The sequence below is a fragment of the Macaca thibetana genome, chromosome 3 (assembly GCF_024542745.1).
Source record: "Macaca thibetana thibetana isolate TM-01 chromosome 3, ASM2454274v1, whole genome shotgun sequence".
Taxonomy (NCBI): Eukaryota; Metazoa; Chordata; class Mammalia; order Primates; family Cercopithecidae; genus Macaca; species Macaca thibetana.
Genome location: NC_065580.1, coordinates 155,519,036 through 155,757,504, shown reverse-complemented (window position 1 = coordinate 155,757,504; position 238,469 = coordinate 155,519,036). Strand labels below are relative to the sequence as shown.

General features: G+C 48.0%; 4 protein-coding genes and 1 long non-coding RNA gene across 14 annotated transcripts; 3 read left to right on the top strand and 2 right to left on the bottom strand.

Moving 5' to 3' along the window:
- The first annotated feature begins 15,627 nt into the window (after nt 1–15,627).
- On the top strand, nt 15,628–84,211 carry FAM3B (FAM3 metabolism regulating signaling molecule B). Of its 3 annotated transcripts, none has more exons than XM_050784591.1 (8): nt 15,628–15,723; nt 33,801–33,944; nt 57,786–57,909; nt 63,905–63,963; nt 70,060–70,107; nt 71,708–71,795; nt 73,305–73,437; nt 83,974–84,211. In XM_050784591.1, exons 1-8 carry the CDS (start codon nt 15,663–15,665, stop codon nt 84,061–84,063), a joined length of 747 nt encoding a protein of 248 aa, XP_050640548.1. In that variant the 5' UTR covers nt 15,628–15,662; the 3' UTR covers nt 84,064–84,211. The 3 variants fall into 3 exon arrangements, with proteins under 3 accessions (XP_050640548.1, XP_050640547.1, XP_050640549.1); XM_050784590.1 differs by having other exon boundaries at nt 15,629–15,723; nt 70,060–70,110; XM_050784592.1 differs by lacking the exon at nt 15,628–15,723 and adding an exon at nt 27,883–27,975 and having other exon boundaries at nt 70,060–70,110.
- On the bottom strand, nt 84,171–93,171 carry LOC126950703 (uncharacterized). The gene is made up of 2 exons (XR_007724263.1): nt 92,904–93,171; nt 84,171–84,906 (listed from the first exon to the last, which is right to left on the bottom strand). It is a non-coding gene; the product is annotated as an uncharacterized LOC126950703 (long non-coding RNA).
- Nucleotides 88,784–132,924, top strand: MX2 (MX dynamin like GTPase 2). 3 transcript variants are annotated; one of them, XM_050784557.1, is made up of 14 exons: nt 88,784–88,929; nt 102,676–102,995; nt 103,630–103,822; nt 105,707–105,841; nt 106,827–106,981; nt 113,199–113,337; nt 118,160–118,358; nt 120,138–120,216; nt 122,707–122,829; nt 122,981–123,122; nt 126,026–126,184; nt 127,316–127,392; nt 130,713–130,967; nt 131,974–132,924. In XM_050784557.1, the coding sequence occupies exons 2-14, from the start codon at nt 102,747–102,749 to the stop codon at nt 132,214–132,216; spliced, it is 2,148 nt and encodes a 715-aa protein (XP_050640514.1). In that variant the 5' UTR covers nt 88,784–88,929; nt 102,676–102,746; the 3' UTR covers nt 132,217–132,924. The 3 variants fall into 3 exon arrangements, with proteins under 3 accessions (XP_050640514.1, XP_050640516.1, XP_050640515.1); XM_050784559.1 differs by lacking the exon at nt 88,784–88,929 and adding an exon at nt 95,101–95,316; XM_050784558.1 differs by lacking the exon at nt 88,784–88,929 and adding an exon at nt 98,355–98,842.
- A 7,107-nt stretch (nt 132,925–140,031) lies between these two features.
- On the top strand, nt 140,032–175,439 carry MX1 (MX dynamin like GTPase 1). 4 transcript variants are annotated; one of them, XM_050784563.1, is made up of 16 exons: nt 140,032–140,111; nt 141,055–141,163; nt 144,363–144,438; nt 145,872–146,012; nt 149,657–149,849; nt 150,879–151,016; nt 153,616–153,770; nt 154,764–154,902; nt 155,506–155,704; nt 157,544–157,622; nt 159,188–159,310; nt 159,739–159,880; nt 163,126–163,284; nt 165,162–165,238; nt 166,564–166,809; nt 174,752–175,439. In XM_050784563.1, the coding sequence occupies exons 4-16, from the start codon at nt 145,908–145,910 to the stop codon at nt 174,980–174,982; spliced, it is 1,986 nt and encodes a 661-aa protein (XP_050640520.1). In that variant the 5' UTR covers nt 140,032–140,111; nt 141,055–141,163; nt 144,363–144,438; nt 145,872–145,907; the 3' UTR covers nt 174,983–175,439. The 4 variants fall into 4 exon arrangements, with proteins under 4 accessions (XP_050640520.1, XP_050640518.1, XP_050640517.1 ...); XM_050784561.1 differs by lacking the exon at nt 140,032–140,111 and having other exon boundaries at nt 140,124–141,163; nt 145,901–146,012; XM_050784560.1 differs by lacking the exon at nt 140,032–140,111 and having other exon boundaries at nt 140,124–141,163; nt 145,891–146,012.
- Nucleotides 175,440–180,156: 4,717 nt separating this feature from the next.
- TMPRSS2 (transmembrane serine protease 2) lies at nt 180,157–226,422 on the bottom strand. Of its 3 annotated transcripts, none has more exons than XM_050784567.1 (14): nt 226,404–226,422; nt 215,303–215,373; nt 206,940–207,162; nt 202,147–202,233; nt 201,058–201,177; nt 195,928–196,054; nt 194,631–194,741; nt 192,039–192,082; nt 188,873–189,044; nt 187,324–187,499; nt 186,165–186,260; nt 183,933–184,075; nt 183,276–183,428; nt 180,157–181,705 (listed from the first exon to the last, which is right to left on the bottom strand). In XM_050784567.1, exons 2-14 carry the CDS (start codon nt 215,315–215,317, stop codon nt 181,694–181,696), a joined length of 1,479 nt encoding a protein of 492 aa, XP_050640524.1. In that variant the 5' UTR covers nt 215,318–215,373; nt 226,404–226,422; the 3' UTR covers nt 180,157–181,693. The 3 variants fall into 3 exon arrangements, with proteins under 3 accessions (XP_050640524.1, XP_050640523.1, XP_050640522.1); XM_050784566.1 differs by lacking the exon at nt 226,404–226,422 and adding an exon at nt 225,724–225,797; XM_050784565.1 differs by lacking the exon at nt 226,404–226,422 and adding an exon at nt 217,976–218,598.
- Between the last annotated feature and the right edge of the window lie 12,047 nt (nt 226,423–238,469).

The following is a 238,469-nucleotide window of genomic DNA, read 5'->3' as shown; positions in this document are numbered from 1 at the left end:
CTGGAGAAACAGAATAGGGTATCTGCTTTCTAGTAAGAAGATGATTTATCCTATTTTGCCATCCCTAAGCTGGAGGGGACGTAACGGATGGGATTTTCACGAGTCTGTCACTAGGTGGTGCTGTTGTAAAGCGTTGTGGTATGTATAACGTTTGTGCCTCTTTCCCCATTCCGTGTAGCTTTCACAAAGCAGCTTTTTCTCAAGTATGGGTATGTAAGCAGACTACATTCCAGAGCTTTTTCATTCTGTTCTTTATAGAATCTGAAAACTAGGCCAGCTAGAGGTGTAGTCAATCTTAGAGGCAACCCCCAAATACACATTTCCAGCCCTGACCTCTCCCGGGGTTTTTAGACTTGTATCTCCAAGTTCCTCTGTTCAGATTTTTTACCTCTACTGTATCCGTTTGATAAATTATATTTTCTTATGAAATTATTCATCTAAGTTTCCAAATTAAACGTTAAGCAGAAGAGTGTTATGACTTTTTAAATTTCTCCTGTTTTTATGGTTTTCCCTGATTTCCTATATTGTATATTTTTATGCACACACACACACACACACACACACAAAGACACACATACTCAAATCCTTAGCTCATGACTTATTTATTTGATTAAGAATTTTTTCCTAAAGGTTTAATTAGTTGTACTATTTACTGCTCTTGTTGTTTTTGTTTTTGTTACTTTTGCCGTGTTTAGTTTTGATTGATAATTCACTTATTTTCATTCTGTTACATTGGCATAAGTATGGCAATAAATATTCCTCTACGCACTGATGTAATTGTTTTTCAAATATTCTGACATGTCTTTGTTTTCTAAAAATTTTACATTGCTTCTGTTTGTTTTCCCTTTCATCAAAGAGGAGTTTAAGAGACATTTCTGAAATTTTCTAGTGACAGGTGCTTTTTCTTTTCTGGTAATTTCTACTCGGGTTGCTCTGTGATTATACGTGTGGTCTATAACAGCGGTCCCCAACATTTTTGGCACTGGGGTCTTGTTTAGTGGAAGGCAGTTTTTCCACGGGTGGGGGATAGGGGATAGTTTTGAGAAGAAACTGTTCCACCTCCGATCATCAGGCATTAGTTAGATCCTCATAAGGAGCCTGTAATCTAGATCCCTCGCCTGCACGGTTCACAACAGGGGTTGCACTCCTATGAGACTCTAATGCTGCCTCTGCAGGTCTGGCAGGAGGCGGAGCTCAAGCGGTAATGCTCCGTCACTCACCTCCTGCTGTTGGGAACCAGGCTGCTCACCTCCTTCTGTGCACCCTGGTTCCTAGTAGGCCACAGACCGGTACCAGTCCATGGCCCGGAGTTGGGGAACTCTGGTCTGTAACATGTCCAGGATGTGGAGCTTGAGATTTTCTTTACGGCTCAGCACAGACCCATTTGTATGTTCTATGGCTGCTTGAAAAGGAGGTGCATTCTTTCCTTCCTGGTAGAGAATTTGAACTATGTCCATTGATGCTATTCTATTATGCTGCATAGCTTTGCCGTATCTTTACTCTTTAATGTGATCTGTCCTGGACTGAGAGAACTGATGCCTACTGCCAATGTGTTTTTATGTGTTTCTGTTGCACTCAGCTAATCTTTGTGTTATAAACATTGCTGCTGTATTGCTTTGTCCATATGTATTATATGTTATAGACTTAGGAATCTCTCCTTTAAGGCAAAGGGCTTCTCTTTGAAACATTTAATATCTTTGATGTGAATTCCTCTTTGACTAGAATGAAGTCCCCTGACCTCGCTCTGTGGTTGTTTGCAGTGGCATCCTAGGAAGTACCCATCCCTTTATTTCTTTTCCTATTCATTCTCTCTCTCACCATGGAATGATGGACCGGCTATTCACAGGAGGCTCCACAGGGGCAGAGGGTGTAGGTGGCCTTCCAGGTTCCACCCAACCTTCCAGGCGTCACAATTCCAATAGTCCCTGTGTCTCTACGGGCAGGGAGACAGTCTGTCTTCTGGGAACCCGGAGCATGTGCGTGTACGGTTGTAGAGCCTAACTCTTCTGACTCAGTGTGCATCAACTCCGCTGCCCTGCAACCCTGCTTGCCTGCTTTTCCATTCTCACTGTGAGAAGGAGGGATACGCTTTGACGCTTCGTGCTGAGCTCCACCCTAGGGAATGTTTCTGGTGCCTTCTGAGGCTGGACACTGCCGAACCCTCTGACCACTGGCACCCTGTCTCCTCCTCCCTTCCCGACGCCCTCCGCCCCGCCCCAGGGTTGCAGCTCCTGCACATCCTTCGTGCTCCGTGCCTCCCTCTACCACTGAGTTTCACTGGAAATGCAGCCTTTGGGGATCTGTGGTTCGTTTTGTTTTGTTTCATTTTTCTTGTTGTTGTTCTTCTGGGATTTCCAAGAGAAGGGAGAAGTTGTTACTTTATATGTGATGTTTACACTGGAAGTTTTTATTGAATATATTTTGCCCTTCAGTATTTATTGTATGGTTTTTGTATCATTTTCAGTTTTTTTTCCACAGGAATGTTTTAGTTTGGTTATTTAAATGTTTTTAACTTTTTATTGAGACTTGAATAATGATTTATTATAGACACACTCATAGCTGTGTTATTCAAGGTGGAAAAAAATTGAGGTGATCTAAGTGTCCAACAGTAAAGAAATCAAGTAATTGTTACACTCATAGGGTGGAATATTCAGTAGCCATTAAAAATAGATTTTAACCATTTTAAGGTCAGGAAATAATATTCTTATTAAAAGAAAGAATAAACTGTCTCTGCAGTGTGATGCACAATTTTAAATGCACACTTCCCATACACACACATACACACACAGAGAGAAAAGAAAAAAGACCAAAGACCAGAAATAAATGTACTGACAAGTTAAAGAAGGGAGCTTAAAAAAAATTACAAGTAATGTAAAATATTCTTGAAAAAAGTCTGTATTTTCTAAAAATATATTATTTTTCCAAACAAAATATAAATCAGCCTATTGTCATCTTCCTGTCCCCACATTTGATCTCGTTCCTATTCTACTCCCTATCTTGGTGGATGGTGCCCCGGCCCCCACAGCCTGGGCTGGAAGCCTGAGTCATTCTTGCCTCCTCTCTTCCCTTCACTCGCCACACCTGACTGGTCATGAATCCTTTTGGTTCTGCCCCCTAAACAGCTCCAATCTTTGTACCTTCGCTGGGACTGTTCTAATGATCTGTCTTCTGAATCTTGAGTTAGTTATTTTCTTATTTATCTACCAGCCTTTATCCTCTCCCACTTTGATACCACTTCTCCATGTGTTGTGCCAGTACCAGCCTAAACACTTCCCATGGCTCCCTGCAGCCTACAGGAGAAGATCCAAATTCAACCACTCAAGACCAGCCCCAGTCTGACTCGAATCTACCTCTCCCACCACACATCTGCTGCACTCCAGTCTCTAGGGACTCTGAATTCTAGCACTGAACCTAGAGTCAAGAATGACCATCAAATTCTGTCAGCACTGGCCACACAACAGACTCTAAACAACCAGCACAAATCCTGGCCATGCCAGCTGCCGTGGGCAGCCAAATCTTCCCTGCCTAGAACCTAACAGATGCTCAACAGACATGGCTTGAACACATGAGGAATGGAGGGAGGTGATTCAGTCTGATGTCCCTTTCCAGACAGAATGAGTGTTAAGCCATGCCAAGAAAATGATGGTGTCTCAGCTTAGAGTTGTTAAAGAGTAGAAACCCCAGATTCCTGCGTGGCTGATGCACAGCAAGTGAGCCCTAAAATTGGGGCTTAGCCCAGGAGGGTTCTTGGCTTCACCCAGGAAAGAACTCAAGGGTGAGCTGATGGTGTTAGGCAGTAGCTTTTATTGAAGTGGCTGTGTTCACAGCAGCAGCAGAGGTACTGCTGTTTGCAGAGCAGGGCTATCCTGTAGGCAGTGTGCCTAGAGTAGCAGCCCAGAGGCAGTTCTGTGGTCATGTTTACCCACTTTTAATTAGATGCAAATTAAAATGTGGATTGTGCAAACATTTCTAAAAATAGTGTGATAACTTCCTGGTCATTAGGTCATGGCCATGGAAGGGGCTGGCATGGCAATGGCAAACCAGGAAACACCATTCAGGTGTTACCCTGGCAATGGTAAACTGACATGGCACTGGTGGGCATGTCTTATGGAGAGAGGCTTTTGCCTCTTTCCTGTTTCAGCTAGTCCTTAATCTAGTCCATCTTGGTTTGGTGGCCAAGCCCTACCTCCCGAGTCAAGTCTCACCTCCTACTGAGAGGTGAAGCCAGCTGGACTTCTGGGTCCGGTAGGGGATTTGGAGAACTTTTCTGTCTAGCTAAAGGTTGTAAATGCACCAATCAGTGCTCTGTGTCTAGCTAAAGGTTTGTAAACGCACCAGTCAGCACTCTGTAAAAATGGACCAACCAGTACTCTCTAAAACGGACCAGTCAGCACTCTGTAAAATGGACCAATCAACAGGATGTGGGTGGGGCCAAATAAAGGAATAAAAGCAGGCTGCCCAGCCAGCAGTGGCAACCCGCAGGGGTCCTGTGGAAGCTTTGTTGTTTTGCTCGTTGTAATAAATCTTGCTGCTGCTCACTCTTTGGGTCTGCATTACCTTTATGAGCTGTAACACTCACCCCGAAGGTCTGCACCTTCACTCCTGAAGCCAGTGAGACCATGAACCCACCAGGAGGAACCAACAACTCCAGACTGGACACACCACGTTTAAGAGCTGTCTGCAGCTTCACTCCTGAAGTCAGCAAAACCACGAACCCACCAGAAGGAAGAAACTCCAGGCACATCTGAAAATCTGAAGGAACAAACTCCAGACACACCCTCTTTAAGAATTGTAACACTCACCACGAGGGTCTGCGGCTTCATTCTTGAAGTCAGCAAGACCACGAACCCACCAGAAGGAACCAATTCCGGATGCACTACCTCACAGCAACCATTGCAATACCACTTAATATTTTGATTGAGCAGTGTCAGGACAGGGCATGCTCCTATGTTATCTCCATACTTGTCTTTGCACTTTGGCTTTTCCCTTTAATCCTTTCAGCAACTTCACTCAGTAGCTAGAACAGATAGTATCATGTGTTTTCTAGAAAACAGAGGCTCTATCGCTCAGTGCTTTGCTGGGTGCCTTTCCAGTCAGGATGTCCAAATTGGTCACCTGACTTGCACGAATCTTATTACTTGTTAAATCCTTGGTAATTTTAGAGGCATCTACTTATTTCAGTTGTAAGATTATTTCTTTATTCTGTATTCACCTGCTTTGTGCACTGTTGCTCCATTTCTTTGGCCCATGTTTTATATGATGTTTCAAGTTGGATTTACCATTTTCCTTCTGTGAACTTTTATACATTGTCATCACCGCTTTCATCAGCTGACCTGTGTGTAGGTAAGGAGGAAACATTCAAATAGAAATTTGCATCCTTGGCCCTGAGCACTAAATTACCTGCTGAAGCAAGAGCCACATTCTCTCCTATGAGTCTCTAAATCAATGCCTTGTTTATGGATTTCATTTTCATTCACTTGAAACTTAGGGCATCAGTAAATGGAGGAAAAAGACGATAAAATACTGAAATGAGTGAAAGGAAACTTAAATCCCAGTCTTGTTGACGTGCTTCGGAGGGAGAGAAGGGGCTAGAACAATGGTCTATAACTTCTCTCTTGGTTCTTGCTCATGGGCACTTTCCTCCATTAGCCCTGAACTCTCTCTTGCCTTCAAGTCTCTGTAGATTTTCCTTGCACAGAATTATCTAGGTCAGGGCTTCTCAGAGTTGAAAGTGTATGTGAGTCACATGGGGATTTTCTTAAAATGCATATTCTGATTCTGTAGGTCTGGAGTGGGCCTTCCTGATAAGTTCTGGGGCAATACTGCTGGTCCGCAGGTACCCCTACCAAGATCTAGGTTACAATTCCTTCCCTAGCCCTACCTTCACTAACCTCTCTCCCTGGTTACTTCCACTCATCCTTCAGGCCCCATCCAGGCCTCACCTCCCCCTGGAAGCCCTCCTGGTCCTCCTGAGGTGGGATAAAAATCCCCACCCTAATGATATTGATTAGTTTGGCCTATCTCTGAACCTGCCATTAAACACCGTTCCACCAGGGTCCTGCACCGTGCCTGGCTCCTGAAAGATACTCAGTGACTCTTTTCTGAATCAATGAATGAATGAATGCTTGTATGTTTTGCTCTGTACATTCTACAGTCTCATTAAAACATTTTCAGTCCCCAGACAGTAAAAATGTGAAATGTGCTTGTGTGTGTGCTTATGCGTGCATGTGTGTGAAGATCCATTTCTATGCCGTGCACTCAGCAAAGACACACTATTTCATTCTTGCAGAGCTGCGGTGATTCTCCCCATCAATCCACCTGCGCCTTCCAGCCCCTCCCCCGCACTCCCACTCTCCACCCTGCCACCTGCACTCAACAGGAAAGAGCTCCAGGAGGAGGAAGAGCGTGTCTCCATTTGTCCCCTCCCGCTGTGCACCGGTGGCCTCAGGTGACTCCTCTCCTGATTCCTGACATGTGCAGCCTTCCTTCAGTTATAAGTAGGCATTTGTTTCTCTCATTTTTTGAAGCCAGTTCCAGTGCTGAGTCCCAGGCTTGCTTTTCCTAAGGCTTCTGTGGAGCAGCGGTCTACCAGGCACGGGAGGGGGCCACTCTGACAATTCCTTCCCTGTAAGATGGGAATACTAACACCTACCTTACCAAGATAGCCCAGGTGTGCATGGCTCAGATAATAGTTTTGTTTACCCTCCTGTCCCAGCATGTAGCACATTGCCTGGCAGATATCAGGTACTCAATAAATATTATTTCACTGAATATATGAATGAAGGAAGAAATGAAAGCATTTGGTAAGCTGAACTCTTAGAAGAAATCAGAGGTATTAATACAAGCAGTTTTAATGTCTTTGAAAGAGAAGAGAATGAATCCAATAAATAGAACTGCCTCCCAGGTGTAGGAAAATTGAGCTATTCTTCATGGTTCTTTACTAGGGAAACCACAAGCAGCTTTGTAAAAATGCAGTGACTCAAGTTGTCAGAGGGAGAGGAAGAAGGAAGAGGTGGTTCCTCCCATCGTCATTAAAATAAACGTGGTTCATGGCCGGGCACGGTGGCTCACGCCTGTAATCCCAGTACTTTGGGAGGCCGAGGCGGGCAGATCATGAGGTCAGGAAATTGAGACCATCCTGGCTAACATGGTGAAACCCCGTCTCTACTAAAAATACAAAAAAAATTAGCAGGGCATGGTGGCGGGTGCCTGTAGTCCCAGCTACTCCGGGAGGCAGAGCTTGCAGTGAACCAAGATTGCACCACTGCACTCCAGCCTGGGCGACAGAGCGAGACTCCGTCTCAAAAAATAAATTAAAAAAAAAAAAATATATATATATATATAAACAAACAAAGCTGGTTCTTTACCTATTTGCTCACTCATTTATTCTGTTAGTCCCCAAATATTTGTGGAGTGCCAATGTACTCCAGACCCTGTCTTTGGCCCTGGGGATTCAGTTGGGAACCAAAAGCCCTGTCCTCATGGAACTTGGGTCTAGCAGAGAAGGAGGGTCACACTCCAGGTAATAAACACGTTAGCAAGTGAATGTCTAAAACAATGCCAGGTGCCATAGGTTCTATGGAGGAGAGAAAAAAGGCAAAGAAAGAGGAGAGTGATGGGAGGGGGAGGTGCTAATTTAGAGATATACCCCCATGCCCAACATGCCATCCCACCCCACCCATTATTATGCTCCCTTTCCACAGCACCCCTCACAGCCTGCTCTTTTGTGACTTTTCCCATCTTGGGGGCTAACCTTGGTAGTGACAGTCCAGCAGCCATCATCTGCACAAACATTTTGGGGATGTTGGAGGAAACTCCAGGAACTGGTCTTTCAGAAGCCAGAGTGGCATGCCTGCCCTCTGCCCCACCCACCAGCTCTGCAGTGGGTGTGGTGCCAGGCTGTGCCCTGAAGGCTGGGACTTGCTTCCAAGGCCCCTTCTCATTCACGCTTCTGTGGTAACTCACACCCCACCAAGAGGCAACCCTTGTTCATATACCAGGAAGCAAGGGTCTGGCAGGAATGCCATTTGGGAGGTGTCTAGAAGGGCGAGGTACTTGAAAAGTACATTTTCTCTGTAACAGCAGCCAGCTCACTCATGCTACTTCCTGATTAGAGCATCACTAAGGTTTCCTTTCATTCTGCCCTCCTTACCTCCACCCATTCTACCAACAAGGCACACCTCGGGCATGACTTCATCTTCTCACCTGCCTGCCCTGCCAGTCACTCGGCCTGAGCAAGCTCTGCTTCTGTGAGCCAAACCACCATCTCAATCTTCCTGTCGGGAGGTTGAAATGACCTTTCCAGGGTCCTTTTTGCTTTGACATTCTATGATTCTGATCTCGTATTTTTTAAGATTCAAATGGGCAATTGCTCTTTTAATAAACTAATCCTGTAAATAAGTATTTCCAGGAGGAAAAAAACGCCTGTGACCTGGCAGTACTTCTCAAGCTTTTGTACCCAAATCACAGGGGATCTTGATAAAATGAGGATTCCAAAGTGGGGAGGCATTCTTCTAACAAGCTCCCCAGTGGTGCTGATCTGGGGACTATACCTTGAGGATCAGGAGTCAGTGTAGCCTCTCTCCTCTCATCCTTTATTACTAAACTCAGTGGTTCTCAACCAGGCCAATTTTGCCTCCTAGGGAAACACTGTCAGTGGTCACAGCTGGGTCATTGCCACTGACCATCTAGTGGACAGAGATCAGGGATCTGCTCAACCTCCTACTATGCACAGGACAGACCCCCCACAGCAAAGAATCACCCAGCCCAAAATATCGATAGCCTCAGGCTGAGGAACTCTACGTACTAACTTAGCAGGTCTAATTCTGTCTATGCATTAGAGTCCCTAGAGTTCTTTTAAAAAATATAAATTCCTAGGGCCCCTCCTGGCCAATGATGTTAGAATCTCTGGGGGTGGCACCTTGGTTCTGTATTCTTTAGATGTTCCCTATGATTCCAATGTGCAAACCCAGCTGAGACACAATGGCCTCAACCAGCATTGAATCCAATGGAGGAAATTGTGGGCTGCATAACAGGGTTGGTGTGTGGGAACTTTGTATGTCCCATACAACTGCAGAGCATGCATTCTGTTAACAGCAGCTGCCAGTGTGTGGAGCAGCCTGAGGACAAACAGCTGAGTGGTCTGCTCAGTCAGGACCTGGGGAATCTGAGGCCTTTCCCAGTGTGCATGGTGGTTCTGACTGGGCCCTGATGCAAAGGACAGGGCCGAGGCCCTCATGTGCCCTCCTTTCCAAGAGACCCACTCCACCCTAAGTTTATACTATTGACTTCAGGCAGCGTGGAGACTACAGGACATTTTTTCATTTTATCTTTATTAAAACTATGAAGGCGGACAGTTAATCATCATCTTAATCATCTGGTCATATAGGTGAGAAAAATCAGAGTCAGAAAAAATAGGTGAACTAGCCAGAAAAGTGGCAAAGCTGAGATGAGAACTGGAATTTACAAATTCAAAGCAAAAGAGGCCACGGCGATTATAGAAAATAGTGTGGAAGTGTCTCAAAACTTGACAAGTAGAACTACCATATGATTTCTGCCGATCTCACTACTGGATATACATCCAGAAGAAAAGAAACCAGTATGCTAAAGAGATAGCTGCACTCCCATGTCCACTGCAGCATAGTCACAGTAGGCAAGATTTGGAATCAACCTAAGTGTTCATCGACAGATGAATGGATAAGAAAATGTAGTATATATACACAATGGAATACTAGTCAGCCTTATCAAAAGGAAATCCTGAACATAGAGGTCATTATGGCAAGTGAAATAAACCAGGTACAGAAGGACATACTCCATCTGATCTCACTGATATGTGGAGTCTAAAAACCTTAAACTCATGGAAGCAGAGAGCAGAACAGTGGTTACTAGAGGCTGGGCATAGAGTTGGGGAGATGTTGGTCAATGGGTACAAAATTTCAGACAGGAGGATGAAAATAAGTATGTGAGGTCACACATAAGATAATGAGCTCAATTTAGCCATTTCACAATGTATGCATGTTTCAAAACATTGTGTTGTATACCACAAACATACACTTTTTATTCATCAGTAATACCTTAACTAAAGAGCTGCTGCACAGCAAAATAAACTGTCAACAATAAACAGAGAACCTACAGAACGGGATTAAAAAACTCACAAACTATGCATTTGTCAAAGGTCTAATATCCAAATCTATAAAAACTTAAATAGTTGAACAAGCAAAAAACAAACAACTCCATCAAAAAATGGGCAAAAGACATGAACAGACACTTCTCTAAAGAAGACATACAAGTGGCCAACAAACATATGAAAAATGCTCCATATTACTAATAATCAAAAAAGTGCAAATCAAAACCACAGTGAGGTACCATCTCACACCAGTCAGAATGGCTATTATAAAAAAGTGAAAAACAAAACAAACAATAGATGCTCTCATGGCTGCAGAGAAAAGTGAATGCTTATACACTGTTGGTGGGAATGTAAACTAACTTAGACATTGTGGAAAGCAGTTTGGAAGATTTCTCTAAAACTTAAAACAGAACTACCATTCAACCCAGCAATCCCATTACTGTGTGCATATCCAAAAGAAAACAAATCGTTCTACCAAAAACACATATGTGTTTGCATGTTCATTGCAGTCCTATTCAGAATAGCAAAGACATAGAATTGACCTATGTGCCCATCACTGTTGGACTGGATAAAGAAAATGTTGTACATATAGACTATGGAATACCACATAGCCATAAAAAAGAATGAAATAGTGTCCTTTACAGCAACGTGGATGCAGCTGGTGGCCATTTATCCTAAGCAAATTAATGCAGGAACAGAAACCAAATACTGCATATTCTCACTTAAATGTAGGAGCCAAACACTGGGTACTCATGGACATAAAAACAACAGACACTGGGGACTACTAGAGCGGGGAAGGAAGGCAGGGGGAAAGGGTTAAAAAACTAATTGTTGGTTACTATGCTCAGTACCTGGGTGGTGGAATCATTCACACCTCAAGCCTCAGCATCACACAATATACCTATGTAACAAGACTGCACATGTACCGGCTGATCCTATAAAGGTTGAAAAAAAACTTGAAATCTTCTTTTGTTTCCTGTTTAGAAAGATGGCAGACATTTTTATTGAGTGGATTTTAGAACTTTTCTTGTCCTCTTTTTAAAATGTGTGTGTGTGTGTGTGTACAGTCTACTGCTCCTTGCTTGGCTTCAGAAAGAAAAAGGAAGCTTTTGGCTCCCTTCTAAAAGGGGTATTTACATTGAAAGAACAAAATAAGCCAAGTTCATTGGCGCAATTGTAAGGTGATGCAAGCAAGGAGTTTGGATTTGCATTACTAACTGGGTATTCAGTGTTGTGTTCTGCAAACAAGATGGAGAACAAACTATGAGAAGGGAACGAGTTTAGTGTTTTTACTACTCTCAGAAAACTACTTTTTTCCAGCCATATCCTGTGCTGATTAAATACCCATATACTTTACCTGTCAATGTTGATGGCCAGGTTGATTCGGGGTTTGGCTTCAACCACTCTTTTGGATTGTTATGATCTGAACTTGAATTACAATTATTGGTAGGAGCCAAGAGCATTGTTGTATGTGACAAATGTTCAAAAAAATGTTAGCTTATTATTACTCCCAGTTGAATACAGTTTGAGGTCCTTGAAGATCGACCTTCAAAAAGAGAACATTTATATACAACACATAGGTATGGAAGCATCCACTCTGAGTAGCCATTGCAGCAAGTCATTTCACTTGAGATTCTGTTTCCTCACTGCCAAACAAGGGCTTGAAGAGCAAACAGCATATAGGGCCTCCTTCCAGCATGGGAAGGTTATGTTGTTCTAGATTTCCATTATCACTGTAATTGAGGAAAAATAATGCCTCAAAGGAATTGACCTAAGGCAAGCCTAGGCACCTTACCAGCTCTGCATTTTAGCAGGCATTTATTGAACACATACAGGCATGCCTGGGAGATATTCCTGATATCCTGAGATATACAGGAGATATGCCTGATATGGAGTATTTTTTCATATATTTGTTGGTCATTTGTATGTCTTCCTTAGAGAATTGTCTGTTATGTCTTCTGCCCATTTTTTTAAAATGGAGTTTAAATTTCAGACTGCTGCAGTAAAGCAAATAAGATAAACAAACAAGTTGTTTATATTATATTTACACTCTACTGTAGTTCATTAAATGTACAATAGCATTATATCTGGAAAAGCAATGTACACACCTTAATTTGAAAATATTGCTGGAAATGCTAACAATCATATGTCTTCAGTCAGTCATCATAATTTTGCTGCTGGAAGGTCTTGCCTCAATATGGATGGCTGCTGACTAATTCAGGTTGTTGAAGGTTGTGGTGGGTTTCACAATTTCTAAAAACAGACAACAATGATGTTTGACTCTTTCTTTCAGAAAAATATTTCTCTGTAGTATGCAATGTTGTTTGACAGCATTTGGCCCCCAGGGCAAAATCTTTCAAAATTGGAGACTATCCTCTCAAACCCTGCCACTGCCATACCAACTAAGTTTATATAGTATTCTTAATCCTTTGTTGTCATTTCAACGATGTTCACAGCATCTTCACAAGGAGTAAATTCCATCTCAAGAAACTACTTCCTTTGCTCATCCAGAAGAAAAAACTCATCTGTTCAAATTTTCTCATGAGGTTGTAGCAATTAAGTCACATCTTCAGCCTCCAGTTCTAATTCTAGCTCTCTTGCTGTTTCTACCACATCTGCTGTAACTTCCTACACTGGGGTCTTAATCCCCTCAAATTCATCCAGGAGGATTGGAATGAACTTCTCCCAAATTCCTCTTAATGTTGATATTTTAACCACCTTTCGTGAATCATGGATGTTCTTAATGGCATCTTGAATGGTGAATCCTTTTCAGAAGATTTTCAATTGACTTATCCCAAGATCCATCAGAGGAATCACTCTCTGTGGCAAGTATGGCCTTATGAGATGTATTTCTTAAAATATAAGACTTGAAAGTCAAAATTACTCTTTCATCCATGGGCTGCAAAGTGGATGTTTTGTTAGCAGGTATGAAAATATTAATCTCCTTCTACATCTCCTTCAGAGCTTTAGGGTGACCAAGTGCATTGTCAGTGAGTAGTAATACTTTGAAAGGAATTTTTTTTCAGAGCAGTAGGTCTCAACAGTGGGCTTGAAATATTCAGTAAACCATATGCTGTAAACAGATATGCTAGCACTCAGGCTTTATTGTTCCATTTATAGAGCACAGGCAGAATAGATTTGGCATAATTCTTAAGGATAATTATTGGCCTTAAGGTCACCAGCTGCATTAGCCCCTAACAAGAAAGTCAGCCTGTCTTTGAAACTTTAAAGACAGTCATAGACTTCTCCTCTCTAGCTGTGAAAGTCCTGAATGGCATGTTCTAATATAAAGCTGTTTCATTTATGATGAAAATCTGTTGTTTAGTGTAGCCATCTTTATCAATGATCTTAGCTAGATCTTCTGGATAACTTGCTGCAGTCTCTCCATCAGCACTTGCTGCTTTATCTTGCACTTTTATGTTATAGAAATGGCTTCTTTCCTTAACCCTCATGAACCAACCTCTGCTAACTTCTGACTTTTCTTCTGCAGTTTCCTCACCTCTCTCAAATCTTAATAAAATTGAAGAGTTAGGACCTTTCTCTGGATTAGGCTTTGTTTTTTAAGGGAATGTTGTGCCTGGTTTGATCTAACCAGACCACTCAAACTTTCCCTATGTCAACAATAATGCTGTTTCATTTTCTTATTCCTGTGTTTATTGGAGTGGCACTTTTAATTTCCTCCAAGAATTTTTCCTTTGCATTCACAGCTGGCCAACTATTTGGCACAAGAGGCCTAGCTTTCGGCCTATCTTGACACCCCTTCTTCACTAAGCTTAATCATTTTTAGCTTTCGATTTAAAGTGAAAGATGTGCAACTCTTTCTTTCACTTGAACACTTAGAGGGCACTGCAGGGTTATTGATTTGCCTGATTACAATAGTATTGTGTCTCAAGGAATAGGGAGGCCCAAAGAGAGGGAGAGGGAGAGAGATGGTGGAGGAGTCAGAACACAGGCAATATTTATTGATCAGGTTTGCCACCTTATATAGGTGTGGTGGTGTCATGGCACCCCAAAACAGTAATGTCAAAGATCATTGATCACAGATCACCATAACAGATAGACTCATAATGAAAAAGTGTGAAATGGTGAGTGAATTACCAAAATGATGGCACAAGAGACAGTGAGTGAGCACGTGGTGCTGGAAAAATGGCACCCATAGACTTGCTATATGCAGGCTTGAACAAATGTGAACTGCAAAGAGCCAGTCCTTCAAAATGGCTCCCACGGGACCAACTGGGCCTAAATTTAGAACAGAGCCAACTAGCCATTTGCTGCCTAAGAGCCACACATATACTCTGAGTTCCTGGAATACTGGCACATTTTTATCTGTTGGACAGTTAGAGCTCACCTGAATCAACCAATCAGAGCTCACCTCCTTGGCCAATCAGGGCTGAGTTGTATTAACCAATCAGAGCTCAGCTATATTGACCAATCAGGGTTCAGCTGTGTCAACCAATCAGAACTAAGTAAGTTTCAAGCCTTCTTTTGCATAAACAGACCTGATTGGGAACTTGGGCAGGCACTTTTGCTATAAAACCTGGGCCTTCTCTTTGTTCTCTGGAGTGCACCTTAATTTTTATATCTACGCAGTTTGCAAATTTTTCAGTGGAATAGTGTCTTTTCTCCACATTTTTTTTTCAGAGAACTTGTTCACACGGGGTTGTCACAAACCTTCAGTTTGTAAAAACTACATCTGTAAAGCACAATAAATGGAAGAGAAATAAAAAAAGGTATGCCAGAATTTAATTCCCGAGTGTGGATGCAGAGAAATAAACACAGATCCTCATTTCCAGGAACCTACAGGCTAACAGATGCAGCTGGCACCCAAAGGAGTCCTCAAGCCCACTTTGCAAAGAGTACGTGAAAGTACTGTGGGGGTCATGGATGGGAGGCAACGCCAGAAGCATTTTCACAGAAACATTTTAACGTGGAAATTCATTTCACAGGACTTCAGGAGACACCCTCAGACCCCATGTAATGCTCTCAGGATCCCAGCAGGGAAGACCCGGGAGCTGCACCAGGGTCCAGAACAGCTGGAAAAGTCACCAGTGAGGGTGGGAGGGGGGCGAGCAAGCAGGCCGGGGAGACGTGTGGACCCAGGAGGCAGAGGCGTGGATGGGGGCGGGGGGGCACTGACCGTAGGGGACGGGCGGACCGGGGTGGAGGGGACGGGGGCGGGGGGGACCGGCGGGGGCAGGCGGGGCGGGGGCGTGGGGGGACGGGGTGGGGGGTGGCAGGAACACACAGCTGGAAAGTGAAGATGGACACCAGGGGGGGAACCGCAGGGGAAGGAAGGGCGCGGTGGAAAAGAGGAATTAGACGCGAGGGGGGCACACCACAGGGGAAAGGCGCGGTGGGAAAAGGGAGATGCACCCAACAGCCACACTGGGGTCTGAAAGCAGGGGAGACAGGCAGTGTACACAGAATCCGCTTCCTCGGGTCTACTGGCGGGAACTTCCGCCTAGACTCAATGCGCGACTGCGCTGCTCCCGTGACGCACCGCGCTTGCGTAGGCGCCTAGGTGGGTTCGGCTGGCATGGCGGGGGCGCCGTGGCGCCATCTTCTCCCGGCGCGCGAAGGCAGGAGCCGGAGACTGGGTGAGAGGACGCGGGGCTGACGTGGGGAGGGGACGGCTGGGCGGGCCCCCGGACGCGGCCGCCCGCAGCTGGGACCCTGAGCGGCCCGAGGGAGTCGCCCTCGAAAGGCCCCAGCTTGCCTTTGCTGGCGGTTTCCCACGTGCCCATACACCTCCCGTTGGGGCTGCGTGGGCAGTGGCAGACACCCCTCCAACTCCCTCTAATTCTCAGCCCCTGGGAGACCCGAGCGTGGCACCCATCTGTACCCATCCCCAGACAGGAGATGGGGCTGCCTGGGCACGGACCCCAGACCCTGGCCCAGGGCCTCCTGGCTTGTCCCCTCCTGTGGGCAGCAGGCTGGGCACTGAGGAGCCCCCGACCCCACACGGGTGACCAGGAACAGCGTTCCTAGCAGAGTATTCCAGAACCTATGTCAGGGGGAGGGTGACGCCTGGAGATGGGATTCTCCTGCTTGTCCCTGGAAACTTTGAGAGCCATGGAGGGTTTCATCTGTGGCCAGTGGGAACGTTCCCTGGAGGCCGCTGGAAGACATCTGGAAAGAAGTGACTGTGGGTAGGGAGACCACCTACCTAGGTGGATGCTATGGTCAGGCAGCAAGGGCAGGAGCTGCTGGAGTGAAGGAGGACAATTTGAGATTCAAGAGGAAAGTGGGATCAAAACAAGGAAGCGCCCAGGGAGAGATTGGAACTGAAGGGATGACATGCGGAACTTCGTGACCTCCGCAACATATTTTCCTCCTTTATTTGACCATGTGTATTTTCATTGCTACAACAATGCAGAAAGGAAATGTGTGCAAAATTATGAGTTTCCCGGCTTGAGCCTCTTCATTTCCTGTAACCACACTCTGGGTGGGTAGAGGTCTGCAGGCTGAGTGAGAGAAGAGTGACATTTTCAAACACTTTACAGGGAGGTAGAAAAGAAATGGGGTTGTTGCGGGTTCCATGCAGAGGTGTAGGCAATATGCCCTTGGCTTGAGGAATGAGGACATGGGAATCAGTAAAGGGTAAGGAGCAGTCCCATGCCAGCCCAAACTCCCAACACGTGGCCACTCAGTCCCACTTAGGAATCACATGTATTTCAGAAATACATTCTGTCACATACATATACTGCTATGAGTTTTTGTTTTGTTTTGCCTTCTTCCTCAAAGGATTTGTGCAAAACAACGACAACAACAAAAAAAAAACTTTTTTCCTTGGAATACAGGCATATTTGGAGATATTGCAGATTTGGTTCTAGACCATTGCAATAAAGCCAATATCACAATAAAGTGTGCCATACAAACATTCTGGTTTCCCAGTGCACATAAAAGTAATGTCTACTCCATTAAGTGTGCAATAGTATTATGTCTAAAAAACAGTATGTATACCTTAATTTTAAAATACTTTATTGCTAAAAATGCCAACATTCATCTGAGACTTCAAAGAATCATAATCTTTTTGCTGGTGGAGGGCCTTAGCTCAGTGTGGATGGCTGCTGACTGATCAGGGTGGTGGTTGCTGAAGATTAGAGCGCCTGTGGCAATTTCTTAAGACAACAATGAAGTTTGCCACATCAATTGACAAAAGGTTTCTCTGTAGCATGCAATGTTGTTTGATAATGTTTGACCCATAGTGTAAATTCTTTCAAAATTGAAGTCAATCCTCCCAAACTCTGCCACTACTCTATCAACGAAGTTTATGTAGTATTCTCAATCCTTTGTTGTCATTTCAACAATATTCACAGTATCTTCACAAGAGTAGATTCCATCTCAAGAAACCACCCATTTCACTCAATCATAAGAAGCAACTCCTCATCTGTTCAAATTTTCTCATGAGATTGCAGCAATTCAGTCACATCTTCAGGCTCCATTTCTAATGCTAGTTCTCTTATTTCCATCACATCTGCTCTAACTGAAGTTACACTGAAGTCTTGAAGCCATCAAACTTATCCATGAGGGTTGGAATCAATTTCTTCCAAACTCCTCTTAATGTTTTATTTTGACCTCCTCCAATGAATCACAAATGTTCTTAATGGCGTCTTAAATGCAGAATCCCTTCCAGAAGGTTTTCAATTGACTTTGCCCAGATCCATCAGAGGAATCACCCTTTATGGTGGCTGTATTCTTACAAATGTATTTCTTAAAATATAAGACTTGAAAGTCAAAATTACTCTTTGATCCAAGGGCTGCAGAATGAATGTTGTGTTAGCAGATGCAGAAATGACATTAATTTCCTTGTATGTCTCTATCAGAGCTCTAGGGTGACCAAGTGCATTGTATTAATGAACTAATGGTTTCAAATACATTTTTTTTCTAAGCAGTAGATCTCAACAGTGGGCTTGAGATATTCAGTAAACCATGCTGTAAACAGACGTGCTGTCATCCAGGCTTTGTTTTTCCATTTCTGGAACACAGACAATAGATTTAGCATACTTCTTTTGTAATTTTTATAGATTTAGGGGGTACAAGTGCAATTGTGTTACCTGGATGTTATATTGCATAGGGGGGAAGTCTGGGATTTTAGTGTATTCATCATCTGAATAGTGTACATTGTATGCAATAGGTAGTATTTCATCCCTCACCCCCTTCCTCCTTCCCATTTGACATACTTCTTAAGGGCCCTAAGCTTTTTGGAAAAGTAAGCATTGGTGTCAACTTAAAGTCACCAGCTACATTAGCCCCTAACAAAAGAGTTAGCCTGTCTTTGAAGCTTCGAACCAGTCATGGACTTTTCTCTAACTATGAAAGTCCCAGAAGGCACCTTCTTCCAATATAAGACTGTTTGTCTACACTGAAAGTTTGTTAGTGTAACCGCCTTTATCAGTGATCTTAACTAGATCTTCTGGAAGACATTCTGCACCTTCTGCATTGGCACTTGCTGCCTTACCTTTCACTTTTATGTTAGGGAGATGGCTTATTTTCTTCAACCTCATGAACCAGACTCTTCCAGCTCCGCAACTTTTCTTCTGCAGCTTCTGCACCTTTCAGCCTTCACAGAATTGAAGAAAGTTAGGACCCTGCTCTGGATTAAGCTTTGTCTTGAGGGAATATTGTAGTTTGTTTGATATTTTACCCAGAGCAATAAAACTTTATCCGTATCAATAGGGCTATTTCACTTTCTTATGATTTCTTTTTTCACTGGGGTGGCACTTATCATATCCTTTAAAAACTTTGCTTTGTGTTTATAACTTTGCTAACTGGCACAAGAGGCCTGGCTTGTGGCCTCTATTGGCTTTTAATATGCCTTCCTTACTAAGCTTAATCATTTCTAACTTTTGATTTAAAGAGAAATATGTGCGACTTTCACTTGAATGATTAGAGGCCATTGTAGTGTTATTAATTGATCTAATTCAATATTGTTGTATCTCAGGGAACAGAGAGGCTCAAGGAGAGGGAGAGAGATAGGGAACAGCTGGTTAGTGGAGCAACCAAAGCGCACACACATGCATAGATGAAGTTCATTGTCTTCTGTGGACACTGATCATGGCACCCCAAAAATAGTCACAATAGTAACCTCAAAGATGGCTGATCACAGATCCCCATACCATATCTGATAATGCTGAGAATGTTTGAAATATTGCCAGAATTACCAAAACGTTCCACAGAGACAGGGAGTAAGCACATGCTGTTGGAAAAAAATGGCGCCAGTAGACTTACTGGAGGCAGGGTTGCCAGGAACCCTCATTTTGTAAAAGATGCAGTATCTGCATATGAAGTGAAGCACAATAAAGTGAGGTCTGCCTGTATTTCAGGATGCGTGTCATATAGTTCTTTTTTTTTTTTTTGTAATCCCTTACATAAGTTGTTTCTAAATCAACACTGAAATTTAGCCAGTTTCTCCCTTGATGTCTTATGACAGTGAGAGATAAAAGAACCTATTAATATAACAACCACAGTGACCACTTACAGGATGCTTCACTTGCATCCAGGATTATTCAAGTCACCTTCTCTCCATTTTCTCACTGAATCCCCACAACCACCCTATGAGATGGGTGTCACTGTCCCTGTTGTGTAGATGAAGAAACCAGGCTCAGAGAGGTTAAATGGCATGCCCCAAACCACCCAGCCACTGAGGGCAGAAGTAGAGGTTCTGGGTTGGGCTCATCCAATTTCCATGCTCTTCCTCCAAACAATCTGTGCAGCTGCCACCAGCAGAAATGGCTTTATCAAGAGTGAAAAGCAGGAACAAAGGCAACAAGTTTGGGTGCCGGTCTTGTGAGTGTTGGTTTTTGTTTTTCTTTTCTTTTCTTTCTTTTTTTTTTCTTTTTTTTTGGGATGGAGTTTCGCTCTTGTTGCCCAGGCTGGAGTGCAATGGTGCGATCTTGGCTCACTGCAACCTCCACCTCCTGGGTTCAAGCGATTCTCCTGCCCCAGCCTCCCGAGTAGCCGGGGTTACAGGCATGTACCCTCAAGCCTTGCTAATTTTGTATTTTTAGTAGAGACGAGGTTTCTCCATGCTGGTCAGGCTGGTCTTAAACTCCTGACCTTAGGTGATCCTCCCGCCTTGGTTTTTCACATATCTTGCAGTCCAGGCAAGGTATAAATAAACAGTGAAATGGTCATCAGGTCGCAGGCATAGGATTGGGACAAGGAGGAAGAGAAGTGGTGGCAGGATCACACAGACTCTGGGAGGTCAGCACAAGCATGTGGATCTTCCCTTGCCCTTGACCTGGTGACCTCTCAGTTTGGATTCATCTTCACAAGAGGAAGCATGGGATGTGTTACTGGGACCAAGAAGACTCTGATGCAGGGTCTCAACTTAGGAGACCCAGGCTCTAGCTGAGTGGCGTGGGCTACTCACAGACTGTGTGCACTTCAGTAGCCTAATGGGTAAAAGACAGGGTGGCCAGGGATTTCCATACTGCTCAAGTCAGCACACAGCATCATCCGCCCTCAGGACTAGCTACTTAGATGATCCTGTAAACTATAGTACTGATTTATATTCTTATCTTGGTCAAAACCTCTTTTCCAACTGGACTCTAACTGGAGTCTCCTTTTCTGACAAATGGACAATAATAGCTTCAGCCTCCCCTTGGAGCTGTTTTCTTACTTCCGGGTCACTCAAGTTCATGAGAGTTGGTTGCCTTTCCTTCCCACAGTGGGTCACCCATGTGCTAGGGTCTCTTCCTTGCTAGGCTTGAGTTCTGCTTCTGCTTCTTCCTGTCCTACCATGCTGGCTACGAGCAACACAATGATGCAGAAAACCCATAAGGGACACTTGGAACTAAGGGACACATGGAACTGTAGGATATACACATCCCCAGTCACAGTTGCAGATCAAACCATCTAAAACTTTGGATTCTTCCCAAAACCTGCAGTGTATGTTTCAGGGTGCATTGCTGCAGCTAAGAGTGTGAACTCACACCTTTCCAAATGAGAGCCATGGATTTTCTGCACAGACACATCTGGCACCTTCAGGAGATTCACAGGGGAAACAGTCTGTAAGTAGCAGTTTTACCGGCAGAACCAACAAAAACAGTTTAGAAGCTTGGACACATTGCCCTGAACGTTCAATGGCTGTCCTTACTGAGGGCAATAGTCACGCCCCAGTGCCAGCTACCATCAGGCTTGGGAACTGGACCTTTGCATCACCACCAGGTCCACCCAGATCGTTCCCCAGAACAAAAGGGGAGCAACCCAAAATGGTGGCTTTCCCTCTTTCAGGAGAGCTCAGTTAACCTTTGCCTGCCGCCTCTGACCCCGTTCAGACTCAGAAATTTTTATCTAGGCTAAGCCTTCTGCCAAGCCAGAGTTCACAGGTCTCTGGGTTTCTCATCCTCCCAACCTGGTGCTGCAGGGAAGCGACCAGCAGAGCTATGATTCAGAAAGGTGGGTGGGAGTTTCTACCCAAAGTCAGCCTTGTTCAGCCTCAGCATCTTCCTTGTCTCTTGGTCCTCTTGCTCCAGGAGAAGCCTGTGGTCTCTCCACTGTCCTGACAGTCATGATCCTGGCTCTCCATGGCTATGTTCACAATGAGCCTCACCCCACCCCAGCCCCACATCACCAGTTCCTCTTGGTGGCACCACATGACCATGCACACTCTTTTGGTCACGCACAAGAGCCTGTAGGGTCACTGTCTGTCCTCTGCCCTTTGTGGGTTTTCCACTCTTAGTGCTCCCATCCTCAGGTCAGTCCTCCCTAGGGACCCTGTGAGCTGCTCCCTCATTTTCTGGATCTTTGTACTAGAATGTGAGTGGCACAAGTTCCACATCTGTGTCACTTTTGCGCACTGATGCATCTCTGAAGCTTACACATTGCCTGAGATCTAGTAGGTGCTTCATCCACATCTGGCTGATTGAATTGAATTGAACTAGGACCTGTACTTCCACTAAGGTGCTCTGTCTGGGTTTCTGGCCCTTCCAAAATGAGCACGCCCTTCTCCCAGGTTGGAAGAGCTCTGAAGAATCAGCCGTGCACCATCCTCTGGCTCTCCCAGGGTGCATGCTGGGACACAGAGAGCCTCTTGCTTTCCACGTAGTTGGTCAGCTGGCCCTGATTCTGGATAATGTCACCCCTGGCTCAGCAAGCCTGGCTGCTCCCAGCCCTGCAGGGTGAAGGGCAGCTGCATAAGTAATGGTGGCTGCATAAGTGCCTGCTGGCATGTTTCATGTGTTATCCCATTTAATCTCAACAGTCCTAAAAGGATATTATTTTCCCCATTTCACATATTTTTTTAAAAATCTGAGTTTAAAAAGTATTAAATAAGTTGTTCCAAATCTGCTAGTTTGGTGAGGAACTTTGATTGACACCCAAGTCTGACTCTAAACCTAGGTTATTTGTCCCTTTAGTTTCTAATGGATCTGCTCAGTGTTTCAGCCAGGCAGTCTAAAGCAGTGGTTCTCAAACATTTTTTTCTCAGGACTTCTTTATACACTTAAAAGTGACAGAGAAGCCCAAAGAGCTTTTGTTTATGAAGGTTCTGCTATTGATATTTACTGCATTCGAAGTTAAAAGTGAGGAGCAACATGACAAAACCCTGTCTCTACAAATACACACACACACACACACACACACACACACACAAAAGAAGTAGTTGGATGTGGTGGCACACACCTGTGATTCCAGCTACTCAGGAGGCTGAGGTGGGAGGATCACATTGAGCCTGGGAGATTGAAGCTGCAGTGAACTATGATCATGTCACCTCACTCCAGCCTGGGTGACAGAGTGAGACCCTGTATTAGAAAAAAAAAAAAAAATTAAAAGCGACAAATTTTTAATTTATTAATTCACTTAGAAATAAAAACAATACAACCATTGCCTGTTAACGTTAATAGCTTTATGAAGAACAGTTTTATTTTCCAAAACAAAATATCTAGTGAGAAGAATGACATTGTTTTACATTTTTGCAAATCTCTTTAATGTCCTTAAGAGAAGACAGCTGGATTCTCAGGGCTCCTTTTGCATTCAGTCTGTTGCAATATGTTGTTTTCGTTGTAGGTGTGGAGAAAAACCTAGTTTCACACAGATACATAGTTGAAACAGTGAGGAGTATCTTAATACCCTTTTCAGATAATTGTGTGTATTAGTCCATTTTCACACTGCTGATAAAGACATACCTGAGACTGGGCAATTTACAAAAGAAAGAGGTTTATTGGATTTGCAGTTTCACATGGCTGGGGAGGCCTCACAATCATGGTGGAAGACAAGGAGGAGCAAGTCACATCTTATATAGGTGGCAGCAGGCAAAGAGAGGGCTTGTGCAGAGAAACTCCTATTTTTAAAACCATCAGATCTCTTGAGACCCATTCACTAGCATGAGAACAGCACAGGGAAGACCCGCCCCCACGATTTAATCATCTTTCACCGAGTCCCTCCCGCAACATGTGGGAATTATGGGAGCTACAAGGTGAGATTTGGGTGGGGACACAGCCAAACCATGTCATTGTGGATATTATTATTTGATACTGCACCAAAACTTGATGCATGGTAGTTTACACTGTTATGTTAAAATTAATTGCTCTATCTGGCACTTTGAATGAACCTTTCCCGCTCTAATGATTGTATATATGTATATACTTTTGTATAATGATTATTATACATCCATCATTTGAAAAGTGCTGGTTCACTGAGTCACACAGACCTTCCCCGTGCACAACTGAAAGCTCCACTGTAGACTTCTGAAAGGATGAGAACAAAAAGCGCAGCTGGGGTCTTTGTATTCAGTTTTGACCTTTCAAACTCCCTCCAGGGTCTCATGGATCCCAGGAGTCCCTGAGCTGCACCTTGAGACCTGCTGGGCTGTAGTGTAAATTGAATGATCACTGAATGCAAAGCCCTATGAGAGGATACGAAAGAAATAAAACATTAAGCCCAATATCTTAACATTTAAAAAGAAAAGCATGTGCAATTCGGTATGTGAGTCTGAGGAGAGGCAAATGAAGACCTGAACATATAAGTTATGAAGCAGAAAAAGCCATTCTGGGTCTCACTGTGTGTGTGAGAGTGTGCGTGTGTGTGTATGATGTCTACATCTAACTGTGCTGCATCTACATTGTGATGACTTGATGTTCCCAAGCCACAGAGGCACATTGTGCCAGCCTCTCAGGAGCCGAGGGGTGACTGGAGAGTTTGGAATGACCAGAGGCCTGTGTTGGCCAATGGGAGTGGGGCAGAGTAGAAGCAAGGCTTAGAGGAGGCCTTTAAGGAAAGGCAGGACAGAATGTAGTGGGGAAGTGCAGACCCCACACTGTTGGGACCACAGATTGTTCATCCTAGTCCTTCTGAAGGAGGTGGGGACAGCCTGAAGTATGCTCAGCAAATCAGAGCTGAAAGCAGGCTTCCCAAGGCCACTCTAGGCCTGAAATGGCACTTGACCATGTTGACCAGACAGAGCTGTGAATGAATGTACCTTCAAGTGACAATGACGTGCAAAGGTCCACTCCCCTGATTGGCTCTGTCATCTTGAACCATTTGTTTTTTCTTTTTTAGATAACATGTTTTATTGAAGTGTAATTTATATGCAGTAAAATACACAAATCCTTGATGTATATAGCTCTATAACTTTTTCATATAAGATTCTTGAATATTCACCAAGACAAAGACAACTTTCCGTTGTTCCAGAAAGTTTCCCTTGCTCCACCTTACTCAACACCACTCTGCCCCTGCACTCAGGGGAAACCACTGTTCTGACTTCTGTCACCACAGATGAATTTGATCCATTCTTCAACCTCGTTATACAGTATGTATGCATGTCACATTTGAGAGTCATCATGTTGTTGCCCTTGTCAGTGGGGCATGGTTTTTTGTTTGTTTGCTAAGTTGTACTCCACATGAATAGACCAAAATTTGTTCCTCCATTTTCCTGTAGATGGAATGTTGGGTTGTATATGGTTTGCTGCTATAATCATATGTAGATACTGTGGACAGAGGGTATGCATTTTTTTCTCTAGGATCTAACTGCCATAGCTGAATTGCATCCACCCCCACCAAAACAAAAATGAAAACATTCATAAGTTGAAGCCCTCTTCCAATTAGATCGCTTTGGGGTGGTTGGAGATAGGGCCTTTGGGAGGTAATTAGGCTCAGATGAGGTCATGAGCGTGGGCCCTCATAATAGGATTAGTGCCCTTCTAAGAAGAAACACCAAAGCCCTCACTTCCTCTCTGTTTCTTCGCCATGTGAGGACACAGTGAGAAGACAGTGAGAAGTCTGCAAGCCAGGGAAAGACACTCACCAGGAGCTGAATCAGCCAGTACCTTGACCTTAGACTTTCCAGCCTCCAGAACTGTGAGAAATAAATGTCTGCTGTGAAGTCCCCAGTGTATGGTGTTCATTACAGCAAACAGACTAAGTCTTGCCTAAGGAGACTAAGACACATGGCAGGTGCCTTGGTGTTATATATAACAAATATTTGTTAATTTGATTTTATTTGATCTGTGTCTATTTCAAAGGCAATGTCAACATCAAATGACAGTCTAGAGGGAAAAATGTACAATGAAAATATTTTTAAAAACAGTACTCCTTGTTATTGATGATGTTTTATTTTAAAAGGAAATATGCAATTTAAGTAATTTAAGGAAATGTGATGCACAACGGTCCACTGGGCAAAGGACTTAAGTGGACATTTCTCCAAAGATGATGTACAAATAGCCAACAAAAGTGTGAAAAGATACTCAACACTGCTAGCCATTAGGGCAATGCAAACCAAAACCACAATGAGATATCACTTCATACCCATTAGGAAGGCTATTATTAAGGAAAAAAAATGAGAAAACAACGTGCGTTGGTGAAGATATAGAGAAATTTGATCCCCTGTGCACTGTGCGTGGGACTGTAAAATTGTGCAGCTATGGAAAACAGTATGGTGGTTCCTGAAAAAAATTAAGAATAGAATTGCCATATGATCCAGCAATTCCACTTCTGAGTATGTATCCAAAAGAATTGAAAGCAGGATCCAGAAGAGATATTTGCACACCCGTGTTCATAGCAGTATTATTCACAGTAGTTAAGAGTTAGAAGAAACCCAAGTGTCCATGGAGGGATGAATGAATAAACAAAACGTGGTACCTACGTACAATGGAATTTTATTCAGTCTTGAAAAGAAATTTTAACACATGCTATATAGCATGGATGAACTTTGAGGACATGATGCTAAGTGAAATAAACCAGTCAAAAAAGACAAATACTGTATGATTCCGCTTATATGAAGTATCTAGAGTACTCAAATTCATCGAAAAAGTGGAATGGTGGTTTCCAGGGACTGGGGCAGGGGTAAATGGTGAGTTGTGCAATGGGTACAGAATTTTAGTTTTGCAAGATGAAAAACTTCTGGAGATCAGTAATGTGAATTTATTTAACTCTATTGAACTGGAATGTAACATTCAAGATGGCATTTTAAAACCACATTTTTTAAAAAATTGAAAACAAACCCAGAGATAAAAGCCTTACCTCTGAAATCAGGTGAGCTAACGATGGAGGTAAGATTGGTGGTCAGTTCATATGTTTAAGGGAATTGTTCGAACTAGCTGGAGAGTGGCTTCTTAGTATTCTTGCAAAGCACATCCGAGTGGCATCCAGACTCAAATGGGCCATGCTCAGGCCCAATGCTGGCATGATTCTTGAGTCATTAGGAAGGATTCCTTACTATGGAGACCCCTGTCTTCTGGTCCCTCTGGTTTGCAGGTGGGGATGAACTGGAGGAATAAAGCCACGTTGTCCACAGGACATGTGTCCCTAGAACTTCCCAGGAACAAAGACAATGGTGGAGGGAGACTCAGGGCCAAGCCTGCCAGGGTGACCCACAGGGTGGATGATGTCCCTGGGAAGGCAGGGCACCTTGGGCTTCTTGAGAGAGGAGAGGCAGGAGCAGAGTAGAATACCAAGAACCAGCCGGACCCTGGGGTGGGGACTGGGTCTCTCGCAGACCCTGCTTCCATGGAGCTCTCTTCTGTAAAAGTGACCAACTGGGCTCAGAGTTTTAACTTGCCCTTGGTAGCCTGAGGCCACTGTGACTGTCATGGGCCAGAAGTGCTATAAAAACCTGATGAATGTTTGGATTGAAAGTGTACCATGGATGGGGAGAGAGGAGCTATTCCTGTTCGGGGATCCTGATGTCTTCACACACCTGCCTGACCCCCACTCCTGAAGCTCCTTGGTCATCATATCATATAAAGGAGGACTTGCAGACCTGTGCTATGGCCAGAGGGGCTGGGCATGGCCCTTGCTTCACTTTCGCAGAATGAATTCATCATCCTGGCAGTAAGAGAAAAGAGGTGGGGCGCCTGCTGGGCTGGGCTGGGCTAGGCTGCGACTGTTCTGGAGGAAGGGAAGAAGACCAATGGCCTCAGACGGTGGACATGGACTGCGAACTAGGCTGGGCCTCTGCTTTGTCGTTTGGGTCATGCTTTCCTTTCCTCTTGGGAGACATTAAATGGGAGCCTAGAGGGCGGAAGCATCAAGTGGCGCCGTTTCCTCCCTTCAGAGCCAACCCTGCTGGGCTTCTTGGGTCAGATCATCCCTGGCCCGGGGTCAGCCCGGCGGGGAAAGCAGCCCCCCTCCGCCGAAAGCAGCCCCCCTCCGCCGGCGACCTCAGAGCTCTCGGGCACAGCTCCGCGCACCTGCCCCTCCCACGCCCGCCCCGCGCGCCTGCCGGGTCCGCACCTGCACCTGCCATTTGCCCGACTGGCCGCGCACCCAGCTGGCCCGCCCCTGCCCGACACGACCGCTGCCCGCCCCTTGCCTTCCTGACCCGGGGCTCCGGTGGCTGCTGTCGTCTGGGAGCTGCCGCCAGGGCCAGGAGTGGAGCGGCACCTGGAAGATGCGCCCGTTGGTCAGCGGTGAGTGCGCCCCCGCCTCGGGGCAGGGCTAGGGGCGGGAAGGAGGACACCGGGGGGAGGGTCGCTTCCTGGCCCTGTCTGGGACCCTCCAAACTGAGCAAAAGGGTGAGAGCTGGCGCTTGGCGCCGAGGTTAGTCTTAGACCTGGGATCAGGAACGTGGGAAGCGATTCCAGAGAGGGCGAACAGTGGTGGTTTCTAGCAGGGTTCCCCGACCTTGTTTCTCGCGCTCGCCCGGCCTATTCCTGCCGCCCCAGCCGGGGTGCATGGGGTAGGAGAGGAACCTGGAATGTAACATTGTAACATTTTACTTGGAAAGTATGTTGGAGGGGAGCCCAGGCACAGCCCCGCACCCCTCCTGGGCTCCCCACGCTTCTCCTTCCTGGAGAGGGTACATGCCTGCCCGCGCCCCTGACCTCGCACGCCAGGTAGGGGCTGGCCTCTGCCAGTTGATAAGGCTGTTTTTTTCCCCCATTTTTCAAACGACTTGACACTGTAGACGATTTGGAAAAACAGGAAAAAGGAAAGGAGAAACCCATTATTTTGACCAGTCATCGCCGTTTCTTGCAGTCTGTCTTAGCTGTGCCTCAGTCCTCTGTCACTTTCCTGTCACAGGCCATCTCGGGTCCTGGTGTCCACTGCCCTGGCCTCAGTCACACATGCCCTTTCTAATTGGTTTTGCGGGTCTCCTCCTATAATCTGAAGAATGTGGATTCCTCCTGGAGCGACGCAGCCTGGCTGTGTGAAATGGAAGGTTCAGAAGTGGGAAGTTCTCTGGGCCTCTTCGGTAGATCACTTCCTGGTCTGGGATCTCAGGTGCTCTGTGGTGAGGGTGTTGGACTAAACCATCGCCATTCCTGCCAGCACCAGCATTCTGGTGGTAATCACACTCCAGCAAGTTCTAAATGCTGTCTTTTCTGCACCATTCCCAAATGTAGGAAAGCCGCATTTTCAGATTTTTGCTTTGTGTAAAATATTCATATTTTCCTTAAAATCTATGAATGACACTGTTTTTGATAACTTGTGTGGATTGTAGGAGAGGTATGTATCTCCTTCCTTAGGGCACCAACTTTCATTATAGCTATTCTGGAAGAGTGTTTTCCATTATTTCTGTATTGTATAATTATTATTTCCTGGTGACTTATGGACAATACTGAATATGATTACATTGCTTTCCCTCACTTTTGATTTTATGAACTAAAGATCAGGAGACATTCTTGGAGTGGGCATTGTCCTGGACGCTTCTGTCCAGTGCTGGGTTTGCTCCAGGCAGACGTTTCCAGGAGGGACATTCAGACTGAATGGAAGGAGCAAGTTGAGCCGCCACCATGCCTTCACCTGCAGGGCCTGGTAGTGGGTATCTTAATGCCTTGAAATGGGCATTGGCGTATGGACAGTCAAGGCGGGTTATGCTGCACACCTGCTGTGGTGTTTCAGAGTGGCCCTTCCTAGCACTTCTGCCAAAAAGCCCTCCTGCCCAGTGCCCAGGACAGTGATGACAGTGGACACTGAGGCCAGCAAAGCCTAGGATCCCAAAGACAGTGAGTCCCAAAATATGGACCATCTACCCTCAGCAATCCTGGCCTCTCAAGTACAAAAGGTGTGGCCTTCATGGTGAGGTGATCTGAATACATGTTGGCAAGGCAGCAGTGACAGCAGCTTCCCTGTCCTCATTCAGGTTGAAGGAAATCCCATCAATAGAAGTGGATCCTAGGGCCTGAGATTGCCCTTTTTAGGTGGCCCTTGGATTGGAGGGAGGGAGAGAGCCCTAAAATCCTCCTAGCGGTAACCCGGTGTCATATCCATTTGGTTTCAGGATTACTTTCTTTCTGGCACTTTTTAGATGTTTATTGTTTACAGACAGGGTCTTGCTCTGTAGCCCAGACTGAAGTGCAATGGAGTGATTATAGCTCACTGCAGCCTTGAACTCGTAGGTTCAAGTAATCCTCCTGCCTCAGCCTCCTGAGCAGCTGAGAGTACAGACACATGCCACCATGCCCAGCTAATTTTTTTAAACTTTTTGTAGAGATGGGGTCTTGCTATGTTGCCTAGGCTGGTCTTGAACTCCTGGCCTCAAGTTGAACTCCTGGGCTCCTCGGCTTTCCAAAATGCTGAGGTAACAGGTGTGAGCCACTGCCCCCAGTTTCTGGCTCTTAAGTGAAGCAGCCAGGGCGCTCCTGAGACCCCTGTGGATCTCAGAGTGGGGATTGGCTGGGACACGTGCACATGCACCCACACACATTCACACAGAGGCAGACACACTAGAGGTGAGTCTCTTAGGAGAAAGTTCACTGGCTTTCCTCCTGTGCTAAGAACAGCCTTTGCTCTAACACTCATCCTGTCTGCTGCTCAGCAAGCACAGTGGAAGACATTTCCATGAGCCGATGATGACTTTATTACCTTATGGGGAAAGGCAGGATCCTGGTTACAAAATCACAGAAGTGTTCCTGGACTCTGTACTTCCTGCCCCGCCTCTGAAGCTGCTGGGTCTCCTCCCCTTGGGGCAGGCCCACCGGGGCTCCGGGAGTTGTCTTAGTGGAGGCCCTGGGCTCCCAAGCTTTCTTCTTCCCAAGTGTGTCCCAGCTTAGGGGCTGATTCTTCCCTGCTGCCGGGTGTCTGAGCCTCTGTCTTGACAGGCTGCCTTGGCTCCTGCCCATCCTGCTTTCACTCCCAGGACTGAGCTGATTGTTGGTGTTCAACCCAGAGAGGCTGTGCCACAGCTCACCCGGTGCTATGTTGGGGCTGAATTGTGCCTCCCCGCACAACTCCCCAACCCCCTTTACATGTTGTCATCCTAATCCCTGCCCAGTATCTCAGAATGCGACTGGATCTGGAGATAGGGTTGTTAAAGAGGTATTTCAGGTATAAGGAGGTCATCAGGGTGAGCCCTGATCCAGTCTGATTGGTGACCTTATAAGGAGGAGATGAAGACACACACAGAGGCCCTGTGAGGACACAGGGAGAAGACACCATCCACAATCCAAGGAGAGAGGCTCAGAGGAACCTTGATCTTGGACTTCCAGCCTCCAGAATCTTGAGAAAATAAATTTCAATTTCAATTTTTTTTTTTGTAAAAGATGATGTCTTGCTGTCACCCAGGCTGGAGTGCAATATTGCAGTTGTAGCTCCCTGCAACCTCAAAGTTCTGGGCTCAGGCAATCCTGCCTCAGCCTCCTGAGTAATTGGGACTACAGGTCTGCACCGCCACACCTGACTATTCTTTTAAAATTTTTCTGTAGACATGGGGTCTCATTATGTTGCCCAGGATGGTCTCAAACTCCTGAGATCAAGCCATCCCTCCACCTTGGCCTCCCAAAGTGCTGGGATTACAGGCATGAGCTATTGAGCCCAGCCTAAATGTCTATTGTTGAAGCCTCCCAGTTTGTGTTAGTTTGTTACAGCAGCCTGAGGAAATGATGCTGCCTGCCTGGATTTTGTCTGTCACGTCCTGGCTACTATGTCCTGCCCTCTCTCTCGTGGCTAGGATACTGCTGTGACTTTGTGCTAGACCTGAGCACAGGCTGCTGGTCCAGCTTACCACCCATCTTCTGATGATGGGCTGACCCCAGTAGCGGCGGCTGGATCTGCCTCCGGACTCTAGGTCATGGCTTCTCCCAGCCAGGTGCATGTTGTAATCTAGACTGTCCCCAGCCTAGAGGCCATTGGATGCGCCCCTCACCCAAAGCACAGATACTCTCTAGTCTTCCTGGGAGTCCTGAAAAGTGTCCCAGAAGAGAGCTCCCTGCCACACCAGGACCCGCCATGGGCTAGCTACCTACCCTTCTTCTTGTGAGGACACTTGGCTTATTTATTCTCCATTTTCTTCTCTGTCATGTCCACCTATTTGTTTTTGTTCAGCTGAGGCCATAGTTACCTCTTCCTTTGTGTAGCTGCTTGTTACACATTCAAAAGGTAGATAATGTTCCTTTTCAACCTGCTCCAAGCTAAACAGCAACTTGTTGCTCAGGATCTCAGGTGTGGCGTGTTGTCTAGAAGAGCCTCTGAACATTGTCTGGTTAGCCAGTTTCCTTCTTCAAATACAACACTTGGATGAAATAGTCCAGCTGTGACCCACATGCACAGGATACAGGGGGCGGTCCTTGCCTTTGTCACAGCTGTTGTCATAGCCCACTCTGCACTCTGTGTTCATCCAACAGAATTTTCTGGAACATCAGTGACCCACACAGTGTCCCAGGCATGCTGCGTGGCCCTGGAGGGAGGCTTCTGTGGCATCTGTGTGGGCGCTGTGGCTGGGCTGCGTAGGGAAGAGCACCCTCTAGGCAGAGACCACTGTTGGAGAGGAGTGAGCCCGGGAGTGTAGCGCCCACAGGTGGCTGAGCACAGCCGTTGGCGCTGCTGCAGGAGAGGGACCTGCAAGCTCACACCTGTCTCATTTTGTTTTCTGTGTCTGGTTTAACTACTTTGAGATGCCCCTCCAGTCCTAGAAACTGCACTGATCACACTGCCTTGGGCCTCTCCCCAGAGGAAACCACCTATGCTTACTAGTCTAACAATCTTAGCAGTTTGGAAATTCAAAATTTAAAAATGGTGTTGAACTATGCACTCGAAAAAGCAAAACAAAGCAAAACCTCAAGGCTAACCAGAAACATATCCTTCCATCCCCATGGCTCCCTCTGCCGAAGCGCTGGGCCTCCAAGCACAAGCACACGCTGCCTTGGTGTAGTACAGCCAGTGCATGAGCTGGGGACAGCTGGGTTCCTGAGAAGGGAAGGACGATCCCTAGGTGCTGGAAGTCCAGCTGAGGTCCAGAGCTGCACCCTGGGTGGGTGGAGGTGTGGGGCCCATTGTTGGGTCCTTCAGACTCGACATTCCCTTCTCTTCCTTTCCTTTTTCCTCCTTTCCTCATTTCCCCTTCACTTACTTTCTTCTTTCCTCCCTGTCTCTCTCCCTTCTTCCTTCCTTCTCTTAATTCTTAGGACTGTACCTATTAGCACATACTTAAATGCATTAGGCACATACACCATAACCCATCCTACTCAGGGCCTGTGGTCATCCCTGCATGGTAGCAATCTGGGTAAGCGAACTGCTGAATGAGTTCTGATCTATGCTGTATTTAGGGAGCAAATTCTAAAAGCCTCGGCCATGGGTTGCCTATGAAAAGACAGAGAGCTGCCCCCCAGACCTCTGGTGGCCCAGGAGGAGATCAATGTCTTTTCCTTGGAAATTGTGCTGCTCACATCAAACAAGAGAAGTAAGATATTGTTGCCAATCAACCAGAAATATATCTCCAGGGACTTTCTGTCATTGGGAACCTTGACTGGCCCAGCAGGCACATCCGCGATGATAGAACAGGTTTGGGGACTTTTCCCCAGTGTTATGTGACCAGGCCTTGATCCAGCAGGAATCTGTTGCATGCTTGCTGGCGTCAGCTACTATTCCCAGTGCTGGTGATATGGAAATAAACCAAAGGGACAGAGCTTTACCCCTGAAGTTTCAGTGTAATTGCAGGAGCGTGCTCAAATCCAGTTGTATCTCACAGGGGGAATGAGCCACTTTTGTTTTTTCAGGTTCACGTTGGGCATGCTGGTTCACAAGGTGCTTGATTAGCTGTTTTGACATTAACATTCAAGGAAGCACTTAAGACCCAAACCAACAGCAAATACAACTTGCCCTTGAAAGCATTCCTGTCTTGTTTGTATTCTCTGATACTGTCTACTACGAAGGCCCTGACACCGCCTCCCACCTTGCCTATAGCTCAGTCCCCTGACACTGGGCCAGGATGAAAAGCCACAGAGGGATGGGGAGAGCCAAGGGCCGGGGCCACCACCAAGTCCTTCACAGCAGCTGCTTGGTATCCTCTCTGCAGGCCCGCTCAAGGTGGTGTTCCTGGTCCTTGCCTCCTTGTGTGCCTGGTATTCGGGATACCTACTCGCAGAGCTCATTCCAGATGCACCCCTGTCCAGTGCTGCCTATAGCATCCACAGCATCGGGGAGAGGCCTGTCCTCAAAGGTGAGTGCCGTGCTTGGGGCGGACGGCTGCCTTCATGGCTTGTGTGCAGAGGGAGGAGTGGTGGTTTCTGCCCCAGCTTGGGGCTTGGGGGGCCCTGATGGCTTTATATCAGGAAGGAGGAGGAGAGAAGTATTTTGCAGTTACTCATTTAGGTCCTACACCATTCTAAGGCATGTGCCGCTGCTGACCCCATGTGAGACTAGAACAGTGTGGCTTCTGGTTACCAGCACAAACCTGCAGCCTGACCTTGAACTGTGCTCTTTCAGCCCAGATCTTGGCTTCCTCCCATGGGAAGCACAGGAGGGTCCAGGTTCTGTGCTCCAGAATCATTTTAAGGTTTCTATCAGACTGAATAGCTGTTGGAAAGTCTTATGTAATGTCTTGGGAAGCAAAAGCGAATAATTGAGTAGATGTGAAAGAAAGGTCAGACATTGTATGTCGGTGAACAGAGGCCCTCAACCATCAGCCTAGGAAAGGCCCAGCTCTCTGTAGGGTGGCTGCTTTCTGTCCTTCCCCGCAATCCAGGTGGGTTTTTCTGAGAGCCTGCTGTGTGCTGGGCATGTCCGGGAGCTAAGGAGAGACAGAGGACAAGCACACGAGGTCCCTGTCCCTTTGGCACTGAGACCCCAGTGAGGGGAGGTGACAGCTTAACACATGAACAAATGTGATTTGAGCATTTGTTCAATCACATTTGGAGGATGGGCGGGGAAAGCCTCTGAGAAGGAGGTGAAAATTGAGAAGCCATCTCAGTGAAGCAAGGGAGTGGACTGTGCTTGGTTCTGAGGGCTGTGTGCCAGTTTGGTTGGAAGCATCGTGGCTTAGTCCACGCAGGTTACTGTAAGAGAATACCATAGACTGGGGACTTTATAAACAACACTTTTATTTCTCACAGTGTTGGAGGCTGGGAAGTTCAAGATCAAGGTACCTGCAGATTTCCTCTTGTCTGGGGGGTACCTGCATTCTGCTTCTAAGACGGCTCTTTTTGCCAAACGAGGTCTCTGAGGCCCCTCTCATAAGGGCACTACTCCCATTCCTGAAGGCTTCACCTGCCAAAGGCCCCACCTCCTAACGCCAGCACACTGGGGGTTAGGTTCCAACATATGAATTTTGTGGGGACCTATTCAGTCCATAGCACATAAATTGCAAATTGGGGGCCCAGAGACAGACCTGAGACAAGATTTGTCTAAAAGCAAAACAAATGAAATATGGACAAATATTTTAAAATCAAGAGATTTCCCATAAAACTCCATGTTTATAGCATCTCTTGAAACAGTAGAAGCTCTTGTACCCCAGGCCCTCATTCCTGCAAGGCCACAATCAGCCACAGATGGGCAGGCTGTGGTTACACAAGGGCCAGATTCTGGCCAGGACCAAAGGCATTCATCCAGTGGCCCAGGTGTAAAGTCACAGGAACAGGGAAGGAACAAGGAAAATGAGGTCCTTGTGCTTTATACATAAAAAGAGTACCTACAAGTAGCGCTGATTACTATGTTCTTTGCCCTGGTTTCAATCTTATTTTACAATACACATTCTGGGAAAGACTGAATTATTGCCAAAGGAAATGCCTACTGTCAAAGTCCATTTATTTATTAATTCAGCAGGTATACTTAGTAACAGCCTCCCTCTCTGGGCCATGGTCTGAGTGCACATGTTTTAAGGTTCATCCTTTACTTCTAAGAACCTCAGAGTCTACTAGAGAAGAACTTAAAAGCCAAATCATAATGTTAGCTGTTGGGAAGGGGTGAAATTTCAAAGGATTTATTAAAAATTATGTTGGAAAACTGTGGAACACTCTGATAGTAGACTGCTCCCTTTTCAAAATTTCACTGCAAATAGATATGCTGGTATATTTTTAATACAAAAATAAAGTATAAAAATCAATTTGCACAAATATAAAAAACTGGGTAATGGTAAAATACTTCTGTAAAAACCATTTCTTTTCAGATTAATTACCTTTTATGACCAAAAAAAAAAGGAGAAAAAATAACTTCATAGGAATTGACTATGACTGGGTGTTTTTATTTTTCAAAAGATTTTTGCCTTGAACTTGCCTGTCATCACACTTCCTTATTACATCTAGGCTATGGGTGAAGGATATGTGTGTGGAGGACATGGAAGACGCCCTCAAAGGGATTACTTTCTCTTTCAGTAATTTTTTACATATCATTCATTCATTCATTTTTATTTTAATAGCTTTAGGGGTACCAGTGGTTTTTGGTTACATGGATGAATTGTATACATGAAGGCTATGATTTTAGTGTACCCATTACTGAGTGGTATATGTCATACCCAATATGTAGTTTGTTATCCCTCACCCCCCTCTTACCCCCATTTCTGAGTCTCTAGTGTCCCTGATATCATTCTTATGCCTTTGCATGCCTGTGGCTTGGCTCCCACTTACAAGTAAGAACATGCAATATCTAGCTTTCCACTCCTGAATTACTTCACTTAGAATAATGGCCTCCAGTTCCATCCAAGTTGCTGCAAAAGACATTATTTTGTTCTTTTTTTATAGCTGAGTGGTATTCCATGGCATATATATATCACATCTACTCTTCAGTTGATAAGCACTTAGATTGGTTCCATATGTTTGCAATTGTGAATTGTGCTGCAGTAAACATACACGTGCATTTTTACACACAATTTAAAGTTTGTCCAGACAGTGGTGCCTCTGAACCAGTCTTTTTAGAAAGGCTCATTAACGGGGTGGGCCAGGGACGTCCCCACCTTCTTCTTATGACTGAAGGAGGGCTGAGCTCCCAAAGGTGGTGGGAGAGGGGTGGCAAGTGGCCGTGATGTTCATGTCCTGGCTCCTGTGACTTGAAAGCTCCACTTTGGAGGGATATGGGACTCTTGGGGCCTGCTGGGCTCAGCGTTTTGGGGCTAACCCTGCTGAGAGATCCAGGTGGAGAATGCTGCTTTGCAGCAAGGCTTATTTGGTGTTGGCAGCACCGGCATGGCTGGTGCGATGCTTTCAAGGAACAGCTTCACCCAGAACACAGGTGCCCTCCTGTCCACATTCTGCATGTACAGCCTCTTAGGGCTGCTCCCTCAAGCTCCTTCTAGGTTGATGTTGCTGAATTGTTAGGAAAGATGGTGTTTTCCCCAGCTTCAGAGCAACTTCAAGGATTAAGGCTCAGGTCCTGGTATCAGTGCAGGTTCTGGGATTTCTCAGTTATACTTTGCTCATGCAGGGCACTGTCCTGCAGGATGTTCATCTTAGATGTCCACAGGTGCCCCCATGCATTTACCTAGCGACCAACATGCTGCATCCGAATCTGAAGCACAGGAACAGACACATTCAGACTTGAGATTGGTACTGGGTACTGAGAGAAGCCACTGAGAAGCTAGAAAACGAAGAACTCAACACAGTTGCTAGAAATGGATGGAAACTAGGAATCCAGGAGCATATGGATGATTATCCATCCTTGAAAGGACTCATGGAGTTCCTCCAACACAGATGAGGACCCTGTGTTCCTTGAGCCTATGGTCTGGTGGAAGACATTGGTGTTCCTTAACTAGAGCAAGGCCTGGTGGCTCTGCACTGGGCTAACTACCAAGGCAGAGAGGTGCTTTGGGCTGGGCTGATAGGACCTACAAGCTAAGTGGGAAGGAGAAGCCGTGCAGGAGGAGAGTGACCCTGGGAGGAGGGCTCCTGGGATCTGAGTGACTTCCATGTGTGGCCATCAGCATGTTAAAGACCGTAGGGCAATGAAGGATGGTGCATTCATTTATTGCCTTTAAAGATTGGGTGTTCAGCCTTATGGTTAGGTTGGGCCGGGGCTTGGTCTATAAACCAGAAGCATCAAGGGAACTGCCTTTCCTGCGTGTTTGCAAAGCACAGACCTTGCTGTTCTGGTCAGGAGCTCTTTCCAGCCAGGCTAGGTCTGGGCAAGCCAGAGAGGCATTCTCGAGTCACACAAGTGTAGGGCTCAGCACCTATACTTAATTTAAATTCCTTTAATCCTGTCTTCCTTTAACATTTCGATATCTGTTCGTCGTGGGTTATTTTGCATTCATGTTGTTGTTGTTTTTTTTTTTTTTTTTTTTTTTTGAGACGGAGTCTCGCTCTGTCACCCAGGCTGGAGTGCAGTGGCCGGATCTCAGCTCACTGCAAGCTCCGCCTCCCGGGTTCACGCCATTCTCCTGGCTCAGCCTCCCGAGTAGCTGGGACTATAGGCGCCCGCCACCTCGCCCGGCTAGTTTTTTGTATTTTTTAGTAGAGACGAGGTTTCACCGTGTTAGCCAGGATGGTCTCGATCTCCTGACCTCGTGATCCGCCCGTCTCGGCCTCCCAAAGTGTTGGGATTACAGGCGTGAGCCACCGCGTCATGTTGTTTTTTTTAACAATTATTGCATTCAACTGTTACTTATTTTGATTCTTGAGCTTTTGGGTACCCCCTTAAGCTTCACACCTGAAGCCAGCACCTCACTGGCCTCACCCCAGTTCCAGCTACTCCTGTCTCTCTCTCTCAGACATGTTGTCACTACAAGTGCATGTGGAAGAAGGCTAGAAGCGTCTCAGTGCAATGCTACCTTAGATTGAAAAAAAGGTGCTCTGCTGACCAAGGCAGAGAGGTGCCTGTGGATGGTGATTTTGTACAGGAGTGCTAAGCAGGCATTGCAGGGGTTCGCACCACTGAACCCATTTGTAGATGTAATGGCCACCCGTTTAGGTGAATGTGAGCAGATACAAAGGAATAAAGACGGCCCAGCCTGCCCCAGGCTTGCTGTGTAAGTGGTGTGGGGGGAGCAGGGGAGGGTCATCTCTCAGGCTGATGGGAAGGCTGCTGTTGAGCTTCGACACCCTGTCATCTCTCGAGTGTCAGTTAGCACATTAATCCAAGCATTGCTGTTCGAGGGGACTGCCCAGCGAGGCTGTGGCAGAAACGAGACACACTTGGCAGAGAATGAGAACACGGAAGGATGGCTAACACCGCCTTTCCATGTCTGAATGGGCATCACTGCAGAACGGAATGAACCATGTTTTCCTCCTTGTTCTAAGAAGACAGCGCTGAGCCCACCAGCTTCCACAGCTAGCTAGAGGACGAAGCTGCAGGGCACAGATTGGGAGCCAGAATTTTTAGTAATTAGGATTTTGAAGAGCAGATCCAGCTGCCCAGGAAACTTGGGAGCTCGAAGTCACCCCTTGCCCACCCCTCATCCTATGCCCAGAGTTCCAAGGAAAGTGACCCTGAGGTGCTTCTCAATACCACATTTGAGTCTTTTTTCTCAAAATCGATCTTTTAATTATAGTATGCTATGTGGTCATCAACACACTGATACACAGGAGTTTCTTAGACATATGCAGCACGAAGCATGCCATACACATCTGTGGGCAAATCCAAGTTTTCTGATTTGGATCCTATTAGGACATAACCAAGGAGTCTTCTGTGTTAGGAAATTCTGAACTGTAACTTCTTGTATCTCAAAGAATAATAAAATATATGCATTTACAGTGCTTTATAAATCTAAAAGCAAGAAAGCATATAATCTTTGTCCCAAACTACCTTTTATAAATTTCACCTCTGGAGATTAGGTAGACACAGTGTCTGAGAAGAAATGTCTGGAATCAGGACCCTCTAACGGCTGCAGCACGGCACTAGTGCACAGCGAGACGGCTCGAGGGCAAACGATTCAGACCCTGAGAGGACTAACCTACTACACGCCACTTTCTGTCCTTCCTCTCACCCTCAACCCTTGGTCATTCAGTCTGTCAGCACCAGTGTTCTGGAACTGCTTTCCAGACTACCACATCGCCAAACCCAGAGCTGCTAGAACTGGGGGGGACTCAGATGCTGGCAGCCCCAGCTTTCCCACCACCTTTTCCCCATATTATCCTCAGGGTGGCATCTTTGTGCTGTTCCTGCCCAGGCCCCCACGGGCTGTTGCTGCTGCTACTCCTTCCCCGCCTCCCCTTCTCTCCTCCTCTTCTTAGATCTCCCCTCATCTCCCTCCTCCTCCTCTTCTTTGTCCTCTTCCTCATCCTCCTTTCCCTTCTTCTCCTCCCCATCCTCCTCCCTCTATCCTCCTCCCCCTCTTCCCCCTTCTTCCCCTTTTCCTCCTCTTGCCCCTCTTTCTCCTCCTCCTCTCCCTTCCTCCCTTCTCTTCCTCTTGTTATTTCTCTCCTCCTCCCTCATATCCCCACCTTCTTTCCTTCTCTCCCCGCTCCTCCTCATCTTCTCTTCTACCTCATCCTCCATCCCCTCCCCGCCTCCATCGTCCTCCTTCTCCTGTCCCTCCTCCTCCTCCTCTTCCAGCTTGCCTGCTCAGGCTGGCCAAACTCCAGCCACTGCATCATGTTTTCTTCATACCCAGGGCTCAGAAGACCCAGTAACCAACTCCTTCCTGCCCTCAGTTTCCTGATCTGTGTAGCCTAAGGCTGGTGAGATTTTATTTTTTATTTATTTACATTTTTTATTGAGACAGTGATATGGTTTGACTGTGTTCCCACCCAAATCTCATTGTGAATTGTAGTTCTCATAATCTGCACGTTTCATGGGAGGGACCCAGTGGGAAGTAATTGAATCATGGGGGCAGTTACCCCCATGCTGCTGTTCTCATGATAGTGAGTGAGTTCTCACAAGATTTAATGGTTTCGTAAGGGGCTCCCCCTTTGCTCAATTCTCATTCTTCTCCTTGCTGCCACCATGTGAAGAGGGACATGTTTCCTTCCTCTTCCACCATGATTGTAAGTTTCCTGAGGCCTCCCCAGCCCTGGACAACTGCTAGTCAATTAAACTTCATTCCTTTATAAATTACCCAGTCTTGGGAATTTCCTCATAGCAGCATGAGAATGAACTGATACAGACTGGGTCTTTGCACTGACAGGATCCTGGCTCACCGCAGCTGGCTGGAGAGATTTTAAACAGCTCCATCCCCGAACTGCCTACCAAAAACAAAGGAGTCCCTCAATAAGTATACGTTGACTGAGTGGCTTCATTAGTTAAGGAAGGGGCTTTGCAATACAGTGACCCTGTTTTAAGGATAGGAACAGTGAGATTCAGTCCATGCAACTGGTTCTTGGAGTGGCACTGCTGGTCCCTGCTCACTTTCATTCATATTGGAGCTCCCAGCCACCTGTTCTAGAACTGGCATTGATGTTGAGCTCATTGACCTTTGGGTTCTAGAATCCAGCTTTCTGGCAAGCTGGAGACATTTGTTGTCATTCCCATGATGCCCTTGGCCTCCATCATTCCCCAGAGATGAAGGATCGAGAGTCCTCGGGCCCATGTAGGAGCTCATTTGATGCCAAGGTACCCCCCCCTGAAAAATAAGAACTTGCAGACTTTCTTTTCAACAGCAAGGACCAGGAGAGAGCTCCTGGTATCCACTTGTTGCTCTGAGCACCTTTATTGTGTCACTGGACAATCACTGTAGCCCTGAACATCAGTGCTTGCCTCCTGAGGAAACTGAGGCACCGAGCACTTCACCAGCTTCATGGCCAAGATTATAGGGAGTGAGACCCCTGAGTCTCGAGGCCTTACTGCCATGCCGCAGCTGTAGCATCTCGCCCCTGGCGGCTTTCAGGCTTTCCTTTATCCGTGTGCACCCTGCTTTGTCCACCTGCTTACCTATCCTTTCCTAAGTGCAGCTGCAGAGGGCCTTTGGTTCTGGTCTTGGACCCCATCCTCCTTAACCTTGCAGGTCTGCACTCTCCTTGTGTTCATGCCATGGAGATTGCCTCCCCGTCATTTCTACATAGGCTGAATCTGAGCTCATCAGTGTGTCTCGCTGAATTTCCTTTCTAGACACGGCCTCTTCCGCTCCTCATGTGATCCCTGTGGTTGCTGGAAATCTGTTTGAGCACCAGCTGCTCCTGCTAGGGCCTCTCTCGGTGTTTCTTTAGTCCTTTTATTACTGGGAAGATTGAGGCTCACACTGGGTTCATCTGCGGTGTGAAAGACTGCTCACCCAGCAAGGCACAGAACCCTGGCTCTTACCTGGCTCCTTCTCATCCTGTGAAGCCCAGTTGCCTGGATCGCCCTCCTCCCTTCCTCCCCATATCTCTGTCTCTACCCCACCCCCCTACCCCCACCCCTCATTTTCCTCTTAACCACTGAACCAAGGATCAAGTTAAAGTTTTTATCACTCTGTGCAGGGCCTCCTTGGTTTTATATACTGATTCCCTTTTATTCCCACTTCTGTCTCCAGTTCCCCACACCCCTGAGGTGTTTAGGGATGCCTTTTTGTTTGAATATCTGACTGCAGAATGGGCCACTGTGTTTGGCGGGCATGTCCTTCAGTGTCATTTTGTAGACCCCATTCTAGTTCTCCTTTGTCCTTCAGGACCAAGCCTTGAGGGCGCATCTTCATGGAGGTCTCTCGGAGGGCCATGCTTCACACCATCCCGCCTAGGCCCATTTCCCACTCTGTGCACTTGAGGTCAGGCCCGGACTGGCCTCCAGCTCCTCACCTCCTTGCTGTTCTGCTGCAGGGATAGACTTGGGTGAAATTTCCTTTGGGATATATCTACCTAGGAGTGGAACTATTTGGCCATAGGGAAGCTGGAGACATTATGCCTATGATGCCCTTAATTTGACTGAGCCAAGCTAGAGGCCTTCTTCTAACATGTGGTTCATGGGGCTCCCTCCTCCCCATATTCACCTGCAGGCTTCAGGAACCAGCTTCCTGAGTTGGCCCATCCTGAGAGGTGCTCCGGGGACCTCACTGTACCAACAGGCAGCTCTCAGGTTACTAATGAGTTTATGAACACCAAGTTGAGCCTGAGGCTGCTATTTCTTTCTGACAGACAGGAGGAGGAATGAGAAACAGCTTAGGAGAAAAACCCGAGCTCACTAGAACCCCAGTGGGTGCACACCGGATGCAGAGTGCTGATGCCGGAGGGCCCATGCAAGAGGGTGCTGAGCTCTTCCCATGGCAGCCAGAGCCAAGGGCTGCTCCCGGCAGGCTATGACCGCGCAGCACGTTTATGAAGCCTTTGTCCCCGTCGCCCCATTCTGTAAATCACAAATTCCCACTTCGCTGGCTTTTCTATTGGGCTGTTCTCTTTTCCTACTTTATTTGCAGGGAGTTTCTTATCTATATTGAGCGATTAGATTAATGCCTACTTTGTACATAGCGCATATCATCATCTGAAAAGATCTTCTTTGGCCAAGTGTCATGGCTTACGCCTGTAATCCCAGCACTTTGGGAGGCCAAGGTGGGTGGATCACTTGAGGTCAGTTGTTCAAGACCAGCCTGGCCAACATGGTGAAACTCTGTCTCTACTAAAAATACAAAAATTAACCAGGCATGGTGGTGGGCATCTGTAGTCCCAGCTACTTGGGAGGCTGAGGCAGGAGAATCACTTGAACCCAGGAGGTGGAGGTTGCAGTGAGCTGAGATGGCACCACTGTACTCCAGCCTGGGTGACAAAGTGAGACTGTCTCAAAAAAAAAAAAAATATATATATATATATATATATATTCTTTGACTTTACTTTCTGCCTCTTCTATTTGTGTGTGAGCTATTCTATTCATGCTATACCTGTAGAATCTAGGCCAGTTTCTGGTGTTTAATAAATGTTTGTGAGTGAGTAAAGGAGTGAATCTAGTTTAGAGCCATGTGTAGCCCACACACAGCTCACAGCCCCAGGCTGTACAGGTGAGCTTCAGGGGAGAGTCACTAGAAACAGCACCCTGTTGACTTTGTCTTGCATGTAGTCAGATCTTAGGGAGGGCCATCATTTTCTCAGAAAGTCTTATAAAACAGAACTAAACCAAACACATCAGCTGTATTCAGTCACCTCCCTAGACTTTCAACCAAAACAAAATGAACTGACAACTCTTAAATGGCCATAGTTGAGGTAACACTGAAATTCAAGTCATGAAAACTAACATGTAATGCTAATCTTGCCACTAACTTGCTGTTAACATCTTGGAGTTGTTCCTTATCTGTCAGTGAGGGTGCATAGCAGATGCCACCTATACGTATACTAAGGCTCATTCCAGTCTTGAGATGACATCTACCTCCAATGGTGCCATGTCCTCTGAAATATCGCTGTCCTTAGTAAAACCCAGGATTACCCCGGAAGCACATTGTGTAGGATTCACTGCAGTGCCCTCTGGCTAAAGTCATATAGGAGCAATGCTACTCTCACTTGGTGGCAAAGGCTTAAGGCTTAATAAAGGTGACACAGTGCTGGGAATGGCCACCAACCCGGGGTGGGGGGAGTTCAGCAACTTTTGACAGTGGCTTCCCTTAGCCAAATGCACACCCAGCCATACTACCTTCACTGGACTCAGAAGCACCTAATAAATAATTAGCATTGATTAGCAGAGAAACAAACACTCTTTGATGGCTTCTGGTCTTTGGTTTTTGCAGACTGGACTTTTAATCTCCTATAGAACAATGAGGTAATTGAAATGGTCAAAATGCCATATGCAAACAGCCACCTCCTTTGTTTGCCTGGTCTATATTGACAGGATCTTATTTCATGACTCGATATTTCTAGTGACTTTGCATGGATCTCCTACCCTCTGGAATAATCTTCCTTGTTTATAGGAGTTAAAATGAGATCATTGTTCCCAAATCAGGAAGTATTTTTAAAAGACAGATTCCTGGACCCCACTCTGGGAAATTCAAAGCTCCCTAGGTCCAGGGTGGAAGCTAAGAACCTGTATTTATTTTAATGTTTTAAACTTGGCTTCATACAGAGCCAAATTTGATCGTCCTGGAACTAAGCAGTCGTTATAGTTTCTTTTAAATCTAAGGTTCTTTGTGATTTGTATCTGAATTTCATAAAACCTCCTCTCCACTCTTCCAAGTCCCAGTCTACACATTGCTGTGGTTACAGCACATCTGGGGAAAGCCACCAGGAGAGTCCAGAGGCAAGGCTGCACGAGCTCCATAGCTAGGTTCTCATTGCTGTCGCTACTTTCAGAGCCGGGTAAAGTAGCTATCGTATTATAAACCAGGAGTTGCCCATAAGGACGAGGAATCAGGTGGATTTTCCTCAGCAAGAGAATAATTTCTTAGACTGAAACTGACAGCAGAAGGCCGACTGCATCTTAGGGAATGGTGTCGCTGCTGGAGGCTTTCAGTCTTAAACAAGCCAACTTTTCATGAGGCATAAAAAACAGGAGACTAAATAGAAGGCCCACTGTTCTCCCTGGCTGGGACACTGGCTTCTACGTAAGCCACAGGAACTTTACCTTTTGATTGTTTGGGGGAAGGAATTCCAGCAAAAACACTGAAGACCTTGATGTGGTTCTCTAGGCAGGGTTTGGAAAGAACTGTGTTTTCCCAGGAGCTGTGTCCACCCTCCAACCCCACACTGAGTTAGGAACATGGTCTTCTTTCTTCATTCACGTGATGATACTTTGTGCTTCTGGGAAATGGATGGAGGACTCGGAAAGCCTACTGACTCTTTTTTTTAATGACACATGGGTTCCCTGCCCACTCCCAGACCCTGTAAGAAAACACAAAGGCCCATCTGGGTGTCATCCTTAGTCACTAAAGCCGCATACTCCCTGGAGCATATGAGGCACATCAAACGCCTCCCTTCTGGAAAGCCCGCCTGCACATGTCCACACGAAACAGGATTCTCACTTTGCAGAGCTCCAGGGGCTGCAAGTCTGGAAGCTGGGGAGGAGGCCATGCTCCTGGCTGACGGGCTGCCAGGCCCTGTAGTGGGGACCTGCTTGTTCTGCTGCTGACCCCGTAGGAGGAGTCCCTGGGGAGAGCATCCCTATGGGACCCCCATAATGGCCCCGCTGGAAACTCCAGCACCAGCCCTTTGGGTGAGTGTCCTGGGTCCAAGGGTGGGAGTGCTGGGCAGGCCTGTGTAGGCCTGTGCACCCTAAGCCCCAGCCCCTGAGGCAGGAGGAGGGACAGGAACAAGTTAGGCTAGAACTCAGCCCACTTGGGGCTCTTCTCACCCAAGCTCCTCCTTTCCCTCCTCCTAAGTTTAGAAGCTGCTGCTCCTGCCTTGGGAACCTGTCATGGGATTGAGGCCAGGCCTGGTGCCCTTTGATCATTGCAAAGGTTCCCAGTGCCTGCTGGTGCCAGAACCATGGAAAGTCAGGAAACAAAGAATGCAGATGTCAGGTGGGAGGAAGGCCCAGGTACCCTGTGGCCCTTCAGCCTCCCAGGGTGCTTATAAAAGAAATATTTAATGCATCTGAAATAAACTTTACCTGGAAAGCATTTACTGCTAGTTTCAGAATGAAAAATGTATTTTTAGGTCAAAACTGTTATTCGATATGTTTGCAGGCACAACCCTTAGCTAAATCACAAAACACGGATTATTTTATAAATCTTTCCACCATTTCTGGAAAGAAGTACTCCTTGGCTTTGTTATCCTCTCCTCCCTCGTTAGTTAAAGGTTTAACTTTGAATTTAGGCTTAACTTCTCTCTGCTTCCTATATTGCTTTTGAGGTTTATTGACCAGAACATGTGACTTGCACAGGAGCCAGAATCATCCCAAAGGTTAGTAGAGACTGGAGAAATATGAGGACCAGATATTTATACCAGTTTAGTTGCAAAGAGACACTGCCTTATTCATCTTGTGTTCCCATTTCTGTTTGTCTTAAGATATTTTTTAATTTCCCTTTTAATTTCTTCTCTGATCCATTTTAATTTCTTCTCTGATCCATTGGTTGTTCAGGAACATGTTGTTAAATGTCTACATATTTGTAGATTTCCTGAAATTACTCCTGTGATTAATTTCTAGTTTCATACCCTCATGGTGGGGATCTTCTCTTTGCCTCCTTTGTGGTGTCTTCAGATCCTGTTTGCCCATTTGTAATGGTTCAGCTGGCTTCACCACAAAGGAAAACTACCTTTTCCATCTTCCCTTGCTACCTCTTGTGCTAAGCTGCTGCCATACTGTTGTCCTAATGACCATACCCTCCAGGATGCAGAGGTGGTTTTATCTTTTAGGAACCATCAGGGCCATGGATGTGGCATGCCATCCACCTCTGTGAGTAAGCGTACCACACCTGTCAGCATGCACAGCGTGTCTGTGTAGAGGCGCACGTCCTCTTCGTCCTCCAGCTGAGAGGATTCTGTATCCAGTTTACTCCCTGCAGCATCCTGATGATGACAAAAAGACCTGGAAGTGTTTCCGAGACAGTTCATAAGTCTCTGAGAGCAGGTCCTGGTTAAACGAACCATGGAGCTGCCGTGCTGAGAACAGCACTGCCCACGGGAAAGCGGACAGGTCTGTGCGCTTGTGAAGGGAACAGGTCGCCGACGCTAAAGGGGAGCACGGGCTCCAGGGAGGATTCCTGAGTATTCCCATTCGTGTATTCTCTCTGAATTCGTGTATTCTCTGAATTGAAAGAATACACGAATTTGCATACACAGGGTGTCTGCAAAGTTGGGAACCAGGACACACCTACTTTTAAACTGTCAGTTACATTTTCAAATGCTATATTCAATGTGTTTTCAGGCGAATACCTAAGTAATGAGTATAATTATTAAATTGAAAAAAAGGAACAAAATGCAGAGTGTCCAAAAATCTAGAAACAGTGGAAAAAATAGTCTATTTATAGCACGTTTTCATGTGAGCAATTGGACACTTGCTTTAAATTTAGGTATCTGGAAATTGACAAAAAACAAAACAAAACAAAACAAAAACATTAAGTTAATTGTTTGAAAAGTTTCACCACATTGGCCAGGCTGGTCTCAAACTCCTGACCTCAGGAGATCCACCCGCTTTGGCCTCACAAACTGCTGGAATTACAGGCCTGAGCCACCATGCCCGGCTCAGTATTTTTAAAAAGGGAAAAGAAACTGTAGGCTATTTGAGTGTTAACTGCTAAGAAGAATAAAATAAAACAGGAAGTGGGGCTGGGTGGTACTGAGGTGGGCTGGAGTGTTGAGATGAGATGGGGTCGGCAAGGAGAAAGATCTGAAGGAGGGAGCCAGCCTTCAGGATTGGTGTGAGCACTCACGGGAGAGCTCTGTGTTTTCACCTACTGGGGATGGAGGACTGTGGTCACCAAGAAACCCAGACCACATCCAGCTCGGCCCTGACAGCTTGCTCTGATGTCACAGCACCTCTCTGTGCCCAGTTTTCTCCAGCAGGCCCTTCCAGCACCAGTGCTGTTTGCCCTGGTCATGATAGCTTTTATCTTTAATTAATTCATTGACAGCATGTGTTGATATACATATACATTGTGGAATGGCCCAATCAAGCCACTTAACATGCATCACCTCACATATTTAACGTTTTTATGTGATGAAAACACTTAAAATGTACTCTAATGGTGATTTTCGTGTATACAATGCAGTAGTTCCGCCTACTTATCTGTGGTTTTGCTTTCTGTGATTTCACTTACCTTTGGCCATTCACAGTGCAAATATACTAAACGGAAAACCCCAGAAAAAAGCAATTTATATGTTTTAAATTGTGTGCCATTTTGATTAGTGTGATGTAATCTCACACCTTCTCGTCTTTTCCTGCCTTATCCCATGGGGGACGTGAATCTTCCCTTTGTCCAGCATCTCGGTGCTGTACGCACTCCCTGCCTGTTAGTCACTTAGGAGCCAGCCTGGTCATCAGATTGACTGTCACAGTATCTGTGTTCAAGTCACCTTTATTTTACTGAATAATGGCTCCACAGAGCAAGAGTAGAGGTGCTGGCAACTTGGATATGCCAAAGAGAAGCCGGAAAGTGCTTGCTTGCTTGCTTCCTTTTTTTTTTTTTTTTTTTTTTTTTTTTTTTTTTTTTTGAGATGAAGTCATGCTCCGTCACCCAAGCTGGAGTGCAGTCGCGCCATCTTGGCTCACTGCAACCTCCGCCTCCCAAGTTCGAGTGATTCTCCTGCCTCAGCCTCCCAAGTAGCTGGGATTACAGGTGCTCACCACCATGCGTGGCTCATTGTATTTTTAGCAGAGACAGGGTGTTGCCATGTTGGCCAGGCTGGTCAACTCCTGAGCTCGGGTGATCTGCCCATCTCAGCCTCCCAAAGTGTGGGATTACAGGCATGAACCACCACGCCCAGCTGGAAAGTACTTTCTTTAAGTGAAAAGGTGAAAGCTCTCAATTTCATAAGGAAAGAAAAAAATCATTTGCTGAATTTGCTAAGAACTTCAAGAAATACAGTAAGATATTTTGCGAGAGACCACATTCATGTAACTTTATTAGAGTTTGTTGTTAATCTCTTGCTCCAACTAATTTATAAATTAAACTGTATTGTTAATTGTTGTTAATCTCTTACTTTGCCTAATTTGTAAATTAAACTTTATTACAGGTATGTCTGTATAGGAAAAAAATAATAATAATATAGGTAGAGCATCCCAAATCTGAAAACACACAACCTGAAATGCTTCAAAATCTAAAACTTTTTGAGCAGCAACATGATACTCCAAGGAAATATTCATCGGAGGGTTTTGGATTTGGGATTTTCAGATTTGGGATGTTCAACTGGTAAGCATAATGCAAACATTCCAAGATCCAAAAAAATTTGAAACACTGCTGGTCCCAAGCATTTTGGAGAAGGGATAGCCAACTGGTATATATAGGGTTCTGTACTATTTGTGGCTTCATGCATCCACCTGGTATCTTGGAATGTACCCTTTGTGAATGACAGGAAGACCACTGTATATTGTTATTAACTGTAGTCACTATGATGTGCAATAGATCTGTTGAACTTATTCCTCCTATGTAGCTGAAACTTTGTACATTTCCACCAACATCTTCCCAAACCCTGAACCTCTGGCCTCTGGTAAGACCATCCTCCTCTCACCATCCTACTCTCTGCTTCTATGAGTTCAACTTGTTTAGATTCCACATGTAGGTGAGAACACGTGGTGTTTGTCTTTCTGTGGGTGTGTTGTTTCTCTTAGCATAATGTCCTCCACATTCATCTACGTTGTCACAAATGGCAGGATTTCCTTCTCTTTTAGGCTGAATAGTATTCTATCGTGCACTCTATTATACCACATTTTCCTTATTCATTCATTCATCAATGGGCACGTAGGTTGATTCCGTATTTGGCTATTGTGAATAATGCTACAGTGAACCTGGGAGTGCAGATCTCTGTTTGACATACTGATTTCATATCCTTTGGATGTATGCTCAGATGTGAGATTGCTGAATCATATATTCTACTTTTAATTATTTGAGGAATCTCCATACTGTTTTTCCATAATGGTTATACTAACCTATGTTCCCACCAATAGCATATAGGGTTTTCTTTGCTCCACATCTTCACCAACACTCATTATCTTTCCTGTTATTAGTAATAGCCATTCTAACAGGTGTGAGCTGGTATCTCATCATGCATTTGCATTGCCCTGATTTTCAGTAATATTGAACATGTTTTCATATACATTTTAGTTATTTGTATGTCTTATTTGGAAAAATCTTTATTCAAGTTCTTTACCCATTTTTCAATCAGGTTTTTTATTTGTTTTCTTGTTATTGGTTTTTTGGGTTCCTTGTATGTTTTGAATATTAATCACTTACCAGATTTACACTTTGCAAATATTCTCCCCCATTTTGTAGGTTGTCTCTTCACTCCGTTGATTGTTTCCTTTGCTGTGCAGAAACTTTTTGGTTTGATGTAATTCCCATTGCCAATTTTTGCTTGTGTTGCCTGTATTTTTAGGGCATATTCCCCAAATCATTGCCCAAACCAACATCATGGAGGTTTTCCCTTATATTTTATCTAGTAATTTCATATTTTCAGGTCTTATGTTTAAATCGTTAATTTATTTTGAGTTGACTTTTTTATGTGGTGTGAGATGAGGATCTAATTTCATTCTTCTGCATATGGAGATCCAGTTTTCCCAATACCATTTATTGAAGGGACTGTCCTTTCTCCATTAACTTGAGTTAATATTATGATGTTAACTGTGGGCTTTTCATATGTGGTCTTTATTGTGTTAAGGAACATTATCATGAAAGGATTTCAATTTTGTCAAATTCTTTTCTTGCTTCTACTTTCTGTCTAAACCATATGACATTATCATACAGCTTTTGTCCATTCTGTTGATGTGGTATATCACATTATTGATTTGTGTATGTTGAATCATCCTTGCATCTGTCCTTGCAAGGATAGGTCCCTCTTGGTCATGGTGATTTAGTTTGGATATTTGGCCCTGCCCAGATCTCATTTGGAATTGTAATCCCCAATGCTGGAGGTGGAGCCTGGAGGGGGAGGTATTTGGATCATGAGGGTGCATCCTTTACAGCTTGGTGCTGCCTTTGTGATAGTGAGTTCTTGTGAGATCTGGTAATTTAAAAGTGTGTGGCACCTCCCCCTGCCACTCTATCTCACTTGCTCCTACTTTCACCATGTGACATGCCTGCTCCCCTTCACCTTCCACCATGATTGTGATTGTAAGCTTCCTGATGCCTCCCTAGAAGCTAAGCAGATGCCAGCACCAAGCTTTCTGTAAAGCCTGCAGGACCATGAGCCAATTAAACCTCTTTATAAATTACACAATCTTAGACATTTCTTTATAGCAATGCAAGAATGGACTAATACACATGGTGAATGATTTTTTTAATGTCTTGTCAAATTCAATTTGCTAGTATACATATTTTGTTGAGGAATTTGGCATCTATGTTATCCGGGATATTGACCTACACTTTTATTTTCCTGTAGTGCGCTTGTCTGGCTTTGGTATCAGGGTAATACTGGCCTCATAAAGTGAGTTTGGAAGCATTCCCTCCTCTTCAGTTTTTTGGAAGAGTTTGAAATTGGTTGGTATTAGTTCTTTAATTGGTTGGTAAAATTCAGCCATGAAGCCATCTGGTCCTGTTTTTTTTTTTTTTTTATGAAGACCTTCTATTACTGACTTAGTCTCCTTACATTTATTGGTCTATTCCTTTTTTTGGTGTATAATTGTTCACAATAGTCTCTTATGATACTTCAGTGTTTCTGTGGTATCAGTGGTAATGTCTGCTCTTTCATTACTGATTTTATTTTGAGTCTTCTTTCTTTTTTTCTTAGTCTAGCTAAAGGTTTGTCAATTTTATCTCTTTTCAAAAAACCAAGTCTGTTTTTATGACCTTTTCTATTGTTTTTCTAGGCTCCATTTCATGTACTTCTGTTATGATTGTTGTCATTTTTTTCCTTCTAACTTTGGGCTTAGTTTGTTCTTCATATTCTAGTTTCTTGATGTATAACCTTAGGTTGTTTATGTGAGACCTTTTTTTAATGTACGCATTTATTACTATAAGCTCCTCTTAGAACTGTTTTGCTGTATCTCGTAAGTTTTGATTTGATGTGTTTCTGGGTTTTTTTTTAATTTTTTTGTCTCAAGATAGTTTTTAATCTCCCTTTTAATTTCTTCTTTGATCCATTGGCTGTTCAGAAGCCAATGTTGTTTGATTTCTATATATTTGTGAATTTTCTGAAATTACTTTCTGATCTAGCTTGAATCCATGTCCTCACCAAATCTCATGTTGAATTGTAATCCTCAGTGTTGGAAATGGGGCCTGGTGAAATGTGATTGGCTCCTGGGAGTGGATTTCTTATGAATGGTTTAGCACCATCTTCTTGGTACTGTTCTCATGATAATGAGTGAGTTCTCACGAGATCTGGTTGTTCAAAAATGTGTGGTACCTCCCTCTTCTCTCTCTTGCTTCTGCTCTGGCCATGTGATATGCCTGCCACCCCTTTTCCTTCTGCCATGATTATAAGTTTCCTGGGGCCTCCCCAGAAGCTGAGAAGATGCTAGCATTATACTTCCTGTACAGCCTGTGGAACTGTGAGCCAATTAAAACCCTTTTCTTTCTAAATTACCCAGTCTCAGATATTTCTTTATAGCAGTGCAAGAATGGACTAATACAGAACATTGGTACATAGGAGTGGAGCATCGCTATAAAGATACATGAAAATGAGGAAGCAACTTTGGAACTGGGAAACAGGCAGAGATTGGAAAACTTTGGAGGCTCAGAAGACAAGAAGATGAGCAAAAGTTTGGAACTTCCTAGAGACTAGTTGAATGGTTGTGACCAAAATGCTGATAATGAGGTGGATGGTGAAGGCCAGGTTGAAGAAGTCTCAGATGGAAATGAGGAACTTATTGGGAAATGGAGCAAAGGTCACTTTTATTATGCCTTAGCAAAGAGCTTGGCTGCATTGTGCCCCTAACCTAGGGATCTGTGGAACTCTGAACTTGAGACTGATGATTTAGGGTATCTGATGGAATAAATTTCTAAGCAGCAAAGCATTTAAGATATGGCCTGGCTGCTTCTAGTAACCTGTGCTCATAAGTGTAAGCAAAGAAGTGACCTAAAGTTGGAACTTATATTTAAAGGGGAAGCAGAGCATAAAAGTTCAGAAAATGTGCAGCCTGGCCATGTGGTAAAAGAGAAAAGCCTATTTTCACAGGAGGAATTCAAGCAGGCTGCAGAAATTTGCATAAGTAAAAAGAAACCTAGTGCTATTAGCCAAGACAATGGGAAAAAGGCCCCAAAGGCATTTCAAAGACCTTTGCAGCAGCCTCTCTTTTCACACAGGCCCAGAAGTTTAAGAATACAGCATGGGCTGGGCGTGGTGGCTCAAGCCTGTAATCCCAGCACTTTGGGAGGCCGAGACTTGTGGATCACGAGGTCAGGAGATTGAGACCATCCTGGCTAACCCGGTGAAACCCCGTCTCTACTAAAAAATACAAAAAACTAGCTGGGCGCTGTGACGGGCGCCTGTAGTCCCAGCTACTCGGGAGGCTGAGGCAGGAGAATGGCATGAACCCAGGAGACGGAGCTTGCAGTGAGCTGAGATTGGGCCACTGCACTCCAGCCTGGGCGACAGAGCGAGACTCTGTCAAAAAAAAAAAAAAAAAAAAAGAATACAGCATGGTTTCATGGGTCAGACCCAGGGCCCCACTAACCTGCTGTTCCCTGCATCTCAGCAGCTCTTGTTTCAGCCATAGCTCAAAGGGGCCCAGGTACGGCTGAAGCGGCTGCTTCAGAGGGTTCAGGCCATAAGCCTGGGGGGCGTTCACATGATATTAAGGCTGCAGGTGCACAGAATGCAAGAGTTAATCCTTGGGAGCCTCCACCTAGATTTCAGAGAATATATGGGAAATCCTGAGTGCTCAAGCAGAAGCCGCTGCAGGGGCAGAACCTCTACTAGAATAGTGCAAAGGGGAAATGTGGGGTTTGAGCCCCCACACTAGTTCCCACTGGAGCACTGCCTAGTGGAGCTGTGGGAAGAGGGCCACCACCCTCCAGACCCCAGAGTGGCAGATCCTGGCAGCTTGCACCCTCAGCATGGAAAAGCCACAGAAACCTAATGCCAGTTTGTGAGAGCAGCCTCAGGGACTGAACCTTGCAAAGCCACTGGGGTGGGACTAGTTGCCCAAGGCCTTGAGAGTCCACCCGTCACACCAGTGTACCCTGGATGTGAGACATGGAGTAAAAGGAGATTGTTTTGGAGCTTTAAGATTTAATAACTGCCCTGCTGGGTTTTGGACTCGTGTGGGGCCTGTAGCCTCTTTCTTTTGGCTGATTTTTCCCTTTTAAGATGGGAATATTTTACCCAATGCTTGTACCTCCATTGTGTCTTGGAAGTAAGTAACTTATTTTTGATTTTTACAGGCTTGTAGGTGGAAGAGATTTGCCTTATCTCAGATGAGACTTGGGATTTTGGACTTTTGAGTTAATGCTGGAATGATTTTGGACTTTGGGGGACTATTGAGAAGGCATAATTGTATTTTGCAATGTGAGAAGGACAAGATGTTTGGGGGACCAGGGGCAAAATGATATGATTTGGATTTATGTCCCCAACAAATCTCATGTCAAATTTTAATCCCTGTTGTTGGAGGTGGGGCATGGTGGGAGGTGTTTGGATCATAAGAGTGGATGCCTCATGAATGGTTTAGCACCATCCCCTTGATGTAGTGCTCATGATAGTGAATTTTCATGAGATTCGGTTGTTTAAAAGTGTGTGGCACCTCCTTCCCACCCTCATTCTCTGTTGCTCCTGCTCTGGCCATGCTCCCACTTTGCCTTCCACCATGATTTAAGTTTCCTGAGGCCTCCCCAGAAGCTAAGCAGATACTAGCACCATGCTTCCTGTACAACCTGCAGAACCATGAGCCAATTAAATCTCTTTTCTTTATAAATTACTCAGTCTCAGGTATTTCTTTATAGCAATGGGCTAACGGCCTAATGTACTCCTATTATTGATTTCTAGTTTCATGCCATGGTAGTAGGAAAAGATACTTGATGCTATTTCAATCTTCTTAAGTTTGTTAAGCTTTGTTTTGTGACCTAATATATGGTCTGTCCTGGAAGGCATTCCATGTGTGCTTGAGAATAATGGATATTTTGTTGCTGCTGAATGGAATGCTCTGTATATGTCTATTAGATGCATTTGGTGTAAAGAGCAATTCAAGTCTCCTATGCTGAGTGTTGATGTCCCATCAGTATTTATATGTTGAAACCTCATCACTCATCTGATAGTATTAAGAGGTAGGGCCTTGTGGAAAGTAAGACATGAAGACTTATGAATGGGATTAGAGCCCCTATGAATGGTATTAACACCCTTATAAAAGAGATTGAAGGGGGCATGTTTGCCCCTTTCCACCATGTCAGGACACAGCAACAAGGTGCAATCTATGAAAAATGGGCCCTCATCAGACATTGTATCTGCTAGCACCCTGACCTTGGATTTCCCGGCCTCTAGAAGTTTAAGAAATAGGCCAGGCATGGTGGCTCACATCTGTAATCCCAGCACTTTGGGAGGCTGAGGTGGGTAGATCACCTGAGGTCAGGAGTTCAAGACCAGCCTGGCCAACATGGCAAAACCCCATCTCTACTAAAAAGACAAAAATTAGCCAGATGTGGTGGTGCATGCCTGTAGTCCCAGCTACTTGGGAGGGTGAGGCAGGAGAATCGCTTGAACCTGAGAGGCAGAGGTTGCAGTGAGCCAAGATCATGCCACCACACTCCAGCCTAGGCAACAGAGTGAGACTCCATCTCAAAAACAACAAGAAGTTTAAGAAATAAATTTGTATTATTTACAAATTACCTAGCCTAAGGTATTTTTTTTAAAACAGCCTGAACAGACTAAGACAAAATTTAATTTTTAAATAATTTTCTGCCTGGCTGATCTATTGTTGAAAATGGGATATTGACATCCACTACTATTATTGTATTACAGTTTATCTCTGCCTTCAGATCTCTTAATTTTTGCATTTAGGTGCTCTGATGTTTGGTGCATATATATATATATATACACACACACACACAGAATTATGTCTTCTTGATGAATTCACTCCTTTATTATCATATAATTACCATCTTTGCCTTTTTTCAAAGTTTGACTTAAAGTCTGTTTAAACTGATGTAAATATAGCTATCCCTGCTCTCTTTTGGTTTCCATTTGCATGAAATATTTTTTCCATCCTTTCATACATTTTTTAAAGGTGAAGTGAGTCTCCTATAGGCAACATATAGTTGGGTCTTGTTTTTGTGTTTGTTTTTAAATCCATCAAGCTAATCTATATCTTTTGAGAATTTAATTCATTTACATTTGAGGTAATTATTGATAGATAAGGCTTTACTGCTTCCATTTTGTTCATTGTTTCCTGGTTGTTTTGTAGATCCTTTTTTCCTTTCTTCCTGTCTTACTGTCTTTGTTTCTGATTATATGGTTTTCTATAGTGGTATACTTTGATTCTTTACTTGTGATCTTTTATGTATAATCTACCATTTTGCTGACTATACTTCTTAGTTTAAGGTGCTAAGAGTACAGTAATTCATAAAATAGAGCCAAGTCTCTACTCAAACTTAAGGTGAGAGAGTGCTTTCTGAATTCCTTTCTGCAGACTTAGGATTTAAATCTGAAGTGAGCACAGCCCTGTGGGTTCTGTGGGTGATGATAGACAACTATTCTGGGATCTGAGTGGGATCAGTAGTGATGCAGTGAAAGATGTGTGGGGGCTGTTGGGACATGGGAGCCTCAGGGGTGTTCGGGGCCAGGTGGACTCCTCGCATTCCAGCCTCAGGTCCCTCAATCCTCCCAAATTGCTGACAACTGTGAAATAAGGATGCTGATGCCAGGATCTGACATCATAGCATCCTGGGCAAAAAGCTCAGTTCCTCACACTCAAGTGAAGGAGAGTGGGTCAGCTGTGGTGGTCAGGTGTATGTGGTATAGAGTGTGTGTGTGTCTGTGTGTGATGTGTGTGTTGGGGGGGAATGTGTGTGGGAGTGATGTGGTGTGTGTGTGTGTACATGTACAGTGTGTGTGTGTCTATATGGTATGGTGTGCATATGTGTGTGGTGAGTACATGGTGTGTGTGTGAGATGTGCAGTATGTTGCATGATGTGTGTGAATGTGTGCTGTGTATGGTGTGGTGTGTGTGTGTGTGATACATCATGTGGTGTGTGTGTATGCATGTGTGGTGTGTGTGTCAGTGTGTTGAGTATGTGAGGTGTTGTATGCTATGTATGGTGTGTGTGTTTATAGTGTCTGTGGCATGTTGTGTGATGTGTGTGTGTTTAAGGTGTCTAAGGCTGTGTAGATGCGGACGCTTTATAGATGCTCCACAGAGGGCTGTCTTTGCTCACCAGCTCTCTTAGACCCCTGTAATCTTTCTTTTATTGTACTGCAAATTACATTGCCCACCAAGAACGTCACAATGGGCAGCCATGGGCAGTGATTCCCAGCCCTTTTGAAATTTTTACGCTACTCAGTATCCCTCTCTCTCTTTGCTTATTTGTCACTTTAAAATAAAATCAGATTCAGTGAGCTTTGTGTCTTTAGGGGAATTCTCAGTGAAGTCTGGAAACCCTTCCCCTCAGGTTTTCCCACTGCTGCTTGGAGTTTCTGGTATGAAGTGCTGGTGCTCTCCACCAAGCAGCAGGTGCATCTGCAAATTACTGTGGGATGTTAACAGCTATATACTTTCTTATTCATTACAGCCCCAGTCCCCAAAAGGCAAAAATGTGACCACTGGACTCCCTGCCCATCTGACACCTATGCCTACAGGTTACTCAGTGGAGGTGGCATAAACAAGTACGCCAAAATCTGCTTTGAGGATGACCTGTAAGTACCAGTGTTTAGAAGGAAAATAAAGCTATCCTACTGATTCTTCCACCTTCCCTGAGGCTGACCAAGCAGCAGTTCTGCCCATAGGAGAGAACCATATGTCGTTGGTCTCAGGCAAAAGGCTAAGAGCATCCAAGTGGAAATGAGAAAGCTCTGCTGTATTCACCAGGGAAGGAGCTGATTGTCTCTAATGGCTGTATGTGTCCGGTGTTGAATGGTTTTACTGTTTCATTTGACTGCAGTTATACTTAGGATTTAAATCTGAAGTGAGCACAGCCCTGAGGGTTCTGTGGGTGATGATAGACAACTACTCTGGGATCTGAGTAGGGATCAGTAGTGATGCAGTGAAAGGCATGTGGGGGACGTAGGGACATGGGAGCCTCAGGGGTGTTCAGGGCCAGGTGGGCTCTGAACAAAGTTAGACTACTTTAAAAAGCAAAGTTAGACTACTTTACTTTGAATATGTGGCAAAGTCCTTCAAAGTCATGGGAATATGAAAATTCAGCTGATAGTTTCTTAGTTTTATTTTATGATCCTCACCCTCCTGGATTAAAGCAGGTGTTGTTTCTGTTTGCAGTCCATATTTCACACTTCTTCAATATTTTGGGAAAATCCATATAGGATTGATACTATTTCTTCGTTAGATATTTGGTGTGATTTCCCAACAAAGTCATCCTGCCTGGAAGGGTTTATTTTGAGGTTTTTAACTGCAAATTTAATTGATGTAATAAGTACAACACTACTTAAGTTATCTGTTTCTTCTTGAGTGGCCCTTTTTTTTTTTTTTTTTTGTGCTTCCTTGATTTATAGCAAAGCCGAGTCTGTCTTTGTTCAGACTGAAATCAGCCATTTCTCTAAAAGGACAGTTCCTTAATGGGACATGGTATTTAGAAACTGAGACCTAGACACCCATGGCCACTTTTAGTGGACAGAACCAAGCAATGCATTTGTTTCTAAATCATAAATTTACATTAGCATTTACAATTCAAATTCAACAGTGCAGGAGTCTTACCCCCTTAAGTTCTTTGATTTTACATTTTAACTCTTCCTTTACACTGAGAATCTTGGTTCCTAGTACTATTAACCTTTGCCTTCAAATTACAATACCAGGACTACTAACAATACAACTACTGAGCGAAGTTTAAAAATGTTGTTTGCAGTTCCTTACAGGTTTAAAAATATTTTATTAAGGGTATAAAAAGTCAGATGTCTATATTAATCAAGGCTCTCCAGAGAGACAGAGCCAATGGCGGTGGGAGGTAGGAAGAGAAAGGAAAGAGTGGATTTATTTATTAGGGAAATTGGCTTATGCAATTATGGAGGCCAAGAGGTCCCATGACAGGCCATCTGCAAGTTGGAGACCCTGGGATGCTGGTAACATGGCTGAGTCCAAGTACCAAAGCCTCAGAACCAGAGAGGCAGATGGTGTAATTCTCAGTTTGAAAATCAATAGGAGATGGGGGTTCTGCTGGTGTCAGTCTTGGAGTCTAAAGGCTGGAGAGCCTGGAGTTCTCATGTTCAAAGTAGGAGAAGTAGAAGGGTATCCCAGCTCCAGCAGACAGAGAGAGAGAGACAAAAGGGGATTGAAGTTGTCTTTTTTTTTTTTTTTTTTGAAACAGAGTCTCTCTCTGTCACCAGGCTGGAGTACAGTGGTGCCATCTCAGCTCACTGCAACCTCTGCCTCCCAGGTTCAAGCAGTTCTCCTGCTTCAGCCTCCCGAGTAGCTGGGACTACAGGCGTGCACCACCATGCCCAGCTAATTTTTGTATTTTTAGTAGAGACAGAGTTTCACCATGTTGGCCAGGATGGTCTTGATCTCTTGACCTTGTGATCCGCCTGCCTCAACCTCCCAAAGTGCTGGGATTGCAGGTGTGAGCCACCATGCCCAGCCAAAGTTGTCCTTTTATAAGGAACCCACCCACTCCTGTGATAACAGCATTAATCCATTCAGGAGGGCAGAGTCGTCATGGCCTAATCACTTCCTAAATGTCCCACCTCTTAATATTGTTGCAATAGCAATGAAATTTCCACATGACTTTGAGACATGTGACAAACATTCAACTCATAGCAATGGCCACAGTCATATGAAATAATTACTTTCCCTGTAGTTATTTTACATTGGATTAATTTCCATTTGCTTTCAATGCTAGGTTTTTCTCTTTTTCTTTGGGTTTCATTTAATTTTTGTATATATATTTATGTTGTTCAGAAATCAGCATTATGTTTGAACATTACAGTTCCAAAAAAGGAGGCTCAGAGAAATCTTCCCTGTATTCTCCACCTTTTCTCCCCACCTCCTGTTCCCATCTCCATTAATTTTTAAATTCGTTTTTGATTTATTCTTCCAGTATTTTTTAATGGCAAAAAATAAGCTATATATATATAATTAATACATATCTATGTATGTTTTGTATACATGTATATATGTGCATGTATACTTGTGAATATATGTATATGTGTGTATGAATATGTGCACATATATGTGTATATACACATGTATATACATATACACTCATATGTACACACACATATATATCCTTTCTTACATAAAAGGTGGTAAACTCTATACACAGTTTTGACTTTGGCTTTCTTCACTTAACAGTTAATAGAGATTATTCCATATCAGTACATAAGGCTTTTCCTCATTTCCTTTATTGATATGTGGTATTCCATAGCATGGATGTGTCATAGTTTATTCAACTAGTTCTGCACTGATAGGCATTTCTGATGTTTGATATATTTTGGTATTACCAATAATGCTGCAATGAATAACATGATGAATATATCATTTTGTAATAAATTATGATAATGTGAACACTTGTGTAACCACCATCCTGGCTAAGAAGTATACTATCACTTATCTCTCCATAAGCCCTCTGTGTACCCCTTCCCAAATGCAACTTCCTCTTTCCTTCCTGCCCAATGGTAACCTGGATTTTTTTTATGTCGATTAAATTCCTCACTTTGCTTGGTAGTTTTACTGCCTAAGCATGCATTACAAAATACTGTTATTTAATTAAACATTTGTTTAATGTTGTCTGTTTTGGACTTTGTATAAATGGAATCGTAAACCAAATACTCTTTTGTGTCTGAGATTTATCCTTCTTGTTGGATGTAGCTATTGTTCTTAGATGTTCATTGCTGTCTCGTATTGCATTGCGTAAATATGTTACAGTTATCCACTCTATGGTTGAATGACATTTGAGTCTTCCCCAGTTTGGGGTTATTATGCCCAGTACTGTTTATGTCTGTTGGTGCACATGTACCTACATTTCTGTTGAGTGTTTTTTTGCAGAAGGATTCTCACAACTAGCCTCAAATTCGGTGATACTCTAGAAAAACTCCTAAGACCCAATAACATGTTACACTTATAGGTAAGGTTTATTACAGCAAAAGACACAGAGCAAACGCTGCTGCATGTTCTGCTGATGGTGAATTCTTCCAGTTTATGCTTCTCTGAAGTATCTTTATTTCACCTTCATTCCTGAAAAATAGCGTGGTCTGCTGATGGTGAATCCTTCCAATTTATGTTTCTTTGAAATATCTTTATTTCATCTTTGTTCCTGAAAAATACTTTTGCAGGCTGTGTTGGCCATTATTTTATTTCAGCACATTCAAGGTACTATTCCACTGTCTTCTAGGTTCTATATTTTCCTTTTGAGAAGTCAGCTGACAGTCTTATTGTTGCTACTGTGAAAGTAACTGCCTGTTCCCCTCATCCCTGTAACCTTTGAGATTCCTTGTCTTTGGTTTTCAACATTTGTACCCCAGTGTGTCTTTTGTTGTTTTATCTTCTTTGGAGTTTTTTTGAGTTTCTTAAATATGTAGGTATTGAAGTCCTTCATCAAATTTAACAAATTATCTGCTCTTGTATCTTCTGCCCATTCACTTTCTCCTCTTCTTCTGAGATTCTTAATGAAACATATGTTAGACCTTATCACTACTATATTCTCTATAGCCTACAATCTATTTTGTATTTTCCATTTGTTTATCTCTCTTCTCTTTATCATGGTCAGAGATGTTTTCCAGTCACTGATTCTCTCTTCCACTGTGCCTAATCTGCTGTCAAACCCATTCATTCACTACTGATTTTAGGTTACTATATTATCTTAGTTTTAGAAATTTATTCTGGTTCTTTTTTAAATCAGCATGTCAGTTTTGGTACTTTTCAGTTCTGAAATTTTTAATTTTATCAACCATGTTTTTGAATACATTATAGTTAAAGTCTGAGTTGGATAACTCTAGCATTTCGTCTCTAATTTAAGCATTTAGACCTTATTTCGTCTCTAATGTATACAACCATTTAGAGTGCCTGTGAGTCTGTCACTGTTATCTACTGTTTTCTGCTGGTTCCATTGGCTCTTGTGTGCGTTGGCTTCTTTCCTCACGTGTCAGGTTTCATATGATCTTGCACCTGTTTTTTTAGAAAAATTGAGGCATGGGATGATATCTTCTTCTGAGGAATTGTCTTTGCTTCTCCCAGGGACCTGGAACCTTTAGCAGAACAGGATGACCTGAATAAGTGTTAAAGATTTTCTGGGCCACCTAGTTGACTAAAAACTAGGCTGAAGTTTATACAAGCTCTGATTTATTTCTGGTTTGCTCTCACTTTCAGGATTCAACTCTTTGTGACCTCAGCCCAAATAAGATGTGGGAGATTTAACATGGCCCTGACCTTGGCTTCCAACTTCTGTTCCCTTGGCTCACATGGTTGTCAGAAGAGCTGTTCACATCCTTACACACCTTTTCTGGAATCAGAAAATTCTCCTTGGTTAAAAGTAGTTTTAAATGCTGGACTTACCAACATGAAATTTAGTCTTCTTCCAGATCTTGACCTGGGAAATTCTTTACTACCTTATTTGGTCTCTAATGTATACAACCAGATCTTTAACAACAACAGCAACAATAAAACTTGCCTCATGTTTTCTGTTTTTCTCTATTAGAGAGTTGGTTTAGATTAGCCAATTTTCTATTATCAGAAAGTTCTTTCTGCTTCAAGTTATTATGGAATATTCTCTAAAATTGTCAAAAAGCACTAAGCCTAGAAAACTCATAGGGGAGTTTAGGTAAAGGTGTCAAAACAGAATATTAAAGTTTTGTGTTCACTATTCCAAAGCATGGAGAAAGGAGGAAGGCTTCCAAATTCTTTTCATAAAGCTAACGTCATTGATTCTGACACTTGACAATGGGAACATGCACATGTACAACATGCACACACACAATTTCTGTGATCTTCAGCAATAATTACCATCTCCAGGAAAGTCATTTAGTCTTCCTGATTTTAGGGCACAATCCTCTTGAATTTGGCATTTCATATTCTCCAATTTAAAGGTTAAAAATTAAGTGACATGGCTGGGCACAGTGGCTCATGTCTATAATCCCAGTGCTTTGGGAGGCTGAAGCGGGCGGATCACTTGAGCCCAAGAGTTCAAGACCCGCCCTTAGCTGCATGGCAAAACTCCATCTCTACAAAAAAATTTTTTTAAAGTAGCCAGTTATAGTGGTGCACGCTTGTAGTTCCAGCTACTTGGGAGACTGAGACGGAAGGATTGTTTGAGCCTGAGAGGCAGAGGTTGCAGTGAGCCAAGATCGCACAACTGCACTCCAATCTGGATGACAGAGTGAGACCCTGCCTCAATCAATAAATAGATAATAAGTTAACAAAAAAGTACATCTGTGAAGAGTCTGAGCTAAATAAATGTTGGTTTTTCTTCACCCTAGCCATTTGTCTAAATTGTAAGATTGAATGCAGTGTCCAGGTGCCCTGAGATTCCAGGTCCCCTGAGGGACTGAGTCTGTAGACATTGGGAGTAGATGGGTGTGGGTAAGCATGGGGGTGGTGTTCTCAGGAGCTGCACCAAGGCCAGTGCAGACCTTCAAGGAAAAGGTGGGGGACAGCAGATGAGACTGACATTTGGTCAGGCAAAGACTTCGTGGAGCGGGGAGAGTTGCATGCCTCTTGGTACTTGACTAATGCTTAGCTCCATTTCAGGCTCATGGGAGAAAAGCTGGGAAATGTTGCCAGAGGAATAAACATTGCCATTGTCAACTGTAAGTTATTAAATATTTTCTTTAAACTTCTCTAAAAGCTCTCTGGTCAGATTTGCAAAGGTACCTTGGGTTTTCAAGACTTTTGCACATGATTTAGGCTAGGTTTATATTTTAATGCATTTTAAAATTATATATTCAATTATTTTCACATGTCTCACTTCACAGATTATTTGTGGTTCTAACAACAAATAAACAACTGAAAACCAACTATAGATTTTATTTTAAAAAAAGGAAAAAACAGAGGGATAGGCCAAAGGTAGGGTTAAAACCAGAAGGGCCGCCAAAGGGGTGCAGACTGTGGTCCTGGACTGAGCCTCTCATTTGCTCCCAGAGTCCCAGTGTCTGCTTAGGGGCTGAGACCACAGACCATCTCATACTTCTGTGTGATAAAAGCCACTGCAGCCTCATGGGAAACAAAACCTGGCCTTTCTCTTAGGTCTGGAAAAAAGTTCTCTCACAGTTGCCATTGAGGGGCCCGGAGGAGAAGGAAAGGGTTTCCCACAACGTCCCTATGAGTGAGTGGACATATAGCCCCGAGACGCGAGGGCTGTGGAAGTGGAGATAAAATGCTCCTAGTCTGACAGCCCTGAAGGAGACTGTAAAGTAAGAAGTGAACAGGCTGAGTGGGCTCTGGTGTTCCTGTGGGTTGAGGCAGGTGGGCCTGGTTGAGGGGGGCGTCTGGTGTTTCTGTGGGATGAGGCAGGTCGGCCTGGCTGAGGGGGCTCTGGTGTTTCTGTGGGCTGAGGCGTGTGGGCCTGGCTGAGGGGGCTTTAGTGTTTCTGTGGGCTAAACTGCTTGGGCCTGGCTGAGCTGCTTGGGCCTGGCGGAGCAGACTCTGGTGTTTCTGTGGGATGAGGCGGTTGGGCCTAGCTGAGCAGACTCTGGTGTTTCTGTGGGATGAGGCGGTTGGGCCTGGCTGAGGGGACTCTGGTGTTTCTGTGGGATGAGGCGGTTATGCCTGGCTGAGGGGACTCTGGGGATTCTGTGGGCAGAGGCGGATGGGCCTGGCTGAGGGGACTCTGGTGTTTCTGTGAGCTGAGGCGGTTGGGCCTGGCTGAGGGGACTCTGGGGTTTCTGTGGGCTGAGGCGGTTGGGCCTGGCTGAGGGGACTCTGGTATTTCTGTGGCCTAAGGCAGATGGGCCTGGCTGAGGGGGCTCTGGTGATTCTGTGGGCTGAGGCGATTGGACCTGGCTGAGGGGGCTGTGGTGTTTCTGTGGGCTGAGCTGATTGCATCCGGCTGAGGGGACTCTGGTGTTTCTGTGGGCTGAGGCGGGTGGGCCTGGCTGAGGGGGCTCTGGTGTTTCTCTGGGATAAGGCGGGTGGGCCTGGCTGAAGGGACTCTGGTGTTTCTGTGGGCTGAGCTGGTTGGGCCTGGCTGAAGGGACTCTGGTGTTTCTGTGGGATGAGGCGGGTGTGCGTGGCTGAGGGGACTCTGGTGTTTCAGTGGGATGAGGCAGTTGGGCCTGGCTGAAGAGGCTCTGGTGTTTTTGTGGGCTGAAGCGGGTGGGTCTGACTGAGGGCACTCTGGTGTTTCTGTGGGCTGAGCTGGTTGGGCCTGGCTGAGGGGACTCTGGTGTTTCTGTGAGCTGAGGCAGTTGGCCCTGGCTGAGGGGACTGTGATGTTTCTGTGGGCAGAGGCGGATGGGCCTGGCTGAGGGGACTCTGGTGTTTCTGTGGGCTGAGGCGGATGGGCCTGGCTGAGGGGACTCTGGTGTTTCTGTGAGCTGAGGCGGTTGGGCCTGGCTGAGGGGGCTGTGGTGTCTCTGTGGGATGAGTCGGGTGGGCCTGGCTGAAGGGACTCTGGTGTTTCTTTGGGCTCAGCTGGTTGGGCCTGGCTGAGGGGACTCTGGTGTTTCTGTGGGCTGAGGCAGTTGGCCCTGGCTGAGGGAGCTTTTGTGTTTTTGTGGGCTGAGGCGGTTGGGACTGCTGAGGGGACTGGTGTTTCTGTGGGCTGAGCTGGATGGGCCTGGCTGAGGGAACTCTAGTGTTTCTGTGGGCTGAGGCAGGTAGGCCTGGCTGAGGGGACTCTGGTATTTCTGTGGGCCAAGGTGGATGGGCCTGCCTGAGGGGGCTCTGGTGTTTCTGTGGGCTGAGGCGGTTGGGCCTGGCTGTGGGGGCTGTGGTGTTTCTGTGGGATGAGGCAGGTGGGCCTGGCTGAGCGGACTCTGGTATTTCTCTGGGTTGAGCTGGTTGGGCCTGGCTGAGGGGACTCTGGTGTTTCTGTAGGATGAGGCGGGTGTGCCTGGCTGAGGGGGCTCTGGTGTTTCTGTGGGCTGAAGTGGTTGGGCCTGGCTGATGGGGTTCTGGTGTTTCTGTGGGATGAGGCGGGTGTGCCTGGCTGAGGGGGCTCTGGTGTTTCTGTGGGCTGAAGTGATTGGGCCTGGCTGAGGGGACTGTGGTGTTTCTGTGGGATAAGGCTTGTGGGCCTGGCTGAGGGGACTGTGGTGTTTCTGTGGGATAAGGCTTGTGGGCCTGGCTGAGGGGACTGTGGTGTTTCTGTGGGATAAGGTGGGTGGGCCTGGCTAAAGGGACTCTGGTGTTTCTGTGGGATGAGGCAGGTGGGCCTGGCTGAGGGTACTGTGGTGTTTCTGTGGGCTAAGCTTGTTGGGCCTGGCTGAGGGGACTCTCGTGTTTCTGTCGGATGAGGCGGGTGGGTCTTTCTGAGGGATTGTGGTGTTTCTGTTGGCTGAGGTGGTTTGGCCTGGCTGAGGGCACTCTGGTGTTTCTGTGGGCTGAGCTGTTTGGGCCTCGCTGAGAGAACTCTGGTGTTTCTGTGAGCTGAGGCGGTTGGGCCTGGCTGAGGGGACTCTGGTGTTTCTGTGGGCTGAGCTGTTTGGGCCTCGCTGAGAGAACTCTGGTGTTTCTGTGGGCTGAGGGGGGCTGAGGCGGGTGGGCCTGGCTGAGGGGACTCTGGTGTTTCTGTGAGCTGAGGCGGTTGGGCCTGGCTGAGGGGACTCTGGTGTTTCTGTGGCCTGAGGCAGATGGGCCTGGCTGAAGGGGCTCTGGTGATTCTGTGGGCTGAGGCGATTGGACCTGGCTGAGGGGGCTGTGGTGTTTCTGTGGGCTGAGCTGATTGCGTCCGGCTGAGGGGACTCTGGTGTTTCTGTGGGCTGAGGCGGGTGGGCCTGGCTGAGGGGGCTGTGGTGTTTCTGTGGGATAAGGTGGGTGGGCCTGGCTAAAGGGACTCTGGTGTTTCTGTGGGCTGAGCTGGTTGGGCCTGGCTGAGGGGACTCTGGTGTTTCTGGGGGCTGAGGCAGGGAGGCCTGGCTGAGGGGACTCTGGTATTTCTGTGGGCTGAGGTGGTTGGGCCTGGCTGAGGGGGCTGTGGTGTTTCTGTGGGCTGAGATGGGTAGGTCTGGCTGAGGGGGCTTTGGTGTCTCTGTGGGATGAGTCCGGTGGGCCTGGCTGAAGGGACTCTGGTGTTTCTATGGGATGAGGTGGGTGGGCCTGGCTGAGGGGGCTCTGGTGTTTTTGTGGGCTGAGGCAGTTGGGACTGCTGAGGGGACTGGTGTTTCTGTGGGCTGAGCTGGATGGGCCTGGCTGAGGGGACTCTGGTGTTTCTGTGGGCTGAGGTGGTTGGGCCTTGCTGAGGGGACTCTGGTGTTTCTGTAGGATGAGGCAGGTGGGCCTGGCGGAGGGGGCTCTGGTGTTGCTGTGGGCCGAGGTGGTTGGGCCTGACTGAGGGGGCTGTGGTATTTCTGTGGGCTGAGGCAGGAGGCCCTGGCTGTGGGGGCTGTGGTGTTTCTGTGGGATGAGGCAGGTGGGCCTGGCTGAGCGGACTCTGGTATTTCTCTGGGTTGAGCTGGTTGGGCCTGGCTGAGGGGACTCTGGTGTTTCTGTAGGATGAGGCGGGTGTGCCTGGCTGAGGGGGCTCTGGTGTTTCTGTGGGCTGAAGTGGTTGGGCCTGGCTGATGGGGTTCTGGTGTTTCTGTGGGCTGAGGCGTTTGGGCCTGGCTGAGGGGGCTCTGGTGTTTCTGTGGGCTGAAGTGGTTGGGCCTGGCTGAGGGGGCTCTGGTGTTTCTGTGGGCTGAGGTGGGTGGGTCTGGCTGAGGGGGCTTTGGTGTCTCTGTGGGATGAGGCGGGTGTGCCTGGCTGTGGGGGCTCTGGTGTTTCTGTGGGCTGAAGTGGTTGGGCCTGGCTGAGGGGGCTCTGGTGTTTCTGTGGGATGAGGCGGGTGTGCCTGGCTGAGGGGGCTCTGGTGTTTCTGTGGGCTGAAGTGGTTGGGCCTGGCTGATGGGGTTCTGGTGTTTCTGTGGGATGAGGCGGGTGTGCCTGGCTGAGGGGGCTCTGGTGTTTCTGTGTGGTGTAGTAGGTGGGCGTGGCTGATGGGGGCTCTGGTGTTTCTGTGGGCTGAAGTGGTTGGGCCTGGCTGATGGGGTTCTGGTGTTTCTGTGGGCTGAGGCGTTTGGGCCTGGCTGAGGGGGCTCTGGTGTTTCTGTGGGCTGAAGTGTTTGGGCCTGGCTGATGGGGTTCTGGTGTTTCTGTGGGATGAGGCGGGTGTGCCTGGCTGAGGGGGCTCTGGTGTTTCTGTGTGGTGTAGTAGGTGGGCGTGGCTGATGGGGCTCTGGTGTTTCTGTGGGCTGAAGTGGTTGGGCCTGGCTGAGGGGGCTCTGGTGTTTCTGTGGGCTGAGGCGTTTGGGCCTGGCTGAGGGGGCTCTGGTGTTTCTGTGTGGTGTAGTAGGTGGGCGTGGCTGATGGGGCTCTGGTGTTTCTGTGGGCTGAAGTGATTGGGCCTGGCTGAGGGGACTGTGGTGTTTCTGTGGGATAAGGCTTGTGGGTCTGGCTGAGGGTACTGTGGTGTTTCTGTGGGCTGAGCTTGTTGGGCCTGGCTGAGGGGACTCTGGTGTTTCTGTGGGATGAGGCAGGCGGGCCTGGCTGAGGGTACTGTGGTGTTTCTGTGGGCTAAGCTTGTTGGGCCTGGCTGAGGGGACTCTCGTGTTTCTGTCGGATGAGGCGGGTGGGTCTTTCTGAGGGGGCTGTGGTGTTTCTGTTGGCTGAGGTGGTTTGGCCTGGCTGAGGGCACTCTGGTGTTTCTGTGGGCTGACGTGGTTGGGCGTGGCTGAGGAGACTCTGGTGTTTCTGTGCGCTGAGCTGTTTGGGCCTCGCTGAGAGAACTCTGGTGTTTCTGTGGTCTGAGGCGGGTGGGCCTGGCTGAGGGGACTCTGGTGTTTCTGTGGGCTGAAGTGGTTGGGCCTGGCTGAGGGGGCTCTGGTGTTTCTGTGGGCTGAGGTGGGTGGGTCTGGCTGAGGGCTGTCTGATGTTTCTGTGGGCTGAGGCAGTTGCGCCTGTCTGAGGGGGCTGTGCTGTTTCTGTGGGATGAGGCGGTTGGGTGTGAATGAGGAGGCTCCAGTGTTTCTGTGGACTAAGGTGATTGGGCCTGGCTAAGGGGATTGTGGTGTTTCTGTGGGATAAGGCGTGTGGGCCTGGCTGAAGGGACTCTGGTGTTTCTGTGGGCTCAGCTGGTTGGACCTGGCTGAGGGCACTCTGGTGTTTCTGTGGGCTGAGGCGGTTGGGCCTGGCTGAGGAGGCTCTGGTGTTTCTGTGAGCTGAGGTGGTTGGACCTGGCTGAGGGGACTCTGGTGTTTCTGTGGGATGAGGCAGGTAGGCCTGGCTGAGGGGGCTCTGGTGTTTCTGTGGGCTAAACTGATTGAGCCTGGCTGAGGGGACTCTGGTGTTTCTGTGGGATGAGGCAGGTAGGCCTGGCTGAGGGGGCTCTGGTGTTTCTGTGGGATGATGCGGTGTCTGTTTGAGAGGGGTGTCTGGTGTTTCTCTGAGAAGAGGTGGGTGGGCCTGTGTGAGGTGTCTCTGGTGTTTCTGTGGGACGAGGTGGGTGGGGGAGTTATTAGTGTTCCATCAATTGTCACGTGAAGCAAACTGGTAGAAAGTTCTAGCACATCCTCCAGCACTTTCCTGTGATCTTGTTTTGGGGACTCTCCTCAAAGGGCCAGCCGTGTCTCTGCAGGCCGGATCATTACATCAGTGGGGTTTCCTTGAGATTGACAGGGAAGAAATATTTCCTTCCCCAGGCCCTGGTGTCACAAGTGTGCCCTAGTTCTGTGAACTTTCCTTTAAAATACTATTTCTTTCATTTTCAGATGTAACTGGGAATGTGACAGCAACACAACATTTTGATATGTATGAAGGCGGTAAGAAAATTTTTTCTGTTAAAATTCAAATGAATTTTAAACATAAAATTAAGATTACAAAGCACAAAGAAAAATGTCAACCATTTTTATTTTGTCTACTAGAAAAATGCCAGCAGCTCTCCTGAGTAATCTAGTGTGGTCTTATGTAGATCCTCTTAAACTCTAATTGAATTCATAGAACATTTGAAGGCATCATCTACAAATGTCTTTTCTTCTGTTAGTTTTCTTCAGTCTTTCTCTTTTTAGCTCTCATGATATAATAAGAAAGAGAAAAAGCCTTTAAAAAAAAAAAAAAGCCGGTCGGGCACTGTGGCTCACGCCTGTAATTCCAGCACTTTGGGAGGCTGAGGCAGGCAGATCACGAGGTTAGGAGATTGAGACCATCCTGGCCAACAGGGTGAAACCCCGTCTCTACTAAAAATACAAAAAATTAGCCAGGCATGGTGGCGTGCACCTGTAGTCCCAGCTACTCGGGAGGCTGAGGCAGGAGAATGGCGTAAACCCGGGGGGCGGAGCTTGCAGTGAGCTGAGATCCGGCCACTGCACTCCAGCCCGGGCGACAGAGCCAGACTCCGTCTCAAAAAAAAAAAAAAAAAAAAAAAAAAAAAAAAAAAAAACCAAATACAAATACAGTCACCAGCATCCAGCCCTAAATACCATCATCCTTTGAAAGCTGTCACAATTACTCCTGGTGACTCACAGTGCTCTGCTGGGCGCAGCACAAGAATTCCCGGAACCCACGGGTGCCCAGTCTCTCTCGATGGTCTCTCCTTTCTGGGCACTGACTCTTGACTACAGTTGCTGGCCAGGATATACTATCCCCTCTTATTTTTATATATCACTGAGACTGTCAAAAACAAGCTTTTATAAAGATAGTGAAGACAAAGAATAGAAAACGCCTGCACCCACCCAATGAGAAGGACACAGTTGTACCCTGCAGTTAACCTAAGCAAAACAGTAAATAATGAGCCACAGTGGTGAGTAACAGGGTTTGTGGTTTATCTTTATTTTATAAGGCATAGATAAGTCTCTTGGCACAGACTTGCCCATGTTCCACACGTCTCATGTTTGAGTTCTGTGTGAGTCTGTCTTCTGCACAGGGAGGTGTGATTGCAAGGCTGCTCTGCTCAGTGGTCATGGTGTGGGTGTGGCGCTTTATCAGTGACCGCAGAGAACACTCCACCTGTGCCACACAGGCTGCTGCTTGTTAAGAGTTTGGTTAATATAATCTTTATGATCTCATTTCTAAGGAGGGTTTTTTTTCTTTTTCTACCAGAGGCTCTACTTCTCTTGTTTGTTGGTCAAAAAAAAGCTCCTTATCTTGACCCCCTTTCACTACCACCCTGAACACCTATTGCAAGTGTTCTGCCTAGTTCTTTTCCTTCTACACTGTGCCACTCACCTCAGATAGTCCCCATGGTACCCAGTGAATGTTCACATATCCAGAGCTAGCACATCATCTGCAGAGTTGAGCAGCAAGAAGAACCCCAAGGATTCAGAGTGGTCACAGAATGCAGGTGCAGGAGGAAGCCCAGCACCCAAGGCAGAGCCTCAGTGAATAGCAAAGACCCTAAAACTGACTTGCATCCCCCAATAGATAACTCTGGACCGATGATAAAGTTTATTCAGAGTGCTCCTCCAAAATCCCTGCTCTTCATGGTGACCTATGACGACGGAAGCACAAGGTGAGTGGGTGTAGATGTGTCACAGCGGTGGGCAAGAGAAGCCAGCTGGGACAGAGACTGCCAGGGCCTCTTAGTGACATCCTCTGGGGAGAAGTAGAAAGTCCAGGAGCAAAGTACTTCTCTAAGGAAAAAGAATGAAAGATCATGACAAAATAGATGGCATTTCTTTAAAAAAATTACATCACTAACCACAGAAGTACTAGAATCTAAATCAAAGGAGTATTTCAAGGAATCAAGACAAAGCCGCTGTTAACCATAATTAGGACAGAAAAAATAACCTCTGGACAGAAAGCCTAAACCCAGGGTGGCATTAATACTTACAGCAATGTGAAAGGAAATTGAGATAATTTCCCTATAGAAATAGGAAAAGAGGCTGGGCGCAGTGGCTTACACCTGTAATCCCAGCACTTTGGGAGGCCGAGGTGGGCAGATCACGAGGTCAAGTGTTCGAGACCATCCTGGCCAACATGGTGAAACCTCATCTCTACTAAAAATAAAAAAAATTAGCCGGGCTTGGTGGCACGCACCTGTAGTCCCAGGTACTCGGGAGGCTGAGGCAGGAGAATCACTTGAACCCAGGAGGCACAGGTTGCAGTGAGCCAAGATCGCACCACTGCACTCCAGCCTGGTGACAGAGTGAGACTCTGTCAAAAACAAAAACAAAAAAAACACACACACACAGAAGAAGAGAATAAAGAAATACGAACATACACATTCAATACTGTACTAGAAGTGGATGTAGGTCAGTGCTTCTCAGAGTGTATCTTACTAAGTAAACCAAACCTTTGTCTTTGCTGCAGAATGTCTAAGAACCTTCAAAGTGCCTATTTGCATTGTGAATTTCCCAGATAGGGCTACTGCCCACAGCGTTTCCCAAATGTATCTGACCTCAGATTCCTTTTTTCATGGAGCATCTTACCAAACCGAAGTTCCTTAGCACATACTTTGAAAAACTCTGATTTCACTCACTTAGAACAATCTAAACTTAACCGTTTACTTTCCTGTCTACCCTCCTGTCACTTCCTCTAAATCTTACTGTTTGCAGTGGCAGTATTGTTTACATTTCTTTTTCCTTTTTGATGCGGACTTTTCAGATTATGAAAAGGGGGTAGTTTTGACATTTGCTTTCATCTTTCAGCAACTTCTCTCCACCTTATTTTGTGGTCAGTAAACAAGGGGCAGAGCAATAGCCGAAAATTGTGTTGGCTGAGAGTGGGCCTGTGATTGAACCCCAAAGCACAAGGGCTTTCCAGAATTGAGAGGTAGAATTCTGTGTCCCAAATTGGGGTCTAAAATGGCTCTGGATGTCCAATGGTTAACTAGAAATGTGACATCCTCAAGAAGCACGTGTGCCTCTTAGCTGCCACTGTGTGTCATGCACTGCAGCAGGAGATAAATGTGTTTAGAAACCTCCGTCCAAGGACGCACAGTGTAATACACCCAGAGCAGGGCTCCACTCCCCTCCACATCTCCCTGAGATGCTCACATGCTTTTACCTTTGTCCTGCAGACTGAATAATGATGCAAAGAATGCCATAGAAGAACTTGGAAGTAAAGAAATCAGGAACATGAAATTCAGGTCTAGCTGGGTATTTCTTGCAGCAAAAGGCTTTGAACTCCCTTCCGAAATTCAGAGAGAAAAGGTGAGTGGTTTTTAAATGTCCCTTCCCACCAGTGGTGAGTATAGTAAGTGCTGTGACTTGAAAACATTCTGGTGGTAATGTTATAACTCCCTGTCTCCAAACATAAGAGTTTTGTCAACTGTTTCCATGAGATCAGCATTAGATCCGGACAGAAGTTTCAAACTTCTCCAATCTCTTTCAAAGTAGAAAATTCTGAATGGGCTGTTGGTATTGATTTTTCACCATGCTGCAGCCAACGTGGTCTGTCCTGGGCCTCTTCTTCCTTGGGCAGGAGGTTTACCTCCCCAAGCCCCTGCTACGGGGAAAGTGAGAGAGCTCACCTCTTAAGATGGCTGAGAGCATGAACAGACAGGGTGAACGCCAAACATGCAGAAGAGGCTGGACACCAAATCAATGCTGCACACATGTGCACGATTGATTCTAAGTCCCTCCCTTTATGACCTTTATTTATCAAAGAGAAGTAAAGAGCAAAAAATGACGTTCTTACTTACCAACCACTAAGTCTCCTGTGAAAATTCCAACTGAGGGTTTGTAAAATGTGTGGCAGTAACAAGCTGAGCATCCGATGACAATCATGACGTCCTGGAGAATGTCAGAGAGTTCTCCTCTCCAGGAAATGATGCTGCGGTAACCGGTGCAGAAGAGGAGGAAATTGTGCTGCATGGCCAAGGAGCAAGCACTCCCCATTATACCTTCTGAGGATAAGGGCCTCCTTTCCACTTAGCTAGAAATTCCAAGAAAGCAGAGATTTCTACGTCTCCAGGGTGTGCAGTAGGCTGCTTCTGATTTCAGGCTCTGACATTTGGTCCTAGTCTGCCTCCTTGTGCTGTCTGGTGTGGATACAGTTCTGGGAAGAAAGACAAGCAACAGAAGCAGCTCAGCATCTTCTTGTTGCCATGACCACCTGAGGTGGAGGAGAAGGGGCCTGTATAAGGTGTGACTTCAGTGCAGGCCACACAACCAGATAACTTGTGACTAGTTCCCAGGAAACCCTAGACCTTCTGTGACCCCCTCTAGTCTCATGTTCTGGAGGCTAGAAACCATGGTTATTTTAGCATGCATCTAAACAAGCATGTTTTGCCCCTGTGACTTCATATTCCTCTAGAGCCAGGAAGTCAGCCCTGCAGAACATGTAGGGAATGTTTCCCAGGGCCCTGGCCTCGACCCCTCCTTGCTTATGATTGTGCCTGGGCACTTGCTTATACAGTGAGCTGTCATGGGTCTGCCCTAACAAGAGAGGCACTCTCTGAGCTCTGATTGGTGGGGCTTCTTGGGCTCCACCACTGCCTGGACCCACATTGAGGGCAAGCTGAACCAGACACACAACAGGGAAGCAGGGGCTTGGGATCCTGTGTTAGTTTTGCGAGGGGACGTCATGTGATCTTAAGTCACGTCACCTCTCTGGGCTCCAGCTTTCCTGCCTCCTCCAGGGCCAGCAGCTGTGCTGCGGTGTGCACCCCATTCTCCCCGGGATTTCCTCAGGCCGACCCTGGGGAGCGAATACTCGGCCCTCTTCTCTCCGATCCCTTGTGTGATTGTGCCACAGGCTGGCATCTTCAGAACGTCCAGGCTTTATCCACCTGGCTGTGTGGTCTTGGAAGGTTATCTACCCCTTTGTGCTCAGAATCATCACCTGTGAGAGGTGAATAAAGATAGTTCCTGTCACAGAAGGACTCCTGAAGATGAAAGAAGATAAACACATGAAGCTCAGAGTGGAGTCCTGTAACCCAGAACAGCTGGGCCTTCCTGGAGCTCCCCGGCTGGGGTGGTTAGATAATGGAGGCCCTGATTCCACATACATACCCACACTTCCCCTTAACAGCGTCCTCCGACTTCTCTGCTCCTTCCCCACTTTTACCCTGTTCCTCCTCCTCCTCTTTCCCTCCTTCCCAGCTCCACAGTCCCCTTCAGCATCTCCAGGGGCCTTGTCCTACCTTATCTAACCACCCCAGCTTATTTAACCAGCAAGGGTGACAGTGAGCAGGTACTCCTGGCAGCCGGGGCGTTGTGCCACACAGGGATCGGCCCATGCACGCGAGCATCCGTGGTTATTATTACTACCAATGCTGCAGTTCTCCAGCTTATTTATGAGAGTGTCCAGACTGTATCAGAAAGGCGGGGGTGTGAGGCTGAAATTCTTTTTAACTCAAATGTTAACATCTCATCAAACAGGTTCTTTATTAATGTTTAGCTAAGTAATAGAAAACAAAAACCTCATTGGAATTGCACAGAGATAGTGGTGGTCCTTCCTTATGATTTCCTTCATATGAAAGAGTTTCTGGAATGGGAGAAATCAAGAGAAAGACTGGATGTCACAGGACTGAATTTAGAAAAGGAATGTGTTTGGAAATGGCGGCTCCAAGTGAATTTCAGGAAAATGCCTGTTTTGCCCACTTGTGTCAGCTAAAAGTTATCCAAGTTACTACAGGAGTATAAAGATGAGACCTGAACATAGCAAGCAGTCAGTGCTGGAGAGTTACTAGAGTTGCTCTGGTTCAGGGGCGCTAAAGGATGTTTGCTTAAATGTTGGCGAGGCCTGGACTGGTAGCCAGGGCTTCAAGACAGGTCTTACCACGAGCTTGAGACAAGTGCCATTGAAGGAACCATTTGTGTCTGTGTTACTTTGGCTATTCAGACTTGCAGGTGATATATTTCCCTAAGGATGGTGTACCCATGTTGGGAGGGCCTCCTGAGTCCTCAGGGGTCTCCCCAGCCCCCTGTTCACTCCCACTCCACCTGCTATTCCAGGAGTCGGCTTTCTAGGCACAGTGCCTGGGCCACTCTCATGCAGAGCCTTTAATGACCCCACTACCTGCTGAATTGAATTTTAAAGTACAAGGAACTTCAAAGATTATTCCATCCAACCTCTTGGTTTTATAGGAGGAAGGAAACTGAGAAATAAATAAGGACAGGAGTCTTGGAAGTGAGGATAACCTGGTTTAGATCTGGACTTGGCCACCCTGACTGCATGACCTGAGGCTGGCACTTCATAGGCCTGAGCCTCTTCTGCACCCTGAACTGTGGGTAGCGGAGCCTGCCTTGCTCCATGACAAGCACGACACAGCAGGAGGAGCCGTCATTCTCATCATCTCCAGCATGGTCTGAGTCTTGTCCCTGGTGATCCTAACCGGAGCACAGACCCTTGTCTTGAGCCCCACTCAGCCCCTCCCATGCTTTGTGTGCTCAGCACCCCAGCAAAGCCTCATGAGTGGCTGCTCTTCCCACACCCTGCAGCGCATATGCTTGTTCTGTTCAGGTCTCGTCTTTATACTCCTGCAGTAACTTTCCACGTGTGGACCTCTGCACCTGCCTCCCTCCGTGCAGGGGGTGCCTTCTCAAAGCCGCCTTAAAGATCCACCTCAAGGCTGTTTCTTCTGAGAAGCCTCTCTGGCCCTGCCACCACTGCCGGTAATGCCCTTGGCATTTTGTACCTTCCCTGAGAGGGCATGCAGTACTTTGCATTGTTGTTATTTGCCTTTTCATGCTTGGATTGCTAGCTTTTAAAGGCAGGAGCCACCTTTTAAGATTTCCAGAGTCTCAACAATGAATACATTAATCTGAAGGGTGTTTTTAAGAAGGGATATATGAGACAAGTGGGATTTATCCCAGACATACAAAGTTGGCTTAACATCCAAAAATCAGTCAATGTAATGTGTACAACATTAATAGAATGAAAAGCAAAACGACGTGACTATCTTAACAGACACAGAAAAAAAAATTTGACAAATTCAACACCCCTTTACGATAAAGAACGTTCAACAAACTAAACGTAAAAGAGAATTTACTCCTAGCTAATAGCATACTTGATGGTGAAAACCAGAATGTTTTTTCTCTAAGATCAGCAATGAGGCAAGGATATTCATCATTGATACATTTTTCAACATTGTAGTGGAGATTCTAAGAAGGAAGGGAGGGGAAAGAGAGGGAGACAGAAGGAAGGGAAGGGAGGAAGGAAGGAAGGGGTGAGAAGGAAGGAAGGGAAGGGAAGGGAGAAAAAGAAAGAAAAAAAAGAGGAAAGGAAGGAGAAGGAAAGAGAAAGGAAGGAAGGAAGGAAGGAAGGAAAGAAGGAAGGAAGGAAGGAAAGAAGGAAGGAAGGAAAGGGAGAGAAGAAAGAGAAGAAAGATCTGTTGTCACATTAGAAAGGAAGAAGTAGACCGGGTGCAGTGGCTCACGCCTGTAATCTATCTAGCACTTTGGGAGGCCAAGGCAGGCAGATCATGAGGTCAGGAGTTCAAGACCAGCCTGGCCAACATGGTGAAATCCCATCTCTACTAAAAATACAAAAAATTAGCCAGGCATGGTGGCAGGTGCCTGTAATCCCAGCTACTCAGGAAGCTGAGGCAGGAGAATCGCTTGAAACCAGAAGGCAGAGGTTGCAGAGCCAAGATAGTGCCACTGCATTCCAGGCTGGGCAACATGAGTGAAACTCCATCTCAAAAATAAATAAATAAATAAATAAATAAATAAATAAATAAATAAATAAAACTATTTCTGTTTACAGATGACATGATTTTTATATATATTAGGCTGATGCAAAAGTAATTGCACCAACTTAATAGAAATCCTAAGAAGTCCACTAAAATACTATTTGAACTTATATCAAGTTTAGCGAAGTTGCAGGACACAAAAATCAATGTAAAAACTCAATTATACTTCTCTTTACTTGCAATGAACAACCTGAAAATGAAATTCAGAAAGCAATTATAACAGTATCAAAAAAATAAAATACCTAGGAATAAAGTTAACATAGGAGATGCAAGACTAGTACACTGAAAACAGTAAAACACGTTGAAAGAAATTGAGGACCTAAAAAAAAGATATTCCATGTTCATGGGTCAGAAATTTTAATATTGTTAAGATCTCAATACTGTATTAATTGATCTACAGATTTAACACAATTCCTACTAGAATCCAAGTTGATATCTTTTGTAGAAATTGAAAAGTTTATCCTAAAATTCATATGGAAATTCAAGAGACCCAAATAACAAAAACATCTTTTTAATGTTCTTGAAAAAGAACAAAGTTGCAGGGCTCACATGTCCCAATTTCAAAACATAACACAAAGCTGCTGTGATTGAGATACTGTCACTCTGGCATAAAGATAGGCATACAGAGAAATTAAATAGAATTTAGACTCCAGCAGATGTGCATGTTCTCACATTTTTGATCAATTCACTTTAGACAAGAGTGCCAAGATTGTTTAATGGGGAATGAATCATCTCTGCAACAAATGGTATTGGGAAAGCTGGATATTCACATGGAAAAGAATAGATTTGGACCCTACCTCACACTATATACAAAAATTAAGTAACAGTAAACCGAATATGTAAATTGAAGTGCTAACACTATTAAACTCTTAGAGGAAAACAGAGGCATAAATTTTTGTGACTTTGGTTTAAGCAATGGTTTCTTAGTTATGACATCACTAACAACAAAAGAAGGAGAATAAAATACTTCAAAGAGAATAAAATACCTAGGAATCCAACTTACAAGGGATGTGAAAGACCTCTTCAAGGAGAACTACAAACCACTGCTCAATGAAATAAAAGAGGACACAAACAAATGGAAGAACATTCCATGCTCATGGATAGGAAGAATCAATAACGTGAAAATGGCCATACTGCCCAAGGTCATTTATAGATTCAATGACATCCCCATTAAGCTACCAATGACTTTCTTCACAGAATTGGAAAAAACTACTTTAAAGTTAATATGGAACCAAAAAGGAGCCCGCATTGCCAAGACAATCCTTAGCCAAAAGAACAAAGCTGGAGGCATCACACTACCTGACTTCAAACTATACTACAAGGCTACAGTAACCAAAACAGCATGGTACTGGTACCAAAACAGACATATAGACCAATGGAACAGAACAGAGCCCTCAGAAATAATACCACATATCTACAACCATCTGATCTTTGACAAACCTGACAAAAACAAGAAATGGGGAAAGGATTCCCTATTTAATAAATGGTGCTGGGAAAACTGGCTAGTCATATGTAGAAAGCTAAAACTGGATCCCTTCCTTACACCTTATACAAAAATTAATTCAAGATGGATTAAAGACTTAAATGTTGGACCTAAAGCCATAAAAACCCTAGAAGAAAACCTAGGCATTACCATTCAGGACATAGGCATGGGCAAGGACTTCATGTTTAAAACACCAAAAGCAATGGCAACAGAAGCCAAAATTGACAAATGGGATTTAATTAAACTAAAGAACTTCTGCACAGCAAAAGAAACTACCATCAGAGTGAGCAGGCAACCTACAGAATGGGAGAAAATTTTTGCAATCTATTCATCTGACAAAGGGCTAATATCCAGAATCTACAAAGAACTCAAACAAATTTACAAGAAAAAAATGACCCCATCAAAAAGTGAGCGAAGGATATGAACAGACCCTTCTCAAAAGAAGACATTTATGCAGGCAACAGACACATGAAAAAATGCTCGTTATCACTGGTCACCAGAGAAATGCAAATCAAAACCACAATGATATACCATCTCACACCAATTAGAATGGCAATCATTAAAAAGTTAGGAAACAACAGGTGCTGGAGAGGATGTGGAGAAATAGGAACACTTTTACACTGTTGGTGGGACTGTAAACTAGTTCAACTATTGTGGAAGACAGTGTGGCGATTCCTCAAGGATCTAGAACTAGAAATACCATTTGACCCAGCCATCCCATTACTGGGGATATACCCAAAGGATTATAAATCATGCTGCTATAAAGACACATGCACACGTATGTTTATTGTGGCACTATTCACAATAGCAAAGACTTGGAACCAACCCAAATGTCTATCAATGATAGACTGGATTAAGAAAATGTGGCACATATACACCATGGAATACTATGCAGCCATAAAAAAGGATGAGTGCATGTCCTTTGTAGGGACATGGATGAAGCTGGAAACCATCATTCTCAGCAAACTATCACAAGAACAGAAAAGCAAACACTGCATGTTCTCACTCATAGGTGGGAATTAAACAATGAGAACACTTGGACACAGGAAGGGGAACATCACACACCAGGGCCTGTCGTGGGGTAGGGGGAGGGGGGAGGGATAGCATTAGGAGATATACCTAATGTAAATGATGAGTTAATGGGTGAAGCACACCAACATGGCACATGTATACATATGTAACAAACTTGCATGCTGTGCACATGTACCCTAGAACTTAAAGTATAATAATAAAAAAAAAAAGAAAAGTAAGTTGCCCTTCAGCAAATTAAAACTTTTGTCCTTCCAGCAAAATAATCTATCAACTGAATAAACAGACAACCTTTAGAATGGGAGAAAATTTTTGCAAATTATGCATCTAACAAAGGTCTAATATCCAGCATCTGTAAGGAACTTAAACAAATTTACCAAAAAAAATCCCATTAATAAGACAAAGGGCATGAACAGACGTTTCTCAAAAGAAGACATTCATGTGGCCATCAAGCGTATGAAAAAAAGCTCAGCATCACTGATCATTAGAGAAATGCACATCAAAACCACAATGGGATGCCATCTCACACCAGTCAGAATGGCTGTTATTAAAAAGTCAAAAAATAACAGATGCTAGCAAGGTTGTAGAGAAAAAGGAATGCTTTTACACTGTTGATGGAAGTGTAAATTAGTTCAACCATTGTGGAAGACGTGGCAATTCCTCAGAGACCTAAAGACAGAAATACTATTCGACCAGCAATCCCCTTACTGGGAATATTCCTAACAAATTATATTTGTTATAAGTAAAATTTAATATTCAAAAAACAAAGGAATGTAAACTGTTATATCATAAAGACACATGAACACGTATGTTCATTACAAAACTATCCACAATAGCAAAGACATGGAGTCAACCCAAATGCCCATTGAAGATAGACTGGATAAAGAAAATGTGATACATGTACGTCATGAAATAATATGCAACCATAAAAAAGAATGAGATAATGTTCTTTGCAGGGACATGTATGGAGCTGGAGGCCATTATCTTTAACAAACTAATGCAGGAACAGAAAATCAAGTGTCACATGATCCCACTGATAAGTAGGAGCTAAATGATGAAAACACACTATCACATGGAGCGGAACAACACACAACAGAGGGGCCTATCAGAGGCTGGAAGGTGGGAGGAGGGAGAGAATCAGGAAAAATAACTAATGGATACTAGGCTTAATACCTGGATGATGAAATAATCTGTACAACAAACCCCCATGATGCATGTTTACCTATGAACAAACCTGCACATCCTGCACATGTACCCCTGAACTTAAAGGTTAAAAAAAAAACACTTTTGTGCTTCAAAGGACACCTTCTAGAAAGTGAAAGATAAACCACAGAATGGGAGAAAATATTTGCAAATAAGGGACCTGAATCTAGAATACATAAAGAACTCTTACAGCTCAATAATAAAAAGACAACCCAATTTAAAAATGGACAAAGATCTGAATAGATGTTACTTCAAAGAAGATATACAAATGATCAATAAGCACATGAAAAGAAACTCAACATCATTCGTTTTCAGAAAAACACAAATCAAAACCATAATGAGATACCCCCTAACACTTACTAGGTTGGCTATGATTTTTAAAAAGACATAATATGAAGTGCTGGTGAGAATATGGAGGAATTAGAACCCTCATGCACTAGTGGAGGAAATGTAAAATGGTACAGCTGCTTTGGGAAACATTCTGGCAGTTCCTCAAAAAGTTAAACATACAGTGACCCTATGACCCAACAATTACACTTGTTTGTATATACCCAAGAGAATGAAAACATAGGTCCACACAGAAACTTGTGCACACATAACATTATTTATAATAGCCAAAAAATGGAATCAACCCAAATGTCTGATTAATGGCTAAGAAATGTATATATAAAATATGGTATAGCCATACAATGGAATATATTGAAATACATAAAGAAATAAAGTTCTGATACATGCTACAATATGGATGAACCTTGAAAACAGACTAAGTGAAACAAACAAATACACACAAAAGGTCACATATTGTGTGATTCCATTTATATGAAATTTCCAGAATGAGAGGATCCACAGAGTCAGAAAGGAGATTCGTGGCTGCCTAGGGTGGGGGGAAAGGAGATTCGTGGCTGCTAATGGGTACATGGCTTCTTGTTTGGGTGATGAAAATGTTTTAAAATTGACCATGGTGATGGTTGCACAGCTCTGTGACCATACTAAAACCATTGAATTACAGACTTTACATTGGTGGATTTTATACTATGTGAATTATATCCCAGTAAAGCTGTTATATAAAAAGGGATAATATTACTAGAATTCCAAGGTTATTAATAAAATGCACCTTACTTTATTTAAGCATCAAGTTAAGGTGCTCTATTATCTGTGAAAGAGTTGAAGATATAGAGGACTAAACCCACTTCAGGATGAATACACATTTGCTGAGCAAGGAACTCTGCAAGAACTCTGGGAAAAAAAATACATACGCACACACACACACACACACACACACACACACACACACACACACATATATATAAACATGTAGTTTTACCCCCAGAGTTGAAAACTAAACATTAGAGCTACACTGTCCAATATGATACCTACTAGCTAAATTTACATTTTATACTTAAATTCATTAAAATTAAATAGAATTCAAATTTTGGTTTATCAGTTGCACTATTCACGTTTAAAGTACAGATGCTCTTCAGCTTACATCCCAATAAAAGCATCGTATTTGAAAATATTGTAAATTGAAAATGCATTTAGCATACCTAACCTATCAAAGATGATAGCTTAGCTTAGCTTACCTTAAACATGCTCAAAACACTTAACAGTAGACTGTAGTTGGCAAAATCACCTAACACAAAGCCTATTTTACAATAAAGTGTTGAGAGTCTCATGGAATTATTGAACACTGTACTGGAAGTGAAACACAGAATGGTTGTGTGGGTCCTCGGAGTATAGCTTCTACTGAATGCATTACCTCCTTTGCACCATTGTAAAGTCAAACCACCATGAGTTGGGGACCATCTGTACTCCATAACCTACTGTGGCTATGGGCTACTCCACCAAATAGGTAGATTATAGAACATTTTCATCATTGCAGAAAGTTCTACAGCCGTATTAACAACTGCTTCAAATATTGTTAAAAAACAGGATATAAATATACAGTTAGAAGAAATAAGACATAGTGTTCAATAGATCGTTAGAGCACCTGTAGTTTAAAATCATCTATCATACATTTCAAAATAGAGGAGAATAATTTGAATGTACCTCTCATAAAGAAAAAGTAATTTAAGGTGATGGATATCCCAGTTACCCTGATACACATGATATGGATATATCACATTATCACATATACCCCAAAAATATGTACATCTATTATATATTAATTTAAATTTAAAAATATATTATTAAGAAATGTATTGGAAATCAAACACCCAGCTTTGGTTGGAGCAAATTCACATCTAGGAAGTGGCTGTGTCTGCTCACAGCTGACACTGATTAAATACTTGTTTATTAGATTAATGAATAAATAAAACTCTTCTTTTCTCTACACAGATCAACCACTCTGATACTAAGAACAACAGATATTCTGGCTGGCCTGCAGAGATCCAGATAGAAGGCTGCATACCCAAAGAACCAAGCTGACACTGCAGGGTCCTTAATAAATGTGTTCTGTATAAACAAATGCAGCTGGAATCGCTCAACAATCTTATTTTTCTAAATCCAACAGTCCATAGTTGATGAGTATTTTGGGTTTGTTGTAAACCAATGAACATTTGCTAGTTGTATCAAATCTTGGTACACAGTATTTTTATACCAGTATTTTATATAGTGAAGATGTCAGTTAGCAGGAAACTAAAACGAATGGAAATTCTTAAAGGTAATGATGTGATTCAAGCTGGAAAGAGGGTTGGGTGAAACAACTTGTCCAGGTGGAGCTATGTTATGATCAGATCTAAGTGTGACCCCTGTGTGGTCCAGACAGCTCTGCAGAGAGAAAACCTTTATTCCATTATCACCGAGCACCTCCTAGTTTCCGACAGTCGTCTCCTTCTGCCGGGAGAATTAGCAGCAGTTCTGAGGGCTTAGGTAACCTCCTTGTTCAACTCAAGTTGAGCTCTTGCAGTCTTCCTGTGGGCCTGTGAATGTATTCATTCATTCCACAACTCTGGGTACCTCCCAGCTCTGGTACAGCGGCACAGTACACAGTCCCTGCCTTCATGCCAGGCTGTTCAGCTCTCAGGAGGGCAACCGAACACCTCACTCTCTGGAAGATGCAGCAGTACATCCAAGAGTCCAGGATGTTCCACACTTGCTGAAATGGTGGGTCAGATGATGTGTGTGATTCGGGGCTAAGAAAATAGAGTCACTAGGGCTAGCAGTCGGTGCCAGGTGTCCATTCTCACCTCTTTCCCGGGCCTGGCCCCAGAAGAGCTAGGAGACTTTGGTGCCAGGTTAATACTGCTTCTCTGAGCCTCTATATCTCATCTGTAAAATAAAAGAGTTGGGATAGATGAATGGTTTCCAAGCATTTTTGTTGGCAGGACTCCTTTTTAAAACATGGTGCTACACGGCACCCTGAATTCCAGCATTCTCACAGTAACAAACTGCCCCAAGTCTCAGTGGCTTATAAGAGCATTGATTTCTTGTTTGTGTTAGTGTGGCCACAGGGCAGCCACGGCTGAGCCCTAGGTGTGAAAAGCCAGGCTGAAGGGGTGTCCCCTGTCAGGTATGAAAGCCAGGGAGGGAACAGAAATCCAGCCTCCAAGCCTCACTAAGCTCGTGGCCTGATGTGTCAGCCCCACCTGCTCACATACCAAGGCCCCAAACATGGGAGGCGCCAGGTCAGTGAGGCCAGAGGATGTCAACCCCTCCCTCAGGGGCCCCAGCAAACCATGGGCAGTGTGGCTGTGGGCTGCATGACGGCCCTCTTCCAGGGAAGGGGGTGGCCACTGTGAGTGGAGATGCAATGACCTGATGACTGCTGAGAGCCAAGCAGTGCTCTAGCTCAGGGAGGAGCATCACCCAGCCTGTGAGCCCTGCCCTGGGCAGAGGCCCCTCAGGGAGCCTGGTGTCTGCAAGGGAGGCTGCAAACCATTGGATGGGGTCATGGCTCAGATCCCAGTAGGGGCTGAACTGTATCCCCCAAAATTTCATCCGCTGAAGTTCTAACCCCCAGGATCTCGGAATGCAACCTTATTTGAAAACAGGTTAACTGCAGATGCCGTCAGTAAGGATCAAGTGGTCCTAGAGTAGGGTGCGTGGGCCCCCACCTATCAGGACTGGTGTTCTTATAAAAAGGAGAAATTTGGACACACCCACCCAGAGACTGGGATGATGCACCTGTATGCCAAGCAACACCCCAAATCACCAGCAAACCATGGGAAGCTGGAGAGAGGCCTGGAACAGGGTCTCCCCTAGAGACTTCCGAGGGAGCACAGTCCTGACACCTCAATTTGGAACTTCTGGCCTCCAGAGTTGTGAGACCAGAGACCTCTGCTGTTTAGGCTACTCAGGTGTGGTTCTTCATGATGGAAGCCCCACAAAACTAATATAGGCCCTGGTAAGTGCTAAGCTCTTGGTATGCATAGACATTTTTGTGTATGAAAAAAGGAGGGCAGTACATTTTTATTCTGGCCGAAATTGCTATATTTTTGTAGCATCGTTGATCTTAGTTCACTGTCATGGAATAGGCCTCAGGGGCACTCCTGGCCAGGCATTGCCCAGGGATCCAGCTTTGGGCTGTGAAGTTCTTGTGACCACGGCCCCTCCTACCCAGTGATGGCCCCTTGGACTTCTGCTATCCCTGCAGATCACTGCTGTGTCTGCGCCCGGGGCACAGGACTGTGAATTGCCATTCATTTCCACATCCTGTTGATGTTTCCCTACAATGTGGTCTTCAGTGTGGAGACTGTCATTCCATCTCTAAAGGTGCTAGGCACTGCCAGCCCCCAGCCCAGTCCCCCACCAGCGGACACCATGCAAGGGGGCTGGCCACGTCAGAGTCACATTCCCTGCCCGATATGGACCCTGCTGGTCACTGCTCACACCCGCCCTGTGACAGGATCATGATGATTTAACCCAGTGGAACTGGTGAGGCACAGAGAGGCTAAGGACCAAAGAGCCAGGCTGGGTGCAGTGGCTCACAACCAAATTCCCAGCACTTTGGGGGGCCAAGATGGGCAGATCGCTTGAGGTCAGGAGTTCGTGACCAACCTGGCCAACATGGTAAAACTCTATCTCTACTAAAAATACAAAACAAATTAGCTGGGCATGGTGGGACTTGCTGTAATCCCAGCTATTTGGGAGGCTGAGGTGGGAGGATCGCTTGAACCTGGGAGGCCGAGGTTGCAGTGAGCAGATATCTCACCACAGCACTCCAGCCTGGGCAACAGAGTGAGACTCCATCTCAAACAAACAAAAAAGAAACAAAGAGCCAGGTCACACGGACAATGAGAGGGTGGAGTTCCACTCCAAGGTGCATCTGCTGCTCCTGTGCTCTGCTGGGAGGGACACACCCCAGGTAAGAACCCTGCTTGTCTACAGCACTTCACCATTGCCTTTGTCTTGTTAATCCAGGGAAGCATTTAAATGCTTGATCTCTCCTACTGTGACTGGAGAGGCCATGGGAGAGTGGATGCATGCTGGCTCTAGATGGCTCCAGGTGCTGCAGGTGCTTCCAGGTGGCCAGAAACTTCATCAGCACACAGAGGCGCTGGTGCTTTCCATAGAGTCAGTGTGCCAGAGCAGGAGGCGGGCACTGGGGCTTCTGGACTTCACCTCTTTACCAAGCTGCACACTGTAACGCTCCCTGATGTGCAGCTGAGGAAAGAGCTCCACCCGGCGGCTGTGACCGAGGCCCGAGCAGCAGCATCTTTTCCAGCCCTGGCCCTGGCCCCGGCCCCTGTGCTTGGATGCTGCGTGGGACATTCATTCACCCTCAGGGCATAGCGCTCAGAACGCAAGAACCCTGTCCTTGAAGTTTGCATGCGCAGGCACCTCTGGTCCTTCCCAGGGTGGCTGGTGAGGGGCGTGCAGGAGGGAGATACTGCTTTGATGGAGGGTGGAGGGTCCCCTGAGTTGGCCCAAACTGCTCATGTCCCTCTGTCTGGCTTCTCTGAGGCCTTTCTTTGTGCCTTCCTTGAAGCAGTAGGCCGGTCCAGGCCCTGTTGTGAAAGACATTCCTAGTGAAACCAAATGTCATATCATGCTGCCAAGTCTGAGATTCAAATTCCTCCCCTCACTCCTCAGCATCTGTCCCCGGGCTCTCGGGAAGAAAAGTGATTCAGGGATAGGTGATCCTGACGATGATCTCCTGGCATTAATATTTCTAATGCCAAGGTTTTGAAAAACATTTTTAAGTTTCTAAATATCTTCTGTAAAGCTAAGCCTGCGCTCAAGGGAAGTCATTACAATGACTTAGCAAAGAGGTGCTCAGGATTTTTTTTTTTTTTAATGTGTAAAGTCGATTTTTGTTTGGGAGAGGATCACGGGTGGAAAGGAGAGCTGAGAGCCTACTTCCTCCCTCCCAGCCATCACTGCCAGTCCTCAAGAGGCTTGGTCCCCTCCCCGGTGTCTGGAAGGCTCTTCCTGGAGGTTCCCAGACCTCTTGGCTCCGGTGATGGGAATGCCTGGCCTTCCTTGACTTTGGTCACAGAGCAGGAAGCCTTAGGGAGCACGCGGTTGTGCACCTTCACTTTTGCAGTGAAAAGTAACTGAGGACCAGAAAGATGACATGCAGCCAGTGTGGGGCTGAGTTCCGGAGCCTGGGGTTTGTCCTGGGGCCTCCTTATCTCCAATGGGAAGAAAACCATCTTGGCTATGAGTCGGGGATCTGAGGCACAGGTGCTTGCAGAAAGCTGTTGACCTTCCTTCTTTGGGTTTTCCACACCTAACGAGGGGAGACGTGACATTTGTCAGGTGCGGCTCAGGCATGAAGCTAAGCAGGACAGCTCAGAGTGTTCAGATCATGTACCTGAGAGCATGTCCCCGGGCTGTACCAGCAGTGCATCTGTGAGGTCCAATACCCGAACCACACATGGCTATTAATTCAAATTACATGGAGTTCAAAGTCCGGTCCCTTGGTCACGGTAATCACATTTCAGAGCCACACAGGTGGTACTGGATGGCACTGTCATGGCAGAGCCTTCCAGTGACTGAGCCACTCTGGAGCTGCCCCTATGCCAGCCTCCCCTGGAATCTGTTAGCAATGCTGATTCTCAGGCCCAGCCCAGACCTGATAGATCAGACTCTCCGGCAAGGGGGGGGGAACTGCCACCCCGTCTCCACAGCTCTCCCAGGATTTGGATGCAGCTCGAGTTTGAGGACCACTCTCTGAGTCATCTGGAGAGCATGCTGATAACTCAGTTTCATTTCTGTGGCCAGATCAAGTAGTTTCATTTCTCTCCCTGTTTGTTGGTGACGGAGCAGGGGAGGGAGTGGTTCACACACCACATAAAAGTGAAGTGGAGGAAAGGGAAGAGACGATTTCTCCATCCTGGACGTGCAGCGGTAAGAATGGGGCCAGTGCAGGGAGGGCTGCTTTGTGTCTGATGCACAGCAGATGCGCGTTTAAAAAATATTTCCCTAGTGACATGACATCTGCTTGGTGAACGTGGCATGTGCTGGGAGTCAGGAGCCGTAAAGATAAGATTCTGATGCTGCCTCTGGTGTGAGGCTCAGAAAGAGCCCATGTTGCCTCCAGCCCCCAGTAGCCCTGTGCACAGAGAGACTCTGGAGGGGAAGTGGCTGGCCCTGGGGACAGGGTGGCCTCCATCCTGATCTGGCTAAAAGTTGGGTGAACACAAAAGGGTGGTTTTTAGGACAGCTTTGCTCAGCGTTCTACAAAGTCTGGGGGTTAAATAAGGAGCATTGTGCCCCAAAAGCTGTCTCGGAGGGCTTCAAGTGTTCCTTCTTTTGTGGTATTTGTGATGCTCTGACGTGACCTTGGTGACGGTCATATGCTGGGAAATTGGCTGTCATGGGGCAGGGCGGGGTGGGGCGGGGGGTGGTGCCTGATTTCTAGCCTTTGCAGATTCTCTTCTGTTCTCATGGTGTGAATGTTCCCACCGTGGCCAGTTCCCAGCCAGTGGGGGCCAGCTCCAGCACTCTGGACCACTGCACCCTGGATCGCCTGCACTCTGGGGGCTGAAGTCCATTTTATAATTGATACAGAGTGGAAAGGAGACATGGTGGTATCAATGATGCCTTTTTTTTTTTTTTTTTTTGAGACAAGGTCTCACTCTGTTCCCCAGGCTGGAGTGCAGTGGTGCGATCATGGCTCACTGCAGTCTCAAGCTCCCGGACTCAAAGGATCCTCCCACCTCAGCCTCCCAAATAGCTGGGACTACAGGTGTGCACCACCACACCTGGTTCATTTTATTTTATTTTTTATTTTTGTAGAGACAAGGGCTCTCTATGTTGCCCAGGCTGGTCTCAAACTCGCTTGCTCAAGAAGTCCTTACGCCTCAACCTCCCAAAGCACTAGGATTATAGGCGTGAGCTACCCCATTCAGCTTTGATGACACCTTTTGAACACTGTTCTTTCTTATTTTGTGTTTAGAATGTTGTCTGCAGCAGTTTAAAAAGATCAGCGTTCCAAGCTATCTTTCCTCGCACCCTCTCCTCCTTTTACTCTGCTCTACTTCCCACCCCCATCCTACCCTCTGAAGCACTTTTGACTCCCTTTGGATGTGCAATTTTTTTTCTTTCTTTTTTTCTTTTTCTTTTTCTTTTTTGAGACAGGGTCTTCCTGCTCTGTTTCCCAGGCTGGAGTGCAATGGTACTGTAGCAGGACGAGCCGCAGACAAAACTCCTCAGACAGGATTAAAGAAGGAAGAGGTTTTTTATTCGGCCGTGAGCATCGGCAGACTCGCATATTAAGAGCCGAACTCCCTGAAAAAGAAATACCTGGCCTTTTTAAAGGCTTACAACTTTAAGGGGTCCACATGAAAGGGTCGTGATAAATCGAGCAAGCATGGGAAACGTGACTGGGGGCTACATGCATCAGCTACAGAACAAAAAGTTTTACAATGCTTTTTTAATATAGTGTCTGGAATCTACAGATAACACAAGTAGTTTAGGTAAGGGGTTGATGTTATTATTACTACTTTTTTTTAACTCCTAGGGCCAGGTGGTGGTGTCAAGGTTGTCAGCTATTTATCTTACTTTTGTTTCTTTCTCTCTTTCCTCCTGTCTTGTGAACTAGGCAAGGTGGGGGGAGGAGGGCAGCAGGAGTAGTAGTGGTCTCCTTCCTTATTCCCCGCTTTGAGAATTTTCACTGATTAGTGGGAGTTCTACTTTTGTTTTTACTTTTTGAGTCTCTTTGCAAGACAGAGTGATAGTGTTTTATGTAATACACTCATGCTGAAGTTTTCTGATGAACCATGATAGCTACAAAACCTTTTATCATTTGAAGGAGCAAGTGTAATACACAGGGGAACAGCAAGCAAGTTTCTATTACTAGTAATATATTTATAATGAGGGTTTTAAATTTTTTTAGCTGGAAACTATTTTCTAAATGAAGACCTAGGATCAAACCTGTGTTAAACCCGTGCAGTGCTAATTTTTTTTTTTTTTTACACTTAGTCTTTCTTTCTCTTTTGCTCTTTCCCAGTTTTGTTCCTTGGTTACAGTTAACATACACCTTGGTGGCCACTTTTATAGACTAGGTGGCATTCATACCTGCAGCTTCTGCTTGATGTTACCTTGGGCTTGCTTTACAAATGAAGTATTCACTATATACTGATTTTCAGCAGCCTCAGGGTTAAATGGGGTGTAAAACCAGAATTCTTTATAGAAGCTCTTTTAAAACTGACTTAGGCTTTTGTCAGCTCCTTGAAGCATTCCCGAAATCTTTTCTTATATTACTTGCTTTTTTCTACCAACTCTTAGCTTCTGCAGAAGTGCTTCTCAGTACCTCTGCAAACACTGAAGCTGAGTTGCATTCTCTGGGTGTTTTTTTCCCTTTTTCCTAGAGTTTAACAGGCTCTTTTCTTTATATAATTCTCCATGCACTTGGAGGGCTAAACAGGCATTATACCGAGAGTCAGTGTAAATGTTTACAGTCTTACCTTCACTGAGTTCTAAGGCCCGAATTAAAGCAATGAGCTCAGCTTAACAACAGTGTCCAGGGTTATCACCGCATGCTCTGCACATCTCTCTCCTTGTGGGTTGATGAAGCTGTTCCCGCCCACATATAACTCCTGGTCTACTGATGCCCAAGGCTGGTCCCGGAGGTCAGGTCTGCTGGAGTAAACTGGAGTCCAACACCTCTACACAGTCATGTCCACAGGGCTCTAGCTGCCGGGAGCAAGGTGGCAGGTTCAGGGTGTTTCCAGTTTAGTAGATCAATGGTTGAAAAGGGCTGATAGATGAAAGTCTGTTGCCCCCATGGATGTAGGCCTGGTCATTATAATAGACAGGTCCTTGCGTCTCCCTGAGAGGCATTTGCATAGCTGGAGCAAGACCAGATCCGAGACGGCCCACTTGACTATCTTGACTTCCTTCCTTGGCCTCTTGAGGCTCCGATCCTCCCCTTCGAGGGGAGACCTGGGGCGTGTTAGCTCCTGAATCTCATTTCTGAGGGGGTTGTTGGCCTCAGTAAAGCGGGGTAGGCTAGGACATATGGAGAAAGAATTTCTATTATCTCTGGCAGCTCCTGTGAAACTGGCTTCTCTTACTGTTTCTGGGACTCCCTTTTTTAACTCTGTGTCTGCTGGCGAAGCTGCTCTTACTTTTACTTTTGGCTTTTTTTGCAATAAGCTGTTAAACAGGGCTAAATTTATGCCGGTTTTGTCTATATTGTATTTAACCGTGAGTCAATATAAAGGAATTGATCTAGGTACACTGGCTGTCCTCCGACCCGTCACCACCTTAAATACATGGCCAATTGTTCTCTGTCTATAGTTCCTTTGGTGGGCCATCCAACACCAAAAGAGGGCAGTTCTAATTCACACAGAGATCTTAACCTCTAAGGGGTTAACTTAACTCTATAATCTCCTGCAAAACCTTTCTTAAGGTTCTGTAACATGCATTTTAATAGAGTAAGTTTTGATGATTTGATGACTTTCCTTTTTTCTTTTTGAAATGTTTTAACAGAGTTCCTAGCGGAGTGGGCTTACTTTGTGTCTGACCTATTTTTCTCTTGAGACAAAACAACATTCACACTACAAGAAGGAAAGGGTAAAAGATCACTCACTCATCTAATTTACACTAAATCAGAATCAAAACTAAAACCAAAGTGTTGTTAGAGGCACACCTATTTGTCAAGCAATTTAAGCCAAGTCAAAAGCAGAACCAAAACCAAAGTGCCAATAAAGGCATGCCTGTTTATCAAGCAATTCAAGTCAAAAACAAAACTAAACCAAAATATCAGGCAATTAATTCAAGTCAAGTCAAAAAAAAAAAACCAAAATGCCGGTACAGGCACGCCGTGGGTGATCAGGCCACGCTTCCACTCAAATGGAGTGGGTGAGCAGTCTTACCAAGTTTCAGATGTCCGGACTTAAAGCGCCAGCTCCTTCCCGGTGTTCAGCCCCTGTGTGGATCCTCCGCGGGTGTCTGCTGTGCACTGCTCTGACGAGGCGTTCCACCGGGGCAAATGCCTACCCGGGAGTGCTCTCAGGATCCGCATCACTCAAGCTGGCCAGAGTCTCAGCCTCCCAAGGCCAAGGCCAAGGCTAAGGGAGGACAGGACAATTGTCTCTCTCATTCTTGAACAAGAGAGAGCTCCTGGATTCACCAGGAGAGCAAATTTGACTAGCTTGGACTTCTGCAAGGTAATTTGTTGTGATTGCATATTCATGAGACTAATACAATCTTAACATAATTTATTTATATTAAGGAGATTAAATAAATCCATGGGTATGTTCTTGAGTGAAATTTTATTAAAAAAAAAAAAACGGAGACCTTTTCCATGGGATCATATTTTCTTTTGACACTCCTGGGAGGCAGGCAGGACCATGTTAAGTGGCTGTTTTGCAGTGAATGATTCTATGGGGAAACCCGAATAAGGTGGTAATGTTGTAGGAAGTGTCTGATGCAGAACCTGTCAATGACTAAAACTGGAAGACGCAAAGCAGCCTGCTAGTGTGGGAGCTGCAATAAACCAAATCCCTTTTTTTATTCTCAATCAGAAGGAGGGACTTTCCAAGCTTGATCCTCTAAGAAAAACGGATCCCCTCCTATTTTCTTACCAATTTTCAATTTATCCAGAATGCATACTTCTCAGTCTTCAGACTCCTGGCCTGGTCATCCCTTGAAAATATTTGGCAGCTCCCTGGTTTAACAGTTGCCTCGATGTTGACAGCAACTCCAAATCTTGCGGCTCAGCAGTACAGAGTCATTCGTTCCACAAAGAGCTGACCATTCCAGCTCACCTGACCTCGCTTCTCCTCTGGGCCCACCGCATCTTACCAAGGCCTTGCTCTCCTTCCTTGGATCCGTCACCCCCCACCTGGCCCTCGGTAGCTCCTTCCTGGATTCTGGCCTCACCTTGTTCCTCATCTTTGTCTTAACTCTTAACTTGGGTGTCCCCTGCACCCTGACAGCCACGTCGTCTTCTCCCTTCTCTTCTCTCACCAGCTGTCTTCTTGGTTTTTCAGTTCCTCTCTCTCAAGACCTGCACTTTCTCTTCAAGTCAAAGTCCATGGCGCCCATGGTCTGCATTTGTACCAGGCTCCGGAAGCTCCCACGTGGGGACCGAGCCCTGGAGAGGAAACCACAGTGCAGTGGCTGCCGAAAGCAGAGGCCTGCATCCCCAAGCCTCCTAAGCCCCCCACTTCCATTCTCCCCTGCCTGTGTGCATAGTCCGAGTCCCGCCTGTCCGTGTGTCACCTGGCTCTTCTGTGTCTTCTCCGTGAGCTTGCAGGGGCACCCAGCTAGCCCACGGGCTCCCGAGACAGTCCACTCGTGCAGACACACTGTAGCCATTTCTAAAGATTGCGTAGGGGAGACAGATGGTTCACCAGGCACACACCACACAACCTGAAACCTACATTCCTTATTCTACAGGCCTGTGTCAGAAAATCCTCCCTAAACTGCAATGGGGAGGGGGACTGAAGCACTTCTCATCCCCTACTTGTCACCCCACTGCTCACTCCTGCCTCCGACCTTCACACATGGTCACTCCTGCAACTTTTCACCCCTTTATTTTGCAGAGCAATCTGTGTCCAGCTCCTGTCCTCTCAAACTTAATAATCAGCTCATGATATGCTTAGCAAGACCTGCCCTTCATGGAAATAAGGGTGAGGGTGGCGACAGTTTTAAACATGTTTTAAAAAGAACGTGAGATGAAGAATATTGGACTTCAATATTGGACTTATTGAAGAATATTGGACTTCACAAAAGGACCCTCCTTTCCCTTGTTCTTTCTTCCCATGGAGAGGAAGAAGTTGAGGCTGACTTATCACCTCCCATCAGTACTCACTTTTGTTCCTGACTTCGTCACCAAAGGCAGCTGGCTCCAGCTCTCAGCCTTTGAAGGATATTGTGACTGGGGATTCAGAGTCCCAGGCTCCCTCCCACACAGACAGGTGGAGTGAGGCCACCTGAGATCTCAGCTGCTAGGGTGGGTGCCAGCAGGCACACTGAGCTGCTGGGTCCTGGCCAGGCCCTCCTGTACCCCCTGAGAAAGTCTCCACAGGGCTGGGAGCTGTTTGTGCCATCTCTCAGTGATCCCATAAAATTGCTGCCTAGCCCTTCTGGTTTCACAGATTTCACATCAGAAAACTTTTTATGAACCCAGGGCTAGTTCTGAAAACAGGAAGTGCTTTCAGCCCCCGTGGGAGGAGGGGGGTGCAGGAGGCCTGTGGAGCTGGACCTCTGGGAGCCAGGCTGGAGAACAGGGGCTGAAGGCTGAGTGGCCGCGGGGCCATTCACATAACCATGGTCTTTCCTGCGAGTGAGTGGGGGCCCTGGGTGGGGCTGCTGAGCCCAGGAACAGCTGGCTCTGCTGGAAGATTCGCCCGTCTGAGGCTGCGGGGGGAGGATGCAAGACAGGGCGGAAGCTCATTAGGAAAGGTTGAGACAGAGGGTCTGAGTGAAGATTCCGCTGCAGAGGGAGCAGTCCAGGTCAGCACAGGGTGACATGTGGGGATGAGGCTGGCCAGGGCATGGGGCAGGTTTTTGAGCCCAGCAGTGTAAGCAGTCTCTGTCCCAAGGGAGGAAAGCTGCTGAGAGCTGCTGGACCAGCAGATGGGAGTGTGGGGCTGGCCTCAGGGCTTCTGGAAGGGGTATTCCCGAGAAGTGAGGTGCTGCTCTGGGACTGTGGTACCCCAGGGGCCTTCCCTGCAGGGCACTCTCAGCAGCCACCTTTGGTAGAAGCCAGGATCACCCTGCATGGGGGATGATGCTGCACCTAGCACGGAGCCTTGTAGTCAGTCACTCTCTCCACAACTGCAAGTACCTCCCTGCCTGCCACCCCCACCCCACCCCCGCCCCCGCCGTGGCTGTGCATCTAGCAGGGGACAGTACCATCAGCAAAGTCTGGGAACTTCCAGGGAGCCCGCATCCCCCTCAGCCTGCCTTTAGCCGGAAAATATTGCAAGCTCTGCTCTCTAATTTGGAAAGCCAATGTTTGTATTTGGAGATTGTGTTGCTAGACTCGACAAGGGTAACAAAGCAACAGGAAGTGTTTCCCAGAGCTCGGGTGCCGACTTGCGTGGCTCAAAGCTGGGTGGTCGTCCATCCCACTGTGGCAGGTGGATAAAGGTTCTTTTCCTGGACTATATCATTCCAGCCAGAGCAAGGGATAAGCCTGTGATAGTCGTGAGTCAGGAACCACTACCAAGGTCAAAGCCCCTCAAGTTAATTGTTGGAACCTGCGGCTCTAACTCTTCCAGCAAAGCTACTTCTGTGAAAGCTGTGAAGAGCAGATGAAATGGGACAGGAGAGGAGCTGAATCCTGCAATTGTATCACTAGGAGCCCCCAAAGTACGATGATGGTCCTCAGGCCAGCATGGGGGTGCATTGGCACCATGTAAGGAAAGGGGCCCTCACATGGCACAGTTGGGATGGGGCAGTGTGGGGATGTTCAGAGATAAAAGTTTCCCGTGAGCTCTGTTTCAGCAAACAGTGATGACCACTTTGGCAACTTCACAATCTTGCCTTCCTGCACGTGGACATTTTTCTTCATGCATGTACCTCTTGCAAATGGTTCCATTGTTTGTATAATTGTATTTCGTGAGTGGAGAAGAGTTGGAAGCAAAAATCATGACTGTTCATGAGAAATGTAAGTCTGTGGTAATACTGCCTTTAGTGAAATCAAGAGCAGATCTAAAGGGATGTGAAAAGCATCAGGATGGTCATATAGGAGGCAGGATCGTTCCCCCAGACGCCGGCCATGCCGGTTGTGTTTTATGGTAGGAGTGATTATGGCAGCCTATGTGTGTGTGGGCATAAGAATACTTATTTTATGGATCTTAAGGTAACTATGTGTTGGAATTATGTGTTGGAAAGTATATGGCATGGAATTCAGTAAGGGAATGCCCATGGTTTGTGTGGTTCCTGGAGTTAGAAATGGGTGGCAGATCCAGCAAGAGGCAAGATTTCCAAACAGACTGCTGAGTCATTCTTAGGGTGGGTTAGGAGAAAATGTGCTTTGGTCTAAAGGAGGGAGGAAGAAGTCAAGAACAAGTAAATTATAAAACGTGGTTGCAGGATTGAAATCTGATCCTGAAAAAGAGAGAACAGCCATGAATATAATGTTTAAAAATGCACACAAAGAAAACCACTGTGGTGGAAGTCACAAGAAGTTCAATCATTATCTGGTCTCATCATCGGGAGTGGAAGCTGCCCACTCCCAAAGCCGTCTGCTTGGTCCACAGCTCTTAGTTTTTGCATCTGGAGGTTTTGTGGTTAGTCCTGGTTTGAGGTCATTGGAGCCGTCCCGTTGGTCTGGGTTTGTTGCCTGTTTCTACTGACTCGTGAGCACTTGGGTCCACACCTTGGATCTTGACCGCCCTGGCATTTGTTCGGAGGACCTGAAATGGCTCCTTCCAAAGAGGTCTGAAGAGTTTTTGCCTTGAGGTCTCTTCCAGTGGACCCAGACCAAGCTGGAGGTCAGAAAAAGTTTGGCTGGCATTTCCTCTGACTGCCATTTCCTTTGGGCACAAGACTTCATGTGTGAGGCTAATCCTTGACAATGCTTTACTGTGTACATGAAATGGAGCAGAGCCAGGCCTTGCTGAAGTTACTCCTGGTCATGTACAGCATCCCGTTATGATCTCATGGGGCGCCGGACTAAGCACTCAGAGATGGTCACGCCAATAGCCTATTATATCCTCGACCTAGGAGTTAAGGAGTAATCTTCTGCTTACAGATAGAGGCGAAGACTGCATGGCCAATAAAGCTGGTGGCAAAACTCAAGGCCCAGAGAGATGGAGGGCTTTTTATAGTTAGGGAATTTCAGTTTCGTTTTGTGATTGATTTTGTATTTTGTGAACACCGAGGGTGATTCAGACACAGTGAAGTGTCTGTGTTGGAAGAAGGACCCTCCGGGACAGTAATTCCACAATCTTTTGATAGGAAGATAGGTATTATCCATGCTGAGAACAGAAAGTCTAGCAAGAGGTAGACTTGCAATCATGAACCCATGGCCCTGAATCCTGTCTCACCTTCACAGTCTTGCCTGGGTTATATTGGTTGCAGATGAGATATGACTCTACCACTTCCTAGGCCAATTCCAGAAAATTTCCTGACCAATATGCATTGCATGTAACATTTAATTTACCTTTTCCATGATGCAAACAATTATGGAGTAATTTAGCTAGGAAGGCTTATGGCACTCACGGGCAGGTGACCTGAGATGACCAGATTCCACCTTTATCGAGAAAGCATTTTTGAGATTGCCAACATTACTTGCCAGAAGTTTGCATTGATTATTATGAGTCAATTATAAATGGATCCAATTTTTTTTCTGAAAGTTTGATGGGTAGATATCAATTACTACTTTAGAACTATAATATAGTATTTAAAGCTACTTTTTAACATGAAGTCAATAAGGACATTGCCCTTGACTTGTGGGATGGCTTCTCAACTAAAAGCTTCTACTTTAGTATCTGGTACCTCCTCTGGATACTGGGTAGCTTCTAATAAGTTACTGATCCCTTACTTTGATGTGGACAACCACATGCTTCCATAGCATCCCCAAATCATAAGCAGCTCCAAATGCCCATCTCATCTATTCTCAGTATAAATGTTTATTTTTTTATCTCTTAAAATAATGTGACTTGGAATCAGGACTACAGCTTATCCACTGGGTTATATCTCACATTAGGAGATAGAACATTTTGATGGGTGAATGACAGTTTCCTATACAATAAATGCTTTTGCCATTTTTATTGTTTTTTCCTCCACAGCCTTTATTAAGCTCCTACTGTATGCCAGGTACTTTGAGCTGCAGGTACAGCTATGAAAAAAACAGGTAAAAATCCCTGCCTCCCTGGGGGCCTTATTGCAGCTGGAGAGAGACAAAATAGGCAGAATCCATCAGGAAAGGTATCGTGCAGATGTTGGGAATGCAACTTTTGACTATTGCCTCCCCCATCAGATCCTCAGCTCTACAAATGGTGGCAATGTCTCCCGGCTGGGTATCTAGAGCCCAGCACACAGCAGGCACTCAGTGAATGTTTACAGAGTGGAGGAAGACTTACACTGACTCAGGAACTGTGGCTCAGAGAGGGCAAGGGACCCAACCAGGGGAGCCATGGAGCTTAGGCAGATAAATTGGGTGTGGCAAGAGGGGTGTCTGCCAGGCCCAGGAGCCCTGGCTGTCACCAATGCACGATGTGACTTTGGGTGAGCCACACCCTCTCTGTGCCTTGTTGGCAGTGGTGGGAGTGGTCATTAGGATGACAGTGTCCTGGAAGCTGAAGCCCATACGGGCCATGGCCTTCCAGGCTCCAGGCAGCCTGAGGCCCTTTGGAATTCTGCGGCTTCCCCTCTAGCTGCTCTGGCCACAGATCTTCCTGCTCTCCCCAGCTCCCCTCTGCCCCTCAACCCCACAGCCGGCCATTAGCTGACTTGTTGACCAGGACTTCAAAGCATCCAGAATCCAGTCGGCTCTCACCACCCCCACTGCCATTGTTTCCCAAAGGGTGTTATCCCTAGGCTTGTCTTTTAGCCCCCCCCGGGAGAAAAGAGGACTTTAAAGACAGAAAGAGAGCTAGGCACCAAACCTCAAGCAGGCCTTGCTTTCCCAGACTCTCGAACTTAAAAAAAAAAAAACAAAAAACAGACAGAGACAGGCAGGCATCCTCCCAGCCGGGCCTCGGTGGCTGTGCCGCAGCCACTCCTCAACACCAGGCAGGAGCCAGCCCTGGGACAGGCTCTACACACTCACTAAGCACCACCTCCTGCACAGCCCAGTCCCTGCTTTCAGCTTGAGCAGGCCCAGCAGCCCTGCCCTCCCAAGAAAGGGGGTGGTGAGAAGCTTAGCATCCCCTCCGGAGAGACCAGCGCCACACATGACAGTGTTGGTACCAGCACCCAGTCTTTGAGCCACAAGTGTCTGGCACGCTGCTGAGCCTTTATATAAGTAATTGTATGGAACCCTCCCACATCCTCAGGAGGAATGGTCAGCCCCATTTTCTAGATGTGGAAACTGACACCCAGAGAGATTTCAGCACATGCTCCGGGTCCCATGCACAGCCCTTGTGCTGGACGGCCCCAACCCTGCTTTCTAATTCTTTATCCTAAATCCAGGTTGCAGGCCTTGTCTTAGGGAGATGGTGCTGTACCCTGCCTGTGGAGGACAGTATGCCTCGGTCTAGCCCCGCCCTGCCCCTCGCTGGGTGGAGCCTCCTTAGAGGCTCGTGCATGGCTTTGGGATTCCAGGCAGTAGGAGTCAGGTCTGGGCTGCTGAGCAGGGACGGGGAAGGCCCCGACAGCAGACCCCACGAGGATGACTGGGCTCCATCCTATGTGCACCTTGCAATGAGCCACATGGAAGCACATCCATCTGAGAGGTGGGAGAAGGAGGGAGCTGTCTGCAGGTCCCTCCGGGTCGGGGGTTCCCCCGGGGCTAGCTTCCCACTCCTCCAGGCTGCCATGCTGAAAGCCAGCGGGTGTCTCAGGTAGCGGATGTGGCAGGTTGCTCGAGGGAGAAACTCTGGAAGCATGAGATCCAGTAGTACAGAGCCTGAGTCCTGTGGCCTGGCCCAACTGTCCCAAAGCCCCAGGACTCTGACCATGTGTAAACCTTATCTCTTCTTCATGCCCTCCCTGATCCAGGGTTGTGTCCTTTATTGTACTTGGTCTCCTTATCCTCAAGGATGCCCATCACGCCACTCTCCAGCTCAGAACCCTCCAAAGGCCTCCCTCACACCCACGTGCAATGCAAGGCCTCTGCCCACATCTTGCAAGCTTTGGTCCTCCCTCTTTTTCCCCAGTCACACTGACCATCTTCCTATTCACTGAGTTCATTCCGACCTCAGGGCCTTTGCAAGTGCATTTCCTCTGTTGGGGAGACTGGTCCCCAGTTCCTCCAAGCCTTGCTCCTCTGCCCATTCCCAGCACACCCTCCATTGGGCACCCAAGTTACCCTCACCCCAGAATCTCAAACCTACCACCTGTCTTTCTCCAGACACTCCATCATCACCTGGAGTCCCTTGTTGGTTGGTGTATTTGTTTTGGCATTTCCCTGCTAGGATGGTGTGCCTGGAGTGAGGGCTTGGTCTGACTTGGTCACCATGATATTCACGTGGTGGAAAGTGCCTGGCACATTCAGACTCGTACCTTTGTATGAGTCTGCTCAGGCTGCCATGGCAAAAGACCACAGACGCAGTGGCTTAGACAACACGCATTGGTTCTCTCACAGCCCTGGAGGCTGGATGTCCCAGATCAAGGTGTCGTGTCGGCAGAGCTGGTTCCTTCTGGAGGCCCCGGGGGAATCTGTGCTCTCCTTCCAGCTCCTGGTGGCTATGGCAGAGGCCTTGGCATTCCCTGGCCTGGGCTGCAGCCCTGCAATCTCTGCCTCTGTCTTCACAGGTTCTTCTCCCTGTGTAGAGGTCTCTGTGTCCCAAATCTCCCTCCGCCTGTCTCTGATAAGGACACCTATGATGAGATTTAGGGCCCATTCTAAATCCAGGATGATCTCATCTCAAAATCTTCACCTTAAGTATATCTGCAAAGAGTCTTTTTCCAAAAAAAGTCATGTTCCCGGGTTCCAGTTGAACATAAATTTTGGGGGGACTGTGGGGACACCATTCAGCCTCCTGGATCCACCTTACTACTAGAGGAAAGGGGGATACAGTGCGAGCCAGAGTGTGTGGGGCTCCTTCCCGGAGCACAGGCCCAGTTCTGAGTCCTGGCTTAGACGTCACTGGCCCTCCCAGATGTCAGTTTCTTGACCCTGAAAAACCAGATAAGGGCCAAATACATAGACTTGTTGTGAAACTTAAATGTATGTCTCAGCACGATGCTGCCCTCATCTGAGTGCAGGCCACAGCCTGAGAACTGGGGCTGAACACCTGCTTCTCCCACACTCCCCCAGTGCCTGGCCAAGCCTGGGTGTGAGGCCAGGTCTGGATTCCAGCAGGCCCAGGAGGTGTTGCCTGTCATCTCTGCACACCTAATGGTTCTCTTGCCTGGTCCTGGCCACAGGGGCCTGATGCCATAGATGGCACAGACCATCAGAGGTGACAAAGGAGACTGGGTGTGGTGGCTCACTGCTGTATTTCCAGCACTTTGGGATGCTGAGGCGGACAGATTGCTTGAACTCAGGAGTTTGAGACCAGCCTGAGTAACATGGCAAAAACCCATCTCTATAAAAAATACAAAAGTCAATCAATCAATCGATCAATAAATAAAAGTTGTTGGGCATGGTGGCGCATGCCTCTAGTCCCAACTACTTGGTAAGCTGAGGCAGGGGGATTGTTTGAGTCCAGGGAGGTTGAGGCTGCAGTGAGCCCTGATGGCACCACTATAGTCCCCACTGGGTGACAGAGTGAGACCCTGTCTCGAAAACAACAACGACAATGACAACAACAAGTAACAAAGGAACATTGAGACTCTCTACTGGGAATGTGGAGTCCACTGCCCCCTGTTCCCCAAGCCCGGGCCGGTAGAAATCCACTTGTGCTCTCTGGTTGCCAAGAGCCCCTTCGGCAGACAGGGGACCTGCACCGGACCCCTGGTCTCTGCATCTGTGTGTAGAGGGTAGGTTGTAGGGTGGGGTGAGGAGGGGTTGGCAAAAGTGCCACCTTGGGGAGGACTTCTGGTGACCTGTGGGCCGCTTTCCCTCTTGTGTCTTTGCAGAGCTTGTCAGGAAGATTGGAGGTGCCAAGTAGCAGAGAAAGCATCCCCCAGCTCTGACGGGCAGACAGCACATGTCTAAGGCCCACAAGTCTTGGCCCCACCGGAGAAGAAATCAGTTTTCTTCCCAACGCTCCCTGAAAAAAGAAATGAATTTCTTCCAGCAACAGCCACCGCCATTCGGCACAGTGCCACCACAAATGACGTTTCCCCCAAACTGGCAGGGGGTAGAGAAGGACCCTGCTTTCCTCACCAAGGACTTCAACTTGCTCACTTTGAACAATCAGCCACTACCAGGAAACACGAGCCAACCAAGGGCAAAGGTAAGCCCGGTGGAGGGACGTTTGGAAAGGGTGCATTCTGGCTGCTGGTGCAGAGGGCTGTCATGTAAGCCCACCACGATAATAGAACCAGCCAGTCTGCTCCTCCAGCACAGCTGGTGTCTCCAGCTCTCCTGGTCATGTCCATCAAGTACCAGGAATGTACACAGACTCTCCTGCAGCAATGGGCTGCTGTGACGTGGGTCTGGGGGCTTCTGTGTGGGGGGGACCCCTTCCTGGAGCTTTTCTTCCAGCTTCCCCTGCAGCCGTCACATTGCCACCCTACCCACTTGCCACCCTTCCCAGCTCTGCAGTGCCCTGGTCCAGAACCTCTTCTTCCTCTGACTGGAGCCTCTGTCTCTTGGAACGTCTTCCTGGCTCAGGGTTCCCAGCCCTTTCCCGGCAGGCACACCCTGCACACCTGCAGCCAAATCCTCCCAGCATCTGCCCCAGTGAGGCCTCAATAGGAACAGAACAGAAGGGCCCCTGCATGCAGCGGCACCCCTCCATCCACCTTCTCACCTCCTGTCTGCAACTCCACCTAACATCACAGCTGCACAAACTCTGCCACACATCCCCATGACACCAGGGACCCTACCAGGGATCAAGGCAGTGGCATCTGTTCTGCCTTCTCCAGGGGCCCGAGAACAACCTGCACAACCAGTACGAGCAGAAGGTGCGCCCCTACATTGACCTCATTGACTCCCTGCGGGCTCTGGGTGTGGAGCAGGACCTGGCCCTGCCAGCCATCGCCGTCATTGGGGACCAGAGCTCGGGCAAGAGCTCCGTGCTGGAGGCATTGTCAGGAGTTGCCCTTCCCAGAGGCAGCGGTAAGTTCCAATGCACCACCTTCCCTCCGCAGCAAGCAGCGCCGCCTGTAAGCCACAAAGCTTCCCCAGGCACCAAGAGGTTTCAGAGACAGGCTGCTGGGAGACACAGCCTCTGGAAGAGACATGCCTCTGGGAGAGACAGGAAACTGGGAGAGACAGGCCGCTAGGAGAGACAGGAAACTGGGAGAGACAGGCCACTGGGAGGGCCCTAGGAGGGCAGCCTCTCAGGCTTGGTGGCAGGGGGCCGGATTCCCCATACATGTTTAAATAGCTCTCACTGCCTGTGTGTCAATTAGGTCCAGGGACCTTGCCACTTCTTCCTACTGGTCTTTGTAGGAATGTAGAAACATTTCTTTGATAGGGTTAAATTGATGCTTTGGGTGACAGGTGAAGTCTTCTTAAAGAATTTTCTCAATGTTTTGAAAATCTATTATTTAGGATCGTGATCTAAGACACCTTTTCCTTGGACAAAAATTTTTAAATCTGTGTACAGTGAAGAAGCTGTTGTACATTTATATAATTTAATAAAATAATTATAAAGGATAATTATAAAGGCACTACCCTCAGAGTGGGTACTGGAGAGTGTTTAGAAAGGAGTTTTTACAATGGGATAAGCAGGGCGTGGGGAAGCCAGCAAGAAGGGGGTGGGACAGGAAGGGGAGCAGCTTCCAGAACCCGAGAAGGAGCAGTGTGCAGGGGCCCTGGCAGGTGCGGCGGCAGCACAGAGCACCCAGCTCCTTCTCCTCCCTGGCTCCGCTCTCCTGCCGCTGCTGCTTACTTCTTCACCCAACCAGAACCCTGGGGCAGGCGGAGGCATCTGCCGGTTTCTCCAGGGCTGCCCAGAGCAAGGTGGGGCTGCTGGAGGGCTGCCCGGATCCTCCACACCCCTCTGCAGCAACCTCAAAGCCGCAGTGAGCCTGGGAGAGTGCCCCTCCCCTGGCCTCCCTGCTGCCACCTGCAGCCTGGTCCTTTACCCAGCGTGTCCCATAAGATGCCCATCAGCCTGGGCACAAGGCAGGAGAGAGTAAGGGTGTGGGACGGCCAGTCCTCCTCCGTGCTCTTGGTTCAGCATTTGGGGCAGCGAGACTCCAGAGTGGAGAGTCTGAATGCCAGACGGCAAGCATAGGCCCCTGGGCGAGTCCCCTACTTGGAAGATGGGACAATACCTCCCTATAGGCACGGGACAAAGGACACGGGTTCTCAGGGCTTCACAGCAGGAGCGTGAGGGCCCCCACCCCAAGGAACTCAGCACCGCTCCCACCTTTCCTGGCTTCAGCGGCATCGGAGGATCCTGCCTCAAAGGGCACTGTCAGGATTCCCCTTGCCCCTCCTTCGGGATGTCCGGCTTCTCCTCCAGGCTCTCACCACCTTCTTCCCACTCCTTGAGAAGGGTTCCATGGCTCCTGGATGGGTCTCACTGCTCCACATTCCTGCTGTCCCCCACCCCCCACCCTAACCAGGGCTGCCCACTGGGACAATTACAGAGCCTGGGGCAGACACCCGACATGCTGACTCCAGTTGCAGGAAGACGGAGAGCCTGGACATGTGCCAGAGCCCCAGCGTTCGCCTCCATCACTTCCAGGCAGTGTGGTGGGGGCTGCAGCTGTGGTGGGGACTGTGGCTACAGCCGTTTGCTCATGTCCATCAGAGCTCAGGGTGCTTAGTCTGGTAGCGAACACTTCCCAAGGACAGTAGCACCTCCCGGGGACCTGTGCCCCTTTGCACCTGCTCAATCCGGAACCCCTCACCTACTACCAGGCCCCAGGGAGAGTCAGAAAGCTCAGACGAGGACTTTGAGGACAGCAGGGCAGGTCCTGGGAGCAAAGGGCCCAGCGCCACTTCTTTTAAAGGAAACTGAGGATGTTTGGGGAATCTCTCGCTCAGGAATCGTAACCAGGTGTCCGCTGGTGCTAAAATTGAAAAAGCAGCCCTACAAGGCGTGGGCCGGAAGGATCAGCTACCAGAACACCGAGATAGAGCTGCAGGACCCTGGCCAGGTGGAGAAGGAGATACACAAAGGTGGGCCCACGTCATTCCAAGGTTCAGATCTGACAGCTGCTCCTCTCACTTCCTCGATTCCTTCTCTTCCTCAAATCACCCCCGCAGTGACCACTTACCTCCTAGCTCCATGTGCTCCCACATGGGGCTGCCCCCATTGCTGTCACCTCCACCATCCCTCCAGGTCCTTGTCCAGGTCCCCGCTCATCGAGCCATCCCATGCTGAGGACCCTCTGGTGGCTTCCCTTAGCAGCCTGCAGCCCACGTGGCTGACCTTGCCCGTCCTCTCCTTCCCCAGCCCAGGCTTTCTCCACTCCACAGGATACTCGCCCTCTCTTCCTTCCAGGCTTCTCCTCTTCACCTGCCCAATCCCTACTCGCTCTTTGGCTCTCAGGTCACCTGCGCCCCCTTTGGAAGTGCCGCTGCAGGACCCCTGGTCCCACCCCAGCTGTCACAACCGTGGCTTGTCTTCCTGAAGCTCAGCTCTAACCCTGGCCAGCCACCTTGTGGCCACCTTTCCTCCCAGCACCCCCTCCAAACGCAGACCCCGCTCACCCAGCTGTGGGACAAGTTTCCCAATGCTTGTTCTTGGCCATGGCTGATCAAAAAAATGCTCAGTTGCTCCTGCAGTCCACAGCCTTGTACCCCGATGGGCCCTGGTGGTTATGTCCCTTGGAGCGCACAGCCCTGCCTGCCCCAGGCACTGGAGCCTCTCACTCTCCCTAAAGGCTTCTCCCCTATCCTACTTGCACGGCCCATCCTGGACTCAGCCAGGATAGATGGAAAAACAACCCTGAATGTACTAAGACTCCCTGCAGTGAGGAATTAAGTCCAAGGAAGGCCTTTTGCACTACTGGATAGCAAACTCAGTGCCTGAGCGGGAGCCCTTTAGATGACCCCATGGGCTCAGCCCTTTCCCAGAGAACCCCTGTCTGCCTGGATCAAATGACTTTCTGGAGGGCTCCCTTCCCAAATAGAGAAGTCTTCACCCCAATTTCACCCATAGCCCAGAACGTCATGGCTGGGAATGGCCTGGGCATCAGCCATGAGCTCATCAGCCTGGAGATCACCTCCCCTGAGGTTCCAGACCTGACCATCATTGACCTTCCCGGCATCGCCAGGGTGGCTGTGGGCAACCAGCCCCGGGACATCGGACTGCAGGTGAGCCCTTCTGGAATTTGGGATTGAGCTCAGCTGAAGTGGGGGAAGGGTCAGAGGTCTCCAGGGTCCTGGTGCACCTTCTGGAGCCTTTACACTGAGGGATGAGGATGGAGTCTCAGGTAAGACCCGCCTAGGTGGGGGCCTCATGCCCAGGTTCTGACTCAGGCTTGACAAGTCACAGAAAAAAGAGAGGTGGACTCTGGGGGACTGGCAGGCATATGGGACAGTGCACACCCTGCCCGGTCATTCAGGACTGTGAGCCCAGTGTGACCAGCTGTGCTGATAGTCAAAAGAGGGCAGAAATTTGGATTTTTACATGAAATCTGTCCATTTTGCCAATATTTTAAAAAATGAATGTCACGTAAGTCAGAACGTGGACTGTGGTCCTGGTCGGGGCAGGAGAGGTACAGGGGAGAGGGAAGGCGACCAGGCAACAAGGACACATGTCAGCCAACAGCAGGGCTGTGGCTTCTCTGCCAACAACCTACCCATCTAAACATAAGGCCAGGCACGGTGACACACGCCTGTAATCCCAACACTTTGGGAGGCCAAGGCAGGAGGATCACTTGAGGCCAGAAGTTCTAGACCAGCCTGGGCAACATAGTAAGAGCCTGTCTCTGCAAAATATAAACACAATTACCCAGGTGTGGTGGTGCATGCCTGGGGTTCCAGCTACTTGGGAGGCTGAGGTGCTAGGATCACCCGAGCCCAGGAAGTCAAGGCTGCAGTGAGCCATGGTTGTGCCACTGTACTCCAGCCTCAGTGACAGAGAAAGACTCTATCTCAAAAATAAATAAATAAATAAATAAATAAACCTGAGGTTGCCTGAAAACATAGTCCTGGCTCAAGTACCTGAACCAAATGTGGTCCAGGAAGACTTGTGCACACCCTGTTTGGGTTAGGCCAGTCCCTAGACCAGCCCTGTCATGCTTTGGCAAGCCAGCTCATGTGAAAATGAAGGAGACAGAGTGGACGCCAGGGCAGGAGAAGGCTGGGGAGATGAGGCCCTCCTCTACTAGAACTGAGGCCACTTTCCTGGCTTCTTCCATTTTGTGGGAGACACTGGTAGTGTTGAGAACCCAACCACAACCAAATTAAGGGGTGGCAGCCCCAAGAGCCTCCTGGGTGGAGTCTTCACTAGCACTGCTGTTTGGGGCAAAATCTTGGTTAATGATCTTCCTCAACATCCAAATCACCATTCTCTGTCTCTCTAAGAGCAGGGAAATTAGCTCATATCCCTTGCTGAGTTAAGTGATGAATTCCCTATTTCTTAGCCCTCCTAGGAGGGTGGCTGATTCATCCATCAAGTTATGGGAATTCCTAGAAACTGCAAAAGATCCTTGGGTGGTGATATGGTTTGCCTCTGTGTCCCCCCCCAAATCTCATCTCAAATTGTAATCCCCACGAGTCAAGGGAGGGACCAGGTGGGAGGTGATAGGATCATGGGGGCATTTTCCCCCATGCCATTCTTGTGACTGAGGGAGTTCTCATGAGAGCTGATGGCTTTAAAGTGTGGCATTTCCTTGTTCTCGCACACATTCCCTCCTGCCACCTTGTGAAGAAGGTGCCTGCTCCCCTTTTGCCCTCCCCCATGATTGTAAGTTTCCTGAGGCCTCCTAGCTGTGCTTCCTGTTAAGCCTGTGGAACTGCGAGTCAGTTAAACCTCCTTCCTTTATAATTACTTAGTCTCAGGTATTGTTCTTTATAGCAGTGTGAGAATGGACTAATACAGGTGGGGTCAGGACACACAGCTTCTTCCTGCCACTCCGTCCTCTGCTCTCCTCTATGGAGGATACACGTGATTTGGTCTGAGACAGTTTGATCTCAAACAATTTCATCAAAAGCAAGTTGGTTGAGATGGCAAAATTTTTCCATTTTTCTAAACATTGGGGGAAAAATGTGTGCAGTGTCTCTAAGCTGTTCATTTATGTTTCAGATTTCTAAAAGGCTTTGTTTCTCTACATTCTTTTACTTCTAATTATCAGTTCATAATTACAGCCATGTGCCCTATGGGACTGGTTAGTCCCTAACAGTAAGTTATGATGCACGTCGTATCGGTTACCAAGCCTTGACCTGGTGACCAAAAAGAATTCTATCTGAAAAGGTGGCAGTATATGAAAACACTGCCAAGTGAACAAGAGAAGTGTTTTATAAAAATTAATTAGGTCCCAGCTACTTGAGAGGCTGAGGCTTGAACCTGGGAGGCAGAGGTTGCAGTAAGCCGAGATCATGCCACTGGACTCTAGCCTGGGCCAGAGAGTCTCTGTCTCAAAAAAAAAAAAAAAATTTAAAAAACTAATTAGGAATAAAATGTCCTATCTTAAGTTTGTTTCTTTAATTCTTGCTTAAATCATTACAAAGGGAAGGGATTTTGTTATTGAAAATGTCAAGATAGAACAGGAGGAATAAATGTTATTTTATGCCCCATCCCTGTTAACTCCCTGTTATAATGGAGTATATAAACCTGTAAGTGGCGTTCTGTGAGTTTGAGTGTGAGTGTGTGTATGTGTGTGTCTCCTTCCCTATCTCACTGTGTTATCATCCATGTGTTTACTGGAATAGCACTTCTAATTTCTTTCAAGAATTTTTCCTTTGTACTCAACACTTAGCTAATGGGTTGGCACAAGAGGCTTAGCTTTTCGCCTTAACATGCCTTCCTCACTAAACTTCATCATTTCTAGCTTTTGATTTAAAGTAAGAGTCATGCAACTTTTCCTTTTAGTTGAAGGAAAGCCACTGATGGTTTCGCTGTATCCCCACCCAAATCTCATCTTGAATTGTAGCTCCCATAACCCCACGTGTCGTGGGAGGGACCTGGTGGGAGGTAATTGAATCATGGGGGCAGGTCTTTCCCGTACTGTTCTCGTACTAATGAATACGTCTCATGACATCTAATGGTTTTGTGAAGGGCACACGCTCTCTTGCCTGCTGCTGTGTAAGATGTGCCTTTGCTCCTCCCTTCCATCATGCTTCTGAGGCCTCCCCAGTCATGTGGAACCATGAGTTCATTCGACCTCTTTTTCTGTATAAATTTCGCTGTCTCTGATATGACTTTATGAGCAGTGTGAGAACAGACTAATGCAGCCACTCTACTTAGAGGCCACTATAGAGCTATCAATTGGCCTAATTTCAATATTGTGGTGCCTCAGGGAATAGAGAGAGGGAGAGAGATTGGGGAGCCGTCATAACACAGGCAACATTTATTAAGTTCTCTACCTTATATGGTCTGGTCCATAGCACCCCAAAACAATTATAATAAAAACATCCAAAATCGATGATCACACATCACCATAACAGATAGAATAATAATGAAAAAGTTGGAAATAGCACAAAAATTACCAGACACAGAGGCAGAAAGTGAATATATGCTATTGAGAAAAGTGGCACCAATAGGCTCGGTCAACTCCCACAAACCTTTGATTTGTTAAAAAAAAAAAAAAGGCTGGTCACAGTGGCTCACTGTGCCTGTAATCCCAGCACTTTGAGAGGCCGAGGCACATAGATCACCTGAGGTCGGGAGTTTGTGCCTGTAATCCCAGGAGGCTGCGGTAGGAGAATTACTCGAACCTGGGAGGCAGAGCTTGCAGTGAGCTGAGATCACACCACTGCAATACAGCCTGGGCGACAGAGTGAGACTCCATCTCAAAAATAAATAAATAAATAAATAAACAAATAAATAAAATCAGCAAAGCACAAGAAAAGAAGGTTTGCCCGTGCACAGTCCCTCTACATCTGTGCCTTCACGAAAGAAAAAAAATTGTTTCCTTAGAGCAAATTGCATGAGAGAACAGGGTCACAGGAGTTTAGAGGGAGCTATGAAAATTGTCATTGTGGCTGTGAGAGGCTGGGAGTGTGAAGGAGTAGGGGGTAAGAACTGTTAATGGCAGAGGGAGAATTTGGATCAAGACCAGCCTGGAAATCCATCCCTAAACATCTCCTTCTCCACCACCTTCCCACCCTCCTTGGCCCCCTCTAGTCTGTCTTAGACCTCTCTCCTGCAGATCGGGGCCTCCAGGTCCCACAAACTCCATGAAGCCCCGGGGCCCTGCCCTACCCAACCTGGCTGAGGCCTCCAGGTGGCCTGTCTGAGCACCAGGAAGCCACTGTTGGGAATTCCTCGATTCTTTGACATCGTCCTCCATGTTCCTGGGCTTGTGAAGGAACACCCTCCTCCACGTTCCTGGAACTTCAGACCTTACTTGGCTCAGGAGTCTTAACTCCTCAGGATGTCCAGGGGTGTCAGAAGGAGAGAATACAGTCACGGGTTCTTAGTTTCTGTTTCTGGTTGGGCCAGTAAAGCCCCTTCCTCATCCCTCTTTGCCACGTATTACTAAAGACAGAAACCAAAAACTATGGCTTCAGGCTGTTAAAAACCTAAAACAAAACAGAACAACAACAACAACAACAAAATAAGGCAGGTTGGACAAGCTTAGTCATATAGTCAAACCTTCCTGCACACAATCATGGGCCTTTCTGGAGTCCCACCACCCTTTCCCATCATATTGTTGTGTCTCTTCTCAGATTCTTCATCGTCTTTGATTTCCAGAGGCACTGCCAAGGTCAGACTGCTGGTCATGTGTGCCCTGTCTTCCTCCCCTCCCCGTCTTCCTGAGAACTCATGGAAATCTTAGCTCCTCCAGCAAGAACACATGTGTCTTTCATTTGAAAGATTCATGCCTCTCTTCTGTGTGAAAGCTGATTAATGCTCATAAGGAAGGGGGCGGGTTCTATTCTTGGCCTGATTTGTCTCCCTAGACTCTCCCTGTGAAAGGTCTTTCTGTACTCATGGCCTTATCGTAGAGCTCCACTTTCCCGGCAACAAGCGCTTGGCAGTGTTCACCCACCAAATGTGTTAGTTTTCAAACTCAATTGATCACTCCCTCCTTCTTGAAAGTCTTCTTCTCTGGCATCTGGGCACATTGACCCTGGTTCTTTCCCTCCCTCCTGTTGGTCTCTCCTTAAGTGAATTCTTCCTCACTTCCCTGACCTCTAAATGGTGCAATGCCCTAGAGATCCCTTCTTCCCATTGAAAACTCTCCCTGCTATGTTCCTGGGCTACAGTCCAGTCTCATGACTGTAAATACCACTTCAGCGATTCCTAAATCATTATTTCAAGCCCAGCTCTCTCCCCTGAAATCCAGGCTCCTATCTCCAGCTGCTGATTCACCATCACCCTTTGAGCATCTAATCAGAAACTCAGTAGGTCCAAGCAACACCCAATCTTCCCCCCGACATCTGCCTGCCCCATAGACATCCCCATCTCCGACAGTGGCACCTCCATCCTCACAGTGGCTCAGGCCACGACCACTGGGGTCAGCCTCCCTTCTCTCCTCCTCTCACGCGACACATCCAGTCCAAAGCCTACTGGCTCTGCTTCAAATAACACGCCCAGGCCCACGTCTCCTCCCACTTCCACCAGCACCCTCACCCAAGCTGCTGCCATCTCAGACCTGGGTTATTGCCTCTGCTGGCCTCCTGCTGGGTTTCTCTGCCTCTGCCCTTCTGGGCAGCACCCTTCCCAAGAGTGTTCCCCACATAGCTCTTGTGTTTTAAGGCTCAAGTCCGATGCTGTCACTCCTTAAAGTTCCCCAGCGGCTCCTATGTCAATCAGTGTAAAAGTTCCAAGGTCCCATGGGATCCAACCCCCCTACTTCATGGACCACATTTCCTGTCACTGCACCATGGCCCCTCGCTCCACCCCACCACATCTGGGTTCTGCGGCCCTTGGTCCCTCCGGCCCACTTTTGCCCGGACTCTTGCGTGTGCACACACGCTTCCCACTGCCCAGGGCTCTGTGTGCCTGGCTCTCTGAAGAGGGCATCCCTCATTCCTCCCAGGTTTCTGCTGCAGGGCTGCCCTACCAGGGGTGCCTGGCCCTTTCCGTTCCACTTGCCCTCCCTGATATGTCTCCATTGTGTTTATGGCTTGTCTCACCTCCTGGGCTGTAAGGCTCTGGGGGCATATGCTCAATGCAGGGGGTCTTCGGGAAAGAAGATACGCCAGCCATGGGCTTTGAAGGACAAGTGGGAGATCATCAGAGACCAGGGCAGGGCCGCTGGGGCAGGCGTTCCCAGGACGGGGTTCGGCCCAGCAAAGCCCAGAGTCACGCTGTGGGACGGTGTTGCCTTTGCGCCATCATGCCTGTCTGCCTGGCCGTGTGGCTGGGTTACCAGAAGTGAGACATGTGCTCTTTTTTTGTGTGATTCTTTGGCATCAGATCAAGGCTCTCATCAAGAGATACATCCAGAGGCAGCAGACGATCAACTTGGTGGTGGTTCCCTGTAACGTGGACATTGCCACCACGGAGGCACTGAGCATGGCTCACGAGGTGGACCCGGAAGGGGACAGGACCATCGGTAAGAGAAAAGAACCAAGCGGCCGGGCGCGGTGGCTCAAGCCTGTAATTCCAGCACTCTGGGAGGCCGAGGTGGGTGGATCATGAGGTCAGGAGATCGAGACCATCCTGGCTAACATGGTGAAACCCGGTCTCTACTAAAAATACAAGAAAAATTAGCCAGGCGTGGTGGCGAGCACCTGTAGTCCCAGCTACTCGGGAGGCTGAGGCAGAGAATGGCGTGAACCCGGGAGGCGGAGCTTGCAGTGAGCCAAGATCGCGCCACTGCACTCCAGCCTGGGTGACAGAGCAAGACTCTATCTCAAAAAAAAAAAAAAAGAACCAAGTTTCCAGGGCATGGATGGGAAGGGAGGGAGGGTTGCTGCATGTCTTTGGAAGATCCTGGAACGTATCATATGCCGTGTGTCCTGTGCTGAATACAAGTGCTACTGTGCTTGTTCCTTAGGAATGGCTTATTGAGGGCTGAAGTAGGTAATATCATCTACTCAGTAGATGGACCTGAGCATGTCAACAAAGTTAACGTTGAAGAAAAGAAAGAAAAGAAAAAAAGTTTAAAAAAAAAAGGATCTATTTGAATATTAACATCTCCAAGGAAACTTAGTACTACTTTTTAATAGTCAGTTTTCTGGTCCTCTCATTGCCACAAACTCAGATAATCAATAGTTATCAATAAATATTAGCTATTATTATTATTTTGAGACAGAGTGTCACTCTGCCCCCCAGGCTGGAGTGCAGTGACATGATCTAGGTTCACTGTAACCTCTGCCTCCCGGGTTCGATTCTCCTGCCTCAGCCTCCCAAGTAGCTGGGACTACACGCACATGCCATCACGCCTGGCTAATTTTTGTATTTTTAGTAGAGATGGAGTTTCACTGTCTTGGCCAGGCAGGTGTCAAATTCCCAATCTCAGGTGATCCACCTGCCTCAGCCTCCCAAAGTGCTGGGATTACAGGTGTGAAACACAGCCCCCAGCCAGCTATTGTGATTATAAATTCAGTCAATCACTATAGTCATGGGATATACATGATCTGCTCTTAGTATAGCCCAAAACAATATTGTGAAATAAATGCACATTTTTTTTTTTTTTTTTTTTTTCAACTTGGGGTATTTTATTTTATTGTTAACTTTTGTTTTAGGTTCAGGGGTACATGTGCAGGATGTGCAGGTTTGTTACACAGGGAAACTTGTGTCATGGGGGTTTGTTGTACAGATGATTTCATCACCCAGGTATTAAGCCTAGTACCCATTAGTTATTTTTCCTGATCCTCTCCCTCCTCCACCTTCTGACAGGCCCTAGTGTCTGTTGCTCCCCTCTACGTGTTCATGTGTTCTCATCATTTAGCTCCCACTTATAAGTGAGAATTTGTGGCATTTGGTTTTCTGTTCCTGGGTTAGTTTACTAAGGATAATGGCCTCCAGCTCCATCCCACAGAAATGCAAATTTTCTATGCATTCTAGCTCAAGTATAGAAATAGAGAAAAGTGTGCTAGGCTTAAAAGAGAAAGAGACTCATGTTCATAGCAGCATTATTCACAATAGCCCAAAGGTGGGAGCAACCCAAGTGTTTACAGATGGATGGATGGATCAATAAAGCGTGGCATACATGTAAAACAGTATTATTTAGCCTTAAAAAGGAGGGAAATTCTGAAACACACAACAACATGAGTGAACTTCAAGGACATTATGCTAAGTGAAATTCCACCCAGAAAAGAACAAACACTGGATGATTCTACCTTATTTGAGGTCCCTAGAATAGTTGGACTCATACAGACAAAGTAGCATGGTGGTTGCCCAAGACCGGAGGGAGGGGAAGTGGGAAATTGTTGTTTAATGGGTGAAGAGCTTCAGTTTGGGAAGATGGAAAAGTTCTGGAGATGGACGGTGGTGATGGTTACACAACAATGTAAATGTACTTAATTATACCTAACTATAAACTGGCTAAAATAGGAAAATTCACTTTATGTAGATTTTATTACCATTTTTTAAAGAACTTATTTTTTTAAAAAAACAAGGTAGCTAAAGACAGAGTGGGGGGAACATCCTATTTTTATTAGTTGAATTATTCCCTTGCAGACTTGAGTTACGTGTATTTTACATTTCTTTTAGAAAGGAAATTGAGGCCGGGAGCGGTGGCTCATGTCTGTAATCCCAGCACTTTGGGGGGCCAAGGCGGTCGGATCAACTGAGGTCAGGAGTTCGAGACCACCCTGGCCAACACAGTGAAACCCCGTCTCTACTAAAAATACAAAAAATTAGCCGGTCGTGGTGGCACATGCCTGTAATCCCAGCTACTCGGGAGGCTGAGGCACGAGAATCACTTGAACCTGAGAGATGGAGGTTGCAGTGAGCCAAGATCATGCCACTGCACTCCAGCCTGGTGAAAGAGTGAGACTCTGTCTCAAAAAAAAAAAAAAAAAAAAAAAAAAAAAAAAAAAAAAAAAGAAAAGAAAAGAAAAGAAAGAAAATTGAATGACTATCTACACAATACTCCCAAAGGATGAGAATAGAGCAAATTTGATGTGGCTTAGAGAATATCAAGTTTCAAAAACAACAGTGGGTCAATATTTTCAGGCCCTCACTAAGCTGGTTCCCCACCCATCCATTGCTAAATGGATGCTGTCTACTCCCTCGGCTTCAGCTGAGCTCCTGTCCCCTCTTGAGACAGAGACTGCTCCTGTCGAGGTCACCCACACCCTCTGCACTGAGGAGCACATGGTCACATCTCTGTCCTCGCCTTTCCTTTCTCAGCAGCAGTCACCCCAGTTGCCCACTCCCTCCTTCCTGAACCTCCCTCCTTCCTTCACCATTCTCTCTCTCAGGTCGCTTCCATCACTGGCCAGCTGGAAGTCACATTCTCAGACTCCTTGTTTTCATGTCTCTTCAATTCTCAGGCCTCTAAATATGGAAAACTTGGTTCTGGGCTCTCCTTCTATCAACACATCGTCACATTCAGTGATCTTATCTGGCTGTGGTTTGTAATTCCATCTACATGCCAGTGACTCCCAAATCTGTATCTGTAACCTTGACCTTGCTTAACTGGACAACTCCATTTGGCTGTCTGGTCGATGTCTCCAGTTAAACATGACCAAAACAGAACTCTTGGTTTCATACTCCATCCTGATTCTCCTCCTCCCCAAGGCTTCCCCACCTCATTCACAGAACCCATCCACCCACCCAGTTCTAAAGCCAAATCAAAGAGTCCCATTTGAGTCCTCCCTCCCCTTGCCTCCAAGTCCAATGTATCTGAAGTCCTGGTGACTCTGCCTCCAAAATGGGTGCCAAATCCATCCACTCCTCTCCATCTCCACTGTCACTGCCTAGACCAAGCCACCATGGTCTCCTGCCTGTACTGCTCAAACATTCTCCTGCTGTTCTAGCACTCACCTTGCCCATGGCAGTGCCCTCTCCACTGGCTTTCAAACATGTCAATCAAGTCATGCCCTTCCCTGTTTACATTCTCTCCTGCTGCTGTTTCACATGCATATAAACCCCAGACTCCTTTATTTAGAAAGCAGAGCCCCATGTGACCTGGTCCTGCCTGCCTCTGTCATGACGCTCTGCCTTGCTCATGACGCTTCAATATGGCTCTGCCATCCCTGCTCCCTCTCACCCAGGGTCTGGAGTGCTCCTTCTCCATCCCCACTAGGCTGACTCCTTCCTTCATTCAGATCTCAGTCCAAATGTTGCCTTCTGAGAGAGGCCCTCCCTGTCCACCCAACCGGAGACTACACCACATATCTCTGCCCACAGTCATTTGCCAGCACATCACTTTATGTTAACTCTCTGTGTGGCCCTGATCAATATCCACTCTTCTTTATTTCTTGTATATTACTAGATTAATTTATCTGGAGAGAGAGGTTCAGGAATAGTAGACCAGATAGCCAGACTTATCCACAAATTAAAACGAAGGACAAAATAGCAGGAAATAAGGCTGGGCACGGTGGCTCATGCCTGTAATCCCAACATTTTGGGAGGCTGAAGTGGGTGGATCATGAGGTCAGGAGTTTGAGACCAGCCTGGCCAACATGGTGAAACCTCATCTCTACTAAAAATACAAAAATTAGCTGGGCGTGGTGGCATACGCCTGTGGTCCCAGCTACTCAGGAGGCTGAGGCAGGGGAATCGCTTGAACTGGGGAGGTGGAGGTTGAAGCAAGCCACTGCACTCCAGCCTGGGTGACAGAGCAAGACTCTGTCAGAAAGAAAGAAAGAAGGAAATAAAGAAAGACAGGAAGGAAGGAAGGAAGGAAGGAAGAAAGGAAGGGCTTTTCAACACACACAAACAAGAAATGCAGTGGCTATTTGACACTCAAGCAACATAAACAAAAAAAAAAGCACTTGGAATTCAAAGTTTTCTATCCAGTGCAAGCAGGAAGGAGTGGGGACAGAGGAGGGGGAGAGGAAAGTGGGGAGGAGGAGATCAGAGAAGGTACCCACAAGAGGGAGCTGAGTGAGTCGGTTCAGGAGACACTAGAAAGGGACTCCCCTCATTAGGGAATGAGGCGTTCTTGGAAACATGGTGCGTGGAGCCAGTTCATGCTAACCATGCATGCTGCCTTAGTGCTGGGCACCCAGTAGGCATCCAAGAACTATTTGTTAAGTCAACTATCCAGGACGAATGAACTGAGTGAGAGGGTGAGATACTGAACCAAAAGAAATGCAAAGAAGAGGGGTGATGAGGGAATGAGGAGGGAGTGAGGCACTGGAGGATCAAGACTACAGAAGACCTTGCTGGCCAAAAAAGGAGTCCATAGCCCAGTAGGAGTCAAATCTATTTGAGGGGATCAATGACCTTTCCATTTCCCTTCTTTAACCATCTCACAGGGATCCTGACCAAACCAGATCTAATGGACAGGGGCACTGAGAAAAGCATCATTAATGTGGTACGGAACCTCACATACCCCCTCAAGAAGGGCTACATGATCGTGAAGTGCCGGGGCCAGCAGGAGATCATCAACAGACTGAGTTTGGCAGAGGCAACCAAGAAAGAGATTACATTCTTTCAAACACATCCATGTTTCAGGTGAGACTCTTCAGGAAAGTCCTGGAATTAGACTCCATGAAAAGCCAGCCCATCTGCCAGAGTTGGCCCGGATGATGACCAAAGTATATGCACAAATTACACAAGGTAGTATAACCTAGCCTCACCTTATTTTGGTGTTAAATTTCTTGGCTTATTTAGACACATCATTGGTTTTTTTAGATTCTAATGATGGTGCTGATTAAAAACTGGAATGTGTCATGAAGTAAAGCATAGAACACTTTGGTTTTCCAAAATGTTTTCACTTGCTTTCTGATTTGAGTCCTTTTATTAAGAGATACATAAGGCAGGTGAAGTTTCCCCCATGTTCATAGATAAGAATAATGAGGTCAAACAGTGAATGGGAGCAGGACTGAACACAGAGCTCCTAACTTCCAGAACCCGTGTTTACCACTGTAAGTGGCACACAGGAAAACCTGCTCTATGGAACTCTCCACGTTGTTAGAGCCTCCAGTGCCCACAGTCATTCGCCAGCACATCACTTGTTTTTATTACATAGAAATTTAATAATAACTGGTTTTATTAAATAGAAATCATCCTATAGAGACTCTGTAGTTTGTAGGACACTGGGATTTTCCCCATTGAATGGAGCTCTTTTCTCCTTCATTCTGGAACTTGTTATTCCTGAATGATCCAGCAGCACACAGGTCATTCCTGCTTGAAGGAGAACTAATGGGAAAACAGTGAATTTGGGCGGAGCAGGTCTGCTGCTTGCTAACTATGTGATCTTACAATATGGGCCACCTTCTCTGAATTTTGTCTTTTCCATCTTCTCCAAGATGTGGTTAGGATTAAATAACACGACATACACAAAGGTCTTGAGCGCCAGCAGCCAGCACTCAGTAAATACCACCCGGTTCCTTCTTTCTTCCTCTCTGCTCCTGCTCTGAGTGGATTAAACATGCTGTTTTCAATAGCACTAGAGGACATGAGGAGAAGTAAACTCTCCTCCTCGAGCTGGGAGATTTCAAAATAATCAGGCCCACGGTTCTCCATGCTGAGTGAGCAGCAGACTCTCTGGAGAGTTCCTTAAAACAGCGCTAGCTCTGCCCTGCCCTGAGGTCTGGGGAGGGGCCCAAGACTTTTGCTTCTAACAGGTTCCTCCTGGTTGAGGCTAATGTTGCCAGTTCAGGGACCTCCCTTTGTGAACCGCTTCTCAAGGTCTTTGGGAAATCTGAAATCCTTGCATTGAGAGCCGGCCCTTGCAGTGAGAGGCACTGGCAGTGCTAGGGAATAATCCTGTGTGCTTCATCCTAAATTCCTGCTATTGGCAAACACGCTGCAGCCACGCTGCCTGCTGTGTGGCTGCAGCAAGCAAATGCAGCAAGCTGCCTAACCTTTCTGTGTCTCAGCCTTTCTTGCTCTAAAGTGGGTTGTTAAATGACTAAATGTGTTAATATTTATAAAGCCCTTAGATTGGTGCCCGGCACTTAGTAAGCACCGTACTTTGGTGATGAGAAATAAAATACTAATCCGGGCAACTCAGTTAATCTCCATGAGGCTGGTTTGTTTTCCTGTAGCTAAGACGACCTACCTCATGAGTTTGTGGGGATGATAGAAAGGGAGAAGGGAAGGAGGCTTCCTGGCCCACACTTGCTTGGGTACAGGCTGGTGGCAAGTGTCTTGCTCATGCACCACCTGGCTTTTCTGATGGCAAGTGTTGCCCCAGGGAGCTGGGCTCACCTACCACATACAAAGCCCGGTACTAGCAAGATGGTACACAAGTCCTTCCTGAATGCATGAGTGTCTGTCTCGTTTCAGAGTTCTGCTGGAGGAGGGGTCAGCCACGGTTCCCCGACTGGCAGAAAGACTTACCGCTGAACTCATCACGCACATCCAAGTGAGCCACGTGGGTTGGGTGACAAGTGATCAATACAGCATGCCCAAGTCACTCTCTTGCTCTGGAATTGGCTAAGATGCCCCACTGTTCTGTCCAAACAAGCAAACAAGTACCCTCTGAAAACTGTCTCACTCACCGTCATAGGCTCACAGCAAGAACTTCCAAACTGGGAAGCAACAAGTACATAGTGTTAAAACAAAGGGTTGAATTGGTCAGCAGAGGTGGGGAGGGGGAAGAGAAGGAAACAAATTGTAATACCAGTTTAGCAATATAAAAAGGACTGACCACTGAGCGAGCAAGTTGTCTTTTTTCAATATGTTGTTAATACTTCCTGGTAAAAAAAAATTTTTATTGCCAGACATGGTGGCTCATGCCTGTAATCCCAGCACTTTGGGAGGCTGAGGCCGGTGGATCACCTGAGGTCAGGAGTTCAAGACCAGCCTGACCAACATAGAGAAACTCCATCTCTACTAAAAATACAAAATTAGCTGGGCATGGCGGCACATGCCTGTAATCCCAGCTACTCAGGTGGCTGAGGCAGGAGAATCACTCGAACCCGGAAGGTGGAGGTTGCAGTGAGCCGAGATCGTGCCATTGCACTCCAGCCTGGGCAACAAGAGCGAAATTCTGTCTTAAAAAAAAAAAAAAAATTCTTCTAGCCTCAAACTTCTAAGAAATAATTGGTTTGTAAGAAACAAATCCATTTTTATGGATTCTCAAAAGCAGACAACTACAGACAAGGGACTCATGACATCATCAATTATAGAAAAACTTCGGTTTTGTGGTTATTGAGAAATTGAATATTTTTAATGCTTGCCTAAACCTTCACAAATGAGGCCAAGCAACATGGGAAGATTTAGGTTTACCCTTTGAGCAAAGATTATTCCAGATCCTAGGACTTGGCCCATGCTAAATTGTGTATTAAACAAAAGCAATGACTTACTTGAGCCAGGAAGCACATACTCAAAGAAAATTTGGTTGGAAGGAGCCAGTGGTTCTCCAACTTTAAGATATACAAGAATTACCTGGAAAGTTTGTTACAATTTAGATTCTGCTGGGCACACTGGGCATGGTGGCTTACATATGTAATCCCAGCACTTTGGGAGGCTGAGGCGGGTGGGTCACCTGAGGTCAGGAGTTCGAGGCCAGCCTGGCCAACATGGTGAAACCCGGTCTCTACTAAAAATACAAAAATTAGCCAGCGTGGTGTTGTGCACCTATAGTCCCAGCTACTTGGGAGGCTGAGCCAGGAGAATGGCTTGAGCCCAGAAGGTGGAGGTTGCAGTGATCTGAGATCACGCCACTGCACTCCAGCCTGGGCGACAAAGTGAGGCTCCGTCTCAAAAAAAAAAAAATTTAGATTCCTGGGTCCCAGACCCAGAGTTTCTGACTTAGATGTAAGACCTGTGGATTTGCATTTCTACGTTCCCAGGTCTTCCTGGGAACAAACTTTGAGAATCACTGATTCCAGTGGAATTCACTAAGTTTGCAGAAGAGGTTTCTGAAAGCTATATCCCTGTCTAATTGAGAAAAACATCTGGTTTTTGCAAAAATAAAAATGTTGTATTTTTATAACTTTTTTCAACACAAATATTTTAATTTAAAATGTATAATATTTTAAATTAATTTTTAAATGTTAAATCGACTGAATTGTAACAATGACAATTTGAAATATCAGAAGGTAATACACTTTGCCTACAGATACAAACTGTCTCCCAAAAAAGAGCCTAGGAGACCTTATCAATTTCCTGGCATAACCTGTCTTGCCTTGGCATGCTAACCCACAAACCACCTCCAAGTCCCAGGGAGCTCCCCCTGCCCAGGGGCTGTAGCATCCTCGTCCACCAGGGCAGGACCTGGGGTCACTGCTCCCCACGGTGTCTTCACCTACAGTGTTTATGAGCAGGGTTGGGGAGTTGGTAGGCAGGTTGCGATTGGCCACTGCTGCTCACTAGGTCTGTGAAGATAGCAAGTAATTGGATTCTCTGAGCTTTAGTTTCTTCTCTGACAAAAAACTGGCAGCAGCAGACGACAGTGTGGGGATTAAATGAGGTGTGGAGTGTGTCACCAACCCCAAGACACAGTGTTTTTCAGTTTATAACACTCACATTGTCACCAAAAATCCCATTTTACTAAGACATTGCACATTATATTCAAGTGTTCTTATTCTGGAATTACAAGGCACCAAGCCAAATCAAACAACCACCACAAAACAAAAGTAAAAACTGTCCACCACCCGATTCCTCACCACTCCAATTGCACAGCAGAATGCAAAATTCCGAGCCAAGCCGTCCAAGCTGTGGGACATGCCTGTTGCATGCAAAACTCTCTTTGGGCTCCTTGGCTGGTTTCCATCTCACTGAGATTCACAAAATAACAAAAATTCCAGATCTTCCTGCATGCTTTAAAGGGTTCCTACCCATATACCAAAGAAATATGTTGGCCAATGTCTTAAGCCATAGTTTGATTGTTTGCAATTGTTTTCTTTAGAAATCGCTCCCGTTGTTAGAAGAACAAATAAGGGAGAGCCACCAGAAGGCGACCGAGGAGCTGCGGCGTTGCGGTGCTGACATCCCCAGCCAGGATGCCGACAAGATGTTCTTTCTGATTGAGGTGAGGACTTCCGCGGGCCTCCACGTGACACTGTGTCCTTCCCCCTCCTCACCCATGAGATGAGGCATGTGGGTGGACATCTCCTTACAACGCCGGTCCCAGTTCTTTCATATGATTTCAACACAGACTATTGACTTTATATCATTTTCAGAAAATCAAGATGTTTAATCAGGACATCGAAAAGTTAATAGAAGGAGAAGAAGTTGTAAGGGAGAACGAGACCCGTTTATACAACAAAATCAGAGAGGATTTTAAAAACTGGATAGGCATACTTGCAACTAATACCCAAAAAGGTAAGTTCTGGGCAGGGCTGCCCGCAAAACAGGGGGGTATTTACCTAGACTGGAGGCTATGTCCAGCACATAAGTGTGCCCAGAGCAGAACACGCCCATCCAAGACTCTGAAACGCTTGGTAATCAGCAACTGTCCCTCAAGGACCAAGACCCAGAAATATGGGGCATTGACCTCAGCAACTCAACACAGGGCAATTCCACTGCCTCTGACGTCCTCTTGCGTCTTGGTTTTGTTTTGTTTTGTTGAGACAGGGTCTCCCTCTGTTGCCTAGGCTGCAGTGTAGTGGCGCAATCATGGCTCACTGCAGCCTCAACCTCCCGGGTTCAAGTGATCCTCCCACCTCAGCCTCCTGAGTAGTTGGGACCACAGGTGTGAACCACCATACCCAGCTAATTTTTGTACTTTTTTGTAGAGACAGGTTTTCACCACCATTGCTCAGGCTGCTCTTGAACTCGTGGGCTCGAGCAATCCACCTGCCTCAGCCTCCCAAAGTGCTGGGATTATAGATGTCAGCCTCTGTGCCTGGCCTTGCTTCTTGGTTTTGAGGCTAAATGGCATTCCATGCCCACCTGAGGAATTCGCAGAGCAGCCCAGGTTACCTCAGGGCCGCTATTCTGAGTGCCTGGAGGGAAGCCTGTGCCCAAAGCAGAGGTCCAGATGACTCTGGGGGCCAGCCCCACATGAAGGCTCTCCAGCCACTGAGTTGAGTGCACAGCTGCTGGCTGGCTGTAGTGCCTGTTGTGGACACACCAGACACAAAGCCTTCGTTAGTAGCAGCTAAACCTCAGCCTGGTAGAAAAAGTGACCTGGGATACTTATTTATTTTGGTGGTATTAAGACAGAGCTCAGCATGGGTGCCAGGGGACCACGGGAGGGGGGAGTCCACATGAAATCATTTACCATCTCCCCCTCTGGAAGGTCTAGGGTATGATGATCTAGTTTCAACAATAAGTAAAGACTAGATGAAGTAGCAGTATTTTAAGTGCTAAAATGTGCTCAGGTCACCCAAACAATTCCACTCATCCCAATCCTCCTTCTCTTTGCCCCTAATTCAAGACCAGGGAGATCCCTGGTTTGACAAGAGCCTGCTGGCTTCACCTGGCAAAGTTTCGATTCCCATGTGCTCCAGCCCAGGTGCCAGTAGGGCGTGTGTGTGTGTGTGTGTGTGTGTGTGTGTGTGTGTGTTCATTTTCACACTGCTATAAAAAACTACCTGAGACTGGATAATTTATAAAGAAAGGAGGTTTAATGGACTCACAGTTCCACATGGCTGGGGAGGCCTCAGAAAACTTACAATTATAGCAGAAAACAAAGGAGAAGCAAGCACCTTCTTTACAAGGTGGCAGGAGAGAGAGCAAGGGGAGAGCTGCCAAACACTTCATTTATTTATTTATTTTGAGACGGAGTTTCACTCTTGTTGCCCAGGCTGCAGTGTAGTGGTGTGATCTCGGCTTACTGCAACCTCAGCCTCCCAGGTTCAAGTAATTCTCCTGCCTCAGCTTTCCAAGTAGCTGTGATTACAGTTGCGTGCCACCATGCCCAGCTGATTTTTATACTTTTAGTAGAGATGGGGTTTCACCACGTTGACCAGGCTGGTCTGGAACTCCTGACCTCAAGTGATCTGCCCTCCTCTGCCTCCCAAAGGGCTGGGATTACAGGCATGAGCCACCACTCTCAGCCCCCGAACACTTTTAAACTATCAGATCCCGTGAGAACTCATGACCATGAGGGCAGCATGAGAAAAACCACCCCCATGATCCAATCACCTCCCACCAGGAGACCTTATCGATTTCCTGGCGTGACCTGTCTTGCCTTGGCATGCTAACCCACAAACCACCTCCAAGTCCCAGGGAGCTCCCCCTGCCCAGGGGTTGCAGCATCCTCATCCACCAGGGCAGGACCTGGGGTCACTGCTCCCCAAAGTGTCTTCACTTGCTCTCTTGACACATGGGGATTATAATTTGAGATGAGATTTGGGTGGGGACACAGAGCCAAACACAATTTGGGATGAGATTTGGGTGGGGACACAGAGCCAAACACAATTTGGGATGAGATTTGGGTGGGGACACAGAGCCAAACACAATTTGGGATGAGATTTTGGTGGGGACACAGAGCCAAACACAATTTGAGATGAGATTTGGGTGGGGACACAGAGCCAAACCATCTCATTGTGTGTATGCTGTTGTGTTTTTGTTCTGGCACTTGGAGAAAACAGCACTATTTACCTCCGTGGTAAGATCCCTCCAACTGTAATCTGTAGCTGTATGCTTAGGAGGTGAGGGGTACAAGATTAATTTTCCATATTCATTTAACTGATCAGATTTTCGTGTTTAGTTTTGTTTTTATTTTTCAGAGACAGGCTCTTGCTGTCACCCAGGCTGGAGTGCAGTGGTGCGATCACTCAGAGATAGCTGGGACTAGAGGCACACACCACCATGCCTGGCTAATCTGTTTTTATTTTTGTAGAGACAGGATCTTGTTATGTTGCCCAGGCTGGTCTCGAACTCCTGGCCTCAAATGATCCTCCCACCTCGACCTCCCAAAGTGATGATATTACAGGCATGAGCCACCACACCTGGCCTCTAATCAGGTTTTTTTTGTTTTGTTTTGGTTTTGTTTTGTTTTGTTGTTCCTACCAGTTAGAAATAGTAACTTCTCTCTTGGGGTGATGACTTTCAATTGAAACACAGTTTCATAGAATAAGATTTTTGTTTCCCAAAAGTCAGTATTTCTTAAACTCCTGTTATTAGACCATGAATATTTTTCTCATTGTGAACAAAACTTCACTTTGCAACACTGCCTCTGCGTGCAGTGGGGAGCAAGACTTTAAAAAACTGTTGCTAGCTTTACAACGTCTGCAGAATTATTAGAATTCACCGTGGAGGTCTGTTTGATGTTGCAGTTAAAAATATTATCCATGAAGAAGTTGAAAAATATGAAAAGCAGTATCGAGGCAAGGAACTTCTGGGATTTGTCAACTACAAGACATTTGAGACCATCGTGCATCAGTACATCCAGCACCTGGTGGAGCCCGCCCTTAGCATGCTCCAGAAAGCCGTGGGTGAGGACTTTCATGCAGGACTCCCAAACCATCACTCTCGTACCTTCCATAGACCCCAATGCCTTGGAGGAAGAGATTGGAATGGAGTTACCAAACACAGCCTGCCTGCAGACCAGCTCACTGGTGTGCTAGATTGCTACTTGGTGTGGTCTGTGAGCCAGCAGCACTGGCAAGGCCTGGGAGCCGGTCAGAGCTGCAGATTCTGCCCTTCTGCCTGAGAACTTGTACTGAGGTTTCTAGGAGATGGGGAAGCATGCTGAGTGCGGTAGGCACTTTCCATCGCTGTCCTTCAAACATACGGAGGACGTGGGGAAGATGGTTTCTCTTGTCTTTAGGGGACAGGCAGAGGGTGCACAAGTGCTTCCTCTGTATCATACGCAGCCCCCAACACAGCTGTGTAAGGCAGCGGTCCCCAGTCTTTACGGCACCAGAGACTGCTTTCATGGAAGACAATTTTTCCACAGGCCGGTGAGGGGCGAGAGGGATGGCTCTGGGATGATTCAACTGCATTGCATTTATTGTGCACTTTATTTCTATGATTATTACATTGTAATATATAATGAAATAATTACACAGCTCATCATAATGTAGAATCCTCATCATGGTGGGAGCCCTTAGCTTGTCTTCCTGCAACTAGACGGTCCCACCAGGGGAGTGATGGGAGACAGTGACAGATCATCAGGCATGAGTTTCTCATAAGGAACACGCAACCTAGATCCCTCGCATGCGCACTTCTCAATAGGGTTTGTGCAGAATCTGGTGCCACTGCAGATGTGAAAGGAGGTGGGGCTCAGGCAGCAATGCTCACTAGCTCACTGCACATCTGCCGGATGTGGACTGGAATTGGTCCAGCCCGGGGTTGCGGACCCCTGATGATGTGAGGAATAGTCAGAGGTTAACGTGCACACAGGCACGGGAAACGGACGGGACCTGCCCAGGCTGCACGAGGGCTGGACTGCATGTCCCTGGAATGACATCTCACCCTCTCCTATCTTGGTCTGCAGGCCTAGGAAACTCAGTCTCCTGGAATGGGTCAGGGTATCATCAGTCATCCTCCCTGTGTCTTTAACCATTTTATTTCTGCTTGTGTTTTACTGATGTTTTCTTTTTTCTTTTTTTTTTTTTGGTCAGAAATTATCCGGCAAGCTTTTGTTAACATGGCCAAAAAACATTTTGGTGAATTCTTCAACCTTAACCATACTGTTCAGGTAAGCGCCCAGAGTTCACTTGCTAGTCACCTGGACCACTGGCTGTTTAACCTTGAGAGAAGCTGGATCTGTTCCCTGTCGTTTGGAACCCTGTCGTTTGGAACCATGAGGCCAGGGATGCAATGGCATGCTGGTGGGGCTGGTGGGGCTGGCGGGGCTGGCGACTCCAGGAGCACCTGCCTGCTTGGCTTCTGCTCAGGAGGAGGCTTCACTCCCCAGGGGAAATGAAAGGAGGCCTGTGCCCTGCCACCTGTTTTGCATGACCTCGCGCAGGACATGGGGCTCCACCTAGGACGAGCTGGTAGGCTGAATCTTTTTCAAGCATAAAGCACAGCGTTGTTCACTGGTCCTACTCCCAAGTTTGTATGTTTGACTCAAAGATGTTGCTCTGTGGGTTTCTACTTAGCAACTCTTCCCTGAGTTACCTTCAGCAAAGGCAAGAGAGGGCATGTGCCACATGGGCTCTAAATAAAATTCCTCTTCTGCCCAGGCCTGGGCTTGTGGATTGAAATCTCATTCCTTAGTGCAGGCAAGCAAGAAGGACAATTTCTGTCATTTTTCCGTCATGTAAATTAATTTCTTCTTTCACCCTTTTGGCCTGTTGGTAAAAATTAAATCTCAGTTCTGACTCTCGCCCACTTTCTCAGGGGCTGTGTCTGCGTCCCAGGTGCCTGCCCATGGGGTGGGTGACCTGCCTGGTCCCCAGTCACCAAGATGTCCATTGTCCTTCCCAGACCTTGGTCCCCTTGGTCCCTGAGCTCCTGCCAACCCCTGCCGGGACACATGAAGCACTCTGCTGCAGGCCTGACTGCTCTGGGCCATGGGAACTCTGGCATCCACCAAGGCTCTTCACCTCTTTTGTGCTGCCCTTGGATAGACACAGCCTTGCAACAGCTCCCGGCTCCATACCAGGGACTACGGGGCTCTCCAAGGCCATGGCCTGCACACTCCCCAGAGCCACATCAGAGCCTGGGGGGCGCGTTGCCTCCTGTGTCACAAATCTTGAGGAGTGCAGCACAGGCCGCTTCTACTCCCAGAGGGTCTACCGTCCATCGTTGTATAGACCGAAAAGTGACTGAGGCAGATCTGCCTTGATCCGAGGTTTATTTTGCCCCGGTCGAGGATGTACCTGGGAAAAAGAAACACAAGTCCCAGTGCGATCTGTGACCTGTGCTTTTCCTAACGAGGGTTTAGAGGAACTTCAGTATTTGAAAAGGAAAGAGCAAGCGGGGAAGAAAGAAGGAGGGTAGGCAGTGAGGCAGAGGTCACACTCTTGTAAGACTCTGACCAGCACTCAATGAATCTACATGTTATATGTGAAAAGAAAGGCGTGGAGGGCAAGTCAATCATGCATTCATCTCGCGCTCAGTAAATCTACATTTTACATTGGATAAAGTGTGCGTGTGAAATCACAGCTTCTGTTTGGGAACAAAAGAAAGACAGTTAACTTTCCCTTTGGTATAGTAAGTTTGTGGTCCCAAGATTCTATTTTTCTTTCACAGTTGTCACATATACTTAAAAAAATAGAAAAGAAAGAGAGAGAGAAAGAACCAGCACCGGTGAAACTTCACCTCTGAAACTCACCCTCTTACTCTCAAGCCACTGCTTCTGCTTTCAGTTTTAAAAAGTCTGTTTGAAACTCAAAAGCCTAGGCCGGGCGTGGTGGCTCACACCTGTAATCCTAGCACTTTGGGAGGCCGAGGCGGGCAGATCACTTGAGGTCAGGAGTTCGAGACCAGCCTGGCCAACCCAGTGAAACCCTTGTGTCTACTAAAAATACAAAAATTAGCCGAAAATCACTTGAACCTGGGAGGCGGAGGTTGCAGTGAGTCGAGATTGTGCCACTGCACTGTAGCCTGGGCAACAGGGCGAGACACCATCTCAAAAACAAAAAAAAGAAAAAGAAACTCAAAGCCAGGACATAACAGTCTTAGTTCAAGCTTCTATCACAAAGTCCCATAAACTGGATGTGTCTTATTAACCTGGGAGCCTGAGATCAGTGTGTGGGCATGGTCAGGTGGCAGTGAGGGCTCTCTTTCAGGTTGCGGACGGCCACCACCTTCTTGTGTATCCTCACACGGTGGAAAGAGCGCTCTCTGGGGTTCCTTTATAAGGGCCTCAGTCACATTCATGAGGCTCTACCCTCATGATTAATTGCCTCCCACCTCCCAATACCATTACCTTTCTGCTTTGTTTTGAACATGTAAATTGGGGGGTGGGGGACACAAATGTTCAGTCCGAGGCAGTGACTCTGTGATCCCTGTTCTCTGCTATATCACCTCTTTCCTTTTTTTTTTTTTTCTTTTGAGATGAAGTCTCACTCTGTCACTCAGGCTGGAGTGCAGTGGTGCCATCTCGGCTCACTGCAACGTCTGCCTCCTGGGTTCAAGCGATTCTCCTGCCTCAGCTCCCCAAGTAGCTGGGATTACAAGCGCCTGCCACCACACTCAGCTAATTTTTGTATTTTTAGTAGAGATGGGGTTTTGTCATGTTGGCCAAGTTGGTCTCAAACTCCTGACCTCAGGTGATCCACCTGCCTCAGTCTCCCAGTGCTGGGATTACAGGTGTGAGCCACCACACCCAGCCTTTTTGAGATAGAGTTTCACTCTTGTTGTCCAGGCTGGAGTGCAATGGTGTGATAGCTCACTGCAACCTCTGCCTCCCAGATTCAAGTGATTCTCCTGCCTCAGTCTCCCAAGTAGCTGGGATTACAGGTGTTCGCCACTACACCCAGCTAATTTTGTATTTTTAGTAGAGATGAGGTTTCACGATGTTGGCCAGGCTGGTCTTGAACACCTGATCTCAAGTGATCCACCCTCCTCAGCCTCCCAAAGTGCTGGGATTACAGGCATGAGCCACCGTGCCCAGTCAACCTTTCTTCCTTGACTGCATGGGTGACGTAGGAGCCCTGGGATTCCTGGGAAACAGGTATATCACACTGTTATCCCAGTGTCAGTACTGGAACCATTCCAGCAGAAGTAGAACTCCAGGAATGACTGACACCGTCCCAACAGCATGGACTAAGCCTGTTCCTGATGAAGGAGCAGAAAGCTGGTGGTGTGGGAGGGACTGGGGATGGCCAGAGAGGAAGAAAGGGCAGGACAGAAGGTATGTTGCAAGCGGGGAGTGAAGAAACCAGGTTCATAAGGACAGAAAGGGGGAAGTGGGACTTTCTAAAAATCACCATTTCAAGTCTCAGGACATCCTTGACCTCAGATTCGTTTTAATTCTGAGTTCAGCATCATAGTACTTCCAAATCTGTTTAAGCCAACAGGAAAGAAGAAAAAGAAGTAATGTGCTTGTCTTTCTTATCTAACCAGAGCAAGATTGAAGACATAAAAGTGAGACACACAGAAAAGGCAGAAAACATGATCCAACTTCAGTTCAGAATGGAGCAGATTGTTTTTTGTCAAGATCAGATTTACAGTGTTGTTGTGAAGAAAGTCCGAGAAGAGATTTTTAACCCTCTGGGGAAGCCTTCACAGAATATGAAGTTGAACTCTCATTTTCCCATTAATGAGTCTTCAGTTTCCTCCTTTAATGAAATAGGCGTCCACCTGAACGCCTACTTCTCCGTGAGTTCCCCGGGGGGCAGGATCTGCGCTCTCTGGCATTTGTAGAGTTGAGCAGGGACTATGCTAACCTAGAGAGGCTTTGCTGAGGGAAGGAGGGAGGGACCACTACAATGTATTAAGCCCTTTTGTACTATGATAAACTACTTATATATTTTCTCATTTATAATTTTACACGAGCCCTGCGAAGGCATTTTTAATTAATTTCCCCACAATCAGTTTTTAAAGTGAGCAGAGCATGTACTCAAAATTAATTCCGACCCCAAAATTCTTTATATTTCATATGCAGTCCATGAATTACAAAATTACTATGATCAGAATACAGCAAAATACAACAAACGTCAATGATAATGGCTATGAATCAGCTTTCTTTGGTGTCCAGAAGGCACTAACGTGCCACACTCGCCAGCCCCACAAGATAGGAATGAAATTTCCTTTCCCTAGATTTTGTGACCTAATGAACTTTTTGGCCTCTGACTTTCTATCCAGTATGCAAGTATCACTGTGCCCAGGAAGGAAAAATAGCTTTTAAACTGCAAAGACACCCACCTCCCGAAGCCCTTTCTCAATCAGAATAGAGTGGTCTCCCAGCCATGGGCACCTGGCTGCCGGGCACCTGGCTGCCGGACACACTGGCTGCATCTGTGAAGATGGAATGAGGGAGGATTCGAAATGGCCCTGATGCACACCCAGAAGGGAGCCAGGGGAGTCCTGGGCCGGGGGTTCTCTCCAGCAGGGAGGAGCTATGGGGATGCCCAGAGGTGGTATGGGCTTGCTAGCCTAGCAGGGGGATTCTTAGTGCTAGAGGGTATGCCTGGTAGTAAAGAGGAGTCAGTGCAGATAGAACCTTCATGGGACTTGATGCTGAGCACTGGAGTGGAGGTGGGCGGGCCCACCAGGGCTTCACAAGGCAACCATATGCCCATCCGAGAACTCCGTGCCTTCTGCCTGCAACCACAGGCCTTGGGCTGAGACCACTCCAGCAAACCCTTCTTTCTCCCTCTTCCAGGAAACCAGCACACGTCTCGCCAACCAGATCCCATTTATAATTCAGTATTTTATGCTCCGAGAGAATGGTGACTCCTTGCAGAAAGCCATGATGCAGATACTACAGGAAAAAAATCGCTATTCCTGGCTGCTTCAAGAGCAGAGTGAGACCGCCACCAAGAGAAGAATGCTTAAGGAGAGAATTTATCGGCTCACTCAGGCGCGGCACGCGCTCTGTCAATTCTCCAGCAAAGAGATCCATTGAAGGGCGGCGATGCCTGTGGTTGTTTTCTTGTACATACTCATTCATTCTGAGGGGAGATGGTGCAGGATGCTGCTTCTGCTTTGGGGGCCACACTCTTCTGTTACTATCTGTGTCCATCTCTACTGTGCTCCCTCAGCATCAGAGCATACATCAGGGCTCCACACAGGCTCAGCTCTCTCCACCACCCAGCTCTTCCCTGACCTTCATGAAGGGGTGGGTCTCTAGTCCTTGAGCCCTGTAGCACACAGTTGCAGTGTCCTAAGCTACTGCTCTCATTGTTTACTAATTTGCATTTGTGTTCCCTTCCCCCTACAAGATTATAGACCCCAGGGTGGGAAGGTCCGGGTCAAATTCTTCTTTTGTATGTCCAGTCTTTTGCACAGCACCTGCAACATTGTAACTGCTTAATAAATGACATCTCACTGAACGAATGAGTGCCGTGGAGTGACAGAGATACCTGAGGCTATCGCTGAAGCCCAGGCCTTGGACATTTAGTGACCGTTAGCTGGTCCCTTTCAGATCCACTGGCCATGCCCCCTGCTTCCCATGGTTCACTGTCATTGTGTTTCCCGGATTCTCCACTGCCCCCCAGAAAGAAGCCTGAGTGATTCTCTTTTCTTCTTGTTTCCCTGATTATGATGAGCTACCATTGCTCTGTTAAGTCTTGAAGAGGAATTTAATAAAGCAAAGAGACTTTTTAAAAATGTAGGCAGGTTCAGTGACTCATACCTCTAATCCCAGTGACTCTGGAGACTGAAGCAAGAGGATTGCTTGAGCCCAGGAGTTCAAGACCAGACTGGGCAACATAGTGAGACCCTGTCTCTAAAAAAAATTGGTTTGTAAGTAGCCAGACATGGTGGTGCACACCTGTAGTCCCAGCTACTCAGGTGGCTGAAGCAGGAGGATCCCTTGAGCCCAGGACTTTGAGGCTGCAGTGAGCCATGACTGCACCCTTCACTACAACCTGGGTGACAGAGTGAGAGCGAGACTGTCTCTGAACACACACACACACACACACACACACAGAGAACTTCACACCAGTGATCATCATTACAGGTAATTTTATTTTCTTCTTCATGTTTTCCTGTATGTTCCAAACTATGAACATATAGATTCCTTAATAAAAAGACAATAGAATAAATATCATTACTGATTTGTTTTAAAACCCAAGTTTGAGATGAAAAGAGGGCCTCAAAAACATTCAGCTTTGTTCAGGGGCACAGACAAGAAAGATTACATGAATTTCTTTCTTCATTTGCTGTAACAGATATTGGAAAAGAAAGTTCAAGTCAAAAATCACAGCTTGACCAGCGTCCCCAAGAGGTCTCTTGCACAGGTCTCTTTGATTTGTGTTCAAATGCTAGTGTATTAGTCTGCTATAGCTGCCATAACAAATATCACATGCTGGGTGGCTTAAGCTACAGAAATTTATTTTCTCCCACCTCCAGAGGCTGGAAGTCTGAGATCAAAGTGTTGCTAGGTTTGGTTTCTCCTGAGGTTTCTCTCCTTGGCTTACAGACTGCCCACCTTCTCACCAGGTCTATGCTTGGCATCTTTCTTTTATCTTACAAGGACACCAGTCCTCTTAAATCAGGTCCCCACCCTCAGGGCTTCATTTAAGCTTGATCACCTCTTTAAAGACCCTACTTCCAAATGCAGTCACATTGAGAGTTAAGACCTCAACACATGAATTTGTGTGGCGGGTGGTAGGGGGTGGGGAGCGGGCGGGGGACGCATAATTTGGTCCATTACAGCAAGTAAGAAAATAGACATGTGCATTCTGAACACAAAACTCGAGCAATGACCAAAAACTTGGAAAACGGTATCTCTAATTCAAAAGGCAGCAGATCTGGCCTGAAGCAAACCAAATGATCGTGGAGAGACTGACACTGATCGATTACTTGCAATCTTCCAAATGTGGAATTCGGGGATATGTTCCAGTTATCTATTGCTGTGTAACAATCACCCAAAACTTAGTGGCTTAAAACAGCAGAGGTATTCTTTCTCTAGATTCTGTGGGAAGTCTGTGTTGTTCCTCTGCTTGTCTCACCCATGCATCACAGTCACACAGAAGCTAGACAAGGCTGGGAGGTCCAAGGGAGCCTCACTCTTCAAACTACATTTCCATAAGGAACACTTGGGTTTCATTAGCACTGATTTCCAAAATTAAGAATGTCAACCTAAAAGGAAGAAGCTGGCTTTTTTTTTTTTTTTTTCAGAGGGAAAAAGGTGGTTAAGAGGCAGGACTCATGTACATTTCCCACTTGGATGGACAGAACAGCATGTGGAGACACATTGTGAGCTTTTTCTCCAAGAACTACCTCAGGAACACAGCAGGAAAAGCAAAATAATTCACAGACCCTTTGAAAGAAGTGGCTTGTCACTGCAAACACTGTGAGACAGCCGAAAAACTGTGAGCGCCCGAGATGGAAGAGGGGAAAGCACCTCCAAACACACATCCTCACTGGGGAACCCAAAAATCCCAGATCATGGGGGAAGGATTTAACAGTACCTAGAGGTGAAATAAATGTAGAGAGCTGAGTGAAATATAAAAGTAGTAGAAGTGGCCGGGTGCAGTGGCTCACGCCTGTAATCCCAGCACTTTGGGAGGCTGAGGCAGGCGGATCACGAGGTCAGGAGATCGAGACCATCCTGGCTAACACCATGAAACCCCTTCTCTACTAAAAATACAAAAAAAAAATTAGCTGGGCATGGTGGTGGGCGCCTATAGTCCCAGCTACTCAGGAGGCTGAGGCAGGAGAATCGTTTGAACCCAGGACGTAAAGGTTGCAGTGAGCTGAGATCACCCCCACCGCACTCCAGCCTAGATGACAGAATGAGACTCCATCTCAAAAAAAAAAAAAAAAAAAAAAATTAAAACAAAGATTTTGGGGTAAAATATTTTGCTTTCCTTCAGTAGCTGGGCCACCTGTACACAGTGCCTGAACCCAGGTCCTGCAGCCCCCAGCTCGACTCTCTAAAGCTCACCAGTATAAAAGGATTTCAGCCTCTATTCCTCCCGGCAGGGCTCTCTGGTGGGCCCCAGGCAGACATGAAGGAAAAGTCCCGCCTTGACCTTGAGGGCCAAGAGCAACCACGCCAGACGCCATCGCTCTCATGCCCAGTTGCCAAGGGATCACCTGAGGAAGGCCCTTAAAATACGAGTGCTAATGCAGGGGTCTTGGGATGGCCCCGGACCCTTCATTTCTAATAATTTCCCAGGTGAAGCCAATGCTGCTGTTCCAGGAACCACCCTTTGAGAAGCATGGGTCTATACCACACGCACAGAAGAGGAAACGAAACGAGGCAAAGAAAACCAGTCCCTGTACTCGCGCCCAGGCAGGACAAAGCGGGCGGGGGGCGGGGGGGCGGAGGCGGGGGCGGAGGCGCTGGCAGGCGGACAGATTTGCAGGCAATGCAGCCAGGAGGATGGGCAGGTTGGCCGGTTATGGGATGCTCCACCGTTCCGCGACCGCCCCCCTTCCCAGCCCAGCAGAACAGGATCCAAGCTGGGGGAGGTGCCAGTGGTGTTTGTGAGCACCACCACCCCCTCCTCGTGGCACCGCCCCCTTCTTCCCCGCACCCTGGATTCTGAAGCCTGAAGTCATGCAATTTGACTTTTCGTTTCTGGAAACCAGGGAGCAGAAATGAAACCGAAACTGAATTGTCTAGGAAATTCGCGATGGGGGCAGAGAGCGCAGGGAGAAGCCAGCCCAGTGGAGAACCCTGAGGCCCGCTTTTGCAGGACCAGGGCCGGCGTTCCGATTCCCCATTCATTCATTCCAGGAGCACCGAACCACGCTGTGCCCGGATCCCAAGTGCAGTGGCACCCAGCTTGGGCCTGGGGCTGCCGGTTGACCCGGTCCTCAGCCTCGTAGCAGAGGCCAGGCCAGTGCCACAAGGCCAGGCTCCACTGGGCCCTGCCTGCCCAGGAGCCTGTGGTGTCAGGCATGTAAGTCCACCTGGGCCTGGAGGAGGACAGGTGTGCCAAAGAAAATAACATCTCAGGACCCCCAAACTCCTTATGCCAAGGGAAACATCAAGCCTGGGAATTGAGCCATCAACCCTGCCATTCTTTTTCCCAAACAGATCTCTGTTGTCAGAGGCGCATCCAGAGCAACTCCATCTTAAATAGGAGCTAGTAAAACGAGGCTGATACCTACTGGGCTGCATTCCCAGACGGGTAAGGCATTCTAAGTCACAGGATGAGACAGGAGGTCAGCACAAGGTCATAAAGGTCCTAAAGACCTTGCTCATAAAACAGGTTGCAATAAAGAAGCTGGTCAAAAACTCACCACAACCAAGATGGCCACAAGAGTGACTGGTGGTGGTCCTCATTTTTACACTCCCACCAGCGTCATGACAGTTTACAAATGCCATGACAACGTCAGGAAGTTACCCTATATGGTCTAAAAAGGGGAGGCATGAATAATCCACCCCTCGCTTAGCATATAATCAAGAATAATCATAAAAATGGTCAACTAGCAGCCTTCAGGGTTGCTTTGGGGAGTAGCCATTCTCTTACTCCTTTACTTCAGGCAGGGGAGATAAATTTCCCTTTGAGCCTGTGGACAGAGGGCAGACTGGCAGAGGGACGGGCATCAACAAAGCCTCTGAGTGTGACCTGGGTGCTGAGTTCAGGGATGGCAAGGGAGGACTGAGACTGGATCAGAAGTTGCCTGGAAGAACAGAGGGCCATTCTCAAAGTTTAAGAGTGTGAAACTTATCTGGTAGGAAAAAAAAAAAAAAAAAAAAAAGAGTAACTGCTGTTTGTTTAGTAGAGCGTACACCCCCTGCAATTTAGGTGGGAGGTTGTGAGCTTCCTAAGTACAGAAGCTGCCTCTTGATTTCAGCATAGCGAGGAGGTGCTGAAGAGCACAGGTTTGGAGAATAATCACCTGGATTGGAACCATAGCTCTACCAGTATGGAACCCAGCTCCTTAGGCCTCAGTCTTCTCATGGAGAACATGGTATGATAATCCTACTCCTCTGGGAGGGTGGCTGTTAAGGTGAGTGATTGCACACGAGTCCCTCTAGCTGATATTACCGGGTGGTCCTTGTTTTTAGAGCTCCCAAGATAATGGCGGGCCGCTTCCAAGATGGCGGCAAGCCTCTTGTTCTCTGACCTGGGATTCTTGGCCTCACAGATTCTAAGGAATGGAATCTTGGGGCATGTGGTAAGTGTTCTGGCTAAGGACCAGCCTGGGCACTTAGCCATGCAGGAACAATGGCGAGCCTTTAGCCTAACTGGGAGCAGCAATGGGCGCCTCTCTGGATCAGGAGCACAGGGGACACCCTGCTGGATCCAGAGGGGTGGAAGTCAGCGGCAGGTCTGCAGTGGTGGCAAACAGCAGTTGTGGACGGCAGACAGCAGTGGTGGACAGCAAGTGAAAGCTCAGCTCCAGTCGTAACGAACACGACTAAAAGACTGCAGTTGCAAGATTTAATAGAGTGAAAACCGAGCTCCCTTAAAATGGGAGGGGACCCAAATGGGGTTACTATTGCCGGCTCAAATGCCTGGGTATATATCCCGATCACTGTCCCTGCCCCTGTGCTCTCAGGCAATAGATGATTGGCTCTTTCTTTACCTCCTGTTTTTGCCTAATTCGCATTTTAGTGAGCTCTCTTTACTACCTGATTGGTCGGGTGTGGGCTAAGTTGCAAGCCCCGTGTTTAAAGGTGGACATGGTCACTTTCCCAGCTAGGCTTAGGGATTCTTAGTTGGCCTAGGAAATCCAGCTAGTCCTGTCTCTCTCTGACACCTAACACATACTACCTGCTCAGTAGACATGAGCTATTATTGTATGACTGCTGAATTACACCCCAAAACAATCACCTGTGCTCCCCAGGGCCCTGCCATATCATATGCATATTAGAGGCAATGAAGCACCACAATCTAAGGCCAGGGAGGGACTGGGGTGGACAAGGGAAGTGCCTAGGGCGTTAAAACTTAAGGAGGCATTGCACCAACTGGGAGTGAGCTATGTGTGCTGTTTCCTGGGCAGGGTGCCTCACTGCCCTTCCACGCCCTGCCCTGGCTGAGGCTGTGCCTCTATCTGATTTTCAATTGCCTTCAGCTCTTTCTGATTTTGTTTGTGAACAAGGGCCCTTAGGGAAGCTTCCCGCTGTTGGAAGTAGCAGCAGCATCACTAAGTGTTTGTTCACATGAGTGCCAGCTCTGCTCACACCTACCCTGCATTCCCAAGGCACTGTTTCTGCTTCAGAAAGCATCAGCCCAGCCTGCTCACAGCCCCCCAGGATGTGCTGTTGCCTGGGTTCTTGACTAGGCAGTAACAGGCCAGAGAGGATGAGTGTGTGTGTGTGTGTGTGTGTGTGTGTGTTGAGGTGAGGTCATTGCTGATTCCTGGGAGAACTTGTGTTTCCCTTGGATGAACCCCTTGGATGAAGAACCGCTTGGATGGGGTTGCCCAGCCCTAGGAGTGGATCCTGCAAAGCAAAATAGACTTCAGCACAGGGAGCGGGCTGGGGGGCTCCTCCCCCTCTTGTAGGTGCAGCAGTATTGAATTTGATTCCATCCAGGTTGCCCCTGACCCCAGGACCTAAAGCTGGGGTAGGTTCTGGGCCTTGGGGTTGGTTGGGGGTGACCCTTCCTCATCATGGAAGTCTTTAGCGGGGCTTGTAAGGGACTCTGAGCTGAGCAAAGAAGAATGGAAGTGGGGTGCCAACTGCTCCCAAAGGGAAATGCCATCTCCCACTCAACAGCCAGTTAGCCGGGAATGGGAGCTCCCAAAGGGAGGGCCACCCATGGGTCTGCTTGACTCAGCCCTCCCCAACCCCTTTCACTTGTTGCAGTAAAATTCTATCCAAGGAAGACAAAGAGACCTTTGGAGACCAAAAGAGAACTTTTAATTCGGGCACCCCGGCTGACAGCAGGCTCATGCCCCAAATGACTGCCGACCCCAACAAAGAAAGCAGCTTGCTTATTTGTCGTTTGAGACAGGAAAAACAAGGTAGGATACAGGCTTCAGACAAAGACAGTAAATTACTTAACCCGTGACAATTCTGAGGAAATTGGCGATTTAGTTATCCTGACTAGTCATCCTCCAAGCTGGATAAGGCTGGGGTCCCAAGGCAGGTGATAAGCTTTCGAGATAAGCTTGCATCTGCAACTTGTTAGCAGTGCTGGGAGAGGCTGCTTAAAATTTTAGCCTATGTCTTACTTCTAAATAGCTTATACTAAATGTTAACTATTACCTATGTTTATTATTTTAAATTTTATTATTACTATTTTATTTTCCTTCCACACACCCGTTTCCACCCTGGAGAGACCAGATGAGCCAAACTCCAGGGAGGCCTGGAAATGGGAGAGGAGGAAGATGATATGGGTGTGCCTGATGGGGGTGGGTGGGGGTGGGAGTGCTGGACGGAGTTCAGGACAATAGGGGCGCTGCAACCATTGGCACACAATGCCTGGGAATCCCTGCTGGTGCTGGGATCATCCCAGTGAGCCCTGGGCAGGAACTGAAGACCCCCAATTACCAATGCATCTGTTTTCAAAACCGACGAGGGGGAGCGGGGAGGTGAGGGCATGCCTAGGTTCAAAGATACGTGCAGGCTTGGATGACTCCCGGCCATTAGCGAGCCTCTGGAGCACCTGGATCCTCACACGGGCGTGATGAAACGAGCTCCTGATTCAGCAGGCCTGGGTTCCGGCCCGAGAACCTGCGTCTCCCGCGAGTTCCCGGGAGGCACGTGCTGCCAGTGCGGGGCCAGGAGTTAGGTTTCGTTTCTGCGCCCGGAGCAGCCCTCAGCACAGGGTCTGTGAGTTTCGTTTCTTCGCGGGGCGGGGCGGGGCGGGGCGGGGCGGGGCGGGGCGCGGGGTAAAAGCGGCGGAGCGAGAGGGAAGGCTGTACTCCTGCACTGCGCAGGGACCGGTGAGTGTCGCTTCTGGGGGCAGCGCCCAGTAACCGCGCTAGGAGCACGGAAACGGGCATTGGGAGAGCGGCTTTCGTGGCGGAGACCAGCACTCCGGAGCACGGGCACGGCGGGGGCATCTTCTCGGCTGCTAGTAACTAACATAATAATAATAATAGCAAGGGCGCTGATGGGCGGGCTCGGAGCACGCCTGATTCTGATTCCCACCAGGCTGCCCAGGCTCCTGATGACTCATCAGACACACCCCCCCCCCAACCCGCGGCCTTCTTGCAGGAGAGGTTGGGAAGGGGTGGGGGACGGGGCTCGGGGGAGGTTTCCGAGGGACTCTAGTAAGTGGGAAAGGGCGCCGGGAAAGTTTCAGATCCACTGCTGCGTGGGCCACGAGCCCACCTGAACGCGGGCCACCGCTTTCCATCGACCTCTATTTCCTGCGAACGCGCCAAAGCAAACCCAAGTCAGAGTGCGGAGGTCGCTGGGAAGGGAAGGTTCAAGGAGTCCTCGCCTATCCTGTTGAATAAAGGGGGTTCCGATCTGGGCCGAGATGGGGCATGCGCTGGAAGACCGCTGCCCGGTGCTCCCCCGCCGCAACCGCCCCAGTGGATGCGATGCCTGGGGCCTCCCCGGCGCGTGGGGTGGACGCACCCTCGGGGTCCAGCGTAGTTGGCCGGGATCATGGAGTGGGTGCGGTGGACGAAGGGAGGCAGGACAGTCCCGGGGGTGGCAGAAGGAGCCCGGGCACAGCTGAGACCTGCGCCCCCACCCTATCAACACTAACAGCGGGTGACTGCCGAGCTGGGCAATTGGGATGGCCCAAGTTATTTGGTCAAATTTTAAATCACGTTTGTTATTGGGAAGTAGAGTGGAGTGATGCTAACCACGCGTCTACCTCCACCCCCGGTGTCAGTCCCAAAGGGCTCCTAAAATGGCTCCGTCATCTTTCAGCCTTGGACCGCAGTTGCAGCCCAGGAATCCCAGCGTCGCGGTGGACACGCCTCCCACCGCCTCCCTGGCGCCCCTGCCGCCCACCTGCTCACCCAGCTCAGGGGCTTTGGTAGGTAGCAGTGCATTTGGTCTAAAGTGCAAGCTGTTCTCTCTTTATTCATAACAAATTTAAATGCTAGTGGGGTTTGGGGGAAAAACGCTTTAAGAAAAGGTGAATGTCAGTCCTGCAAGAGTTAGTTTTAAAACTAGACTGGATTGGCACATGTATACCTATGTAGCAAACTTGCACGTTCTGCACATGTACCCCAGAACTTAAAAGTGTATGAAAGAAAAAACTAGACTGGATTATGTTAGGAAAGTAGTAGACTTGCATCTTAGGTATTTCCTAGAGCGTAGGTAGTAGGTGATGCTTATTAGGGGTTTTGGGAGAGGAAGGGGGCTGAATCCTACCTCCCATCCCTGCTCCTCTATGGGGTCTGAGCTGAGGAAGCTTCCCCACAAGGAGAGAAACCCCCTGGCAACCCTGGATGCCACCTCCACTCTCACTGCAGGAATTCTGTGGCCACACTGCTGGGAGATCGTTTCTGGGTCTGGAGGCTACCGGAAAACTCCCGCGCCCTGAAATCTGGAGTGGAGAAGGCCGCCATCCAGCCACCACCATTCCAAGGGACAGCAGAAATGAAGTGGGCCGTTGGGTTCTTTTTTTTTGTAATTTGAGACACGGTCCTACTCTGTTGTCTAGGCTGGAATGCAGTGGTGCCATCTCAGCTCACTGCAACCTCCGCCTCCCAGGTTCAAGCAATTCTGGTGCCTCAGTCTCCTGAGTAGCTGGGTTTACAGGCACACTTCACAACACCTGGCTGATTTGTATGTTTTTAGTAGAGACAATGTTTCACCATGTTGGCCAGGCTGGTTTCAAACTCCTGGCCTCAAGTGATCCACCCGCCTTGGCTTCCCAAAGTACTGGGATTACAGGCATGAGCCACTGCACCCAGTCAGGTTCATTTTAATTGTTAACCAGATTTCCTCCAGCTGTGTGCTGTCACTTTCCAAAAAGGTTTCAGGATGACCCAGTAGGCAATGAGCGATTCTCAAATTCAAGATTTATTTGTGAGCAATTCACACACACAATTGAGCAGACATTCACAGTACAATGATTAAAGGGAGTGATTAGGGTAAGGACCCACAGTGGAGGCTCCGGAGGCCAGCCCACTGACAGCCACTCCAGGGAATCAGGAAGTCCCTCTCTAGTGCTGGGTGGTGGAGGGAAATCTGTTCCTCCAGGGGCCTCGTCTTGGGCTGCCCAGCTGCCAAAGTCAGGAAGAAGCTTTCAGAAATCTCACTGCCAAGATTCTGAAAATGCTTCAGACGTTGCCAGTCCCTTGCTGCTTTTGCGATCCTCCGTGGGTGTGCCTGCCACCGGGTCCTTATCCACTGGGGTCTCTGGTGGCGTTGGGCCACAGCAAGTGTTCCCTCATCCCCTTAGTCTACCACACACATGATTACCACTTTGAAGAAAAACCCCTTTACTAAGAGCGAAAATGAGAAACATGTATGTTTATTGTTTCTAAAGAAAACTACTGTGGGCTTAATGCCACCTAATACGAGTGCCTCCATTTTGAGACATTAGAGTCACAAGTCATTATTATATGTCATGGGCACAAACTTGACCTGGGCAGGGATGGAAGGAAGCCCCTGCACAGGGGCAGTTGCTCAGGATGTGAGAAGAGCCTGGTGCATAACCCCATCCATGCCCACCTAACACCTCAGGCTCTGACCAGTGGGGCTGTGCAGTGACGAGTGGATGGAGGACTGGAAAAGAGAGAGGTGGGAGGCATGTCCAGGCTCCCTGCAGCCTCCTCTGCAAACACAGGGTGCAGCCGAGACATTTTAGGAGCATTTTGGGATGGAGAGCTAGAAGTCACCACCTCTTGGCTCTTCCAAGGCCAGAGCTGGTTTAGTTTGAAGACTGCAGCTGGATGCTGAGCTCCATGGAGGAGTAAGAAATCAGTTTGAACTCCCGAGACTGCCCTGTCCCTGAAATCGAAACGGATGTTCCGAATGATCAGGGAAAGGTGCAAACGTTTATGGTTTACAGACAAAACCCATAAGGTTTAGCTTTCAGAAAATCTCAATTTATGAAACAAATTAGGGAAGGGAATCTACTCACCAAGTCCTGTTTCAGCTGATTGAGTGGAACCCGTGGTCATGAGGTGCAAGTCCTGGTCTCAACAATGCTCCGTATCTGGCTGCAGAAAGCCCAACTGAGGCAACCATAGCCCAGAAGACTGGCACTCCTGAGAGGCAGATGAAGTGGTGGTCTTTGGTATCGAGCCTGGGATGCCCTGGGCACATGAGGTCTTTCTAAAGGCATGGGAGTTTTAGGGAATAAATTTCCAGATTGTCAGACTCCATAAGTACCGTTTACAATGGATTGCCTTTTGTAATCATTCCACTCCTACCTGACAAAAGAGGTGGGCGGATCACGAGGTCAGGAGATTGAGACCATCCTGGCTAACACTGTGAAATCCCATCTCTACTAAAAAAAAAAATACAAAAAATTAGCCAGGCACGGTGGCGGGCGCCTGTAGTCCCAGCTACTCGGGAGGCTGAGGCAGGAAAATCGCTTGAACCCGGGAGGTGGAGATTGCAGTGAGCCAAGATCGCGCCACTGCACTCCAGCCTGGTAACAAAGCAAGACTCTGTCTCAAAAAAAAAAAGGAATACATCCCTTCCTTCCCATCCAAATCAAACAAGGATGCCTGTCCTGGAAGCGTTTAAACCCGGGGAAGGCAGACAGAAAAGGATAGTTTTAAGTATTGGCGTCAGGGACCTGTTCTTTAGCCAAGGCAGCATGAACCCGTGGCAGTGCTTCCCGACCATCCTGACATGGACATTTCTGTGAACTCCAGTGTGACAGGAGAAATGGCGTTGGCTCAGGTGTGCAGCTAGATATGTTACAGAGCAGGGCGACGAGTTTGTTTTAACCTGTCCCTTCAACCCCCATGATATTAACAAAGATCACGTGGCTCTCGGGGAAGGTTCCCGTGAGGAGAAGCAAGGAGAGCATCCTTACATATTATTGATCCAGGCAGCAGATTTGCAGCAAAACTCTGCTTTATTCATCTGTTAAAATAGTTAAAATAGTGGAAACATAGGAAAAGGATTCTGGGAAATCAGAATCGGCTTCAGACCTCCTGCACTTGCACGGTTCTCAGCCTTGGGAATGGGAATGGGACTGGGTGGGTGGGTACTCTTGGGTGTTCCGCGGGTTTGGGTCTGTCTTGTATACTTTGCTTGATTTCAAGGAGGTGCAGGAGAACAGCTCAGTGATACCATCTAACTTGTTGACGTTACTTTTATTTGAAGGAACGTATATTGGAGGTAAGTTGGTGCATGCTATTTTCTATAACATTTATTTTGAGTCATAGGAGAAAGATTTTCAGTTACTTTTATCCAAGATTATTAGACACTGTAAAATTTTGTATTTAGACACTTGTCCTACAACATTTTAAAAATGAATTTCAAATACATGTGTATTTGTAGTGCAGACAATATAAGGCAGTCAGTTACATGCTTTCAAGAGTAAAATGAATGACATTTCATTTCCCCCACTTGTGGGAGAAAAAGAATGAAAATGTGAAATTGATGATCAAAAGAAAGAGCATAAAAGACTTAGAGCTCACATTTTTTTTAAACTAAAGGTTTGGGTGTCAAATTACCATAACATTTGGATTCCCTTGGCTACACTGGAAACAGTTCTATAACAATTTTATTTTTAAATGTAAAGTTTTTGTTTTTGTTTGTTGTTGTTTTTAAGACAGAGTCTTGCTCTGTCACCCAGGCTGGAATGCAGTGGTGTGATCTCGGCTCACTGCAACCTCCACCTCCCAGGTTCAAGTGATTCTCCTGCCTCAGCCTCCCAAGTAGCTGGGACTACAGGCATGTGCCACTACTTCAGCTAATTTTTATATTTTTAGTAGAGACAGTGTTTCACTCTGTTGGCCAAGTTAGCTTCAAACTCCTGACCTCAGGTGATCCACTCGCCTTGGCCTCCCAGAGTGCTGGGATTACAGGCGTGAGCCACCTCTCCCGGCCTTTAAATGTAAAATTTTAAATTATATTACAGTTGCATCAGAAATTGTGTCCTTTGTTATCCTATTCAAATTTATACTGAAAACATTTTTGAAATTCGGCCTCAAATTATGACAGGAGATAGACAGAAAATCTTTTGGGGAACAGAGGCATATTCTTTATTTTTATTTTTATTTTTTTATTTTAAGACAGCATCTCGCTCTCTCACCCAGGCTGGAGTGCAGGAGCATGATCTCAGCTCACTGCAACCTCTGCCTGCCAGATTCAAGCAATTCTTTGCCTCAGCCTCCTGAGTAGTTGGGATTACAGGTGCCCGCCACCATGCCCAGCTAATTTTTTTTGTATTTTTAGTAGAGACGAGTTTCACCATCTGGTCAGGCTGGTCTTGAACTCCTGACCTCATGATCCACCCACCTCAGCCTCCCAAAGTGCTGAGATTACAGGCGTGAGCCACGGCGCCAGGCCTAGAGGGATATTCTTGAAGCGTCTTGAGCGGGGAGGCAGCGTGTGTCTTCATCTGACCTCGGCTTCTTTGGGTCCCTCTGTTTCTCTTTCTGTGAATAAAGAGCCAGTGAGCACACACCATGTCCCAGGCACTCTTCTAGGCTCTGGGGACATCACCAAGAACAACTAGTCAGAGTCCCCGCCCCCAGGGGCCTTCCCTTCTGGTGGTGGGTTTGGTTCCATGGTTGAATACACTCAGCTGCTTATCTGTTGAATAGGCATCTGCTTTATTTTAAGCTTAACTTAGAAGGAAGATGGTTCTTTCTGAAGTGGACATTGTAAAAGCTGATCCAGCTGCTGCATCCCAACCTCTATTACTGAATGGAGATGCTGACGTGGCCCAGAAAAGTCCGGGCTCGGTAAGTTGCTCTCTGAAAGTCGCTATCCATGTGACGTGAGCCGTGTCCACTCGAGGCTGCCCTTTTCTACAGAGGTGCTGCTGCTGCCCCAGAGATGCCTGCTCTCTCACCTCTCCTTTGCCAGGATGCAGATCCTGACCCTCTACTTGCCAGCTTACAACCAAGTGTAGACTCATTGCCTTAGCTGACTGTGGATGGAGGTGCTGCTGGGGTTGGGGCCACCGGCTGAGCTGTTGATGGGTTCATGTAGGAATTGGCCCAGGCCCTGGGTTCAAGGAGCACTAGGTTTGTTTCTCCTGCCCACATCATGATTCAGTCTCAAGCTACAAACCGTGGGGCATCATTAGGATATTATCTCTGTAGGGAAGCCACGTGGTGCATTTTTTGCCCAGAATCAAGACATATTTTTGGTGGGAAGCAATCATGGCCCCTGGAATCAGTCCAACCTGAGTTGGTCCTGACACCGACACTCCCAGCTGTGTGATCGTGGGCAGTTATTCCTCCTGTTATAAGCCTGGTTTTCCATATCTAAAATGAGAATAATAGTCTTTGCTTTATATGGCTGTTGAGAGGAGTAAGTGCAGGGAGTGTCCAGGCACTCAGAGTGCTCAGTTTCCTATTACCATGGATCATTACCATGGATCATTGGTCTGTTTCAGGCTGGCTCTGTTTTCCTAGGCAATGTTAAACAATTTTTCAAACAATATTTTAAAAACATTGAATCATTTAGGAAAAACACAGAGGACCACCACCTTTCCACCGCCCTGATACCACTGTTTACATTTTTCTGCATTTCCCTGCCTCATGCATCTCTTGTCTGGCTGTAAGAGATGTAATTATGTCAGGGTGTGGGGCAGGAGGAACTCTCCCTCACTCATACTCACCTGCTTTAGAAGCAGCTTGGCCTTTTCCAGTCAAGGAGAACACAGTGTGTCTTGTGATCTGACAGTTCCACTTCTGGGGATAGATGGTGGTTCTCAAAGTGTGGCCCGCAGACCAGTCCATCAGCATCACCTGGGAAGTTGATTGAAATGCAAATGACCAGCCCCTCCTCCCACTCTCAGACCTGGTGAATTGGACACTCCGGGGCAGCGCCCACCCCTTGTGCTTTACCAGGCTCTCCAGGTGATTCTGCTGCATGCTGGAGTTTGAGAACCGTGTGTAAACTCTTGCACATCCCCCTGGGAGCCACCTGCATAGCAGCACTGTTTATAACAGCAAAACCCGGACTCTGTCCACGTGCCTGTCATGGTGGAATGGATCCTGGGAGTGTGGTATGTTCATGTAGCAGAATTCTATGCAGTAGTAAAAAGGAATGAACTAGATTTTCAGGCATCAAAATGGCTGCATCAAATGAACAATGTTGAACCAAAGAATTGAGTAACATAGGAAATATACAAAATGATTCCACTTATATAAAATTCCCAAACAGGCAGCAATAAGCAATATACCATTGTAGGAAAAACGTATAGGTGGCAAAACTAAAGAAAAGCAAGGATGTGATGATTGCAAGCCTCAGGATAGAGGGACCCTCTGGAGGTGAGGGAGTAACAGGAAGGAGGTGACTAGGGAGGTGTGTGCAATGTCCTAAGTACTGGGAGTGTTTGTGTTCTTAACCCAAGTGGTTAGTACATGCGTATTTGCTTTCTTATGTTTGACACACTTTTGTAAATAGATAGTATAAAGAAATGAAAACAAAACAAAAAGTTACAAGGTGTGAACTAAGACCGAGGCTATTGATGGTATTCATGCATTTGGTAAGGCTGTGGTTCTTAGTCGGGGGCCGTTTTGCTCCCTGGAACTTGTGGCCAGGTCTAGAGACATCTCAGTTGTCACAACTCAGGGTGAATAGTGAATAGAGGCCAGATATTTGGCTAAACCTCCTACAATGTGTAGGGCAGCCCCTGCAACAAAGAATCATCTGACCCCAAATATAAAGAGCTTCTTGTCCTGATATAAAGAAGCTATTCTAGTGAAAACTTATGTCCATGTTGAAGCATGCACAAAAATAGTCATTAAAAAGAAAGGTAAAAGATGAGATGATTTTCTCATATTTTCTTCCTGAACCCCAATCAGCCCACGTTTGGAAAATTGTGCCCAGCTGCTGGTAGGTGGGCAGGATGAATGTGAAGTCTGCTGCTTTCTCTGTTTTTATGCAAGTACTTCACTGTTTTGATTACTTTAACTTTATAGTAATTATGGAAATTAGGTAATGCTAGTCCTCTGACTTTGTTCTTCTTTTTCAAAGTATTTTGACTAAGAATATTTAGATCATTTATATTTAATGTGACTGATAATATAATTAGGTTTGAGAATATCATCTTGCTGTTTTCTATTTATCCCACCTGTTCCTCATTCCCCCTTTCCTCTTTTTCTGCCTTCTGGATTATTTTTTATGATTCCATCATGTCTCCTTTGTTGTCTTATTAAGTATAACTCTTGCTGTTTATAGCATATATCTTTAATAAGTCAACCTTCAAGTGATAGTCTGTCCCTTCATGTATAGTGTGAGAACCTTGGAATAGTGTACTTCCATCTCTCTGCTCCCAGCCTTCATACTATTTCTATCATGCATCTTACTTTTACATACATCATAAATCCCACAATATTGTTATTTATGTTCAAACATTCAATAAAGATAGCAAAGTAATAGGAAAAAGTCTAGTAGTTACCCCTTCTAGTATAGACTCCTTTCTGTAGATCCAGATTTCCATTCAGTGTCATTTTCCTCCTACCTGAAGAACTTCTTTAACATTTCCTGTAGTGCAGGTCTACTGGTAATAAATTAGTTAAGCTTTTGGATAGCTAAAAAGGTCTTTGTTTTGCCTTCATTTTTAAAAGATATTTTTGCTGGGTATAGAGTTCTAGATTGACGGTGTTTTTCAGTACTTTAAAAATACTGCTTAACTGTCTTCTCACTTATTGTTTCTGATAAGATTTACAGCAGATTTCTCATTTGTGTTCTTCTGCTCACACTATATCATTCTCTGGCTGCTCCTGTCATTTTCTTTATTACTGGTTTTGAGCAATTTGACCCTCTTAATGGCTTGATGATGTTTATGTTTGCTGTGCTTGATGTTGAGTTTCTGGGATCTTTGGGTTTATGGTTTTCGTTAAGTTTGAGGGAATTGTGTGTATTATTTCTTTGAATTTTTGTGTGTGTGTGTGTCTTCCATTATCTTTTGGGGATTCCAGTAACCTATGTATTAGACTTATTGAAGTTGGCCATCTTTAATGGAGGGTATTGGTTTGTTTTCACACGGCTATAAAGAACTGCCTGGAACTGGGTAATTTATAAAGAAAAGAGGTTTAATTGACTCACAATCCATATGGCTGGGGAGGCTTCAGGAAACTTACAATCATGGAGGAAGGCATCTCTTCACAAGGCGGCAGGAGAATGACTGAAGGAGGAACTTGCCAAACACTTATAAAACCATTAGATCTCATGAAAAGTCACTATCATGAGAACAGCCTGGGGAAAACCTCCCCCACAATCCAATTACCTCCCCCTGGTCTCTCCCTTCATATGTAGGGATTATGGGGATTACAATTTGAGATGAGATTTGGATGGGGACACAGAGCCAAACCATATCATGAACATGATCTGCAGGCCATGAAGAATTCTCCATTTTTGCTTCCTCCAGGTGGCTGAGAACAACCTGTGCAGCCAGTACGAGGAGAAGGTGCGCCCCTGCATCGACCTCATCGACTCCCTGCGGGCTCTGGGTGTGGAGCAGGACCTGGCCCTGCCGGCCATCGCCGTCATCGGGGACCAGAGCTCGGGCAAGAGCTCTGTGTTGGAGGCACTGTCAGGAGTTGCCCTTCCCAGAGGCAGTGGTAAGAACTTACATTCTATATTAGTCTGCTCAGGTTGCTATAACAAAATACCACAGATGGGGTGGCTTACACAACAAAAGCTTATTTTCTCACAGTTTTGGAGACTGGAAGTCCAACATCATGGTTTAGTTTCTCCTGAGGCCTTTCTCCATGGCTTGCAGATGGCCACCTCCTCACCGCTCCCCCACGCGACCTTCCTTCTGCACACAAGCATCTCTGCGGTCTCTTCCTGTTCGTAAGGGCATCAGTCATATTGGATTGGGGCCCACCCTAATGACCTCATTTAACCTTAATTACCACTTTAAAGGCCTTATTTTCAAATACATTCCCATTAGGGGTTAGGGCTTCAACATAGGAATTTGGAGGGAACACCATTTCATAACACTATCTCATTGCACATTTTTTTTTCACGTAAGTAATATGTAATCTACAGTTTGAGGAGATCTGAATAAATGCATTTGAGTCCCCCAGTTCAGAACTAGATCAGTGAGGGCTCAAAGAGTTCAGGCCTGGGATGGGTCTTGCAATATAGGTCAGGCATGGTAAGTAGAATATGGAAGGAGTTTACAGTAGGAGGACAGTGTTAAGGTGGCCTGGTGGCAGCAGGATACTTTCCTAATGGGGGTAGCGTGTGTATGTTGGGAGGATAATGGAAGATGTTCGGATGAGTTTGGGGGGTTTCCCCGTGTGGTCTGCCACCTGAGCTGATGGCAGAACACTGGGATGAGGCAGGAAGCCAAGAGTGGTGGCTTTCAAGCGTTAGTGAGCAAAAACTCACCTAGGTTACGTATTCAGAATGCATGTTCTTGAGGTCACCCAGACACAGTGCGATGTCCCCACATATCAGAGGGTAAGACCAGAAAGTTTCCAGTTTTAATGTTCCCACATATCAGAGGGTAAGACCAGAAAGTTTCCAGTTTTAAATGTCTCCCCAGATGAGCGTATAAAAGTTTGAGAACCATGGGCCTAAGGCACTATGTAGGTCTTTTAAGAGCAAAGTGGAGCACTGATGTGGGTGTGGCCTTCTAGGGATCGTGACTAGATGCCCGCTGGTGCTGAAACTGAAGAAACTTGTGAACGAAGATGAGTGGAGAGGCAAGGTCAGTTACCAGGACTATGAGATTGAGATTTTGGATGCTTCAGAGGTAGAAAAGGAAATTAATAAAGGTGAGTACCCCCTGTTTGGATGCCTGGTCAAGCCTTCTGACATGCCTGGGGTCAGTTTGTAACTGTTCCTACTCCCACCTCCCTGGGCCTGTGCTGTTTCCTTAGGACCCCTTTCTCCTGCACATCAGGCCCCAGTTCCTTCTACTTCTTTTACCTCATTATGACCAGCATGCTTGGATATCAGCATCTGATAGCAATAATTTATTTCTGGCCGGGCACAGTGGCTTGTGCTTGTAATCCCAGCTCTTTGGGAGGCTGACGCAGGGGATTGCTTGAGCCCAGGAGTTCGAGACCAGCCAGGGCAACATAGTGAGACCCTGTCTCTTAAAAAAAAAAATTAAAATAGCTGGGCATGGTGGCATGCACCCGTGGTCCCAGCTATTCTCAGGAAGCTGAGCTGGGAGAGTTGCTTGAGCCTGGGAAGTCAAGGCTGCAGTGAGCTGTGACCTTGCCACAGCACTCTAGCCTGGCAACAGAGTGAGACCGTGTCTCAAAAACACATCTATTGCTTATTATGTGAGTATCTAGAATAATGTGAATTTTGAAATGTAAAACTTGTCCCCAAATATGGACGATCTGTCCCTTAATCAAAGGCTTCCCTACTTAGATCTGGCAGAAGAGGAGCCAGATGTGAGGGTGAGGGAGCTCCTCCTACTCTTCCTTTGTACAAAGAGCTCCACATTGTGGACTGGATCATCACTGAACGCCTCTCAGAACCAGCACCCTTTTCCTAAGAAAGGAGGGGAGTGCCTGGGCTCAGAACCAGCACCCTTTTCCTAAGAAAGGTGGGGAGTGCCTGGGTTTGCATAATCCTAATTTAGGCTAACTCATGGCAGGCCTCCATAAATACAAACCACAAGGATCAATTTGAAGTTGTCTGCAAGGGGAAATGACACCAGCAGTGTAGATAGGGCAGAGTAGCTGACAAAGAGCAGCCACTGTGAGATGCACGGATAACATCTTCCTCTTGACCTTTCTGTTTTTCTAGCATGTCACATGATTAAGTTTCATTCACACTGGGAAGGTACTGAAGTGACATGAACTGATGCCCAGCAGTAGGAAGGGACAAGTTTAGCATTTGTAAAGATGGAGCATTAATCACATTTGTTGACTGTTTATAGAAAGATAAATAATGTTGTTGACAAACCATGATTTTGAATTAGTTGGGATCAGGTTGGTTGCCTGCAGCAGAACACTCAAAATAACTATGTGCGTTAGTCAGCCCTGGCTGTGGAACAAACCCATCTTAAAACTAATGGCTTAACCACTTTGATTTCTCATGACTTGATGGACCAGCCAGGCAGTTCTTCTCTGGGCTAGCTGGGCTGGGGCTGGTGGTCCAGGATGGCCCTTGGCTGGAGTGACCAGGCCTTCTGTCTGTGTGGTCTCTCCCCTCCAGAAGGCTAAGCTGGACTTCTTAATTTGGGTGGAGGGGTTCCTAGCAGCAAAAGAGGGCAAGACCCAGCATCTAACACCTTTCAGTCTCTCTTGGCGTCGCACTGTGTAACATCCCCTTAGCCAGAGAAAGTCAAGTGACCAAGCCCAATTTCAAGGGACAGATTCTCTCTCTCCATGGAAGTGACAGAGGCACCCTGTAAAGTAGCGTGCATACAGGGATGGAAGGGAATGTGGATGCCATTGTGCCAGCAAGTTGCTAACACAGTGGTCTAAACAATGTAGAAGCTTTCTGTCCCTCTCATATAAGTCTGAAGGGGGACAGACCAGAGCTGACTGGGGATTCTAGTGTCAGGAACCAAGACTTATTCTGATCCCGTTTCTTCATTGGGTGTGGCCTCTGTTTCCAAGGCCCCGCCCACGGCTGTGACTTAGTCAGCAAGTCCACTTTGAAGCCAGCTGGACCATGGCAAGGGGCATATCTCCGCCTTCATAAGCACACTCTCTGGAAGTTGCACATAACATTTTCACATGGCCCACTGGCCAGAACCCGGTCTCATGACCACATGGCAGGTACATGGATATTGGGGGAACAATTAGTGGACCATAACCACTGTTATTTCCTAAGTTCTAAATTGATATCAAACATCCCAAAAAGACATTCTAGATGTAGAAAAAAGTGGTGTTAGCCAACAATTTGATGAAACAAATTCCTATCCTGAAATTCATTAAGGAGGAAGGAGCAAAATAAAATCTTATTGGGATGTTAACAACCAGTGCTTATCTTAGCTAAAATGAGCACATTTCCCCATATGATTTTTCCAGTTTATATTTTAGGAATTTCCATACATTTTTGTTTTTATTTTGCTTGGTTGCTGATTTGCTACTGACACCAATGAGAAGGATTTAGGAATGCTACCAGGAAGAACTTCTTGCCTCAGCCCGGCTTTGGACTGGTCTAAGTGGGTGTCACTCATGGTGATGTTCTCACAAGGTCTCTCTACACACAGTGCTGGCCAACAGCAGGGAAAATACTGAGTTATCCTTTGAGATCTCTTTCGTCCCCATCACAGAAAATTGAACCTGCTCCAAATATGCTTTTATCCATGACTCACAGAGAGGAGAAGATGCTTTCGGAGTATTCACTGTCATGAGATCCTTTCATCCTAAGCTCTGGGTTTGATTTTCCCTGCTTCTTCTCTAGCCCAGAATACCATCGCCGGGGAAGGAATGGGAATCAGTCATGAGCTAATTACCCTGGAGATCAGCTCCCGAGATGTCCCAGATCTGACTCTAATAGACCTTCCTGGGATAACCAGAGTGGCTGTGGGCAATCAACCTCCTGACATTGGGTATAAGGTCAGACTTCAGACCCACTCTGACCTTGGCGTTGGTGTGGGGATGGGGGGTGTGTGGGAGGGGTGGGAGGAGAAAGGGGGTACTGTATTAGAGTAACCATGAGTCCAGAGCTGAGTTAGTATTTGGAGGTGTGAGTGGGGAATTTAGAGAGCCCATTGGTCAGTCTCTTCTGTCAAGTTGAATGGAAGCTTCTTTGGAGAAAGTGAGGCCAATGGGCCCAGTTGGAAACATCTATGTATTTGTTTTATGTTTTATGCAATGCCATATCTAAAGTGCTGTGTATTAGGAAGGGGTCTTATGTGGGAAGAGAGCATTAAAAAGAAGTATAATGGGCCACACACAGTGGCTCACTCCTATAATCCCAGCACTTTGGGAGGCTGAGGCAGGAGGATTCCTTGAGCCCAAGAGTTTGACAGAAACCTGAACAACATAGTGAAGACCCCCTTCTCTATAAAAGAAAGAATTAGCCAGGTATAGTGGCGTGCACCTGTCAACTACTGGGAGGATTGCTGGAATCAGGGAGGCTGCAATGAGCCATGATTGTGCCACTGCACTCCAGCCTGGGCAACAGAGCAAGAACTTGTCTCAAAACAAAAACAAAACAAGCAAGAAAGAAACAGGTATAATGATATTTTAGTATTGGTGAATCTTCCTTTACAGATTAAAGATTTAGGGGTGAAGTGGGGTTTTTTGGCCACCATTTTTCATTGTGACCATCAGATCTAAGGTCTTGGGGGTTAATTACCTGAAACCTCGTGGTTTTCCCTGAGCCTACAGCTCTGTTTCTGCCGCAGATAATTTATTTTCTCATAATTCCAGCTTGGTAGGTACCTCCAGGGTTGCGTTTGTGGGTTCATTTCTCCAAAGTTACTTCTTTTGGGGGAAATACCCCTGGGACTCTCAGGGACTGAAGCAAGTACAAGGTCAGTACCTGTCTCACCTTTCACTTGCCTTTGCCATACTCAGGAGTCACCTCCTCTCATTTCCTTACAGATCAAGGCACTCATCAGGAAGTACATCCAGAGGCAGGAGACGATCAACCTGGTGGTGGTCCCCAGTAACGTGGACATCGCCACCACAGAGGCGCTGAGCATGGCCCAGGAGGTGGACCCCGAGGGAGACAGGACCATCGGTGAGAATGGGGAAGCCCATCCGTGCTCGGTGAGAATGGGGGAGCCCGCCTGTGCTCAGTGGTCTGCCAGTGGGCAAGTGTCCCTCCAGTCTCCATGGGCTTTGCTCAGTGGGGACCTGCCTCCACTAAGACCTGCTAAGGGGGCAGGTTTGGTGCCCACCAAGGCCAAGCAAAATGAGCTGCTGTTGACTTTCACTGGCTAGGTTACCTTGTAACCCTTATCTACTTGCTCAGAAAGGCACAGTGGGCTCGGAAGCAGGGCAAACTCAGGAAGCACATGGCATTCATTAAGAATGTGTTTGAGATGGGATGTCCATAACTCAAGGGACAAACAAAATGTGGCGTGTTCTACAGTGGACCCGGGTGAAGGAGCTTGGGGAGAGCCACACACTGTTCCGGGAGGCATTCCTGCCTTCACGCGGCTTTCCACGGAGTTCTTTTCTGGAGCGGGGCTCCACTGGCCCCATGGTTCTGCAGGGCCCATGGCCTGCCCTCAAGCAAGGATGGGAGGAAACCCTGGGAGACTGGGGGCATGAGCGGTTGTTCATTCACCTCTGCCTTGTGACTGGGCACGTTCTCTCCCCAAATACATCTGGCTCGCAGGAATCTTGACGAAGCCTGATCTGGTGGACAAAGGAACTGAAGACAAGGTTGTGGATGTGGTGCGGAACCTCGTGTTCCACCTGAAGAAGGGCTACATGATTGTCAAGTGCCGCGGCCAGCAGGAGATCCAGGACCAGCTGAGCCTGTCCGAAGCCCTGCAGAGAGAGAAGATCTTCTTTGAGGACCACCCACATTTCAGGTGCGCTCGCCTGGGTTTCATCACAGATCAGTCCAAGCCCAGGATGTCAGGCCTTCCTGGGGAAAGTGGCAGCCGTCCCACAGATGTGTGGAGTGTGTGTGTGACTATGCCTGTTCCCCAACAAGGACTATGGAATTCAGCTAGAAGAATAGAAAGGGGATTACAAAATACTGCCCCCCCCAAAAAAAAAAAAAAAAAACTAAAAACCAATCAAAATCAAAATAGGGAGAGAACAATGTACAATAATTTAAATAGTATGGTGCTAGAACCATATTTTATAAAAAACATGAACAGAAAAGTAGAAAGTCCAGAAATAGACCTGGATATATATATATTTGATACATGATAAACGCAGCATTTCAAATCAAATAGTGGACTATATCAGCTTGATTATTAATGGTGTTGGGCTAATTAATATTTGGGAAAAAAATTAAAATACTGCTCTTACCTCATTATACCAAAATAGTTAAAGTTTAAAGTCAAACATTAAAAGGAAGCAATAAGCATCCCAGAAGAAAAGGTAGGTGAATAGTTCATAAGGCCTTTCTATCCCTCCTGCCAAAAGTGACATTTTTTGAAAGGAAAAGACTGATAAATTGGTAAGATTTAAAATGATGAAACTATGTAGAGTTGTAAACATTCTTGCATTCAGTTCTCCCAGAAGCCTACAGAGAACCATTACTCAGAATTCCAGAAATATCAAACAGAAACTTACATGCTGTTCTGCACATTCACAATAGCCAAAAGATGAGATGACTCAGTGTCATTGACGGACGGATGCAGAAAGCAATGTGGTCTGTACAAAAACGTGGAATACTTTCAGCCTTAGAAAGGCAAGGGCATTCCGACACATGCTACAACATGGATGAAGCTTGGGAACATTCTACTAAGTTAAAGAACCCAGTCATAAGAGGATGGATACTGTCTGATTCCACTTAGCTGAGGTCCCTGGAGTAGTAAGATTCATAGAGACAGAAAGAATGGTGGGTGCCAGGGGCTGGGAGAGAGAGAATGGGGAGGTAGTGTTTAATGGGGCCATTGTTTCAGTTTGGGAATATGAAAAGTTCTGAAGACAGTGGTGATGGTTGCATAATAGTGTGAACGTATTTAATGCCACTCAAGTGTACTCTTAAAGATGGTTAAATGGTCAATTTTATGTTGTATGTGTTTTACTACAATCTAGAAAAATTGACAGAGAAACTGAAGCTTAGGTATGACTATACTCTCACAAAAAGGCACAGAAACTCATGCTTCGCTGCTTCCTTTATCCTAAAATGTCCTATAAAATGTGGGAAACCCTGTAATAATACCCTAGGAGCACAAGTTTTGGATCGGGTGAGAAGATGCTTGACTTCCTTCCTCCCGGCAGCCCATGGTTTAAGTTTTTATCTTGGACAAGATATCTTGTGTCTCTTCTCCTCAGTGTTCTGCTACCCATTTATCTCAGGATGCTTCAATGTATTCGTATGAAGATATGTCTCTATCCATTATGATTACCTACACATATTACACATAGAAGGGGGTATGTGTTATATAAACGTGTCTATACATGCCTGTGTATTTTTGTGATGACCAAGTCTAGAGTCAAATACCATGATACACATTTATTATATCAGCTGGAAGGGCTTATTCCATATCATTGTTGAAATATCCTAGATTGCTAAAATTCAGTCATAATCCTATTCAATCCAATTCTGAGTATTTGTTGGGTACCAATTGCAAGACATTCCATCCAGTTGTAAACAACTGAAATTCACCTTGACTTTTCCCAACAGCAGAAGGCAGACATGCGTGTTCTGGCTACATCAAGGTGGAAATCATTCTTGTGTTCTCTTCTAGGGATCTGCTGGAGGAAGGCAAGGCCACGATTCCCTGCCTGGCAGAGAAACTTACCAGCGAGCTCATCGCACACATCTGTGTAAGCACGGGCAGAGCTGTGGGTTCTCTGAAAAGAATACTACAAACACAGAGCTGAACCTTGCTGGCTGCTTAAACATCGCTGTACACACAGATCTTCTGAGGATCTTGTTAAGATGCAGATTCAGATTCTGTGGGTCTGGAGTGCGGGCTAGGATTCTGCATTTCCAGCAAGCTCCCAGACGATGCGGATACTGCTTTTCAGGGGACCACAGTCTGGGGGGGATGCTGACAGACTATCTCGACTGGGCCAAAATAAAAATTAAAATCTTATGCACAAGCTACTAACTCTTCCTTTCCCATTGACAACCACTATTATAATGTCTTAGTCATTCTAACGAACGTATTTTTTAACTTCTAAAAGCTTTGTAAAAGCTCTGTGGTTCTTTTTAAAAATCTGCCTGAATGTAGTCTCTTCCTTTTTCAAATTTTTTTTTTTTTTTTTTTTTTTTTTTTTTTTTTTGAGACAGAGTCTCTCTCTATTGCCCAGGCTGGAGTGCGGTGGCGTGATCTTGACTCACTGCAACCTCTGCCTCCTGGGTTCAAGCCATTCTCATACCTCGGCCTTCTGAGTAGCTGGGATTACAGGTGCACACCACCATGCCCAGCTAATTTTTGTATTTTTAGTAGAGTCAGGGTTTCGCCATGTTGGCCAGGCTGGCCTTTTTCAAATTTTCAACTCAGCACCAGAGTGCAAGGTCTTCCCCGTGGTCCCCAGGAATGTGGGTGCAGAATGGGTTTGTTTTCCAGCTGACTGTGATGAGTGCAGAGCTCTTTGGGGTCCCATTGTATGCAGAAAAGGGATGGTTCCTTATTAGATTCCCCACCTCAAGCAAGCCCACGGGGTTTTTTTTTTTGCCATTGTACCAAGTCAGGCTCGTAGGTTTACGTTTGAGTTTTCTTACCTAGACAGATGCCCTTGCGGCTGAGATAGGCTCCATTGCTGCTTCCTCCTTGAGCCCCTCCTTGGCCACTGTTACTGGGGCTGGCATCTGAGTACCCCTCACTAGCTTGTCAGCCCACCGATACATTTTAAAGGTACGGCTTTCACATGTCAGCCGGCATTTTTTAGATGTTTGCTATGGAAGTGTGAGCCAGCACATGGTGTCAACCGTATTGTTAAAAACATAAGTCTCTGATCACTTTTTATTGATTGCAAACAACATAAAAGTTGTTGAATCTCCAATTGCTCCAAATGCCACTTCTTCAGAACCTACTAAACAAGTGGATCTCTCCGGTCTCCCTCCAGAGAGTTTACCTAATTCGACGACAGGAGGAACTGCCCCTGGGTCGCTCTACCAGGGCCCGGCACCCATGCACAGTGGGTGCCTCAGTGCTGCTCATGAGGCTGCTGCCGCAGGAGTCGGGAAGGGGGAAGACCTGGGCAGAAAACAGTGCCCCTAGCGTGTGTCCCCCTGCCCCCCAGGTCTGGAAAAGCTTCCTTTTAGAGGAAGCCAGGAAGTCAAATGGCCCACACAGCTCCTATGTAGAGGGAGGCCCGGGACCTCCTTTTCGTTCCCTGTTCATCTTTATAAATTCCCATTATTTTCTCTCCATTTTCCTCAGAAATCTCTGCCGCTGTTAGAAAATCAAATCAAGGAGAGTCACCAGGGAATAACAGAGGAGCTACAAAAGTATGGTGTCGACATACCGGAAGATGAAAATGAAAAAATGTTCTTTCTGATAGACGTGAGTGTTGCCAGCTACATGGAGCTGGAGAAGCACATGTCATGGTCAGAAAAGGGGCCCTGGGCCTCACGCACTTCCTTCTTCACTCCCCCGAGGCTGATCCAAAGACATCTGGCCCGTCGCACTCAAAGGGTGGACAGGGCTGAGGGAGGCAGGGCAGGGAGTGCGGGTGTGCGGGGGGAGTCAGCAGTGAGGGATGCTCAGGCTGCATTGTGACCGCTCTGTCATGATCATTGCCCAGATCCTTAAGGCAGTAAGGGGTGGGATAGGATTTTCTGGTGCCAAAACCTCTGCTTTCCTCTGATCCACAGTGTCCCATAAGGAAGCAAAGAATGACTCCCTACCCTCCATATAGGCACGGCCTCCAAACGACCTTGACCTTGGATTTGAAGTCTATCCGCTTATACTGATGTTTTTCTTCTTGACAGAAAATTAATGCCTTTAATCAGGACATCACTGCTCTCATACAAGGGGAGGAAACTGTAGGGGAAGATGACAGCCGACTGTTTACCAGACTCCGACGTGAGTTCCACAAATGGGGTATAATAATTGAAAACAATTTGCAAGAAGGTGAGTGTCTTAGTCCCTTCTTTGAGCTGCTACAACCAAATACCTGAGACTGGGTCATTTATAAACAGTAGAAACTTATTGCTCATTGTTCTGGAGGCAAGAAATCCATTCTTAAGGAATCAGGAAATTTGGTGTCTGGTGAGAGCTTATTCCCTGCTTCAAAGATGGCACCTTCTAGCTGTGTCCTCTCATGGGATAAGGGACGAACAAGCTTCCTCAGACCTCTTTTTTACAGAGATACCAGAGGCATACCTCAGAGAGATTGTGGGTTCAGTTCCAGACAAAACAAATATTGCAATAATGCAGGTCACATAAACTTCTTGGTTTCTGGTGCATAAACAGTTCGTTTATGCCATACTGTAGTCTACTAAGTGTGTAATAACATTAGGCCTAAAAAATATGTACGGACCTTAGTTTAAAACACCTTATTGCTAAAAAATTGCTGATACAGAAACAAAAAGTAGCATGTGCTACCGGAAAAAATGGTGCTGATTTGCTTGACATGGGGTTGCCACCAACCTTCAATTGCAAAAAATACAGTATCTGAAGTGCCTGGAATCCCATTCATAGGGCAGAGTGCTCATAACCCAATCCTTCCTAAAGATCTCCTCTGTTGATACCATTACACTGAGGATTGAGTTTCAACATAGGAATTTTTAGGGGACACTAACATGTAGACCATAGCCATGAGTCAATAGCGTGGTGAGCCTGGTATGTTGGCTTAAGACAGGAGAGTGGGGCAGTTGGGGAGGATGGTCAGGATAAGGAGCTGATGACAGCTAAAGCCACATTTGCTCTCTTCTATATCACTGAACCCAAATGACCATCCGCTGATGAATCGATAAACTAACTGGCATGTGTCTGTGTGTAGCAGTTGGCTCTGGCTGCCATAACACAGTCCCACAGACTTAGTGGGGGCTTAAACAGTAGAAATTTATTTTCTTACAATTCTGAAGGCTGGAAGTCCAAGATCAAAGTGCTGGTGGAGTTGGTCCCTTCTAAGGCCTCTCTCCTTGCCTTGCACATGGCGTCTTCTCGCTAGGTCCTCATGTGGTTTTCCCTCTGTGTGTGTCTGTGTCCTCATGTGGTTTTCCCTCTGTGTGTGTCTGTGTCCTCATCTTCTCCTACAAGGACACTAGGCACATGGGATGAGGGCCTACCCTAGTGACCTGATTTCAATTTAATTACCTCTTTGCCTGTCTCCAAACACAGTAAGATTGAGTTCCTGAGGGTTAGGACTTCAGCATAGGAATTTGAAGAGGTCACAACTCAAACTCAGCCCATAACACCAAGCCCTGGAATATTTCCAGCCACAGACAGGCACAGAGCGCTGGTCCACAGCACCCCATGGATGAACCTTGAAAACATCATGCTGAGTGAAAGAAGCCAGCCACAAAGGCCACATATCATATTCTATGATTCCATTGATAGAAAATGGCTAGAGTGGGCAAACCCAGACAGGCATAAAGCAGAATAGTGGCTGCCAGGGGCTGGGGAGGGAAAAGTGGGAAGTGGTCATTGATGGGTGATGGGTGTGGGGTTTGGGAGTTATGTCTGGGGATGGTTGCACAACTTTGTGAATATACTAAAATTCACTCACACATACACTTTCTTTTTCTTTTTCTTTTTCTTTGGAGACAGGGTCTTGCTGTGTCACCCAGGCTGGGGTGCAGTGGCTCAGTCTCGGCTCACTGCACCCTCTGCCTCCTGGGTTCAAGTGATTCTCCTGCTTCAGCCTCCGCCTCCCTAGTAGCTGGGATTACAGGCACCTGCCACCACACCTGGCTAATTTTTGTATTTTTAGTAGAGATGGGGTTTCACCATGTTGGCCAGGCTGGACTTGACCTCCTGACCACAAGTGATCCACCAGCCTCAGCCTCCCAAAGTGCCGGGATTATGGGCGTGAGCCACCGCACCTGGCCTGAACCATATACTTTCAATCGAGTGAATTTTATACTATGTAAATGATATCTCAGTAAGAAAAATCCTTATGGGAAAGTATTTCCTGACTGAAAAAGGGTACTAGATTACCATTCAAAAAGGAACTCACACCCTCTGAACTTCTGATGGGGCTAACTCTCTCTATGTGGACTGTTGGGAGTACAAACAATTCCAAAAGTTTAAAGAAAAATGCAGCATCTTTGGGAGGCCGAGGCGGGCGGATCACAAGGTCAGGAGATCGAGACCACGGTGAAACCCCGTCTCTACTAAAAATACAAAAAATTAGCCGGGCGCGGTGGCGGGCGCCTGTAGTCCCAGCTACTCGGGAGGCTGAGGCAGGAGAATGGCGTAAACCCAGGAGGCGGAGCTTGCAGTGAGCCGAGATCCGGCCACTGCACTCCAGCCTGGGCGACAGAGCGAGACTCCGTCTCAAAAAACAAAAAAAAAAAAAAAAAGAAAAATGCAGCATCTTACACAGTGAACAGTGCTACTGTATCACATTCACACAAGTTGATATACCTGGTTTACTCTGTTATCCCATTTGACTTGTAAACACTTTCTACACATGAATATGTGACATGTTGTTAATTCCAGAAAGTGTTCATGCTCATTTCTAATGGGCATACAGTTGAGGGCAAGGAATGTGTTATGGTACAATTTCTTTGGTAAAACTAAAATTAGGTTCACAACAGTTCATACTCGAGTAAGTTTTTAAGAAGGGGTCTTGGCCAGGCACAGTGGCTCACGCCTGTAATCCCAGCACTTTGGGAGGCTGACACGGGTGGATCACGAGGTTAGGAGATCCAGACCATCCTGGCTAACATAGTGAAACCCTGTCTCTACCAAAAATACAAAAAAGCCGGGCGTGGTGGCGGGCACCTGTAGTCCCAGCTACTTGGGAGGCTAAGGCAGGAGAATGACGTGAACCCGGGAGGTGGAGCTTGCAGTGAGCCGAGTTTGCGCCACTGCACTCCAGCCTGGGTGACAGAGCAAGACTCTGTCTCAAAAAAAAAAAAAAAAAAAGAGGGGGTCTTACTCAAAGTTTCTGCATGTGCAGGTTCCTGGCATTGTACCTGACTCTGCACTCCCCTTCCTGAGGTGACTAAGGAAAATTATCTTGAGATCTGGCTTTTCTGTGTGTGTGTGCAATCTCTGAATATTTTTAGTTTACCAGTTAGATTTGATTTGATATCACTTTTTCTTGCCATTTATATTTTCAGAAAATCTAGAATGGTATTGTGTTTAGAAAAATGTGCAAGATTATTTTTGTGAGATAATTTGGTGTTATTTTTTTCCTGCTATAGGCCATAAAATTACGAGTAGAAAAATGCAGAAATTTGAAAATCAGTATCGTGGTAGAGAGCTGCCAGGCTTTGTGAATTACAGGACATTTGAGACAATCGTAAAACAGCAAATCAAGGCACTGGAAGAGCCAGCTGTGAATATGCTACACACTGTGACGGGTGAGTGCTCAGTTTCACTTCTGGGCATTGATTTCTAAAGAAGGGAAAGGTTCGAACCAAAGCCAGCACCAGACTTCAGCACTTTCCTCCTGGGGCGCATCCCACACCACCAAGCAGACCTCTAATTCTGCAGGTGTCAAGTTGGTGTTCAACAATTCAATTCAATTCTGACACTGCCCTGAGTCTGTGTGGATCCCATAGCTTAAAGGGCTCAGTCCCACAAGACCGGCCCCAACTGCAGATGCCAGTCACAAGCCCCAGACCTCCCATTCTTCTGACGGACTGTTTATAAATCAAGGTTCTTGCCACCTGTTCCTCAGGTCAGCCAAGAGCTCTGGAACACACTTCACTAACATTTACGGGTCTATTAGAAAGGATTTGATAAGGGGCACAAATGAAGCTGTTGGAGAGGCACATAATACGGGCCTGAATACAGAAGCTTCTGTCCCCACGGGGTTGGGGGCACCACCCTCATGGCACAGGGATGTGTGGTCATCAACCAGGGAGCTCTTAGAACCTCACTGCTGAGGAGGGTTCATGGAGGCTTCATCGCGAAGGCATGATGGATGATTGACTCAATCTCCAGGCCCTCCCTCCTCGGTGGAGCTGGAAGTTCTAAGTTTCTAGTCAAGGCTTGGTCTTTCTAGTGCCCGGCCCCAATCCTGAAGCTATGTAGGGGCCCACCGGGCATCATCTCTTAAAAACACAAGATACTCTTAACAGGCTAGACATTCCAAGAGATGTAGGGGCTTCTGTGTTAGGAACTGGTGACAAAGACAAAATATTTCTATTTTTCCTATCACACCACACCTCCACCCTGTTCACTGCTATGCTGGCTTCACACTCAAAATTCACACTCAAAATCGGCCGTTTATTTGAAATCTCCAAGGAGTAAAGCCAGTGGTTAAATAACTGCACATGTAGACGTGTTTGGAGCGTTTTAGAGTGCTGTAAGAATCTAGGTGTGTCACAGATAGGTAGGAAACTATATCCCACTGTGGATCCACTCCCTTCTTGAAATGCTTTGCTTTCTTGGTTTTCCAGACATTATTGAATCTCTTTTCTTCATCCTCTCCTTGACTGACAGCATCATTACTCACATTTCAGCTGTCTCATCTTAGGAATAATTAATAATCACTCATGGATCCATGAACTAAGGAGCTGGAGATAGCTTCAGAACAGCTCATTCAGGGGTGTATTTCCAGTAAAATTGACCTTTTAGCCTTAATAATCATATACCAAAACTTGCAATCATGTTGTTTTGGTCCATTGTAGACTCTTACACCAGAGGAAAGTTTGTAATACTTAGAGCCTTATAGTCATAAAAATCAATATAGATATACCTACTTCTTTTTCAGAAATATATGACATGGAGATCCATAAGAGGTTTTCAATCATAAAGATACTATATGTTGTATTACAATAAAATTCTGTGAGGAAGTAGAATAGAAATGAGTTTCAAAAATAAAAAATATAAATTTTTAAATCTAAAAGCTTTTTCTTGTTTTTTTTCAAATGGATAAATTATATCAATGGAATTTGAATGTCTACATTAAGAGTGATTTGACTTATATTAAGAGTTGTATCATAAAATATTAATATATATAACTTAACAGAAATTATATTATTTGCAACTGTTTAGGATAAAAAGCTTAAATATCAAATAAATGTATGCCAGGGGTCATTGGCTTTTAAGATTCTTCCAGCAAGTTATTAAGCAAAAAGAGCCTGCCTTCCTTTTTCATGGTAAAGAGAAGAATGGAGGGGGGAGAGGGGAAACTTGACTTCATATCATTTGATCCTCATATTTTTTTTGCATCTTAGGAAGAGAACAAATGATCCTACCAATATTGAACTGTGTTTCTCTCTTTGATTAGATATGGTCCGGCTTGCTTTCACAGATGTTTCAATGAAAAATTTTGAAGAACTTTTTAACCTCCACAGAACCGCCAAGGTAAAACCAACCATGTGTTATTTTTTTTAAAAAAAAAAACACTAAGCTTGACACTAGAAAACAGATTTCTTGGATGAGGATTATTTCAATTTTATTGTATACATTTAGAGCAGCAAATAACATCACTCACCAGTGCTTCTTCTGGTGTTACTGGTGATGTCTGGTTGAAAGCAATAAAGGAGAGAGTGCTTAAACACATAGAGCAAGAGATCCACAGTTAGTGGAGAAGATTATCACATCTAAAGGCAATGGCTCCAAATCCAGAAACTCATTGAGGAAGCTACATATAAAAATCGAATCTTTCTGGCCCAAGTGGGCACGATGAGCCTGTAATCCCAGCATTTTGGGATGCTGAGGCCGGTAGATGACTTAAAGCCAGGAGTTTGAGACCAGCCTGGCCAACATGGCAAAACCCCATCTCTACTAAAAATACAAAAAAGTAGCTGAGCGCATGGTGGTACCTGCCTGTAGTCCCAACTACTTGGGAGGCTGACACTTGAGAATCGATTGCAGTGAGCTGAGATTGCACCACTGCACTGCAGCCTAGGTGACGGAGCGAGACTCTGTCTCAAAACTTTCCAGAATGAAGAAAAAGCCTACAGGAAATGAGCCTGGGGGACAGACTGGGCCAAGAGACCACACTTAGCCACTCTTAGAAACAGGCATCCCCGGCACAGATGAGGAGCCTGGCCCCATCATTCACCAGCTGGGTGAGGCCTTGGAATGTGCCACTTCCAGCCTGTGCCCCGACTCCTCATTCATAAAATGAAGCTAATAAGGCTTTCCCCAGAAGGTCGAGATGGATGTGCAGGAAGATGTTTAGGATGCACCTGCCACCGTGCACTGTGACTCTCATCAAGGCCTGGAAGGTCCAGGAGTGAAGTTTCTCCTCCTCAGGTTTTGACAACCAGTTTCTCTAAACCCCAGGAACATACAACAGAATTTGTCTGACTTAAACTTGGCTCCCCTGCTCATCCCTGTGGATTATCGGATATGACAATCCTCACCATCAGATATAAAAGCTGCTAAAAGAGAAAGGAAAGAAGCCAAGTTATAGTACCTGAAAGCAAAGCTCATGCAGGTCCCCAGGCCCCAGGATGGGAGTCTGGCCCATCTGTGGCTCAAGCCTCGTGGGAAGCTCTGATCCTCAGCCAGGGCTAGAAACCCACCTTAGATACACCAGGGCATGGCCCAGAGGGCTGTTCCCAGGAAACGTGCTGTTTCACTCACGTCGGGTAACCTGGTATTTACCGACTTCTTACCTACTTTCCTGTGACTCGGGAAACCGAGTAGTGTGTGTGTGTGTGTTTTTTTTTCAATTGTAGTCCAAAATCGAAGACATTAGAACAGAACAAGAGAGAGAAGGTGAGAAGCTGATCCGCCTCCACTTCCAGATGGAGCAGATTGTCTACTGCCAGGACCAGGTGTACAGGGGTGCATTGCAGAAGGTCAGAGAGAAGGAGCTGGAAGAAGAAAAGAAGAAGAAATCCTGGGATGTAGGGACTTTCCAGCCCTCCTCGACAGAATCTTCCATGGAGGAGATCTTTCAGCACCTGATGGCCTATCACCAGGTACGTCTTCGCGTGGTTCAGGATGGCAGCTTCCGTTCTTTCCTTTTCTTCTAAGCACCTGTCTCTTTTGTCTTGCTCTCTGTAGGTGACATTGGTCAGCTCTGTCATTCACCTCCTTGTTAGCCTCCTGCCTTAGTTCATTTTCATGCCGCTGATAAAGACATACCCAAGACTGGGCAATTTTCAAAAGAGAGAGGTTTAATGGACTTACAGTTTCACGTGGCTGGGGAGGCCATCCACCATCATGGCAGAAAGCAAAAGGCACTTCTTACCTGGCAGTGGTGGCAAGAAAGAGGAGAGCCAAGTGAAAGGGGTTTCCGCTATCAAACCATCAGATCTCGTGAGACTTATTCACTCCCACGAGAACAGCATGGGATACACTGCCCCCATGATTCAATTATCTCCCACTGGGTCGTTCCCACATGTGGGAATTATGGGAGTACAATTCAAGATGAGATTTGGGTGGGGCCACAGCCAAACCATATCGCCTCCATAGAAGCAGCTCAACCTCAGACCGAGAGGTGGTGGCTTAGAGCCACTGACGTCTGGTTTTGATGGCTGTCTAGCTCTGGCCAAGTTACTTAACCTCTCTGAGCCCCAGCTTTCTTTGTAAAATGGTGTCTCCTCATAGATTGTAGTGGATATTCCAGGAGACAAGTATGGATGATGTTAATTGCTTACTAATGGAAAAACCAAACTCTGTTAAAATATTTGAAAGAGGTTTATTCTGAGCCAAATATGAGGGGCCGTGGCTCTGGGAATAGTCTCGGGAGGTCCTGAGGAAGTGTGCCTGAGGCTGTCAGGATGCAGTTTGATTTTATACATTTTAGGGAGGCAGGAATTGTAGGTAAAATCATAAATACATGGGAGATGTACTTGTCCTCCCTAAAGAGGCAGGACACCTTGAAGGAGAGGGAGCTTACCAGTCATAGGTGGGTTCAGAGATTTTCCAGTTGGCAATTGCTTGAAAGAGTTAAGCTTTGTCTACAGACTTGACATCAATAGAAAGAAATACCTGAGTTAAGGGCAGTGTTAGAGGCCAAAGGTATGTAGATGAAGACTGGGTAGCAGCCTTCAGAGAGAATAAATGGTAAATGTTTCTTTTCAGGCCTTAGAGGCAGCAGGTTCTCTGTTAATCTCCTGGATTCAGGGAAGGCCTAGAAGGGGAGAGGTCTGGCTGCATTAATGGAGATTCTTTACGGTGCAAATTCCCCCCCGACAAAACGTGGCAGGGCCATTTCGATCTGTTGGTCCTGTAACAGCCGTTTCAAAATATGTCCAAAAAATGTATTTTTAGGTAAAATATTTGTATTTCCTTTAGGGTCTGCTATCTGTCTTGTGATGCTATACCAGAGTCGGGTTGGAAAGTAAGCCACGTTATACCAAGTTCATGAAAGCCCATCCAAGGAGATTTTATGGTTTGTTGGGCATGTGTGACTTAACCCCTGCCTTGCATGACTTTATAATCTGGTATCTTACTGCTACAGAGTCTTGTTTGCCAGTCTTATCTCAATTTCAACCTAAACTCCAAAAGGGGCCTGGCTTCTCTTCCTGTTATGGCCAGGAATGCAGATTTTCAGGTTTCTCTGGGGTCCACTTGGCCAAGAAGGGGGTCTGTTGAGTTGACTGGAAGGCATAGGATTTTATTTTTGGTTAACAAGTTCCTTAGTGCAGCATTGGAATGCAGTGGTAGGCAGACTAAATGGAAGCTATCTCATAGACACATGCTTTGGGTGATACTGCACGATTCAGATAACCTGAAGTACCATCTAATTCATCCTGGGGAAGGAGGCAGTGAACACAGGCACAACTCAGGTAGAGCCCTTGGGATGTGTAAACACCTGAGGAGGTAAAGCAAATTGTAATCTCTTGGTTTATCACATGTCCCCATTGCCTCACTATTTGGATGCTTTAAAGCAGTGCCTTCACCCAGCACAGGGGTCTCCGGGGAACCTTGTGGAAATGCAGATGCTAATTGCAGATCAGGATGAGGCGGAGATTCTGCATTTTTTTTTTTTTTTTTTTTTTTTGAAACTGAGTCTCTGTCGCCCAGGTTGGAGTGCAGTGGCACAATCTCAGCTCACTGCAACCTCTGCCTCCTGGGTTCAAGCAATTCACCTGCCTCAGCCTCCCAAGTAGCTGGGATTAAAGGCACCTGCCACCATGCCTGGCTTTTTTTTGTATTTTTAGTAGAGACAGGGTTTCACCGTGTTGGCCAGGCTGGTCTTGAACTCTTGACCTCAAGTGATCTGCCTGCCTCGGCCTCCCAAAGTGCTGGGATTAGAGGCGTGAGCCACCACGCTTGACCTCTGCATTTCTAACGGGCTCTCAGGGGTCCCCATACTACTGGATGGAGACTGCACTTTGAGCAGCAAGGCTCTAAACCAAGGGTCAACTTCTGTTCCTCCAGACACTGGGAGCTGCATGCACGTGAGTGAAGCCAGTTAAGGGGAAGACAGGCATGCACATCGGCTTCTCCTGCAACCAAGCTCACACCTGTCTGCCGCTTACACTGCCTCCTAGAATGAATAGTTACCTTGAGAGTAGGTGAGGCATATACGTTCACAGAATCCAAACAATAGGATGAGTGACAATGGCAAAGAAGTCTCGGAGCCAAGCAGCTTCCTGGAATAGAAGCAGCCCTTCTCCAGGTTCATTTCTGTCCTCCCAGGGCGACTCATGCATTCCAAAGCTCCCATGCATATACATTTTGTAATGGTTTTTACACAAAGATTAGCAGAGGAGGAGACGTGCTGCTCTGCACCCTGCCTCTTTTGCTGTACCAGGGAGATTGTTCTGCCTCAGTTCTGATGGGGCTGCCTTGTTCTTTTCAATGGCTGCTGAGTATCCCACTGTATGGTTGTGGTGTATTGAGCCAGCTCTTTAAGCGAACGGTTTGTTTGCGTCTTTTGCTAATGCAGGTGTGTTGCTGTGAGTAGGTTTTTGTATATCATGTATGTGGAAGCATCGACTCCCAGAAATGAGATTCCTGTTATATTAGGATTGTGCAGGGAAATAGAACCACGGATATATGTATGTAAAGAAATATATTTCGGCCAGTCATGGTGGCACACGCCTGTAATCCCAGCACTTTGGGAGGCTGATGTGGGTGGATCTCTTGAGGCCAGGAGTTTGAGACCAGCCTGGCCAACACAGTGAAACCTGGTCTCTACTAAAACTACAAAAAAATCAGCTGGGCATGGTGGCCCATGCCTGTAGTCCCAGCTACTTGGAAAGCTGAGACACGAGAATTGCTTGAACCTGGGAGGCAGAGGTTGCAGTGAGCCAGGATCACGCCACTGCACTCCAGCCTGGGTGACAGAGCGAGACTCAATCTCAAAAACAACAAAAAAGGGAAAGAAATATATATATTTCAAGGAATTGGCTTCTACCATTTTGGGGCCTGGCAAGTCCAAAATCCCAGGGCATGCCAGCAGGGAGGGCAGACCAGAAATTGCAGCAGGAGCTAAGGCTGAGTCTACAGGCAGAATTTCTTCTTTTTAGGGAAACCTCATTTTTCTTAAGACCCTCAACTGATTGGATGAGGCCCATCCGCATCCTCGAGAATGGCCTCCTTCACTTACAGGGGGTTACACGTTACCCACATCTACAGAATACCTCCGCAGCAATACCTAGATTCGTGTTTGATGGAATCACTGAGGACTCGAGCCTAGCCAAGTTGACACATGAAACAGAGAATCACAGCTGGGGAAAGGATGGCTTGTTTGAGACTGATAAAGATTACCCAGAGAAGGCCTGCTTCCATCCACACTGGCCAGTTTAGTCTGCACTAAAGTTGCTGGGGTTTTTTTTGGTTTTTTTTGTTTTGTTTGTTTTTGTTTTTTGGTGACAGAGTCTTACTCTGTCGCCCAGGCTGGAGTGTAGTGGCTCAATCTTGGCTCACTGCAACCTCTGCCTCCTGAGATCAAGTGATTCTCCTGCCTCAGCCTCCTGAGTAGCTGGGACTACAGGCGCATGCCACCACACTCGGCTAATTTTTGTTTCTTTTTTAGTAGAGACAGGGTTTCACCATATTGGCCAGGCTGGTCTTGAACTCCTGACCTTGTGATCCATCCGCCTCGGCCTACCAAAGTGCTGGGGTTTCAGGTGTGAGCCACTGTGCCCGGCCTCGTTGGGGTTTTTTGACAGCCTAATAGATGAAAATGACGTCTCATTATAATTTTAATTGGCATCCTCTTATGACGATGAGGTGGTGCATCTTTCTGTGTGTTGAGAGTCATTTCTATTTCTTGCTCAGCAAACAGTTCATCCAGGAGGAGTGTGTTGAGAGTCATTTCTATTTCTTGCTCAGCAAACAGTTCATCCAGGAGGAGTGTCTCGGCATGGCGAGATAGTAGACATCTGCGATTTCTGATGCAGACGCTCTGCATTTTGTCATCTGCTTTGTCATTTTTGTCTATGGTGGTTTTAGACTATGCTCAAGTTTTCTAGAGCAGAAAATTTGAGTGGGATTTGGGCTTCAGTGGTTTTTGTCATACTTTAAAAGGACTTTGTCTCCCCGAGATGATAAATGAGGTAGATGATATTTTCTTTAATTTCTTATTTTAACTGTTACATGATACCTTTGGTCCATTTGGAGTTCTTTGATGTCAAGAATGAGGCAGGATCCAGATGGCAGCAGAGGTCCCAGTCCCGTCCTGGGAGGGTCGTCTAGTTCCCGCTGGTCCGCTCTGGCACTCGCTTCCTCTCTGCGTTAGGTCCTGTCTGCACCCTGTCTTCAGCCCTGTTTTCCTTCTTTTCATCCGTCAGTGTCACCCAGGTCACACTAGTACATCCCTATCCCATGTTTCACCATCTAGTGCAGCCAGCACCCCCACATCACCCTCACTTTTTCTTTCATTAAATTGTGCAGAAATATTCATCATGTCTATTTTATCATCTTAACCATTTTGGGGTACATAGTTCAGTGGCATTAAGTACATTCATATCGTGCCAGCATCACCAGCAGCCACCTCCAGGACCCTATCACCTTCCCACACTGAAACTCTGTCCTCATTAAACACATTCCCCATTCCCTGTCCCCGAGTCCCTGACAGCTACCATCCTACTGTCTATCTCTGTGAATTCAACTAACCTAAGTACCTCATAGGAGTTGTGACTGGCTTATTTCATGTAGCATGATGTCCTCATCCAGGTGGTAGCAAGTGTCAGAGGTTCACGCCTATTTATTTATTATGAGACAGAGTCTCGCTCTGTCCCCCAGGCTAGAGTGCAATGGCATGATCTCAGTTCACTGCAGCCTCCCCCTGCCTGGGTTCAAACAATTCTCCTGCCTCAGCCTCCCGAGTAGCTGAGATTACAGGTGTGTGCCACCACGCCTGGCTAATTTTTGTATTTTTAGTAGAGACAGGGTTTCACCATATTGGCCAGGCTGTTCTGGAATTCCTGACTTCAAGTGATCCGCCCACCTAGGCCTTCCAAAGTGTGGTGGTGTTTTTAGAGACAGGGTCTCGCTGTTATTGCCCAGGCTCGAGTGCAGTGGTGTGATCCTAGGTCGCTGCTACCTCAGTCTCCCAGGCTCAAGCCATCCTCCCACCTCCACCGCCCAAGTAGCTGGGACCATAGCCATGCACCACCACACCCGGGTGATTTTTAAATTTTTCGTAGAGACGGGGTGTCCCTGTGTTGCTCAGGTTGGTCTTGAACTCCTGGGCTCAAGCAGTCCTCCCACCTCGGCCTCCCGAAGTGCTGGGATCACAGGTGCACTCCTTTTGAATAAAGGCAGAATACTGTTCTGCTGATAGACACACCACATTATTTTTACCCATTTCTTGTATCGTGGATACTTGACCTGTTTTACCTTTTGGCTGTTATAAATAGTGCTACTAAGAACATGGGTGTCCAGTTCTCTGGGTTCCCACTTGTTTTTACGTAGAGATGTTCTGCCTCTTTGTGTTTGTTCAGTTTAATATGAATTTCAGAATTAGTGTATCCAGTTTCTCATGAACGAGGAGAACTGCTGCTGTATGTACTGGGATTGCATTCACTGCATAGCCCTCCGTAGGGAGCGCTGACATTGTGCTGACATCGTGCCTTTTTCCAAGAACATCTTGAGCCTTTCCGGTTTTTTATTGATTTTGTTTTGTTTTGTTTTGTTTGAGACAGAGTCTCGCTCTATCGCCCAGGCTGGAGTGCAGTGGCTCGATCTCGGCTCACTGCAACTTCCATCTCCCAGGTTCCAGTGATTCTCCAGCCTCAGCCTCCTAAGTAGCTGGGACTACACGTGTACACCACCATGCCCTGCTTAAGTTTTGTTGTTGTTGTGGTTGTTGTTGTTTTATTGTAGAGACAGTGTTTCACCGTGTTGGCAAGGCTGATCTCTGTCTCCCAGGATGGAGGGCAGTGGCGCAATCTCGGCTCACTGCAAGCTCCGCCTCACCGGTTCACGCCATTCTCCTGCCTCAGCCTGCTGAGTAGCTGGGACTACAGGCGCCTGCCACCACGCCCAGCTAATGTTTTTGTATTTTTAGTAGAGACGGGGTTTCACTGTGTTAGCCAGGATGGTCTCGATCTCCTGACCTTGTGATCCATCTGCCTCAGCCTCCCAAGTCTTTCTGTTTTTAAGGTCTCCTTTTGCCGGGGCCTCAGGAATATTTTAAAGTTTTCTTTGTATAAGGTGCACATCTCTGAGGTTTATGCCTACATGTTCTCATTGTTGTGTACTGTCAAGCAGCTTTTCTCCCTCTGTGTCTCCTGTTCGTTGGTGTTAGATGTGATTTTGGTATATGAGCTTTAGATGTATCAATGCCATACCTCACACCCGTCCTGACTCTTACTGTTTGTAGCAGTTTTGCAGCTGATTCTCCTCGGTTCTCCTGGTGAGTACTCACACTGTCTGCCCCTGTCTGGGGCTCCAGCATTGCCCTGAACGCCTGCCTTCAGCCTGGTGCTGTCTCCTTTCCCCCATTTCCAGGTGGTGACCGCCCCGCCTCTCTGGTCACAGAACATGGATCGGGAGTTCCGCCTCAGTCTCACCAGTACGAAGTGCTTATTACATGCCTGGCATCTTTCTAAACTTGCATCTTTCTAAAATTTCATCTTTTAACTCCTTTAATACTTTTCACCACCCCATGAGACCAGTGCCTCACATTAGCCCTGTTTTATAGAGAAGATACCAGAACCTTGCTGAGGGACCAGTACACTGCAACTTCCTGAGATCCACCCATCCTGGGAAAGAAGAAAGTTTTGCTAATAGGTGGGACTTTGGGGAGGGAGAAAGGAAGTGGTAGAAACTGTCTACATGCAGGTAACTCAGGCAGCTCCATTCCGTGGCATTTGAAAGCCCAATGTTTTTTTCTACTGAGTCACTTGAGTGTTGATTAAAAAATAAGCAGCAGCCTTCAAATCTCTTTGGCAGGCTTGTAAATAATTTGGAAATGCAGTTTTTTTTTTCTTTCTTTTTTAAATTTTTTTGAGATAGAGTCTTGCTCTGTCGCCCAGACTGGAGTGCAGTGGCGCAATCTTGGCCTCCGGGGTTCAAGTGATTCTCCTGCCTCAGCCTCCCGAGTAGCTGGAACTACAGGCGTGTGCCACCACACCTGGCTAGTTTTTGTATTTTTAATAGAGAGGAGGTTTCACCACATTGACCAGGCTGGTCTGGAAATGCAGTTTTTGCACTGTCTGCCTGCTTACCTTTATAGAGCATATTTTGCCCCCTTCCATCAGAGGTACCCATTTAATGGTCAGGAAAAGCTGGTGGGAATATGACTCATAGCTGGGACATTCTCTGCACTGTGCATTGTTCCTCTTTGCCACCACCATGGAGGAGATTGGTGGGTTTGAAACCCAGGGAAAGGTCCTTGCCTCGCGAGGGTGTCCCTCATCGAGAATCTGGATCCGCTGATGTGTGCACATGGTGAAGTCAGAGTCCCTTCCTCACAGTGTCCCCTCCACCCTCCCATGAACTGTTCTTTCCTTCCAGGAGGCCAGCAAGCGCATCTCCAGCCACATCCCTTTGATCATCCAGTTCTTCATGCTCCAGACGTATGGCCAGCAGCTTCAGAAGGCCATGCTGCAGCTCCTGCAGGACAAGGACACCTATAGCTGGCTCCTGAAGGAGCGGAGCGACACCAGCGACAAGCGGAAGTTCCTGAAGGAGAGACTTGCACGGCTGACGCAAGCTCGGCGCCGGCTCGCCCAGTTCCCTGGCTAACCACGCTCTGTCCAGCCCTGTAGAGGTACACTCACACCGTCTGCCCCTGTTCCCAGGTAACCACTGAACAGACTACTTGAGTGCTCAGTAGTCAGACTTGATAGTCACAGTCTCTGCTTATCCATTAGCCCATGGCAATTTAGCAAGAAGCTGTGAGAGCAGTTTGGTTTCCAGCATGAAGACAAAGCCCCACCCTCAGATGCACATGAGCTGCTGGGGATGAAGGATGCTGTCTTTGTACTGGGAAAGGGATTTTCAGCCCTCAGAATTGCTCCGCCTGGCAGCTCTTCCCCTTCTCTGTATTCTTAGGAGCTGACATGGGCTGAGCATCACAGAAGCTTATTTCCTGGTGTTTGTAATGTCCCTACACCAATCCAGTGTTTTAGGAGCATGAGTGCCATGTGTGTCAGTCCTGTCAGAGCCCTGTCTCCTCCGTTTGTAATAAACTTATTTCTAGTGGACACGGCTCTGCCATGTTTTGTATTTTGGGGAGAAGCCTGAAACTAGCAGGTAGGACGCAATGGAGCAGTCGGCGCTAAAGCTGCCCTCCATGGCGGGGCCAGGTAGGAGCGAGCAAAAGAACAGGGTCTGATGATTTCCTACAGACTGGAGGGAAATGGGGGAGCACACTTTAAAAAAATGAAACAGAATATGAAGCCAGCGGTGCTGTTAATAATGTGCATTGATCAAGTGTCCAATTTGTTGAGTCACTGGGTACCTAGCATGGAGTTGAAAAGCACAAGGTCCAGTCAAGAAGAGGTTGCCAGGCCAGGTGCGGTGGCTCACGCTGTAATCCCAGCACTTTGGGAGGCCAAGGCGGGTGGATCACCTGAGGCCAGGAGTTCAGGACTAGCCTGACCAATATGGTGAAACCCCGTCTGTACTAAAAATCCAAAAATTAGCTGGGTGTGGTGGCATGTGTCTATAGTCCCAGCTACTCGGGAGGCGGAGACAGGAGAATTGCTTGAACCCAGGAGGTGGAGGTTGCAGTGAGCCCAGATTGTGCCACTGTACTCCAGTCTGGGCTACAGAGTAAGACTCCATATCAGAAAAAAGAGGTTTCCCAGTGGGCCTTTACCTGCAGAGGCTGTGGCTGGGGGAGTGGTCTGGGAAGCAGAGAAGGCAGAACACTAACCTTGGAGGAGAACCCGACTGAAGTTCTCTTTGGTCTAGCCTGGTGGGGGGAGACTCTAAGCCACACTCTTATGCCCTGAGCCTGAGAACCATGGCTGCCAATCAGTGCTGCTGTTGGGCCTCCTCACCCTGAGGCCAAGGCAGGCTCAAGGGCAGGAAATTGAACAGTGGACTGGATGGATGGGGCAGGAGAGGACCAAACACTGTGTCCCTTAAGGGGAGAGTTGAAGGATCAGGATTGCCCGAGCCTAGGAAAGAGAAAGCCAAGAGGCAACAAGAGAGATGAAGTGTGAGCGATGTCCTCTGGGGAGGTACATTCTAGGTGATCAGTGTGGGTAATGGGGGTACTTTCTACAGGGGGGCCCCCGGATGGCATGGCTTCCTCAGGAGCTGTGAGGTCCCAGGCAGTGGAGGCATCAGGCCAAGCTGCACAGCTGCTTGTCAGGTTGGGGATGGGGGCTGGACCAGCAACTCAATCCTCTCCCCTCTGGACTGCCCCCCATCCCAGATCTCTTCTGACTCTTGGGACTCTATAATTCTCAATTCTTTGGAAAGTTTGAGAATTCATTTATAAGAGAGGATGTCCGGAGAGCAGTGGGCATTTCACAAGCCCAGGTCAGCAGCTGCCGCTGGGCAAGTACCTTTATGGCTCCCCCAGGTGCTGACGTGCACCTGCAGGCTGACTTGAGCTACTGAGTTAGCAGAGGCTGATCATTTTGACTCATGCTTAAGGGAGAGACGACACCAGCACACACACAGGTTTGCAAGAGTAAGGCTGGGCGAGTCCAGGCATTCTTTTTTTTTTTTTTTTTTTTTTTTTTTTTTTGAGACAGAGTCTCGCCCAGACTGGAGTGCAGTGGCGTAATCTCGGCTCACTGCAACCTCTGCCTCCCAGGTTCAAGCAATTCTCCTGCCTCAGCCTCCCAAGTAGCTAGGACTATAGGCACATGTCACCATGCCCAGCTAGTTTTTTGTATTTGTAGTAGAGTCAGGATTTTATTGTGTTAGCCAGGATGGTCTCGATCTCCTGACCTCATGATCCACCCGCCACGGCCTCCCAAAGTGCTGGGATTATAGGCTTGAGCCACCACGCCCGGCCGGGTCCAAGCATTCTTAATTCAATACTAGGCACGCGTTCTTGCAGTGGAGGTGGCCCAGGTCCTCTGCTGTGTTGGTGAGTCAGACAGGCCGGCCCTTCCATGAGGCGGGTGCCCTCTTGTGGCAGGCCTGGGAAACTTCTCCACTACAAAACGTCCCTTCCTTCCACCACCACCCAAGTTAGTCTTCCACCTGCCTTAAGGTTCTGCTGCACTGGAAACAGAGTCGGAGGCGTCAAAGTGTTGCACAGGATTCTATTTTGCTGTTGTTAGAATTTTGCTAGTGATAACCAGAAAGGATGAAGAAAGCTGACAATGTGTGTCCCAGAGAACAGCAATTTCAATTTCCCCAGGGGAGTGAACCTGCTGGGGACGCCCCAAGGTGCCCGCAAGGACGTTCCTTTCGGCCAAAATGAACATGTGTGGTGATCCCCCAGGCCTGTCCTAACTAGTCATTGAGAGTGGAGAGGGGAGGGGTCCCAGTGGTCAGAACTTGGAGAGAGCCCTGGAGACCGCTTTGTGTGATTCCTTCCTGCACTTAGAGGGGCCCTGGGCTCAGGCAAGCGATGGAACTGCCCCTCCCTACCCATCCCTCCATTCCCACCCATGACGGACAGTGCTGGGATCAGAGCCTGCTCTCCAGCTTCTGTGGTCTGCCCTGTAAGTGAGGCAGGAAAATCGGGTCTGGAGGAGGGAACATAAGGACGGAGTCTCACTCTCTTGCCTAGGCTGGAGTATACTGGCACAGTCTCAGCTCACTGGAACCTCCACCTCCCAGGTTCAAGCGATTCTCCTGCCTCAGCCTCCTTAGTAGTTTACAGTAGACTACGGGCACCCACCATCATGCCTGGCTAATTTTTGTATTTTTGTACAGATGGGGTTTCACCATGTTGGCCAGGCTGGTCTTGAACTTTTGACCTCAGGTGGTCTGCCTGCCTTGGCCTCCCAAAATCCTGGGAGTACAGGGGTGAGTCACCACACCTGGCCTTTTGAATGGCTTTGACAAAAATGCTGATAATGATATGGACAATGAAATTCAGGCTGAGGTGGTCTCAGATAGAGATGAGGAACTTGCTGGTAACTGGAGCAAAGTTATATTGTTATATTTTAGCAAAGAGACTGGGGGCATTTTGCCCCGGCCCTAGAGATTTGTGGAACTTTGAACTTGAGAGAGATGATATAGGCTATTTGGCATAAGAAATTTCTAAGCAGCAAATCATTCAAGTAGAGACTTGGGTGCTGTTAAAGGCATTCAGTTTCAAAAGGGAAACAGCATAAGAGTTTGGAAAATTTGCAGCCTGACAATGCAATAGAAAAGAAAATCCCATTTTCCGAGTAGAAATTCAAGTCAGCTGCAGAAATTTGCATAAGTAATGAGGAGCTGAATGTTAATCCCCAAGACAATGGGGAAAGTATCTCCAGGGCATGTCAGAGGTCTTCACAGAAGCCCCTCCCATCACAGACCCAGAGGCCTAGGAGGAAAAAGTGGTTTCATGGGCCAGGCCCAGGGTCCTTGTTCTGTGTGCACCCTAGGGACTTGATGCCCTGCATCCTGGCCACTATAGCCATGGCTAAAAGGGGCCAACGTACAGCTTGGGCTGTGGCTTCAGAGGTCACAAGCCTTAAGCCTTGGCAGCTTCCACATGGTGTTGAGCCTGCCAGTGCACAAACTGAGGTTTGGGAACTTTTGCTCAGATTTCAGAAGATGTATGGAAATGCATGGATGCCCAGGTAGAAGTTTGCTGCAGGGTGGGACCCTCATGGAGAACCTCTGCTAGGGCAGTGCAGAAGGGAAATGTGGGGTTGGAGCCACTACACAGTCCCTACTGGGTCACTGCCTAGTAGAGCTGTGAGAAGAGGGCCACCATCCTCCAGACCCCAGAATGGTAGATTCACTGACAGCTTGCACTATGTGCCTGGAAAAGCTGCAGACACTCAACACCAGCCCAAGGTGCAGCCAGGAAGGAGGCTATATCTTGCAAAATCAGAGAGGGAGCTGCCCAAGACCATGGGAACCCACCTCTTGCATCAGCATGACCTGGATATGACAGATGGAGTCAAAGGAGGTCATTTTGGCATTCTAAGATTTGACTGGCCTGCTGGATTCTGGACTTGCAAAGGGTCTGCAGCCCCCTTTATTTTGGCCAATTTCTCCCATTTGGAATGGCTGTATTTACCCAATGCCTGTATTTACCCCATTATATCTAGGAAGTAATTAACTTGCTTTTGATTTCACATGCTCATAGACAGAAGCGACTTGCCTTGTGTTGGATGAGACTCTGGACTTTTGAGTTAATACTGAAATGAGTTGAGACTTTGGGGGACTGTTGGGAAGGCCTGACTCATTTTGAAAATGTAAAGATATGAGATTTTGGGGCTGTAGGGGCAGAATGATATGGTTTGGCTCTGTGTCCCCACCCAAATCTCATCTTGTAGCTCCCATAATTCCCAGGTGTTGTGGGAGGGACCTGATAGGAGATGATTGAATCATGGGGGCAGGTCTTCCCTGTGCTGTTCTTGGGATAGTGAATGAGTCTCACGAGATTTGATGGTTTTAAACATGGGAGTTTCTGTGCACAAACTCTCTCTTTGCCTGCTGCCACCCACATAAGATGTGACTTGCTCCTCCTTGCTTTCTGCCATGATTGTGAGGCCTCCCCAGTCATGTGGAATTGTAAATCCAACAAACTTCTTTCTTTTATAAATTGTAGTCTTGGGTATGTCTTTATTAGGAGCATGGCAACAGACTAACAGAATAATAATGAGTCATTTGAGGGACCTCTCCAACAGGACAGGCTTCAGGAACTGAGGGCACCAACCAGAGGAGCGCCAAGACCGACCTTGCCTCACCTTGGTCCTCTGACCAGCAGCCTCAACATCACCCCCTTACAAGGAAATGGAGGCTTGTCCTACTCACCAGGCAGAACTTCAAAGATGCAGTAATTACTTTGAAAAAAAAATTGCATAATTTATTTGCACGATATTCATTTTCACAATTGAACTTTACAGTTTAAAAAAGATACAAAAAAGACAAATGGTTGCTCACATAAATAAAAAGGGGCAATAAAGAAGGAAGACGTTTTCACCATTATAACACCTTTTAGGATGTGTCTTGGGGAGCAGGCACCTTATAGTGCCACCTGTTTCCAAGGTGCCTGGGAATGCTGCTCTCTACAGAGGCACGTGCACAGACAGATCCTGCAAATGGGATTGCATGACCTTCCATTTCAAGGTTAAGTCCTAGCAGTAGAATCATTCATTTCATTCTTGCAAACCAGCCTGCTTGGCCAAGAGGCAGAACCATGCTAGAGTAGTGCTCATGGTTATGGCACTTGGTAATACAAGAGGGACCCTTCCCCTGGTTGGAAACCCACGGCATTGGAAGGAACCACAGAGAGTCCAAAACAAAACACATCTTTCTCTTCTTCACCGCCACCATGGGCACTTTCCTTCAGCACATTCATTTATAGAACATAAAGTCAGAAGCCAATCATTTTGTCAAAGTATCTCAAATAGGCCACCACTCAAACTTGGCAAAAAGATGATAGTTTCAAAGAGTTAAATGTAGGTGGACTACTTGGAGACATCAAATGCTAAGATTCCAGGAGCATTGAGGTAGCAATGTGTAGAAACATAACTTGGAAACAGTGTACCTAAAACTGAGCATCCTTGATTTCCCCCATGGACCTCAATTTCCAGTGACTAGTAGGCCTGAAGAGGCCAATGTGGTGCCAGACTTGGCCCCCTGCCAGGACCAAGGGGCATGTGCAATCTCCAGGGAGCCCCACCCAATGTGCAGGTGGAGACCTGCACCAGGAGTGCTCAGGGCAAGTGCCTGTGCAATTGCTTCCCTTGCACCAAGGGCACTGTCTACATTCTCACCCTGTAAAAACAAAAATGTTTCTGTTGCCCTTACAAGTGACTACCACGTCACCACCCATGAAGGGCTGGTCCCTTTATTTCCAGCCACCATCCGGGGCTGCTAAGGCACTAAGAACCAATCATCAAAAACCCCCTGTGGAGAACTAGGCTGGGGACACTACCCAAGTGGCCCCAGAGGGCAGCCGCTGCAGGTGCCACCTGGCTGTCTCCCTTTCCATGTGTCTCCTTTTCCATCTCAAGTCGTCCAGCAGCTGAGAGGCAGCAGCTCCATGCTCATCCAAAAGTGGCCCCTGGAAAGGACTCAAAAGGAAGATCTCAATGGGGCAGCCTCCACCCCTCTCCTTCACACTTGACCACCAGTGTCCACAACCAGCCGGCCATCACCCCTTGTGGACAAGGGGTTAAGGAGAACAGGCTGGGCAGTGGAGCCACTGCAGACTACACAGAATGGCAGAGAGTGCCAAAGCCAGGCAAGTTCACTGTTTAATAAAAATGAAGTGACCTCTGAATCATCTGTAAGAGTAAATCACGCACGGGGAAGCAAAACCAGCCGCTTTGTTTTCTCGTAGAACGACGTCAAGGACAAAGACCATGAGGATTAGTCATCTGCCTGTTCAAATAGGAAAAAAAAAAGTATTATTTTCTTAAGACAAACAAAGGTGGGAAATAGTTTTTTTCCTCTAGGTTCACATGAAGCACTTAGAAACCAAATAAGCAAGGCTTAATAGCACAAAGGATCATTTTTCTCTCCAGCATGGAGGTCAGAATTAGGCTGAGCATGGTGGGGCAGGAGCTCCTGGAGGAGCAGGCAGCATATGTGCAGGCCAGCCCGAGGGACATCTTTTCAGCAGAGTCTGGGCTTCCCCCAGCTGCTCTCCTGCCACACAGCCCTTCCCTCCCCGCACAGCCACACGGACCCACCTGCAGCCGCCAAACATACCCGGCTCATTTGCTAGCTCCATCCTGGCGTGAGTCCGCCCCTCAGCCTGGCTGACCGTCCCAGCCCTGCCAGCTTCCCTCCTGCCCTGCCTCCCCTGGGGTCATCTGTTTCCAGCACTGGGCCCTGTGCCAGGCGAGGCCAAGCTGGGCCCCATGGTCACGGGAAGGCCCTGAGTCCTGTGTGTCATCTGAAGGAGACACAGGTCGGGCCTTAGCGGGAAATGCCCCCTGGTTCTGCTCCTCCTTCAACAGACTGGGCATCTGGGAGACTTGAGAGGACACAGAATAGAGCATTTTCTTCCACTAGTAGCCCGGCCCTGGAAAGCATAGCCATCTGAGAAAACTATAGTCTGAGGCCCTGGAGATGAGAAGATCTGGTTCTCAACCTCTATCCGGGCAATGCCCAAGGCCAGGGCTCTGCTAAACAGAGACGTCCATGAGGTTCACAGGGAACCCCTGGGACCTTCCCTCGTGCTTGAGTCTGGGGCATCAGAGAACCCTGGCTGCTCCTGCACTTCCTAACCTTGGGGGCTGCCCAGGGGCCACTCGATAGCCCCAGAAAAGGATGGGCACAGTCGGTTCTTCCCTCTGCTCTCTATAAATAAAAAACTTCATGTGAGGCCAGGCGTGGTGGTTCACGCCTGTAATCCTATCACTTTGGGAGGCAGAGGTGGGTGGATCACCTGAGGTCAGGGCTTCGAGACCAGCCTGGCCAACACGGAGAAACCCCATCTCTACTAAAAATACAAAAAGTAGCTGGGCGTGGTGACAGGTGCCTGTAATCCCAGCTACTCGGGAGGCTGAGGCAGGAGAAACACTTGAACCCAGGAGGCAAAGGTTGCTGTGAGTTGAAATCGTGCCACTGCACTCCAGCCTGGGCAACAGAGTGAGACTCCATCTCAAAAAAAAAAAAAAAAAGTTTGATGCAAGGTGGCCTGGGTGGAATAACTGAGTCAGCTGAGCCAGAACTAAGTGTGGTCGGCAGAGCACGAAAGAGTACACAAGCCGAGCCCCAGCACTTTTCATCCAAGCACCAGGGGAAATATGCAAGTGAAGTCAGTGAGAGGCAATGAGCAATGGGTGGACACCAGGGGGACGGGGCTGTGGCTGGAGTAAGCGGGGTTTGTTTCATGCTGACCAGTGGTCAGCAGTCAGCTTCCGGCAGTAGAACCATGCCTAACAGATGTCTGGCTTTGGCTTGAGGAATCAGAGAATAGTTAGAAGGAGGACAGGATAGTTACCCTCATTTGTCGATAAATCCAGTCCGTGAAGACGGTCACATTTCCGTACACTCCTGGTCTGTTAGCTTGGGCACAGCCAGATCCCCAGCTTGTATCCCCGATCAGCCACCAGACATCGTTCTTCAAAGTGACCAGAGGCCCTCCACTGTCACCCTGGGGGACACGGCAAGGTACAGAGAGCAGAAAAATCACAATCCACTGCACACCACTGACCAGGCCTAGAGGAGGTGGGGGTGTGTGTTGCGGTGTGAGTTACGAGTGACTGTGTGGGCTTCAAGTCTCCACCATCAAAGGGTGACGGTCACAGAGATGTAACCCCCAAAGAGACAGCCCCCACCCTGAATTTTAATCTGTACAAGCTGATAGTTACCAAATAAATTGCTGTTCATAATTTAAAATAGTCTAAATACTTGTTTCTGTTCCACTGGCACTTTTACCAAATACCAGTTTTTCAGAGGGCGCGTGTGATTTGCTGTTTGTACTTGCTTCTGCCACCAGAAGTGTTCACACTGTTTGTGGCCATCACTTCCCATGACTGCCCCGAGCTGGCTCCATGTCACTGCGGAGGCTCTGCTGACCCCAAGAATGCCCTCTCTCTCATGAGGGGTTCAGTAGGATCTGGTAAGGGTCAAAGGTAGAATAAACATGTTGAATTACCTGGCAAGAATCAACGGTCCCCCGCAGGAAGCCGGCACAGATCATGGCTGGTGTGATCAGGCCGTCGTAGATGTATTTGTTGTTGCATCTCCGCGGCTCAATGAGAGGCACCATGGCAGCGTTCAGCACGTCTGAGGTCTTCCCTAAGGACAGGGAGACTTGTTGAGCTCCCAGTGTTGCCAGCAGCTCTCGCAGGGAGAGCACACTTCCCTCCCTGAGACCCGCACACGCACTACACAGATGGTCACAGCTCTCTCTCCAGCCCTGCCCCCGTCAGCTCATCCTAGCACCAAGCCCTCTCCTGGGAAACCTGGATTCTCCTTACAACTGGCAGTGCCTGTGCTGAGTGCAGCTCTGGAGTTCAGCTTCAGGGAAAGAACTTCCCAGTTCTGAAACCACAGGGCTCTATCAGTGCCGTGGAATCCCCCTCTTATTCACCAAAGGCTTGGTTCTGCCGAACCAATTTCCCGCTCCTCACTGAACACTACCCAGGACACAGGCTCCCGTTTCCCCTCTGGCACGCACACACCCTTCTGGAGCACACACAACCCTCCCTAGGCCGCCTGCTTCTTGGCTTCCCTGCACATGAGAGCTTCTCAAGACACGGCCTGCACTTGCTACCTCTGCATTTCCCACTCTCGCTTCGCCTCCCCTTGGGTATCTTCTGGGCACTGTGGGCTTAATGTGCAAAACCAGAACCCTCCATCACACCTTCTCCCACCCCAAATCTCACCAACTAATATTCCCTGGCTTGGAAGATGGCACCACCCGCCACCCTGGGACTTCAGTCACAGAGCAGAAAGCCATCGTCCCTGACTTCTCACTCTCTCTCCCACAGACGTGCAACCCATCAGCAAGTCTGGTGGCTCTAGCCCAAATGTACCCTCATCTCTCCACAACCATGCCCACACTCTGCTATGAGCTGCCTTCCTGTCTCAGGGAACCACAGCAATGGACTCGTCACCATGATCCTCATCTCCATCTATTCATCCCCACTCCCCGCACAGCTGCCAGATCATGGCACTCCCTGGCTCACGATCTCGCTACCTCAAGCAGACGAGAAGCTGGTGTCTTCACCATAATCCACAAGGACCTATGCAATCTGGCCCCAGCCCACCTCCTTGGCCCCTTGACCACACCTTAAGATACATGCACTAGCCTTTTTGATGTGTACACATTTCTGCCATTTGAGTCTCAGCTCAAATGCCACCTCTTCCGAGAAGCCTTCCCTGACCACCCCTTCAAAGTAGCCGGGACCTTGCTCCCCACCCTCAGATATTTGGAAGTACCTCGCTCAGTTGTTTGTCTTCTGTCTGACCACACCTGCCCCCCGCCCCCGGCCCCCACATCCACAAGAGAGGTAAAGCTCCTGACAGCGGAGATATTTGTCTTACTCTGTTCACTTCTGCATTCCCGGCACCTGAGTAGCACTCAGCCCGCACTAGGTGAGGTGTGCACACATATTTGTCGCTATTCCCTTCATCTTGGATTCCATGAGGCCTTTTGCCCAGCTTGTGGCTTCACTGCAGTAAGTTTCTGCTGATGAGGAGCCAGGATGCCCCCCACTACCTTCCCTGATGCTCCCCCCAAATCACCCAACCTTTGTACTTTCCCCTGTTTGAACGGATTTGCTGTCTGTATGGCCCAGACGCTTTTGAGAAGGATGTAAACATATGTAAAATGAACGTTTGTGCCTGCCACTAAGCTCTTCCAACCCTCCATAAAAATGAAGCAGCCAGGCTCCCTTCATTGGAAAGACTGTCAGAGAGAAACGCAGACTGCAACTGAAGGGGGCCGAGAGAGCCTCTCTCTGTGATTATCAGGGCAGAGGACAGGTTTAGATGTGGCCACCACAGGTCCAGGATGCCCGTCCTCACCAAGCCCCTGTCACTCAGCCATGGAGGCCTTGGTGGGATCTCCAGGGCAGCTCCAAGCTCACAATGGGTGCAACACAGGAGATCCTGCACCTCTAAACTCGTATGACCCAGATACTTCAAAAGCCATTCCACATGCTGCTCCGTGTGATCGTAATAAGAACACAGTGTATTAGGTAGAGTGGGCAGGATTTCTCCCATTTAGCAGATGGAGAAACTGAGGCACAAGGACTGGGGGAATCACCCAAAGTCATCCAATCATTGAGTAGTAGAACTGGGATTAAAACCTGGACCTCCCACTTCCGAACCCAATGCTCCATCTGTGGGCCCTGCAGTCCTACATGCCCAGGAGCCTCACCTTTCTCCTGGGTGGCCCCCCACCCAGAAATCCAGCAGTGCTGTTCCGGCTCCAGCATCATGCCTGGGTTGGGCAGACATACTGGTTTCACCACCTCTGTTTTAAGAAGAGAAAATACAGTGAGCCAGGCTAGTATCACCCAAGGCCTCAGGCTATGTCTCCACCTGGCCTTCCCACATGCAGGCTGCTGGGCCTGGCACCCCGGCCACCCTGCCCAGAGGACCCTGCATCCCAACAAGTCCCACATTTTCACTTTCTCCCCTTGCCAGACCCCTCCTTCTGGCAGGCAAGAAGTTATGCTACTTATAAGTAGAATTATTTGCTAACTCTGCTATAAGAGGAATTATTTGCTAGCTCTGCTTCTAAAATTACACACTCCAGGTGACCAAGAGGGGAAGGACACACAGGAGGCAACAGCCAAAAAGCCGATGGAGTTAGCTTTCGCCCCAGAGGCACCACGCTGTTGCTCATGTGTTCGCTCTTCTATATGTGAACCATTTCCCAGTGTGAATACAGACACGTTGTAGGGAGGGCTGAGGTTTTGCTGCTTCTCTATCCACACGGGCCTAGAACATTCCAGACCGTTGGATGGACCAGAGTGGGACCGAATAAGAGGCTAAGAGAAAGCATGTTTGTCCTGAATTAAGCAACTTGGTTTTAAAATGTATCTTTAAAAATCAAGGATCTTTACACATCTCAATAGTAGTTCTCAACTAGAAGTGACTTTGCCTCAAAGGGGATGTTTGGCAATGTCAGCAGACAACACTGGTTGTCACAACTCGGGAGCTGCTGGCCTCCAATGGGTAGAGGCTGGGGATGCTGCTAAACATCCTACAAGGCACAAGAGAGCCCCAGAACAGAGAACCACCTCAGATGTCGAGAGTGCTGCAGTGGGAAAGCCCTGTTCTAGCCTTTTCCACCCCTGGCTTGAATCATCACCACTCAGTACAGCACAGAACAGATGTGGTGGCTGCTGCCTCCCCCAAAATGCGGCAGGTGCTCTTAGCCTCTGTGAGCCTCTCCCACTGGCCACCCACTGCACACCACCCTCGCTCAACGCAAATGCCTCCCTTCCATTTGGCACAGCACAAGTGTCATTTCCAATCAACATCTCCTTAAGATTCTGCCAACTTGCTTGCCAAGCCTGAGCCACGTGTACCGTTGAAAGCCAGAGGCGTATGCAGCTTCATCAGCGCAATGTCATTGTTCTTGGTCTTGGAGTCATAATTCGGATGAGAAATCACTTTTTCTACTCGGTGTCCTTTTTCATAGAACATGGAAGATTGTCTCAAAGTCCCCACAAATGCCGTCCATTGCCACGGACTGTTAAGAGGTCTGGGAGAGAAGAAGGACTCAGTATCTCAGAGCCACAAACACGGAGCTCTTGGTGGATGAACTTCCAACATCAGAAGCTGGAGGCAAGGCACCCAGAGGCGGGATGATTCACCAAAAACCTCACAGGGAGACAGTGGAGGAGGGACTTGGCCTCCCCTTCTCCCCCACGCTCCCTCCACTCCGACTCCCCGCCTCAGCCCCCGACATCATCCCTCTTTCTGGCTCTTGTGTCACCGTGGAGGAATCTGCAGCACCCACCATGGGGCCGACATCCCTCCCTGGGGTTTCAAGGCCATTTCTAGCAGGACTGGCCCTTATTTTCCTTTGTATGCCAAAGCATTTCCTGGCACATAGTAGGTGCTTAATAAATGGGTACTGATGAACAGACTTGAAGTCCAATATCAATCAAACCATTTCCTTTATCCAGGTGTTTCCCTCTTAAGATAATCCCAGCTCCTAGTGGACCCAGAGCATTTGGGAGTATGAAGAGGGGGAGAGAAGGGCGCACCCTTGGGTAACAGCCCTTGAGAGAAACCCAGCTCCTAGAGGGCCCAGAGCACGCGGGGGTGTGAAGATGGGCAGAGAAGGGAGCACCCTTGGGTAACAGCTCTTGCTTCCTTGACCTTCATAACAGCCCGAGAGAAGAAGGGCATGCCCATCTTATAGCTGGATGCACCATGGGTCAGAGACATTGAGTGAATCATCTAAGGCCACGCAGCCAAAAAGGGCTGGGCCAAGAGTCAAACCCAGTTCAGCCTCTCTCTAAGGCAGAAAAATACATCCGCCGAGTAAGGCCTCCTCCAAAGCAGCATGTGACCAAAAGCACTATGTGTTTAAGAAAAAGGGGAGGGGTTGGTAGCTTCCATAAATGCTAACACTGTCACAGCTAGCCTCACCCCTACCTAACCCTTTGCATGAGCAATGCTGTGGCCAAGAACACTTAACCCCAGGGACCTTCCAGCAGGGCAGCCTGAGGCCCCTGAGCCTGTCAGAGTGTGTCCTCTCCTGGGACTAGTGTCCCGGAGAGAGGAGACCTCAGGGGGCGGGGGCTTCACTCAAGGGCAGGACAGAGCTCAGAGGACAGCGGCTGGAAGGAACGCTGGTCATGGTGACATCGTGGAGAATGTTCCACCTGCACCCTGTCTCCCGCGTGCAGGGGACACTCAGTGCATACGTGCTGAAGGACGACACAGCCATGCGCTGCCTGGCATGAGTGCACCTGGTGCCCCACAAGCCTAGGAAGCAGGCGCAACACTCTCCCCATTTAAACACAAGGACGCCCAGGCTGCAAGGGTTGAGACCCTGCTCAAGGTCACAGGGTGACTGGAGGCCAGCCCGGAGACCCCACCCAGCCCGCGCCGCCCCTGGCATACTTTTCCACGCAGTGAGCAGCTGTCACGATCCACTCGGGGGTGATGATGGAGCCTCCGCACACATGGATGTTCTGGACGTGCAGACTGACCTGCCAGGGCCAGGCCCCCAGGAGCGCGTTCTGGCCGCCCACGATCCTGCTCTGGCGGCTTAAGTTTGAGCGGACCCCACAAGCTGAGGAAGACAAACAGGAGGCCAGTGGGGTGAGATCAGCAGAAGCCGCCCAGCCACCCAGCGCCCTCCCCTCCCGAGGGTCTCCCAGGCTGCAAGGACAGGGCAGATGGCACCGGCACCACTGCTGGGGGCAGACTCAGGGGGCTCCTGGGGGTCTCCTCTTGCTTGGAGAAGGGAGGACGCCCCTTCAGCCCACCCAGACCCAGGAAGCACCATATCCCTGAACACTCCTGTGATCCCATGGGGTCTCCTGGGACCCAGGTCGGGGTGTTCTGGATAACAAGGCCCTGGGGACTCCTTGAGTCTTGGAGGGACTGACACCACTCAAGGGCCCCAGATTCTCACACAAAGAAAAGGAAGATGGGAGGGGCAGGCTGGGAGTGAGGGGGTAAGGAGACGAGGGGGTGAGTGAGATGGTGAAGGGGTGAGTGAGTGAGGAGGTGAGTGAGGAGGTGGGGGGTGAGGGGGTAATTGAGAGGGTGAGGGGGTAATTGAGGGGGTGAGGGGATGAGTGAGGGGGTGAGTGAGTGGGGGGTGAGTGAGGGGGTGAGTGAGGGGTGAGGAGGTGAGGGAGTAAAGGGGTGAGTGAGGGGGTGATGGGGTGAGTGAAAAGGTGAGGGGGGTGACTGAGGAAGTGAGGGGGTAAGTCAGGGGGGTGAGGGGGTGAGCGAGGAGGTGAAAGGGTGAGTGAGGGGGTAAGGAGATGAGTGAGGAGGTGAGGGGGTGAGTGAGGGGATAAGGGGTGAGTGAGGGGTTGAGGGAGTCATAGAGGGTGAGTGAGGGGGTGAGGGGTGAATGAGGGGGTGAGGGGGGTGAGTGAGGGGGTGAGGGGTGAGTGAGGGGGGTGAGGGGTGAGTGAGGGGGTGAGGGGGTGAGTGAGGGGATGAGGGAGTGATAGAGGGTGAGTGAGGGGGTGGGGGGGTGAGTGAGGGGATAAGGGGTGAGTGAGGGGTTGAGGGAGTGATAGAGGGTGAGTGAGGGGGTGAGGGGTGAGTGAGGGGTGAGTGAGGGGGTGAGGGGGTGATAGAGGGTGAGTGAAGGGGTGAGGGGTGAATGAGGGGGTGAGGGGGTGAGTGAGGGATGAGGGGGTGAATGAGGGGTTGAGGGAGTGATAGAGGGTGAGTGAGGGGGTGAGGGGGTGAGTGAGGGGGTGAGGGGGTGATAGAGGGTGAGTGAAGGGGTAAGGGGTGAATGAGGGGGTGAGGGGGGGTGAGTGAGGGGATGAGGGGTGAATGAGGGGTTGAGGGAGTGATAGAAGGTGAGTGAGGGGGTGAGGGGTGAATGAGGGGGTGAGGGGGTGATAGAGGGTGAGTGAAGGGGTGAGGGGTGAATGAGGGGGGTGAGGGGGTGTGGGGGGGGTGAGTGAGGGGGTGAGGGGTGTGAGTGAGGGGGTGAGGGGTGAATGAGGGGTTGAGGGAGTGATAGAGGGTGAGTGAAGGGATGAGGGGTGAGTGAGGGGGTGAGGGGTAAGTGAGGGGGTGAGGGGTGAGTGAGTGAGGGGGTGAGGGGGGTGAATGAGGGGGTGAGGGGATGAGATGGTGAGTGAGGGGGTGAGGGGTGAATGAGGGGGGTGAGGGGGTGAGGGGGTGAGTGAGGGGATAAGGGGTGAATGAGGAGTTGAGGGGGTGATAGAGGGTGAGTGAAGGGGTGAGGGGTGAATGAGGGGGTGAGGGGGGTGGGGGGTGAATGAGGGGGGTGAGGGGGTGAGGGGTGAATGAGGGGGGTGAGGGGGTGATAGAGGGGGTGAGTGAGGGGGTGAGGGGTGAGTGAGGGGGTGAGGGGGTGAGTGAGGGGATAAGGGGTGAATGAGGGGTTGAGGGGGTGATAGAGGGTGAGTGAAGGGGTGAGGGGTGAATGAGGGGGTGAGGGGGTGAGGGGGGGTGAGTGAGGGGATGATGGGGGTGAATGAGGGGTTGAGGGAGTGATAGAAGGTGAGTGAGGGGGTGAGGGGTGAATGAGGGGGTGAGGGGGTGATAGAGGGTGAGTGAAGGGGTGAGGGGTGAATGAGGGGGGTGAGGGGGTGAGGGGGTGAGTGAGGGGATAAGGGGTGAATGAGGGGTTGAGGGGGTGATAGAGGGTGAGTGAAGGGGTGAGGGGTGAATGAGGGGGTGAGGGGGTGAGGGGTGAATGAGGGGGTGAGGGGGTGAGATGGTGAGTGAGGGGGTGAGGGGTGAAGGGGCCTGCTGCCTTCCCTGCTTCCTGTGTGCGAGTGTCTTCTCCACCAGGAGGTGAGTACATGGGCAGAGGGCAGGGCGGGTACTATGTGCCCTTGGAGCTGTGCTGGACCCCAACTCAGGACCTAAAGAAGACCTGAGCCAGCCCTGCTGGGATGACTGTGTCAGCGCCTTCCAGCTCTTCAAATGAAAAGCTGAGCTCAGGACCACGGCCCCACAACAGCACTGGGCCATCCCAGAGGAGGAGAGCGATGGCGGCTTCCACATTTGCAAACGGTTTGGAAACTGTAAGCACTCCAAACACGGAGATGGGGACAGCCAAGTCTAAGCCACTGTCCAAAATTCAGGAGAGAAGAGGCAAGAGCGCTGTTGTTCTCCGGGTTTGTCTCTCCTCCCAGGTCCCACTGGCTGATGGGTACGTGGTGGCCACACCATGGTGCTGGACCACAGCCCTGCAGATGCTCCAAGTCCACATTAGGTGGCTGCCAGGGCTCACTAACGCCACCCCCTTCACTTTCTGGAGAAAGAGACCTGCCGCGCCTCCGGCTCATGGGTGGCATAAAGCGTAGGGCTTTGTCAGCTTCCTCAGTGGGCCTGACCTCAGGGGGTGTCCCTTGGACCCAAGGCTGAAGGTGTCTGCAGGCCATGGAAATCCAAACCAAGAGCTCCTTGGAAAGAGCGAGAGGCTGCTGGGCACATCCCAACCCGTGACCCCACCTTCTTCCTTCCCACGCCCCCAGAGACACAGGGAGTACTGTTCTGAAAGTAGAGAGCATTTCCTAGTTAGAAGTATCAAAAGGGGGACTCCAGATGAACTTACCTATACAGCGTAAAGAAACCACTGCTTTTGAAGAACAGGCGTCACTACAAAAAGAACAAGGGAAATTCTGGTCACGATACTGAGGAGTCACCTGCCTCTCGCATGCTCAGAAATCAGTCATTTCTTCTGATGTTCCCTTTCCTGTCTTCTGAGACGTAGAAGGGTCTGTGATTTACAACCCCAGTAAGGTAAGTAAATCCATATAGGGACAGTGGCAAAGACCGACATTGAGCCAAAGTATGCAGCTCATATCCCCACTGTGTGACCTTGGGCAAGTTACTCAACCTCTCTTAAAATTGTACCAACTCCTAAGGTGGTTGTGAGGGTAAGCATACGGTAACGCTAGTTTTTCTTTTTCCTCTTGGAATTTAAAATCATCTTCTAATTTTGTAAGGAAGACATTTGGAAACTTCTGGGCTCCTATGACTGCTTTACATTTGTAGTGTTGAAGGCAACATAACCAATAATTTCCCTAGAATTAGAAGAAACATAAGAGTTACTCCTTTGGGAGTCAAACATCCCAGGTTATGGATGAAGAGGAAGTCATTGATGCCTTCTGTCCTTCAGTGAATTCCCCAGGCTATGCTGAGAAGGAAAGTCACAGCCCGTGGCGTGCAGAGCTGGCCCACCCCGACAACTGGGCCGTGTGCTCTGCGGAACATAAACAATTTCACTGAGCATCAATATCGGACTAGGCTTCCCATGTCCGAGATGGGGCCAGACACAAGGAGCCTCCTCTGAAATGATGTCTGAACAGACAGAACAGGAACCTGGGGGTCAGAACCACAAAATCACGACCTGAACTCTCCTCCTATCCTGGCTAACTTGAACGATGGACGTTTCTTTACCAATCATAGCTCTAGCCTAGCCTCATTCCAACCTCCTCCTAGAAAAAAAATAATAAAGCAGCCATCACAGAATTACCCCTGCTTCCTGATAGCATCCAATCCAGAGCAAAGCCCTGCTTCCTCCAGCCGCCCCAAACCACCTCACAGGAGCCCAGGCCCTACAATAATAGGTCCTTCCTAACACCCTCTTACTGAGGCACACCCCCCGGGTTCCCAGTGACTACAGGTGCATTCCAGGTGGACTCTGGCTCTGGGGCACTGACACGGCCAAGCAAAGACATGTTCTCTTCAAGAGAAGACATTTCCTAAGAATCCTAAGGGCGGTAGAGATAGCCCTGTGTGGTCACAGCGTCAGGGCACATGTGGCTATTCACAGAAGCCCGACAGAAAACAAGCCAAGAACTCAGGCATCCAAGGGCAACTCCTGCACAAAAAGAGGAAAAGAAGTGCCTCCTCCGCCCACCACCACCGCGGAGACAGAATAGAGCCTACCAGACAATGGCCTTCTCTTCTTCCTTCCAAGCCCTCCAGCCTCCTTGTGAGTTCCCAAGGCTCTTGCCAAGGGATGGCAGCACCTCCTCCCCCCCTCCCCCACCCCTGCCCAGCTGGACTTGGCTCCCTGATTCTGTGTGTAACCCAGGAAGACAAAGAACCACTCAGCATTTACAAAGTGCCCAGGCAGCTGTGTTTAGCTTCTCCACAGGGACAAACCGCAGCCCTGCTGTTTTGATGGGTGCACCTGGCCGCGCACAGCCCTCCCCACTGGGCTTGCCCTGCCACATTCCCCAGGACAGCAGGCTGCGGTGGAAGTCAGGCCCCCAGACACCTCTGCCAGCGGCCACCAGGAATGCAAACCTGCCCCAGGCTCCCACTCAGAGGAAAGGTGGCGCAGGGTGATTAGTTCATCCTCCCCCGAAACGCAGCACCTGGCACCTGGCGGGCAGGGAGGTGATGCCTAGACACCAGGCATAAGCCCTGGGGACCTGGGAGGCAAGGAGAGCTCATGGGCACAGGACACTGTGTATCTTTCACATCAGAAAACACTCACATAACAGCAACAATCGTAGCAAACATCTTAAATGTGTGCAAAGCAAAAGGGATAGCTAAGTCCATCCCCTCTTCCGCCCTCCCAGCCAGGTCAGCCACTCATCACGTGACCTGTGGCTTGTGCCTACTTCTACCCCCTGGACACACACGACTCATTCCCAGGCCGCCAGAATGCTGCCCACCCCTCACAAAGCACCGTCTGGCACTGCCGTCCCAGGGTTGGGGCTAAGGGGACCAGCCAGCCCAGCGGCCTGGAACAGAGCAGGACTTTCCTTGCTCAAACCAGTGAAGTCCCTGGCAAACTGGGATGAGCCGGTCACCCCGGCTGGGACACTGAGATATTATCTTGGATTCCTAGAACCACACCCTGACACAATAGACACATCTCTAAATGTCTGAAGAGCAAAGGAAAATAAGTAGAGTTGAATGTCAGTGTTGCAGTGTTATCCGGTACCATCGAGGGCAGACGGTAGAGGCTGAAAATGAAATAGCAGAGGAACCTCGGCCACTTCCTATGAATAAACCAAGGGCTGCTTAGAGTAACCAGGCCTGGTCAGACTCTAATCTCCTCCCAATGCAAAACCCATCCAGACCGAGTATTGCAGCTTGGAGAAATGAGACTCAGGACAGCGATTCCCCATGGTGTCTCCTAGTTGATTTCATTCCAAAATGTTTCAAAGAAGAAGTCACTGCATACCTGTGGTACAGTTTTTTATAGATATCGACATTGCCAGCACTTGTGTTCAGTTTCATAAAGCTGGTGGCTCCACTGTTATCCACTATTCCTTGGCTAGAGTAAAAACTATTCCTAAAAAAGACAGAAAACCTTATTTATGTAATGGTTAAGACATAAGCAAATACAAATCCTATACTATGTCATAATACCTCTCATATGACATTCAAAATAAGAGGGAAAAACCTTAGCATTTAGGAAAAAAAAAAATCACACATTCTAACCAAGTGTAACAATTTTTTTCAGTTCAATAACCCTAAAGTGTCAGGTAAAATTTTTTCATTGGTTGTGTTTCTTATCCAGGTTAGGATCAAGAAACTATGAGAAGGACATAGGAGTGTATAATCATACATACATTTAATCTAATAAAAGGTACAGATGTTAAAATGTCCCCAGTTATCAATTCCACCAGGTTCCTGGACTGTGATTGGGCGCTTTGCTGTGTAATTCTCCCTTGCTGTTGAGGGATGGCAGAGTGACTAGCTAAGATGCCAACTTTCTCATCAAGTTGTAATTCATTCTGAAAACTGGCATATCGAATACCCTAAAGTTGCATAGAAATCACCTGGGGACCCTCCCATGGAAAATAAAGTGGCAGTAGAATCCTACCGCCCTTTCCCTGATGCCTGAGGGCTGCCACATCTCCCCAAGCAGTGCTGGTAAGTGGTAACCACCGCACCCCCGGCCAGGAACCACTGGCAAGGGACACACACCCCCTTAAGCCTTCCCACCTTCCCTCAGAGCTGCAAGCAGGAATGACATTTTTTAAGTATAAATCTGATTGATTGATTCTCTCCCCAGTTCAAAAGCCTTCCATGGCTCCCGAATGCAGTGAAACTGGGCACAGGATTTGTCCCTGCTGCTCTCCCCAGCCCAACCCTCCTCGCCAGCTGTTCTGGCCCAACCTCTACCCAGGGGGTGAATGGACCCTGGCTGAGAGGCATCTTGGGAAAAGAGGCACCTAATGCCCTCAGCCTGCACCCCTGACCAGACGACCACAGCACTGGGCACTCCCGAGCAACTAGAAGTCTATAGAGGCCAAGGAGGAGGCAGGGCAGGGTAGCAGCGAGCCGAGGTCCGTGTGCTGGGCACAGCCCTAGCAGGACAAGTTCCACCTGCTGGTTACAGGGCTCAGCTTTTGGAAGGTGACAACTGTCCCCAGCACTCATGTGCCGGTACTTTCACGACGAGGCAGAGAGAGGGTCTTCTCATGTTTCTACTGTCTGTTCCCGTCACCATGCGGGTGCTGCCCCGTACTCACTTATAGCCCATGTCCCTGCAGGCTGCCCGCGCGTAGTTCTCGTTCCAGTCATCTCGGCATACAGGGTGCCAGGACTTCCTCTGAGATGAGTACACCTGAAGAATGAAGTTTGGTCCATAGAGGCGAACTGCATGAGAAGGAGGATTCTCTGTGAGTTTCTTTCTTTTTTTTTGAGATGGAGTCCCGCTCTGTTGCCTAGGCTGAAGTGCAGTGGTGTGATCTCCACTCACTGCAGCCTCCACCTCCCGGGTTCAAGCGATTCTCCTGCCTCAGCCTCCTGAGTAGCTGGGATTACAGGCATTCACCACCCCGTCCAGCTAATTTTTGTATTTTATTAGAGATGGGGTTTCATCATGTTGGCCAGGGTGGTCTCAAACTCCTGACCTCAGATGATCCCCCTGTCTCAGCCTCCCAAAGTGTGGGAATTACAGGTGTGAACCATTGCACCAGGCTTTGTCCCAGCTTGTATTGTCCTAGCTGCTACCCGAGCCCCGCGCTCCTCGAGACTCCGGAGGTGGCCGCGTAGAGCTTACTCTTTGCGAGGCACTGACCGCACACAAAGGGAGGCCGCAAACTATTCTTTTTCTGCAAAAAGTGCTCTCTACATAAAATCATTGAAACAGGCATTGGGTCAAAAACTTGTATGAACATACACTGCAGCCCTCTTAACACAGCCAAAAGGCAAAAACACTCCAAACGCCCACCAACGGCTGGGTGAGCAGAATCGGATATGTCCACGATATACAATGGAATATGATTCAGCCAGAAGAGGGAATGAAATTCAGACCCAGGCTGCAACCTGCATGAGCCTTGAAGACCTTATGCTCAGTGAAAGGAGCCAGACGTACTGCATGAGCCCACATATTGCACGATCCCACTCACATGGAATGCCTAGAGTAGGAAATCTATAGACACTAAGTAGATTAGTGATTGCTTAGGAGTAGGAGGGATGGGCTGGGAGGAGGGATGCAGGGTGATAGTTTAAGGGCTTGGGGTTTCTTTATGAGCTGATGAAAATATCCTAAAATTGACTGTGGTGATAGCTGCACATATTCGTGAATATATAAAAGTCAGTGAATTATATATTTAAATTTGATGGTACATAAATAACATTTCAATAAGCTGTTTTATATTAAAAAGTATATCTCAGTAAGTTATTTTATATATACAATGTTTTATATATAAAAGCACTGAATTATATACTTGAATTTTATGGTACATAAATTAGATCTCAATAAGCTCTTTTTAAAAATAAATAAGATAGGCCAGTCACGGTGGCTCACGCCTGTAATCCCAGCACTTTGGGAGGCCAAGGTGGGTGGATCATCTGAGGTCAGGAGTTCAAGACCAGCCTGACCAACACGGAGAAACCCCGTCTCTACTAAAAATAGAAAATTAGCCGGCGTGGGCCGGGCGCGGTGGCTCAAGCCTGTAATCCCAGCACTTTGGGAGGCCGAGATGGGCGGATCACGAGGTCAGGAGATCGAGACCATCCTGGCTAACCCGGTGAAACCCCGTCTCTACTAAAAAATACAAAAAACTAGCCGGGCGAGGTGGCGGGCGCCTGTAGTCCCAGCTACTTGGGAGGCTGAGGCAGGAGAATGGCGTAAACCCGGGAGATGGGGCTTGCGGTGAGCTGAGATCCGGCCACTGTACTCCAGCCTGGGCGACACAGCGAGACTCCGTCTCAAAAAAAAAAAAAAAAAAAGAAAAAAGAAAATTAGCCGGCGTGGTGGTGCATGCCTGTAATCCCAGCTACTCGGGAGGCTGAGTCAGGAGAATCTCTTGAACCTAGGAGGCGGAGGTTGCGGTGAGCTGAGATGCTGCCATTGCACTCCAACCTGGGCAACAAGAAAAAAACAAAAAGAAAAAGAAGCAGCATATCTCATTTCAGTTATTTTTAAAAAAGTGAACAGACACACATCTGTGTGTGTCTGGGGTGTAAGGTGGGGGATGGGGGGTAGGTAAGTAAGCAGAGCAAGGAAAAAGAGATTTTTCACAGCATACCCTTTTGTACTTCCTTGATTTTGATCTACCTGGGTGTACAACTATTAAAGTATTTAAATAAATACGACTTAAATACTAAGAAGAGAGCAACTCTTCAGGTAACATAAGGACTTTGTTGGTGTTTTTTCACCCACATGTTCACATAGAAGAATATCAAAAGCCATTCCAGGTCAGGTGCTATGGTTCACGCCTGTAATTCCAGCAGTTTGGGAGGCTGAGTTGTGAGGATTGCTTGAGGTCAGGAGTTCGAGACCAGCCTGGACAACATTGACGAAACCCCATTTCTACAAAAAATACAAAAATTAGCCAGGCATGGTGGCGAGCCCCTGCAGTCCCAGCTACTTGGGGGGCTGAGGATGGGGGAATTGCTTAACCCCAGGAGGTTGAAGTTGCAGTGAGCCATGATCATGCCACTGCACTCCAGCCTGGGCAACAGAGTGAAACCTTGTCACCAGGGGAAAAAAAAAAAAAAAAAAAACCATTCCACGTGCTATCTTAACTACAAGCTACTCCATCTTAAAAACTCCCCACTTTATTTAAAAAACTAAATAAAGCAAAAGAACTATATTTAATCAGCAAATGTATCATTTTCAAGTGTAAACCCTTTTCTGGGAAGCAAGGCTGTGCTGGAGGAAAGGTATCAAGAACACAGAACACTCGGGCCGCTCAAGGGCCGAGCTCCACGGGCCAGTGCTCCTCACCAGATATTCCACAGCCAGGACTTACAGTGAGGGCATAACAGGAAGCCAGTCCCCATCAAGGATGGCCCTTAGGAGAGAGGAAATTACTTTAACACGGAAAACTCTGTCTAGAATTCTTGGCCAGCTCTGAGGCTCATGGTTTCTACAGAAAACCCCAGGAGGTTAGGACTGCACTTGAGGGAGGGGAGGAGAACTACCTAAGAGATTTCTGGTAAGTCCTCTGACTCTACAATTCTGAAATTTCTATTTCTAGAAAAAAAAATGGTTCTAGTGTAAACATGTCAGAGTGTGCTTAGCGGGAACCAAGATGTGAGAGCGCACCCCGCCACCAACGCTGATCCGCAAGCCTGGAATGCTTGGGAAATTTGAGATGGAGTCTCGCTGTGCCGCCCAGGCTGGAGTGCAGTGACACAATTTCGGCTTACTGCAACCTCCACCTCCCAGGTTCAAGTGATTCTCCTGCCTTAGCCTCCTGAGTAGCTGGGACTACAGGTATGCACCACCACGTCTGGCTAGTTTTTGTATTTTTAGTAGAGACAGGGTTTCATCACGTTGGTCAGGCTGGTCTCAAACTCCTGACCTCATGCTCTGCCCACCTTGGCCTCCCGAAGTGTCGAGATTACAGGCATGAGCCACTGCGCCCAGCCAGGAAATAAGTTTTAAAAGAAGAGGAAGAAAGTAAAAGGCCCCCTGCCGAGCCCCATTCAGTATGCAGTGGGCAGGAGGGGGATGATTAGCACAACCCTCATACTCAGGCTCCTTTCCCTGTTACAGCCACTAACTACCCTTGAAATCACCCTCAAAAATTCATGAAAAATACAAATAAAAATGCAAATGAAAACCACAATGAGGTATCATCTCATACCTCTAAGCATGGCTCCTATCAAAAAGATGGAAAATAACAGGAGTTGGTGAGGATGTAGATGAGAAATGGAGCCTTTGCACCCTGTGGGTGGGAGTGGAAGTTGCTACGGCCATTATGGAAAACAGTATGGAGTTTCCTCAAAATGTTAGAAACACAACTGCCATGTGATCCAGCAATCTCACTGCTGGGTTTATCTCCAAAGGAAAGGATATCCGTGTGTTGAAGAGACCTGCACTCCCACGCTCACTGTGGCATTTTTCACAACAGCCAAGATATGACATCAACCTAAGTGTCCCTCGGTGAATGAATGGATAAAGAAAACGTGGTGTATATGCACAATGCGATACTATTCCGCCATAAGAAAGACGGAAATCCTGTCATTTCCGACAACATAGATGAAGCTGGAGGACATTACGCTAAGTGAACAAGCTAGACACAGAGATACAAACACTGCATGAGGCCACTGACACGTGGAATGTAAAAACATGAAACTCGCAGAAGCAGAGAGAATGGCAGCTACCAGAGGCTGGGGGCGGGGGGTGACAACACTGGGGAGATGTTGGTCAGAGGTCACAAAATCTTAGCTAGACAGGAGGAATAAGTTCCAGAGATCTATTGTACATCATAGTGATTGCAGTTAATAAACGCTATGTTGCATATTTGAAAATCACTATGAGAGCAGGTTTTATGTGTTCTTCATAAGACATGTATATGAGGTAAGGCCCATGTTCTAGCTTGACATGGCCATGCCACAGGCATACATGTATCCAAACATCATGTGGTATGCCATAAATAGGTGCAATGCTTCCTCGTTCATTAAAATAAGTAAATAGATAAACCACAGAAAATAAAGTAAAACAGATGAGCCCACTCTGTGACAAGAGAGAGACCTTTAAAGGCAGCTTCTTTTGAAAATAACATAGTGCATCTCCAACTTTGTTTTTAATTAATTAATTAATTAATTAATCTTTTGAGACAGAGTCTGGCTTTGTCTCCCAGGCAGGAGCAGTGGCATGATTTCAGCTCGCTGCAACATCCGCCTCCCAGGTTCAAGTGATTATCCTGCCTCAGCCTTCTGAATATTTGGGATTACAGGCACCTGCCACCACACCTGGCTAATTTTTATATTTTTAATGGAGACAGGTTTTCACCTTATTGGTCAGGCTGGTCTCAAACTCCTGACCTCAGGTGATCCACCTGCCTCGGCCTCCCAAAGTACTGGGATTACAGGCATGAGCCACCGTGCCTGGCCTGCATCTCCAACTTTATAAACAGTTTGCTCATCTTAACTGACTTTCTGTGGCAGTTCAGAGCACGTATGGTTCCAATGACACAGTCCTCGGTGGCCCTGTCATCTCCCTCCCACCTGCTGTGTGAGGTTGGGCCAGAAACACAACCCCTCTGAGCCCCAGGGCTCAGCCTGGAGCAGGAATTCAATGGCATCATGTGTCAGCGTACTGGACACAGGCCAGGCCCAGCCACCCAAAGGCTCCTGGACCTGGCTGCTGTCTCTAAGGTGAGCAGAGCAGTCCCTTCCCAAGGCCAAGGCCGACTCACCACACCGGTTCTCGTCCTCCCCGTTCGGGCAGTGTGACACGCCATCGCACCAGTTAGAGAGGCTGATGCAGGTACCTGAGGAGTCGCACTCTATCCCAGAGTCGGAGCACTTGCTGCCCACTTGCAGAGAAAACAGAAGAGAGGTGCCCATCAGGCTGAGAAACCCAATGAGCCTCATGGAGTGAGGAACACAGTGGCATTACTGTAGCTCTCTGCAGCCTCCAACTTTTTTTTTTTTTAGACAAAGTCTCACTCTGTCACCCAGGCTGGAGTGCAGGGGCACAGTCTTGGCTCACTGCAACCTCTGCCTTCTGGGTTCAAGTGATTCTCCTGCCCCAGCCTCCCAGGTAGCTGGGATTACAGGTACGTGCCACCATGCCTGGCTAATTTTTTGTATTTTTAGTAGAGATGGAGTTTCAACATGTTGGCCAGGTTGGTGGTCTCGAACTCCTGACTTCAGGTGGTCCACCTGCCTTGGCCTCTTAAAGTGCTGGGATAACAGGCGTGAGCCACCGCACCCAGCCAATTCCCCCACTTTAATAAGGAGGAGAAGTGTCCTTGCCACCAGCAAGTATAAGTGGAATTAGCACTGGGCCACCTTACTTCCGTGGGGGCAATGGGAAGGACCCTCTCAGTGTTTGCGTTTGGACGGCACTCACACGTCCTCTCTATCACACAGGTAACTTCAAGGATCCACAATGGCGCATGGGTCTGCACCACCCCAGGCTAATGGGAAAGGCTCAGGCTGTAGTTGCAGGAGGTAGGACAGGGAGGGGCAGGCCTGGCCCCCAACAGCCACTGCTGTGCAGTGAGATACAGGCAACTGAGTATGGCCCCAAGGTAGAACTTGTGCTCACAGTGCTGGGTGGCACCAAGCACCCCAAAGCGTTGGGTACATTCTAAATGCTTTCCCCATGATGTGTCAATCTCATAGCTGAACAAGAGAAGGGAAGACAGACAGCCTCGTTATGGAAGAGAGGAACCTCACGGAGGGCCTCCAGAGGTCTCAATAGCCCAGAGAGCAGGGTCTGGCTCAGAGCACTGGGGACTGCAGGAGCACATGGTGGGATGGAGGCTCCCTGCACTTACTGAACTTCCAGAGCAGGCCAGCGGCCAGCGCAGCTCCCACGAGGACGACCCCCAGGGTCATGGTGACGCACAGTGCTTTCTTAGTCTCTGGAAGAAGGAGGAGAGTGCAACGTTCAGACCAGAGTTGCTTAGAAGTCATGCTCTCAAATGTTATCTATTATTTTTATAGTACACCATATTAAGAAATAATTATTTCTTAAAAATGTGACTTTTAATTTTAAGAAATATGATGGACGATCCTGCTTCTTCCATAACACTAAACCTTATGCAATTTGGAGACCAACAGGAGGAAGCCGTGATCTTCAGCAAAGTACATGAAGGTTAGGCTCTTTAAAAAGTATGGTATGCGTGGCTGGGCGCAGAGGCTCACGCCAGTAATCCTAACACTCTGAGAGGCTAAGGTGGGTGGATCGCCCGAGGTCAGGAGTTCAAGACCAGCCTGGCCAACATGGTGAAACCTCATCTCTACTAAAAATACAAAAATTAGCCGTGCGTGGTGGCAGGTGCCTGTAATCCCAGCTACTTGGGAGGCTGAGGCAGGAGAATCACTTGAACCCAGGAGGCAGAGGTTGCAGTGAGCTGAGATCACGCACAGCCTGGGTGACAGCAAAAACTCCATCTCAAAAAAAAAAAAAAAGTATGGTATGCTAAAAGAGGATCTTAAAATAGGCAGATGATTAGTGTAAAAAGAAAGAACTAAGACCTCATCCTGGTAATTACAAGCATAAGCAAAATAATAATACCGTCCTCAAAACTATCATCACTCTGTCAGCGGTACTCAAAGCAGAATAAATTGTCTTACCCAAGGTTGTTTAGCGAATGGATGCTACTGTCCCATTTGGACATCCACCAGCCACGTGTGGCTATGTAATTAATGTTCCATGGAATTAAGTAACATGATGTAAATTGAGGTGCTCAGTCATCACATGTGGCCAGTGGCTACCATGTCAGGCAGTGCAGCGGTAGAACCTTCCCATGGCGTCCCTAAGTCCTGCTGGACAGCACCAGCATAGGCCCTTTGATCCAAGCGCAGAAATACCAAACTCAGAGGAAAGGCACATTTCAGATAAAAATTAAGGAATTTGGAAGAGGTCACTGATTTTCTCTAGTAAGACATGGCATTGTTGGTCAGAGGGTAAAGCAAAAGTCACACAGAGTTCAGAGGATAGCTACAGGCACCAGAGAGGCATGGCAAAGTCAGACGCTGGGCTCAGCCATCTCATGGGTCAGGAGAGAGGGCGTCCATCCGCATCACCCCACTGATGCCCGGCAGCCCCAGGTCCAGGAGCTCCCGGGAGCTTTCCCTGAAGAAAGGTGCAGAGGTGGAGGAGAGAGGAGGAGGGGGCATTTGAACAGACCCTCCCGGGCTGGAGAGGTGGCGTGGCAGCCTGGAATGCCTGCACCTGGCCACGCCTGGCCTCTGGAGGTCTCCCAGGGAGACAAGCTGAGAGCTGATCCAGCTGCTGAGGGCTCAATGCCACGCCTCTCACTTTGTGACAACATTCTGACAATTCTACAATCACTCTTAAACTGTCACAGGCTTAAGAATTACCTGGGGAATATGGCGGTTCCCATCACCAGAGATTCTATTTCAGCTGGGGATCGGGCATGAATCTGCACTGCTATTTTTTTTTTTTTTTTTTGAGACAGGGTCTTGCTTGTTGCCCAGGCTGGAGTGCAGTGGTACAATCATGGTTCACTGCAGCCTCCACCTCCTGGGCTCAAGCCATCCTCCCACTTCAGCCTCTCGAGTAGCTGGGACCACAGATGTGCGCCGCTCTGCTGGGCTCATTTTTGGTAGATGAGGTTTCACCATGTTTCCCAGACTGGTCTCGAAATCCTGGGCCCAAGTGATCCACTCACCTCAGCCTCTCAAAGTGCTGGAATCACAGGTGTGAGCCACCGCGCCCGACCTGAATCTGAATTTCTAACAGGTTCACAGGTGATGCCAGCACCACTGGTCTGAGGACCATGCCCAGGCACACAACGTTCTCATAACTCAGCTGCAATGATTATATATGATGGAGGTAAGCTAGGGCCAAGGTAGTTCATGAGAGAAATTCCAGATGGCCTCTCTGGCCCATTACCAAGGACACTTTCCTCCACAGACGGCTTCCCGAGTGCCGTTTTATCCAAGATAAAATAACTGGTCTGCTGAGTTGAGGGCTATTCACTTAGGTATCCTGAACCTCACACTCAGCATGTGCTGACCTGTACAGGTCTCACCAGAAGTGTGTGCAAACCCAAGTTTACTTTGCTGGACAGGCATCTGTAGTCAGCGCAGGGTCAGTACAGACACCACTGGGTCCTGGCTTGACATGGCTGCTGTTGCAGTTTAATTACACCCCACCGGCTGGGCACAGTGGCTCATGCCTGTAATCCCAGCACTTTGGGAGGCCAAGGCAGGCGGATCAGCTGATGTCAGGAGTTCGAGACCAGCCTGGCCAACATGGCAAAACTCCATCTCTACTAAAAATACAAAAATTAGCCGGACGCGGTGGCACACCTGTAGTTCCAGCTACTCGGGAGGCTGAGGCAGGAGAATTGCTTGAACCTGAGAGGCAGAGGTTGCAGTGAGCCGAGATCATGCCACTGCACTCCAGCCTGGTGACAGAAAGAGATTCCGTCTCAAAAAAACAAACAAACAAACAAACAAACAAAAAAACACGCACACAAAACCCACTATGCATTTCCCTCAATCATGACCAACTTAAGGTTGTCAACTCAGCCCTATGGTTTCTTGCGTTTAACTGCTTGTTTCACGCACACATTTGGAGGACTATTGACCTTCGATTCCCCAAAGCCTAAGCTTTAAGCTGTGTGTCTGCTCCTATTCAATCATCAACCTTCTATGGCTGTTGCTAAAGCAAATAAATACATTAAGTCTGGAAAAAGTTCCTTATACTCCTGATACATGCTTCTGAATGTGTGCTACTCAATAACTGGGAGAAGAGTTTCAAAGCCAAACATCACACTTTCAAAATGTACACATTTCTATATATTAAATGCCAACAGTGTTTTCTTAAAAATAATACCAGCGTAAGTTCAATTAAATTACTAAATTACTTTTGAGTTTATGAATTTTATAATGCAAAATCATACATGTAGGTTCATATGCTTCCCTTGTAAAAGCAACCGATAAGGGATTGATATAACCCGTCCAACTCTGTCATCACCTAGTCTTTCCTGGTAAAAGTGGAAATGTGTCTATCAGGTGGGCCAGGGGTTCGTTTGCCCTCCTGGCTTTGGCCATCACTGGTGGGAACACCACTGTCTGGAGGTGCTGACTTCAGGAGAGGACCTTCATGCTGTTTCTTTGGGAGGTAGCTCATACAGACAGTTCCTTAACCCTTTCACCCTGGCTTCCTTCCATCCCCATAATGGACAAAGACCAGGAGTTCCCAACCTCCACACTAAATGATATTTTGCCTGGAGCATTCTTTGCTGTCGGGGGGCTGTCTTGTGCCTTGCAGGAGGTTGAGCAGCATCCCTGGTGCCTACCTGGGAGCAGCACCCCCTCCCTACTTGTAACCGCCCACACTGTCTCCAGACACTGCCAATTGTCTCTGGGGGGTCCAAATTGTTCTGACTGAGAACCACTGGCTTTGACCTACCCAACCACCCCCAGAAGCAGATCAGTGCAAACACAAGTACTCGCTTGGTGCGGGGCATTGAAAGGAGGGAAAGAGAGAAACAGAGAAGGGAGAGGAAGGAAGGGAGGAAGGCTCATGAAAGGGTAGGAAACTGAGAGACAGGAGGTGGCCAGAGAGGAACAGGGTGGAAGAGCCATTTGTGAAGGGTGAGGGGTTGAGAGGAGGGGCAGAAACACAGGAGTGACAGCACTTGTCCTGAGTGGGGGAGAGGCGGGGACAGACAGAGCTTCACAGAGCATTGGCGTTAATCACGTCGATGACTGATTATGTAATGGTGGACCTGTGGAAATTCACATTCTGACGAATCTCTAACTGTATAAGTTGTAGAGACATGATGCACATTTCACAAAATAAAATAAAAACACTATCAATTAAAAGATCAATGTAAAAGATCTTTGGTGTAGCTGCTGCTATGCTGTTTCCACCTGGGCAATTCTTAGCACTGAAACTAGCCTGAATTAAAAGCTGGGAGGCAGTGCAAGAGGGGGCAGTCTGGAAAGACACGAGACCAAGCGAAATGGCAAAGAAAGGAGATGAATGGGAGGGTGACGAAGAGGAGGGACTGAAGTGACAGCAAATAAAATGTAACCTCCAGTCCTCCCACGCTCACTCTGGCCTGCTCCAGCCACCCGCAGGACCCTGAAGCCCACTGAGACAGCTCAGACACTTCTGTGCCACAACCACACCAGCCAGGTCATTCACTAAACACAAAGAAACAAGGAGCATCTTAAACATGACCTGTCATATCTAGGGGACTGTGTGACAAAGAAAGGTAAGATAGTTGATTTCTGCTCTTGGAAGCTTACCAGTTATGCAAGAGCAGCCATCAATAAACCACACAGCCAAGAAACCCAGAGAAGGTGATCTCAAAAGCCTATGCTGAGTAGAACAGGCAAAGCTGTACAGGAGAGTTAACGGCAGACAGAGGTCTCTCTGCAGGCCCTGGGCAAGAGGCTAGAGCTGGTGGCGACAGCTTTGATCCAGCAGGAAGAGAGTGGAAAGCCATGAAGACAGACTGGCTCCGGCAGATGGAGAAGGGTCAGACCAGGCGACAGTGGTGGTGGGAGCAGAGAGCCCCCTGGGGAGGCTGACCCAGGACCTCGGGTTTATTACAGGAAATAAACACAAAGAGAATCCTACTTGAGGTGCACACTGTCCCCGACGGGGATTTGGGCTGCCTGCAGACGGCGGGGTTGGAAGCATGCGTCAGGACCCTCGGGGTGTACTGGGGTACGGGGGACGGGTAGTACTGAGCCGGATGCACCTCGTAGACATTGGGGGCCACAGTGGGCTCTGCGGGATAGGGGTTTTCCGGTTGGTATCCATGGTTTTCGTAGTAAGGTCCAACACCTGGCGGTGACCCCTAAACAATTGAAAAGAAGATGAATAATATAAAACTCTTATTTGCACTAAAGGGTTCAATATAAACTATCACATCATATCACAGCTGTACCAATGATCTTTTAAATTGATAATGTTTTTCTTTTATTTTGTGAAATTTGCATCCTGTCTATACAACTTGTACAGTTAGAGATTAATAAGAAAGTGACAAGATATTAAAAGGTACTGCAAGGCTGGGTGCGGTGGCTCACGCCTGTAATCCCAGCACTTTGGGAGGCAGAGGCGGGTGGATCATGAGGTCAGGAGATCGAGACCATCCTGGCTAACACGGCGAAACCCCGTCTCTACTAAAAATACAAAAATTAGCTGGGCGTGGTGGCGGGCGCCTATAATCCCAGCTACTCAGGAGGCTGAGGCAGGAGAATGGCTTGAACCCGGGTGGCAGAGATTGCAGTAAGCCGAGATCACGTCACTGCATCCCAGCCTGGGTGGCAGAGCAAGACTCTGTCTCAAAAAAAAAAAAAAAAAAAAGAGTTAAAGAAAAGAAAAGGTACTACAGATTCTCCCTAGGTGTCTACAACTATGTCAAACATTGAACTTATTTAGAATAAAAACTAACCAGAACTTTCAATTACCAAAGTTTTTTGTTTTGGTTTGGTTTTACTATTCATTCCTTTTTTCTTACATGTCCATTTATTAAACAGGAGTTCCTTCATGACAATTTAATACAATATTATTCACGATTACAGTTGAGAAGATTATTTCCCTCTACATACAAAAATACCGATTTGGCTGGGTACAGTGACTCATGCCTGTAATCCCAGCACTTTGGGTGGCTGAGGCAGGTGGATCACCTGAGGTCGGGAGATTGAGACCAGCCTGGCCAACATGGTGAAACCCCCATCTCTACTAAAAATACAAAAAATTAGCTGGATATGGCGGTGCGCGCCTGTAGTTCCAGCTGCTTGGGAGGCTGAGGCGGGAGAATTGCTTGAACCCAGGAGGTGGAAGTTGCAGTGAATGGAGATTGCGCCACCGCATTCCAGCCTGGGTGACAAGAGCGAAACTCCAGCTCAAAAAAAAAAAAAAAAAAAAAAAAAAAAAAAAAAAAAAGCACTATGAAAACAATCAAGACAAGCACCATGAAAAGTCGGTGCTTCAAAAGAAAGAGGGAAAATTGAGGTCATTGTGAGGCTTTGTCTGCTGTTGGGGAGAAATCAATGGCAGCAAAGCTCTGGGGCCCCTGACCCACTCCAGACGTACAGACTCAAACTTAAGAACCACACAAGCCAGGGCATACCCACCCCAGGGCTTCCGCACCTGCGGAAAAGCCAAGGACACAAACCCAAGTTTGCCCAACAGGCTATGTATTCTTTGAAATTTAAAAAAAAGTGGCAGACACTGGGATTTAGTAATATATAGTAATAATTTTAAAAAGTTGTGTAGAGGTCTGGGTTAGAATCCATTAAGCCAAAATCCTATACTTTTAATTCCTCCAGTCTTTTCCTTGAGTATTGATATACAAAATTATAAACTAGCAATACCATAATTATAATGAGGAGAATAATAGCTAACATTGGAGAATTCAGCTGCTGCCAGGCCCCTGTACTCATAATCTCCTTGAACACTCACCATAACCCTTCCCGCTACCAGCAAGACTGGCACAGGTACGAATTAATATAACCATTTTGCAGAGGAAAAAAACTGAGTGAAGAAATTTGCCTAAAGGAGCATACTCTCTGTGTTATCCTGAAAATACCTCTTCCACATCCTCTTCTCTCATATAAGGAATGTATCATCATTCACTCACCATCTCTTATTAATGGACATTTGAGTGGTTCACAATGTGGGCTGTTAGCAGCTGTGCTGCAAGAAACGTTCTTACAAAGTACATGCATTTTTGTGCAGAGGGCAGAAATGTGTAGCTACATCCCTTTAAATGAAATTTCTGGGCCAGAGTGTGGCCATACATAAATGTGAAAGAAACTGCCTAGAAGTAGCATTTTATTCTCAGCTCCTTCCTTCAGTTGGTGCCTATCTTCTTAGAATGACGATCTCCCCTTCCTCAGCCTACTTAAAAATTGCCTTCCCAAGGCCTACCCTGTCAAGACTCGCCCTAAACAGGCCACTCTGGGCCCCACTAGCCCACATCTTCCCCTTCTTTCAGTTCTCCCCAGTTACCTGTTGGCTGGGCCACTCTGGGAGGCCACATTTTTCCTCTTATCTGTATCTAAGGGTCCCGATGCAAAATTTTTACCCATTAATTAATTTCTGCCCCTTGTCTCTCTCGCTCGCTCCTTTTTTTTTTTTTTTTTTAGACAGTATTTCCCTCTTGTTGCCCAGGTTGGAGTGCAGTGGCACGATCTTTGTTCACCACAACCTCTGCCTCCCAGGTTCAAGCGATTCTCCTGCCTCAGCCACCTGAGTAGCTGGGATTACAGACATGCGCCACCACACGCGGCTAATTTTTGTATTTTTAGTAGAGATGGGGTTTCTCCATTTTGGTCAGGCTAATCTTGAACTCCCAACCTCAGATGATCTGCCTGCCTCGGCCTCCCAAAGTGCTGGAATACAGGTGTGAGCCACCGCGCCCAGCCTGCCCCTTGTCTCTTATTGACCTCAGAGAATGACAGCAAGTTTGTACTCAATGGACAGGTGTTCTGAGTAGAGGCAGCATAGCTCTTAGAACTTTAAATGAGGCCTCCAGGGAAGTTGATTATCATGGAATGAGCCAAACAAGGCTTGCAGAGTTCACCTCCACTTAATAACTCACTAATGCTATCCTTCAAAAGTCCGAAGATTACAACTCTGAACCCGAGTGGCACACAGAGGGAAAACACAAGGCAATCTCTCATCTAAATGAGGGAGCCAGAGGCTGCAATCTCAGCCATCTAAGAACTTGCCATCCACTAGCAAGGGCTGCAGTAAGCAAGGAGGTTTGTCCCTGAAAATGCCTGAGCAGTGGACTTGAAATTAAACACAGACCCAGTAAAACATGAATATCAGTAACAAAGGAGAAAACAAAACCAGATATAGAATCTATGAAGTGTTTAAAACTCTTTACTAAGTGCACTTATTTTAGGTAGAAGGCAAATGGGTCAGTTACAATGGGGAGCAGAGATTAGCCACATTTGTCTCCAAAGGCAGTGGGCTCCAGGCAGAGGGAGGGAGAGGGAGGGAGAGGGAGAGGGAGAGGGGGAGAGGGAGGGAGAGGGAGGGAGAGGGAGGGAGAGGGAGAGGAGGGAGAGGGGAGAGGAGAGGGAGGGAGGGAGAGGGAGAGGGAGAGGGAGGGAGGGAGAGGGAGAGGGAGAGGGAGAGGGAGAGGGAGAGGGAGGGAGAGGGAGGGAGAGGGAGAGGGAGAGGGAGAGGGAGAGGGGGGAGGGAGGGGAGGGAGGGAGAGGGAGGGAGAGGGAGAGGGAGAGGGAGAGGGAGGGGGAGGGAGAGGGAGGGGGAGGGAGGGAGAGGAGAGGGAGAGGGGGGAGGGAGGGAGAGGGAGAGGGGAGGGAGGGGGGGAGAGGGAGGGGGGGAGGGAGGGAGAGGGAGAGGGGAGAGGGAGAGGGAGAGGGAGGGAGGGGAGGGAGGGGAGGGAGGGGGGAGGGAGAGGGAGGGGGAGAGGGGAGGGAGAGGGGGGAGAGGGAGGGAGGGAGGGAGGGGAGGGAGAGGGAGAGGGAGGGGGAGAGGGAGAGGGAGGGAGGGAGAGAGAGGGAGAGGGAGAGGGAGGAGGGGGAGGGGAGGAGGGAGAGGGAGGGAGAGGGAGAGGGGAGGGGGGAGGGAGGGGGAGGGAGGGAGGGAGAGGGAGAGGGAGAGGAGAGGGAGGGAGAGGGAGAGGGAGGGAGAGGGGAGGGAGAGGGAGAGGGAGAGGGAGAGGGAGAGGGAGGGAGAGGGGAGGGAGGGAGAGGGAGGGAGGAGGGGAGAGGGAGAGGGAGGGAGGAGGGGAGGGAGAGGGAGGGGGGAGGGGAGGGAGAGGGGGAGGGGAGGGAGAGGGAGGGAGGGAGAGGGAGGAGGGAGAGGGAGAGGGAGAGGGAGGGGGAGGGAGAGGGAGAGGGAGGGGGAGAGGGAGGGGAGGGAGGGGAGGGAGGAGGGAGGGAGGGAGAGGGAGAGGGGAGGGGGAGGGAGGGAGAGGGAGAGGGAGGGGAGGGAGGAGGGAGGGAGGAGGGAGGGAGGGGAGGGAGAGGGAGGAGGGGAGGGAGAGGGGAGGGAGGGGGAGGGGAGGGGAGGGAGGGAGAGGGAGGGGAGGGAGAGGGGAGGGAGGGGAGGGAGAGGGGGGAGAGAGGGAGGGGAGGGAGGGGAGGGGAGGGGGAGGGGGAGGGAGAGGGGGGAGGAGGGGAGAGGGAGAGGGAGGGAGAGGGAGAGAGAGAGGGAGGGGGAGGGGAGGGGAGGGGAGAGGAGGGAGGGAGGGAGAGGGAGGGAGAGGGAGAGGGAGAGGGAGAGGGGAGGGAGGGAGAGGGGGGGAGGGAGGGAGGGAGGGAGAGAGGGAGGGAGGGAGAGGGAGAGGGAGGGAGGGAGGGGGAGGGGAGAGGGGAGGGAGAGGGAGAGGGGGGGAGGGAGAGGGAGGGGGGGAGGAGGAGAGGGAGGGGGGGAGGGGAGGGAGGGAGAGGGAGAGGGAGAGGGGGGAGGGAGAGGGAGGGGGAGAGAAAGAGGGAGGAGGGAGGGGGAGGGAGAGGAGAGGGGGGAGGGGAGAGGGAGGGAGGGAGGGAGAGGGAGAGGGAGAGGGAGAGGGAGAGGGAGGGAGGGAGAGGGAGGGAGAGGGGAGGGAGAGGGAGGGGAGAGGGGAGGGAGAGGGGGGAGGGGAGAGGGGAGAGGGAGGGAGAGGGAGAGGGAGAGGGAGAGGGAGGGAGAGGGGGAGGGGGGGAGAGGGGAGGGAGAGGGAGGGAGAGGAGGAGAGGGAGAGGGGAGGGAGAGGGGAGGGAGGGGAGGGAGAGAGGGAGAGGGAGGGAGGGGAGGGGGAGGGAGAGGGAGAGGGAGGGAGAGGGAGAGGGAGAGGGAGAGGGGAGGGAGGGAGAGGGAGGGAGAGGGGAGGGAGAGGGAGGGGAGAGGAGGGAGGGGGAGAGGAGAGGGAGGGAGAGGGAGGGGAGAGGGGAGAGGGAGGGGGGGAGGGGGGGAGGGGGAGGGAGGGGAGGGAGGGGAGGGAGGGGAGGGAGGGGGGGGAGGGGGGGGGAGGGAGGGGAGGGAGGGGGGAGGGAGAGGGAGGGGAGGGAGGGGAGGGGGGGAGAGGGGGGAGGGGGGAGAGGGAGGGAGAGGGGAGGGAGGGAGGGAGGGGGGGAGGGAGGGAGAGGGGGGGGAGGGAGAGGGAGAGGGAGGGGGGAGGGAGAGGAGGGGAGGGGGGGGAGGGGGAGGGGGGGGGAGGGGAGGGGAGAGGGGGAGGGAGAGGGGAGGGGGGGGGAGGGGGAGGGAGGGAGAGGGGGGGGGGAGAGGGGAGGGAGGAGGGGAGGGAGAGGGAGGGGGAGGGAGGGAGGGAGAGGGAGGGAGAGGGAGGGGGGAGGGAGAGGGGGGGAGGGGGGGGGGGAGGGGGAGGGGAGAGGGAGAGGGAGGGGGGGGGGGGGGAGAGGGAGGGAGGGGAGGGAGGGAGGGAGGGGAGAGAGGGGAGGGAGAGGGGAGGGAGGGAGAGGGAGAGGGAGGAGGAGGGAGGGAGGGGGGAGAGGGAGGGAGGGAGGGAGGGGAGAGGGGAGGGAGGGAGAGGGAGAGGGAGGGGAGGGAGGGGAGGGGGGAGGGAGAGGGAGGGGAGGGGGAGGGAGGGGAGGGAGGAGAGGGAGGGGGGGGGAGAGGGAGAGGGAGAGGGAGGGAGGGAGGGAGGGGAGGGAGGGAGGGAGGGGAGGGAGGGAGGGGAGAGGGAGGGGGAGGGAGAGGGAGGGGAGGGAGAGGGAGGGAGAGGGAGGGAGAGGGAGGGAGAGGGAGGGGAGGGGGGGGGGAGGGGAGGGAGGGAGAGGGAGAGGGAGGGGAGGGAGAGGGAGAGGGAGGGAGAGGGAGGGAGAGGGAGAGGGGGGGAGAGGGAGGGGGAGGGGGGGGGAGGGGAGGGGAGGGAGAGGGAGAGGGGGAGGGGAGGGAGAGGGAGGGAGAGGGAGGGAGAGGGAGGGAGAGGGAGAGGGAGAGGGAGGGAGAGGGAGGGAGGGAGGGGAGAGGGGAGGGAGGGGAGGAGAGGGAGAGGGAGGGGAGAGAGGGAGAGGGGGAGGGAGAGGGGGGAGGGAGAGGGAGGGAGGGGAGGGAGGGGAGGGAGAGGGAGAGGGAGGGGGAGAGGGAGAGGGAGAGGGAGGGGGGGAGGAGGGAGGGGGGGGAGGGGGGGGAGGAGAGAGGGAGGGGGGGGAGGGGAGGGAGGGGAGGGGAGGGGGGGAGGGAGAGGGAGAGGGAGAGGGAGAGGGAGAGGGAGAGGGAGGGAGAGGGAGAGGGAGGGAGAGGGAGAGGGAGGGAGAGGGAGGGAGAGGGGGGGGAGAGGGAGGGAGAGGGGAGAGGGGAGGGAGAGGGAGAGGGAGAGGGAGAGGGAGGGGGGGGAGAGGGGAGGGGGAGGAGAGGAGGAGGGGGGGAGAGGAGAGGAGGGAGAGGGAGGGAGAGGGGAGGGAGAGGGAGGGGGAGGGAGGGAGGGAGGAGGGAGGGAGAGGGGAGGGAGGGGAGGGGAGGGAGAGGGAGGGGAGGGGGGAGGAGAGGGGGGGAGGGAGGGGAGGGGGAGGGAGGGAGGGTGGGAGGGAGGGGGAGGGGGAGAGGGAGGGGAGGGAGGGAGAGGGGAGGGAGAGGGAGAGGGAGGGGAGGGAGGGAGGGGGAGGGGAGGGGGAGAGGGAGGGAGAGGGAGAGGGAGAGGGAGAGGGAGAGGGAGAGGGAGGGGAGGGGAGGGAGGGAGAGGGAGAGGGAGGGAGAGGAGAGGGAGAGGAGAGAGGGAGGGGAGGGAGAGGGAGGGAGAGGGGGGGAGGGAGGGAGAGGGAGAGGGAGGGAGAGGAGGGGGAGGGGAGAGGGAGAGGGAGAGGGAGAGGGGAGGGGGGGAGGGGGAGAGGGAGGGAGGGAGGGGAGGGAGGGAGGGAGAGGGGAGGGGAGAGGGAGAGGGAGAGGGGGAGGGAGGGGAGGGAGAGGGAGGGAGAGGGAGGGGAGGGAGGGAGAGGGAGGGAGAGGGAGGGAGAGGGAGGGAGAGGGAGGGGAGGGGAGGGAGAGGGAGAGGGAGAGGGAGAGGGAGAGGGAGAGGGAGAGGGAGGGGAGAGGGGAGGAGGGGAGGGAGGGAGAGGGAGGGAGAGGGAGAGGGAGGGGGAGAGGGAGAGGGGGGAGGGGAGGGAGGGAGAGGGAGGGAGAGGGAGAGGAGAGGGAGGGAGAGGGAGAGGAAGGGAGAGGGAGAGGGAGGGGAGAGGGAGAGAGAGGGAGGGAGAGGAGAGAGAGGGAGAGGGAGGGGGGGAGAGGGAGAGGGAGAGGGGAGGGAGAGGGAGGGAGAGGGAGGGAGGGAGGGAGGGGAGGAGAGGGGGGAGAGGTAGGGAGAGGGAGAGGGAGAGGAAGACGGAGAGGGAGAGGGAGGGAGAGGGAGAGGGAGAGGGAGAGGGAGAGGTAGGGAGAGGGAGAGGGAGAGGAAGACGGAGAGGGAGAGGGAGGGAGAGGGAGAGAGAGGGAGAGGGAGAGAGAGAGGGAGAGGGAGAGGGAGAGGGAGGGAGAGGGAGGGAGAGGGAGGGGAGGGAGGGGAGGGAGAGGGAGGGGAGGGAGAGGGAGGGAGAGGGAGAGGGGAGGGAGAGGGAGAGGGGGGGAGGGGGAGGGGGGGAGAGGGAGAGGGAGAGGGAGAGGGAGAGGGAGGGCCCACCCATGCCTCATGCAGTTATGACTTTTCCTAGTCCTTCAGTTGGGCATCGATAGGATCCCACATGGGTCTCTTCCCTAGGACATACCCCCATTATCGCCATCCTGCCTCATCTGTCCCCATTCCTTGTCCCTGCCCTCTGCCTCGCAAAGCAGGAAGGAATGAGGTTAAAGTGAGAATGCATATCACTCACGTCTACCCAACAGCCACAGCTTTTGCGACTCACCTGGGCAGCTGTGTGGCTGCGCCCCAAATCACTCTTTCTAGAGGTGAACAGCATCTGCATGGCCCAGCATTCCCTACAAATAGCCCTTGCAATTGCTGACCCATAAACACTGTTGGGAATAACAGAAGGGACAAGGGAACAAAGAAAAGGCCAGGAAGGTAATAATTAACCACTTACTGAGTTCAAAGCCATCTTGCTTTTATCAACAGCATCGAGTAATGATAGGTATCTGGAATGTTCAGTATGACCTAGAAGAAAGAATTACAGCACTGTAATATTTCCATATCAGTTAGTTTTTAGAAGATAAATCCAGAAAGAACTAGAAGAATCTCTAGATGAAGGTTACCTAGAACAAAAACCAGTGTTGCCTGCTGACCTTTGGCCTGCATCTTCACCACTGCTTCCCCACATCCCTCCATATTTAAGGACTTTGGGACCCACTTGTACCTTAGAGGTAACAGCAGAAGCACTCTCCTCAGGGATCAGAGTGGGGAGGAGGATGGGTGCAATTATAAGTGCTGCGGCCAGGACAGCCTGACCGGGAAGAAGAAGGAACACACTCAATGACTTAGACATCCATCGGGAAGGACTCTCAGGGGACTGCCTGGGACTCAAGGCCACCCACAACTCCACTGCCACTAAGCCCAGGCATCCTGCTAGATTTAACCCAGTTCTCACCAGGCAGCTGTGATCTCCCCTATACAGAACATCTACTCAAGGGAGACTGCATGGGATAAAAATGCTGAAGAAACACGACAAGGTGACTAAACCCATCAAGGTTGACAGAGGTTAAGGACAAGATGGGCTCAGAAGGGAAAGGCCTGGGCGAGTTCCTGGCAACACAGCTCTCTGGAAGTGTCACGGGTGAGTTACTGAACCTTGTTGAAATCTCAGGGTCCTCATAGGAAAACGGACAGAGCAATCGCCACTGTTGTGTTAAGCTGAGGGTTCCAGGAGAGTGGGGAAGGAGTGCCTCACAGTACCAGGAACTAAGGAAGAGCAGGTGCAATCAGACCGTCTTTCCCAAAGAACATCCACAGGCACTGCCAGTAGCCACCCACCGCCCAGTGGGTGGTCCAGGGCTCAGCACCAGACACAGCTCAAGGTTGACGTTTTAAAGCTGGCCATGTGGGCCCTCCCAATTTTTACTAGATACGTACGTTTAAAAGAATCCATAAAACATGCCCACAGTGACTCCATTTACCCCAAACCCAAAAAAGAAAGAAATTCAGAGTCCACCATTTTGACCATTTCTAAGATTAGCAGTAATGAAAAGAAAGCTGTGGGGCATTTCGTTTGTTGTCCTTTGTGAACAGTTAACAATAATAGCTAGAGATGCCTTCAACACGAAATGCTTTATAGTAAAGCCGCATTCTGACATCACTCTCCACGGACAAAGATTCTTCGCTTGATCAAACTTACATCAGGCTCCTGAACCTTCTAGGCCATCTGTGCATTTCCTTGTAAAATCCAGTTTTAGCAAAAAAACCTTGCTCAGTCAGTTAAGCCAGAACCTCCCACCCTCGGTATGTGATCACTCTTGATATCTGATCGGGTTCCTCAGCCGCCACCATGCCACAGGTGATGTCTGATCACCCAGCCTGTCTTCAGCAAGAATCCTGTTTGGTTGGTTCAGCCAGAATCCCCCTTACCCTTGATGCTTTCTCTTAGTGATTTTTCCACCAACCCCACCCTGATCTTTGGTTATAAATTAACTCCCACTTGCCCATACTGTGCTTAAGTGGATCCCAGTCTCTTTCCCACGGCAAAATCTGCTGGCTGTGATCCCTGTACCTGTCTCCGTGATCCTGAATAAAGTTCGCCTCGCCATCTTTAACAATGTCATTGAATGATTTTTTTCTTTAACAAGCACTTCGTGAGCAAATAAAGGGCTTTTTTCCACCCCTACCCACTTGACTTTAAATGACCAAAGAATATTTTAAGAAACGGGGTTCGAGATTATCCATCCAGAAGACCATGTTCCCAATGAAAGAACAAGAGCCTGGAGGAGGCTCTGGGCTTTGGAGCTGGCCAGACCAGGGTCCACTGCCTGTGACATGCCCGCAGAAGAGTATTTCCTGCCTGCTGGCACACAACTGGTGCTCAAACAGCAGCAGGCGGCACTGGGCAGTGGTTCAGCCCCTGACCTCTGAGACCAGACTCTAGATCCAAACTCAGGCTCAGCCACTCACTATTCATGACCTGGAGGAAGCTATCGAAGGTTCTATCAGTTTCCCCATCTGCAAATGTGGATAACAGTAACACCTACCTCCAGGGCATTAAGTGAGTTAATACTAATGAAGTGCTTCGTGCTTAGCATAAAATGAGTGCTATATAACTTTCCATTAAATAAGAGGAATTATAAAGCTGATAAACATTTAACCAGCTGCTGAAGGAAAAGAGGACTGTCTTGATTTGCAGGTTTGCATTCGGTAAGTATTCCCAGGCTACCAACATGAAGCTCACCACGGAGCCAGGTACGGTAGGGCTGGCTTCAGTACACCATTGCTTTCCTATGTCCTAAGCAGAACTAGCTCCTGAATCATTAAACTACAAAACCCCAACAACCTGCCATGAATGAAAATGAGTATGACTTTTTAGTCTCGAGAAACCTCACCAAACAGGTTACGACAAACATACACTGATCATTTATTTACTCTTCACGTACAGATAAAAATATAAGAACCAGGTCATGTCATAGCTTTGGGATTTTTTCTAGGATTAAAACTAAAGTTCACATCTTCCTGGGTATGAGGAAAGGAAAGTGACTAATATACAGGTGGGAAGGATCACCATTTAAAATGTATCAAAAACGTTTAAGCCTTTTAGTCACATCTTAATAGACCTTACCTATGTCTGCTTTGTGAAGAGAGAGGATCCTCAGGCCTGACATCAACACAATAAATCCCGCATTCTTGTCTCATAAGCAGGAGAGAACTCAGTACCGTCCTAAGATTGCTTTCAAAGAGTCCTGCCTAACCAAACACATTCTCACGCCTCTGGTTTCTCAGCTTTCCTATCTCCCCAGTTATAGGTTTGGTTGAAGTTTCAGGAAGTGAAAATTCGATCCCATTGGCGGCTCTCCCAGCTCAGAAGCCCTCTGAAAGGAATGAAGAATCAGTGCTCAAAACCCACACTTGCTATTCATTCACGATCCCTAACAAGGAAGCCAGGGAAGGAAGGAACACCGGGAGCCACCACCATTAATTGTCAAATAAAAGCCACGGGACCCAGAGGCAGTGGCAGGATAATCCTATCTCTTCCAGCAATCGGAACATGATAAACAAAAATATTCAGTGTGCCCAAATCAGCTACCATGGACTTTGAAATGGAAGACCAGAGTGATGCTGCCAATAACGTTCTCCAGCTGGGTCGGGCGTGGTGACTCACACCTGTAATCTCAGCACTTTGGAAGGCCAAGGCGGGCAGATCACCTGAGGTCAGGAGTTCAAGACCAGCCTGGCCAACATGGTGAAACCCCAACTCTACTAAAAATACAAAAATTAGTTGAGTGTGGTGGCAGGTGCCTGTAGTCTCAGTTACTCAGGAGGCTGAGGCAGGAGAATCCCTTGAACCCGGGAGGCAGAGGTTGCAGTCAGCCAAGATCAGGCCATTGCACTCCAGCCTGGGCGACAGAGAGAGACTCCGTCTCAAAAACAAACAAACAAAAAACAGAAACAAAAACAACAAACAACAATAACAAACATTCTCCAGTTGAAGAGAAAAGAAGGGGGGAAAGTCCTACTCTGACATTTGATCTGAGAGGGGAAGCACTGCTGTCCTGAAAACACCAGGAACTCACACTCACTCCTGTTCATCTTCAGAACAGGCATTTCCTCATTCACACAAGCTTGCACATCTCATTAACTAGTTTCTGAAAGGAGCAAGATGTAACGTAGATGACGAGAGACAATGCTGTTTAGCAAATGCTTACTCCTGTCATTTAAAGGACCGGAATGATGGCTCTCAATTCTGGAAAGCCAGCCATCAGGAGCACTTGGGGAAATTTTCCTTTAAGTGCAAAAAAGCAACAGCGGGTGGCACTCAGGCCCCATTCCTGGATGGCAGGGAGCTCCTTCTTCAAAACAGACAGTGTCAGCCACTTGAATCTCACAATGGCACGCAGCTGTCCTCACATTGTTTTGGTCCATCCTGGGCTGAGAGTTGAGTCAGCCCATGAGTCACCTGCCTGGCCACCATGCAGCAGGACGATGCTGTGGTATCATATCTGCATCCCATGACATGATGAAGTTACTGCCAAAACAAGAATCATTTCTCCTAGTTTCTCTCCTCTGGAGATCTCCGGACACGTTTGCTGGAGACTTACTTTCCAAATAACCAAGTCAACGCGGATGAAGTCAGGCTCATAGACACTGACTCCCACCCAAGATCCAGGGGTATTCTCTGCAGTGAAGTCTCCACTGACCTCACCATGCACCACTGTGCACACACCTGCTCCTTCTCGAAGCCCCCACGTGTGACTGGTACTGTTCGAGTTGCTGGAGGTGTGAGAGGGAACAGACAGGCCAGCCTCAGACTCAGTGACCCTTCTTCAAACTCCAGACAGCACTATCACCATCCACGGACACGTCCCAGCCAATGACCAAATGATCAAAAAGAGCCTCTTCTGCCAAAATAACTACACTAACATCACATTATACAACGAGATGTTCTATCCTCTTAAGGATAGAATGCACGACTAAATGAAAGTTAGCCAACAGTGGATTTCAGTGGCTGTTGAGCAGACACTTGTTTACGTGTAATCAGGTAAATTGCGTACACAATGATTGGCACAAGAGTTCTACTGAGAGAGAAAGGCTGAGTGAGAAACAGAAAGATCACCTCAGGAGAGGTATTGCCTGCATCATCCAAGTTTCTTTTCCTGTGAATGACTCATTGTCCCAAAGAGATTATAAACTTTTTAGGGCAGAAATCAGGTCTGGTTCTCTCTCTTTCTCTCTCATTGTTTTTTAAATCTAGCTTTGTAGCTTACAAAGACAGTATTTAAATGTTTTTATGGAGCTCCTACCACCTGTACCTCAAAAACTATTGAGGAAAAAATTAATAAGCATGTTTGACAAAGTTGAGGGACACAAGATCAATATAAAAATCTATGTGTTTTTATACACCAACAACAGATGATTGGAAATGTAAATTTGAAATACAATACAATTTGCAGGAAAAAAAAATATTTCATCAGTTCCAAAGGCCAAATGAGTAAGACGAAATTTAGCAGAGGGAGATGAGATGCCCACACCCAGACAACACCAGCACCCCAAGTCAGGACAGTGGGTGACCTCCCAGGAGTCCAGGTGCCCCAAACTGAGTGCAGCCTGGCATGACAGGCAGGCAGGTGGCAGAGGCCCCCCAGTCACTCCAGGCAGAGACTTCAACACCACACACAAGCCACTGGCTAAGGTTTAAAGAACTTGTCCAAGTCAGTCTGTAAAATGGGGATGATACAGAAATAGGATTGTTGCGGGATTAAGGGAGAAAGCAAGGCCACAGTTCAGTGCCCGACCCATGACGAGCACTCAATAATAACATAATGATGGCAGATAAGGTTTATCTTCCAACCACCTAAGACCCGGCTATGTGGAGAAGGAATTCAATTTATTCTGCGTACATCCAAAGGACAATACCAGAATCGTGATCAGAATTTCCAGAAGAGCAGACTTGGATTCCATCTGGGGAAATCAAGTTTCCAACAATTAGAAAGTTCAAATACAACTTGAGGCTGGGCGCGGTGGCTCATGCCTGTAATCCCAGAACTTTGGGAGACCGAGGCGGGTGGATCACGAGGTCAGGAGATCGAGACCATCCTGGCTAATGCAGTGAAACCCCATCTCTACTAAAAATACAAAAAATTAGCCGGACGTGGTGGCAGGCATCTGTAGTCCCAGCTACTCGGGAGACTGAGGCAGGAGAATGGCGTGAACCCAGGAGGTAGAGCTTGCAGTGAGCCGAGATCACACCACTGCACTCTAGCCTGGGTGACAGAGCGAGACTCGGCCTCAAAAAAAAAAACAAAGGAAGTTCAAATACAGCCCGAAGCTACCTTAGAAAGTACCAAATTCCTCAAACCTAAAAACATATGTTTCAAGATTCCTCAAACCTAAAAACGTATGTTTCAAGACTGGAAGATCATTTCTCTAACATATTCCAGAACAGAATTAGGCTTGAGCGTCAAGACCAGACATGGTGATCTCTCAACATTGCTCCCAACTCCTTATAAATGCATCACCAGTGAACTTGAAAATGTCAGCGAATTCTCTGTCAGCAGAATCTTGCAGAAAGAACTCCAAGCCCATTGTCCCTAGAAAGCATGCTCGCCCATGACCCCTGGGCTGTACCGCAGTGGGGTCAGGCTAAGTGCCCTGCCAGGACAGCCCCTTGGAAAGCAATGGTCTTAAAGGGAATTTGACACTGCATTGTGCACCTCATACAAACAAACAGTAATAAAAAGCCTCAGCTTAGTTCCATCTGCCAAGTCAGACCTCACTTGAACGTATTTTTCTAGCAAATCCAATGGTCAGAGCCTCTCTTCTGAGTCCCACTTGACAGCCTCAATTTTTCCACCTAGTCTGCCCTTGAGTGAACTTCCAGACTTCTGCTGCCGCAACCACAAGCCAAGGTGCCCTTCAAACACTTCCTGCTTTCTTATCACAGTTCTGTGCCCTAAACCCCCCCTGCTCTCCTGCCATCGATGCCCAATGGCTCAGCCCTGTCCACACACAGATGTTGGAGCCCTCGCCTCCCTCTCGTGGACTCACCTCCAGGAGGATGAAAAGCCTGTCTTTGAGTTTCTTGCCCTCTCAAACTTCACTCTGTTTACAACAAAAGTAACTACCCACACCCCCGCCAGAAAACCAGCCTCGACACCCAACCAGTGCATTTCCACTCATTCAGTTCCTCTCTCCTGACCATTGCCCAGCGACCAGGAATAACCGAGTCCCAGGTCAGGCTCTGCGTCCTCCTGGAGCCCAGCCTCTGTTCTAGGTCATCCTGAAGAGCTGCCTGTGTGCTCAACCAAGCTGCTACCCTGTCACAGATCCCCTCCCTGGGTGTCCATAGGCGGGGTTAGGGTGGGGCCAGGGTGGTCAATGGCCATGGGGACATCATAAGCCCCCTCCTTCACACGCAGGCCCATACCTAACTTGGTGCTTGCAAGTCAGGGCCTTCCAAATCGCCCTTAGGGCCAGCAGGGGCCCCACAAAGGCTAACCCCATTCAGGCCTCAGCTGTCAGGTACATAATGCTCCTGCACCCCAGTACTGAGGCCATGCAATGCATCTGGTATTGGAAGACCCCCTGGCAGGTGTCCTGGAAAGCAAGGCGGGGCCGGGAGGAGTAGCAAAGGCCTGGTGACTGTGGGATGAGGGACACTCAGGGAGTGCAGAGCAGGAGGGACCAGAGAGCAGAAATGCACCTGGGCCTTCAATGCCCTTGGGCTCTCTGGATCCCCGCAGGGAGCTCTCCCTGGCCTCACTCTCCCCACCAGGAAGGCCACTTTCCAAGTCTTCAGCAACCAAAACTGAACAACCACTCCATTGACCATTCACCTTTCCTTTCTATCTCAATGCCCAAGGCTTAGATATGCTCAGTGCTCCCCAAACCCAGAATTTTCAAGCAGGCTAAAAATAAATAAATAAATAAATAAATAAATAAGCTGCCTGGGCCCCATTCTCAGAGTCTGATGCAGTAATTGGGACCAAGGCAATGATCCCATATTATTATGAAGATCCCCTAGGGAATCCTGCCACAGATTCAGGTGGGATCTTAGAGTAGGAGTTATCAGCCAGACTTCTGGTGTACATTTCCTGGTAGGGCCCTCACCCTTAGGTTGGACCCAGAGTAGGGGGACAACACACTCCGATGATGGTGGTGGTGGTGGTGGTGGTAGTGGTTACTGGCATAATGTACTGCATGCATCTACCTTTTCACCTACAGGACATGTGCACCAGCGTCTTGTCACTCAATGCCCCCATGGCTCAGGGACGTCAGCCTTCTGCAGGACATGTGCACCAGCATCTTGTCACTCAATGCCCCCATGGCCCAGGAGGTCAGCCCTCCGCAGGCCCCCTTTCAGAGTTCTAGGCACTCTGACCATGTCATACTGCTAGAGGGGGCAGCACGGACCCCAGGTGGGGCTTTGGGCAGGGGCTGGGCTCTTTCAGGTCCGGGAGAACCAGAGCCTGGCCCAGGAACAAGCCCTTTTCAATCAAGATTCCAGGTGCCTTGTTTTCAGCTTCCTTCCCTCCTTTTCTCCACTTGCTGGTAACATTCCAACATCCCGGAGGGAGGACCCAGGGAAGGAGCAAAAGGAATCGATACTGTGCGGATTGTCACTAAAGCCCCTTCTAGGCATCCTGTGTCTCCGACTCAGAGCCCGACACTGGAAGCCCTGACCTGTGGAGCCAGATAGGCTGTGTTTACCCCCAGTTCTGCCCCTTACAGGTTAAAGACCTTGGACAAGCTACCCAACCTCTCTTCCCCAGTTTCCTTACAATTGAGTTAAGTATATTATAAAGGGTTTGCAATGATGCCTGGCTGAAAAAAGAAAGTGCCACATCAATGCCTGTGGTTATTATTATAATGCCAGTGCAGCCAAATGTACTCCTATGATTAAGGTGACTTGAGTTCAAGATAGAGTGGCCAACGGTGCCTGGCAGGCCAGCACCTAGTAACCTGGGAGGCCCTGCCTGAGGCTCCAGCAACAGCACAAGCTTGTTGTTAGAAGGTTGTCCTTGGCGGGTGGGAATAAGGGAAGCTGCTGGGGACCAAACAAATGTCCAGGCAGAGAACAAAGGCCCAGCCGGCTCACCAGCTGATCATCAAAAATAACCAGAGGCCGAGGTGCAGATGGCCACCTCCAGGCAGAGGTCTCAGCCCATAGGATGCACGCGGAGCTCTCCAGCCTAGTGTGTCCTTACCCGAGGGTGTTGCTAGGTTTCATTCTAACCTCATCTGTCCAGGAGTTCTGCAGCAAGCAGGGCAGGTCCCACTTCTTCAAAAGCACTCAGCAAAGGTGGGGAATTCTCAAGCAACCTCCAGTGACTTTCTGGGAGAACTCCTGGTTACCTGACCCACCAGGCCCTCCCTTCACAGCAGCAGCTAAGGAGCCAGGACTGACTGAGCTCCCTCCCTCCTCAAGTCTCTTTGCGCTGGTAAACTCTCCCTGCCACACTCCCAGCCCCCATCCTTCCTGCAGGGGAGCTGGCTCCATCCCCACTTCCTGGAGTACCTTCCCAGACTGCTGGGACAGGTCAACAGCCGTAGTAGTCTCACTTCAGGTTTTTCAAACGCCTTGTAACTGGGCTGCGTAGCCTTTGTAATTTTCCATGATTCGGGAGGTTCTCGCGGCTGGGAGCTCGGTGAAGTCAGGCATTGCCTTGGGCGCGATGCGCTCATCTTTCCCATGGGACCACCAAACAGGTTCGCACAGAGGGGAGGGCTGAGCAGCCTCGAAGCCGAGCCCTTGGTGTCCCCTGCCCAACAGGCTCACCTCAGGCCTCCGTGTTATCCTTTCCTTCCCAAACAAGCCACCAGGATTCCTCGTGACTAGGCCTGCCACCAGGGCGTTCTGAACAGGATTTAGGGCCACCGCGCTGTGCCCTACGGCGGAGCGGGCGAAGGCCCTCCTCTGCCACAAGCGCTCAGGGCTCTCGGCGCACAAACTTTCTGGACATGGCGCAGTTTTTCATCTGGACCCGTGCTCGAGCAGAGCGCCCACTGCTAGGCTGGAGCACTTGACCACTCAGGGTGCCACTGTGCCGAGCCCGGCAGGACAGGTTGAGGTGGACCGAAGCGCCCAGGTGCCCCGCCTTCCCCCCAACCCGGCACGCAGCGCAAGCCAAGGAGCCTGACGGCTTCCTCCCAGGCGGGTAACTGCGGGTGCCAGGTGTCCAGGCGACCCCGGCCCTGATCGCCGCCAGCGGGTCACCGCAAAGGGGCCTGGGTCGCGAGCAGTCCCTCCCCGGGACTGACGGGCAGTTCGCGCCTCGCCCGGAGGCCCTCCCGGAGCCTGGCCCAACGGTCCCCGCCGCGCCGGCCGTATCGTTCCCGGCATCTCAGCGAGTTTCCAGTTTCTCCCTACCTCAGTAGGGAACCAAGAAGCAGAAGGAGTTCAGGTAACACTGCGGGACTGCAGAGATTTCTCCCAAACAAAGAAGCCAACGGACAGCACTCCCGGTCCTCGTCCTCAAAGAGAAAAGGCTAACCGGTGCTAGCGGGGGCCTTGGAGGGCAGGCGGACGAGGAGCCAGCTTCGGGGACCCCGGAGGACCCTCTTCCACCAACTGGCTAGGGACTCGCAGGACCACCTGCCCCAGCCTCGCGACGCCAAGCCAACAGGGGCGGCCAGGGCTCTCGGCCGCACGCAAGGGGTCCCAGGCGCCCAGCACTCTCCCAGCACCCCCGGAGGCGCCCTGCCCGGCTGACCCCAGTGCTCGACCCTCGGGCGCACTCACTTGCCGCGCCGCGCTCCTCACACCCGCTTTCACCTCCGGGCGGGGCAGGGGGCATAGGCGGGTCCCAGGCGCCCAGGTTCCCCTCCCCAGCCCGGACCCCGAGCCGGGACCCCGGTACAGGCGCCGCTCACCTGCCGAGCTCCGGGCGGCGCTCCCCGCCCCTTGCCCTCCTCCGACTTAGCTCAAGCCTTCTCGACCCGCCGGCCCTGGCTCTCACTTTAATCTCAGGAGGCGGCGTCCCAGGGCCCAGGGCAACACCCCCAAATGCGCGTCGCGGGTCACCCCGGGCGGGCGAGGGCGGGTGCGGCGGCAGGAGGCGTTTCCCAAGGGAAGCCCGGGACGGGTTCCCAGTCTGGCTCAACCCCGGCTGCGGCCGGACCCAGGAGGGACTCTGGGGCACTTCCCGGGCCCTACCCCAGCGGCCAGCCTGCCCCACTCGGGTCCGCGGCGCAGCGCTGCCCGAGGGCTCGAGTTTGGGTTAAAGAGGGGGATTCCGGGGAGCGCTCCTCGAGTCCTGGGTAAGCCCCCGGAGCTGCTACCTCACGAGCTCCTGCAGGCGGCCGGCCCAGTCCTGGCCTCCGGGGAACCCAGTGTGGCCTCTGTGCAGTGACCCAGGAGTCAGCCTTGGGGGACCGCTGGCCCAAGCACGAGTGGCAGGGACACAGCGCCGGGCGCCCAAGACCCTCCCCAGTCCGCCTAGGCTGGCCTTTCTTGGCCCCCACCAGCGTCCAGTGGAAAGGGCTCCCCAGGAGGGTCCCAGGTCTCTCTGCACCACTGGCCAGGGTGGGATTGAGGAAGCGGTGGGACACACCTCAGTCAGGAAGACGTGGCTCTTCCTGGGCACTTCAGAGGTTCTTTCCAATGTTTGCAATTGCGGGGGCTCAGAATTCACCAGAATTTAATAGGACTGGAGGAGACCAGAATTCACCACCCCAAGTAGGACTGGAGGAGACCAGAAGCTGCTACCCCAAAACAGTCCTCTTTGGCATACTGATGATTTGGAACTGGTTATGTTGAGAAACTGCAGACACCGGAGTACCTCTGAGAAACTGCTCTTTTGTAAAGGAAATTTGCACCTATAAAGGAAATGTTCATTAGTCAGCATATTTGTACCAGGAAGAGAGCTGTTCCCGACAACCTCTGTCACCTGGGAAACTTTCATCTGCCTCACTGGGCAACCTGTGTTCGCCAGACACCTCCTCTCCTTACGCTCCCCTCACTCCTCCACCACTCCCCAGAAGCCTCAAACCCCCATTTCTTTGTGTCACTCAGAGTGACAAATCATCTGGCTGCTGTACCTTTTTTTTCCCCAGAAGGGGTCTCACTCTGTTGCCCAGGATGGAGTGCAGTGGCTCAATCCTGGCTCGTTGCAGCTTCAACCTCCGGAGGCACAAGTAATCCTCCGACTTCAGCCTCCCGAACAGCTGGGACTAGAGGCGAGTGCCGCCACACCCAGCTAATTTAATTTTTTGTAGAGATGGGGCTCTCCCTATGTTGCCCAGGCTGGTCTCCAATCTGGGCTTAAGCGATCCACCTGCCTTGGCCTCCCAAAGTGCTGGGATTACAGGGGTGAGCCCCGGCTCTGGACCCCCCAATCACCTGGCCTGCTCTTTAAGTCTCATATTCTTGTGGGATTCCCATCTGTGAGTACATACATTGAAACAGCTTTTCTCTTGTTCATCTATTTGATGTCGATTTAATTTGTAGACTTCCTGAAGAATCTAGAAGGGTAGAGGGGAAGCATGCTTTCTCCTCCCTTGCATAATATACAAATCAACATCAACATGATTTGCTTTAAAATGAGGTGAAAGCAGAAAAAAGCCCCACTCAGTCCCATCCCAGGCTGCCTTGGCTCACTGTTCCCTTCCTGGGAAGCTCTCCTGGAAGTCTCCTGTCTGGCAGGACTTTCCTAGTAAACCCTTCCCTCTCACTCCCTCCTTTGGCACCTTTTGTGGTCTGCTGGTGGCACCTACAACAGGGATTGTCCCAAATATGCCCCAGCCCTCCCCATCCCCCACACTGCCCTGCTCTCCAGTCTGCCCCAGTGGGAGACCCTCAAAGACCGCCTCCAGCACACAGGTCAAGTCCAGTTGTCTTTCGGCAGCAACTCACTTATTTCTGTCTTGACAGTGTGTTTAGTGCCTGCTACTTCCACCCACAAACCAGGGAGTAAGTGCTGCCACAGACTCAGACCTCTTGTAGTGGTTGTTCATTCACCATTTATTTTTCCTTTTATATTAATAACCAGGGTTCTCCAGAGAAACAGAAACAACAGGAGATATACAAATATTTACATACACATATGTATGCACACACATGTATATACACACATCTATATTTCTATATATTATTTATAAATATGAATATCTTATATATTATAGATAAATACATATAAATAATATACACATAAACATGCATATTTATATGCATAATATAATACAGATATGATATATATTATACATAGCTTATATGTAATAAATATTATCTATAATATATATAAAGATTTATTATAAGCAATTGACTCATACAATTATGGAGGGTGAGAAGCTCTACATTCTGCCATCTATAGACTGGAGACCCAGGAAAGCTGGTGTTGTAGCTTTCAAAGTCCTGAGAGTCAGAGAACTAGAGAGTAGATGGTACAGATTCCAGTCCAGGTCTGAAGGCCTGAGAACCAGGAGTGCTGAGGGCAGGAGAGGATCAAAGTCCAGCTCACACAGTAGGCAGAGAGCAAATTCAACCTTCCTCCCCTTTTCTGTTCTGTTCAGGCTCTCAACAGATTGCCCAAATTGAGGGCAATGAGTGTTACACAGTCTATTCAAACATTAATCTCTTCCAAAAACACCTTCCCACACAGACACCCAGAAATAATGTTTAACCAGTTACCTGGGCATCCCATGACGAGGTCAGCTTGACACATAAAATTAACCATGGCTGGATGCAGTGGCTCCCACCTGTAATCCCAGCACTTAGAAGACTAAGGTGGAAGGATCTCTTGAGCCCAGCAGTTTGAGACTAGCCTGGACACTACAGCAAGAACCTGCCTCTACAAAACGTTTTTTAAAAATTAGTCAAGTATGGTGGTGTGCACCTGTAGCCCAAGCTACTTGGGAGGCTGAAGTGAGAGGATCAGTTGAGCTGAGGAGTTTGAGGCTGCAGTGAGCTTTGATTGTGCCACTGCACTCCAGCTTGGATGACAGAATGAGACCTTAGTTTTACCTAAGCGTGAATATATATATATACCATAAGTTGACCCCTTGTCAACTTCACACCCACACATCTCCTTACACCATACTTTATCTCTAAAGACAATAGCAAAGTAATAATTTTGCCTAATGTGATAAAACTCTTCTACATACAACCAAAAAATGCACTAAGCCCTTCCCCAGAAGTGGATGTAAAATTCTCAAGTGTTTACACTTCTCCTTGGTATTCCATAACTAAAACACCATAACGTAAAATTAACAATACTTAATACAATGATATAATGTCAATACACCTTAAGTTGTGTAATAAGAGAATATGAGAGAAAAGAAAACAGAGATATATACTGTATATGCAAATATGTGCACAAATGTATTTAGAAAAAAATGAGAAAATATTCATGACAATCTAAGGCTTTGTAATAGGTTGCATGGGCAATAGCTGGTGTTTGTAACTGTCTTCTTCCACTACCCACTCTACGTTCCCTCTGCCTTCGGAAAGCATGGAAACTGGCCATGGTTCTTAATCTGATGGAGTGATAAAACATTCATTCCTTAAGGGTCTGGGCCATTAATAGCCCTGCCTGGATTGTGTTGTAGTCTTCCATTGGCCTTAATCACAAGCATGGTAAAACTAAAAGATACCCTAAGGAATCACTGTATTCCAGATACACTCTTCCTTACCTGCCTGGTGGAGTAGTAGTAGTCTAGCTTCTCCTTGATAGTCCAGATCGGTCTCCCCAGCCAATGCCATAACTCTCTCCTTGCCTGTTGATTCAGAGGCATGTGGAGCTCAATGTGGCCAGGTGGCAGTCGTAAATTCTAGTTTAATGGAATCACTGTTGTGTCTCCTGGTGGCAGCATTCCTCCCTCTGGAACGAAGACCTCTAGGTCAGCAGAGCGTAAAGTCACAGAAACAGGAAGCAAAAATTTTGCTAGTGGGCCACTTGGAGTAATAGTGCGTGGTGCCACTCCCATTTCCACCCCTTGATTCCTGGACCCGTGAATCCTGGCTATGGGAGAAACAGCACCGCATATTGGATGCTGATTTGGAGCATACACAGCCTTCTGGAGAACCTTGCCTCAGCCTGCAGAGCATTTTCACCTAGCCGGCACTGTAACTGCGTCTTTAAAAGGCTATTCCACCATTCTATCAAGTCGGCTGCTTCATGGGGGTGGGGAATATGGGAAGATCAGTCGATTCCATGAGGATAAGCCCATTGCCATGCTTGTTTGAGAAGTCAGTTCCTTGGTCAAAAGCAATGCTGTGTGGAATACCATGATGGTGGATGAGGCATTCTCTGAGTTCCACCAGAAGCACTGTGTGCAGGGAAGACAAATCTGCATCCAGACTGTCTATTCCAGTAAAGACAAAATGCTGCCCCTTTCATAGTGAAAGCGGTCCAATGTAATCCGCCTGCCACCAGGTTGCCGCCTGATCATCCTGGGGAACCGTGCCATATCAGAGCCCTGGTGCTGGTCTCTGCTGCTGGCAGATGGGCACTCAGTTGTGGCTGTAGCCAGTTCGGCCTTGGTCAGTGAGAGTCCATGTTGCTGAGTCCATGCATAATATCCTTCCCTGCCACCGAGGCCACTTTGTCCATGAGCCCACTGGGTGATGACAGGAGTGGCCGGGGAAAGGCTGACTGGCATCTACAGAATGGGTCATCCTATCCACTTGATTTCTTTTTTGGAGATGGAGTCTCACTCTGTTACCCAGGCTGGAGTGCAGTGGCACAATCTTGGCTCACTGCAACCTCCGCCTCCCGGGTTCAAGGGATCTCCTGTCTCAGCCCCCTGAGTAGCTGGGATTACAGGCACCCCCCACCATGCTTAGCTAATTTTTTGAATTATAGTAGAGACGGGGTTTCACTGTGTTGCCAAGGCTGGTCTCAAACTCCTGAGCTCAGGCAATCCACCCACCTTGGCCTCCCAAAGTGCTAGGATTATAGACGTGAGCCTCCGCGCCCTCCCCACTTGATGACTAAAGTCCTCTCCTGGCCGGGTGCGGTGGCTCACACCTGTAATTCCAGCACTTTGGGAGTCCAAGGGGGTGGGGGGGGTTGGATCACCAGGTCAGGAGTTTGAGACCAGCCTCGGCCTCTAAAATCCAAAGATGCCTTCTAAGCATGTGCCTCTGTTTTGGATTTTAGAGGCAAAACAGTTGGATGTGTTACTCTGGCCCACTTACTGAGTGACCTGAAAAGATGCTAGTTTTGAGTGGGTCCCAGAACAGGAGAAGGCTCTACAACAGGCCAGGCTGCTGTGCAAGCTGCTCTGACACCTGGGCCATAGGACCCAGCAGATCCAATGGTGCTTGAAGTTTCAGTGACAGAGAGAAATGTGATATGGAACTGTTGACAGGCCCTGGAGGTGAATTGTAGCACAGGTCCTTAGGATTTGAAGCATATATAATAATAATAATAATAATAATAATAATAATATGATTAGCATCCAAACCCAAATAATTAAAAAATGGGATGAGAGGAGGGAGGAGGAGATGACTTAGTGAAACCAAGCAAAATAAAGCAAAGAAGAATGCCTAAATCTGCAACTGCTCCGCCTTCCCCTGGATGTTCTATCAGCTCGTCTGATTCCAGGGCCAGGTGTGTATGTCCAAGATGATGAGCCCCTGCCCCAGGCCCAGCTTGACCCTCTTGTCACTGTTACAGGCAGTGGTCTGGCCTTGTGGGCTCCAGCTCATGCTCATTGGTTCCAGCTTGTTTTTCCTCATTTTATAACCTTCTTCCCTTCCCAAATGCTTGCCTTGTGGACTTCAAGTCCCAACTTCAGATGCAACGACAAGAGCCATTGAGAGACCGCTTAGTCAGATCCCACAGTTTGACCCAGAAGGCCAAATCCTCTAAGCAATCCCTTTTAAAGACACACACACACACACACACACACACACACACACACACACACACACACCACCACATCATTATAGCAAGTGGAACACAAAACCAAATGAGTGCTCAGCGTGGAGGAACCTTGAGGACACTATGCTGGGTGAAATATGCCAGTCACAAAAAGACAAGTACTGTATGATTCCACTATTATGAGGTCCCTAGAGAAGTCCAAAGTAGTTATAAAGACAGAAAATAGAATGGTAGGTGGCAGGGGCTAAGGGGTGAAGGTGGAGGGTTGGGAGTTAGTGTTTAACGGGTAGAGAATTTCAGTTTGGTAAGATGAGAATGTTCTGAAAATAGATGGTGGTGATGATTGCATGACAGTGTGAATGTACTTAATGCCACTCACCTGTACACTGAAAAATGGTAAAAGTATAAATTTTATGTTATGTATATTTTACACAATTTTAGAAATGAGCTACCATTTTATACACACCAGACTGGCAAGAATTAAAATTGCTCAACAGTATGTATGGCCAAAATGGGGGATCTGCTGGGGGCAGAGGGAATGAGAGGAGCATATAAATTGGTACAATCACTTTGAAAACCTTTTCAGCATCATGCTGTAATGTTGAAGATATAAAAATCTTTCACCCGGAAATCCCGCTGCTAAGTATGTGCCCTAAAGAAACTCTTGCAACATACCAAAAACCTTCATATGTTCAGAGAAGCACTATTTCTACTGCAAAGCCTGGAGAAAAAGAAAACAAATACTGATAGGAAATTCTGTAAGTTCCTACTGATAGGAGGAAAGATAAACGTGCAGTGGTGTATGCATGTGATCCAATCCCCTCCAACAATGAAAGATGGTGAACTAATGTTGTATCCACACGGATAACTCTCAGAAATAAAGTATTAGGCAAGAAAACCAGTTGCAGATCTTATTTGCATAAAGTTCATTAACAACCAAAGCTAAATTATGTATAGTCAGAAATATATACTAAATCTATGAAAAAGGGAAAGAAATTGATAAACACAAAATTCAGTAGGGTGATTCCCCTAGTAGAAATGAATGGAGATTCAATGGGCCTGGGGGTACAAACTGGGGAACTGGGCAAAATAGTATTGCAATAATATGTTTCTTAACCTAGATGAGAACCTAGGTAAATACATGGGTGTTCACTTCATTTTTTCTTCATTCCTTTTTTGTATTTTATATATATATATATATGTTTTTGTATGTATGAAATATTTCCTAATTTGAAAAGTGACATTTGGGCAGGTGTGGTGGCTCACTCCTGTAATCCCAGCACTTTGGGAGGCCAAGGCGGGTGGATTGCCCGAGGTCAGGAGTTCGAGACCAGTCTGGCCAACATAGTGAAACCCCATCTCTACTAAAAATACAAAAAATTAGCTGGGCATGGTGATGGGTGCCTGTAATCCCAGCTACTTGGGAGGCTGAGGCTGGAGAATCGCTTGAACCCAGGAGGTGGGAAGTTGCAGTTAGCCAAGATTGTGCCATTGTGCTCCAACCTGGGCAACAAGAGTGAAACTCTGTATCAAAAAAAAAAAAAGAACAAGAAAAGTGACATTTGATTCTTCATTAATGGATTTTAAAATGTGTGTACCTGAAAACGAATAATGCAGCTATTCATGATGTCAGCAATAAAACAATGTTTGTTCCAGTGTTTGTCCCAGTGTCTGTACTTTAGTTTTGATGTGAACCAGCTCTAAGATTCCCACAAGTACTCGTAGTCAGAAGGCAAGACAGAGAATTCACGAGTTCCTTGTAAAGACAGGATGTGTAGAATGCTATAGATGGGATGATCAGCTCTCACAAGAGCCAGGTGAAGCAAATCTCTTGAGTGCCGAGGACCTTTGGCCATGTCCTCAAGGGATGAATGAAGTCCCTTGTTTAGAAAAAAATAAAGACTGTCTTAGTCTGTTTTGTATTGCTGTTACAGAATACCACAGACTGGGTAATTTACTAACAATAGAAGTTTATTTGGCTCATGGTTCTAGAGGCTGGGAAGTCCAAGATTGAGGGGCTGTGTCTGGCGAGGGTCTTCTTGCTGCATCATAACATGGCAAAAGGTATCACATGGTGAGACAGCAAGAGCTGGAACACATAACCTCAAAACCTCAAGCCCTCTAATCATCATTAATCCATCCCTAAGAGTTAAGTCTCATGACCTAAACACTTCCCATTAGGCCACTCTCCCAATACTGTTCCATCAGGGATCAAGTTTCTAACATTCTTACCATAGCAAAGACTTTCATGGATCTCTTCATACAACCACCAAGCTTTCAGCAAATTCTTCAGATGAATTCCAGATGCCAGTTGTTCAAACAAGGAAAAGGTTGTTTAATATTTGTTGTTTTTCATGGTTGAAACAAGTTATAAGGCTCAACCCCAAGGCTCACTGTGTATGCTATAAAAACAATTACCTTTTACTGAATATTTGCTTTGCCAGTCACAGTGCAAGATGGATATGCTGATTTCCCCATTTTACAGCTGAGAACACTGGGGTTCAGAGAGGGCACTTGACTTTGCTGCACCACATAGCCCCTAGGAGATGGGCAGCTGAGTTGGAATCAGGAGCTGGGGTTCCTGGGGACAGGATTTGGGGAGGGAACCCTGTTGGTGGGGTTGTTCTGCTCCCTTTCTGTCCCCAGGGGCCCCAAGTCCTGCAGGCTCTCTTAGCTCCAGAACCCAAAGGGAGGCAGTTGCAGGGGGAAAGGTGTTTGGGAGAGCATGGGGAGTGTAGCAGCAGCTGAGGGTGAGAAGACACCTGGTCTGCTTCCTCTCCTGCTTCCCTCTCTGTGGGCCTCTTTCTCCTCCCACCTCACTGCTGTCACCTCCATGTGGAAACCCCTGTATCTAGGATGGGTCACCAGCTGCTGAGAAATCCTCTCACTGGGTAGGCAGGTCTTCAGGAGGAGGCTCTGGGACCTCTGTCATAATTCTAACTGGTCCCAACACAGCGCATTCACAATGATAGGGGGACACAGGATCATTGCAATAAGAACTCCCCCTGTGAAAATGTGGCGAGGAGGCTTATATGTCACTCTGAGTGACAGAAAGGAATGGAGGTTTGAGGCCTCTGGGGAGCCCATTCTGATCTCCTCCAGTCCTATTAAATCCTAGAGAATTCTGGTCTCCAGTCCTATTAAATCCTGGAAAATTCTGGTCTCCTCCAGTCCTATTAAATCCTGGCAGATTCTGAGACCCCGTGATTGCAAACATTGAAAAGAGCCTCTGAAGTGCCCGGGAAAAACCACATCTTCTGGGCTGAGGTGTGGCCCACCACTTCCTCACCCCTGCCCTAGTCAGTGGTGCAGGGAGACCTGGGCCCCACAATGGAGTGCACTATCCTCTGCCTTGCTGTGTGAAAGACTTTTTTCATCATCCAGGACCAACATTTTCATTACATTGTTGAATGCCAACATTTTTAGACAACAAATGGCCACCTGGTGAAGTGCAGATGCTAATCAGATATGAGTACCTGCCGTACCCTTTAAAGTTTTTAATAGATGCAGCACTAGCTCCAGCAATAAGAGTTTATGATTAAACAAACTTCATTAAAGGTCAGCTTCCAGAATTACCTTTCAAGTTCACATCCTAGGCTTTTTGAAAAAGCACCATTTTGAATGAAAGGCTACATAGGTCAAAGATGGGTGAGGTATCACAAGGCTTCTTTTAAAAGGGCCTACAAGGTAATATCACTGCCCCAAATCCTTCCCAGAAAGGCAGCACCTGCTTTCCATGGTTTAAAAAGTTATTTGAAGACCCTTGTTAAAGATGGAAAGGCAGATTATTCAGGACCATTGCAATAGGTATAGGCTCCACGGCAATGGGACTTTGCGGCATAGGAGAGACTGGGCTCCACTCTGATTACAGCACAGGCAAGTGGGAACTGATAGCCCAGGAGAAGAGTGGGGTCCGTGGATAGAAAATCACTAAGAGGAAACATCAGGGGTGAGGGGGATTCTGGCTAAACTGCCCTTGCTGAGGACAGGCTGGGGTGATCAAACATCATCCGGGGGATAGTGGAGGGTGAGGTAACCCATCGGATATCAAGGGTGGAGTTCTCACCAAACTGACTTAGCAGGGTTCTTTGCTGGAGCTGGATTTTAGAAGGAAGTTCACATATGGACCCTAAAAAAAACTCAGGAAGTTGACTGAAGTTCCATTAAGCAGAGTCTTTTAATTTTAAGTCCTGGTGAAACTTTGCAGGATATGCAGGTTTGTTACATAGGTAAACGTGTGTTATGGTGGTTTGCTGCACCTATCAACCCATCACCTAGGTATTAAGCCCAGCATGCATCAGATATTTTTCCTAATGCTCTTCCTCCCCCCACCCCACTCCTGACAGGCCCCAGTGTGTGATGTTCCCCTCCTGTGTCCATCTGTTCTCATTGTTCAGCTCTCACTTATGAGTCAGAACATGCAATATTTGGTTTTCTGTTCCTGTGTTAGTTTGCTGAGGATAATGGCTTCCAGCTTTATCCACATCCCTGCAAAGGACATGATATTGTTCCTTTTTATGACTGCATAGTATTCCATGGTGTATATGTATCACATTTTCTTTATCCAGTCTGTCATTGATGGGCATTTGGGTTGATTCCATGTCTTTGCTATTGCAAATAGTGCTGCAATGAACATACACGTGCATGTATCTTTGTAACAGAATGATTGATATTCCTTTGGATGTATAACCAGTAATGGAATTGCTGGGTCAAATCAAGCAGAGCATCCTTGTCATCATCTTGTCCCTTGGGAGTTCTCCACGGCCTGGGAGTTCCCTGCACTAGGAATGGATGAGGAAAGGCAGCCAGGGACTCCAGCGTGGGGCAGAGGGAGTTTGGAGGAGACACTTCTCCCTCCCCAGGACAGGAGCCCTGGTACCTAGCTCTGTCTGTGGTGTGGGGCAAGGAAGTCCCACAGCAGTGGGGAGGGGATGGCTGGGCTGGAGGCCAAGGGAGGGCAGGCACTAGCAGTCTGAACACCCTCTGTTATCCACCTCAGCTAGGGCCCATTTTGAAGAGGGTGTGCAAGATTTCATCTGCAAAATGGAGGCTGCTGCTTTCAAAGGTTTGAAAGTCCCTGCTGTTTGAGGAGGAGGCAGGGATCGATGAGACCCTGGAGGCATCAAAGACTCATCCAAAGAGCTTAGTTTGACCTCAGGGCAAGGGCATCCTGGAAGGGTTGAAGAGGGAAGGGACTTCCTTTCTCAATGTATGGAGGTAGAACGTGCACCTCTGATTTCTCCTGCCCCCTCCCACCTTCTGCCCACCCCAGCCAGGTCCAGAGTAGGAAGGGGCACGTGCCTGTGTTCTGGGGGCTGAGATGCCAGTGTGGTTGGAAGCCCAGGAAACTAGTTTTAGAGCTTCATTTGCATAGACAAAAATCTACCTCTCCTATATTTTTAACATCTTACTAAAATGTGTTTCTAAATGAGTAGTACAGCTTTTATTATCTGTTTCAGAACCCATTACCTATGGTCTGTCAAGAGAAAATAAAGTATGTCTGTTGCCAAATGCAATTTTATATCCAGAAAGGTGGCTCTGATAGAATGGACCTCACTGAAGCCCTCCCCTAAGGCTGGGCCTTTGCCCTCCTCCTCCTCCACTCCCACCCAACAAAGAGGAGTCTCTTCATGGGTGAAGATAATCTGGGTCATATTTTTTTTCATTACTTAGAAAAATGAGAAACATTATTCCACTTAGAATAAGTTTTTAAAGATCTAAAATTCAAGGTTTTGTTCGCAAGTTTTTGTTTTTTTTGTTTTTGTTTTTTGTTTTTTGTTTTGAGATGGCATCTCGCTCTGTTGCCCAGGCTGGAGTGTGTGCGGTGGCACAGTCTTGGCTCACTGCAAGCTCTGCCTCCTGGGTTCACGCCATTCTCCTCCTCAGCCTCCTGAATAGCTGGGACTACAGGCACTGGCCACCACGCCCGGCTAATTTTTTGTATTTTTAGTAGAGACGGGGTTTCACAGTGTTAGCCAGGAGGGTCTCAATCTCCTGACCTCGTGATCCACCACCTCGGCCTCCCAAAGTGCTGCGATTACAGGCGTGAGCCACGGTGCCTGGTCGTTCATAAGTCTTTATAATCATAAAATATGCTTTTTGATCCTTGTACATTTTTTTTTTCTAGCTAAAATACATGCAAGTAACTTCATAAAAATAGGTTAAGCCGGCCAGGCATGATGGCTCATGCCTGTAAGCCCAGCACTTTGGGAGGCTGAGGCGGGAGGATCACGAGGTCAGGAGATCGAGACCATCCTGGCTAACACGGTGGAACTCCGTCTCTACTAAAAATACAAAAAGAAATTAGCCGGGCGTGGGGGCGGGCGCCTGTGGTCCCAGCTACTCGAGAGGCTGAGGCAGGAGAATGGTGTGAACCCGGGAGACGGAGCTTGCAGTGAGCTGAGATCGCGCCACTGCTCTGCAGCCTGGGGAACAGAGAGAGACTCCGTTTCAAAAAAAAAAAAAAAAAAAAATTCCCACGGATGCTCCCGCGGTGCTCACGCTTAAACGCCTTTGAGGCTCTGGGTTAGTTTGGGGCTCCCAAAGCCTTGGCGGCCAGGCACTGCTTCTGCTGCTGCACTTACCCCCCTTCAACTCCTCCCAGTCCCAAAACCCCGCAGCGCAGTCAGAGTCCATTTAGGGAACTGCACCTGTTTTCCGTTTGTTTTGTTTTTTCCTGAAAATGGCTGACCCAAAAGAAGGTTCACAAAACCCTTGAATCGCTGCGTTTACAGAGAAACAAACACGACATGTAGCTAAAGAGGGACTGAGCAAAGGGTCCCTGAAACATGCAGA

Bases quoted from the DNA above. Each gene is read 5' to 3' on its own strand.
- FAM3B (XM_050784590.1), top strand. From the start codon at position 15,663: ATGGCGGGGGCGCCGTGGCGCCATCTTCTCCCGGCGCGCGAAGGCAGG. The intron at 33,945-57,785 runs GTGAGTGCCGTG...TATTCATTACAG, and splicing joins GGAGAGGCCTGTCCTCAAAG to CCCCAGTCCCCAAAAGGCAA. The intron at 73,438-83,973 runs GTGAGTGGTTTT...TTCTCTACACAG, and splicing joins CCGAAATTCAGAGAGAAAAG to ATCAACCACTCTGATACTAA.
- MX2 (XM_050784557.1), top strand. From the start codon at position 102,747: ATGTCTAAGGCCCACAAGTCTTGGCCCCACCGGAGAAGAAATCAGTTT. The intron at 106,982-113,198 runs GTGAGCCCTTCT...CTTTGGCATCAG, and splicing joins CCCGGGACATCGGACTGCAG to ATCAAGGCTCTCATCAAGAG. The intron at 118,359-120,137 runs GTGAGACTCTTC...GTCTCGTTTCAG, and splicing joins CAAACACATCCATGTTTCAG to AGTTCTGCTGGAGGAGGGGT.
- MX1 (XM_050784563.1), top strand. From the start codon at position 145,908: ATGGTTCTTTCTGAAGTGGACATTGTAAAAGCTGATCCAGCTGCTGCA. The intron at 146,013-149,656 runs GTAAGTTGCTCT...TGCTTCCTCCAG, and splicing joins CCCAGAAAAGTCCGGGCTCG to GTGGCTGAGAACAACCTGTG. The intron at 159,881-163,125 runs GTGAGTGTCTTA...TTCCTGCTATAG, and splicing joins TGAAAACAATTTGCAAGAAG to GCCATAAAATTACGAGTAGA.
- TMPRSS2 (XM_050784565.1), bottom strand. From the start codon at position 218,018: ATGTCAGGCCTGAGGATCCTCTCTCTTCACAAAGCAGACATAG. The intron at 196,055-201,057 runs GTGAGTCGGCCT...CTTCTCATGCAG, and splicing joins GGAGGACGAGAACCGGTGTG to TTCGCCTCTATGGACCAAAC. The intron at 194,742-195,927 runs GTGAGTACGGGG...TGTCTTTTTTAG, and splicing joins TGCAGGGACATGGGCTATAA to GAATAGTTTTTACTCTAGCC.